The 240,000-nt window shown below is 37.2% G+C and overlaps 8 protein-coding genes across 17 annotated transcripts in view; 7 read left to right on the top strand and 1 right to left on the bottom strand.

Annotated features, from left to right (window-relative positions):
- LOC121329889 (thyroid receptor-interacting protein 11-like) overlaps nt 1-10,462 on the top strand; it is an 18,995-nt gene extending 8,533 nt beyond the window's left edge. Inside the window, exons 11-21 of the mRNA XM_041275877.1 lie at nt 1-1,485; nt 2,271-2,411; nt 2,685-2,878; nt 3,250-3,413; nt 3,552-3,655; nt 4,407-4,506; nt 4,782-4,863; nt 5,162-5,276; nt 6,140-6,256; nt 6,425-6,560; nt 6,867-10,462. The exon at nt 1-1,485 is cut by the window's left edge and continues 1,554 nt beyond it. Of these exons, the coding sequence (XP_041131811.1) occupies nt 1-1,485; nt 2,271-2,411; nt 2,685-2,878; nt 3,250-3,413; nt 3,552-3,655; nt 4,407-4,506; nt 4,782-4,863; nt 5,162-5,276; nt 6,140-6,256; nt 6,425-6,560; nt 6,867-7,081 (2,853 nt within the window). The 3' untranslated portion in view covers nt 7,082-10,462. The remainder of the gene's footprint in view (nt 1,486-2,270; nt 2,412-2,684; nt 2,879-3,249; nt 3,414-3,551; nt 3,656-4,406; nt 4,507-4,781; nt 4,864-5,161; nt 5,277-6,139; nt 6,257-6,424; nt 6,561-6,866) is intronic.
- Nucleotides 10,463-12,601: 2,139 nt separating this feature from the next.
- LOC121330065 (fibulin-5-like) lies at nt 12,602-30,211 on the top strand. 2 transcript variants are annotated; one of them, XM_041276328.1, is made up of 11 exons: nt 12,602-12,865; nt 15,188-15,242; nt 16,200-16,248; nt 16,977-17,264; nt 22,355-22,477; nt 23,814-23,930; nt 24,232-24,351; nt 24,844-24,966; nt 25,670-25,796; nt 26,692-26,890; nt 28,660-30,211. In XM_041276328.1, exons 2-11 carry the CDS (start codon nt 15,189-15,191, stop codon nt 28,819-28,821), a joined length of 1,362 nt encoding a protein of 453 aa, XP_041132262.1. In that variant the 5' UTR covers nt 12,602-12,865; nt 15,188; the 3' UTR covers nt 28,822-30,211. The 2 variants fall into 2 exon arrangements, with proteins under 2 accessions (XP_041132262.1, XP_041132261.1); XM_041276327.1 differs by lacking the exon at nt 12,602-12,865 and having other exon boundaries at nt 14,928-15,242.
- Nucleotides 30,212-31,795: 1,584 nt separating this feature from the next.
- Nucleotides 31,796-49,689, top strand: LOC121330370 (tandem C2 domains nuclear protein). 2 transcript variants are annotated; one of them, XM_041276843.1, is made up of 13 exons: nt 31,796-31,987; nt 32,869-32,957; nt 33,427-33,498; nt 33,735-33,971; nt 36,437-36,607; nt 38,325-38,413; nt 39,440-39,515; nt 40,679-40,779; nt 41,942-42,049; nt 42,696-42,887; nt 44,596-44,710; nt 44,850-45,049; nt 46,521-49,689. In XM_041276843.1, the coding sequence occupies exons 2-13, from the start codon at nt 32,918-32,920 to the stop codon at nt 46,629-46,631; spliced, it is 1,512 nt and encodes a 503-aa protein (XP_041132777.1). In that variant the 5' UTR covers nt 31,796-31,987; nt 32,869-32,917; the 3' UTR covers nt 46,632-49,689. The 2 variants fall into 2 exon arrangements, with proteins under 2 accessions (XP_041132777.1, XP_041132778.1); XM_041276844.1 differs by lacking the exon at nt 31,796-31,987 and having other exon boundaries at nt 33,356-33,498.
- Nucleotides 49,690-56,674: 6,985 nt separating this feature from the next.
- On the top strand, nt 56,675-70,995 carry LOC121329808 (serine/threonine-protein phosphatase 4 regulatory subunit 3A). 4 transcript variants are annotated; one of them, XM_041275654.1, is made up of 16 exons: nt 56,675-57,579; nt 59,203-59,258; nt 59,470-59,568; nt 59,911-60,528; nt 60,723-60,800; nt 60,900-61,016; nt 61,372-61,488; nt 61,665-61,796; nt 62,403-62,505; nt 63,288-63,446; nt 63,789-63,958; nt 64,991-65,133; nt 65,454-65,644; nt 66,079-66,305; nt 66,839-66,976; nt 70,115-70,995. In XM_041275654.1, exons 1-16 carry the CDS (start codon nt 57,438-57,440, stop codon nt 70,247-70,249), a joined length of 2,625 nt encoding a protein of 874 aa, XP_041131588.1. In that variant the 5' UTR covers nt 56,675-57,437; the 3' UTR covers nt 70,250-70,995. The 4 variants fall into 4 exon arrangements, with proteins under 4 accessions (XP_041131588.1, XP_041131587.1, XP_041131590.1 ...); XM_041275653.1 differs by having other exon boundaries at nt 62,403-62,526; XM_041275656.1 differs by lacking the exon at nt 66,839-66,976.
- A 7,632-nt stretch (nt 70,996-78,627) lies between these two features.
- On the top strand, nt 78,628-135,520 carry LOC121329850 (protein Daple-like). Of its 2 annotated transcripts, XM_041275762.1 has the most exons (30): nt 78,628-79,271; nt 82,949-83,049; nt 93,374-93,482; nt 107,393-107,462; nt 109,274-109,332; nt 109,984-110,067; nt 110,304-110,444; nt 111,155-111,339; nt 112,310-112,391; nt 112,725-112,883; nt 113,121-113,267; nt 113,564-113,708; nt 114,731-114,912; nt 115,073-115,210; nt 115,537-116,607; nt 116,720-116,847; nt 118,402-118,543; nt 119,689-119,874; nt 120,516-120,677; nt 121,315-121,592; nt 123,747-123,890; nt 124,504-124,690; nt 124,948-125,093; nt 125,439-125,528; nt 125,637-125,878; nt 128,466-128,663; nt 128,918-128,992; nt 129,471-129,539; nt 130,733-131,034; nt 133,364-135,520. In XM_041275762.1, exons 1-30 carry the CDS (start codon nt 79,212-79,214, stop codon nt 134,414-134,416), a joined length of 6,135 nt encoding a protein of 2,044 aa, XP_041131696.1. In that variant the 5' UTR covers nt 78,628-79,211; the 3' UTR covers nt 134,417-135,520. The 2 variants fall into 2 exon arrangements, with proteins under 2 accessions (XP_041131696.1, XP_041131697.1); XM_041275763.1 differs by lacking the exon at nt 129,471-129,539.
- A 3,648-nt stretch (nt 135,521-139,168) lies between these two features.
- LOC121329851 (ovarian cancer G-protein coupled receptor 1-like) lies at nt 139,169-148,971 on the top strand. The gene is made up of 2 exons (XM_041275764.1): nt 139,169-139,339; nt 147,746-148,971. Exon 2 carries the CDS (start codon nt 147,845-147,847, stop codon nt 148,895-148,897), a length of 1,053 nt encoding a protein of 350 aa, XP_041131698.1. The 5' UTR covers nt 139,169-139,339; nt 147,746-147,844; the 3' UTR covers nt 148,898-148,971.
- A 9,288-nt stretch (nt 148,972-158,259) lies between these two features.
- Nucleotides 158,260-166,872, bottom strand: dglucy (D-glutamate cyclase). Of its 4 annotated transcripts, none has more exons than XM_041275028.1 (13): nt 166,325-166,872; nt 163,972-164,119; nt 163,505-163,658; nt 163,226-163,424; nt 162,427-162,577; nt 162,193-162,315; nt 161,580-161,786; nt 161,039-161,185; nt 160,670-160,769; nt 160,157-160,305; nt 159,551-159,670; nt 158,947-159,098; nt 158,260-158,729 (listed from the first exon to the last, which is right to left on the bottom strand). In XM_041275028.1, exons 2-13 carry the CDS (start codon nt 164,069-164,071, stop codon nt 158,571-158,573), a joined length of 1,761 nt encoding a protein of 586 aa, XP_041130962.1. In that variant the 5' UTR covers nt 164,072-164,119; nt 166,325-166,872; the 3' UTR covers nt 158,260-158,570. The 4 variants fall into 4 exon arrangements, with proteins under 4 accessions (XP_041130962.1, XP_041130961.1, XP_041130963.1 ...); XM_041275027.1 differs by having other exon boundaries at nt 160,925-161,185; nt 166,325-166,871; XM_041275029.1 differs by lacking the exon at nt 162,193-162,315 and having other exon boundaries at nt 160,925-161,185; nt 166,325-166,871.
- Nucleotides 166,873-168,244: 1,372 nt separating this feature from the next.
- LOC121330294 (ribosomal protein S6 kinase alpha-5-like) lies at nt 168,245-212,789 on the top strand. The gene is given in 18 exon segments (XM_041276701.1): nt 168,245-168,532; nt 187,206-187,277; nt 191,874-192,092; nt 192,265-192,380; nt 193,488-193,595; nt 194,146-194,229; nt 194,760-194,863; nt 197,592-197,742; nt 198,826-198,987; nt 201,630-201,755; nt 202,230-202,363; nt 204,131-204,224; nt 206,303-206,473; nt 207,747-207,938; nt 209,038-209,197; nt 210,578-210,741; nt 212,106-212,300; nt 212,302-212,789. Coding segments are annotated over 18 exon segments (2,358 nt in total). The 5' UTR covers nt 168,245-168,474; the 3' UTR covers nt 212,350-212,789.
- The last annotated feature ends 27,211 nt before the right edge of the window (nt 212,790-240,000 follow it).

Raw genomic sequence — 240,000 nt, 5'->3', positions numbered from 1 at the left:
GAAATAGAGATGAATCTTCTTAATGAGAAGAACTTGTTCTTGACCAAGCAATTGGATCAGCTGGTTGCCTCAAAAGATGAAGTTGGTAAACTTGCTCAGATCGTCCAGCAGAAGGACTTGGAGATACAAGCTCTTCGTGCAAGGGTCACCTCTGGAACCTTCACTCAAGATGGTATCTATCTGCAACAACAGATACAAGCTTATGCAGTGGAAAGAGAACAAGTATTGGCAGTATTGAATGAGAAGACTAGAGAGAACAGTCAGCTGAAGTCTGAATATCATAGACTCATGGACATTGTAGCTGCCAAAGAAACTGCCCTTCTGAAGCTCCAAGAAGAAAATCAAAAGATGTCTACCATGAATGATATTGGAAGCCAAGATATGGTGCGAGAGACGATCCAAAATCTTTCAAGAATCATCAGGGAAAAAGACATTGAGATAGATGCCTTGACACAGAAATGCCAAACCTTGTTGACAGTCCTTCAGACTTCCACTAGCGGTCAGGGCAGCGAATCAAGCGGTGTGAGCAGTAATCAGTTTGAAGAGCTTCTCCAGGAACGGAACAACTTAAAGCAGCAGGTGAAGAAGATGGAGGAATGGAAGCAGCAGGTTATTACCACTGTCAGGAACATGCAGCATGAGTCGGCTCAGCTCCAGGAAGAGCTTATCAAACTACAAAGCCAGGTCTCATCTGAAAACGACTGCAACTCTAAACTGTCTGTCCATTATAACAGCTTGATCCAGGGTTATGAGCAGAAAGAGAAGAAGCTAGGTAGTCTAAGTCAGGAGCTTGCTCAGGTTCAGCAAAGTATCAGTCAGCTTAGTAGCACCAAGGACTTCCTACTTGAAAAACTAGGCCTAGATCTAGAGGTGCACATTCCAGAAGTAATAACTCCTTTAATGACAGCTACTTTATCCAAAGGTACAATTCTGGAAGAGAATGAAGGACAGGTAAAAAGGCTGCATCTTGAGCTGGAACATTTGAGGAAAGTTATAGAGGAGAAAGATACAGCTATAAGGACTCTTCAAGAAAATAATCATCGGTTGTCTAACTCTTTGGCTTCTACATCTGAAAGTGAAAAAAAAGGACAAGAAGCAGCAGCATCTGAGATCAAGCAGACAAAGGATAGACTCGATGTTCTTCAGAAATCTTTAAGAGAAAAAGACCTTCTTATCAAATCCAAAGGTGACCAGCTGAATCCTTTGACTGAAAGTCTGAGAAACAAGGAAAATGACAATGAAGTGCTGAAACAAGCAGTGACCAATCTCAAAGAACGAACGTTGATTTTGGAAATGGACATTCACAAGCTAAAAGAGGAGAATGACCAAATAATGGTGAAGTCCAGAGAGAAAGAGACTGAGTTCAGAGCCTTGCAGGAGACAAACATGCAGTTTTCCATGCTTTTGAGGGAGAAAGAGTTTGAGTCAAATTCCATGAGGGAAAAGGCATCCGCCTTGGAGAAAATGCTGAAAGAAAGGGAGCAGGTTAGTAGCTTTGAACTGTAGATTTTGGGAACATTTCACTTTCATTCACTACACCACCCACTCGATATATCGCGAGTGTTGGGGTCCAATATAAATCTGCTATATATCGAGGGCCGTGATATAACGAGAGACCCATAGAAAAACAAATAGGCTAATAACAAATACTGTACAACCACGCCCTTTGTTTTATCAGGTGCGTCAGGGTCCAATATAAGTTCTCTATGCAACCCGCTTTTTCTCATTTTCCGTTTAAAAAGCAGCACACCATTGCAATTCGTACTGCTGAGAGTGATTTCATAGTCTTCCTCTCTTTTCTCAAATACCCAAACCCACTGCCTTGAAAGAATCCACTCTCAATAGGCTCGTTACTAGGGAGCTGACATCACTGCTCTGTGACTTTTGCTGGTGTATTGCTGCCACATGTGAACACCTCGTTGGCTAAAGTGAAAAACACCTCGGCATGTAGATATTTAATTTCATTTGCTTTGTGTTATTGTTCAATGTGTGTGTATGTTACAACAGTACAATATTAATGCTTTGTTTTTAATTGTTTTGTATATTGTTGTTTGTGATGTGCAGTACGAAATAAAACACACAGTAATTCTAAGTGCCTATGTATATTGCAGCTAAGGCATACACAGTTAGACAGTAAAAATGGGGAGCCAACTCCAGGACCGCGATATATCCAAATCCGCAGTATAGCGAGGGGCGATATAACGAGGGGTGGGTGTACTTGAATAACCTGTTTCATTCAATTTAATAAACCCGTTGCAATCTCTTAACAGGGTAAATCGGGTGAATTAAACCAGTTGTTGAATGAGGTAAAGTCAATGCATGAAAAGGCAGTCAAATTCCAAAAAGAGAGAGACCAAATGATGCTAGCTCTAAAGCAGAAGCAGATGGAAACAACTGCTATTCAGAATGAGGTAAACATTTTTCATAATTATTGTAAACCAACCCAGATACCTTGTGACCGGAATATAGATCAGCATACCTAACTGTGATGATTATGCTCTGTGGAACCTTTTCAGTGCCCAAGACTTAACACCCTTGTTATGTTATAGTATTTACCAACGTTACCAATGACTAAAGTCAGCATTGTTGCTGAAACTGAGTATGTGACACACACATGCATACAGATTTGAATAGAAGTGAAGGTTTAACAAGCTGAGTATCAAAGGCATGAACTGTGATCTCAGTTGCAGCACTTGCGTGACAAGGAGCAGCGGCTAGCACAGGAGCTGGATCGTCTGCGTAATCATCTGATAGAGATGGAGGATTCATACACCCGGGAGGCTGTTGCTGCAGAGGACCGAGAGACAGAATTGAGGAGAAAGGTCACAGTCCTACAAGAAAAGCTAGACTCCTCCTCCAGTGCTGTAGAAAGTGCAAGGTATACATGCAGAAGAAGCAAACAAGTCTGTTTGGTACTGTATCGTTTTCTTGCGCAATTCTGAAGAGATACATACAGGTTGGTAGTGACCAAATTCAATAAAACAATTAATGGTAATGTATGGATTTGTCAAACTTGGTCTCTTGTCAAGGTTTTGAAAAGCTACCATCATGTTGGTAAAAGGTACACAAAGAGCTTTATATAATGAAAAACATATAGAATATGGAAGAAAATAAACTTTGTTGGAAAGGAAAACGAAGACTCCATTAGGTGTATACAGTTGAATTAGGTTTTTTTTTGTGTATGTGTGCAAATATTAGTGTCTTATGCTGTGTTTTCTTTATTTTTTATGTTTTTTTATTTTATTTTAGCAACCAAGCAAGTATGCAAGTGGAATCATTACAGGAGCAATTAAACATTGTTGTACGTCAGAGAGATGAAACCTTACTACAGCTGAACATGTCACAAGAGCAAGTGAAACAGTATGCACTGTCACTCTCCAACCTGCAGATGGTGCTAGAACAATTCCAACAAGGTGAGTCAAGACAAGAGAGGGTAGATGTGCTTCCCAATGTTGAGAAAACAAACTTTATAAACTTCTGATATCATTTTAAAACTAGAACTGGTACATTTTAGCATGTAGTTTTAAATGCAAATTGTTTTCTTATTCTAGAGGAGAAAGCCATGTATTCAGCAGAACTGGAGAAGCACAAGAAGGAAAAGGCAGAGTGGAAGAGGAAAGCAGAAAAACTGGGGGACAGTGTGTCAATCCTGCAGGTATGTTACCTTCATCTGCCTGAGGAAAATTCCTAAGGAAATATCAGGCACATAGCAATGTGCAAAGCTAACTGAAGTAAACAAAAGGCCTCTGCATTGAAATTATTTTCCATTTCCCAATACAATGTTATAGGAAATAAAAGGGTGGTCAAATCTTGAACCAGACATAGTAAAAAGAACCACACTTCTGTTGAACATTTTTAATAATATATGTGTTTAATATACTTGTTCTGACATGTTAGATAAATAAATATGTAACACACTTCCACAGCTGGGTTTTGTTGGAGCATTTTACACTACTTATTTTTTTCTGTGTAATCCTGTGATAACCAAGGATAAGTGGTTGATTCAATCCAAGATGATTCTCCAGTGCTGTAAAATGCTCTAACAAAATCGATCTGTGGCTTACCCTGGTGGGGTATAGGTTGATCAAACCAACCCCTTAGTCTGCCATAATTGTGTTTTTTATCCTAATATCTTCCAGCCAAAGCATAAATAATCTTGATGTGTTTTTGAGTCATCATACTGAAATATTCCTAACATGTGGCTGTTTGGAATCAGTTCAGTTTGGCAAAGTGCTCTACTTTTTCTCTTCTTTAGTTTAGACAACTTTCATGGAATCGTAACTATAAAATATTTATTATTATTATTATTATTATTATTATTATTATTATTATTTATTATGTTTTACCTTTCTTGTCAACAATGAAGACATACTGTATTTTTAAATATCCCCTTCCCTAACTCTTAGGCGAATCTGGATGAAGCCAAGACAGCCCTGGAATCTGCATCAAGACTGACTGATCAGCTGGACCTGAAAGAAGAGCAAATTGAGGAATTAAATAGACAAGGTGAGGTGCTGCATCTCTGAAACAGGGTTGTCCAGTCTCTTTGACAATGCTCAGTTTACCTGTTTTAATTTCCTTCGAATGCAAAGCAGTTATTGGTATCAAAAGCCAGGCTCATAGACTAGAAACTTGCTGTCTTTGGCAGCCTTTTTTGAAAATTTGTCAACCCATTAATGCATATTTATATTAATATTAATGAGAAACATTTGAATGGAATGTTAATGGATGCTAACAATGTTTAACTAATGCATGGGAAACTTACTGTGTTTGTTATATAGTGAGCCTTAGACAGGAGATGCTGGAAGATGCTCAGAATAAGCTTATGAATCTTGTGAACAGTACTGAAGGGAAAGTAGACAAGTAAGTACAGAATTTACTCCTAAAATGAAAGCATTAATTTCACCAAAAGACAAATTAACCAGAGCCTGCATGCTACCAGGAAGCATTTTTTGTTAAATTAGTTGTCAAATATAAATATGCTGTCGTGAGCAAGCTGTCGGTCATTTTCACTACGTGGTGGTAACGCAATCTAAACATTAGTTACCTTTTTTACCCTCTATACTAGTTCTTTAATGGTTGCACTTAATGTTCTTTACATTCTTACAGAACTTTAAAACTGCCTGTGATTGCTTAATCATACTTAGTGCACTTTCTCTAGAGTCCTAATGAGGAACTTGTTTGTTGGTCACTTTCACACTCCAAAGAACAAGCAACAGGAGGTTCTCAGGTTAATGGGAAGTGTGTTGGGACTCAAGAAAGAAGAGATGGATGAGGTAGGATTCACAATTAAATACATACAAAAATCTGGTTAACGGTCTCTATCTTTCTTACAGCAGTACAGTACAGTATGAGTGTGAAAGGCTACATAACAGCCATTGCTCCAGAGCATTCTGTAGTTCTATATTTGTAATTGTTCTGAATTTTTATAACTTGAATGTCATTGTTGACTGTGGTTATTCAATCTGATGAGACCATGATTGTTAACTCATGTAAAATGTGTAAGCAAGATCTGACTGTGTCATTTGTTTCAGATAGCTTGTTGCCTTGAATGAAAGCCTATTAGGGCCATGTCAAGCGCCAGTAATTAGCACTAATCATGGATGACCTTAACTAAGGTGGCGTTAGGTAGTCCTATATTTCTAATCGGGGTCTCTGAAACCAGAGGTCAATACAGTAAATACAATGCAAAGATGTCTGCATTAGTCGGATCATTTGTATAACAGTGTGTGTATTTAGGGTTGACGCTCTTAAGATCATTAACAGTCCCCAGTTTATTAAACCTGAATAGTACAGTACATCATTTAAAGTGATGTTTAATTATTAAATTATACATGTGCAGAAGTAGGCAATTATTGAAGTAGTTGCTTTTTCAAGATTCTGCTGTTGGCAGAAACAGTGGAAGTGTGTGCCACCTGTTTTACAGAATTTTCCTGCAGCTTTAAAGAAACCCAGATTTTGAAATGAGTGGTAAATTCAGTTACACCTTGGCTTAAGCTAGAATATTATATTTTACTGATGGATTTTCTTGAGCTATAGTTACCATTTTCCATTAATTTTTTTTTTGCATCAAGGCAACTTCCCTGTATGCTATAACACTGATAATATTTCTTTGATTTTGTGGTTCGTCTCTTCAAAGCTGATGGAAGAAGGTCGTGGAGTTACTGGATGGGTGTCTAGTTGGCTTGGTGGCCGAAGTGCTCAAAGTGTCCCGAACACACCTCTGAGACCAGGGCATGCATCCGTTTTAAACAATGTGAGTCTTAACTCAAGCTTTTGGGGTTTTTTTTGTGTGTTGTTTTTTTTTTTGTATTGATGCCAAAGGCAAGTGCTGCACATGAAATGTTACATTTGCTTGAGTTGTGAGAATGTAATTGCAGAGTCATGACATTTTCTGAAGAAAAATGCTTGTTTTCTGTTCCAGTCTTTCTCCGAGTTGTTTGTAAAGTTTTTGGAAGTAGAGTCGAGGCCACCACCGAAGCTGCCTGTGTATGACATGAAGCCTTTGAGTGCACCACCACCTGGCAAGCATTCCAGCAGCACAGCAGCCAGTGCCACAGGTAAACTGCTTAGTACAGCAACATATGCCACAGAAAGTGCAAACATTTAACTGTAGACAATGTCAATCTCTGACTGTAAACTGTACTGAAAACCAGGTAGTAAAAAGTAATGATTTTAGAGTGGATTATTGCTTGGCAAAGGTAGCAGTGAATGCGTTGGGCATGTTCAGGTATTTTCTGAAGTTTTTTATTTTTTAAATGCCAAAGATTAAATGTATATTTTGAAATAAACAGAATCATGATTTCATAGTCTTGATCTATAAGACTGTTGGTAGTGGAATGTTAAACTTGTGGTAATTTCTCCAGGTCTTCCTGGAGCAAACAAAAGGATAGACTTCAATCCCTTTTTGGCCCCACGTTCAGCAGCTGTGCCTCTCATGACAACAGCAGCCCCTGGAGCAGGTGGGACTGGCCATCTTCTGATGAAGCCCATCTCTGATGCCTTGCCTACATTCACACCTTTACCTGTGTCTGCTGATGGCAGTGCTGGGGCAGTGCTGAAGGACCTCCTCAAACAGTGAAGGACAGCCATGCTTCCTTAAACACTTTATAAGAACAATGGACACTACAATACTTAAAAAAAAAAAAAAAAAGTGGGGGCCTTCCTTAAGTTATCAGAATCTAGAGTACTGTATGTGAATGCATCCTGTTTCCAAAAAATCACCATGATGTGATAAGGACTTCACTTGCAAAGTAATGTCCAAGCCATTGTTTAAAGGTGATTAGAGCCCATAATTCCTAGGTTCAGATCCTAGTTCAGTTACTACTTTAAATTGTAATCCCAAAGGTCTTTGCTTTTGTGTGCATAAGTCTCTCTGAGCTTTAAAACTGGGCACAAACAGATTACTAGCTTGGAAATGATATGACCTTTAACTTGGGCTGTCTTGGCAATATTATATGTTCTTTGTCTGTTTTTACAACTGCCATGATTCAGTAAGATTATTTATTTATATCTGTGATAGTATTTTTATGTAAGTTAATATTCAGCAACATATATGTGGGATATTTATATTCTTTGGCACAAGGCACGTCAAAGATTTGTAGGTTACCACATCTGGTAAAGCTGTACAGATGCTTTTTATTTAAAATCCTTCTGGTGGTTTATAAGCAATTACAGCTACTTTAAAAAAAAAGCATGTGATATAAGCAGTATATAATGTTTGAAACTTAATTTGAATAGTATTACCAGATGCCCAGCAATGAATTGTTAAAAGAATCCTTTAAATATAAAGCACCTTTATGCCTCAACCATGATATAGATGGAAGAATTGAAGATATTTCCTGTTTTCAGTTGGCAATGTTTCACAGCCCTTTAAGAATCTGGAAAAAACACACAATCCATATGAGTATTTGTGAAGTATAAGCTGAAATCTGTGTGAAGCGTTAGCAGCAAATATTATAAATGAAAAATATGACCACCCCCACTAGAAAGATGTAGATACTGTAGGTATAAACATGACCAATGTAATTGTGTGTGTTCTGTAAATTTTGTAGTGATCAGTAAAGAAGGATTCTACTTTGTACTGCAGCTAATACTAGTTATTTAAAGCTGTAGAATGCAATCTTTTATTATTTCTAAATATACTGTCCACAGCAATGGCTTTGCTGTAGTTCACGCAGTATCATTTTTCATTTGGCTTTCTTGGGTTAATTTCAGAGGCGGTTCAAATGGCCAGGTTTGTAGATAATGTATTGAAACATCTCAGGCGATTGCCTGTTCCAGTGCGGATCTTTTTACTTGCTTTTCTTTATTATGTATTTGGTACACCAGAACATAATTGGTTATGTCCCAATCCATTTTTTTATCATTATTATTTAAAATTGTGCTAAATTGTACCCTCAATAGTTATTCTATTGTGGAGCTCATTTGCGGTTGTTGGGTGTTTGCTCACCAAGACACATGTGTTGCTTTGTTAAATTGTTGGTTATTTTAAAGTTAATTGATGGCACTACGCTTTATCACAATTCTGTATTTATGTTCCCAAAAATGGGGTTGTTCATTTTTACTCACACTTCTGTGATGTTAGTGGCTGAAGGTATTAGGCAATCTTGTCACTGGAATCCTGCTTTTTAGTATAGGCAGACGTCCAGTTGCTTTTAGAAAATACTTTTAAATTTTATATGTTAAATGGTTGAGGGGAAGGAAGACCACACAAAACAAGCATTTTTGTTGATCTTATAAAGTTAATTACAACAAACCAAAAATAAATGTATGACTGGTGATTCAGATTGCAGGCAGTCTCCCACAGGGTTTTATACATGTAAACTGTAAGTAGCTGGTCATTGAATTGTAAGTTGATTCTTGGTATTCTAGGATCCTGTGTGTAATTAAGCATCCAACTGCTTTATTTCATGTGTCCAAACCATTTGATCTGATATGGTGGATAATGCTACTGGGACTGTGTTGTGTTTTTTTTTTTTTTTTTTTTTTTTTTTTTGTGGTTATTTTTATAATACCATCATGTTTATTTTTCTTTCTTATAATTACTGGAAACTATGTACAGTGTTGTAAGGAACTTACCTAGGCATTAAAGACAAAAGTATTATTTACATCTAATGTTAGTATGTTATGTTAGAGTAAGATATTTTTTGCCTCTGAAATATATAGCAATTTTCAGAGTTCACTTTGCAGTTACTTATTTGTGAATTGCATTGACAAAGATCCACCCCTGGAATAACAATGAAAACAAACCAGAATGTCCACTGCAAACCAAGCTTGTTTTTCCAATTGTTTTTTGTCCAAATGAGCACTTTGCACAAAATGTATTTAAGCTGTGTTTTATGGAAAGAAAGTACTTGCTCTTGGCACATTCCTATTCTGTCAGCTGCATTTACTAAGTTGCAGGTTTCTACCAATAATATTAAATGGACGGTGACTTTGGAAAGCAGACATGATCTAAAAAGAAAAACAAACACAAGGTCCCCGTTTATAAAGGTCTGCATTAAATGTTTGCTATGTACGAGCAGCAAATATGTATAAAGAAAATATATTTGCATAGAAAGACAGTGTATGGGATGAGAATTAAACTTTGCCTTTAAATTGTGTAAGGTGATATAGGTTTTGGTAGCGTTTTACAAGCAGCACTGTAACTTACACTATTGTTTTATACCCAGTACCACAATAAATAACTCGCTTTTTAGAGGAACGTGTTTGTTTTGAGGTGTTCTGCTCTGAAGCTTCAATAACATAATTGTGCAACAAGTTTCAGAGACTTCGGGACTTGAAACATTCAGTTTACTCTGTTTTACTACAGCTGCAGTAAACTGTGCCCGAGTAAGTGACCGGAAGTATACTATGTTGAAGTTGATGTCAAGTGTGTTACAGCCCACCTTATCGGCTCAATTTTACAAATGGGGCCTGTAATAAGGGCTCATGTCTAACTTGTTGATGGCGAATCAGAAAGACCTGTAGTGATCTAGCCTTGTAAGTCTGTGTGATTAACTTTTAAATCCCAACAAAGTATTAACATCTACCTTGAATACACTCAACATTGCTTACTTCTGTTAACTCATTCAGGCACAGTTCAATGCAGCTGATACAAAGAGTAGATTATAAGTGGGCAGCCTCTGAAACTCAATAACTGGTTTCATGATGTTTCAAGGAAGAACTTGAGCTGACCCGAAGCAAATTATTTTCTTTAAAAAGTGACTGATTTATTATGGTATTTTGGGCATCCAAAAATATGCAATGAACAGTTCCATTTATTTAACTCCCTACTGTCAATAACTGTGTTTGTTAATGTATAGTATAATTGATATACAGAATTAATTGAACAGTTCATAATGCCATATGTAGTATGTATTAAGCTTCAGGTGTAATTATTGGGTGACAGTAATACTAGAAAGCTGAAGAATCCTATCTTGATATGTGTACATAAAATTAAATCTTTTTTTGCATAAGATTTCCGGCCTGCATTAATCTGTTTCATTTTCTCCAAGCATTTCTGTGGTGTTTAAGTTCATCTTTAACTAAACAATCAAAGGTCAGTGAGCCTCCAAGTGATGTGGATGTTTGAAACCAATGTAGTCAATTAAACAAATTAAACTAAACAAGATTTAAAAAAAAAAATGTAACAAATTGAAATAGCATCAGAAAGCAAGATGGCCCAAGAGGTCTGGGTACAATTAAAACAGAACCTCCACTAAATGTTCTCAGCCACTTGAAGACCATAGGGTTATCTATAACATGCCCTGTTGCATATCAAATTCAAAAAAATCAAACACTTTAGTTTTAAGGATCAATTTCTAAAACCTCTATAAACAGTGCTCCCCCTTTATAATGCTGTAGTTGGGAACCACTGTTAAAGAGACCTTATAACGAGAACACTGGTGTTAGTGTAATGGTGTTATGGGGCAAAAGGGAGCCATGACCGTACTGCCTTATAACCTGTTCCACAGTATAAAGGGCTGCCTTATAAAGGGAGAGCGCTGTATTACGATTTTAATAATTCATTAGTAGTGGAAAGCTTCATGTTGTGTTCTGAAGTAATTATAGCGTTTATTATAAAGCTGTAGTTACATGTAATTATAAACCTGTATTGACATATCCAAATGTATATATAACTCACTTTAAAACACATTGTAGATCTATTTAATACTTAATCTTGTTAAAAAGTCCCAGCACCTAAATTAAATGCACAAAAAAAACATTGATTTTAACAGGAAGGAGACATTTTAGTCTGGGAAAACCATGATGTCATTTCCTGCAGCATTTTCTTCTGTCTGCTCACCATCTGCATTTCATAAACGTGCATCCCAGTTAAAATAATAATTTATTTGATCCAAGCCATAACTTTTCTTCCTGGCAAAGGCTGGAGATTGAAGGCAACATAAGGAAAGGTTAAATCATATTTAAATAAAATAAAAAAATGAAGGCATTGGCTAAAGCTTGATTGAGCTACTAATAGTTTCACCATACGTTGTATTTAAAATTCTCCAGGTTGATTTATTTTTATTTTAGATTTGAGTAAGATCAATACTGGTGATACAAAAAAAAAAAAAAAAAAAGTAATCCTCAATCTAATTGCAGGTGCAGAACAAGAAAGATTCACAGTACAACCCTTTTAATATAATTTCAAAGGTACTGTGCATAAAGTGAAGACCATAACCAGAGTTGGCAAATGTACAAGTTCTGCAGTATGTTAAGCACAGAGACTTTCCAGTTCAGTCTGATTAGTGGCATAAAACTTGCCATTCATGTGTTCACATCCATCTACATTTTTTTTGTATTTATTTTTTCTACAGTGCTGTTCCAATTGGAGATAATTATGATAGATCATTTATTAATGAAACCTTGATTTATGACACAACTGAACGGGGACTTTGGAAACTTGTTCACTTTTGTGTCAGATTCAGTAAAGTTTGTTTTCATAAGGTGCAGTGGTACCCCAAAATGTTATTCATATTCTAGGAATGACCGGGCGGGACATTTTTTGCCTATTAACCACACTCGGACCCCTTGTTTTCTTAATGTCTTGTCTTAATACAGTGTAATTACAAATACAGTGCAATTACAAAAGTTGTCAATGTTTTTCACTTTGTAATTATAGGTAGGTTGCTTCATTGTAACTATATAACTATGTGTAATATCTGTATAATTACAGTGTAGTTGGAGACACTTGATGAACAATGTTCCTGATACCTGTTCTTCATTTTATCCCAAAACATATACTGTGTCTGTAGAAAATGAATAACATTCTGGGGTAGAACTGCTCTTGTGAGACAGAATAGGCTCCTAACAGCCATTATTGGATGCTATTTCCACGTTCATTCCACGGTATAGCAGTGTCCTTCACAAAGAATTTTCCATTCTGTGTTTTGGTGTGTGTGTCGCTTTCCAGTTCTTCAACTTGTCCTCAAGCATTCCTAAAAAAATGCAAGGGCAGCTTTCCAAGGGAATTGTTGTGGGATTGTCCAAGTGATTTAAACCAGCTGTTGCCAAATGCTATAGGGCCCCCATTTAGCGTTATTAAACAGCCTTTTGGAAAATGGAAGTGTTCATTTTAAGCATTCCTTGTCCCATTGGTCTATCGCTTGGATGACAGACAGGAGCTAAATAAAACCAGGTGCTTGTTTTGCTTTGCAGCCCAGCGTCTGAGGGAAGTTCAGAGTGGTGTAGTTAGCGAGTGCCTGCTCCCGGGTTATTAGTACTGTAGTACAGAGTAGACACACCACCACCTAAGGAATTTGCAGACTGGCTGAAAGTCTGTTTGTTTGTTTCAAGAGGAAAAATATTAGGGGGTCAGGAAATACTTTGGGACTTGCTGTGAAGACTGGAAGAAACTTACAAACTTCAAGACAATAAGGTAAATGAACAAATATTTACTGAATGCATTTTTCAATAGCTCTCCAAACGTGGGGTTTAAAAGAGATTTGTCATTATGAAACTACTGTTTTGTTACAGTATTATGATGCAAGTTGTCCTTCATGAAAAACAAATCCTGTTGTCTGATATAAACCAACAGCCATAGTATTGAATACTCAACAGTGCTGAATTTAGAAATACTAAAGGAAATCTAACAAATTCAATGACAAACATTGGAAGACATTGATAAAGACCTATAGAAATGTCTGTGATTTAATGTATTCAGTTTCTTTTAGTAGTTCTTTATACAAACTAAAGCAGTTTTTTAACTAATGCCTCTTTCATTACATAGAGTATGTGCTGAACATAGCTAGGTTGCAATTTGTGTCATCCTTCATGGAATTATACAGCAACAGTTTTGCTTACTAATAATTAATGATGTCAGACTAAATTATGTGTTAGTCTAAAATGCAGTGAACTCAATTTTTGTCAAAGATCCTGTCTGTGTAGCAGGTCATGTGACTCTGTGTCCCTAAAAAATGCTGCCCAGGAAGTTCATGTATTGAGTGTTGGCAGGATATATGGCTCACTCATCAGTTAAAATGAAATGTGGAAAACTACATAATTGCAAAGAGGCTTTTGAGCATGTTGAGAGATACTGTAAGAAAACTGGTTTAAAAGCATTAGTGATTATCCTTTTAAATCTAAAACAATGAGTATTGTGTGATGTGCTTGTATTTTGGACACATATTAAACAGATAGTTTGCTTTAAATCATTGCCTCCCTTGCCTACTAACTATTCCAAAAACAACTAGCTTCTGAAAAGATTCCTCAAGGTTGATTGGAAGGCAGTGAGGTGGGGTAGCATGTCAATGTTGCATAGGTTTCAGTGCACGATGCTTTTCCTAAAGGACTGAGTGCACAGCACCGTGTTAATATACTTCTCCACAATCAGATGTCAGGAACCTTTATTATTAGATGGTGGCTATAATTGTTCTTATTGCCATCCTCATAACTACTGAGTAACAAGCGTCATAACGTGGATTCCTATTTTTATATTTGCTTTCTAAACTAAATAAACCCATTTCTTACAACCAGATTTGAAAACAGTTTTAAGAATGATATGGGTGATAGCTGTTTGTTTTTTGTTACTCAATACCCCAGTGAAATTGTCTCACGATTCTGCTTCTATGCTGCAACTTCTTTGCTACCAAATATATTCTGTAGAAGAAAAACACTCTTGTGTGGTTCTTGTGATTTAGGAAGAGTGTTCTGCATAAGGATTCTAAATGATGTTAAGATTCCAAATATGTTGCTGCCTAATCTTCACTGTGACACTATAGGCCAAAGCATGTTATTTAGACTACTGGATATTAGAATATTAGTACTATTTATTCAAAGGAAATGTGTGCCTGAAGTTGGTCCCAGTTTGGAAGTTGTTTTTTTTTTTTTTTGACCAGCTGGTAAAAGTAATCTCCATGTACACTTTTCCTGCGTAGTGGTTAGCACAGCTGCCTCACAGCGGCAGGTTCCTGGGTTCGAATCTGGCCTAGGTGTCTGTCTGTGTGGAGTTTGCATGTTCTCCCCGTGTTCGCGTGGGTTTTTTCCAGGTACTCCAGTTTCCTCCCACAGTCCAAAGACATGCTGGTCAGGTTGATTGGTCACTCTAAATTGCCCTCGGTGTGTGTGTTGCCCTGCGATGGACTGGCGTCCCATCCAGGGTGTAGTTGTGCCTTACGCACTGAGTATGCTGGGTTAGGCTCCGGCTCACCGTGACCCTGTAAAAGATTAAGTGGTTATTGATAATGGATGGATATTTATTTATCCACAGAGAGAGGATCGCACAAGCAGTGGCGGTGTGAGCTTTAGCACATTCCCCTCTGTGACCATGCACCTCAAGCCTGCCCTGCTGTGGACACCCTCTTCTTAAATATCCATTTTCGAGTGTTCAGTTATCTTATGCCTGTTTTTTTCCCTCATTAACAATGTCCAATTACATTCCCTCACTGAAGCAACTCCCCACAATAGCTCAGCAGAACTGAAGGTTAGTAAGCGTCCTTCAATCTGACTGCCAAGCCACTTCACGCTGAGGAGCTTGCCAACAACAAATGGCAGGCCTGCCAGAAGGGGCCTCTGTAGTAAGGCGAAACAGTCACTGACTATTTTGCTGCCCTAGTCAACGTTAGGCAGCATGTGCGCCCATATGCCTAGGTTGCTGTGACAAGAAAAGCATACAAGATATGACAATAATGGAAATGGCTCTTCAGTCAGAACCACCCGACCTAAACATCCAGTCACACTGTTTCTTCTCTTCTCTTTGCAGAATGCTTTCAGTGCTGCTGTTCATTCTGCTGCACTTCCACTTAGGAAGCACTCAGGTAAAAGCTGATAAATTTAAGTTTGTTTACAGTGACGGTTGTGTGAAGTTGTTCAACTGATATATGTAAAACTGCAGTGGTGAACTGGTACAAAGTAACTGCCAAATCTGTTATAACTACTATTATAATGTAGTTAAAACACAGTCTATGTACAAGTCACTGCTTAAGCCATGCCAGCTGTTGCTATTTGAGGTAGTGTATACTGGAGCACAATTTTTTTAAATATTATTTTTGTTTCATTGTCTGACAACACAGGTTGAGATAGCGGAAAATAAATGGCACTTGTATATTTAAAAGAGGCATGTGATATTGAGTTTTGGGTTTGAAACAGTAATGATTTTGAGGGGCATGAAGAATGTTATAAAGGAACATTAAGCTCTATTATAAATACAGGTAGCTATTAGCTAACATCAGGTACAGATCTGGGATACATTTGACATCAAAGAACTGGTAATCAATTTGAATGAATTCTTTTTAAAAAAAAGAGAGTAGGAATTTCAAGTTTAAACGTATTCACAAAAGGGTTATATGTGACAATCAGCCCTTTTGTTGTGAAATATTTACTTTAGTACATTCTGTATTGCTTACTTACTGCACTGTTTCATCAATGTAGAGTTTAATTGCACAGTCCCATTTACCTTTTCACTGTGTGAGTTGATTTGTGTCAGAGTTTACAGATATTTGTAAATGTGGTGGCAGGACTAATTAAGAGTGATTGTTAGGTTTAAAAGAGCTTTATTTGGCATGTTGAACACACATTGTACAAGTAACATGTGATGGTTTGTATAGATATGTGTTTATCATTATTAATAATAATAATAATAATAATAATAATAATAATAATAATAATAATAATAATAATATAGCAATAATGAGTTAAACCCTTCAGATCAGCAACTAATATTCAGCTAACACAACTCAGGAAATCTCTTACAAGTTTCATTTGTGGATTTACAGCCGTGTTCCCAGGGGTTCCATGCTGAGCCACAGACAGGACAGTGCGTAGGTAAGGAGCACAGTTTATGTATTTAATATTAAAACATTACACTGTTATTTGTACAATATACTTGTTTCTTACCATTGCAGCCTCCTGCAGTCTGCAGTCGGTTTTTTTAAAAAATAGTTTTGATATTTTTGAAAGAATTCACTACTCTGGGAAATGCCTGTAGTGGTGTGGGTGTTTTGTTACTAAAGCAACATTTTTGCCATCCATTTTTTTTATGGCCCCATGTGAGTATTTCCTTTTTTCATTCATAATCCATTACATTTTAAATATAAATATAAAAATAATTAGAATTCCATTTCATATAGTGCCTTTCAGGCAAGCACCTTTAAGTTTAAGTTTAAGTGCTAAACCAATAAAATAAAGATAGGGTTCCTCAGTGGTTCACCTCCTAAAAACACTGCCGAGTACAAGGTGAGTCATGCAAGCCTGGCATGAGTCCTGTTCCCGACAACTTTCCGATTTTGGCTGAGGACCCACGGGGAGCTCTGCATTAGCCTTTGTATTCCCCAGGACCTCTTCTGATATGTTTGTCCGATGAGTCCAGACGGAGACTTTCAAGGTTGGGACTCACCTCCAGGGTTAAGTATGGTTCTGCTGGTAAAAAAAAAAACAACAAAAAAACAGGAAATTGAGCTCTGTGGGTTTTTTTTTTTAATTTCTCAGTGGTATTCAGTACTGCATGAAATAAGAAAGACTACTTGTGGAATGCTAACTGCCTTTCTTTTTAGATATTGATGAGTGTCGGTTGATCCCAAACACCTGCAGAGGGGATATGAGGTGTATCAATCAGAATGGAGGGTACCTGTGTGTTCCACGGACATTCGGGGGAGGTTCCACCTATGCGAGACCGAACTCCCCATCCTTTCCTGGCTTGACCTATCCAGATTCCTCAGTGTCCTTCTCCAATCCCTTCCCTCCCGCCCCTGTCCCTGTTCCAGCACCTAACTTCCCCACACCAGGAAGATCGATCCTTTGTCGGTTTGGGTACGTCTTGAGTGAAGACAGCCAGTGTGTCGGTAAGTTCCAAGTATTTTGCTTCATATCTGTAAAAAATCTGGTATGCCGGTAAATTGCACTGTGAAGCACCTGGAAACCATTTCTATTGCCACTCTGAAACTTAAAATTGTCTGTGTTGGTTGTAGCATTATGACTATGCTACATAATCAAATATAAGTGGTGACAAACTGAGACTGATGTGAGCTTTGTAAACATGCGTGGTGATAGCCTTAATTAAAGGGGCTAGGTGGTGGTGCAGTGGTCTCATTAATTTACCTTTTCTTTTTTCCTGGTCATAAGTGAAATGTGTTTTGGGGCTTCTGAGTGACTCTTCCGGTAAAGGCACTCCACACTCTGCCTATACCCTGGATGTTGCCGGTTCGAGTCCAGGCTATTTCATTGCCGACCGTGGATGGGAGTTGCCAGGGGATGGCATACAATTGGCCAAGCGCCACCAGGGGGGGGGCACTATAGGTCTGGTGGTCTCGCTGTGGATCCGCAGTGTGTAAAATGACGGATTTGCAGGAGAACATTTTGGAGGACGCGTGCTCCAGCCTCCATTCCCCGAGTCGGCGGGGGGGTTGCGAGCGATGAGCCGAGGATAGAGACAATAATTGGGCATACCAAATTGGGGAGAAAAACTGGGGTAAAAAATTGGCGACAACTAAATTAAAAAAAAAAAAAAAAAAAAAAGTGAAATGTGTTTTGATGCGCTCAACAAAACCGCCAGTGCAGAAAACTACTGTTCAGCACAATCTTCAACCTCTGAGTGGGAGAAGCCGAACGACTAAATGAAGTCTAGAAGTTGAAGCTTGAACAACAACACAGTTATAATGTAATGTCATATTTGTATAAAATGTGTGGAAACTACAAGTAAACTGTAAGATGACATATGAAGCATGTCACAGTTCACTTCCGTTGGAAGCGAGGCGTGGAGCTGACTGAGGAAAGATCCATGTTAACTATACAGTCTCACTATGCCTTTGTTCCAATAGCTGTTCCAGCCCTACTCGAAAGTCTATTAAATATAGCAGTTTGCTGAATGCCACTTGACTTCTGGCTTTTCTTGGCTACTGGGTTGTGTTTCTTTGGTTTCACTCTCCTTCACTTCCCCATGGTCCAATTTAATTTCAAAAGTCACATCAGCCAAAGAACACAATGTATTGGTTCTGTTTTAATCAGTCATGTTGTCTGGTTTTTTGTGTTGCTTGTGGGTCCAGGTGGTAGATATAGGTGGCAGTTGTTTTTCTTCTTTCTCATGGTTATGACGTGACAGGCATGGGAAAAAAAGAACTATCCATTACTACAAATACATTAAATCAATATTTTTAATAAGTAATATTCAGTGGCAAAAAGGCAGCATCAAGTACAATACAAATGTAAACAAAGTATTGCAATTCTTAAATAAATACAGAAATACTGCAGAACCAAACTATAAGAAACAACTTTGTTAAGGCCTTCATAAGTGTTACATTTTTCTACTTGACTGGGCAAGTTTAATGAAAAAAATGATCAAAGCAGTATATAAGAGTAAATAATTCCAGAACTAAATACTAAGCAACTTGGGAACGGGAACCATTATCAGTTGTGTCTAAAGAGCTTGAAGAACCTTTTTGAATCTTTAATTCTTTATCAGAGTTTGTCCGGGTGCCAGGTAGTCATTCATTTCTGAACTCATGATCATTTAATAATACGAAATAAATTGTCACTAGCACCCAGCAGCTGAGCAAAACCTTACCCCCTATTACTGTCTCAATATAAACCTATGGTTTATATATATAGGAAAAGAACAAAATGAGAACATAAACTAACTGGACAGTAAACAAAGTAATTAAATGGTTTGGAAAACACGTCTTGTTTGGAGGAGACCATACCTGGGGGGCATTATGACCCAGTAATGGTTATTGGAGTCAGGAGTTTCAGTGTGGGTGATGGCAGGAGTTTGGTTGGAGAGTTGGAGATCTGGTTGTTATTGTGAGTATTGTGAAACAGGAAAACAAACTATTGGAAAAACTATTTGGGATTAGGACTTGGATTGAGGTTTGGTTTTGGTGACAAGGTAAAAGGCTTAGCCTGCCTTGTTGTTAGTTAGGGAAACATTTCTTTAGCCAGGGCCCGAGATCGGGTTAGGTTCTGTTTTGTTTATTTTGTTTTTGTTTGTAATAAACACACGCTACGGTGTTTCCTGGCATCCTGTGTCTAAAGTGGTTATTTGGAGAAGAAAAACGTGTGACAGAGGGCAATCTGTCACTATATATATATATATATATATATATATATATATATATATATATATATATACAGTGTGTGTGTGTATATATATTAGATAAAGGTTACTGATATTAGCAAAGGTTAGTATTAACAAGAGCTTTACAAATAGAACAAATAGATATAACATTTAGTACATACAAGAACAAATGCAGAAATAACATTTAACAGACAGGCAAATGGTTTCCTCCTTTTGCATTTAACTTCAACTAATTATATGTTAGGCAGAGGAGGGGGAAAAAAAAACTCATATGCACATATATACAATCATTCAATGAATAATGGCAGTTATAATTAAAAGGCAATGACAAAGGCCCTGAATATTTATCACCAAAGTCTATACACTATAAATGCTATAACGTGTGTTTAACACTGCCACATGCAATGCATTGCTTAACATTTTCCAAAGCACAAACAAGCAACCGATTTAGTAAACAGATTACATTTAAGGATAAAAATGCAGTTAATGTATTTATCCTTGGTTCAGATCGGGGCGATTAAGTGCAGGAGAAGCATGCAGGTCGCAGGGGAGGTTCAGATACAGTTGTTTTTAAAGTTGGCTGTTGTAGTTGATGTAGTGAGCAGTTTAATAATTAATTTATGCCTGGCTCAATTGTCTTTCTAGTCTCTCGGGAACTCCCAGCAGCTGTGGCTTCCCTTGCATAATGCATTTTGGTGAGAGCTGTTTCCCCTACACTGCCACCCAACTTTGAAAACGTTTAACACCTGAATTTAAAAGGAAACTCATTACTGAGGCTAGTTTTTGCAGGGTTGCTCTTTTAAGTGGGGTGATTAATTTCAAGAGAGTCCACACCCTTCACTGGGAGGAGGAATTGGTTTTCTTGGGGGAATTTGGACAGATCCGAAGCCAGGAATAAAAGCTGTCAAGCTTACCCAACCCCTTACTAAATTTTAGACATTTGTGCACCTGTATGGCTTTGTGAACAGTTCACTATACCCATATAACGAATGCTTAAAGATGAATCTTCATGGAACTATAATAGTATTTTAAAAAATGTGCAACTTTTATTGGTTTTACTTGGGTATTTTACTATCTTGTTTGCATGACTTGGCTGCAAGCTTAATACATTGTAATATATCTTATATAGTGGATGAGCAGGATGATGTGCTTGAATTAAAAGAGTGACACATTGTTGCTACCTTTTTCTCTTTAAAGGCAAGGGGGGAAGCAAACACAATGTACAGATGGACAAATATCAAATACTGATGTCATCACTTCCTGAGTTTATTAATATGACAGTGATTTTACCAGGAAAAAAGGATTGATGACAGCAAATTCATTTTTTTTAGTTACCTTTGAAGAATTGTGTTTTCTTATTATCCCACAAAATTAATGGTTTACTCATGATAATTGATTGAATTATTATGATTATTATTTTTAGGGTTTAGGAAGTCGCTGTTGAGACATTATAGCTGCAAGCTGGCCATAAAATATGAAAAATAAATATTGTTTGGAACAGCCACACACCTACTGTAGTAAAAACTATTAAGGTGGTTGATGAAGCTTCCATGAAAATCTGGTAAATGCTTCTATTTTATTCACCATAAATAGCACTTGTAAATGCCTTTAAACTCTTAACTGTCATCATTGTCAATGACCAAGCTTGTAATGCTCCCTGCTTCGGTTGTTGATGCTTAAATTGTGCTCAGTTTGTGGTTTACAGCTTAGTAAAGCTACTAATGTCATATTGTTACCCTGGGAACTGAGGCATATAATAAAATAAAAACTTTGGGTGGCCCAAAACATTCCTGTTTAATCTAGTGGCATTAAAGAAATAAAAATGTTTTCACACAATCAACACTATCAGCTGTAATTACAGCATGGAACATTTCTTTACGATAAGCTAGTAAAGCACCTATATAAGGAAACAGTTGGAGCTCCCCACCCCAGTTTGTAGTACACATGGAGCAGATGTGGGAAAAGACACAAGCCAGATTCGGTGATGTCAAAAGCCTTAACTGCAAACAGGTGCTCTGTGTGTTGGAGTTGGACTGGCTCCAAGGTTGGCTGTCCCTGCTCTTGGAAACTGTTATAAAGCAGTCAAGCTAGCCATTAAGACTTTGGCTGGGGCCTGTCTTTATCAAGCATCATCGCTCATTAAGCTTCATGTTTATCTGAAGCAATTATGTTATTATTTTCAGTAGTATGCAAGAAGTGAGTTCATCTTCTAAAAATTCACATGCCTAATGGAATGCATTTGGTAATGTCCAAAAAAGGAAACCTTCAGACTGCATATTCAGTATATAAAACAGGTTTTCACTGTGTCTGTTCACCACAGACGATGGAGTGAATTTCAGGGATGTTGCAGAGCCATTGGGTCATACATACCATTGGGTTGTCCACAGAGGGAATTTGTACCTTCTACTACAAAACAAGAGAAGTGGAGAGCCATATTTAGAATCATGTACTACAATGATCCTTTTTTTTTTTAAATATTTCAAAATTAGATACAGCTTGATATATTACTTGTCCATGTTTATGCTAGTTTTCTGAAATTAAGACATATTTTCTCCTTTCAAAGAATAGAATTTAGTAAAGAACAGAGTGGAGGCTTTGAAAATATAATCCATGGTGGCTCATTTTATTTATTAAATAAACCACAAAGAAAATACATTTTTAGAACTAATATATATAGTACAATTCTGCTGGATTTCATTGTCCATATCAAGGGTCTGTCAATTTTGATCCATTATCATTCACCATAATACCATTGATTCACAGAATTACATTATTTATTTTGATTCCATTGAATCATGAATAACACTGAGCTGATCTTGCCTTAGTTGTGTGTTTAATATGTGTATCCTCACACTGCTGCAGATATAGATGAATGTGCCACCGATGCTCACCAGTGCAACCCCACTCAGATCTGCATCAATACGGATGGAGGATACACCTGTTCCTGCACAGATGGCTACTGGCTTGTTGAAGGACAGTGCCTGGGTAAGATCTTCACCAAGTGGGGAAGAAATGAAGAGGGTAGCCCTGAAGCACAATGCTTCTCTTTACTTTGGCTCAGCCTCCATCACTGATTAAACCAGAGCCCAGATATTCTCAATAAACATACAGAAGCTCAGTATTATACTGTAGTATTGCCAGAATATGATACTTTCTGGTTAAAAACATAATGTATTTGAACCTAAAAGCCAGGTAGACCTGAAACATTACATATGCTGTTTGTATAACTATTCTTAATGTCTAATTTATTTAAAGGATTTTTTTAAATAGAATAATTCATTCATGCTTTTAAAGAAAACATGTCTAAAAGAATGTAATGAATATCAAACTTTAATCCAAAGTTTTGTGAAAGTACTTTTGTGAATACCCATATAAAAATATATAAAAATATATATATATATATATATATATATATATATATATATATATATATATATATATATATATATATATATATATATATATATATAGCAATTGGGCCAATTAAGCTTCTAATGTGTACTTAATTGGTCCAAGTAAGTAATTTAGGGTACAGTTGGAACAAAAACCAAGAGGAAAGCTGGGCCTCCAGGAACAGGATTGGACAGCCCTGCTTTAAAGTAACTGAACCCATCCCAAGATTGAGTATCAGAAGAAAGGGTTTTGTCTTATGTCAGTTTGTGTAAGCAGGGAGTGCTTATGACGCTGTATCCTTCTGAACACGTATGTTTGCACAGTGCTACAGATTGATATTGTACCACCCTCTTTCGCAAATACCTTTGTGAAATGTTGAATAGCCTTTCACAATTGCCTTTAAAGCCCAACGGAGTACAGGCTTCAATTAGCTCATACTAAAAAAAGACAGGCGCTTCAGATAAGGGCAGGAAAAAAAAAATATTGTTGTAAGATGTAACTGTGATAATTGAAAACAATTCCACCCAAATTATATAATGCTAGCAATGGACAAGACTAATATTATGCCAGTAATGGACAGACTGCCACTTCTTGCACCCAACATTTCTTCAAAAACAGTTTTGTAACCTATCTATGCTTTAGTTCTCACAAACTCGGGGTGTCAAGCTGATCAATTCATGCGGTAGCGCACTCTCCAGACACCTGTATCCGTCCAGTATTTATGACAGTGTCCTGAAGACATTCTAGGAATTTACCAGGTCAAATATTAACCCAGTTTTTGAGTAAATGTTCTCAAATAAATTTAGCATGTTTTAATGTACTGTAGTACACTCCATTGCATATATTTTAACCAGTTGCTCTCTTACTTTACATTTCAGTTTTCAAATACAGTTTTTGATTGCCTGTCTTGCTCCTTGTTCTTTTTCAGATATAGATGAGTGCAGGTATGGCTACTGCCAGCAGTTGTGTGCCAATGTGCCGGGATCGTACTCTTGTACCTGCAATCCAGGGTTCATCCTCAATTCTGACAGCAGATCATGCCAAGGTAACTTTGAAGGACGTTAACTTTCACATTGAAACTGTATAAATTGTTTTCAGAGCAAAACTCAGAAATGCAAAACAATAACCTAAATTAAACCCAATTAGCAGATTAATGCGCTTTTGTTATGTGGAACATCGTTTGTTCAAATCATTTGGTTGATGAAAACATACAGAAATGATTTCACAGTTTTCTATGCATGCCAATATGTGAATGTAACAGTGTGGCGAAGTAGATTCATCCAAACACTGCTTGTGTATATTGCCTTCTTTTCAGTATTAAAAACACAGTATGTATTTCCACACAGATGTGGATGAATGTGATGGAGAAAACCCCTGTGGCCACAACTGTTTCAACACCTACGGCTCCTTCCTGTGCCGCTGCGATACTGGCTTTGAGCTGGGAGCCGATGGCGTTACCTGTGAGGGTGAGTATGCGATATTCAGTCCCACCTCACAGAAATGCTTAAAGAGTCCTCTGAACTTTGTGTGATGTTTGTAGTCATTCTGTGATGATTGGTTCTGCATGCCTAAACTGCACAAGATTACATCTTGATATAATATAGCCATCTCAGACTGATTTGTATCAGTTAGTTTGTATCGGATTAATGTTAGCTATGCTGTTTAATTATTCTGATTTAACTATATTAAAATATATACAAGGATGGAAATAAGACTCCCTTTTGCACTGCAATTTGATCCATTCCTGGTTTTACTATGAGTTTAATTAGATAACCTGAGTGTGTTAACTATAGTGGCTAATTAAGTATTAAAACCTGGAATGGATGAAACTGCTGTGCTTGTACCTTTTATTATTTCTACACTTAATAACACATATTGTAAGCAAGAGCTGCTTTTAAACACAACACCTTGTACACTTCTTGGTCACTAAATTCCTTTCCCCTGTGCCTTGCTTCCAGATATGGATGAATGTGGTTTCTCAGATTTCCTCTGTCAGTATAAGTGTGTGAACCAGCCAGGCTCATATTACTGTATCTGCCCTGAGGGGTATTCAATCTTTGAGGATGGCAGGGAGTGTCAAGGTAGGGGAAGTCTATATTGTAAATGTATGCCTGCTGATGTACGTTTGTTTTATTTATGTGTCTTTAAACAATGCTGCCCATGACCTGCCTGTAATATTAACACGACAATATGATGGACCTTTCAGATATGTACTTCAGTTATCTTTTTTAACTGCAGTGGTAGAACTGTCATTGTAAATGCATGAGTAATACAGCATGTCCATGGCTTTAAACTATTTATTTGAGTTGGACACTACTGTATGAAGCATTCCTAACACTTTTTTAAATGCTTCACTGTATAACAATGTAAAATGTTATAACAATGTATGCACATAATAACTCATAATCACTTTGAGTCCTAGTTTCCAAGTCAAATGAAATGTTACTGTTGTTTTTGTGTGTGTGTGTGTGTTTGGTTTTATATAGAAATGCCAGGACCTTTTCATAAAGCTTTGGTGCAATTCAATTGATCTTAACAACAGCACTGTAAACATTATTAAAATGGGGCCTTTTGTGCACAAATGTTATAACAAAAATGGATTTAAATAGTTCACGAGGTAAAGTTTTGTGAATAGCACTCCATATTTCAACTAATTTAACTAATAGAGCCATATTCAATAGACAAAATATAAAAAATATATCATGTTTAAATGTTGTATCTATTTACATTCAAATAATACATTATTAATCTGACCATACTTGTTGTGTGTTTTTGATTTTTAAGATATCAATGAATGTGAGACTGGTAACAACAACTGTACATCAGCACAAGTATGTTTCAATTTCCAGGCAGGATATAAATGCTTAGACCCTGTCAATTGTGAAGAGCCATACATCGAACTCGGTGAAAAGTAAGTGTTACCACAGGCTATGGCATTGCAGACTTCAGTGTCGCCTGCCAAGCCAAACTCCACAGTTACTGTATTGAAGTGTCTCTACAGTAGCATTGTATGCTTACCATTATTTTCTGTATCTCTTATTAGTGCTTTATAATGGACAAGAAATACAATCATTTTTCATTGAAGGCTGATTAATCTTGACCCACCCCAGCAACCATAGATACCTTATCTTGAGTGTTCATTTAACTCCAGTTGTTGAGATGAAGGGCTGGCCAGCGCTAGATATCGGGTTTGCTGCCCTGTTTCTTTCTGTGCTTCAGGTTGCCGACCCCCAATATATTAGTAAACCAAAAAGAGATAACCTCTTGCCACCCTGTGTACGTTATAGTGTACGTTGTTATTCATTTGGTATTACTGATTCCTAAAAATGAGGAGTTGATTTATTTCAGTTATCGGAAGTGGGGGGATGAAATTCAATGAACTTTCTTTTGGGTCACAAGAGCTTTAACAAAAACTGTTTATATTTAGGAAGTTAATGTGATGGGGTACAGTTTTAGGATTTGAATTTACCCCTGATATTTTCTCTTTTGCAATTCAGTGTTAGATTTTCTAATCATTTTTAGTAATATTCTGCCATATTTGAACCTGTCTTTTTTATGGTTGAATGTTTTACATAAGCATCATAATGTCCCTTGGCGTAAACTTGTTCACACAGCAGGGTATAATTCTGATGCTTGGCAGTTAGTTTAGTGCGAGCTTACACCACTCGCCAATACAGGTAACTTACAATTAAAGCTCACAGGGAAACCTTGCATGGTTCAAAGTGATGCACAACAGAAGTGCAAGCTGATGACTGCTGCCAGCTTTACCAAAACCATACTCTTGTTTTTTTTTTTTTTTTTCCCAGCCGCTGCATGTGCCCTGCAGACAACATTGGCTGCAGGGAAAAGCCTTTCACAATTTTGTACAAGTACATGGACATAGCCGGTGGGGCACGCAGTGTACCCACAGATGTGTTTCAAATGCAGGCGACCACTCGCTATCCTGGAGCATACTACATCTTCCAGATTAAATCAGGCAATGAGGGCAGAGAGTTCTACATGAGGGTAAGTACCTAATGGTGGCTTGGCCGTGCTAATGGGGGCAATTATTTGCTTTTCTCTGCATATATTGCTTATAGATATAATACTCGTACAAGATATATATATATATATGTATACATACACACACACACACACACACACACACACACACACACACACACACACACACACACACACACACACACACACACACATTGACAGTGCTCCCTCTTTGCAAGGCATCCCGTTATAATGCAGAACCAGTTATAAGGTGCCAGGGCTGTGTCTTACATTTGCCCCATATGCTGTTACACTATCACTTGTGATCTTGTTATAAGGCGGGACACAAACAGCCTGGTCTGGTGACTATGGCTCTTGACTACAGTGTTCTATAAGGGCAGCACTGTATTATAGTTTCTAGATTTTGTTTGTTTTTTAGGAAGGGGACACTTTATGGTTTATAAACGTTTAGATTGCCTTAAAGAGTAAGTAGCGGGTTCTGAAAAATATAGCGTTACACGTCCTCATATGTTGCTACAAATAACGTTCAAATAATGTACCTGTAATTTTTCTTTTCATTATTAACATCCTGACAACTTTTTACACTTAGAACTTGTAAACTTTGTTTCAAAGCTCTTTTCAAAATGTCCGCTCTAGTGCACTGATAGTGTAAGGATTATTGCCCACATTGTCAAACAGACAACACAGAAATAACGATCTGTGATTTAGAGTGGGGTTTCCCAATCCTGGTCCTGGGGACTCCCTGTGTTTGCTGGTTTTTATACCAACTGAGTTCTCAATTACTTAATGAATCCCTTAATTGAAATGATAATTTGTTTAATTAAACCTTTTTATTTTTTTTAACTTGTTTTTGGTTCTTAAACAGTTTCAGATTTCAAGTTAGCTATAACATTGTTTAACTTGAACTCTGCAACTGTTAAACCCATTTGTAATACTGATGTTACACCAACAGATGGTACTACACTATATAGTTACTTATTGTACATGGACATCTAATTTTTATTTATTTATTTTTTTAGTCTGGATAGTGACACATCCTACATTTTAGAAAACATGACTGTCTTTATATTATTATTATTATTATTATTATTATTAATTATTATTATTATTGTTAGTCTGGATATTTATATTTCCATTGTTTTAGACATTTAATTAGTGGGGGGAGGGGGGGGGGGTTGTTTTTTTTTCCATTTCAGAAAAAAAAAAAATTGTGCTTTGACAATTTGGAGGAAATCGCTTTCAGAATCTTGTCTGATCTCTTCTTCAGATTTTTATGCTAAAAAACAGTATCATATTTGTCCAGTAGGGAGTAATGCATTACACCTTGAACCTCTAAGACTTGGGTAGTCCAAACTTAACCTCTCTGCCTAGAAAATTTAATTTGCAACCAACACACAACCACTGTCGTGAGAAGCCATCAAAAGATTTTCTTTTAGTTTTAGTTGCCACCCATAGACATATTACATAGGCTATATCTGCCAGTGTCTTTACACAGTACTGTATGTCTGTAAGTTAGTGCCATCGGGTGATCAACTATGCATTGAGTTTCCTTTTGTATTGCTGGCAATATAGAGTTCTCTAGATGGCACTTATTTACAAAACAACACTTTGGCTGGTCTAGACTATGTTACAGATGTCTGTGGCTGGCAACTGGAATGCTTTGGTGCAGTACCTTGTGAGAGTGGTCCACCTGTGGATAATCAGGACTGCTTTGTACCTCAGTGGTGTTCTGTGGTAACTCATTTTGTTTCTTCTTTCTGTTCACACAACAGCAAACCGGCCCCATCAGCGCCACCCTGGTTCTTACAAGACCAATCAAAGGACCAAAGGAGGTTGTGCTGGACCTAGAGATGGTCACCGTCAATAGTGTGGTTAACTTCAGGGGCAGCTCTGTCATCAGGCTGATAATATTCGTCTCTGAACACTCCTTCTGATCCCCCGGCCCTGCACATACACAGAGGGCACTTTCCCTTTCTCACTGTGTAGCTTGTCTTGTTTTAATGGATCTGTTACTTCAGGCATCTGTAATCAAAATTACAAACTGAGAATCCAGTGCTTTCTAGAATGGAGCAGGGTTAAACCATTCCAGAATGGTGTCAAAATATGTTACAAAGGCATCTATTACACAATTGTTTCACTTATTTTATGGTATGGTAAATCTTCCAAACTCACCAATGCAATTTAAATAGTATCACAGGGTTATAGATTTACAGCATTATTTCAGTGAGTTAACCATACACATGTAAGGCATTTCAGCCTAATGTTTTGTATGTGTAGTTCATAAAGTAAAGGAGTTGGCCTTAATAAAATTGTTTATTAGACAGAACTGAAAATATTTATCATCCACGTGCATGCTATAAATAGTGACACAAAAAACAAAACCCTAATCTTAACACATTTTTTTCTGCCGTGGACATTTTCTAAAATAAACCTGATGGATATAATGCTATTACCAATCCGTACAGAATACGACTGCTGCCAAAAACAGAATACCTCTTAATCGCTAAAACATATGAGTACTATTGAATTTTGGCAGTACCTCACAAAGAGAGATAATATGCTATACTGTTTTTTTGTTTTGTTTTGTTTTTAAATTTCAGCTTTCATGTATATATTTCCTTTGTTTCAATGAGAAAACCTTGTTGGGGGACACACAGATACATTCCCCTTTTTAGGTGTTATTGCTAACCTTTTATTTTACTTTACTGCCACCTGTTGGACACAATTTGTAGTTAAGGTGGGGCAAGTGTCTCTGTGTGAAAAACAAACAAAAGAGTGTGTCAGACTTCTATGATGCTTCAGCTGTTAGTACTAACCCTGTATGGAATGCGCTTAGATGCAATACTGTGTAAATATCAGAGCACTTACAGTACATAGAGTAAGTGTAGTATCAGCAGCCCACACAAGCACATTTTTATTGTTAAATTCTGCTGATATCATCTTTAATGACTTTACTTATCAATATTACAAGTGGGGTAAGAATTACCAATGTTTTCTTGTCCATTCCTTCTGTAATATATTTGTGTGTACACAGCCACACAGTGGACCCTGGAGCCAGCCGGGACATTTCCATCCAGCATAGTGTGATTGTATTATGTTCAGAAGACTGTTGCAGAATAAACTAGCTATTCTACATATATATTGATATTTTTGAAATGTGAGAATACTCAGACATGGAGTATATTTAATTACATATTCTGAATGTCTGTAATGCTGTTGCAACCCCCAAAGTTGATTATATAGCTCTGGGGTCTCCAACCCTGGTCCTGGAGAGCGACTGTGGCTGCTGGTTTTCATTTCAACTAATCTCTCAGTTACTTAATTGCACCAATTATTGGCTTAATTAGTCAAGATTAACAGGTGTTCCAGATCTTTAGCCACTGATGATGCAAAGACACCTATAAAACCTGCTGGATAGGGGCCCTCCAGGACCAGGGTTGGAGACCCCTGATATAGCTGGTTTATACTCAGTTACAAAACAAGGGGCCTAAAACATTTTGTGGTTATGATAAATCACAATCCAGCTGCATTACAGACCCACAAATTAACATGAGAAATGTGCCTGCAAGATATAAAACTACACTGAGATTGTCGCCAAAGTTTATTTTAAGTACAAGTGAAAAAGGGAGTCTGCATTTTTTAATTTGTGTAAAAAAATAAATTAAATAAAAACCCTTTAATTTGTTGATGACTGGTTTGTTTGTTTGTTTTTCAATCTGTGGGTGGTCCACAGTACAAGTATTAACATTGGTGCACAAAACTATAATTGATTGTTTAAACCATATGCTTATTGTTGATTTGGAAAACCTATCATATGTACAGTACAATATCAAACTCCTTTTCTCATCCAAATAAAAACTTTTTTTTTTTTTTTTTTTTTACTAAAACAAAATTGTTTATCTTTTAAGACTTTAAAATGCGAAAATCTAAAACAAGTATGTAATTGTTATTATTATTATTTGAATATGTTTATTGCTCAATCAGCTTATTCTGCGATTTAAAAAAAAAAAGTAACAAAATTATAGGGTAAGATTTAATACGCATTTAATCTACTGTTAGAAAAATAAAAATAAAAGGGAGGGGGGCAACATTGTAGCGTTTATAACACATTCGTGTCGCCTACATAACCGCAAAACCCTCAATGGTGTGTTATTCTATTTACTAGCAAATTTAGTATGCCACTCATTATTGAATGTTAAGTTTGAAAGGCACATCCCCAGACAGGATCCCTGGCAGCCTAATAGGATGTGTCTTATTTATTGTTAAAGCAGCACACCAATTTCACTCGGCTAAAACGGAAACATCTGTACGTGACAAATACTTCCTCTTATATAAGTTTTTTTTTTTTTTTTTTTTTTTTTTTTTTTTTTTATTATTATTATTATTATTATTATTATCATTATTGCCGGTAAGAGATGAGACAGAATTATGGTTCTGTTTTCGACAGTTCATTTATTCCTTTCCTGACTGGAAAAAAACAGGACATATTCTTCTAAATTTGCATCAACACCATACACCCTTTGTAAATGGATTTGGTTTTGTTATAGATGTTTACTATTATAGACAGACAGTAAAAGCCTTTTTTTTTTCTTGCAATTTACGGCTAATCTAACCTGTTAACCTGTCCTAAAATAAATTAAATCTGGCGCAACACTAGAGGGAAAGTTCCCCGTTTATTATATTAAACAAAATGCAACTGTAACCTAATGCCATGGTATCTGATCTATTGATTGTAGTATAGCCTCGTAAATAAACATTGTGGAAACCTGCTCCGAAATTGATACCTGCACTGATTTTCGGATATGGGCGTTTCCTGATGGTTCAGCCAACTGGCTCTAAGACCTAGCGACATTATTCTCTAGTTAAATAAGCAGAAGACAGCTAGCTTTTCCAAGGATATCTGTTTCCCAGAGCTTCTCCTGTGAACGTGCAGAGCAGCTGTGGACTTGTACCTTGTGTGTGGCTTTTAATGCTCTCATTTTCAGAGACGTGATATAAAGCTTGCTTCAGGTACAAGTACTGGAACAGGAAATATCTTAAACGTGAAGGTATCTTGGGGTAACACTGTCCATCTAATCCAATGGGACTTTACTTTTGTTGGTAAGTTTGACTTTGTTTCATTGATGAAAGCGCGGTGTGTTTTTCTTCTCTGATGGAAGAAAGTAAGGAAGTTTTTTTATTCTCAAATTTGCGTTGGGATTTAGAGAACGTCAGCAATTTTTTTTTTGTTTTATGTTTTAGTCTATAGAATAAATTAATATACGACCATATTTCAATATACCTTACATATAGTTTGAGCAAATTCATTATGTATTTATTTTAATGCTTGTTTGATATACTCTGTTTATTTTTATGGTCGTCATGTCTGTAAAGCAATACATTATTGTTATTATCTATAGAAAACTGTTCATATTTATCGAATTCTACAGGTTCTTGGCAATTGTGCACAGTTAAAATGTATAGATTTTTGGATATGTTGTATATAATGTATATAGTGAGGAATGTTTCTTTTGAACACTATACATTTCTATTAATACATTAATAGGTCATCCCTGATAAGAATACTGATCTATTGTTAAGTTAAAATATAATAAATCTAATATATGGATAAACCATTAAGCTGAATTACAGAAGCATACTGCGCGTTAATGAACCTACTTCTTTACTATTTGTTTCTTTAAAAAAAGCAATAGTTTAATGGTTTCCTGAATATCAAACTGTATTATATTCTTTAAAACAGAATTTGAAAAATAACTCAAAAGGTAAAGCTTTGTGAAAAGGGTCCTATAAATTTTATGATAAACTGCTGTTTAATGTGGTAAAAACCACACTGTACCATTAGCTTAGTAAGAATTAAGATCATGTTATCAGTGAAATGATCTTGATGCTTGGATAGCTGCTAGGATAAACCCAGCTGCAAAATAAATCATTAAACTGTGAAAATGATTTAATTTTCAGTTTTTTGTCTTGTATTGGTTTAGGACCCTGTGTTTGGCAGCTGCTTCAGGTTGCTGAGATGACTTGCAGACTATGGCAGCGATATCCGTTAGCTCATTAACCACTTCGGGAGGTATTTGATTCACTCAATTATTTCCTGTTTTTGCTAATTGTTTTGATACATGTTTTGCCCTGCCATTTTACACAATAAGACAAATGTTATTTACAATAGAGAGCAAGATCAAGAAAAACAGAAACTCACCTTTAACACTTTATATCATAGGTGCTTTCCATATTTTAGGTAAAATGTAGTAATAGGGCTTAATAGAGCACTTTTAGACTTGTCATAAACCTGTAAATCAATGGTTCCCAACCTGCAGCAACAATGTCAACAAGTGCAACATACTTCTTGCACCATTCTAGATCCTATTAATCTCTGAGTTCAGAAATACACTTCATATATCTGTATTTCTAATAAACAGCCACAGGCTGCATTTAAAATAATATGTTTTTTATGGGTTTTCCTTTCAGTCCCACACTGGTTAATTTTGCTCTTCATTATTGGCTCCCTTCTTATCTTGTGTTGATCTTGGTGATGAAAGTGATGGCGGCTGAGTTCATCAAAAACTGTTGCAAGGGCCTGCTGTCGAAAGAGAAAGAAGCTGAACCTGAAGGTGAGCTGGCAAGAAGCCACCCTCAAGCCTCCCCAAATCAAACAAACAGCACCCCGTTACATTAGAATGGTAGTTCTGAACCGACATATTTAGAACCATCATTTTAAAAGCTTTACCATGGAGTTAGGATCTACAGTAACCTTTTGAAGTCAACAAACTGCTTGACAAGGTGGCTGTTACTATGTTCTGAAGATTACTCCCCATTATTTTAAGTCTTTGTTCTGTCTCAACTTTAGCCATAAAGAAACGTGATGCTCCGTCCACGTCTAGGAAGTCTCTGAGTGACACAGAGAGTAAACAGCCGCCGGTGGGATCCGTTTTTGGGAAGAAGCAAGTCGGATGCACCGAGCACTTCCTCCTCTCCAGATTGCCTTTGGATGGGAAGCAGGTCCCTTTTGTTGTGCCAACCCTTAAACCATCCTACATCCAACCCAACAGTCAGTTGAACTCCAGCTACCTGGAAGGACTGCAAGGTACTCAAGAAGTGTTTTTAGGCTTGAGTTCTCTTTTTCAATAGGTGAAGTAAACTATGTATCTGCTGTCAGCCAAAGCATTGTGCACATACACAAGGCTGTGGGAAACCTTACAGATTACTAAAACAATGTGTTCAAGAGGAGAACCCATGCTTTAATTCATATCAATTATAAACTTGGCTCCTATTGCTTTTGTATACATGTATAGAATGGATGTATGTCTGCCATAGTCCATGGCAGAATGCCTTGACAATGTTGTTTGTGTATGACAATGACAGCAGACTGGAATACAAGATACAAAAGACATTTAACTCTTGAATTGTGGTTGATGTAATGTCTAAGGATTATCTGGCAGTCACATATGATGATGATGAAAGAGAACGGAGTCTTGGTTAAACATTTCCATTTTACTGGCCTAAACTTTTAGGTATTTTTCTTAAAATCCAAAAAGGAACCTGGAATCCAGGCTTTTGTAGTAGTTCAGCTGAACTTCATTTCAATTCAACCATTCCCTCCCATCTCTGATCTTAGTACTAGATTTTAGCGCTGAGCACACTGCTTTAAAACTTGCTTGCTGTGGTGACAGGGTTGAATTTATGTAATATTATGTAAGACAAACTTTACCGAAATTCAAAAACAAACGTATGTCCAATCTGTCTGTTTAATCTTTTCTCCCTTTGTCTGATTAGAATGATAATGTTGTTGAACACTTAACATCTCTCCTGCTTGTTTCTCCCCTGGGAATGCTCACATGTACTGTAAATACGTCACATTTTAACTTACATCCAGAGAACCACTTATCCAATTGTAATGAAACATGATTAGGACATTCTTTGGCATAAGACTATCAAAATATGAGATTATAAAGAGATGCCTCTGTCTGTCTTAACATGTTAATACTGTATGTCACACCTTCAATTCAGTTTCCCGAGTGTATCAAGAATGGTCCACCACCCAAAGGACATCCAGCAAATGGCAGGCCAGTGGTCAAAAATGGATCATTGATGAAAGAGGCCAAAGGAGGCTGACACAAATTGTGCAGAGCAACAGACGGGCTACAGTTAGTCAACTGACAGTCCAGTACAACATTGGTGCCGAAAGACCCATAAAAGAATGCACAACTTGTCGTACCTTGACACGAATGGGGTATGGCAGCCGACGGTCTAACAGAGTTCCACTTCTTTCAGCAAAACACAAGAAATTGCGATTGCAGTGGGCTAAGGAATGAAAACATTGGACACTGGAGGATTGGAAAAACACATACATACATGCATCCATCATGCCGCGTGTCAACATTGCAGGCTGCTGGTGGTGGTGTGATGGTGTGGGATGTGTTTTCATGGCACACATTGGGCCCTTTGATAAAAGTGGAGCAACATTTGAATGCCACAGGATATCTGAACATCATTGCCAATCAGGTGCACCCCTTCACGGCAGTAATGTATCCATCTGCTAATGGATGTTTTCAGCAGGATAATGCCATATGCCACAAGGCTAGGATTGTCCAGGAATGGTTCCACGAACATGACAGTGAATTCATCTTACTGCAGTGACTTGCCCAGTCACCAGATCTCAATCCAACTGAGCATCTGAGGGATGAGATGGAACGAACTATTCGGAGTAGAGTTCCACTACCAGCCAAGCTGACACAACTGTGGAAAGCATTGAAGTCAACATCGGCCAGCATCCCTGTGGAACGCTTTTGACACCTTTTAGAGTCCATACCCCGACGAATTGAGGCTGTTCTGAGGGCAAAAGAGGGTGCAACTCAATATTAGAAAGGTGTCCCTAATGTTTTGTACACTCAGTATATATATATATATGGTTGCACAATTTTTCCACAGAGAATCTGAAGATATTTGGAGGATAATGTCTTTCTTGCATTCTTACATTTTACATGTACATAGGAGGGTATAGGCAACAGTGATCTAATTTTGTATGTGTAATGTCAAACAGTACTGCTGAGCTTCATGTTACAGATGGGCTGGTGATTTCTCTATTGTCACAATTGAAACATTTCTCTGTTAGTAATGCACATTAATGTAATGTTACAACACAGCAATGGGCCCCATTTTCCACTGTACTGTAATAATAGGGCATTACCTAAAATCAAGCCCAATATCACATATTAATATAACAAATGAAATGTGTGTGTATATGTATATATATATATATATATATATATATATATATATATATATATATATATATATATATATATATATATATATATATATATATATATATATATATATATATATATATTGTATATATATATATATATATATATATATATATATATATATATATATATATATATATATATATATATATATATATATATATATATATATATATATATATATATATATATATATATATATATATATATATATATATAAATATGTATATAATACAAACAAACACATACACACACACTCTGAAACATTGTTATCCTGTTGTAGGTTCAGCCAGGAGTATGTTCACTGACAGGAAGGGGGAGCTGTCTGGTATGAGTCAGCTTGGGGTAGATCCTGATGCGGTGTTCCACCCCAGCTATATGCTCCATCATGTGTCTCCGGGATCAGCAAGACGTCCATCTCAGCAAGTAAAGGGACTGAACAAACGTGGATCAGGTAGGGAAAATGGAACCTTTTGTTGTCCATTTAAAAAAAAAAAAAAAAAAAATGTCACATTGACTTTCACAAGTCCTATCTTTTCATTGCAACACAGTGAAAAATAAAGACCCAAGTGTTTTATAGTTACATGGTTATTTATTATTAAAACTAAAATAATTAATTCTAAAACAAACTAGAGCTGACATTTTGAAAAGAGCTTTTGCTCTTTAAGGAATGTCAGACTCAAAGGATTCTTTATTCCCTTAAACATTTATAAACAAGTTTCCCCAGTTGTTCTTAAAATACAAGTTTTTGCAAGTCTCTCTATAATTAATTGTGTGCTGGAGCCAAATTCCAACTGGATGAATGTTTTTGTTGAACAAGAAAAGCTTTGTAAAAGATTTTTGTTGTTTTTTTTTCTTTTCTAAATGTCAACCTTTTGAGATATTGAGAAATATCCCTTTATTATTAGAGAGTTTGGCTTCTTCCAATCAGTTAAGGTGACTTTGAATCATTTGATAAGCTAAGGAGAAAGAAACATTAAAAGCGACAATTTGGGTCAGGGGGTCAGTTCAAATTATTCATGTAACAGTTCAAATATACCTTCGTAAACCATTATTGAAATATACTATTTGAATTTTAGTATTGTATTTGATTGCTGAAATAGAAAAGTAAATGTAACACATGAGCATTGCTTCACTAAGTGTGCATTAGGTGCTGTGTAAATACTGTAATGTTTACACACCATCTACATATAAAGGGCTATGCTGTTCACCACTATCATGATACGAGTGTAAACCGCGGGACACTTATATCATGATAATGGCGGGAAAATACTTCTGAACAATTATTACTAGCTTTAATAATTAGTAACCCATACATTAACACTGTCAGTAGTGTGTAGGGCTACTATGGCCAGCCCAGACAGTATTAAATTAATGTGAATAATCTGCAACTTGATGATTTTAAATTATTCTGCATGGATACATGACCATTCCTCAATGGTTAACCTCAATGGTATATGGTCACTATAATTTCTTTTTACCGGATTTCAGTGACCCAACAAGATTAAAACAGCACCCCGGTTCCCGGATTGCTCACCCAGTAAAGGCACACTGCGCAGGTGTGCAGGGTGAGTCATACAGTCAGAGAAGCGAGGAATCACGTCCTGGCTGTGCAAAGTCAACGATCACTGCTAGGGGAGTTGCATTTTCACTGGTGATCGTGCAGGTTATTTAGGCAAAATCATCGCTGACTGATTCTCCCACACAATTAATGAAACAAACCAAAAAAAAAACGTTTCATCAAAGTATTAAGTGATCTTATACTGTGCCCTGATACTTTTGTCTTCATGTATTACACACTAAAGTAGAACCTTTATTTTTCTGACTAAATAAGGCATGTTGAGGTTCCTTGTTAGTGTCACAGGTGGAATTAAAAGGTAATTCAGGGCTGGGCTTCCCACTGTATATAATGTAATTCAGTCTGTTTTGTTGGGATTGTAATATAAATAGGTTGTGAGGTTCCTATGGGTAATGGTATGCTTGCTGTGAGTGGCCTAAAGTTTGTGAGAATACCTAAAGCTCCCTTCCAAATGTTATTTTCTGTTGATCTTATCTGATCTTGGTTCTTTCTTTTGCATTAAAGGATTGGTCTGATGGAGGCTTGCCCTGCCTCCTCTAACTCAAGCCAGTTGGGTAATTTGTCTCATTCCTTCTCTCTCTCTGTCTTTCAGTGTGGGACTTGAAAGGCAACAAGTCACCAGTCTCCCCAGGTTTAAGCAGCTCCATGTTTGATCTTGCTACACCACACAGTCACATTCAGGTGAGTAGGTGTGTACAGAAGGTAGCACCCTTTGGAAGAGACTGGCACAGTTGCAAAGTATCATTGTTGTGCAGAGATTATTACTTCTTCACTTGTTTTAAATTCAGGAAATGAAAATATTTAAGATACTATGCTATAGGTAAACAGCCGCAGCCTGGTTCCAGAATTGAACATTAGATGAGCAGTTGTCCATAAACTTGAAGGTGGCCAAGCCAGAAGCCACGTCACCTCAGTGTCGCCTCTCCTTGTGAGCGTGTCCCTCTAGTGTTTTCATAGGTTGATGTGTTCGCTGTGTGTGCTGCCTTACAGAACTCCTTTGCTAAGCAACACTCCTCCACTGCACCCCACCTCTGTGTGCACTGGGCTACCCCTGCTGACAAATTACTTTTAAATGGTTTCGTAAACAATAAAATTGATACACATTTCAAACAGGTTATTCATTGCCTGATGTTTTGTTTCACAAATGCATACTGCTGTCTCTTCACACTGTATGGTAAAGTTACTTTAAAGTAATTGCCAAAATTGTAAAAAAAATATGGCTAACCACAGTAAGTGTAAACTTTAAACATGGCAAAGGTATAGCACAGTTCTAGAATGGCAACACAGTACATATCAAACAAACACAATTCCTGACACCAACCGTATGCTATGCATTTACCATAGTTTAACATGGTTTGTCTTTAACATGCTTTACTATACCTCTGCTTTACCTTGATTTGACTGTTTTAGACTATGTTTTTACTATGGTAAACATTTATAAGGGGAGGTTATACGGTTCATGTCACCTGCTTGAAAAATAATGAATTGGGTACCTCTAGAAATCCCACTACAAAGTCACTTAAAAGAACAAAGGTTTTTTTTTATGAACAGTTATGGAATGGTATTGGTTATACGGACACACGTCACCTTGGCTTTCAGCCCCATTCAGTTCATCTCTATATTCCCTCATACACAGATATTCATTGTGTTATAACCCTACAATAATGCTGCCTTTTTTGTTCCCATTTCCCCCTCTGTTCTCCCCAGCGCTATGACTCAGTGTCCAGTGTCCAAAGCAGTGAGTCCTCTATGAGAGATTCCCTGGGGAGTAATCGCAGTCTAGGTAACAAGTTGAACAATCCCTCTGTTGTCTATCTTAGCTGTTCCTATTCCCGCATACAACTTGTTATATTGTTTAGCAGATGAGTGTGCAAGTCTTACTGCCAACAATTTCTTTTTCTTGATGTTAGCAATGACTTATTGCTAAGACAGCAGACAATGCCATCTTTATCGCAGTTCTTTTTTTATTGTGTTATTTGGTAAAGCTACTATAAGACTAGCAGCACCATAATTAAAACAAATTTTAATGTGTTGCCTTGACCTTTGATCTACTAAACAATACTAGACTCCATATTGTTTGAATTTGCTTTTGTAATCTTTTATTTAAGTTCTTGAGACAATAGGAACAAGGCTGTTTTCCACAGAACTTCCAATTTTGTTTTTTAGTCATTCTGTAATTCAAGAGTAAGAGGAGAAAGAGCCGGACTAATAGAGAAAGAATGCGGCTTTGTTAAACTCAAAAGGTCAAAAATACCACATTTGAGATACATTTTATGTTCATTATGAAGTACTAATTGAGCAGTAACAATGTTGACTCTCAAACATTCAGTGATGGAGAATCCAAGATTATCAGGTAATAAAAACTGTAAGGCTACGGTTTTTGAGAATGAGAGGCTGTCCTTTAGCACACAACTACAACATGTCAATAAAACTGTGCCAGTTTTCTGAGAAGCAAAGATTGCTGTGGAAAAGGAGAAATAGGAAGCGGGATATAAATCCATCTTTAATCCCTAGAAAAATGAACAACAGGTCCAACATTATCCCATAGTTTGTTTGCTTTCTCATAGTCAGAGACAATATATTGTAAGCCATTAACATCAATAAAAATCAACCAGTAAGACAGTTCTCTGTCACTTTTTATGTATCTTACTATCCCCTGTAGTGCCTAGACATAAGTCTCTTATGCATGTCATTTACACTTTTAGATATATCCTCCTTCTTTCTCAAAACCTCTCCTTTCTTTTGTAAAATGATTGAACTGCTGCTTTCTGCAAGTACAGTTTCTTGCTAATTGTATATAATTAGAATTGTTTTACAGCCAATTCAGTGCCTTTGTTTGGCTAGATAAGGCATCGCTTATATGTAAAGTGTAATGCCATCAATGTATATTGACTGAAACTATATATGTTCCTTACACTAACATTTTGTATGTGTGTGTTTTTGTAGAATCCATAACTCACTCCGGGGATGAAAGGGAGTTGGGGAAGCTGCATGTGAGACTGTGTTATCAAGCTTCTCATGAGCAGATTTGGATCACAGTAGTCAGGGTAAGATTACAAGGCTTGGCTACTCAGGCTAGAATGGGAATAAATCCATTTAAAAGCCTTATTGTGTACCGCAGGTCTGCTCAAAGGGGGCTTTTTATGCAGAGGTTACACTGTAAAGGTTACAGCTGACTGGTCCTGTTAGGTTTCACATCTAGAATAACATTCAGATGATCATTTGAATGTCTGTTCCTCTAAATGGCAGCCTCTTTTTTTTATACTTTCGTTGCATTGCCCAAAGCTTTATAAAACTTTGGATCTCAATTGTATTCATAGCGGATATATTGTAACGTAATTGTAGGCGGCCCTTTGATCTTGAACATTTTTTCCTACATTGTAGGACTCCTGTGAAAAAGATTAGTATCTCTAGCTGCAAGTTATTCGGATTGTACTTCCCAGTTTCCCAACTTCAATTTGGACCATGTTTAATTAGCTTTGGTAGTGTTTACTCATCACAGCATATACCACAGGTTGTTGTATAGGTTATCTGAGAGCTGCACACACTAAGGCTACACAATATAATTCAGTTTAGAATTTATTTTTATCGAATTTCTCTTGCCTTGTGTTCTGTGTGCTTTACTTTATCGAGCTGCAGATGCTGTTTCTCTGTTTATTTTTACACTGAAACAGTCTTTTCTCCTTACAATCCCAATGGTTGAAATGGAGAAAACAGACATGTTATTAAAATAGACTTTGATGTAGAGCATGTAGCAATATGCTACTCTATAGTCTGGAAGTGTTCAGTGGTGAGTCAGAGGCAATGAGGCAGTGACATTATTGTGGGATCAATCTCGAGTTAATAAAGCAGGACACAGGAGACAGCAAGTTAGTTAGTAGAAAGAACGTTAGAAAGGTCTGTGTTTATACACTCAACTGCAAAACTGAATCAGAAACTTTTAAACACTTACAGAAAATGAAAATACACTTCCAAAATGACTGAAGGAGTATTGAAAACCGTACTGAAGTATTGTTAAAAAATCTACAGCAGATCATTTAATGAAAAATTATAATCAGCGTTTCATATTTAGAGAAAACATAGCACCCCAGGTCATGAGTTTCTTTAAAATCTCAGACGCCTTTGTGATCAGTGTCTTTTGTGATGGAATGGCTTGGACCAGAAAAGGGAGCTTTGGTGACTTCTGTTTGTTTTCTGTTTTTGTTTCAGTGCAAAGACTTATATTTGAGCGGAGACCATCCTGATATCGGGATTAAAGGGACCATCACCTTACCAAAGCCAGTGCGGTTCAAGTCTTCAGTCAAAGAAGGCACTCATGTAAGCAGGGGTTTCTTTTTAACCTGCCACCTGACAGTAAACAGTCTCCTTCCCATAACTGCATCTTCACAAGTTCCCTATTGTTCTGCTGTAGACCATTTTCTCTTTACCTCATGTGAAGCCAATTATTCCTTTGTTACTGGCAATACTGTAAGTCTCTACCTTACACTTATATAGAGGCTAGGTAGAGTTATATTACCTGTAACACAGAAAATGAACAGGGAAACCAAGTATTTTCAACAAACTTCAAGTATTGTGGCAGGTTAATGTAAGCTAAAAGATTTTTAAAGCATGATTTAAAAGCTAGAAACATGTAGAAAAGCAATATTTTTTTGTAACCAGTCAGGATTACTCTACTCCTTTTGTGTTTGTAGCAGAAATGACAAGGTTGGTGGTCATTACTACCAATTGCTGTCAGTTGAGATATATATATATATATATATATATATATATATATTATATATATATATATATATATATATATATATATTCAGACAGTTATAAGTTGAGCTCTTGACCTGTACATCCAATCACATGTCTATTTATTCTACATTTAATGTAAGTGTTTGAAAGATAAATAATTGGGTGCAGTACAGGAATGTGTACATGTTGATTCAGACGATCTCTTGAATGTTGTGCCTCTCAGGACCTGGAGTTCATGGAGACCTTCGTGTTTGCTCTGAAGCTGCAGCAGCTCCAGACAGTGGGCCTGGTGTTTAAGGTGCTGACCCACCACCCTCGGAAGAGAACCATTGGGGAGTGTGCCATGTCCCTGCGCAAGCTCAGCTCAGTGGAGAGCGAACATTGGCTGGACATCACTCCCATTTCCAAAGCCCTGGTAGGTGCTCCTGGATTCAGAATCTTCTTTATTATTGCACTCCTTTATTAGACTAATCTAATGTTACAGACTAGATCTAGATACCCATGTGAAAAAGCATTTAAGGAAATAAAAATAATTTTATTAAACGGAGGGAATATGAAGTTCCTGTACTGGGGTGGAGGCATGGCCACCAATCCAACCATGTTGGAAATGTTCAGAAATACCCAAGCTATCATTTGGACAGTAAACATAATACATGAGGTGATGTATTATGAAGTAATAAATTAGCTTTGCCCTTCAACTGCAATACTAATTCAAGTAGAGTTTTGATCTACTATAAACATATACACAGCATTACCTGTCTGTGACATTATGGTATAACCTTGTGTTTCCAGGGATATCCTTATCCTAGTTATATCTTTACAATAAATTATAAAATGTCTTTGGAATTTCCTGCTTTCTGATTGGCTGCTGACATTCCAACCCATACGGTTAAGAGTATTACCAATGGTTTAGATCTCATTTATCAAGCAAATCAGTTTCATATCTGTAATGAGACATCTGTATACGTACAACCCATGCCTTTCTGTGTGTTTTAGCTTACTTATACGTTTGGGAACGGTATATCTAGCCTGGATAAGCTTCATGACAAAGTCTCTGAGGGTTTTTTGTTTACTTTTGATGCTCATGAAAATATCAGGCATGATACAGCAGACACCATGAGAGCTTCACCTCAACACTGCTTGCCGTTCAGCTCTGTGCCTCTTTCAATGTTTTGTAATATGGACTAATGCCCTCTAATGACTCAGCTGAGAAATGGGTTGAATTAGCCACGGTCAAAATGACATTGCGATCCTTAGTATTTCAGCAAACATTAATAATAAAAAAAAAATGTTTATGGAAGTAATATGATCTCAAAGAAAATTTAAATGTGTGTTTGCCAAATACATTTGTTACAGTAATAAAAGACAGATGGTTTCTTAAGCCTAAAATAATTAGTTAACACTTTTTGTGCAGGCTAAGGACATTGTAAGGTGAGACAAACCAATTTAGAAATGGCTTCACTTTGCCTTGTGTTTCACTACGCAGTGACTGTACAACCCTGTCGTGTGCATATGCTGGGAAAACAGTGGTTACTAAGGTTTTATCACGAGTTGTTTTTATAGGGACTATTATGATATTAAAGGGGATGCACAGCTTAGTTGTGGCCTTAACAAATCCTTACTTTATTGCTAATATCTTTTTTTTTAATGACTTCTATATTTTACATTCGTGCTTGGGCACGAATATATTAATTTCTATGGTAAATATTGAGTCCTGACTCCAGCACCTGATGATGCAGTAGTGTAATGCTATCTTAAGAAAATATAACTAAATTAATTAATTAGTCATGCTTAAAGTTTTTAAAAAGTACCAAAATATGTAAATATAGATTGCCACTTCATATTCACACGTTAATAAAGAAAACCAGAAGGATCACAATTTTAGTCTTTAAAAAGTTTTTATACCACTCGATTACTCTTTTGCCTGCCCCGTGCAGATAGCATTCTGTATTCTATCATGGTGACCCTCAAATTGTTTTGCAAAAGTCACAATTTTATTGTGACACTGCATTCATGAAAATATTAAGGTATGTTTTAAATAGGGGTTAATTAACCTCATATTTTATATTATACCATTTACAAGTTTTGCTAATTTCTATAATGTGTGTCCTGTCTTTCATTAGCCCTGCCATGCTGAGCTCAACATTGGAACCTGTTTTCAGCCAGTCAGCAGCAGGATTCAGCTGCAGATTCTGGCAGCACAGAACCTCCCCAGCTCTTCCACACCACTGGGCCCAAGTAGGTTCTGCTTGTTGATTTTATTCATGTTCCTAACCATATAACAAAACAGACCAGCGGAGTGATTTATCTGCCAATTTGAAAGGCACTTGAGTGGCCTGCCTCAGTTCTCATGTGGTTCCTTTGGTGGTTTCCACAGGTTTCTCTGTGAAGATGGAGATGCACGATGTGAATGGTCTGGTTGCTAAGAAGAAGACCAGAGCGCTGAAGTCCACCAATGGGCAGGTGAAGTGGGGCGAGACCTTCCTGTTCCCCATCGCACAAGAGGAGCAAGGCATCCGTTTCACTGTCCGACTGTACAGCCGCAGCTCTGTGCGGAGGAAACACTTCCTAGGCAAGGTAAGGATCAACACGAGCCTGCTTCTTACAGCTACACCCTGAACACAATCAATTGCCTTGAGTAGTCTTCAGATTACATTTTTTCCTGTAGCTGGTTTTGGGTAGAAAATTACTATGGCTCATTCCTAGTGAAACATGAGTCATTTGTGCAGTCTTGGTTATGGAATGTTAGGAAAAACCTAATAGTTTAAATGACAAACGTTTCAACTAGAAGTCTCCGTCTATGTCTTCAATGTTGAAATGATGCTCATAGAGATAATGTGGACTTCACCCCCAATGGATAGTGTGAATAATCTCAATATTTCCATGACCGACTGTAACTTGCGCCATCAACACCTCTGCAAGGCTAATGTCCAATACATGCAGAGTTAACTCTGCCATTCCTCTTATGGGACTTCCAAGAGAGAATCCTAATGTTACTTTTTTCATTTATTTCATATGTTTCAATGAATGACAGAAATATTGTTTTTCTTTTTTGAATGATAACTCTGATTACTGTTTTTTTTTTTTTTACTTACTGGCAATTGGTTTCACTGTAGAGATGGAAAGAATGTTTTCTTCAAATGAAAAATGTTAAAAATGCACCCTGTTTTTTGGTTTGGGTAATCAATCTTTTAAAACTCTTCAGTTTCACAAGAACTTGCCTTTAGTTGTCTGGGTTTGAGTTATGCTGAACCGCCGATTCCAAAAGCAACAGTGAACCTATTCATCACTTCTCCAAGCAGAGATTAATCCTGTCCAATATCAATTACCATGCAGCTAGCACAATGTTATTAAGAAATGCCAGCTGTATCAGTTACTTTAAATAAAGGAGTGTTATTTAGTTTATAAACAGTAGATATCTTCTAGTACTCTTATACAGAACCTAATACGATTAACATGAATGAAAAACTAATAACGCAACTAACACACATTCCCAATTTTACAAGATGGTGTGCAGTGTGGGAAGCACAAGATTATCACATAAATATTCTGTGGCTCAATACTCGACAAGTAGAGACTACAGTTTACAATCTATCATATTCATACTGCAGATCACAAGGTACGCTTCAATGAGTCCACAGCTGTGTACTTCCACAGTGTAGACCTTATACAGTATGAGCAGTTTTGAGAAGGAAACATGTTACAGCAAATATGTATTGTAACATGCAAGTCATATAAAATGCTCTGGCTTTGTCAGTGTTTTGAAGTTATGGATGATGCACATTAGTTTGGCTGGGTTTATCCCGGTATTTTTACATCGTTTTCCCATGCTTTTCTCATTGTTTTACTAAGCATTTACCATAGTTTACCATGCTTTTTTAAATATGCTTTACCACACCACTCTGGACTTTACAATGCTAACATTTTACTACAGTTAATTTTTATAAGGGATTGCATTTGGATGGTAGTCCTCATGATGAGGGGCAATAGAATTGATGAGTGTTACTGGCATATGTTAGACAGTGTTTTCATTTCTGTGTGTTCTCAGGTCCAGATGGGCTGGGAAAACAGCTCCAGTGAGGCAAAAGAACAGTGGATGGATACGACCACAAACCCTGAAAAGGTGGTAGTCATGTGGCAGAAGCTGAATCCAATCTGAGGGAGTCCTTTCTATAGGAACTGTGTACACTATAATGCTTGGACATTTTTTTTTTTAATGTTTTTGTTTTTTTAATTGTAGCTTACAACTGGACTACCTTCTAGTGCTTGTATAGTTACTGGACATTGTTAATTCTCATGGAAGCAAGCAAACTGCCTTTTTTGAAGAAACTTCATTCATGGAGTTATCAAGGACAACTCTTTTCCATAATTAATGTGGTCAACTGCCTCCTATACAGTTTAAAGTAACTGACTTACCGTGACTGGTCATATTATGGACAAAACAGACTTCATTGTGAAATGGCTTGTCTTACCTTTTGAAAACTGATCAGTGTAAGAGATGAGAATTCAAGACCAATCGTAAAAGAAAGTACTAAAATGATGTTTCAAATGGTCAACATACGTGCTCGCACTGAGCACATTAAGTACAAGTCTCTGATTACTGAATCTGTCTCTGCATTACCGGGATTTCATTGTTTTTTAATTCTGTTGTGTGAATAGGATGTCTTGGTGTCTGATTTTTCAGCAAAGTGCCTTTTTATTTATTTATTTAAGATACCAGTTAAGTCTTTCCAACTGTGTCCTATAGGCACAGGAGACTTGTAAGCAAGTATGCAAATTGAAAACCACAAACTCCACAGGAAAAAAAAAAAAAAAAAAAGCAATAATGTCTTTGTCAGTAATGTGTAGTTGTATTATACGGTATATTAAACTAAATTTAGCGTTTCATTAGAACTCAAATACACAACATAATTTGTGCATCTTTCAGTGAGAGCTATGAAGTGATGCCAATACATATTAGGTAAGATTTAGTAGAATTATTTAGCTAGTTCAGTGTACTTTAGGATTGTACTATTTTTGGTCAGATTAGTAATGGATAGTAATGTCTGAGAGAAGGTAGGCTAACAATGTGCAATATATACATGAAGAATAGACTTATATATATATATATATATATTCTTGTAGTTTACAATATGTTGGATATATTTAATCTTTTAAAAACTATTTAAACTTTTATTAAATATGTTTTTGTAGTGAGAAGAAAACAAATAATGTTTTCAGGAGTCTGCACACAGTACTTATAAATGAATAACGCTGCATAAGATCTGGTTATAAGTAATTCAATTCGCTTTTGTAGGTTAATTGTTACTGTTGGGGACTCATGATCAAAAGCCTTTGGCTGCTTATTTCCTGTTATACTGGATTCATTTTTTTTTCTTTATCATTAAAAGTTTCGTCATTAAATACAGGTGTGTAAATGTGCACATTAATAAATAAAAAGGAAACTCCATGCAAAGAGGAAAATCAAACGAGTAATTGCTATAGGACTGTAATCTGTTGCTTTGTAAATCCATGGCAAATAAAAAAAGAATCTTGAGAATGTTTGCTAATGGGTAGGTGAGGTCCATTTAATTCGTATGTTGTTGCTATAGAAACTATACTCCCACTCCTAACCAGTTAAGGTAATAATTAAACAGCAAATGTAAATGTCTATGAGCGTTGGTGGCAGGTAAATGTGATGCCCCAATAGAACCATACCTCCTACTTAAGATTGGCAATAACATTCAAAAGCTTAGTTTTGTTTGCCTTGTATAGAGTTGTGTTGCGGAATGTGCCAGGACAATGGCAAATGAGAGCCTCAGTTTTCTCTGGTTAAAATATTAAAATTTACTGTCTAGTCCCCAAATGACTTTACACCCTATACAAAGTACTGGGGCCTCAGTGTGAGGCAGCGGTCTTTGACATGTCCGGTTTCAATGCATTGTAATAAAGAAAGGATCAGGATTGTGTAGTTGTGACAATTTCAGTCTATTCTTCGTGCTGTGTATCCAGGATCTCGCTTGTTTAATTGGTTTCATGTGAATCTGAGCTGTTTAACCATGCTGGTGGGAGCCTTTTCATCCTGTTTACTTCTGTTCACTTTCACACTGAAATGTTCAAACGATTTGAATGTGTATGTAGGAGCTGTGATTGATTTTAGCAAGGCTTTCAGAAATGTTTGACTAGATAGGGTAAAAATAAATTTACATGGTTGCCTGAGGCAGCTGAGAAAAAATGCTGTAATCATTTTTAAGATTGTAAGACTATCTAAGAGCTTTTAACCCCTGTTTAGCTTGTTGTTCAAACAGAATTTTCCACTCATTGACAAGGTAACAAGATGGGGGTCTTTTTAATTAATCTAAGCAGTGGTGAATCTAAATACTAAATTAAATTAGGACCAAACTTGTCAAACACACATCCCCCTTATCCAAAATGGTTACAAAAGCCCACAAATGACGATAACGAATCACTGTATTGCAGGAGCCAATTTTTAGAGTAAGCTAAGGAAAAAAATATCCCACTCAGTAATTTTGCACAGTAAATGGATTATATCATATTACATAGTAACTTTTTTACTTAGATTTGACAGGCCTATGATTATCTATTCAGATATTTAGTAAGCAAGTAAATACCTAACCCAAGCACCACAAACAAGCAAGCAGTTTATACAGTGTATACACTTTTCTGCAGTTTTGAGTGTTATTTCCTAGACTAACAGTGTCGAGGATTTCTACATCTACAACTGACTTCTAGCTGTGAAATATACTATTTAATACACAGTTGCTCTAAAATGGCTATTTTTTAACACCAACTGGGCAGCAGCAGAAGCCATTTAGATGTGTGTCCAGTTTGCTATTTTTTAATGGTGATTCACGAGTAATCCCCTATTTGCATTGAATTTCTATGAGGAATGTTAAGAAATCAATTCTTGAATCTGGAAAATAAATACTTCGATCTTTGTACAATTTTTATAATGGAAAACTGCCAGAAAGATCTCACATATCCTTCATTATATTTGCAGAGCTTAATCCTAAAATACATATGTTTTTTAAATCATGCCAGGAGTATTAGTTTTCCTTTTGTGAGTTTGTATTTCACAAACACATTTTAAGTGCACTCTGTTCCAGTTCAAATATTGCATAACTATTTTACCGTGGCAATACGGTGGCTTTAACACGTTGTCTCAACAGTTGTTAAAATTGATAAAGAAGAACACTTAGCAGCAATTGACTTCTCGTCTTCTGTGTGTTTAGAGCAGTTTCAATGGGACTGCCCCAGTAAAACATGTATTATACTTGTACATTATATAAAAAAAAAAACTATTTTCCATAGTACAGTACATTCAGGTTTTAAAAAACATGTTTTTGCACAAGTTGCACAAGGTTTATGAGACTAAGTGGCAGCTGGGATGCTAACTATTACCTGGATTTTTTTGTTTAAATGTGTACGGTACATTTTATCGCTCCTTTTATTGTATGTCATTAAAACCAAAGGCTGAAATATAGTTCATGTTGTAGAGCAGAAGACAGGTTAAATAGACATGGAGTTCTCTACATGGCAAAAAGTGAGAAATATTGCCAATAACTTGTGCTAAAGATTATCTTCACCAAGTCTCTTAGCAAGTGATTCCTTAGATACAATGTTAAAATGTGATAGGCAGGTGTATGATGAAAACACCTAATGATTGGACAAGGACTCTATATCCCCTTGTCAATGCCCCCCCCCCCCCGGCAAGAAAAGATCTCTTAGCCTTTCAGCACCATCAAATGCTCATCTAATGCTTATTACATAGTGTGATATGTATGAGAAACACTTATGACACTTAATGACAATCCCTGCTTTGCATCATTGACCTTAGCAGAGACTGTCAAGAGACTAAAATTAAAAAAAAAAAAAAAAAAAAAATCCACAACATGCTCTAATGGTTTTTATACAAATATATCTATTCTAATATTTGCTATTATTTCTCATGCTGGAGTGTTACAATGGAACGCATGCTGCCCATTACAATTACAATGCAGCTGGAATGTCTGTGGCTCTAATATGGATGCTGGTAGCAGTCCTCAGTAAAATTCTTAAACATCCTCATAAAATTCTGTTAAGAGACCTACTGTTCCTATATATATATATATATATATATATATATATATATATATATATATATATATATATATATACGCTCCAGTCACGCAAAGATAACGTAAATGATTAACCCAGTCTAACAGTAAGACCAATTACGGATTCCAGAATGCCAGGCAATCACAGTTTATACTAATTTAAATTAATATTGCGTGACAGAGATAATGAAAGTTGACTTGTGTTGCATAATGCTGAATCTACATCCTGGTTTGCTGACGGAATCAGGCTGTTACACTAACTAACTAAACATCTGGGCTGTGGCACAGGAAAACAATTTATAAATAAAGATATTCCCCGGCAACCCACTGGAAACACTGGAGTGGAAAACAGCATGGGTGACCTCTTGATAGCACAATAATCTAGTTAATTAAGAAATAACATAGTTTAAAATACAAAAGCAATAGAACACTTTTGAAAGGACTAGTGATGCTAGTGTGTGATGAAGTTATCACAAGGAATTACCATTGACAGCGCTTTGGATGGAAACAAACACTTAAACCACTAATGTAAGCAACAGTGACTGGCTGAAGTGGCTAACTTTGTCAAATATTTTACAGCAATAGGCCTACTGCTTTCACAGCAACAAATAATCTGTAATGTATGTGGCTTGCTGCTATGTAGAGTCAAATACTGCCATATTATTGGATTTCATAAATAAACTATGTATTTTGTTTTAATTAAAATAAACCCGTTTATTTTTCACATTGACATGCTTACCAACGCCCTGTTGTTCTACTCTGGTGTCCTCTGCTGGTTTATTTAAAACAATACAGCCTCTATTGAATTATCAAATTCCTTACTTGTTAAGCTGTTATTTCCCCACTAATGTATATTGTTTTAATGAGGCAAATAAAAATGATCGTCTACTAACACGCTATTGTATTCCCAATTTACTTCAGCTAAATCAATACAGAAAATGGCATATTCTTCAGAAGTACTATAACAATGTGATATTGTGAATGGTTGCCGCTCAGTAGTCCCGACGGAAGAAAAAAACAACACTAAAAACTTCACTTCCCAGAGTGGACACACATTTGCTCGTTTTCCCATTGGAAATAGTGATATTTTGAAATATCACTGTCCTGGTCACAAAAACAAAGTTTGTGGGGAATAATAGCCATTTTCTATACTTTTGAGGCATAAGCAATTAGGAAATAACACTTACTACCCAGGAACAAAAGTTGCCTTACATAGTGTAATTAAACTGTTCAGAAGTGACTGGTGAATAATGTGAAAGTGTGACCTCTAGTGGAGAAATTGTGTTAATGAAGACTGACTTGAAAGTTGGGGTGGGGTGGGGTGGGGTGGGGTGGGGTACCCACCCCCCATCATAAGTCATCATCTTATACCAAATAGATTCAGATTTCATTACACAAAAAAAAAAAATATCAGTACTCCTTAGTAAATTTCAAGTAAAGGGGGCACGAGCGCTAAACACTCTGGCACTGAGATTACCCCCATAAACTCATCTTTAGAGGGTTGAGTGACTCAGATATGCTGGGAACGTTTGTTAGCTGTGAAAGCAATGCAGTTGTGAGCTTGTGATTGGGTAGAGGCTGATTTATTTTTGAGTGTGTGTGTAAGTGTTCACAAACAATGAATAGAATGTGTTGATGAAAGCAAGAATAAACCTTTCTGTTGTCCCTTTGGTGTCCTTATCCACAGGTGTGGTCTTCAGAAGATGGAGGCAACACTTAAACAGATCACCAGTTCGGCCAGTGAAAAGTTTGTGAAGTTAATTTCTTGAGTTCACAAACAGGCAGTGGTATTTTTAACAAATTACAGCAAAATCTACTTCGGCAAGACAGGTAAATGAGTCTCCATTACAGCAGGGCAGTAGACTGGTGGACATCAGTTGTGCATGACTAAGACAGATAGCTTTGCACAGATTAAGCTAAATATTTTTTCGTGATGGAAACATTGTTTATGTGTTGGCTAATTTCAAATCATACTCCAATTCTCTGAGCACGGGCTGTTCACTGATCTATTTTCTTCAGCTAAAATTTAAATACCTGTCTGCTATTGGATATGCAAAGTTACCTAAAACATACCTCCTGAAGCACAGCATGAAGAAATGCCACAATGTAAAAAACGGACGTACCATAACAGAGTATGTCAATTTAAATATAAATAACTATATAGCAATCCTCATCTGTCAAATGTGTTGCACCTAAAGCCCCTTGTGATTAGATTATCCAGGACTAAACAGCAAAGTGTAATTTGTCTGGCACCATTTTGTTTGTGAAAAAAAAAAAGAATAATAATAATTAGGAATTAAGAATTTTACACCTGGTATATCTCACCCAATATTTGAGTTTCCTGAATTGACAGTGAATGTTTTGGATCCTAGCGTATATTTAAGTGGTAAATTGGGACAGAAGGGGGGTGCATTTCCAAATTCGCTTGTACAGTATTTCCTACCCTGGCTTGTAATAAAAACACTTCATTTTAGCTGTTTAAAGTAAGCTCTTATCCCTGAAGAGCCCATTCACATACATCTTCATACAAAGCGTAGAGTTTTGTAACATGTTACAATATGTTTTCCACTAACATACATTGATTTTGTAGTAGAGTTAATCTTTGTTTTATGTAACGCCTTTAGGTACCAATGCTGTTCCAAGCCTGCTGAAAATGAGGGAGTATCTTGGACCAGTCTCAGCAGCAACCTGTATAACCTTGAAGGACTGCAGATCAGCTTTTATGTAAGTAACTTTCAGTGACTGAAGGGTTAATGAAAGAAGAAATGTTACTTTGAAAAGTCCTTGCAGGATACCGATGTAGGCGCTCTTTGTTCTGTCTTTACATCCATTTGTATCAAAAAGTGTGCATATCACACTTTAAGAGATATCTAGAGAATCAGTTATTCAATTGTAGTGAGACTTGTTATGGGCATTGACTGGGATTATTTAAACGTAGGTCATCATGACAATATCACATTTCCATCAACAAGAAATCATTCTGTAAAACAAATTCTCATCTGTTCCAATATCAGACAGCAGTATACAATGCAATCAGCAACCAGACGTTACACAACGGTCAAAGATCGTGATATATATCTATATATATAGTATATACTATAATAATATATATATTATATATATTATGGTAAGTATTACCATTCATAATACATTTGGCAACTTTCTTAATCCGTGTGAGTTGGAGAGATTGAATTCTACAAGCTTGCAAATCCTAACTGAGGCTGGCAGAGTCCCATTTCAAATCGGTTTGATCTTGATCTGCTACCAATGGACTGGTTTAATAAAACAAGGATACAGGATACTTTCTGATAGAGTCCATAGCACTGGTTCAATGTATGGTAATACATTAAAAGAGCCATCGTATATACAAGTACAGACTGCCTTCCTATATTGATCACTTTAAGTCATCCCATATTAAATTGCCTCTATAAAGACCACCTGTGCAGTTGTTATAAGTCCTCATGTACAACTAACATGTTTTTGTTTCAACCAAGAACCAAATTTGCATTGTTTTCCAGTGAAAATGAAAGGCGGCACTCACAAAGAAAAATAGCCACACTGGATATATTTTAACACTGATCTGACTTAAGAATCCCATTAATCATTGTCCCTAAATGCTAAATGGAATAGAAATATTGTGACAAAGGGTCAGCAACAAAGCATGCTTATGAGTTTTAGAGTGGTGGTGTTTGAATTTGCCTGCACAAATAAACAGTGTTATGTTTTAAATTTTGTCTCCAACACCTGTGTATCTGTGCAATCTGTATTTCTGTCTTGCAGATTTATATTGATGGTCCTCCTCTGGCATTTTCAGCGCAGTACCTGATCAATACCATAACTACAATTGTTTTGAGAGGATTCCTTCTGGTTGCTTTTCTCTTGAAACTGTATGGAGTTAAATTGCCTTCAAAGAGTAGCTTCACAAGCCTCTTCAGGAAAGGCAATTCAGTGACTCCACTCAGTTGATTGCTTGATGCTTGGGTGAACAGGCGTCTTTCACAATGCCTTCACTTTGTTTTAAATAGGTTTGTTTCCCATCCTTCAGGGTGCAGTTTTCTCATATATATCCAAATGCTTACAATGATCTGCAATTTTTTGGTGTACCATACTTTACTATGCCATTTTGAACTTTACCGTTGTTGTTCATTGCATGTTTTCACTGTGGTCAATTACCACAGTTTCTTGTTCTTTAAAACGTGTTCATGGGCTGGCTTGCCTTGTTATGTATTGTTTTAAGTTTGTGCATTTGCATTTAGAACGTTTGTACATGTTTGTTCCATAAAATAAACTAAAGACCTAAACAAAAAACGATATTCTTTATGATTGTTTTGTTTTATTTTTGTATTATGAAAATGAGACCTCTTAAACTACATACCAGGATTTCTGAGTCGCGAGAGTGTACAGTAACAAGTTTACAGATTGTACAATTTATGCCATACATGAGAACATTCCTTCAAACTGTAAACTTCAACTAACAATTCTTAACAACGAAACTTGCCATTCCATGAGGCTGAGCAACTAGCAAAGCGATATCACTAAGGGGTCTGTCTCATGCCTCGTCCATTTTACCCTCAGAGGCTTGCTGATTATCAGCCGTCCTCATTCATAGAATAACACCAGTTCTCCTTGAACATTCATACACATTTTTATATAACATCTAGCACAGTAAACATCAACCGAATGTTCAGAACGTTTACATTCTGTCCACCCTAAACTGTTTACATATCAAAATGTGCTGCCATGACAACAGGAATGTTCAATACAAAGGAATGTTCTGCTATGAAAAAGCTGGTTTCATAATCAAAAATGCTACAATTGTGTTTCTCTTTTTCAGATGGTTAATTTCAGGACTGCTGAAACAGCCAAACACTTTAGTATACACGTGATAATTTTGACTCCTCGATACATCATTGTATCCTTGATCATTTAAACTTTTTTTCAGTAAGACTTATGTTCTAAATTATTTGAAAGCCCTATCTGTTAAATTTTAATCCAGACTACTAGAAGATTGCAAATTCAATATTTTAATTCTGTATTTAACTTGGCAAGTAATCAAAATATTATAACTACGAGAAATGTCCGGTGTACTACAATTTAAAATGGATCACTTGCCCTGGAAAATATGAAAATGCTCAGTTTATTTTTATTGAATATAGTGCCAGGAACATTTTGAGGTTTGCATTTTATTTTTAAGAAAATCACCATGCTGTCCTATAGATAGATGGAGGTTTCATTGATAGCAATCTGCAGGCAATCTTTTTAAACCCAAAGATAACATTTTACAATCAACACATTCAGATTTAATATAAGTTCCAATAAATTCAGTATTGCTTTGGAAACCTAACGCTGTACTTTGTTTGATTTTAAAGTTATTGTAGGTAACAAATTAATATTAAAAAATAATCCATCTCAAATATGCGGCTTTTAAAGAAGTTACTGCTGTTGCTTATATGTATTTTCATTTTAAAACATGGTGTCTGTTATTACACTAGGCTAAAGAGAGTTCATCATTTCTGTGCTTTTCTTTCAGAAAATCTGTTACACTTGAACACCCTGCGTGACTGGCTGAAGACATGTCAGTCAATAGAAGAAGCAGCTGGTTGCTTAATAACAGGTAAGAAGGCCCTGAATGCCTGGGACAATTTTACTCTCCAGGTGAAATGATGATGAAAGTGCAAGACTATCTAAAAGAAAGAAACAGTTTCCTTTAAACAAATGTAGCACCGGAAATTATGTTTTAAAGTAAAAATATGTGTTAGGTAAAACAGTTTTTTTCAACACTACACATTTGAGCTCTGAATAGTGAATGGATATAGTGCATGGCATGAACAGTGCATGGACTTATTCTTAATGGCTCTGGCTATTGTAGCTGCTATTGGGCTAGCTGCTGTTGACTCTTAGCAGAGAACCACTGCGGTGTTGCCTAACTTTGTGGTGCCCGACGGAAATATTAGACTTTAAATAGATCTTGAGTAGGCCAAACAAAACAATTAAAAACAAACAAACAAAAAAAAAAACTAAAACAAGTAGCTTGCTATTGTATTGTACAAAAATACTGTACTGTATCTTTAACTAGCGGCGGTCTGCCCCTGCAGCAGATGCGTTGGAAACCCTGTGCTGGCACTCTGAGGGGGACCCAAGATGGCGGAGTTTTGACTGAGGGAACTGCAATTATAAAATAAAACATTAAGAACAAGCGAAAATTTGTAGATATTTAAGAGGTTTTACATAAAAAAGATTCGAACGGTTATTCCGGTCGGGTTTATTTGATTTTGAAATATGTGGAAATTGATAAGGAGAGGCTTGTCTCTCTGTGCGGCCCGGGTGTAGAACATGGCGGAACGCTCGGTAAAGATATAAGGAATGAAGATAAATACAAGTACAGTTAACGTTCTTTTTTTTTGTAGCCACGTCAGTTCCCTCAAATAATCCAAGAGTTGTATTTTGTTAAAGAATTATACAGGTATCTTTGTGAAAATGAGAAACGCACACAGATAAGGAAATTCGAAAACAAATAAAACAGCCGCGGTCTAAAGCTTGATTTTGCTTTAACAGTTTTATCATACGGGTGGTATCATTTGTTGTCTGGTTTTTTTTTTTAAATGTTATTATTTTTTTATTATTATTTTATTTTTTACTCTATAAAAGTGAATATATGTTCTAAGGGTTACGTAACTTCAGTTAAAATGGCGTTAGCTCCCTGAATTTGTAAATAAAACAGACCTCCTCCTGGTCGGGGTGAGAGTTTTTTTTTTTTAGCTAGCTGTCGGTTAGCCCCGAGCCCCGGGTTTAGTTCGCAGAGTGGGGTCGACTCTGTGTGTTGGCGCCATTGCCTCTGTTTGGGTGTAAACAGCAGGTGGACCGACAAGATGACAGACACTCGGCGGCGGGTGAAGGTGTACACCCTGAACGAGGATCGGCAATGGGACGATCGGGGTACCGGACACGTTTCCTCGGGTTATGTGGAAAGACTAAAAGGCATGTCCTTGCTGGTACGGGCCGAGAGTGATGGTAAGTAGATTTGCCTCTCTGTGCTGTTTGCAATTAAATTTTAAAACATTTTGAGAAATACAGTACTTTGGCTTTATACGCATATGATTCGCTTGGCTTTATACGCAGATGATTGACTTGGTAAATAGTGTGACCTGGGTGCATATACTTGTGTTTTTTGATTAGGACTTGTGTTACATTTCATTGAAAGATTTGCACGTTTGCCAAAGATCGACGATAAACAGTGATATTGAGTGTAAAACTCCTTTTTTAATGTGCAAAATGTCTCCAAAAGCCGTTTAGCTCAGACAGCACATGACACATTCAAATCTGTACACAGGAAAATGGAATAGTGAAAGTTATGTGTTTTAAGTAGTATGTTGTGAAAAGGTGCGTGTCAGCAGCCCTGTCCACTCACAGCAGGTTATAGGAGTATGTACAAAAAAAAAAAAATCCTAGGCCTATACTTTTAATTCCCCAAAACGATGTTTGTAACAATTCACCAGTTAGCATCATACTTAAGGTATCACATGTACAGTGTAGTAAATAAGTATTAGTCCTTTAAATCATTTTGAGTTCCCCCGACTTCCCCTGCTACTACATCAGTACTGCACTTTTCTAGATTGTCATTTAACTTTCACTGTTCCACTGTAGCATTATTAAGCTTAGAAGTTTTCTAATCAAGGGTTTTTTCTACCTGCTTTACTTACAGCAACATACCTTAAAATACATTTCCGACTAATCTGTAAAATTTATCAGCTCTAAGTTTGCCCTATTTAACCTTTAACTACTGCACAGTTTCTATTTATGGATATTGGTGTGTGTGTGTGTGTTTTTATACTGAGAATCAAATTTCAAGCTGGCAGTCAACAAACGTTACACTTGCAAGGGCCTAACTGAAACACATGCACAGAAATAACACGTTGAAACGTTAATCAATGCCCCATTTTTGTACTGTGATGATACATGTTGACGTCTGACTGACAACATTTTGAAAAGTATGTTGCAGGGGTGTGCTTTGCCTGTGCTGACATGCAATTGCTTTCACTGTGTACACAGAATGTGAGATGTGTGCACGTTGCTTTCAGAGAGATGACTAACACTTTGGGCACAATAAATGATTTATGTGCACGAGTAAAGTGTGTTGATGAATAAGTAGTTTTTTTTTTTCGTTGGTACAATTGTTAAAGGTGTCTAAATGCAGTTTAGTGTAGAAAAGCATGTCCAACCTTCGAAATGTATAAACAGGAAATTGGGGAGGCAGGGGCAGCTGCAAAGGTTACTTGCTGAACTAGGCTTTCCTAAACTTGAATTTATTTTGCAAAACAATTCTGTTGTAAGTACTGGTAAATTTAAGGATTTTTTTGCTTTTATGACGCATTCAGAATATATAAAGACAAGCACCTGAATTGCGCTTAGTAAATCAGATCCACCGGCTGCATGTCTAAAAGCATACGCTTGTGTGTTTTAGGTATTTTCTCTTTTATTACACTTGATTAAAACAGAATAAGAGAAAAAAAGAATACTTGTGCAGGGGGACAACAGAGGGTAACATTGATATGAGATGCTTTACTGTTGGGTAGATCAACAAATTAAGTTAATATATTGGCAATAAATTTGTAGTAACTAAACTTTGTTTTTTAGGCTCTCTTTTGCTGGAGTCGAAAATCAGTCCAAATACTGCATACCAGAAACAGCAGGTAATTTATAGCAGTTATTGAATAGACTGTAAAATGCTTTTATCCACGTTACGAGATCACCCTGACCCATTCTGCACACTTTTGCATAAATTAGACTTCTGTTACCAGAGAACACTGGCCCCCTCTGTCTCTCTTGCCACAACCACATAGTGTGCAACTGCCTAGTGCCTCTGTAAATTCAAATTAATAACTATTTATTATCTCCTTGCAGGATACATTAATAGTTTGGTCTGAAGCAGAAAACTATGACTTGGCACTTAGTTTTCAGGAGAAAGCAGGTTGTGATGAAATATGGGAAAAGATATGTCAGGTAAGTTTGAGTTGTAAAAAAGTTAAATAATCCGTGTTCAATTAGTAATGGTCTTTTTTCATGCTAGTATCCCAATTTCACTACACATACAGTAATTCATCAGAGAACCATTCCATCCCTTACCATTGTGTTGCGCAGTACAGTAAAGAAAGGATTTTGTTATGTCATACAAGGCTGTGAGTGTAGTTTTAAAGTAATAAAAAATAATTACTTTAATAGAATTGCACATTGTGAACTAAAAAAATGTTTTGAAGGTGGATGGTAGCAGCCAAAAACTGTTAATATGGAAATCTAGCTATTTTATGTTCTCTATTTTTAAAATGCTTTCTTTTTGATTAATAGGTTCAGGGCAAAGATCCATCGGTGGACATCACCCAGGATCTGGTGGATGAGTCAGAGGAGGAGCGTTTTGATGACATGTCCTCTCCTGGACTTGAGTTGCCGCCTTGTGAACTGAACCGGCTGGAAGAAGTGGCTGAACTGGTGGCTTCCTCCTTGCCTTCCCCGCTGAGACGTGAGAAGCTAGCACTGGCTCTGGAAAATGAGGGCTACATAAAGAAACTCTTTGAACTATTTCATGTATGTGAGGACTTGGAAAACTTGGAAGGACTACACCACTTGTATGAAATCATAAAGGGAATTTTTCTCTTGAACCGAACTGCACTTTTTGAGGTCATGTTTTCTGAGGATTGTATAATGGATGTAATAGGGTGTCTAGAATACGACCCTTCTTTACCTCAGCCGCGGAAACACAGGGAGTTCCTGACAAAGACGGCCAAGTTTAAAGAGGTGATCCCAATCTCTGACCCTGAACTGAAACAGAAAATTCACCAGACGTACAGAGTACAGTACATTCAGGATATGGTCCTTCCCACCCCCTCAGTCTTTGAAGAAAATATGCTGTCAACTCTTCACTCATTCATCTTTTTTAATAAAGTGGAAATTGTCGGAATGCTGCAGGTAAGTTTTGAACAGCAATGGGTTTAAACACTTGGAATTCTGTTTAAGAGGTATTTCTTACCATGGGTATACTGCTTAGTACCATGGGCAAAAATCAGGTATTGTAATCTGTAAAATGTGTTGGTGACTTGGGAGATGGCAAGAGAACCGTTGTACTGAAGAAGGTAAAACATTTTTAATATTTTATATTCAAGGATGACGAGAAGTTCCTGACGGACCTATTTGCACAACTAACTGATGAAGCAACAGATGATGATAAAAGGCACGAATTGGTAAGGAATTTAGCATCCAGTATCAAATGTTTTACAATTTCTATGCGTATTACTTGAGAGAGACTTTTCTCTAACTTAAGTAACACTTTTTGTTTTTAGGTAAATTTTCTTAAGGAATTTTGTGCATTCTCCCAAACGTTACAACCTCAAAACAGAGACACCTTCTTTAAAACATTGTCAAATATGGGCATACTACCAGCATTAGAAGTCATCCTGGTAAGTAAAAACAAACAAAAAAAAAAAAACCATACTTGTACTATTTCCTGGTGCAAGCCAGTCACTTGTTTTATGTAAACTACTGATATTGTAAGTTGCTAATACTTTAATGGTGAAACAGAATTTTTACAGAATAGTGAAAGTTACGATTTTTATTTTAGGGGTGTGTTTTATTCGTGTTTTTTGTGAATCACGGTCTATCAAATCAGGTGAATAGAAAGTTGTAACTATTCAAATACATTTATCTATGTGAACTGCTGCTTTATTTGTGGTTTTGATTGGTTTTAAAACAAACAAAAAAACACATACCCCTTCAGCTTTGTTTTGATTTATTGTTAATATTCACTTCTATTAGGGAATGGATGATGTTCACGTGCGTAGCGCTGCCACTGATATTTTCTCCTATTTGGTTGAATACAACCCATCCATGGTACGGGAATTTGTAATGCAGGAGGCTCAGCAGAATGATGATGTAAGTTGTGATTATATCTGTAGCCAGCTTTATTCATTGAATGCTGTTGTATTAAAAGCATAATTAATTACTAAACTAAATTTATTGAATATTCTCCTGATATGTATATTGAGCAGTGTTTTATAAATGTTAAATCATATTGTGTAAGTAATGTTTTCTGGTTTTATTTTCTGCAGGATATTCTCCTTATTAATCTGATCATTGAACACATGATCTGTGACACGGATCCGGAGCTTGGGGGTGCAGTGCAGCTCATGGGCCTGCTTCGTACTTTAGTTGATCCAGAAAACATGTTGGCCACAGCCAATGTAAGTGAGACAAATACAAATGAGTTGTACAGCTTAAATGTTTAATATCAGAAATTGTAAACTAGTGTAACCTTATGTTAATCTGGGATACCCTGTGTTTTTTGTTTTGCTTTAGGAAGCTCAGTAAATAGTTTGAGTATTTTTATTGAGAACGAATATAATAAGTGCATCCTATGATAATGTAAACCTGTGTTAAACAGCTTAACACTTGTATTTACTTAAACGGTTTAGAAAAATTATTCCTAATCTAAAACGGACCATAATCTTTTAAAGTTCAATATTTGGAAGCCACAAAGATGCAAAAATATGGTTGTTTTTTTAAACTGAAGAATTCCACCTCGAGTACTTCCTTTCTGTGGGCAAAAAGGCAGAAAATAAATACCAATCAGACATGGTTCTGTAGTTCAAAAACACAAAATGGTAACTTTAAAAAGAAAAAAAATCCCAAATTTAAAACTGCATTCAAATATTGTTTATTTTTAAATGCTGTTTAAGTAAAGGCATTTACTTGTATAATACCATTTTAATTTCCTCTGCCTATTTATATTGCTATATAAATATATATATATATATATATGACTTTATTTTTATTACATTTTTTTACAGAAAACAGAAAAGACAGAGTTTTTAAGTTTTTTTTATAAACACTGTATGCACGTTCTCACTGCCCCCTTGCTGGCAAACACAACAGAGGAGAAGCCCAGCAAAGGTGAGGCCACAACACATCATGGTCAGTACTTTCCTTTAATCTTAAAACAGACCTGTAGATGTTTAGTTGATGTAGACATTGACAGGAACACTGGCGGCAAGGGTTGTAGACTTTTAATTCATTATTGTGGTGGTGTTTTCGTTTGTTTTTTGTTATTGCTTTTCTCAAGGTTTTTTTTCAAAATTGGTAAAATTAGATAGTTGCATGCCTTCTGCTCATGGCAAAAAAAGGTTTTCTAATTTGTAGTCATTTTGGGAATTACTGTGTGTAAAACTATCGATCTTGTAAATGCCTGTTCCAGTTTAATACAAAAGACCATATTATATTACTTTTAGTTTATGTTTTATTAAATCCGCCTTTTCAACTGCTAATATCTTAAAATATTTGAGATGGGGACTCTGCTGTCTAAAGCCCTTGAGCAAAATGTTACTTTACCCTTTAGATTGACTTCGATCATGGTTATCGCACAGGAAAAATGATCCCATTTGTTTTTTAGAAAGCAGATGCCAGTAGTTTGAGGTAGTGACTTCATATTAAAAGGGTTATATAATGAAGTACACTAACGGTTGGTGGCCTTGGCATCGACTTTTCATGGCTGTTATTCTAGTTTATAGTTTAACTGTTTCAATGCCAAGTTTTAACCTGGCCAAATCAATTATGCAGGTCTTTTTCCCATATCCATTCCTAGTTTGATATATTGTTAGCATTGAGTAGATTTCTAGATTGACTATAGCTTATTTTTACCATACTTGCATTTTTATATTAGTTATTTTGTTTTCCAGATGACTTCCAGACATCCCAGCTCTTGGCCTTAATACTGGAATTGCTCACTTTCTGTGTGGAGCATCACACCTACCATATCAAGAACTACATTATTAACAAAGATATCCTCAGAAGGGTGCTTGTGCTTATGGCCTCAAAGCATGCTTTCTTGGCTCTGTGTAAGTTAGATACAGACAGTTTACAAATGTTTTACCTCTGCCTTAACTTTGTTTTCTATAGCACTGTGTGAGAGTTATTCCAAGACTATATTTGTAACATTTAACACATTGTGATGAAATGAAAAGGTTTAGTAACCTATATCTAACCATACCCAATTTTTAATTTAAGTATGTTTCAAAAGGCAATAAGTAGATACTACTAATTTTAAGTGGTTTTCAGTTCTGTTTTAGGATCTCTTTCTAATTGTGAATAAAATGTGATCAATGCAGCACTGCTGTCCTTTTAATTTAAATTTCTGAAAGTTAACTTTGCACTGTTCAATACATTCCATTTTTCTTCAGGTGCACTTCGATTCATGAGAAAAATTATTGGGTTAAAAGATGAATTCTACAATCGCTACATAATGAGGAACTTTTTGTTTGAACCTGTTGTGAAAGCTTTTCTAAACAATGGCTCTCGATACAACTTAATGAACTCTGCCATTATTGAAATGTTTGAATATGTAAGAGTGGTAAGTTCTGGTTGATAATTTCTACAGTGTTACTGATTTACAAACATTTTGTTTCCTTTTTTTTTTGTTCAGTCTGGAAAAGCTGAATTTCTTGGATTCGGAGTGCAAATAAGTTATGCGTGTGTAGCACAAACATTTATAAGTATTTTGAATGTGGTTGTTGTAAATAGTGTGTGTATTGTATACTTTGTGGTTTGGACACAAACAGATAAATGGTACATTTTAGATATGTTTGTATTCCTTTTAGAAAAGTAGGTTTTACTCATTTTAAAACCTGTGTCTTGGAGATACTGCGTATACCCTAAAATTTGGTAATGGTAGCCTCTTAAATGTTTCATGTTGCTGGTATTGCTGCACTGGTTCCAGATCCATTCCGATGATCAAATGTGGCTCATCCCTGTTCTGACTGATTTAAAAGCAAATTGTCAACTGCCTGTAAAAGAATACTGTAAGACTTGAACCAAGTTCACATATTGTATTTGTTTGGCCAGCTGCATAAAATCAAGATGTGAAGCAATAGGAAGGATGGGAATGGCAGAAATAAACAACTGTACATGCCCCTACAGCTGTTTCTGGTGACCCTACAGACCTATTTAAATGGTCTCTGGTGACAAATAAACTACATAAATCCTAGTCACTCCTCTGTTGCCATGTGATGCAATAAACCAAGGCTGAAAAGTCTGCTGGAAGTTTGCTGTGGTTTTGTGGAGGTAATTTGATTGAAGGATCAAATTATGAAACAAGCATTTGTATTTACAGTCAACAGTGATCTCCATTAATTTAACAGTAAACCACATTTGGGATGATTTTGCACTGCTAGACAGAATAGAGCATTGACTGATGTGGTGAGGCACAGGTAGACAGGAGTACAACATGGCCTAAATGTACTAAGTGGAAACATAACACAGCAGTACTTTTGATCCTGTTTCTTGGTCATTTACAAAATCATCTTGTTTGGAATCATTACAATATGTGTACTATCATCTGTTAAGTGTAAACAGGTTTGAATTCTTATTTCACATTTTGTTGCAGGAAGACGTGAAGTCCCTGACTGCTCATGTAATAGAAAATTACTGGAAAGCTCTTGAAGATGTAGATTATGTACAGACATTTAAAGGACTGAAACTGCGCTATGAGCAGCAAAGGGAAAGGCAAGATAACCCCAAGCTTGACAGGTAAGAGATTATTTTATGTATAAAATAAATTGTAATTTTGTTGTAGCTTATTGATTTCAGTATGGCTTCACAAACCACTAGTTTAGTATTTAGAGTGATAATTGGTAATCAAAAGTGCACATTTAGTTGGATATTTGTTTTAATGTGTCATGCAGCAGTACCAAATTGAATAACTGATTCACTCCTTTTTGGACCCTTTTCAAGAACCCGAACCTGTGCTCAACAGAGGCTTTGGCTGAATTATATTTGCACTCCCATAATGTGCAGTTTTTTAGCATGTCTTGCCTGCAGTACATTACTTATTTAATTATTTGTTTAAGCATGCGTTCGATACTGAGGAACCACAGATACCGCCGAGATGCCCGAACGTTGGAAGATGAGGAGGAGATGTGGTTCAACACCGATGAAGATGACCTTGAAGATGGGGAGGCGGTCGTCCCTCCGTCAGACAAAATGAAAAGTGACGAAGACCTCATGGATCCCATTAGCAAATTCATGGAAAGGAAAAAATGTAACAAAGAACTCCATGTACCTAAATTTGTTGGACCCAGAACTAAATCTCATGTATTAGGTTTTCTTCTGTTACCCAGAAATAGAACAAGAATTGCCAGAAAGTAGAAATGGAAATTGAAACATTTTAGGAGTGTTTGTTTGAAAGCTTCAGAAATGTTAAACTGCAAAATATATAAGCTGTGTATTCAAATTTCCTGCAGCTTCCTTGTACCTTAACACTGTGTTGTAGTTCAAACTCACTTCAATAGTCTTGATGCAATAAGACCATGTGACCTACAGCAGAAGTGTCAATGTTCAGCAATTTGTAAAGTGGCATTTGCAATATGTATCCTGTGTTAACCTAAAGACTTTACAAAATAACATTGGCTGCTGAAATATGTGATTTAAGTAAACTTGGACCACTTTCAATGAGTGCAAATGTCTTGTTTTCAGTGAAAGAAACAGATGAAAAGGAAGTTCTCCAGAAAGCTAATCTAACAGGTCGGCAAAGTCCGAACTTCAAACTTTCCTTCTCCAGTGGAACCAAGACGAATCTCACCAGCCAGTCGTCGGCCAGTAATCACCCAGGGTCTCCTGGGTCACCAGGATCTCCAGGATCACCAGGCTCTCCGGGGTCTGTAGCCAAAAGCACATCACAGTCGGCAGCTATCACAACCAAGGTACTGCAGTTACTTATTTGTACTTGTTTCAATCTTTCTGAAATTTGATTATCTCAAATTGATGATAGTTATTTTTAAAATACATTTAGAAACTGGGAGAATAATTTCTGCAGTAGACCAGTGACGTGAGTTATCGTTATATTTAATCAGAACTCCTCCCTTCATTCTCTAAGATGAAATAGCATCCCCTATGCTTTAAATAACTTGATTACAATAAATTGTTTCTGCCCTGAAGTTTTTGCTAATTCCATTTTAAATTACAATTGTGATTTACATTATATATTGGTGTAAATGTTGTGATATGCTTTTAGATGAGTGTTGGCATGGAAGCTGCTTGTTTTTAGTTGTTGGGTTGATAATGGAACAGAGTGAAAAATGTAAAATATTGCAGTTTTAAACTACACAGTAAGTGTAGCAGAGAAGGCATATGTGCGTGTATAATCTAGTTTGTAGATCCTACCTTTCTCTGTTAGTTACACAGTAATAGAAAATCAAACAGCTGTGCTGTATTTTTTTTTTATTGCCCATAAAAGGTGCTGTATCAGTGTGAAGAGCAGGTTGCAAAATCTACAGATAAAGAAAAAAATAGCATGAAAATGGAACATGATGTAAAAATTGATGTTTCGCTCGATAGGACTACTTCAGGCGTTATGTGTGAAGAAAGCAGGAAAGTAAGTTCAGCTTTTAACCAACTTTTCTTTTCCCTCCTCATGCATGTACTTTTTTTTTTTTTTTTTAAACTTGTTTTTCTTTGTTCAGAGAATTTGTTGAGTTTCCTGTAGGGAGGCGCACTCTTGTTTTGAGATCTGATAGTTTTACTCCTTCATGCCTAAAACAGCATCTTAAATGAATCCTATTACTGTGCTACTGCCAGAGATTAAGGCTGAATCTTTAAGCGGAGAAGGTAAATCTACCTTGAAACAATTTTCATTTTGTTTGCATGGAATTTTGATTCTTGTGTGCAACACCACATACCAACATGCTGAAGAAAAAAAAAATGGCTTGGATGGCTTGATTGGTAGCAAATTAAAAAGTTATACTTCCTTTTGTAAAATGTAGGTATTAGGTCTGCACAGGCTTATCAGGTTAGTACAAATGTGTTTTTACTTGTGCACAGCCAGGTATGGATTTGGGTGGTTCATAAAAACTGTGTACAAAGAAAGTTAAATAACATCTATATCGCAAATGTTTGTACACAGGGGAGGTGGGGGGGAGTAGATTTTTTTTAAGTCTATAATATGTACGTAATGCTTGACACGTCCCTCTTACACCAGAACCTGTATGGTGCTATCAAAAGTTACTTACTGAAGTACAGTAATATTTTCCTAAATAAAACAATTTACCTTTTGAAATATATTTTTGACTCTGTTCTGAGTGGCAATACCGTGGTGCAATTGTAGTTTAGTACAACAGAGAACCTCAACACTCTAGCACTAATTTTGTAAGCAAGCATTTTTTTTTTAGTTTAAATTTTGCCTATTTGAAAACTGGTATCTGGTCGTGAAAATTATTACAGATGGTTCTTTTATTTAGGTTGTCCTCTGGTAAAGCAAATCACTTTTTCAGTGTAGATACCTTAATCCATCCATAAATGGTGGCTTTTTTTTTTGGTGTGTTTTTTCCCCTCACGTAAAACAGATACAATAGTTAAGTGATTTTTTATTTTAAAAAAATAAAAAATCTACTACCATTTTGGCTTTTGCAACAATTTCTTCTCGTTTTGTTACATTCTACAGTCACAATAAAAAAATATATACCGTATTTGGCGCCGTGGCGTTTATTTTAAATTTATCAAAATGACTCCGGCGCTTAAGAAGGCGGTCTTTATACGAGGGCGACCTTTATTAATACGATTTTCAAATGCTGCATCACGGTTGGATCGCGGTTGCTTGTTTTCTGTAATACGGTAGCCTACCTGTATGTAGCAGCGTGTGTGGCTAACCTACTTTGACTACAGTACATTTACCGTTACTGAGAGCCTATTAGGTGGGAGTTGGAGGTTCAGGGGAGTACTGTGAATTGGCGGAACTAGAGAATCAGGAGTGTGTATTGGTTGTTAAGGTGCAGGGCAATGCTGGTGTGGCAGTCAAATCGAAGAGTGTAATGTTTTTCTCCACCAAAACTTAAATCAGAATATCAGTTTGATTTCTTTAAAAACTACAATCTATAAGAACATAAAGTTGACAAACGAGAGGAGACCATTTGGCCCATCTTGCTCGTTTGGTTGTTAGTAGCTTATTGATCCCAGAATCTCATCAAGCAGCTTCTTGAAGGATCCCAGGGCGTCAGCTTCAACAACATTACTGGGGAGCTGATTCCAGACCCTCACGATTCTCTGTGTAAAAAAGTGCCTATCCTAGTCGGTTATAGATAGTAAGCAGATTGTTTGTTTTGTTTTTCTTTGTACGGGATTGAGTACGGGAATTACAATTGAACTAAAAGCAAAAGAACAAAACCACCTGTAAGAATTTCAGAAGGACTGTTGTTCTGTACATAGTTTATCTTGCATTTTCTTTCAGAACTGTACTACCATAAAATATACTTACTTTGTGTGTGTGTACATTACTTTGTTTTCTACATGCTAGATTGAGGCTCCAATCTCTTCGGGGGTGTTACATGTACATAGTCAGTGTTGCGCGTTTATTTGTTTACTATGTGTGTTTCTTTTAGTAGGGGGGGGAGAAAAAAATACCTTAATGTTATTCAATGGCGGCCTCTATTATAAAGGTGATGTATGACTACGGCGTCTTTAATTCGAGGGTGGCGCCAAATTGAAGTAATACGATAATATATAAAAATCACTACACAACATTTCCAGCAAGTTGTGCAGTGTTTAGCGAGGCATTTCTGAATGACGTGCTTGCCTTTTTTCTGTCCGATGAGATTGAAATGCTCTGAAGCAGCAAATTGTGTTTTGAAACATAGTGTTCCATAGAGATCGCTATGCGTGCATGTGCATAATCTGGTTTGTTAACTTTTTGCTGTCGTAAAGTTAAGTGGCTCACGAGCTGCTGTGGTGGTTCCCTGTTTTTGTTTTTTTAATATATATATTATCACATCACACAGGTCGTTTGCCATTTTTGACTCGTTTTACTTGTGCTGAAGTGGTAAATAAGTGGAGGGTATTTTTGTCATTTCTAGTGAATACAAACCTTTGATTTTTATAACCAAATACTTGTCAAATATTTGTTTGGATATTTAACCCAGCACTAACTATTAAAAAGAGGAAACGCTACTTACAGTGCTATGTAGTATTAAATACAAGCAGAAATTCTCCAAACACTTGTAAAAATGTTTTATTAACACAATACAGTAGTTATTTGCTTTATTAAATTTATTTCTGGAAACTCCTTTTATTTGCAAGTGATGAATTTTACCAAATTCTGTTTTCCATTTATTTACTTAACTTTTTAATAACTTCTGTTTGCACAGTATTACACAAATGGTTCATTTTGTCATTCCTCACTAAAATATGTTCTAATTGAGATGTTTGACAAGCACTAAAGAGGCTGCAGTTATTTAAAGGGGTTTACAGTAGATTTTTAGAAGTTTTTTTCAAGCAGTTTGTGAATGTTGTGTTATATTTTCGTTAATAATCCATACTACCAAAATGTGCAGCCAACACATTGGAACCATGTGGATTAACATTCACAAGGTGATGATTGTGCAGTTATTTAGGTAGTGTGAACAGGTTGTAAGTTGGTTCATATTTAAATTGGATTGCTTTTGTAATTCTGCTACAGAGAATATATATGTTTACTGCAGTTAGTTGTAATTGTTTGTTTAACACCTAGCATTTGTTTACACAGGGAGGTCTTGTGGGGCTTGTGGATTACCCTGATGATGATGATGATGATGATGATGATGAAGATGAGGAGGAAGATGATGTGGATAACAAGGAGGAAAGTCCACCTCTGTCAAAAAAATCCAGACTGGCGTCCTAAGTGTGACCCGCCTACCCTCTGTCCTGGGCTTCTTTACCCACTTAACAGTAAAGTTTTCACTTGTAAGACACAAAAAATCCACACGTTTCTGTGGTGGTGTCTGGTGTAACACTGTACAATAAACCCATGTGGAATTCTGCTGATCAGTGCCATTTTGAGGAAACGGTAGGAGAGAATCAATTTTATATTAAACAGAAACAACTAATTACTAGACAAACTGTGGGGGGATAAAAGAGACTGACGCCCATGAGCTTACGGGTTCGGACCACACTTTGCCCCTTTCTCAGGGATGGACAAAACCAAGCCCATACAGCATGGATGTTCAGTTCTGCGACTCATCCTAGGCTAGCTGATTTCTTGAATCAGAAAATAATTGTTCTCTCGGACCAGATGCAGACCAGAAGAAACGGCTATTGCCCAGCAGTAATTCTTCCCAGTAATGCCAGCAGTTTCTTTGAAAAGAGAAGCCTGCCTTTAAACAATACATGTTCAGGGCGTTTTAAGTCGCACTTGAACAGGTTTTTAAAACCTGCGTAGGGGATAAAGTTGAATAAATTCCCCTCTTTTATCCTTTTTTTTGCCCTTTAAAACTGCAGATTTTGGAAATTTGTCATCCCTTGATTAAAGATTGAGTGGAATTCTAGATGTGATCATTTTGTCATATCTTTTTCATTTTCTTTTTTCTTTGAGTGTACACCTAGTTGAATATATTTGGGACCATTAAAAAAAAAAAAAAAAAAAAAAAATGTAGAATAATTTCACTGTTGTGGTGGTACCTGCATTGTTTGTTTTTGTTGTGTTTTCTTGCACTAAGAAGGTGATTCAGGTGTAATGGGTTAACTGAAAACTGCATCCAATAGCAATACTATTTTGTGACTAAATATTTTATATTGAGCTTTACAAACTGTCAAAGGCCATCCATTACAATAAAACAGCACTGTAAAATTCCAGTGTGATGCAATATTTTAACATCCTGTGGGGTCCACGGATTCAGTATTGTCAAAAGTAAAAGGAACAAAGAGGATGTCTGCATCACTTCAGTAGTTAAGTGCTAGCTCCATAAATATCACACAAAAAAGAGGAGTAAGCATAATAAATAGAAATTCAGTGAAGTTACTGCAAAGTACAGTACGTAGCAGAAAAAAGAACAAACCACAATAGTTGTATAGCATATCACACATACACCTGCCACAATCAGCGCATTTAAAGAACATTAAACACATAATACAAAAGCAGTAATTTACATTTTTTACAATTTTTTGGAAAATTGTATGCAAAGTTGGTACCAACCATCTCAATACATCATCTGGAGGAAAGCAAGTTATGTATGATGACCAATGGAAGTCCAGTAACCACAAGCCAAGAAAATATTTTTTAGTTGCGCAAGCTTTTAAATTAAATAGTTCCATATTCAAGCCAGTGGAAGAAAAACTGATATATGCTCTTCTGAGCATGTTTGTACAGAAACATCCCCAGGTAAGATTGAGTTTTTGGAAGAGCTACTGTAATATGGTAAAATCAGTCATACAATAAATATTGGATAGTTTCACTATTAAGTAGAACGCAGTTACATTTATTAAAAACAATGCCATTGGCTCCAGTGTAACACGCTACCATGTTATTGAGCGGGTTATCCAAATACTGCTATTGGACTAATACATTTGACATACCTTTAATGGTCCTCTTGAAAATAAAATGCTCTGCTTAAAAAAAAAAAAAAAAGACTGCACAACTAGCTACTGCTGATATAATGTAACTGCTAGAGTGCAGTGCCATGTTAAACATGTTTTTATAACTGCTGGTTGGAAAGGGGAGAGTTTGCTTTCTTGGTAAATACAGCCGTAATGTTTGGATTTAAAAGTGTGGCAGCCTTAAGATTAAAGGTAGATCTGGTCAGAAAACTGTTAAATATAATAACTACACATCTTTTTTTATGTTGTACCTTGGTTAAGTTAATGCCTATTATATTTCCTTACATTTGATATAATGAAACCCACTAAGTTGTTATACAGTAATAAGTATCCTGCCACTGGTGGAGGCAACTACTTCTCCAATTACAAGATTGGGAAAATGTTTGTTGCCTTGTCCATTTTTTTCACCTCCACTGGTACAGAGACTTGTGTTCTATCGCACTGCTCTAGTTTCCCCTCAGCCTATCAATATAAAACAGTGATTGGGCCCAGAATAGCAAGACTTGCCTAAAAACAGAAGGAGGTGTGCTAGTGCTATTTTTGACCCAGCTTCTGTCTCACAGGTCTTTTTGTTTGCAGTTTATATTTAACATTTACTCTGTTGCTACTTTGTCTTGTATGATGTTTACACCATTCTGCTCCAATAACTGCTAACAGAAAGACAAATGGAAGATCTTTATCTCAGTTCATCCACATAAAACTGCTGTAAACAGTTGCTCTTTATTTTTTTTATTTTTATTTTTTTTGCTAGTTCCTTTCATTGTGAACTGAACTAGCTCTCTAGTGAATGTCTGAATGGTGTGGTTTTCATGATGCATATGTTGGTTGCTAGGAGACTGTCTCAGGGCGGTGAACAAAGCTGTTGTTTAAAAGCACTGAACAGTAATGCTTTCAAACACCAAATAACTTGACTTTTTTTCCATCCCAACTGCACTTTTTTTTTTTTTAAATATAAATCGGAGTAGTTCTCAAATGTTTTGGCATGTCTCCTTTTCATTTTGAATAAAAAATAAACTGATACCTCATTTTGCAAATGCTGTGGCAAAAGTTGTAAAACTGAACAAAATGGGGATAAAAGCTGTGTAGTGCAAAATTTACAACTCATGTGAATGATACATTAGAATATAAATAAATAACTATGTAGGTTCACATAATGGATTCTTAAACCTTCAAACTTCATATCTGTAAATCATTAAATTAATATAGTATAGCAACATGAGGATACATTGTAATCAATAATTATGACTTAATGGAATCACCATTTTCACAAATATGCTTCTCTTGTGACAATCTCATTTTTTTCAATGTGCCTCAATTCCTTTGTATATCCACTTGTGCAATCTTTCCAGTGTTCTAATTGACTAAGTTCATCGACTGTCGATCTGCCACCATATACCAGGCTACTGTTTCTTGAACCCATTGCAGGTGTTGATTCCAGCGGCTATGGAATCTGAGGCATACTGCTGTTCACACACCCAATACAAACAAGGCTGCACTAACAGGAAATCATTAACAACTTTTCGACTTGTTTTCTTGACCTAAAGACACTGACAGACAGATGAGGCTGAACAGCCGAGAGACAAGGGCCAGCAGTTCAGAGGACAGAAAGGGAGGAACGCACAGGATTTCTGGGGCAGTCGAACAAGCAGATTGGTTAACTGTTGCCTTGCTCTTACATTAAACACATACTAAAAGATGTTAATGAAGAAATTTGGTAAAAGACAGGATAATTTTAACAGTAAAGGAAGAGTAGTATCATATCACCTAATATAGGCATGTATTATTATTGGTTAAGTAATATTACAGGTAAACTGTTAACTATTATTGGTACTGTGATTTATCATGCTTAGGCTACGCTCTACGTTTACCATGCTGTACCACAGTAAACTTTTTTCAGGCAAGTACAGCAGTTCTCCCTGCTATCTAGACATAAGGGTAGATTTGAAATAGGTTCTATAATGAATGTGTGCTCTGAAGAGGACATGCCATATTACAACTGAAATGGGGAAACCTGCATTGAGAATGCAATATTCATTACAGCTGTTCCAAGCCCTTTATATTGTCTTACTTTATTTTAACATCTTGTTCCCAAGCACACTTGGAAAGAACAATTAGCCTGCATATTTTTTGCATCTGGCTTGCACATGGGGCCTTTCTTTGTGTGAGGCAGTGATGGAAACTAAGAGCACAGGAGAGCTCAATCAGCTCTCCTGTCCTATCAATGGCAGCGTCTGTAATGTTAATGAACTCATTCCCATTATAGATTGACTGTACAGCAGGGTTTTTGGTAAACATTCTGTCTCACAATCAACTGCAGGCTGGCTTTTTGTTTCTTTTAATGGAATTTTAGCAACTTGTCGTACATGGATGAAAACAAAAGATCATAACTAGTGTCTTCTGAAAAACTATCTAAAGCTGTAGTTCCAAAGATCTGAATGTGCAATTCCCACCCTTTATTTCGATTCAGTAGGATTCTCACTGTGCATAATTTCAGAAGATCTTTTCAATTCACTTTCAAAAGTTGAAGTACAGCACTTGAGCAGCCCCCTCCACCCAAACAACTTAGAATTTTGCATATATCTAGAAAACCAATTGTCCATATTGTGATCAAACTTGCTAAGAGCTTTATTTAATACAAGCTACTGAGTTTATCATAGTAAGTGGTTACATGGAGGATGTCTGTCAATCAAAAAGTCTTATTTTATGTGACACTTTCATTTTTATTTCTATCTAAAGAACCACTTATCCACTTGATGCCAAAGATGGTCAAAATGTGGGTGTATACAGGTCTGTATGTCAAACTTACTGCAAGTTGTGATTTTTTTTATTATTTCTAGCAGTGGAGTGGGATGGATGTCATTGAAGGGCTTATTTTAACCTAGTCAATGCACATTTACGTTGATTCATTTTAAGAATATTGGAGAACGCTGTGTTACTCTTACAACAGCAACTCAACTAACTTACTTGCAATTTCTGCATTTGGTGCACTACCTATTTTTGTATTTCTTTTCCAACAAAATCCCAGTTGTTGAGATATTTTATTTCACATGCCCATGCTCATTAATCACCATTTCACTACCAGACAATCGGTCCAGGCTTTGATAAACTAGGTGACTTGTGGTCTAGTGTCACGTTACCTTGTGCTTTTGTCTAAAGCTCTGGTACTGTGGGAACAGCCAGTGGTTTATTTTACTTTTGGTCTGACTGTGTTGTATGTAAGCCTGACTTGTGTGTGGAAATTGCTTTCAGGAAACTCTTAAAAATAATGTTTTTAAGTCCATGTTCTTACCTCAACATTAGGTAAATATTATCCTGTCCACATTTTATTTTGCTGAGAATATTTTCATCACAATATGAAAATATTTCAAATACAGCAGATAGATGGATAAAAACTTGCACCCTAGTGCCTTTGCAGTATGACTGCCACTGGACCATTAGAGTCTGAACCACAACACATGAAGTGATTAAAAACTTTTCACCTATAGCACTGTCTGTGAAATATCCTCACTTTCCAAATCGAATCAAATACAAGAACCAAAAGATCTTCAACACAATATTTTAGTGCTAATAACAGCTGTGATGATTGAAAAAGAAGAATACATGAGTTAAGATCATTTTTCTTAATCATATAAAGTGATTCTTTAAAATCCCTTTTATTATTAACCACATTATCCCTGGTGTCCCTTTTCTTCTGTTGAATATCTTTTACTTATTTGCTTGTAAAGATGAAATGTTCCCTCAGATTCCTGGCACCTAATCACGTTATGTGTTGACTCCAGTGGTCTCACTGAAGGTGTGGGCAGTAATGATGCTATACAAGCTATTAAGAGGTGCAAAAATATTTTTTTAAATATTTAGCAATTCTCGAATTTCACCAACAGAGGTCAAGATTTTCTCTAACAGAAGTATTTTCAAACAGTGCAGCTGTACCCTATTAGGTTGATTCAACCCATGAATACAGTGCTGTTTATATATGATTTTCATTGAGGGCGTATCAAATGTTTTTAGAAGTGGAGATGCTTACTTATACTGGGGTGTGTTCAGTCCTTCCATGTTTAATTTAATAGCACCATATAACAAAAGAGGGGGGAAGTAAACAAAGACAGGGAAGGGAAGATTCACTAACCTACTTGTATGTTCATGAGGTCAACATAACTGAATACAGTACAGCAGCAAACAGTGACCAGCTGTCTGAATGTGTGCTGTGTGACCAAACATAATAATGTGTAATAATATATATTATATCTATATATATATATAGCGTATTTATTATATATATTATATCTATATATATATATATATATATATATATTATCGTGTAATTGTATACCCCACTACTAAATATGAACTGTTATGTAAGGACTATACTACCTTTATATAGTTTCAAAAACAATGTTAATATTAGTATACCCAATACGATTGAACTGTATTTAAGGCATTTTAACAAGGATCTTTAAGTTTTACAGTTACATCTGTCTTCTACTAAATATACTTGCTTCTGTTTCTAGTATACACATCTATAGCAATACATTTCGTGTACAGTCCATTTCACTTGTGAACTGACCTGTGCCAGCCCTATACTGTACTGTATAACACTAACACAGCATGGCTTTCCAACAAGGACTGAATTGTTTTCTTTTAGTAACTTGATGTGTAGTAAACAAAGAATGCAGGAAGCCTAATGTTAGACAAGAACTTATCTTGTTCGCCTGCCCAAATATTGTTATAACATGTTTACACTATGGTAGCTTAAACAGCAAGAAAAGTCAGCAAGCATGACTCAACAAGTTCAACTTAATGTGCTGTTATTATTATTAACCACAACTATCACACTACTGTATGTTAGAGGTTCACACTTCAGAGTTTATGTAATACAGCTATGAATAAATTATACAGGCTGTTTTTTTTTTTTTATTATTTTTTTTAACACATAACATTATCTTTTGTCCCTTTTTTCATCTGTCATTTTAAAATGTATTTCAAATATCTAATACACACTTACATATGCAAAACACTACAGTATTCTTTAGCATAGCAGTGTTATGGACAATATATATATATATATATATATATATAGATAGATAGATAGATAGATAGATAGATAGATAGATATATTCTTTCAACAGTATAATATTGCTGTGTAGTATCCTATGGTATAGTAGTAGTATGCCATAGGCCTTGAATATCCCTTGCAATTATTAAGCAGTGAAAGGTGTATGGTGCCACCAAGACCCCGCCTAGATCAAGCTGTCCCTCCAAACTGGATGACCAAGCAAGAAGGAGACTGATCAGAGAGGCTACCAAGAGGCCAATGGCAGCTTTGCAAGAGCTGCAGGCTTTTATGGCTAAGACTGGTCAAAGTGTGCATGCGACAACAATATCCCAAGCACTCCACAAATCTGGCCTGTATGGTTGAGTGGCAAGAAGGAAGCCATAACTCAAGAAAACCCACCTTGAATCCCGTTTGAAGTATGCAAAAAAAACACTCAGGAGATTCTGTAGCCATCTGGCAAAAAGTTTTATTGTCTGACGAAACTAAAATGGAACTTTTTAGCCTAAATGCAAAATGTTATGTTTGGTGTAAACCCAACACAGCGCATCACTCAAAGAACTCCATTCCTACTGTGAAGCATGGTGGTGGCAGCATCATGTTATGGAGATGTTTCTCATTGGCAGGGACTGGGGCACTTGTCAGGATAGAAAGGAAAATGAATGGAGCAAAGTACAGAGAAGTCATTGATGAAAACTTGCTGCCTTCTGCAAAAAAGCTGAAACTGGGACAGAAGTTCACCTTTCAGCATGACAACGACCCAAAGCACACAGTCACACTGGAGTGGCTAAGGAACAAAAAGATAAATGTCCTTGAGTGGCCCAGTCAGAGCCCCTAAATCCAATTGAAGATTTGTGGCATGACTTGAAGATTGTTGTCCATCAGCGCTCCCCAAGGAACTTGACAGAGCTTGGACAGTTCTGTAAAGAAGAATGGTCAAATATTGTCAAATCTAGGTGTGCATAGTTGGTAGAGACCTATCCCAACAGACTCACAGCTGTAATTGCTGCCAAAGGTGCTTCCACCAAGTATTAACTCAGGGGGGTGGAGACTTATCCAGTTATGATCTTTCAGTTTTGTATTTTTAATATATCATTTTTTTCTCAATAAAACCTAGCTCAACCTAGCTTTTTCTCAATTTTCCCTTAACAGTGTGGAGTGTGTGTGTGTGTGTGTGTGTATATATATATATATATATATAATATATATATATATATATATATATATATATATATATATATATATTATATAGAATCACACACACTGTAAATGTATATAATAGTATTGAATCTTAGTTTTTTGAATACACCTGCTATATTCCTTACAGCATAGTACTGTAGTGGGCGCTCTCATACGCCGGTGAATTGTTCTCCCCCTCCTCTGGTTACGTCATTAAGATACAAGTCCCGTATTTGAAGGCCACCCATTGGTTGATTTTTCAGTTCTACTCCTTTGGTTTCTGGTTGGCTTGTGTAGGTCGGACTGTTCATGCGGTTACAGGTTAATGCAACGAGCAGCGCGACGCAGTAGGAAGGTGAAGGGGGAGCAGTGTGCTGGTTTTTTTTTTTTTTTTTTTTTTTTTTTTTTTTTGGAATATGGAACTATTGTTTTTGTTCTGAAATCATTCATAGGATTATTTTAAATCTGCACAAGTTACACTCCCTTTGCTGTGCAGTGTGCACATCTATTTATTATTATTTTTAGGTTTGTTATTAAGAACTTATGCATTCAACTTTTATTTTTAATTTAAAACAGTTGTTAAAAAAAAGATGCAGAAGAGGAAATCAAATGGAATTACTTCTTAAACTTTGTCTATCAAACGAGTCGACTAATTGCAGTGGGAGTCTTTGTTAACTCAAAAAGTCAGTCGTTTACCTCGCACTGTTGTCTAGGTTCCCTGGGTATTGTGCATTACAACTACTTAAATAATTATTTTAAATTGCAGCAGAAAATAGTGTCTGTTTCGAAGCTTTTGGAATTGGCAATTATTTAAATTTCTCTGTGGATTACCTCCAGCATTTTCGAGGAAATCAACAGGATCCGCAGACTGCATGGGGAGGGTCTGAGTCGAGTGGTTCAGCTATTGTTTCTGACTTGCCTAGTATTTGTGCTCTAAAACTACAAGAGCATGTTTATACCAACATGGCTTCAAGTTTTATTCTAGTGATACAGTGATCGATCCTGGACTTTCGTCTTCAGTGGAAGAGTTATCTTTATTAAAATGGATGTCACGGTTTCGGAATTAATGGGAAGCTTCTTGGAGTGTCCATTGGTGACTTGGGTAAGATATTATTATTATTATTATTATTATTATTATTATTATTATTATTATTATTATTATTATTGCAGTTAAAACCCGATACATTAAATTATAACCGTACGTGATCAGACCATACATTGCACCAAAAACATAGAAAAATGAATACAAACTATAACCTGGGAGACCTATTTCAGCTGCAACTTTTTGATTTTTGACCTACATGCTTCATTTTGTTAGTCCAGTGTCTGTTGATCCGAACGTCTTACTGTCGCATTGTATCTAATGCACCAAGTAGCTTTGCAACACTGTAATCAATAGTAACAGCTCAGTGGTATTTATATAGAAAACCCCGCATATTTGTGATTTATGACTTACAGCTGTACACGCATTGAAATGTATTGCCTTAGTTTTCTCAGAGGAGATTATATAATTTTAAAATGTTTCTATGATGTGTGCGCTCTCTTTTTTTTTTTTTCAATTGCATATGTATAATTGTGATTGCTACTATAACCCACATGGCCATTCATCATTGTAATAATTTGGTTACTAAAATGCCCTTGCTGTTTGTATTTTCGTGCATTATTTAGTACACAGGTTTATTGGTTCCACTTTTTGTGTTACTTGCACCCAACCTGAATTATTTTATGTAATTGCACATTTGTTTCCAAGTTAATATTACGTCACGACGCCTCATTTTTAGTAGCATTCATTTTGTCTGGTAAGATATAGTGAGCTTTTTTTTTTTTTTTTTCAATTTACAGGAGTATCATAACAAAATAGGAATCTGGGCTGACGTGCTCAATAAGCCGTTGTTCCCCTTTGGCAGTGTTCATTTGCTGCTGGCTCCAGTATAGAAAGTATATTCTATTCACTGCCAAGCTGGCCTGGATAGAAGGTGTCACAATTGAGACAGAAGTTTAAAAAACAAGCCATTGCAGTAGCTCGGATCTCAAGTCCCCAAAAGAAAGATGACACTGCAATGCATTTTCTATATTTCAAATGTCATTGCGGAAATGTAATCCCCTGTCTCACAATTTTGAAAATAAAATAAAATTAAATCATTATTTTTCACCTTGGAGGACAAAAATAGCACCATGCCCTAAAGGGTTAACACGCCAGAGGCTGACTGGGACGTGAACAGTAGTAAACATTAAATATAGGGCACTCTTTGTTCAGAAAAGCAGTTGGACAATTAGAAGAATAGGGCTGACGCTGGGTTAAGTGAATCAGATATGCACTTGAGGCATGACATTGTTTGACAGGAGCATGTTTAAAACCACACCGCCAAACATGTATTTGCAGAGTAGATCGATAACTTCCTGCTACTGTGGCCCTGGGCAGCATACTATACAAAGTCCACCATGTCACGCTGCTATATTGTACATCAGCCCTGGCTGGTAGAGCTAAGTTTGGTCAACCATTGAGTGTTAAGATGAGGAACTGGGGGTTTCAGCAGTCTTAAATACCACCTGTCAGAGGTGACCACGTGTCATAAAAATCACCAGTTGCCTTCAGAACTGTCATGTTCATTTAAACCTGTTGTAGAGGACCACCTGTCATATTGGAGGACCCTTGTGTCCAGAACCATGGGCGAGTGCCGGTCTAGTTTTAGCTGTAGGGACACTGAGAATTGCAGTTAAAAGGCTGGCAGGATGCCCCTCTTGGCTGATTTCAATGTATGGAGGAACAAATGAGACAGCCCAATCTTTTTAATTGGTCTGTGATGTGTATTCCAACGTAATGTATGCATTTTTAAAACCAATCAGTGGATACTGTGAAAGGGCGCCACAGCACAAGCAGTCACAATGATGAAAGATTAAGTTAACTTAACAGCATTAAAAAATGTCATGCCTTCAATTGTATGTAATACTGACAGGATGCAGATGGCTAGTTTTTAACCAAATATTTGCATATGTATGTCGCCTAACCCTATTCAGCTAGCTAGTTATTTTTATAGATTAAAACTTACCTAGACTTTAATGTAACTATCCTGTAGGTATAACTTTAAGCAGGAAGTCATCATATTTTTTTTTGTGTCTGTATGTGAGGGTTTTTGGTTTAGGGGTTACTGTCATGAAGAACCTCTGAAAATGAAAAGATACATTTACTTGTATGAAATAAGAGCTTTTGTTCTGACCTGAAGCCCTAGAGATATATCAGTCTCGCATTACCCTTCACAATGAGGCACACTTGATAAAGAAACAATTTATAGTCCTTGATTAATGAGTGTCTGATGTATGATCAGTCATTCTCATTAAAAACATGCTGGTGTTGAAGCATGGGTAATACCTGGCATTCGCTTACTGTACATAATCCTAGTAAAAGCCCTGACATCTGATCTGATTGCTAATTATGTCATGTAGTAAATTGCATTGTGAATAGACACATTAAAAGTTATTATCACTCAGTACAGTTTGGTTTTGATTTATTTCAAAATTAGTCTTAATCATTCTCTTAAGGTTTAAAACCCCATACCCCATCTTTGAAAAGAGCCCAGTTAAATACATATTCTACAGGAGAAGGCATGTCGGTAAAAATACAAATTAGTGCCTTTGAAGTCCTCACCATGGTTTGAACAACTTTACTTTTAGAAAAGAAAAAAAGAAAAACTGTTAGGCCTACCTGTTGTTCCCAGCATGCAAATAGGCAGATAGATGAGGCTATACTTTCAGTATTGAATAAGGGCATTCCAGTGTATGACTGATAAAATTAAGATGTATGTACATGTCATGTATACAGCCCTCCAGATCATGATTCACTATTGACTATTTTAAAGAAGGTCCTTGGCATGTTTTATCCTACAAGCAGTTCTTGACATACATTATATCTACTTACTGGTGGCGAATGTAAAAAAGCAAACATAATGCTTGTTGAGTTTGTCAGTTATTATATTTAGGAAAGGTAATATATTTTTTTTTGTTAGCCAGGCTATTTTGAATAATCCAAAAGTGTTTGAATTTGGATTAATAAACAATTTTTGACTGAAAAGTGATTCTTTTATGGCAGTCCTGGATACCCCAATGTTGTATCTGGCATTATGTTTAATGTTTAAACGGTTGTATCCTAGATATAACAGCAACCTCATGTTCTGGTCAAGTGGAATTAGCCAAGAGCACCAACAAAGCATGATGTCAGAACTACAAGCAGTCGTATCTCGGATAACACAAGATACTGCTGCAGTTACTTCCATGAAGAAAAGGATCAAAATGTACCAGGCTAATAAGAAATCTAGATGTTCATATCACTGTTTCACAAGATTTGCTACTGATAGGATAAGATATCATTTTATTTTAATAGCAAGGTTATTGCTGAACTTAAAGTAGATAAAATGACAACCTAGATTTGTGAGATACTAAAGCTGCAATAGTCTGTCTGAATTATCAATGTCAATAGGGACAACATTTCTACACTTCTACATTTTGAAAAGGAAATGCACACAAGGGATGCTCTGGAAATAATACAAAAACATGATTTTCTAGGATCTAAAGGAGTAAGATGCCTCCGTAATTTCTTGGTAAGACATCTGTACTAGATCCATGATCTACTGACCCACTCATTTGATGAAATCTACTGACTAAGCAAGCTCCATCTCAGTGGTCGATATCCTTTCAGTGGTGTTCTTGAGATTTTGTATTTGCTCTGTGAGGTCTTCACAGAGAAAGATACCAGTCTTGTTTCTGTATGTCTCTCCATTACAGGTCAAAACATTTGGACCACTGGGAACAGGGGATGAGGACAAGCTATCCATGTACCTGGATCTGGTGGATGGAGTCTTCTTAAACACAATAATGCTGAAAATGTAAGTTCAGATAGGTATAGTTAAATTGATCTGTATATGCTGATTGTGTTAAAGTTTTCATAGACATGTCTAAACAGTATAAATGCCCATATTTCTACCAGTACCCATTAATCTTTGTAAGAGTATCCTGTGTAATTACGAGTTGTAGATGTGTGCTACACTAGCGTTCATTGCATCAGGGGTAATATAATAAATGAGCTTGAGGACCGCATGTATTCATCAACTTACTGTTACATGATATAATTTGTTTATGTTAAATGGACTGAAATCTGTTTTCAACTTAAAGCCGTCTCGCAAAGAAAAATGTTAGGATTCTGGTACCAAATTAAGTCACACGAATTGAGAAAAGGTTCTACGTACAAGTATATGCAGTATTAACAAGGGTTACGCTTTCATACAACCACATCTGCACTTACGGAGATTATCGTGTGAGCAAAACTGTACTTAACTGCAAGACCCTTTTTCGCAGATACGCCAGGCGATTTATGAAATTAAAGATTAAAGATGTTTGCTATAATGGTATATTTTAACGCTCTGAAACGATTATGAATTTCCTTCCACTTGGGTGGTTGAACCACATTGAGACCTGCTGTCTTTGTGTGACATTAAGGATCATGAAGTAAAAAACGCACTAGTCTTGCAATTCCTTACGTCCTTGGATGTGTATTTGGTTTTTAGACATCTTTAGCTCTAGAGGACCATGGATGCAGTTAACTCAATAGATAATATACTATAGGGTTGGAGGGAGATGGCATATCAGTGAGTTGACTGAGGCTGGATACGAGTGTCTATATAACCCATACAGAGATGCTCATTAGAATATAACTGTATTATATATGGCTTTACTTTTAAATCCATCTAGAAGTGTTTGTGATAGTAACAAGCCTTTATTTGCCCACTGTGTTCTGATATTTGTGTTCTGTTAAGTGGCTGTGTTGTGTGACTGATTGTGATGTCACTGATTTGAATTGACACTGTGGGTGAAGGCAACTCTGCAAGGGACCTTGAGTATGATTTCTTTCAAGCTGGCAATGTGAACCGTACAGATATTGATAATGAGGCATGGTACAGTATGTTTATTTAAGATGTGTCGTGGCATACAGCAGGCAAAACTGGCGTTCTGATTGGCTTAAATATCTTCAGCAGTCTATACTAGTCCAATTTGACAGGGTTTATTCGCCATGATGTACACCCTTTACAAGCATCCCAGCATGATGTGCATGTTTGGCACGTGTTAAGAGTTTGCCTTTTGTGTTTTATGATCCTTACTTTTTTGGGGCTGCCTCCATGAGGAAATGTGATGTCTGCCAGATTTGCAGAGGTTTGCCAATATCTCTTTCAATTACATGTAAGATATTGGTGTGAATGAATACTACTGTCACTCTTGACTTGTTGTTCACTGTGCTAACCAAAATCTAAGATGCTTGACTGTCTGGCCTTCAAAAAAACAAAAAGAATCCCTCTTGTTCCATGTTTGGAGGGGAGGGGAGTTTCGCTGCCCTTCCACCCCTGCTGTCAGTGTGTGGACCATCTTGTTCCTTTGTCAAATCAAACCACTTCACCATTTCTTGTTTGCCAAATCCCAGTAGTTTGCCTTTCCAGAAAATGGATTTAAGTCCCCCCACCACCACTTTGTATTGTGTACAGTGTTAACAGTTTTGTGATGTGTTGAACATTTTAAATAAATACAAACCCAGTTGTATAATCTGTATTGTACAAATTGACTAGACCAGACTTGTTGCCACTGCCTTTTGACTAATGTCAACACAAATCTAGTCGTCATCTGTCATGTGCTGTAAAATAGCAACTACCTTGGTGTGTTTCATGCAACATTTAATGTTTTCTATGACCACTCGCAAAATACAGCTCTTGTAATTATTTAAAACCCTTTGTGTCTTTAAAATTACTTTTTGTCTGTACTTTCAGTACCCCATAAACCTTTCAGAGAAATGGACGACATGTTTGTCCTTTTGTTGGCAAAGCACCAGTCTTATGTAAAATTCTCAACAGATGTACTGTAAAAGGAGTGGGAGGTTTTTTTTTTTTTTTTCCATCTTGTTGCACCTAAATGTTTCTTGCAGAAACCTTTTTATTATTAAACAGTTCAGGCTTCCTTATGGTGGGTGTTTGGTATTGTAAGTCAATTCAAAATTGTTTTGATTAAAGCCTTTGGAAATGTTATGCATTTATTGTCACCCACAATTGAACAGGATATTTTTGGAATGTCTTCTTGAGAAATCAGCATGCATGCCCAAACAGCTTCAAAAGATGTTAAGCAAGAAACTAGTCCTTGTACTGGGGTCCATCAGCTTCCCAGAGGAGTTGAAGTAGATCATATACTATAGGGTTAACAGGCTGTGTACCTTGTTCACCATGTTTACTGCTACTGTAATTAAAACCAGTAAGCTGTGCATTAAAGGATATGATAGTTTGGCTGTCTATAAAGGGAGAGGAAGTATAGGTATGCTACTATTGGTTCTCTGAATAATTTCTGGTTCCCTAGAGCTATGACTAATTCTGTACTGCAGGTGTTCACTTCGATGTTCCCTTGTTTTTTTGTGTTAATATGGAAAACACAAGTGAACTTTTAATAGCATTGAGGTACTCAAGTTTTATTTTGACATTGCCCTCTTTCTTTTTCAATGGAAAATATCTTCCACTGTATAACCCACACCCATTTTTTTTTTCTTTTCTGTATGCCTAGGTATTAACTTTGCCTTCCTTGGTCTATTAAGCCCAGGGTTTGGATAAAAACATAAATAAACCTGCCAAAATGCTGAGGTGTTGGGTAAGGCAGGACTACACTGACTTGACTTTGAGGGATATTTTACCATTCCTTAACGATAAGCACGTCTAACTCCTTTGTAGAAGCCGGAAGTAGAAATCTGCTTCACATTCACTTCTCCAGGACATTCCACTACTACTGTGATGTGATTGAAACTGACTTGCAACAGGCAGAGAAAGCTTTTATATATTCCAAATATGTCCATTCTGGTCTGCGTGACAGTCATTTGCCTAAGTGTGTTCAATGTCCTTCAGGTGTTATTTAGTTTTCCCTACCCCAAACATTGAGCCACTATGGAAAGCTGCATGTCAGTGGACTTATAAATTCAACATTATTCCCATTCCCAAGCTAACCAGGCCCCTTTTGAGACAGGCACGCATTCCTAAGTGTATGCTATGTAAACACCTTTAAGAACATAAGAACATAAGAAAGTTTACAAACGAGAGGAGGCCATTCGGCCCATCTTGCTCGTTTGGTTGTTAGTAGCTTATTGATCCCAAAATCTCATCAAGCAGCTTCTTGAAGGATCCCAGGGTGTCAGCTTCAACAACATTACTGGGGAGTTGATTCCAGACCCTCACAATTCTCTGTGTAAAAAAGTGTCTCCTATTTTCTGTTCTGAATGCCCCTTTTTCTAAACTCCATTTGTGACCCCTGGTCCTTGTTTCTTTTTTCAGGCTGAAAAAGTCCCTTGCGTCGACACTGTCAATACCTTTTAGAATTTTGAATGCTTGAATTAGGTCGCCACGTAGTCTTCTTTGTTCAAGACTGAACAGATTCAATTCTTTTAGCCTGTCTGCATATGACATGCCTTTTAAGCCCGGAATAATTCTGGTCGCTCTTCTTTGCACTCTTTCTAGAGCAGCAATATCTTTTTTATAGCGAGGTGACCAGAACTGCACACAATATTCAAGATGAGGTCTTACAAGTGCATTGTACAGTTTTAACATTACTTCCCTTGATTTAAATTCAACACTTTTCACAATGTATCCGAGTATCTTGTTAGCCTTTTTTATAGCTTCCCCACATTGCCTAGATGAAGACATTTCTGAGTCAACAAAAACTCCTAGGTCTTTTTCATAGATTCCTTCTCCAATTTCAATATCTCCCATATGATATTTATAATGTACATTTTTATTTCCTGCGTGCAGTACCTTACACTTTTCTCTATTAAATGTCATTTGCCATGTGTCTGCCCAGTTCTGAATCTTGTCTAGATCATTTTGAATGACCTTTGCTGCTGCAACAGTGTTTGCCACTCCTCCTACTTTTGTGTCGTCTGCAAATTTAACAAGTTTGCTTACTATACCAGAATCTAAATCATTAATGTAGATTAGGAATAGCAGAGGACCTAATACTGATCCCTGTGGTACACCGCTGGTTACCACACTCCATTCTGAGGTTTTTCCTCTAATCAGTACTTTCTGTTTTCTACATGTTAACCACTCCCTAATCCATGTACATGTGTTTCCTTGAATCCCAACTGCGTTCAGTTTGAGAATTAATCTTTTGTGCGGGACTTTGTCAAAAGCTTTCTGGAAATCTAAATAAACCATGTCATATGCTTTGCAATTATCCATTATCGATGTTGCATCCTCAAAAAAATCAAGCAAGTTAGTTAGGCACGATCTCCCTTTCCTAAAACCATGTTGACTGTCTCCCAGTACCCTGTTACCATATAGGTAATTTTCCATTTTGGATCTTATTATAGTTTCCATAAGTTTGCATATAATAGAAGTCAGGCTTACTGGTCTGTAGTTACCTGGTTCAGTTTTGTTTCCCTTTTTGTGGATCGGTATTACGTTTGCAATTTTCCAGTCTGTCGGTACCACCCCTGTGTCAAGAGACTGCTGCATGATCTTGGTTAGCGGTTTGTAAATTACTTCTTTCATTTTTTTGAGTACTACTGGGAGGATCTCATCCGGCCCAGGGGATTTGTTTATTTTAAGAGCTCCTAGTCCCTTTAACACTTCTGCCTCAGTTATGCTAAAGTTATTTAAAACTGGATAGGAACTGGATGACATGTGGGGCATGTTGTCAGTATCTTCCTTTGTAAAAACTTGTGAAAAGTAATCATTTAACATATTTGCTATTTTTTTTTCTTCCTCTATGATTTTGCCATTTGTATCTCTTAAACATTTAATCTCCTCTTTGAATGTTCTCTCGCTGTTGTAATATTGGAAAAACATTTTGGAATTGGTTTTAGCTTCTTTAGCAATGTTCATTTCTATTTCTCTCTTGGCCTTTCTAACTTCCTTTTTGACTTGCATTTGCAGTTCTGTGTACTCTTTCTGTGTACTTTCTTTTTGGTCCTGTTACTGTTGGTATAACTTTCAGCTAGATTCTAAACAAACTGTTTCAGCATGAATGTGTAAGGCGTGTGTGTTCGTGTGTGTGTGTGTGTGTGTTTGTGCATGTGTGTGTTCTGTATGTTTTATTTGAGTTCATTCTTTGTGCTTTGCTCAGAATTCTTCTAGTATGATTGGAATGTTGGGAGAAATGGTCCTTTGTTTTCAATACCAATATGGTCCTATTTAGAGAATACAGTTCTACCACTCACACCATCTTTTCAGATTTAGAAAGCTAACCAAGGTTGGGCCAGGTCAGTTTAAAAAAAAAAAAAAAAAAGTAGGTGTTGCAGAAAAGTGATTTTAGGAGATAGGTATGGTACACTTAGGGTAACTTGTCCTTCTAGGGCAGAACTTAAAGGGAAGAGTTAGCCAAACAATACCCTGTTAGAGGGGCTCTTGAGTGGCACATGGATTGCAGGATGTGCCCTATAGCCTGGAGATTGCCGGTTCAGGTCCAGGCCATTCCACTGGCGACCATGGACGGGAGTTCCTAAGTGGCAGCGCACAGTTGTCTGGGAGGGCTCAGGTCGGCCTGGGTGTCGTCAGCACCATGCCCCAGCAACCCCTGTAGACTGGCCAGGCACCTGTGGGCCTGCCTGTAAGTTGCCCAGAGCTGCATGGTCCTCCAACCCTATAGCTCTGTGGTGGCTGCATGGCAGGACTGCAGAGTGAAAAGAAGTGGACGGCTGATGGCACACGTTTTGAGGGACGCATGTGTCCATCTCCGTCTCTCCCGAGTCAGAGCGGGGGTGGCTGCGGTGAGCCGGGTTGAAAGAAAATTATTGGGCTTTCCAAACTGGGGAGAAAATGAGAAAAAAATAATTGCTGATTCCAAGTGTATTGTAAAAAAAAAAAAAAAGTCCTGTTATATTGCCCCTCAGTGCCCTGACATGAGCTCTACATTGGCTATGTAGACTACATCTTGTGTGGATATACTGTACCTCAGGCGACTTATTTTTCAAAGGTATTCATACTGCATACAAAAAAGTATTGCATAAAAGTTAATGTTTTAAGAAATTTAAATTTCTCAATCTCAAAACACACCATTTTAATCCATATTCAAGTGCGCCGATTTTAAATATGTCACATGAGTGAAAATAAATGACCCCAAATGAAACAGTGAGGTAATCGAATGGATTTAAACTCTCTGCAGGCCTGAGGAATGAGTCCATTGCATGGCTCTTTTCATATTCCCTGAATTTATCTAGTTCATATAAAAATTTAAAAATACCTTTTTTAGTAGTTCTCTTAAATCCTTAGCGATGCTGCTGGCTCTTCTGTGCGTGGGAAGTTTTTAGTTTTGACAGCACATCACTTTCTGAATTAGTTGAGGTGACTCACACTAAAATACTTAGCCTAGAAGTTGGCAATATTAAGGTTTTAGTGCAAGTATTCCTTTGTGGAAAATAATTAAATTGCCATGTACCTCTTCAGCAGAAGAAGCCTTCAGTACCCTGTAAGCTGGTGTATATAAAACAGTGCTTCTTTAATCAAGGATAAAGAACACTTCTCTCCTTTTATTATTGTGGAAGAGAAGCATATTCAGATGCTGGTCTCATTTTCACAAATAATTTAACCTTCACAAAAAACATGCATACAAGTACATGTTAATCCCACCACTGTTAAGTTACAATGACCCTTGAGTCTATGTCTATTGTGAAGGAAGCCATTCTAAAGGAACCCATACACACTCAAGATCACATATCTGCTTTTTAAATCTGTTTTTACATGCATGACAGTATACAGATTATAGCATACTGTGAACCATGAATTCATTAAATTCCAATAAGAGCTTGGATGTTCATGGCCGCAACTGTCATTTACATTTACCTATGATAAGCAGGTGAAATGTAACTGTTTTCTGTAAGTAAGAAAAATGATAGGATCCAGCTCCAGTTTTTTTTTTTTTTTTTTTGTAAGCAGACTTATTAAGACTTGTAAGCACACAGTATTATTTCATTAATGTGGCAATAGACAAGTTCATTTCTGCAAGTATAGCCCATGGTAGTTCCGTTAACGATGAAACAACTTCCATATAAAAATGCTTCATTTTTTGTCTGAATTCCAATTTTATAGACCCTTGCCCCACCCCCCCATCCAGTGTTTTTTCTCCAGAGACATTTCTTGCTCTAAGGTATTGAGGTCTGGTCTGAGCAATGCCTAATTCTCAAAAGAGTAGACTGTTGAAAAGCAAGACAGCAAACTTGGCAGGAAAAGGCATTTTCTTCACAGATATTTTTTTTAAATAAGGTCCTTTCAGTATCACTGGGGCTCTGTAGCCAAATGTTGAGAATTTGCATGCAGTTGCTACAAAACAAATGTAAATTAGGTGACCAAGTTCCAATTATCTTGTCAGCTATCAGAAACTGAATACAGAATGATGATCTGTCAACTGTGCAAATCATCAAAACATATCTTGGCCATATAATGGAAATTTTTTTTTTTGTGTGCTTATTGAAATTCTGTAAATGGTCACGTGTTTGGGAATTAACAATTTTGTTAAAGTCTGATTTATACTGTAGCATACCGTAGGGAGCTATTCTGTGCTAGTTCTCCTCTTCCGTATTGAGTAATTCAAGCGCTTTGTAATGGTGGTCCACTGAAAGGCGTTATATAAAATAAAGACTGATTGATTAATACAACTATAGTAATTAACCTTAATTGATGATATACACACACACACGTAAATACAGTATAATCGTAAATCTTGAAAAACTACTCGCTTCTAAATCTTTTGTAGTCATTTTTGTATTACTTTAGTATAAATACATGTTAATTTGGATTCATATGTTGTTTTTTTCTGACTTTATGTGAACGAAAAGACACACATTTGCCTGTTTTCCCATTGGAAATAGTGATATTTTGAAATATCACTGTCCTGGTCACAAAAGCAAAGTTTGTGGGGAATAATAGCCATTTTCTATACTTTGGAGGCATAAGCAATTAGGAAATAACACTTACTACCCAGGAACAAAAAATAAATTGTTACACGTGTAATCATCAATTAAGGTTAATTACTATAGTTGTATTAATCAATCAGTCTTTATTTTATATAACGCCTTTCAGTGGACCACCATTACAAAGCGCTTGAATTACTCAATACGGAAGAGGACAAATAGCACAGAATAGCTTGTCTTTAGTGCAAAGTCTAAAGTGAGTATCCATGAGTCCATGCAGAAAACATGAGTTTGGATTCCTACCAAGTCAATCTTCTAGTCAGGTTGCTGGATGCCAGGGTTTGAATACCCTCCTTGTGTTCCCATTGAACTACATGCACCCGTTCACCAGAAGTGGCAAATTATTTAAGTCTTTTTACCTGAGAAGAGATACGATCAAATATATATTATGAGGATGTTGCTGCTCTCAACGAACTTTGATTTGAACCGCTAGGTTAATTGCAGCATCCGGTTGGTTCAATAAGGATTAACCATACCCATATTTGTGTAGGATGACTGCGCTTTTTGGGGATGTAGTGATTCCATAAACTGGGGTTGAAAAGCTGATCACTGACTAAAGCGCATGATAATTAGTTACCAAGGGGGTTTTAGGCAGGTAACAGTGGACACGAATGCAGTAGTTGCACAATTCCTACTGTTCATTTGAAGGGGTTCGTACGGGAAGCTGATTTTGTCAGGGTTCATGTCTGAAGTACTGCAACATTTTCATTGCGTGTGCTGTCCCAGTTTTCTGCTACAGAAGCTGACATTGAGTTTTATTATAGAATGTAGGAAGATGGATTTCATACAAGTAAAGCTGTATCTGTATAAGTAAGGCAAGATTGCACAATTAATCATAGGTTTGTTGGCTGCTAAAACTGAAAATTCTATTAATTTCAGGATTTAACCCAAATAAATCTATAGAGTAGCAGGTCAAATATGCATCAGCTGCTTCTACAGTGATAAACCACTATGTTCATATGTTGCCTCTTAAATTGCATGTATGTGTTCTAATGGCCACCTGGCTTATAACAACTTTCAGAAGGTGCTATGAGTGGTTCGTATGTCTTTTATTGTTTGAGTCAAACAACTGAAATTAAAACTGCAGATTAGTTAGGGTATAACCGGCATATTCGTTTTTGCTCGCACACATTAAACGTTCACCAGACCTTTATCCTGTATTGTGCTCTGATATTTCTTGCAATTCTTCAGGTGTTGGCAATCAGAAGAACACGTTGCATTAAGAGAAAGAACTGTCATTTTCCATTGACGGTAACATAACAAAAATCTTGCATTTAATTACATTTTTTATATTTTTGTGTGATTATGTGTAAATGGGGGGAAAAAAAACTGATATCATCGCAAAACAATGACAGAGGCATTTAATCCAAATGAATCTAGGGAACGTCTCTACATTATTATTGGTATTTAATGGACTCGGGCAGGTAATTTGCACACAAGAGTAGTTCTGGGGTCACTTTGTAGTTTGTACAGTGTATTGTTCCTTGAGCTATGTCTAATATAACTGAAGGAAATACAACACTCATCCAGCAGTGTGCTTTCATCAGTATTCAGATAATTGTGACTGTGAGGTATCCAGCGTTACTTGGTAATGTTTGTCCTGGGTACATTGCCTCTAAAACTCACGCCTGTATAACAAGCCTTACACAGGTGTTACTCATGATGTATTGCTTTGTTTGCACATTGGCCATTAGTAATGTAACTCTATCCAGTAAACTGTTATATTGCCATACCTGTGGGATTACCTAATAGAACACTGTACAAAGTGTTGTCTTGATAAATGCTTGTAGTGTAAGCTGAGCATGTGCTAACGTGTCCTTGCTTTAGCCTGAGCATGTTTTTAAAGTCAGCTGTTAACAGTGAACCTTGAGATCTCGTGTCCACTGTATACCAGTGTCAATGACACTGCACTCTCTGTGTAGGATTCTGTACAGTACATTTTATACATTGCCCTTTTTATCTTCCAAATGGCTTGAAGCAGCAGTTGAGGTGGGGAAGCATATTACATGGTGCTGTGAACAGACGCGCATGAGTGAGTGTTCATAAAATCATAAGCATTGTGCGCTGAAGCCTGTGCAATACTGATATGTTTTGTTGTGATTGTTAGTAATAGAGATTTAAGCATCTGTTATATTACCGGGTGGTGGTATGTGTACAATCTATTGGAGGTCAATTGTCTATCATTTATTGCTTATTCTCTAAGGTATGTCTTTCTTATCTTGCTCCTCCAGAGACCCCAGTCCTACGAACCAACGAGTTAACAAAAACGTTAACAATGATGTCAACCTTCGGATACAGAACCTTGCTATTCTCGTCCGGCACATCAAGAACTACTATCAGGTGGGCACATCATTTCTAACCCTCACCGTAGTTTCCTGTTGTCTGAAAATCTTAGTTCTGAGTAGCAGTTGTTTTTTTGTTTTTTTTTTCTCCTCTGACAGGAAATAATTTCGTGCTGATAACTAGCAGCTTGTTTAAAGTGAAACCCCACATGTACTGTAGGCCTCCAATGCAGCCTGATTTCAAGTCTTACTTCACCAAAATCTGTTTCTCCTTGCTGACGATATTTTCTAACACAATTACAGATAAAAAAAAAAAAAAAAAAAAAAAAAAAAAAAAAATATATATATATATATATCAGATCATGTAGAAGCCTTTAACGAATCTGTTTTTATTAAGACCAAAGAGTCGACTTCACTGCAGAGGTGGCATTCCGTGTGTACAGATGGGGATGTTGACAGTGTGTGTTGATATGATCTTTTTTTAATATCTTTTTCTTTGGTGTTCAGGGGCAAGGTTCGGTATAATGAAGGCCTTATAGCGAGGGTACCTGTGTGTGTGTGTGTGTGTGTGTGTGTGTGTGTGTGTGTGTGTGTGTGTGTTATATATATTTAATTCTCAGAACTTCTAGACTACCAGACTACATATTAAAGCAGACTTCTTTAGTGACACCCACACTACATTTTTTGCACTTTATCAATGGATGATTATTGACTTGGCCTTGGTCTGTTGGGCTACTTTGTCATGGAAGGCTTCTCCTGCACTATAATTGCTTTACCCATGATTAACATAGTCCATGTGTTCATCCGCACTATATGAATTTCTTTTATCTGTGAGCCATAAACCTGAAATGAAAGTTCAATTATTATATTTGACCTCTAAGCTCTTGTATTTGTAATCCATAATTGTAAATGTCTTCAGGTTGTTGTCCTTTTTACCCCCCCCCCCCCCCCCCCCCCCATGCCCCAATTGAATTTCCAAATACCCCCCAGGTGTCTGGTTACTGTGTTGTAAAGGTAGATATGACCCACAGTGAGCTGCATTGTTTCTGGTATAAGATGTCTGGGTTTAGCAAGTCTGGGCTCTGCATGTCTGACTTTTGCTTTGCTGGAGGTACCGTATAAATGCAGTGTTTATAATCCTATGTTGTATTCTTAATCATAACATTTTACTGATGCTAATTTCCTCTTAAACACTATTGGTAGAATCATGTTAATGATTTAACTGTCAGGCTCCAAAGTACTGCTAAATGTTGCTGGTGTTTTAAAACTGACTTTGTTGCATGCTTACATTACAGGGCTTGGGGTGCTGATTTTATGAGTCATTTCTGTTTGAAGCCACAACCTGTCTTAACTGTCGTTGAAGAATAAGCACTTTCATTTTCATAGTTTCATTTGGGTCAAAATTGCATTGCTCTGTTTGTAATATACATTGCACATTTAAATAACAGGTTTTATCTGAAACACAACTAAAGCAGGAGCAGCAGCAGCAACGTTTCATATTGTGTTGTCTTTGATGTATCTGAATATTCCAAATTGTAAAACACAAGCAAGGAACGGATCAGAAGTGAAGGGGGACTAATAAGAGGTCATAGAAAAAAATGTTACAATCCTTGGGTGACACTCTTTTAAGAATTAGTTCTTGGTTTAAAATGTCTCCTAAACTGTTTTAAGTCAACCTTGTGTTTTGTAGTTTCACAGCGCTAACTGAAACACACAACAACAGATCTATCTGATAACTCAGTTGTGGTTCTGAACCAGTGCCTTTGCTGCAGGTCATTCTTCAGTCTTTGTTTGTCCGACTTAACATGAACTTACAAAAAAGAAAAAGGCCAGTCTGTCCAAATCGGCAGAGAAAAGGTCAGACAGTGCTGACTGGTAGCAAGAATCTGTTTAGCTGTCGGCTGAGCTCCTTCAAGCACGTTTTTTCTTTGATGCTACTGGTTGCTTAGTAATTCCTTAACTAAGAGATGTCATGGGAGGTAAACAATGGGATTTCTTGGTGAATACTTCCAGGTTACAGCTGTTGTTTTAAAAGAGAAAGCTTTTCTCTTGATTGATTTTGACCGGGGAAACAAGGTCAGGCAGTAACCAACAATTTACCTTTTTGAGTACAAAGTGGAAGACAGTTGTAACAGACTTCTAAAGTTTACATGTATTTTACAAAGCATGAAATATTGCTAACTGAATTAGTGAAGGGTCCCTGTACACAGACCGTAAAGTATAGTGCTTGTGAAATGTACTGTCGATGGGCAAAATGTCAATTATCGAATCATAAAAATACTGAGGCAGGACTGTATGGAAGTGACTGACAGACAGAGGTTATTCCCAAGCATTAACAGCTCTGCAAAAAGATCCAGTTCCTGCGTATGAGACTCTTTTTTTTCTCATCTGCATTGTAGAGGCAGCCTTTTACATTATTCTCTATGTATCTGTCTGTAGAGTGGCTTTTTGGCTCTGTAGGTGTTAGTGCAGTATACAAGGATTGTAGCACTGGATTATTATTACAACCAGTTATGAATAAATTCTTGAAGATATGATTATGCATTCGTTTGCCAGTGTCTCAAAATGGAAAGCTCCCCCATATTTAATTAAGAGGCTAAAAAGCTGCATGCAAGTTGATAGCCACCCAAGTTCATTACAGAGCTGACTGGGATTCAAACCGATACTGACTTGGTCCTGCAAATTTTTCCACTGCAGAACCATCCGTGCTATTGATGTTACATGCAACGAAAGACAGTTGTTATTAATTAACTCAGTTTGCCAAATGGTGTTCAAAAATAAATAGACCTACGGTACAGCTGTATATTGTTTCGCTATATTTTGTAAATATATTTAGGAATGTCTTTTTATAATCCACAAATTTTACTGATTTTTATGTCGACTTACTAAAGCAACATGATGACGAAAATCCTTAACCCCGTCCCTGGTTCGGCTCGGCCCGCAGCCTGATTCAGACGTCTTGTGAGGCTGGGGTTTCCCGGTTTGGTTCTTGCTTGGCTCGACAAATAGCCAGTGGAGAACCACCTGTACCCATACCATACCGAGCCCTCACGGGTCAGATGTGCCAGAAGGGATAAGACTCTCCCACTGTATTTACATGCCAGGATACCGGAGAATGTGGCATACAGCTAATCAGAATATATATTCCACATTCAGTTCCACATTTACGTGAAAGCCATCCTATTCAAATTATTCTGGAATTAGGGCATGACTGTAAATAGATGAAATATGTGCTGTGTTGTGTGCTTGGTACTATTCTGCAATAAGGATACTGTATTTGTGTGATTTGAGAAATCTGATCTTTCACATAGAATCTGAGCATTTTGCATATGTTACAGAGTACTGCGGTCCAGAATGCTGTAGAATGTATTACAAATGCTGGGTTAACATCACCAGAATATTCAGTTTTTAAATTATTTCTACAGCACTGTTTTTTGGGTTTTTTTTTTGTTTTGTTTTGTTTTGAAATCTTTTACCTAATTAATTTTACAATTCTACTAAAAACTGCATTTATAATGAAAACCACAGTAAACCAATACATAGCAGCCCACTTCACTTTATTGCAACTTTTAGTGTTAGTCTAATAATAATAATAATAATATATAAAATCTATCTATCTATCTCTATCTATCTATCTGTCTAATCTCTATCTATCCTTTATGAAGACAGAATATTCCTTTCATGTAGTGACAGTGTGATCGCTGGTCTTCTTGACACACATTCTCCCATGCTATTTCATTTCAAGTGGGCTAACTTCAAGATCTAGCTTTAGGTGGACTGATCAGTGGAAGGAAGGGTTCAGTAATGGCTTGTAACTCTTCTGGTTTAGTAACTGCACTTCCACATGACTGCAGCTCCTTGTAGACGTACAAGAAGAATTATACACAGTGGATTTCCAGCTGTTGGGCCACTGTTGTGGTCGTTCTCTTTCAACCTTTAATAGGTCTTTAGTAAGATGACCCAGACTCCACATTAAGACAAGCTAACATTACATTTTCTCTTCCTGTTGTTGATACCTGAGACGTCCTGCATCTGGGGGTCTTCTTGGGCGAAAGCTTGGCTTATTACAAACAGCTGTGCTATGGTTGCACACCTAATTGTAGTTTTCTCCCAGAGGCTCCCATCATGGCAAGTTGGCTAAATCAGAGGCTTTAATCTGATAAGTGACCTTGCACCAAATGTGCCTACGGTCTGTGTACCGAAGGGTATCCATGAAATGGGCAAAGACTATAGTTGTTGACAAAGTGATATTAATGCTTTTAGTGCAAGTTTAGTATAAGACTCTTTAGAGCCGCCACTGTTTTGACCATTAATGCCTCTAGTCTTGTTTCTGTGTGAAAGACATGCATTTATTTATGCACGCTACGAATCAGAAATTGCTTGTCAGCAAACAAGTCTGTCTGTTAGGGAGAGCGCTATCTAAATTATGAATTCCTGTTGCACCTGTGTCTTTCATGAAAGTGAATATTTATTATTTTTACTTTATTATTTTTTTTTTTAGGACTGAAAATTTAAAGTGAGTTAAAACAGTATAGTTTCTTTTCTAAATCAGGATTGCTTTTTAAATTTGTATTAATCTGTCCAAGAATTCTAAAATACTTAATGTAATGCCTTGAACTAATTTCATTACTCACTATTTGTTCTGCCTTGGATAAACTTCACATTTCTTCACACATGGTCCCTTGTATTTGGCTTTCATTTTCTGGGTGCTGAGATTCTTGTAACTATGTACCTAGATTGTGGTGTATATTACATATGTAAACCCATGTTGCCATTACTAATACAAACTACTGTATGTACCTAAAAAGGTTTTAGATATGTCAAAACAAATTGCTGTAATAAAGAAAACACTTTGAACAGATTTGCCAGACTGGTTCTGTGCTTTGAGGTTCATTAGTGTAACCACAGCACTTTGTACATCAAACACTCGACCAATTGGCACCTGAGAGGTTGATATATGGTAAGAGCAAATTACAAGAAAACACAATTTAATAATCTAATCTCCAATGGCCTGTCAACTCTTAAAGAGTGTAATATTTTATGGTTTATCTGAGATTAGATTCAGCGGAAACCACTATTATTTTTTCGCAAAGGGTGTGTTCGTAATTCTTTGGACATGAGCTGATACTGAATATCTAAAGTATAGCCACCTACCCTGAATAAATAACAAAAAAAAAAAGAAGTGCTCTCTGAGAATGCAAGACTCATTTCTTGTATCGCAGCAACAAGAGCAGGCCTCCCCAGGCCTCCCCTGGCCTCCCACAGAGACATTCAATACTGCAGGTGGTTAAAATAAGGTGTGGTTGACCAAATGTTTATATTTAACTGCTGCAGTTGCCTAGCTGGGTGATAATTTTACAAACATGCACTCCTTGAAGTGTAATTGTGATTTATAAAATAATCCTTTACTGAAGAAATGAGTAGAGATGGAACTACAAATACTAAGTGGCCCACCCAGTATATGAGATGAGACTAGCGATCCAACCACTACGCTACTGTTCAGCAACAGCACTGTGTGGAATCTTGTCCAGTGAATCAGAGCGCTCTGTTCACCCAAGCAATAATACAACTTACACTGTGTGGGGCGCTTGTTTGGGTAAACTGACAATCCTGTCACAGAATCACGTTTCGTAACATAATGCCTGGTGCCGAGGAGCATTTGTATTGAGGTCTTATGGGTTTATTAGAACAGAACATGTAAAATATACTACAAGGGGCTAATCTGGAATATTAGGTTCACATTGTTCTTGGAAGATTATCAGGTTTCTATTTGACTTGTGTCACTGTAACAATAGTAATTCATTTGGTACGACAGCCTTTACTTTTTAAGTAAATTATGTTTTTAAAATACAATGGATAAAGTTGACGGATTTATGTCTGGTTTTTGGAATGATAAACATTTTTTACTCTTCAGGATCTGTTACGTTCATATGAGTTTTGAGCCCAAACCCTCACATCACGAACACAACACAATTGCCTTGCTGAACAAGCAAACCAACCACCCTCTTTTGATAAGAAATTGGCATGAGAATAAATAAAATCTTCTTTGTAGTCAAGCCCCAATTATTATTTTTTATGTTTTTAAGTGCTGCTCATTTAGAAAGCTGAACTTTTGTCCTTTGTTGTGTGCCCCATTTTTTGAAAACGAAATCCTATTGTTAATGAGCTTCAGAAGCATGCAAGAGAAGTATAGACAATCCAAGCAGTACAATGTGTACTGTACTTGGAGTGGACAGTGTTTCATAAACCAGCCTCTGGGCACTGAGCCTCCCATTCAGTTACCAATGTCTGAGAGTGGCGTAATGCTTTGTTCTCTCGAGTCTTAGGAAGGTCAAGAAAGCCGAGCTGCAGTAAACTGATCCGATCCAATGCTTATTAATGAGATATTTGAACTTCTTTGATCCATCCATTGCCCATGGAACACAATCATCTTTCTTTTATTTATTTATTTATTTTTCAATCAACCAGCAATAATTTAAAATGCATTAATGTAATTACAATATAAGTTTGGGAAAAGGAGAACGAGGCGGGGCAAAATTACTGGGGTGTGATGTTGACACGTTTTGAAGAATGCAGTCTTTCCCGTGTTGTGTAAATTGCAGTTTGAACAGAGGAGCACCAGAGATTTTCTTTGTTTAGCGTGCTTGTTAAATTGTAAGAGTAGCTTCCCAAAACTTGCATCCTTTTATTTCCCTGAAGTTTTGCATCTAGATGATTTGCGGCATTTAACAAAAAACAGTGGTACATTTGTTGTCAAACCTAACATGCAGTTTAAAGTTTTTCAGTACGTAATATTATCAGTATGGTTTTTCAGGTTTTATTTTACAGTTGTCGGGTTACTGTATTGCATTTTAATTTGGATTTAACTCCCAGCATTCACAGAGAGAATGCTGAACCTGATAATTGGTTAAGAAAATATCTTAGATTTTTTGATGAGTAGACCTGTCAAGTTCAAACCCCTAAATATACAGATCTATACTGTACACTGGTTCAGAGCAGGGCTTGTGTACACATTGTATCCAAGATAGAGATTGTCATGGTAGATGCATTCTTTAAACCTTGTAACACATGGGAGGAATGTAGGGTAGAAAATAGACTGGATGCAGGCCTTTCCCAGAGCAGGTAAATCATCTGTTTGACAGGGAATTCAGTGACTTTACACCCATGATAATGGCTCACTGCTTCAAAATGACCTCTATTTAAACTCTGCCTAGGGTGATTTTGTTTTGGCATTTCTATATACATAACTATCCAATTTTTTGTCTGAATGTCCTGTTACAGCTTTCTTTTGCATAAAAAAGTCCACCCCATTAATCTCCTTAGATATTGTTGAAACTGCAACATGATTGGGAGAGATTTTAATTTATAAAGAAGTATGCTGCAATATGGTTTTATAAACAACTCAATGGAGGGGTTCTCAGTAAAACTACTTTGCTAACTATCCCCAATCTGGTGGGTGATTCCTTATTTGGTTTTTGATAATATCAAGGTAACTGCTGTTTACAGTCCACAGGAGTCTGCAAAGTTGTTGATAGTGTTGTGAAAAGGGTGTTGGGTATCACTTTAAGGGACTTATTGTTTATAAATGAAGCCAGCAGTGAAGTGTTTTATACTGTACTGCAAATCCCATATTGCTAAAACAGAATGGGTTGGGATTTTCATAGTTTCATCCTCTGAGTAGGGACTTCAGTGCTCTCACAGAAACGATTACTCTGTGAAGGCTGATAACTTTATGAAGTATGTTGTAACTTGAAGTGCCTACTGCTCTCGTTTGTGGCAAATAGATAGGATATGTTTTGTCTTTTCTAAGGAAAAAGAGAAGGCATAATCTAAGATCTAAGATCTTCATCTGTTAAAACCTGCTTCCCAGCATTTTACTCAATCCCTTTGGTGATCTTAATATGATTATGTTCTAGATAGGTCTGTTCTGTCTGTACTGCCATATGCTGTACATGGTTTCTGTATAATATGTGGTAGCATATTACATATGGAGTGTGTGGATGTACAACCGAGAATAATATCTAGAACATTTCATTAAAAGGCTATTCCCATTATGCAAATGAGCTAGAGTTACATGTACAGTAACATAACTACAGGTTAGCCTAATATTAAAGTGTTAGCCTGCAAGTGGTGTTTTTTCACACACATCTGTGTTTTTACGCATAGTCACACCCATTGCATTGGGCTATCAAGAGAGTCTAAAACACTTAAGTGTCCATGACTAGAGCATAGCTTGTAATCCTGGACTTTGTTTGGGAGAAAGTAGCAACCTTGTGGGATGTCCTTTGAAATTGCTGTCATGTAGTCGTGCACACAAAGTTCAAGCCCTTGGATCCAGCTGCCGAATCCAGGCAATAAACGTGCCCTGTGGAGCAACTGCCCTTGTTTTTGAGAACAGTTGCAACACTTCCTGCCATCTGTCCCAGCTTAAGGAGCAGCACTGCGCCCTAAATATCATAGCAATTGCACAAGGATATATCTACATGTGTTCTGTCTGTTCATCTTGCAACCAAATGAGCGAATGGATCCGCACACAGTAAAGGTGTTATACCAATGGCTACTATACTGATTACTTGGAGGAGGGCTTTTTTGGCTACAGAATAGTTTAATTTCATAAAGTGTATTGACACTATTTAGTTTTACCCTTTTGCATGACATGGCCATTCTATTGACAAGGCACTTCCCGTAGGTCCTCTCTCCAGTCTCTGTGAGTATTTTATTGATGGGTTCTAATTGGCAGGTATTAATCTGCTGTTTTTGATTTGGCCTCTGTTTAAGATCTGTTCCCTTGGGTCTTGATTTTCTGTTTATTTTTTGGATCCCTAAAGAGAGATCCAGCAGCTTATCCCTTCCGAACTCTAATGATCAGACTCCATGGCACCAGTCCATCTGTTCCCCTACAATTTAATAATACCTGCCTTGCTTTTCTTGAACACTCATTTGACATGGGGTTAATGATAAGCAAAGCAGTTCCAATCATTTTAGGCTTTACTTTAACTTTGCATTGAACAGAGCTATGCAATGGGAGACTTCAGTGCAATAGGAATATTTAACATTTCTGTGATATTTCTGCCACTGCTATGGTTTCAACCAATTTCACTCTTGGCCAAACTGCTGCTGTTCAAGGAATGGGAGGACTGTTTAATTATGGAGCCACTTTATATATTCTCCTGAGACATCTCCCTGTTTCCTGCTGTGTTTGGCTGGCACCATGGAGCAATATTAATTAGAGCTCCATCACTAGTCATCGCTCGTCTGCTTAATCAGAAAACAGCTGGAAGTGAGCGGATTCACTGGGCTCCTCCTCTCAGTAGTGACAGAGGGATCGGTGGATGTCTGGAACATTGGGAGCTGTCTGAGTAAGGGCGATGGAGTGACACTTCAAATGATGGAAAAGGAATGGTTTTGTTAAACGCATTTCTAATCTGATGCCATTAGATCAAGCCCTGTGGGAATCCTAGTGCCTCTTTCTTTGGTAGTGTGCTTCAGTCCTGACAGGGGACTTAAATGGCTGTTTGTACACAACTGTTTGTGCAGATGTCACTTTAAGATACGAATTGTGCTTGTTTGCAAGTCATTTGTGTGAATGGAATAGATTGGAATCCATTCTGGGAAAATGTTTGTGAAGTTCCCTTTAACCACAGTCTGTGAAATGTTATATATTTGTATTCTAAACTGCATCTAACATATTCTCTGAGTGTTGTCTTAGAAATCTAACACTTCACTGCTGCTCAAGTCCTTTCTCTGGTTGGGTTCAACTTCAAAGTAAATGTTGGCCAACTCAGCCAGGATGTAAGAGTTTTCACTGCCTGTTTTTCAAAGGCTTTGTGAACAGTAAACTCTTGTCACAGCAAGAGTTATTTTTCCATGTTTTAATATGATGGGACATTTTTGTTAAGCTTTTAATGGGGCTTCTCCTTTGTACTGGGACTAAAACAAGATAACATCCCAGATTAACACACATTATCTGGTTATATATAATATCTTTTGGGATCAGATCAATAGCTTTCTCACAGTCTCTGTTGCAGGCTTTTAATGCTTCCCCTGCCCATTTTTTTTTTTCCTTTGCCCCATAGGCATGCCAACTTCAGACACTGGAATATTGTACCTTATTCGTAAGCAGGTGTGTCTTCTGTACCATTTAATGATACTGATCAATCAGTACAGTTTTAATTTAAATTAAAACTGTAATATGTGCATGATATTGTTTATTTATTTATTTATGCATGCATGCATACATCTATCTGCAGGTTGTGAAAAACACTTATTAACCAGCAGGCTGTCTGACTGGTTTCCTGGCAGCCACTTTTGCTTGCTCAGGGTTAGTTTTTGAAAATTAACAAATAAATGTGCCTCTTTGTGTTTTATTACCAGACAGATTGGAGATTAAAAAGGACCTTGACGCACCACAGTGTTTTAGCTCACGGCACACATGCGCACAAGCTCAACTTAAATTTTTTTTAAAAAATACATAAATAATTTGTAAAAATAAATAAAATGTTGTATTGATTACCCAGGGACACAGGCAATACAATCCTTGGAGTTTAACATCTCCCGTTATTCCAGGACTTGTACTAGATGTTCAGGTAAATAGGGCTGCAACAGCCTTGCACCCTTGGGTAGGGCCTTGTGTCCAAAGCCTTCTCCAGATTTCTGTGTTTACTACGCTTGTAAGCTTATAAAAGATATATAGTCATTGATCTGAGGGTCATTGTTTGATAAAATATTGAATTTGTTGCTGAAACCTAAAGGACTTCTTCATTTCAAAACAGTTTGAGCTGCAACAAATAGCTTATTTATTTTTATTTTGTGTAGTGATTTTATTTTAATGCATTTGTTGTATCTCTTTCCTAAGTCTGCCATTAAAAACACATACACATCTAAATTACAAAGCAAACACAAGTCAGCCTTCATTCTAATAGTATTGTATGTTTTGGGGAATTATGTGAAAACGTAAAGTACTGTAGTACACGCGGTTGTTTTCGGTAAATGAGGAAAAGAAAGTCATGCAAGGCTTCTAATGAGACTTTCTATCTACCTTTTAATAGATTAAACGTTAAAACCTTTTGTGTAAATGGTTGTTTAATGTTTTAACTAACGTACACCTACATCTGATTTTAGTACCTGTAGTCCCCTTTTATGTTTTATTTAAAATATTATATTGATTTTTAACAATCTGCTCGATAACAGTGATTTAAGTAAAACAAAGAGCATTAGTCCATTTTTGGTTAAATGTTTAGTAGATCGCTATTCCTTTTAGGATTTTTGTTCTTGTCTGCCATCTAAACATGTAACCCTTTACAGTCTCCAATATCATCAAGGCAAGTCCACACAAGGCAAAGGATAATCCCTGATCATATCTATTTGTCACTGAAACATAAGCTACTGTTGTATTGCCTTTCATTTGCAAGCTCATTTTCTTATGTCTGTTATGCAAAGATTGCAACTGGCAAATCAAAAGCACAAATTTGGAAATAAGTAATTTGCTTTTGCTTAAGAAGTCCTAACCTAAATCAATTTGCATATCTCTTATTATCAATATAAAATATTATCACTAGTGACCCTTCACTTAATTTTTTTTTTTTAAGTGTATTTATTTTTTGTTTGTATGTTACACTTCAATTTGGCATTTACAGAAACTGCTTTAGATGGAAAGTTGCTGCAGCTTCCTGGTACCTAATAAATTGAAATATTTGTATACATTAACGTTTATAACTGGTAGTACGTTTTAATATAAATAACGGGTAGTGGGTTTTAAAACATTTGTTGGCACTTCTTGTAACTCATTTGCACACTACATCAGAATAGATTAGAAGATAAAATTCCCATTCAGAAGTTAAGTAGGTCACCAGGGTATTGAGAGATGTTCACAGGCGTGACATTGATGCATGCATGTGTGGCAATCCCAGTCGTCTCTATTTGTATTGACAGCAGCCAGTTCTATTTGTGAAGAGTACTGGGGAGCGCCCCAGTGAAACTCATATTTCGTTATTGATCTCCCTTGGTGTGACAGTCCCAGATCAGTGGGGCTTACTGTGGGTGTGATTGATTTAGTGTGGGTCCTGATGATTTGATTTAAAGGAAAGGGCACAACAATGGGCTTCTGAATGCTTTCGAGTATGCCTTCTGTCTGTTTGGAATAACGCACACAAGAAGCCCCCCCCACCCCCCCAGTGATCCAGATTGCAGGTTTGGAAATGGTAAAGAGGAAAGATCTGACATCTTGACAAAGACAACAAATCATGCATTCCTGCCTGATAACAGAACTCTGTCCTTCTCCCCACGCCCTCTTTGTTATCCAATAGGATTTCACTTGTTCGGGGGTGGGCTGCTGAAATACATGAACAAAATTAGCTTCTTGCTGCAAACGGTACGGTGTGGCCCAGCATGGTTTAAGACAGGATATCCTGGTTTTGAACAAGTGATATGAAACCCAGCTTGTAAAACCAAGTGTTTAAGAAATTAACCTCCGTCTTACGCAGCACATTGTAAATCCAAATTGGTGTTTTTTTTTTATTATTATATATTTTTTTTTATATAATTGTGATGCACAAAACAGAAACTATTTTTACTAAAACATGCAATGTATTCAACAGTAATCATAAAGCAACAATGACTTTACAAAGGGAGGCAGGTTTTACTACCTGGTGATTCAGACAGCTTTAAATACCGGGACCCCTTTGAAATAAAGATGCTACATGTCAAATGGATTGTGGTTCTTTGTTACTTTGGTAGTCAAACATGGATTAAGCAGTTATTAATGGTACTAAACTTTCATAAGACCTAATACAAATCTACATGATCCTGAATTCGCGGTTTCAGACACTCCTGTTTATTTTATAGGGTGGTGTGTTTTATGAATGGAGTTTGTTAGTTATACCCTGTGGCACTGTAGACTATTTTATGTTTGAACAGAGTCACAAGTAAAAAAAAGAAATGCAAATAACACTTAAGTAATTGATAAAACAGCCTGGAATCAGTCATACATCAGCTTGTTCAGGTCAGGGTTTTTCAGATTTCATTTTAGAATTGCTTTGAAGGGCTATAAAAATACCTCTTTCCCTATAAGTATTTTACAGGCTGTCAAAGATTGAATGTGTTACTGGCACATTCCTGGGACTGCTACATACTTCGTCTAACACACCTAATCAAAACATTTACCTAACAGCATGTTTACCTTATAAAAATAAAGGGACTTAGATGAGAGTTTGCTGTATCCATTTACATTTCTGACTTTAATCTTTTTAAATAGGTTTAAATCTATTTATCTAGTAGTTGTGAGTTGTCATGGAGATGAGGATTAATGATGGTACTAGCCATTGCCACTTAATGTTATTTTTTCATGTCACAGTAAATAAGCATGTTGTATTGGGGAAACCTGGTTGTAGATGCAATAAAACAAGAAAAAAAAACACACAAAATACATCTTGTAATGAAGTCCTCTCCTTCATGTCCCATTACCCTGCCTAAATGTTAATTGGAATTGATCTTTGTTTGTGTATAGTCAGGCAGGCATGTGCTGCTTTGGTTGACATTAACTCAGTACAGCAGTATTGTGTGCTGTAAGCTGCCTGGTATAGCAGCTTTAGTGAACATGGGCAAGGGAACCCTGCAGACTGTGTTCATTCCCTGAGTAAACAATGCACAGCCCAACTCAACTAGCTGTCAGGGAAGAGTGCTGAAATTTTAACCACAAGCAGTGGGTGCCACAGAAAACAAGTGGGAGCTTGTCAGGGATTGCCTCTGCTTGCTTGTATATTGGATATGTTCATTACTTTCCTTTCCTATTTTTATCATGGTTTTGCATTAACCTGCATGACACTTTTTACTAACAATTGTTGAGGGAGTATCCGAGATCCAAGTCCTAGACTGCCGTGTGAATGATTCTGAACCAAGATATTTGTTTCCCTTTTTAGATTAATTAATATGTAGGCATTTATTTATGATTGTTCTTTTCTTTTGTTACAGGAGAACCTACAGCAGTTGATAGTAATGAACTTGCCCAACGTCCTGACGATTGGGAAAGATCCCCTGACAAGTAAGCACACTAAGATCATGGTAACAAGGCAAGCAAAAATAAAAACACTTTCATGGAGGAAATTGATGTTGAACAAAACAAAACCAAAAGTTTCAGTCCAGCTTAACAGCCAGGGTGGGACTTGGGCATTAGAAGGTCAAGTGTCCTACAACAGGGCCATACAATGACTCCATGCTTGAGCTGAAATGCAAACCTACTTTTAGTTCATAGTGTTCATTTTGACCACATATTATCATAAAGCAGTAAAAGTCCTGGGTATGAAAACATAATTATGCCATTATTCACTATGTAGTTATCCTCCTTCCTACTCTGTATAAATGTACATTAATACTAAACACGGTTGATACACTCATTGTACACAAATGTACTTCCCTAGGCTCCCACTAGATGGCTGCATGAAGCATTTTGACTCCCTCTAGTGGAAAGTATAAGCTAGGGAGGGTGTGATTATATCCTGTCAAACTTATTTTCACAATCCATAAGAATCATATCCTAAATTTAAAATATATATTCTGAAAATCATTCTCTTTAGCCTTTTAATAGATGGTCATGCAGCATGTAAAAAAAATCATTTGATGTATTTATTTTCCTTTACCCTTAAGAACCAATGTAACCCTTGAGTGGTCATTCTGTACACTTGGCAAAAGAACCCACTGGTAACACCACCATCCTGTCATCTCCTCGTTCACTTTGTGACGTGATACTTCATTATCGTGAGTGAATGCTGATGTGGTGTTCAAACCACTAGCAAGGACACATCCTTGAGGAATCAACTGGGAAGGATGAACATGCTGTGTGATGTGTATTCAGGAAATAAGATACAGAAAAATGTTCAGCATTCAGCAGATTTGCTGATTGACTTCCTTTTAAATGTGTATCTATTGCGCTGTGTCAAGTTCAAAGGTGTAAGTGTGTGCTAATCTGTCAATACAGTATAGTTTTATTTACCTGGGAATTTCATTTCAGTTATTACTTTATCAATTAAGCTCATATATTTCCAGTCTTTCTGCTCATTATTGGGAATGACAGGCTTCTCTATGTCTGTCAGTATATATTTTTCTGATGCCCAGTGGTCTGTTACTGTGTATCTACAATATGTACTTATAATAATCCTTTTTAATCTTTATATCTCCATATTTTTGTCATGATTATTTGCGCAGGTAACTGCTGATAACCAGTTTAGCCGTGTGCATGCTCCTTTGTGTCCTGTCATGCACCTGTGTTTGTTTGTTATTCATCCCATTTGAAAAACTCAGGCTAATTTTAGAATCCATGCAAAATTGTAGCAGACAACAATCGAAAAATAAAAAGCTGACCAAGTTCTGATCCATTGTGGTGAAAAGAACAAGCATTCACTGTGATCTTGGTTTTGTTTCTGAGTGAAAATGCCCCCCCACCCCCACTGTTAGTAGAACTCAACCTGAACTCCCGAAGTTTCCTCTGTGCAGTTGAAGTGTATAAAACACCAGTTGGCGGGGGGGGGGGGGGGGGGTCTGGTCTGCTTCCTATACTGCGTTAAGTGAACTATAGTTCTATGACAGGAAAGACATGATTCATCAGGTTTGTGTTGTAAAGATCAGCCTTGCAGGAAAAACGTTTTGTGATAAGTAGAGTTCACAGCAGTATGTATATACAAATAATCACAAGTCGCTTGTGTTAATGATAAGAAACTCACAAACATGTTTGTATACTGACAGCAGTAATAACTCTGGTAATAACCTTGGTAATCCTCTTCATAGGAGAGATAGTTTTATGTCTCAATTCTCACAAGTGCATGTGCATGACCCAACATTTATTTTTGTTTTCTGCAGGTAAGAGCATGGAAGAAATTAAGAGGCTGTTGCTGCTCATTCTGGGATGTGCTGTACAGGTAATTTGTTAATTTTGAAATGTCATAATTCCTGCTATCCTGATCTGTAATATTGGAATTACCTGTTTTTGGGAATGGATTGTTCCTAAATCAAATATCATCAGGTTAGAAATATCTGTTGCATTTCTTTGCTCTGTACCATAGAGGTATTCGTATGGACTACTTTTAAAATCCTGATTTCCAGTGAGTCTTGAGCTTTTTTTGAGTGGTCTGCACGCTACATGTTTTTACATTGGGAGCCATTCATTGAAGTTGCAAAACTATTGGGTTACTAATGCAACAAACCAGGCTCTTTGGTTTGTTAATCCAGGAAGTAATAGACATGTTAGTGCAGGAAGTCATTGGATTCATGGGAAAACCTGGCTCTTCAGAAAGAACATACTGGTACTGTGATATTCAGAACTGAAGACTGAATTAAAAACCTTATATGTGATATAATCCAATACTGGCTGAGAAACATTTTAAGTGTGTAGTACTTGAATACAGTAAAATGAGAAAAAGAGTTGTAATAAAAACAAGGAGATACATTTATATCCATGAACCAAACATTACAAACTTTCATTCTTGGAATTGAAATATTGACATTTATATTTCACTAGTATTGCCACTTTTGTTTAAAGATGGGTTTTAAGGAGTTCATTATCATTGCAGTGTGACAGAAAAGAGGAGTTCATAGAGAAGATCAAACAGCTGGATATAGAGACTCAGGCTGCCATAGTCACGCATATCCAGGAGGTAAGTGGAAATCCTTTTGCTCTGCTGCCAACACCTAATACTACCTGCTTTCAGATTTAGTGATTTTTTTTTGTTTTTTTGTTTTTTTAAATCTAGGCATTTCTTTATCTGGCCTTTCATTGTCTGTCCTGCTTATTGTAAAGTAGCTGTGTTATATTTCTGTTGTAGCATTCCATTTCCTTTGAGCCAGACTTCACGTCTCCTCTGAGGCCTAAAAGAGTGTTGTTGTTTTCCAGGTGACCCACAATCAGGAGAACGTGTTTGACCTGCAGTGGCTGGAGATGCCTTTCCTGCCTCCAGAGGACCTCGACTCCCTCTCCAGGAACATGGTCTTCCACCTGCGCAAGCTTATTGACGAGAGAGACGACTCTTCTGAGGTTGGTTCATCCAGAACTAGTAATGTTTCCTCTCATGGTTATTTTCCCTGCATTTCTATGATGTAAACAATCTGAGCGGTATTGAGTTTAGATGCTCCCATATATCATTTTAGTCACCTTTTATATTTGTACAAAGTTAAATGTATCATTTTTCTCTGTATCAGAATCCACCTGGCATTATCTGTGCCTGTAGAATCCTAGTTGCTGACTTCCTAATTCAAAAGATAAGCGGTGACTAAGATTGTCAGGCACAGACACAGCCAGGCGGATTCTGATACAGAGAAAAATGATACATTTAATTTTGTACGAACTCAGAACAACTCAGTGAAATGTCACAAGTGAAAAACACAATGTGAAATGTCAAAATAGTATTGCATGTGAAATTTCTTAATGATTATACGAAGTCCAGCACACACGCATTTCAAAAGGTATCGCCTGACGAAACCTCGCCATTTTTTTGTGGATTTATTTATAATTGCACACCATTTTTGTACTTAACTTTTGTTAATTGCTGTTGATCTACATTGTGATTGTGCATGCTGCAGTAATAAAGTTACAGTAACAAAGGAATATTATATATATATAATAATTTAAAGAGCAATGAATATTTAAAGCAGATGCAAAGCATAAACTTAATTTGGTTATCCTTAGGTCAATCAGTCAAGAAAAAGTTCCTTGTTCAAGTCTGAACCCAGCATCTGTTTCCTCAGGTGATTGTGGAGCTGACGCAGGAGCGGGATTACCTGCAGTCTCAGCAGCCCCTCGGCCAGGTGAAGACCTCCATCCCAGAGACAACTCCTGGCCCCATCACCCTTCTTTCCAAGGAGGACCGCCAACACCTGGCCGTCGAACTGGCGGACTTCAAGGCCAAGCTCCGCAGGACAAGGCAGGAGCTGTGAGTAGTGCTTCAGGTTTACTGCGGGTCCTTATCTTCCCTGTGGGTGTGCTGCTACCAAAGAAACACTTCTCTTCCATAGTTTAATTCTGTGGTGGACCGGTGCTGAGCCTTCATCTTATCTAACAGAAGCATCATTTGGAAATGGACATGTTCGTTTGGATTCTCTGTTGAATATGCCAGCATAAGACTCCATATAGGAGTCTGAGCTATTTCAGCATTTAGGACTGCTTTACACTTGTATAATGTTTGCCCTGCATAGAGTATGCTGGTAAATTGCTTAACAGAATATACCAGAAGTTGTGAACTGGCTACCTTTTTAATCAAACAATCTTAATAAAAAATGCTTGGGCTTTATGTATGTAAACAGGTGAACAGAAAGCAGAGAGCCTATGTTGAGTGCAGCTGTGATGAAATACTTTAAGCCTGCTTTGTTATGCTTTGGAAACCCATGGCCAAGCAAGAAATCTAGTAGGAGAATAAGAGTAAATATTACCACCCAGTATCATACAATAGTGGGGTGGAACAGGCTGACTGGTGCAAATATTTTTTTGATCTGCCAGTTTTTATATTGGTCTTTCATTGATTCAAGCCTATAGAGATGGTGGTGTAGCTTTACAACTGTAAGACTGACTACTAAAGAATATAGTCTTTTAATTAGTCATTTCAGATATAGTATTCTGACTGCAACCCGTAGAAGCGTTTTGTTTCTGCAGTGGAAGATTTTTTAAATGTCAGTTTAAATTCAGTAAATCTTAAAGGCGTTCTTTGCAGTCTCACATTTTCATGCATTTTAATGCATTTTAAAAGTACATCAGATAAGCCAAAACAGCAGTAAGTTTTAAAGACAGTTGTATGTGATAATGTATTAATGTATTTCTTGTCTTTAGCTTTTGATATTTCATTAGTGTAATGGCTGCAAGGTAAATAAGATTGATCATGACCAGAAATGCTGATTTTGTTGCTGCAGGGAGGAAAAGACTGAACAGCTGATAGATACCAAAAATGAAGTTGATCGACTAAACTTGGATCTGCAGAAGTTAAAGCAAGAGGCAAGTCTGAATGTTGAAATCCTTTTAACTAATGTATTTATTTCTATTTGAACAAACCGTGAAATGACAAAACAGTGACCACAATACCCGTTTGGAAAGCTGTTGAGAAAGTGCCAGTCCTTTAAGAACCAGAGACTAGCATAAAACATTGCATTTCAGTATGACACAATGGATAACTTTCTCTTATCTAAGATTAACTTAAATGTTTTAAGTTGCTTCTTGCAAGACCCTAAAACCTAAGAAATTTTTCAGGGGTAATGATAAATAGATACAATATCTGTACAAGGTTATTGTTCACACTCCAATCCTTGTTTTGTCGCTTGTTGCCCCTAGAATATTCAGCTGACAGCAGACGCCCGCTCTTTGAGAGCCTATCGAGACGAGCTGGACTCCTTCCGAGAGAAGGCCTCCAGAGTGGACAAGCTGGAGACTGAGCTTGCCCGCTGTAAGGAGAGGCTACATGACGTTCATTTCTACAAGGCTCGCATGGAGGTGGGCATTGCATAGCCATCATAAATAATTAGGGGGACTCAGTTTGTTATTAACTTGGAGTGGTTGTCATTTACTTTACTTATTGTAGCTTATGTTAAAGCTTTGTAGGCCTTCTTTTGAAGGTAATGCAAAAGGATATTTTTGTGAGGAGCAAAACCATTGTAACACATTGTGACTTTACAGTTTTATAGAAGTCCTAGCCCGATGCTTAGACTTGCTCTTGTTTTTTTGTGGCAGGAGCTGCGTGAAGACAACATCACCCTGATAGAGACCAAAACAATGCTGGAGGAACAGTTGACGTTGGCAAGAAGTCGCTGTGATAAACTGCATGAGCTAGAGAAGGAAAACCTGCAGCTCAGATCTAAACTCCATGACATAGAATTAGTAAGAAAAAACAATTGGTCTGTCTGTCTGTCTGACTTCTGCTATGCTGCTTAGCATCCTAGGAGCAAAGCATTTTGCTGATCCTTTTTTTATATGTTATCATTTCCAACACCAAGACTCCTGCTTGAGTGTTTTGACACCATGTCTTAAGGCACTGCAACTTACAAAATATTAAAGCAGTCTTAGGGCAAGAGAGATTTCACTAGTATCAGGTCATTTTAATGAGCAACCCCAAATTCACAGCAAGCAATTGTTTTTTCAATTAAAATTCTTCATCGTCCTTCGGTAATTTTCAGGATCGTGACACCGATAAGAAGCGAATCGAAGAGCTTTCAGAGGAGAACATGGTGCTGGAGATTGCGCAGAAACAGAGCATGAACGAGTCGGCACATTTGGGATGGGAACTTGAGCAGATGTCTAGAAGCACTGATGGAAATGATGGTAAGGAACTTTCAGAATAGAACCACGAGGATAAAACCACCCATTTAAATCTACTCTAAACAAAAGCATGATGGTCAGCTTTAAACGTGTATTTTGATTCATTTTTGTTTATAGCAGTGAACAGTTCAGATTTTTTTTAGGCCAAATTTCACTTCATATATCGGGTCAGTTGTTCCCTCTAAACATTATTGTCTACAGAAACGATGCAGTGACAGTAAAACAGATTGTCTGCACATTGCTCGAGCACAACATTTTAGCTTCCCCTGTCTGCTGTAAGTGCAGCAAGCTAGAGAAAAGTAACTGTGTCAGTAGCAGCTTTCGAGTTACCGATCATTTTAGAAGTGCAGAGTACACTTAAACTCTGCATAAAAAGCATTGAACTCCATCAACAAAAGTCAATGTGATTTAATATATGAAGCAGCTGCACCAGGAACAGATGGTTAAAGAAACCTGTTCAGTTGAGAAATGCTGAGCACAAGGTGGTTGTGTGTGTGGAATGTTTTAGTAGTGTTTTGAGGCTATTAATAATGTGGCTTCAGCTAGAAAGTAGTTGAAATGTAGTAAAATGACAGTAACATAGATTAACATGCGATGTAAAGTACTATAAAATACAGAATGAAAAAAAAAAAGAAAAAATTGAAATTTAGCACTGGATTATGTTGAGGTGTGTGTGGTACCAGACACAAGAGAAATAACAAATTGTTTAACTGTCAACTAAATTGAGCGCTTGTCTGTTCAAACTCTTGGAACCTATCACTGTCTTCCTTGTGGGGCTTCATTCATTGTCAGGCTACTTCTTCTCTGGGCTTTTGGAAATTTTTCCCCCAGGATAACCCACTTGAAGAGACCCTGTCTAATATATAATTTACCTTCTGACAAGAAAAAACAAACAAACAAAAAAAAAAACAGTAAGCAGCTATGGATTCAGTTTCTAGCCCTGTTTCCTGACTTGACGCAGACTAGAGAGAAAAAGATAGGACCGTTTGAATAATTTAAAGTAATACAAGTTCTTCTTTCAATAGCACGTAAGTCATTTGTATTCGAGTTGAACGAGTCTGCATCAAGTCGCATCCTAAAGCTGGAGAAAGAGAACCAGGGTCTGCTGAACACAATCCAGGAGCTCCGGGACACCTCACTCACCCTGGAGGAGGGCAACCTGCGCAGTCTCGAGCTTGTAAAGGAGAACCAGCAGCTTGGCAAAAAGGTGGGGAGCAATCCTTGTCTGGGGGTCCCATGCCGAGTTATGTGAAGCCTCTTTCTTTTGTAATTTGATGTAGGAGGCTTAAATTAAGCTTGTGAAATAAAAAAAATAATGCCATTAATTGCCACTGTTACTAATAGCTGTGTTATGCCGTGTGGTACAGATAGAGAAGCTTCAGTCCCAGCTAGACCAGGAGAAGCAGACAAACCAGGACATGGAGACTCTGGTAGAGGAGCTGCTGAAGGAGAAGCAGAAGCTCATGAAAAATATGGAGACCATGCGGGGTGAAAAAGACAGACAGGTAACTAGCAGAACTAGTTATGTTGGGTATCAACCACATTAAGTAGACCAGTGTCTTCATCACCTCATCAGCCTAGCCTCATGAAAAGCAAAGTGATCTATCCAGGGGTTTAGAAAAACCAGTGAAGCTATGTGTGTTGTACCACCTCTGTAGACAAAAAAGGAGAGGCTTCTTCACTAAAGTTAAATGTAGCACATTTTACAAGCTAACATTCAAAGGGAAAGAAAATGGTATTGTCATTAAGATATTTGTATTTTATTGGATAACCAGATAATTCTTACAAATGTAAAATCTGTGCGGAACATAACCTATTTTCTTTTGTAAAGATTTCAGAACTTGAACATGAGAATGACCACCTGAACCAGACCGTGACCTCGTTACGGCAGAGAGCTGAGATCGGCTCTGAGGCGAGAGTGAAGGATGTGGAGAAGGAGAACCGAATCCTCCATGAGACTATAACAGACACAGGCAGCAAGCTGACACAGCTGGAGTTCGAGAAGAAGCAGGTCTGCAAAGAGCTGGTTCAGCTCAAGGAGAAGGTACAGATCTCTGAGGAGTTGGAAAAAGAGGTGCACAAGCTAGAACGCACCAACGAGCAGCTGCAGAAGAAGCTGGCGTCCCTGACAATCACCTGCGACAAAATTGAAGCTCTCGAGCAGGAGAACTGCACCCTAGAGATGGAAAATAGGAAGCTGAAGAAATTAGCGGACAATGCACACAATGCAGCACTCAGGATTGAAACCATGGAGAAAGACAACCACCAGCTGGAAGAGGAGAACCTAGAGATGAGGAGGACAGTGGAAACTCTAAAGTTCACAAGCAGTAAGTTGGCCCAGATGGAACTGGAAAATAAGGAGCTGGAGAAGGAGAAAGAGGAGCTAGCCAGAAACATGGACATGATTAAAGCCCTTTCCAAGAAATCTGAACGGTTGGAGGTCAGCTACCAGGCCCTGGACTCGGAGAACCAGAGGCTCCAGCAGACTCTGGAGAATAGCAACAAGAAAATCCAGCACCTGGAAAAGGAGGTGCATGACACAGAGAAGGAGAACCAGCAACTCCAGAAGAGCCTAGAAGAGCTTAGGATCTCCACCAAGCATCTGGAGAAACTGGAGCGGGATAACCGTGGGCTGGAGCAGGAGGTGACTCAGCTGGAGAAAGACAAGAAGCAGCTGGAGAAGGAAGCAAAGCGGCTGTGGCAGCAGGTGGAAGTGAAGGAGGCAGCATTGGAGGAGAGTGGGCTTGCAGTCGCCACCCTAGAGAAGGAGAGTAAGACACTAGAGAAGGAGATGAGCAAGTTAAAAGAAGCTTCCAACAAGGCCAGGGAGGTGGAGAGGGAGAACAAGGACTTGCAGAAGCAAGCCACCATTGACAAGCGGACACTAGCCACACTGAGAGAGGTAGGGTAGAGTATACTAATTTTGTAAAATGCTGCATGATTTGGGAGACAACTTTTAAACATCCCTTAGTGTTCCCAATAGTGTGTTCTCTAAGAGTCTGGTGTATTTACAGGACCTGGTTCATGAAAAGCTGAAGTGCCAGCAGCAGTCCAATGAGCTGGAGAAGCTGAACCAGGAGCTGGAGAAGATCGGCCTCAACAAGGAGAAGCTCCTACAAGAGGAGCACAGCAGTGATGACAAGTAAGGGAATGTCGTTTACCAGCCTGGGAATCGATACGCAATTACAGATACTGCTGACTCCACAAAGATCCCTGCATGGGCAGGATACAAGGTCCCTTTCCTACTGCTCTATGGCAGTGTCCCCAGCATGGTGACATTTGTTGTCGCTCAAGCAGAATAATAATAATAAAAATGTAAAAAGACAACTATATATCCATTGAAGGAGTAGGCTGCAAAGACTAAAAAGTCTATGTTGACAAACTAACATAGGATCAGTTGAATGAAAACGTATTTTAAGACTGAGAATGTACTATATTGAAATGCCAGGTGGTACTGTATATCAACTATACCAAAAGTATTGTTTTTCAAATGGTATTTATTTATTTATTTATTTGAATGTATTTGTAGGTGCTCTACAGGGGTTTTTGTTTCTCACAGCTACTGCAAGTGAGTCGTGTTAGTCTTGTGGCTGCTCTCTCATAAGCTCCTCTTGAGACTACAATCTGAATCGCTCATCTAGAAAATCTGTCAGGAAATAAGTTTGCCCTTTTAAGGGGTGGTGTGTTTTTTTTTGTTGTTGTTTCATAGAGTACATTTGCATTGGTTCTGTTGAATTTGAGTCTGTATCAGCTGGTTTGAAAATGAAAACATGTTGTCATTAAACTTTAAAAACATCCACAAGGTAATTTACAAAGTAGAGGGGCATTTGTGAAATGACTGCTTTCTGGTAGCCATATTAATAGCAGCGATGACAATGTCCTTTTAATCTGTTGCCCATTGTTGGATGCTTCCATCTCACATGTTTCATTGCTCTTATGATGAATATTTTTTACAGTAATGTAATTGGACAAACTGACTTTAAATCAACTTGTTCATATATACGGAATGCACACTATACATTTCAATAGGCTGCAGGTTTCCTTAAATCCCCCTTTGCTGACTGATTGATTGATGTATTTATTTTTCTCTTTTTTTTCTTGAATCAATGTATCGACCCACTGGTCCAGCTAACAAATAGAACACTAGCATGATGTCATTGGCAGACTTTTACCCTCTGAATGGGGATTGTTGGCCTGAGGGATCTTGTGAGCTACTTGTGTAATTAACAGTGCTATACCACCGCATAAACAACACACAAGTTCTAACTTGTACTGTACTCGGCGTTATCATACACAATGACGTGGTTATTACTTTATGTGGAAAATATTTTTCTGACAACGGTAGTTCCCTTTTTTTCTTCCATCTGACAAGATAATTACCAGGCTAGGACAATACCACTTTATTGTTTTTTTTTTTTTATTGTCTGTGTTATCAAGTCTGGTTAAGCAATGCATTACATAAGAATCTGAGTTGTAATGGTGATACTGTCATTCCTCCTGTGATAGACAGGTATTTTGGCAGATATATTCTCAACAAACATTCAAGCAGCCCCTGTGGCTTCAACTCAAGTTTATCTGGGTCGGTGTGTCAACAATGTTTTTTTGGGGAAAATAATAAGGCTCACTTGATTCTTTGGAATACAACAATCAGTCTTAACCAGCAACCCATTCTGTCACCCCCACCCTTTCCTTGCAGTAAATATAAGATCCTGGAGACGAAGATCGATTCAACATTACAGAAAACACTAGAGATTAAAGAGGAGAAGATCCAATCCTTGGAGTCACGGCTTGAAGAGTCATCCAGCCTGAACCAACAGCTCCGACGTGAACTGACCTCGGTAAGACTTCCACAGTGGGTTTGGTGTCCCTCTTTTTTTTATCATCAGATTTAATAGCAAAACATTTTCTCTCCTTGACTTTTCACAAGTCCCTTATTTTGTAGATTTTCTTTTTTATTTATTGTATTTTTTATTTTTTTTTTAACACTTTGACTTCAGCTTATTTATCCTGCCATCAAGGGTAGCAGTGTGTCCAAAAATCTTCAGGGCAAGACTCCAAACCTTCCGGAAAATCAAAACCATCCGAAGTCAAATAATTATACGTGTATAATTAACAATAGACAAAAATTATAGGCCAGGCTTTCACTTCGAATCTGGTAAGAGATTTGATAAGCTGTTCAAAGAAAATAGCTAAGAAGTGTGTTTCTGGCGGCAGCTGATGCTGAATGTTCCTGTCAGCTCTCAAAGCAATTATTACTAGAAGAACTCTTTGAGTCCTGACCGAAATCCTTCGGTGCACACGGTGATGCGTGTATGCAGCTATTCTATTCCCCTGCTGCCACTACACGATCGGTTTATAGTCTGTGCAGTAGGTTGTGTTATGTAGTTGCAATTAGCTGAGGTCCTAATTAATGCAGCACAAGTGAGTCTGCAGTGCTGTGGCAGAATGAGTGGACCAAACAATTTACAGAAAAAAAGGACCTTAAAGTTGATATACTAATGCAGGGAAATAAATATTTTTTCAAGCCTTTGCAATTGTCGCCTTTTAAAGACACATGTGCTAGGCTTTTAAAATCCTTAATTCATTCTTTTTTTTTTCAAGGCCAGTTCTTTTGACTATTGCCAAAGCTGTTGAAGGTGTTGTCAGCTTTACTGTTGTGAAGTTTCTCTCTCGTGATTTCGATCAAGTTCCATCTCCAAAATATGTAAAAAGTGAGAAATAAAATAAAATGATATGTTCACATCCTTACTGATTTTGACTGCCTGAGGCCCACTAAGGGTTACAGTGGAGGCAACTGTATATTTTTCCCTTGATCTTTTGGGTTGTTGTTTTAAAACTTGTGCTAATGCAGAAAGTTGCTTAGTGTGCCAGTGCAGTTGAGAAGTATGGGTCGTGACCTGACCTGACCTGACCTGACCTGACATGCACCAAAGGCTTGGCGTATCATTCATCTAACAGAGGTGACTTGTTTTGAAACATGCAGGTGAAAAAGAACTTGGAAGCAATGAAGCAAAGACAGGAGGAAGAAGCATACCACTTGAATTCGGCTAAACGCTCTCCGGAGAAACAGCCCCCGAACAGCCAGAACAAGAAGTGGGAGACGGAGCACCGTGAGACCACCATGGAGCTGCTGAAGGTGAAGGACAGAGTCATCGACACCGAGAAATGCGTGAGTGTCGTCACATATCCACTACCTGTCAGTTAAATTTCTATTGTTATTTTCCTTCCCTTGGGCTGCAATGCTCTCAATGACGGTCAGCCAGGCAAAGCATTTCAGTTAACACAAATTATGATTTTGTGCCATAATTCACAAATTAAGTCCTGGAGGTCATTGTCACACAAGTACAAAAACAGTTTAGTACAAATGTGATGCTAAAGGAGTAGGCCATGTGGCCATCTTTCACCAAGTAAAAGTTTAGATTCTAACAGGATGATGATGATAATGTCTGAATTAATGGTTTCAGATATGTTATGTGATAAAAAGTAAGGTAGACCTATGTACTTTGGTAACATAATAATCTATAAGCATTGGTAAATACTGTACGTAGATTAATCTTATAATAACTCCCAACATGGACATTATTAGATGTTTCATGTTTGTGCAAACAGTGTCTGCATTGCATGTCATTTGGCAGTGAGCAGAGTTTACAAAATAATAACAGTAGTAATGTTTTTAATGTTCATGTTATTTCTGAACCTTTTTCCATTTATAAAATGGAAAGTTGTGTTGAGTGGGTGGGGGTGTGCAAAGATAAGCCACACCCGGATGCATTTAATATTTGTTTTTTAAATAATAATTTTCTGTTTCAGAACGCTGCCCTCCAGGCTGAGAAACATCTGCTGAAGGAGCAGCTCAAACAGCTGGATAGCCAGAACAACTTGCTGAACAGTCAGATTGTAGCACTTCAGAGACAGGCTGCTTCCTTACAGGAGCACAACACTGCCTTGCAGACACAGACGGCCAAGCTCCAGGTCAGTGCCAGGACTGAACATAAATTGCTTGAGACCAATCTACAAAAGCAAAAGGACTGACTGTACACTCACTGCTTGCAATATATGTCTTGGTGCAGTACAATATGTTTGATCTGGTCATTTTCTTCTAGAATGCTGGGGCTGTCCCTTGGCTTTAGGATCACTGTCACGCACCAAAGTGTTGAACTCTGTAGAGGGTGATAGTTTTCATTTTTCCTAGAGCACTGCTAGCTTATGACAAAGGTTATTTTTGTGTATTCACTAGTCTGCATCATTCACAGCTTCGATTTATTTAATTTTGTTCTGGTGATCAGGCTTTGTGGATAGGGTGTGCTACAGGGTCTTCATATATATCAGTCTCCTGAGTGTTACCTCTCACTCCTAGATAGCTCTCTATTGTCTAGTACCAGAAGTTTGAATGCAAGCATCATGTTTACTTGCACACCCAATTTGACAGCCTAACAATACTAAAAGCCATTCGTAAAGGTTTCGCGGAAGGGCTGTAAATGAGATTTAGTACTCTTGCTGAGATACTATTGAATTGTTTATTTACTAGCTTTATTAAAGTAGAATTACACTGGCATTTCTGGGAAGCCTGGTTCATTTTGAATTTAATTGTATTTTATTTATTTGACAGGTGGAAAACTCAACACTGAATTCTCAGAGTGCCTCTTTGATGGCCCAGAATGCCATGCTCCAGAGCCAGCAGTCGTCGATGGAGACAGAAGCTGAAAACGTGGTGAAGCAGAAAGAGGAGCTGAAGGCTGCCCACGAGTCCCTGCTCCAGGACCACGAGCGGTTCATGACCCTACACGAGCGGCAGTCTGTAGAGTATGAAACACTAATCAGCCAGCATGGCAGCTTGAAAATGACACACAAAGCCTTGGAGCATGAATACAGGGATTTGAATGTCAGGTAGGCTGAATAACAGTATGCAGTTTTCATAGTTGTACAATGGTGATGACACTTGCTAAAGAGTCTGCCTCTGTGTACAGTATATATGCCACATTTACATTTTCACATACCTCTAAATAACTGTGTTTTTTAATTGTGATAAAACTATAAGGGTGGAGAGCACTAGTCACTTCCCTCCACTTTCAACTCTGTGGTTTAGTCTATTTAATACCTGGTGGGTCCCAACAACACAAAACTAGTTGGAACAGATAAGCATTTTTACAGACTGGTACCCTTACTGTTTAGATTAGGGTAGGGGGATCTAGATTTGAGATTTTGTGGAGGAAAAAGGGCGGGTTACCAAACCGGTCTTTTAAGAACCAGCTAAAAGAAAAGTTTTAAATTTAGATGAAAGAAGATGCTGTACTTCCGAATAAAAAAAAAAAATTAAAAAAAGTAACTTCTGGGACTGGTTTCTGATATTTCTGGAGTGTTATCACAGACTGTGTAGTTACTTGCAGCTTCGAGATAACAATACCAAATAGCACCACTGAATCTGTATCAATTCATTTACAACACTATTAAAAAGCTAAGTTCTATTTCAAATTATAATCTTAATAGAGAGGGAAAGACTGGAGGTAGTAAAACTCAGAGCCTGCAACATGCTGACCCGTCACTGTGTAGATGAAGCTAGATGAAAAGTGTTTTGAAAAAGAATTATCGTAATTTTGTTTGTGGCATGACAGCTGCAACACACTGGTAGGTGGCGGTGAGCCTGCAGGACAGCAGCTGTTACTCTAATGAGCTGAGAATAATGGCTAACACACTATCCCACTTATACAGGCAGCACTTGGCAGTCTGATTAATTGAAACATCAGAGTCAAATGGTCTGGTATTGTTTCAAGCGCTTTTGTTGTGCAATGTTGCCATTATTAACTGTCGAGCTAGAGCTTGTAATAAGGAATGGCTCTTTCCTTCAAAATGCAAAGTGCCCATTTGGTGCTTAAACCTGCCTTATCTATGCAAAGGGGAACTGAACTACAGTTTTCATAAATGTCCATTAAAATATGTTTAATTTTTGCAGCAATAGCTTTTTAGACATGCTTTTGAAATGTCCCCAAAAACTGTTTCAATAGGATAAGGATATTACTAGAGTTTTACAATTATTTTTCATTACTCATTTATAAATAATGCAATGTTGTGTTCAAAACTTACATTTCCAGTGCCATTCCAAACATGCTTGGATTTCTTGACTTGATAAAAACACCAAGCTAACTGGGTGTGGTAACCTCAGCTGCTACCCACTAAATAGTTTAATGGCTCTTTTTTTTTCCACCAGAATTAGCAAAGGGCTAAATTAAATCAGTCAGTCCCTTGAGTAAGCCTTTAAACACAGAGAAGGGAACTGTCTTTTCAGCTTCTCTCTGTGGCCTCAGGTGGCTAACAGCATTAGGAAAGCTGCACATTTATTTTTTAATGTCTCTTATTGGCTTGAATGCAGGGAAGCTGCCGGTCTTTTGGGAGACCTGCTGAGTGATTCCCCTCTTCAGAGACTGGTGCACTTACTGTTTGCTCCCTAGGGCTCAATATAAATGAAACCCCTGTTAGAAATAACCTGGATGTCCTACAGCTGGACACTACTCTTAGTAAAGCCTTTATCGGTTCAGTAAAGACAAGGGGTTTACAGCAGAGTTGATTTACAGTAATACTGGTTGGTGTGGCTTTTATAGTCAGTGGTGTGATTTTTGATTTTACTGTAAAGAATCGTATACTTGCAATGCGTTTGTGAAGTGCCTTGTTTAACTTATTGATATTCGTTATTTGTAGAATAAAACAGTCGATCATTATTGGTAAGTAAAACTTTCACTAGCCAAAACTAGTTCTAAGTGTGTAATATTTTGAATGCATTTACTGTAGTCAATGTGCTGCATGAGTACCTGACAAATAGTGTCTGACTGATTTTTTATTTTGATTTATTTTTTATTTTTTAGAATTTGATTTTGTTAAGCAGCATTAAATGTTCTTATTCACGTCATAATTTCAGACTGAACCCACAGATTGGATAGGTTAGAGAAGTATGTTCTCAACAAACAAATACTAAGTCAGATTACCTAAGGGCCTTGTCTGAACAGCCAAACTCCTTCATTACAATATTCTCTTGTCTTTTCCCCTTAGATATAGCGTTCTGTTGAGGCAGAAGGCAGCTATGGAAGAACTGGAAATGGCCTTAAAAAGTGAGAGAGAGAACCTGGCAATGGAGAAGCAGAAAAACACACTCCTGTTGGGAGAGAACAACAACCTGAAGGAAGAAATCGACAGGTTAGCCTTCCTGAATACATTCCAATTGAACCCACTTCCATTTTGTTGTTTGCATTTTAAAATTGTCAAGATTTTCTCCTTAAAAACATATATGCAGTCACAGGTTCATTAAACTACACTCTAGTTACAAATAACTTTGTTAAATACATGTTGTTAATGTACATCCCATCCTTATATTCAGCAAACTGTGTGCTAAATACACATAAGAATAACTTAATGGTAACTACAATATACAGCAACAAATAGTTAATGTATCTGTAATGTAACAAAGTATATCGAAAAATCCCTTTTTGCAGGAAGCACTTTGCATTCTTTAATGGTGTATATTTCGATGTCCAGACACCATCTAGTGGTGGTTTTGCAATTTAATTTAATTGATTTACAGTTTTTAGATTTAATTTAACAGATTTGTATGCCCGCTTAGATTCTTTGACCAGTTCTAGCTGAATGTAGCTTATCAATGTGTTAGTAAAGAATTCTAAGTGCAAGCATGAAAACAAGAATAGATGACACAGTTTTGGGCTGGAGGTCAAACATCTCAAACCTATGGCCAACCAGCATTCCACAGAACTGCACCTGTGTGATGTGAGTTACGGCGTCTTTGTTTTTGCAGGTTTACATTCATGCACAGACAGCTGCAAGAGGAGTGGGCTGGGCTGCAGCTGCACACCAAGGAGCTGAAGACCATGCTGAACAACGGCCAGCTGGACCTGAACCGCTGGCAGGCTCGCTACGACGAGCTAAAAGAGCAGAACCAGAACCTGGACATCTCCCTCACAAAGCTGGACAACCACTGTGAGGTATGAAGCCAAGGCTCCCAAGGCAGAGGCAACTCTCACTTAGTTCAGTGGAAACTTCAGCCCATGACAGCACAGGTGGTGCGAACTGCAAGTTTTTCACCTTGATGCACTTTTAAAATGCAATATATACACACTCCCCAAAACAAGTGCATTTGTCTCTTGTACTATAACTGGGCTGGCATTGGTTCTATAAAAAAGTTAGATATGAAAGTTTAATGTCATGCTCCAATGTGCTGGTGTTTAATATCCCCCTGTAGCTGCTGAATTGTCTGAAAGGGAACCTAGAGGAGGAGAACCACCACCTGCTGAGTCAGATCCAGATGCTAAGCCAGCAGAACCAGACGCTGATGGAGAGGACCATGGAGAGCAAGGAGCTCTACCACGAGGAGCAGAAACAGTACATGTAAGTGGAGGCCCGGGATTCTCATGCCTTAGGAACAGCAAATGTACTTCTGTCCACAGAGAGACTAGAGAGGTCAGACATTGGTCTTTAGGGGGCACCTGTGTCGTCTTGTTTAGGATGATTTGATGTAAACAGCATGTAGCATAGCTAAAATATTCGAACAAAATATTAAAAACCTAAGTGGCACTAGTTTACATATTTGGTTGTTATTGTATGCCATTAATCTGGCCATATTTTTCTTGGTAAGCATTGATGGATTGCTTTTGATATAATAGTATTAAATTAGAATAGAAATGTTTACTTTATATTAATTCATTTTTAAACTTTTTTTTTTTTTTTTTTAAGTGACAAATTAAATACCCTTCGACGACAAAAAGAGAAACTGGAAGAGAAGATAATGGACCAGTACAAATTCTATGATCCGGCTCCTAAAAAGTAAGCATTAAGTTCTCCATTCTCTATTCTGTATAAAACCTTTGCTAAACTCTGTGAGAAGCCTAGAAAAGTTTCTTCAGTTTTTTTTAAAATATGCTTTTCTCTTAGGAAAAATAACTGGGTTGGTGCGAAAGCTCTAGTGAAACTGATAAAGCCAAAGAAAGACGGTTCACGAGAACGGCCCATGTCTACCCCAGAGAGCCTGGCACAGCCATTGGACTACCCGGAGGGACTGCCACCCCTTCCCCCACCCCCGCTGCCCCCTAGGCTCTCTCAACTCAGCGTGGACAACAACTTGCTGGGCTCTCACTCCCTGGAGGAGAACCACAACCACAGCCCCACCACCAGAGGTAGGGATAGGCAGGTCGGGCCTAGCTTACCTGTACAGTGAAACTGCACAGAGGCAAACGTGTAAATTAATTCAGTAAAGCAGACAAACAGATAACAATCCAAACAGCAAGTGTTAAAACAGATAATACTCTGTATTATCTGATCTGTATAATACTGATATATTGTACAGTGTGTGCATGTTTATAGTGTATGGTTCGTTTTCGTGATACAACACAACCATCAGGTGAAAGTTTCAAAGGGTACTCCTTTTATCATACATATTACATGCAAACCACTCCCCTCACTGATATAAACTGCCTCGTGAACTGCAAAGGGAAAAGAAATGTTCTCATTCTTTATTCAGACTTTCTGTATTTCTTGGTGGTGAGACTACTTTTCTTATTTTCCATGTGGTGCTGAATAAGGTAGTTGAAGAGTTTGAGTTTTTAATATCCTGCATAATCCAGATTTTAGTTGTGTGCGTCTTTGCCCATATCTCTAAAAAAAATACATTTAAAAATCTTTTCTCAACCGATATAAACTTATAAAATATTACTGTATTACCAAAGGTCCTGCATTAATAAAATATTACACCAGGGGGCAATGTATTCAAAGAAGCAGTCATATAACTACTTGGAATGCTGGCCCTAGTGTTGATAGAAATAAATACAGATCTCATATACAGGAGTTAATTTATTTAACTTTAGGATGTTTTAAATTTTGTTCATCCTATTGATCTCATCTCATTTTCTCCCACTCAAACTCTTCTCTCTCTTTTTGTGCAATAACTCTCTAGCGTCTTCATCGAAAAGGTTCCCTTTTCTGAGGAGCAAAAGCCAAGAGAAGATAAAGTCCCCAAAGACTCCACCTGGCCGACCCTCTCTCTCTAAACGCCTCCGGTTCTGGTCATCTTCTGACATCCCATCCTCTTCGAACGAACCCAGCTCTCTCTCGGAGATTGGGGATTTCTAACTCCTCATCCCTTCTCTCTCTCTCTCCTATCAGTCACCTTCATTTCCCTGCTCAGTCACACCAGAGACACACCACCCTTCGCCACTGTGTGTAGGTCATAGTATAAAGATACAGGTTTTCAAAGAGGATTAAGCTATGAGAGAATTCCTTACTTTACCCCAAAAAACAGAAACACTATGTAGATGCGCATCCAGGCCTACAGTTGCAATCTACCTGAAAAATATATATTTTTTGTAAGTAGTCCCTTTTTACAATATAAAAAAATGTTTTGATGTGTTTTTTTTTTTTTTTTTAATATATACATTCATACATTCTAGTGTGAAAATGCACAATTATGCATCTGATAGTTTAGTTGTTGGGATAGTAGTTGTTGGATAATTTGGGAAAAAAAATATAGGCAATATTTCGCATTTAAAATTAATTGATTACCTTTTAAATAGATTGGCATTCATTTATCTAATCAGAATGTTAATTTTAACAATGCACAGTACACTTGAAAGAAAATACAGTAAAAGGTCTGTAGAACAGGATGAGTAAACCAATGTTAGTAATTATTTGCAGCAGGCTTTGCCTGAATGCCTCTCGTATCACAAAGCATGCAGGAGTCCTGTTCAGCACCAAAGCACCCAGCTCCAGTGGCATCTCTACCATCCCCATCTGTTCCATTGCCTTTCTTCGTCTTGCTCTTGCTTTCCAGCCTATTCTTTTCCCTTGTCTTTGCATCTCTAATTTGGTAGTTTTTTTTCTTAGCTCTGCGCTATTGGATTGTGTGTCTGCAACCTCATGCTTTATAGATGTCCATATTGATTATTGCCCAAAAGAGGTTCCATACACCTGCTTTATAAGTGAACAGAAACCGTTTACCAGCTGTGATGTGAACCTTTTATTATTGAAACTGACATGTTGGTTTCTGTTGTACAGCACATCATGATTTTGTGTCCCAGCCGCAGTTGGGGCGTGTTTTGTTTGGCAGTAGCCTTGTAAAGTCCTGAACCCCCTTCCTTCCCCCATATGTGGTGCATGGGGGTTTTGTTCTAGAACACATAGCATCCACCCACACACTGTTTCAACAGTATGAGCAGCACGCTGTTTCACAGCTTTGCTGTTCAGTGTTTATCAAAAAAGAAAGGAACCACTTATTTACATTTTTGTTTTGATGCTTGCCTTTGGAGTTTCATAATTCATACTTAATGTCTGATGTACAGTTTTAAAATGTTACAATTCTGAAAATCAGTGTGGCACTAAAATTGAATTGTGGTACTGTTGTGCCATAATCTTAAGGATCCAGGCAAGAGTTCTGGAATCTGGGTTAATTGGCCTCTCTGAGAAATGGGGACTAACATAACAGTTTGAAATTCCCAGCTAATCCAGTGTGATTTTAAGTTCATGACATTTTGACCTCAGCCTGTTCATTCTCCCACACCACAACTGCTATGAGATGGGACCTGTTAAAGGTATTGCGGACAAATGCCTTAATGTTTTTTTTAGAGTACACTCACTGCAGATTTGTTTCTGTGTCACAAACCTCCTTATATTCAAACTAGCCTTGCTGTGCCTTGCTAAAATACCTAGCTAAAGTTTACTGTACTTAGTGTCAGTGTTTTGGTGAATACTAACTTCACCCTTTGCTTGTAGCCTTAAATGACAGTGGTCTCAGACTAAGAGACACATACAGGAGTGCAGGAAGTAATGAGAACATGGAGAGCCCAGAAGCTGTTGCTAGGCGACGACGCATGGAGCTGGGATCCATGGCCTACTCTACCTCAGCCATCCACATGAGTGCTTCAAGTTCTACTCCTATCCCTGGCTCCAGGCAAACTCTGAGGCCTAAAGGTAAGCAGTGGATCTTCATAGCTTGCAGCAGATAAAATAAATGTATTCCCCATTCTATGCTGCTTTCTGAAACTGTAAAGCTTCTATTAACAATTTAGGCCAAAGATATTTTGTTGAATTATTTTAATATACCACCCGCAGTGTACATGCCTTATGCAATATTACAGTTGTTGTGCAGTTCTTATGATTGAGTGTTTCATGATAAATACCAAATGGTATAATAGTATAAGGTGGAATTTGCTGTGTTTTTTCAGGTTTTATCTCGGATGACGATCTTCGCTTGCAGTCGCTTGATGCAGTGTTTGCCAACAGTAATAATGGAAACCAAGGTACACATTTACCTTCAGATTAAAAAAAAAAAAAAAAACATACTGTATTAAAAATTATATTTACATGATTACTGGAGATGATTTACGGTGTTCATTACTTGATGTCATTTTACCTGTAAGAATATATACTGTAAGTCTAAAAATGTAGTGTAATTTTGTTTTCAAGTTAAATAGTCTTGGATGTTCTCACAGATAAATACAATTGCCCTATCCAGTGTTACAGAATAACACTATCAGTCTCTCTGCTTTTCTCCTCAAATGTGTGCAGTTATTTAAAAATGTTTCAAGCCTCCCTTTACCAGTTCTTTCTAATAGTGGTAGACTTGAGAGAGTAAAATTAAAATGTCTAGTAGGCTTATACAAAAGGTTATTGTGTACTGCATGTTCTGCAATAATAAGTTTTGAAGGACATTCCTTTTAAAGTCTGAAGCCATTAAATGTTCCACTACTAACATACTGTAACATGTTCTTCATACAGCATATAGACCAAATGCTTTAGACCACAGTCGAAATACCTCCAACAGCAGCTCTCCTGTCAACTCCAAAGGTAATGTTATAGAAATGATCAAGGTCAAGTGGCAATCAGATGTCGAATCTCAGTTCGCAGTTGAGTGTAGAGGAGTTGGTGGTGTAGTGGCTACAACCCAGGCACCAATTTTTTTGCCTACTAGTTGGTTATTTTCTACCGCTTTTGTTATCCAGAAAAAATAGATTGATCGATAGATAGATAATTTTTAAAATAACTATTAACAAATATTATTCACTATTACAAAAAAATGCACATCAAAACAAAAATCAATTTACAAATTCTAGACAACCTTCAGTATTTTCAATGGAACTTTTTTTTTTTTTTTTTTTTTTTTAAACATTTACCTTCTCACGTTTGGATTTTTTACAGGTTCATACATAATTGCCCCTCCTCAATTGAGCACAGCACACCCTCTGTTCCCCAAACCATCTGAAACAAATAGAGTTGGTGCACCCGTCTTGAATAGCTGAACTCTAGTCTGATTCAAGACAACATTTTTTGTCTTTTCCAACTTTTCCAAAAGAATCTAAAGCATTTTAAATAGTGGGAATCCTGCAGCAACTTGTTATTAAAATGCCAGTAAGAAGAACAAACCTTCACGTGTGGAATAACCCTTTCTAAAAGAACCATACTGTTGTCTGAGAATCCGTTTGGAATAATCTCTGATTTAACAAATACATTTAAACAGTGATTAAAAACAGAATTTATCCAGCCTGGCTAAAGAAACACTCCCAGCACTCCCTTTAACCCATGTGCATTGTGCAATTAAAATCACCTGCTAAGAAAACAACATCTTCTGGATGACACTGCGACAAGACACTACTCGGAGTCTTAAAAAAATCCACTCTCTCTCGTCCATCGTTGAGAACATACACATTAATAAATATAAACGTTTTGTTTTTTACACAAGCTAACAGATAGGTAGGTAGGTAGATTATATATATATAATATATAATATATAATCTCTGCTTCATGTTCATACACACACACACATACAAAAAAAAAGGGTGCTGTTTGATATATCCAAAGTTGATGCCTGTTGCTCCACTGAGGTGCGCAATTGTGGTTGGTTAGTGATTTCGTTGAACAGAACTGTTTTAGGCAAAATTGCTATATTAATGGAAGTTCTGTGCACCATTGGATCTGAGAACTTAGAATGTAATTGCTTGCCTTCCCCCATTAATACCAAACAACGTGGCGTCTCCATTCAGGTTCTTGTGATCGGATCCAGGGGAGGTCGGTAAGCCTGTCCAGCGATGAAGTGATTCCAGGGCACGAGATGGCCATCCTCCCCAGAGAAGGCTGTCTCCACCGCTCTGGATCAGCTTATGTCTCAAGCAGCAAGCAGGAGCCTGGACTGTGTGTGAACGGACTGGCTTCCAATGACACACCCCAGAAGGGTGCTCCCAGTCATCCCCAGGGCAGAGCTCGACCAAGGCTAGGATCCCCCAGCGGCGAGCTGGTCACGTTGGAAGAGTTCTTGCAGGAGAGCAACAACTTATCACCGCCCACTGTAAGAAAAACCAATCCTCAAATGCAGTGATTTAAAGTACAGGTTGTATTTCCAAAGCATTCACTCCAGTCTTTATTTAACTGTTCGATTCTAGTTTTGTAAAGTCAAAAGGGTTTCTGCTTTAAAAAAATAAACCCGTAATTAAAGACCGGTGTACCTGGTTAACCCCCACTCTATATTATGCAACTTTAACTTTTCCCTGTTTGGTTGCTGCTTGTTTTCTTCCAGCGTAGACACAGTTTAAATGAGACAGAGCTCATTTCATTACACGACTTCTTAGCTGAAGCTGACTCCATGCTCCCCAGTGACGCCGCTCTCTCCAGAACGACTGCCACCAGATGTCTAAGCAGTGGTGACACATAGAGCAAAAAGGCAGGCAGGCCCAATAGGAGACCTGTTTCCTATATTCCCAGGGTACCCTTCAGATTTAAAGCACTAACGATGCACCATGGTGGAGCCTAGTCTGGGTGTTGATTGGAAACCACAATTTCATTTAATCAGAGCTCAGCTTTAAAACTTGCACCAGTATCCATTTGAAGACTTTTAATCTTTGTAGTCTTAGAAAAAAACTAAACTTGATAAATACATTTTTTAAAGAAATACATTTTTTGGATGCTTGTTTTGTTTTGTATAGTATTATATTATATTTATGGTACTTCATTAAAAGGCCACACTCACTTGGGTTTGGCTTAAGTCATGTGGATTTAAAACTCTGACAGTATCTTGACATTGCAGTGGGTAATGCAACCCTGCTCTAATGAAGTATAGCAGTATTAGTGTTATTTTTTAAAAATCCCGGTTGAACTCATGTAGTATTAATAAGCTTCCCAAAATTCCCCAACCTGTCGCAAATTGACCAGAACAATTTTTTAATATTAATTTCAAATTATTGTATATTTAGGTATTGCAGTTTTCAGTTTTTATTTTTGATAACATGACGTCTCTTTAAACTTATTTTGAGCTGATTCTGTTTCCCAGTTAAACTCAGAAAAAAAGCTGTTAATTACAAAGCAATGCTACTTGTTTTTACCTTGACAGCCTGATTTTCTGTTTGGCTTAATTTTTATTTCAAACAGATGTGACAAACTCTGTTAATTGCTCATCCTTGATCCTAATTGCATTTCATTCTTGCAGTCGCCTGGTTTATTGCTGTGCTTTATTTTTTTCACTCATTTATCTGAGTTTTTTTTTTTCTTTTGAGCATAGGATACCCAGTAAGGAGTGGACACTGAGCGCAAGCCCATCATTTTAAATCTCCTTGCTTTGTAGGAACAAAACCAAAAATTGTAAACCCAGTCTTTAATTGGTAGTTTTATTAGGATGCAGAGACAGCTTGAAAACTACAAATTAACATTTAAAGGGAGATAGAGATTTGGGAAATAATAAACGAAAAGCTCAAGCCCTACATATATTTAAAGCTGAGTATCTGTTTAAACTAGAAATGTTTTCTGGGAAGAATTGGCTAGTACTTTTTTGCAATGAGTCATCAGACACGTCGCAATAGTGCATTCACAATGAAACTACATTTGGTCTCTCTTGATAAGGGCACTTTATCACAGCACTGACATCACCAAGGGGTATTTTCTTAGAAAGCGACCAACATGTCACTGCCAGTTAGTCTTCAGTTAACTTTCTTGAACATTCAAGCATGTCCTCTTTGAACTCCTTACCATTACCAATCTACAGTAAAATGTATTTTTTAAAACTGTCTACTGTGGAACCATGAATACAGAGCTACATGTGTAATATTTTAATACAGCAAATATATCATAAGTCTTTTTCCCTACTATGCCACTTGCATCACAATTAGGGGAGTAAAGCAAATGCACCACATAGTTGAATTTAATCTTAAACAAGAAATAATGAAGTTAAACCACAGTGACCAATTTGAACAAATAAGAACATATCAGTCCCGGAATATAGATGCTTCAATGTTCAATCTGAAGCATCTGATACCAATAGGCTAACTTCTGTACTGTAATCAGTTAAAATAATCTAAATCGAGCACATTCTGTCTTTTTTTGTGTACGCTAAAGGTCATGGGAAAGTCTGGATTTGTCTAAATTAAGCGTAAAACATTATCCGATGGAACTTAACCCGTATAGATATGCAAAGCTGATTTGTGTTATATTCAAAATCAAAAACATTCAAAACCTATACAGCTGTTTATGATCTTTTTTTTTTTGGCTAAAAGTGTGATTTCAGTTCACCTCTAATTTCATTTAAACAGCGAGTGGCTAATAAAATCCAAGGTTTGTGTTTAGTTTTTTTTTTTTTTTTAAAAAGCTGATTTGAGTACCTGTTTTAATATGTTTTCCTTCATTTTCAGGTTCAGACAAACAGCCGAGAGGATCTGATGAGCGACTACTTCAAGAAAATCAACGAGTCCCCTATCATCGTGAAGCAGAGCGCCCTGAAGGATGTTGCCAAGATGCCCACAAATTATGTCATGCCAACTATCAAAGCGGCTCCTGCCGATTCATTGGATGGGCGATCAAAACCCGGGCAGACCGTCAAACCCAGCATCCGCCCCCCAGAGCCTCAGCCTCAAATCCCAAGCAACGCTGCTTCCGTACGGCAAACGCAAACTCTGCCAACCAGGTCACGGCAGGCAGAACGGTTGGCACAGACGCAGCAGCAACCTGGCACGAGAGGTGTCACCGGTAACCTGAGCCGTACGTTCAGCTTGGCATCTGCCGACCTCCTCAGATCCAATGGGCCAGACAATTGCAGGCAGGAGAGATCGCCCAAACCTGCCGCAGAACATAACCCCAGTCCCGGGATCATTGTCAGGAGGCAGGCAACAGTTGCCCAGGAGCGGCCCCAATCCACCAGGCTGTCAGGGTCCTCTTCTCAGGGTAGCGAGCTTCATTACCGCACTGTGGATCCCAGGCGGCTTTCTCTAGCTCCTCCCAAGGATGACCCAAGGCCACTATCTCCCCAACAACATCCCCAGCACCGGTCCTCCACACTCTCTTTTTCTGGTTCTGTAAACAACCCCAATGTAGCTCGCGCACAAGCAGAGCGGTACGGCGCTACCGGTTCACCGCACTACTGCCCGGCACAGCAAGGGCCATCTAGATCTGTGCCACAGCAGCCACCAGTACAGTCTGTTTCCCAGCATCGTGGAGAGGTGGCAATGGTGACACCAGTCAGGGCTGTACCCCCCCCAAAAGAGGAAGAAGTGATCGTGGAGCAAAAGCAGATGGATACGTCTATTTCAAAAAGCCTGGCCAAGTCACCCGAGAGAGGTAGCAGCACTGAGGGTCCCAGCACAGAAGACCTGAATCCGAGCAACTCCAGCACCCATAAGAGTACTCCAGCCTCCCCTGACCCCAGCAATGACCCACAGAGTGTTTGGTATGAATACGGCTGCGTGTAAATGAAAGCTGCTGAAACAAAATGGGATTTTCTGTTTAACCGATGTAAAATGGTGGTCCAGGGTGAGAAGGGTCAGGCTATTTAGCATGTTTATTGCCACCTCTCCTTGACTTTTCTCCTCAGCAGGATTTATTGGGACTGGGAGGCAAACATTGGTCCCTGTGGCGATTTAGGTTTCTAATATAGTACAGTTTACCTAAGTCCCCAAACCTGCCTCTGACTACACACTATTGCCTCATATCCAGATGAGAATCGAACTCCACCTTCCTAATATAAAGACATACATAAAGGGTACTGCAAAATAAATCAACTTGCGCTTATGCAGTACAGCACTTTCAAATTTTCCACAGAGGAAACATCATAAACCTTTCATCATTATGGCTGACTTGTATTTCCCCAGTTCAAGTAAATTCCACCTGTTTTTCAGTAGTATATGTGTTTTGTTTTTTTTTCAGTGCAGAACCTACATCAATTCACTATCCTTTCAGCTGTCTGTGGTGTGACTGAAGACTCACCCCAATGCTCCCTCCTCCTCTTCCTCTTCCTCATCTGTTGTTAAATTGAAAATATTAACTCACAGGGGGCTATATTCTTAAAATATATTAACCTCACATGTGATCCTGTTCATTGCCAACCAATTATAAGGTAATTCAGAATCTGTATAGCTCTTTCTCACAATTGTATTGCGCAAGAACATCATTATAAAGTAATGCATTTATTAGAAGCGCTGACATTTAAGGAATCTACATTTTAAAAGTAACCAAATACAAATTTTACTGTGCAGCCATGCATTCTAGATGTTTCCCTATTGTTGGTCTGGTATAATAACAACTAACTAAATGATATCCAGAGTCCACTTTATTTCTTACTACTTTTGAAATCTTTTTACCACAATTTTCTATGATGATTTCACCATCCTGTCATTTAAAGTTTCTACTTTTCTGCTGTAAATATAAAACAAAATCACTCCTGTTACATCTGTAAATATTCCTTTTACTATGTTGAATATTTTGACAGAGAAAACACCATCTTATTTATTATTCTTTACAAAATAATTTACCAGTCTGGTATAAGGGTTTTTTTGGTTTGTTTTACAGTGGCTTGCGAAAGTATTGACCCCCCTTGCATTTTTCCTATTTTGTTGCCTTACAACCTGGAATTAAAATGGATTTTTTGGGGGTTTGTATCATTTGATTTACACAACATGCCTACCACTTTGAAGATGCAAAATGTTTTTTATTGTGAAACAAACAAGAAATAAGACAAAAAAACAGAAAACTTGAGCGTGCATAAGTGTTCACCCCCCCAAAGTCAATACTTTGTAGAGCCACCTTTTGCAGTTATTACAGCTGCAAGTCTCTTGGGGTATGTATCTATAAGCTTGGCACATCTAGCCACTGGGATTTTTGCCCATTCTTCAAGGCAAAACTGCTCCAGCTCCTTCAAGTTGGATGGGTTCCGCTGGTGTACAGCAATCTTTAAGTCATACCACAGATTCTCAATTGGATTGAGGTCTGGGCTTTGCCTAGGCCATTCCAAGACAGTTAAATGTTTCCCCTTAAACCACTCGAGTGTTGCTCTAGCAGTATGCTTAGGGTCATTGTCCTGCTGGAAGGTGAACCTCCATCCCAGTCTCAAATCTCTGGAAGACTGAAACAGGTTTCCCTCAAGAATTTCCCTATATTTAGCGCCATCCATCATTCCTTCAATCCTGACCAGTTTCCCAGTCCCTGCCGATGAAAAACATCCCCACAGCATGATGCTGCCACCACCATGCTTCACTGTGGGAATGGTGTTCTCGGGGTGATGAGAGGTGCTGGGTTTGTGCCAGACATAGCGTTTTCCTTGATGGCCAAAAAGCTCAATTTTAGTCTCATCTGACCAGAGTACCTTCTTCCATATGTTTGGGGAGTCTCCCACATGCCTTTTGGCGAACACCAAACATGTTTGCTTATTTTTTTCTTTAAGCAATGGCTTTTTTCTGGCCACTCTTCTGTAAAGCCCAGCTCTGTGGAGTGTACAGCTTAAAGTGGTCCTATGGACAGATACTCCAATCTCCGCTGTGGAGTTTTGCAGCTCCTTCAGGGTTATCTTTGGTCTCTTTGTTGCTTCTCTGATTAATGCCCTCCTTGCCTGGTCCGTGAGTTTTGGTGGGCGGCCCTCTCTTGCCAGGTTTGTTGTGGTGCCATATTCTTTCCATTTTTTAATAATGGCTTTAATGGTGCTCCGTGGGATGTTCAAAGTTTCGGATTTTTTTTATAACCCAACCCTGATCTGTACTTCTCCACAACTTTGTCCCTGACCTGTTTGGAGAGCTCCTAGGTCTTCATGGTGCCGCTTGCTTAGTGGTGCCCCTTGCTTAGTGGTGTTGCAGACTCTGGGGGCCTTTCAGAACAGGTGTATATATACTGAGATCACGTGACACTTAGATTACACACAGGTGGACTTTATTTAACTAATTATGTGACTTCTGAAGGTAATTGGTTGCACCAGATCTTATTTAGAGGCTTAGTAGCAAAGGGGGTGAATACATATGCACGCACCACTTTTCTGTTATTTATTTTTTATAATTTTTTGAAACAAGTTATTTTTTTCATTTCACTTCACCAATTTGGACTATTTTGTGTATGTCCATTACATGAAATCCAAATAAAAATCCATTTTAATTCCAGGTTGTAAGGCAACAAAATAGGAAAAATGCCAAGGGGGTCAATACTTTTGCAAGCCACTGTGCGTAAATTGGTTACAGGGTAATTAGAAAGTAAGTTTACCACATCAACACATGGTGCTAGTCATCCTGTACTTTAAGGGCTGGTTTCACAGATCCAGATTAGTGCTAATCTTAGACTACCCAATGTTAATTTAGGTAAAGTAGTCCAAGACTAGTGCTAATCGGGTCTGTGAAACCAGCTGTGAATATATTTGAGTGTTAAATGCACTGAAATAAAAAGAGCTCCCCCTTTTATAATAGTGTAGACAGGAGCAGTAATTTAGAAACTGCTATTTGTGTTTTGCCTTATAATGGGAAAGCAAGTGCTGGTCAAATATCGTTATCCGGCGAATGTGAACCATGACCACACCACCTTCTAGCTGGTTCCACAGTATAAAGGACCTCCCTGTAATAAGTAACTGCTGTATTGACTCTTTGAATTCATACAGGTTATTGAGACAATACTGCTGGTAAGAAATTGGACAGAAAGAACTTACTGTTAATTATTTCTGTTTTACACAAAAGGCAACCATGAATATGTCATTCTAACCCTTCATTTTATGACCTACATTAATTGAGGCTGAAAACTGTTAATTATGTGTTTACACTGGATCCTGTTTTTTTTTTTTTTTTTTTTTTTCTTTCTGTGTAAATACAATGTAAATGAATATTGATATGTGAATGTAATTTCCAGTTTGATATTTGGCAGGAAAGTAATACACAGAGTTTCACGTGCTGAATGCCAGTTCTGTCATAATGGTCTTTACACTGGATACATTTAAACTCTTAACTCGGCTAAAATGATTGTTCAAATTGTAAACCTTTTAAAATTAACATTACTTGGCCAAAGAATGGTTTTCTTACACTGAAAAGAAGCCCCTGCTGAGCTAAAGTAAAATAACTGAGGGAGAGATCATTTCTGATGACATAAGACAAGAACCAAACCAAGTTTCCTCTGTTTTTTTGCTTGTTTTTTTACACTACAAAGGACTGGATTTTTGTTTTTATAAAAATCATGATTTACAATGTAAATATGTGTGTTTTATTCTCACTGGAAATTCAAATAGGACAATTCAAAAGTGAACATGTCTTTTTGTTGTTATTGTCATATTGCTGTTGTCTGTATTGATTTACTAATAGTAAATAGTTTTTTTTTTTTTTTTTTTTTTTTTTTTTTAATAGTATGGAAGCCTTTGCAATAAAGATTTCAAATTGAGCAAGCATTGCATTGTATCTGATTTATGTTTCCTAGAGTTACCTGTAAATCAGAAAATACATGTACAGACCCTGGTTGTCAGTGGGATTTGAAGTTGATGGTAACGCTGCAAAATTAGTTCTGATGGCCAAGTTCCTACTGTGTTGATTTTTATATCATAACACGTGCATGTCTCTTGGGGTAGAGGAACAGAAAGTAATTGGAAACAGATTATTTCTGACTCGCCGTACCGTTCCAGAAATTTGTGCATTAAAACATTTAACAACTAGGTAAAAATAAAGCGCTGGTTAATAACATTTTAATTGTACACAAAATGTAGTCTTGATGTTTCTATGTTTTTTTTTTTTTTTTTTTTTTTTTTCTGTGATTTTCAGCATCGAATATTGAAAACATTTATTTCAAATAATCATTTATTTAACGACTGTTGAAGACTTTAAAACCGACGATACGTATTTACAGAATAAGTAACACCAACCAAAACAGTAAATTCTCGCAACCGACTTAAAGCAAAAACAGTTGATAAACGAGGCTCTGTCACTTGTCAGCTAAGACAATTGATGTATGCACATATTACGCAAAATAGCAATTTAGGGTTAAAGCGATTAACTTGTTGAAAAAAAAATAAAGCTGATTTGCTGTTGAATGCAACAAAAACTACAAGCCTGTTACAACATTATTACTATTGTTATTCTCAAATGGGATTTGTTTAAATGACGTAAAATATTCAATGATTACAGTATACACGCAAAAGACGACTCCATAGGGTTATACGGCTTCTGTTGAAGCTGTAGGTGTCAGGATAGTCACGCTGCAATAACAATGCCAGTAAAATCAAAAGAAAGCAGCTCAGGCACACGCCTCTGCACACGCCTCGTTTACCTCGATGCAAAGCAGCACCGTGAAGTTAAAAATCAAACTGGCTCAAAGTAATTTATATTTACCAGACAAGTTAAGAAAAGTCATCAAACTGCTGTCAAAAGAAGAGCCTGATCGTGAAGGTGAGTTCAGTTAATCGGTTTTTAGTGAGGAATACAAATCTCTTACTGGTTTGTAACGCCATTTCAAATAGATTATTAGAATTATTGCATTTTATTGAATTTATTATTTATTTGTTGATTTAAATTTCTTTAAATCATCAGAAATTTATTTCAGGCAATACGTTTCTATTTGAGTTGTTGTTGAATACTGAAAGCCAGTATGGAAATGAAAAATGAGTATACTTTTAAAACATTTTTTTTAACGTATCTGCAAAAATGATTATTTTTCATTTAGCCTCTAGGATTATCAGATTATAGAATTCCTGTAGATTCCACGTGATCCCAAATGCTGAAGATGGTTTTTGAACTATCATATGCATTATCGCGGCGCTTTGGTGTTAAACTACTCTTACCTGGCCCACCCGAACATCAAATCAGGTTAATTTAAATAATAATGCAAATATAAAACGAACGCTGGCTGTTCCCTGTGGTATTTTAAAAGGGTCTCGTCAGTATTGGATCTGTCCGCTATGGGATGAAAGGTGGGTGTATAAAACAAACAGGACGTTTTGTGTGTTTTTATTTAAGATGCTAATGCATTTTCTCTAATAACATTGTCGGGTTTACACAGTTTTTGTTTTTGTTTAATGGTCTCCTAAAACACATCTCAAGGTTATTGCTGAAAAAAGATAACAGTATTTGGGATTTGAGAAAGTCCGTTTTGCTACATGGAGTTGCTTCTTTGTGTTATGTATAATATAACTGGTATATCCCATAAGTTATTTAGTTCTAAAATTTGTTGAATCTCTAAACTGAGGAAATCGTTTTATATACATGAACTGTAATATGTATGAATAATGGCCAATGCAAAACACTCATTAGTAACATTTGTCCTTGCAGCACGTGTTACTCATACCCATAGCACATTATATATAAAGAATCACGATAATATTTTATGATACTGGGCAGCAAACTGTTAATAAGGGAGCAATCCCATCGATGGTAATTGCTTTTGTTTCCACAGTATTTGTAAGAAAAAGCATTGAATTTCTGAAACTTGTATGACCACCCAAATGAAAGCCAAGTGCATCCCATAAATTAAAATGGCTCCCTCAAAACAAAGAGAACTCCACCCATTTTTGAAAGGGTAAGCCTTCTGCACAATTAGAATGTGTTGGGATATTTAAATTGCCTGCAAGTTGAGTATCCATCTTGAATACTTCACTTGTCTGTTTAAGAATTTATAATATAAGTGAATAAGGGCATTATAAAATGACAACACACAATATTTCTGTTACTATTACCCTGGTAATAATGCTCCATACAGCTGCTCTACACATTACAACACCCGAATTGCTTTCTTAGAAGGTAATCCTCTGAGTCAAGTATTGCATGATGCAAGATAGTAGAAATTGTATTGAGAAATAGTAAATGTTAAAGTGTGATTGATTTATTTTTGGTGGTGAACAATCCACACCTTAAAAATGTGCAAGATTCCTCTGCTAGTGTAAGAAACACTGACTTATTTGAATTCCTCTGAGTAGGAGGAATGTCTGGTTGTAAAACACCACTCTGAGTTTAACCAGACAAAAGCTGGGATGTGTATCATGTTTGGGGAGCAAGAAACAAACCAAAATGCAACTGAAACCAACTGCAGCTATCATTGCCTTAGAAATACAGTGTTTGTGGGGGCTCCCGAGTGGTACGTTCGACAAAGGCACCCCGCGCGGAGTGTGGGATGCGCCCCATAGCCTAGATGTCGCCAATTCGAGTCCAGGCTATTCCACTGCCGACCGCGGACGGGAGCTCCCAGGGTGTCCTTGGCTCACTGCGCACCAGTGACCCCTGTGGTCTGGCCAGGCACCTGCAGGCTGGGCTGGTGTTGATATTGTGTCCATATATCACAGATACACCTTGAAAGATAACTTTATCTGCTTTGCTTTACAGACAGCAGCGCAAAAGACATGGAGGCTTGTATTTCACCATGACTTCTTTATGTTTTTGGAGTGGAGGTGTTGCTAAAAGATGGTGCTAAATGTTTTCGTGTTGTTAGCATCATTTTCATTTAAAATTGGTTGAGGCTTGTCTTTAAAAAGCTGTGGAAAAAACAATTCTGCAATATTTTTTTCTTTCAGCGACATTGCATGAACACGTCAGAGTAATTGTTGTTTGTAATGTTTCTATCAGTGATTGCTAAGGACCGAGGCTATAGTGAAAAATAAAATGGTGTTTGAACGAATGACAAAACATATTTTAAAAAACAAGGTTTATTAACCTCCAAGCCAGGTATGTTCCTAGTAGATAATTTAAATAACACCACCATCATGTGTAGTGAAAAAGATTAAGCTGACAAATGTTTTTTTATTAAAAAACACTTTATATGCAAGAAAGGTATACCTCCAATACAATCATATAAGCACGAGATTTAAACTGGCTTCGGACAAGGCCTCAGTGCAGCTCAGTGCATATGTTTGTATTAGAAAGCACGGATATCCATGGAGTCAGTTTGAAAGAGATGAAAACTTTACTATTTTGGGTATTTATACCTTTGTAAACAGCTGTTGACTCCACTCCCATTTGTCTTACTTCTGTCCAATGATAGGGGTTTCCACTCTATCATTGCATATTCCCTCTGGCGTTTAGCTCAGACACCCATCTGTGACTTTGAGTCATGCTAGGCTATACAAAACTGCACGTAGCTGGTTTTGCCAATGGGAAATGAAAGAACTCTAAACTTACACAATACTGTATAGAACCTTAATATAAAAGCATATTAAAGCAACTGAATTAGTAAGCACATTAAAATGACTATAAAAACACATTCACACAATTTAAACAAAGATTAAAAAGAACTTAACTATAAAAGACACACATATACAATGTAAAACTTTCAATTAATAACATCATTAATACCTCATGCAGAAATCCATCACTACACATGGGGTTGGGGATAGAGTAAGGCCATTTTAATGATCCACTATGGACACCAAGCATGTTTCTACTTGGGATCCTAACATATAGAGTGGTACAGTAGTAAAAAGTATTGGCACCCTCCCTTAAGATTATATGCAGTGTGTATGGTGTCTCTTATTGTTAAGATGTATTACTATAACTATAAAATCACACAAATGAAGATCATATTCTCTACTGCTATTAAACATATTTTTTTAATTTATTTTTTACTTTAGATCTGTGAATGGGACAAACTGATTTATAACACCTTTTCAATGCAAAATGCTCTAGTTCACATTTATATGATTGCAGGTTATGAGACGTAAATCTATCTATTACAGACATACATTTCTTCTTCAAAACGATTGTGTTTATAGTTAACTATAGCTGATAGGACCTATCAGGTTTGGCTTTGAATCGAGTTCAAGTCACAAATGAATCTAAGTTAAGAATCACTAGGTCCGTGTCACAAAATGTAATAATGTGTTTTACGCAGCAGGTGAACCAGCTTTACTCCTGGTGTGATGAGTCAGTGAAATGCTGTGCTGTTACTCCTTTTGGGGGGGGGGGTCTCGCTGGATCCATTGTTTAGTTTTAGGCTAACATACACATAGGAAACTCAGCATATGTGGTTGGTTTTAGACTAGAGGTACTTCTGCAGTTTAAACAAGCACAAGAAGGTACAGTACTACCACATAAACAATAAGGTGTTAAAAGCTTTTATAGTCATCCACTGACTTGGCAGTCTTTTTTCTCCCCGGTGTTAGGCAGTTTTTTTTTCTTTATCATTTTATTGTTAGGTTTACAGGTGTCCACAAACAAAGCATCATCGGCATTACAGTCTTTTAGTTTACAGGATTTATAATACATCTAACCCATATACAGGCACCTCCAAAATTATTGGCACCCTTGATAAAGATGAGCAAAAAAAAGCTGTATAAAATAAACAACACAGGTAATGAGCTATATTGTAATTTTCCAACATGTGGAATATATTGTACTTTATTAACGATTCAAGGGAATCAACCAAAATTACACATTTCTCAAATTATAATTTATTTCCAAAAACATCAAGAGTCACAATTATTGGCATCCTTATTTGTGGCTCCCAGGTGGCCCAGGAGAATCTGGTTTTCATCCCTGTGTCAGCTATTGAATGGCCCATCCTGGGAAATCCCGGTTCGCCTGGATCATCTTAGACAGACGAGAGTCACACTTTGGCACCCGGAGCCGGTCAGGCCCCAGCTGTGGGTCTGGCCCCTGAAAGGGGCCGCTGGTCAGCTTTAGGGCTCTCAGACGCGGTCGTGGGTACTGTGCAGTACCCACGACTAGATCACACTATGCCTATAAGTGGAAATGTTTTCAAAATTGGTGCCATACTAACGGTCAAGATCCAATCTCCTGTCTCATGTTTACCATCTTGCACTTTCTGCAAGATCTGCTTGAGGCTGGTAGTTCACCTTCCACACTGAAGGTTTACCTAGCGGCTATTTCTGAGTGCCATGCCCCTATTGACTGCATTTTTTGGCTACCCGGTTTCTCCGAGGCGCTCGGTGATTGCGCCCTCCTAGGAGGGCTACTCTCCCCGAATGGAGCTTTGCGGTTGTACTGGAGGCTATCACGCAGGCCCCGTTTGAGCCTATATTCTCCATCGAGTTGAAGCATCTGTCCATGAAGACAGCCTTCCTCTTGGCTATCACCTCCGCAAAGCGGGTTAGTGAGCCGCAGGCGGTGTCTGTGCATGGCTCCTGTATGCATATTTGGGATGATAGTAGCAGAGTGTCACTGCATGCAAACCCTGCTTTTCTCCCCAAGGTGGTTACAGCCTTCCATGTGAATCAGTCCATGGAACCTCCACTGTTTGCAACGGAAGAGGAAAATAAGTTGAACCTTCTCTGCCCAGTTCGGGCATTTAGATATTATGTAGATAGGACGAGAGCGCTGCGTCAGTCTGACCAGCTCTTCGTCTGCCATGGAACATGGTCCCTGGGACAGCCCCTCTCCAAGCATCGGCTGTCACATTGGATTGCGGAAACAGTGTCGACTGCGTATGATGGTGCTGGCTTACCCGAGCCTGGGCGGATAGCTGCACACTCCACGATAGGTGTGGCTACGTCATGGGCCCTCTTCCGAGGTGCCTCCATGACTGAAATTTGTGATGAGGCTAGCTGGGCTACCCAGCATACTTTGCCAGGTTCTACCGCCTGAATGTGGTAGATCCCTCATTGCCCTCTGTCACGCTCACGCTGCTGACCTTGGTCAGGCAGGACTTAGCATCCATCATATGCTGCCGTTCTTTCCTCCCTCGTGATGGCTCTGGTACACATTTCCCGTAACAATGTTTGGTGGCCATCTTCGAATTGAAAGGGAACGTTACTTCGGTTGACATCACGGTTTCTTTGCGAAAGAGAACGATCCTCCCCTGCGTGACGGTAAAGTACCCTCGGGAGGCGGGTTCGAGGGGGTCACTGATGGGAGGGGACCTATCGGCAGCTTTGATAGCAAGAGCTCAGTGACACCTACCAATAGGCAGGAGTGTTTTCTATGCTTTTTTTATAGGACTATATATATTTGTCATGGAAGTGGCCTTTCAGCATTATTACTTGACACATTGAGATTTTTTTTTAAAATTTTTGTTACAGAATGTTTAAAATATATTTTAATATTCATATATTGATACCCTTTACCTCTAAGGGATATGGATTGTAATTGTACCAGCAGTTCAATCAACCTAATATATTCCAGACAGATTCTGAAGTGCTCCACATTTTAATATTTGGCCTATCAGGCTAACGCTGGCAGCCCATACAGTATGTGCTTGAAATTGAAAAACGTTAGACCTGTTAGAAACTGCTGTTAGAACCTCTGTGCGATGGAACATACTGAAGTACCCACACAGTGCTCTTCTTTAAAAAAAGAAAAAAAAAATGTTTACATTTGTTTTGCCTGTTTTATTTTAGATTTATTTTTACTGTTTCAAATGTAAACACAGAGTTAACAAAATATACATATTGAAACATAAATTTAGCTTCTGTGTTTTGTTTTCCCTTTTAAATTTAAATTTGACCAAGTTCCTGTGGCTTTTTGTAAAGATCTGTATGACTGTAGTCCAAAAACTGGTTCTTTTTTGTCCAAACGTATGAACTTCCTGTGTATATAGCTCTGTCTACACCTCATATGCATAATTATTGGCATGAAACAAAAAATCCCTTACCTCAAAGGTGGAGGATGTGAGTACAAAAAATGAGGTTCTGTTTTAGGTATAAAGGAAGTGGTTTAACTGTTACACAGGGCACTTTATCAGTTGAAAGACCAGAATTTTCCATTCTAGTCTTTTGTTTGATGTTATTGTACTGTTATAACACTGTAATATAAATGTGTTTGTTTTTTTATATATATATTTGTATGTAAATTCTGCTTTAATGTTCAATCCAAGCAAACAATTAATATTCATATATTTGTTTTAATGGTTGGCTGAACTATTCATCAGTTATAATATATAGTTATAAATCTGAATATAGAAAGCTGAAGACTAATGGTTTCAGGGTCTAGTTTAAAAAATTGGTTATGTGTTGTTGCAAAAAACAAGCATATTAACATCTTTTGTTGCCACATCAAAGTTTTGGAAACAGCCAAATATTTCTGCCAATTTATATATTTCTTATACAGTCAAAATATTTTTGGATGTCTCCACAGTAGTTCAATGCTTGAAACTAGGCTGAGCATCACAAGTTTGATATTACTTAAGGGGAGTAAGTGTTGACCTGAAATTTAAGATGTCTTCAGTAGAATACTACAATAATATTTTGTGAGGTACAACTCAAATGCATTTTCATTTTTCTAAACTTTGTCCATATTCCTTTCTCTTAATGGCAATCTGTACCAACAGGAACTTTCACCGACTCCAACTATGTGTACATTGTTTTTACTATTGTTTATACATTGATGTCACCACTTCAATTCTCATAAATGCCTGTCTCTTACTCTGTGTTAGTTAAGATAATAGTTAGCTGTTGTTATATACAAGTTACACATTTCTTAAGCCTAATTAGGCCATTCACTTTAAAATAATCTTGTTTTTTCTTGCATGTTTATTGTCACGGTTCAGGTTTTTACATACTCTTTTATTTATATATTTGCTCTGCACACACTCTTAAACTTGGAGGAGATGTTTAGGAAGACAGAGATGTTTTAAACTCCTAGTGGTTTCTGTTTGAGCACTAGATGAGCTGCGTGTCCGTACAACCTTTAATTAATCAAGAAAATTACACAGACTCGTTTATTGTGAAGTTTTACGAATCAGAGCAGTGTTAGTACTCTTCTCGGTTTATTAAATGCTTTAAAAATGGAATTGGTTGGTAGCGCAGACCACCGTAAATATAGCAGCAGTTCTAAGACTTTGTTTGTTGATTCAGTTATTCTGTTTTCATCACTTTAGAATACTTGCTTTTAAATCAGAGACCGTCTTTAAATCAGACTCACTCCTTTCTTTAAATAAGAGACTTGGCTGTAAGTCTACTCTTTTAACTGGTTACCCTGTACACAAATAAAAGTATTTTTTGTTTGTCCATTACAAGGTTTTTATTATTTTTCTACTTTAAACATATACACTAACAGAACATGTATATATTTATTTCAAAGTATATTTTTTCCATTTTTACTCAGCTCAGCAGCTTTCTCCAGAAAGGTAGCTACCAAGGTCTGCCACCTAAATCAAAGAGTGGCCTACTTCTGGTAAGGGTCTGCCAAGAGCTGGTCAGCCCGAACTTTCTCTGCATGCTTTTCACAGCCTGTACATAACAGCTGCTTAATATTTTCTACCAAATATACAGGTATATTTGAAACCGAGTACATACATTTTTACTATGATTATTGACTAAGAGTGTATCACATTATTCCAATCAATACATGTTCGTTTAGATCATCCAGTTCATGTCTAACAAATCAGCACGTTCCCAGCAGGATTCGAACTCTGCGCCAGGCTCAGCTCGGACTGGTTTTGCAAATACCACAACAGGTCTTACACAGATCTGCTAATAATACTACTAGTTGTATATTCTTTAAAACACATCACAGTCATTACAATATTTGTTGCAGTTTCACAAATGTTCAATTTGTTTCCCAAAGATCAGCCTGATTCCAGTAGCTGTGACAATCTTGGGTCAGTTTCTGCTCTCAGTGAGTCAGTTTCTGCTCACAGGTGTGGGTGATTAAAAGCCTGAAACCTACAAAAACTTAAATCTTGTTAGCTGGGCTCCCATCTCTACATTCTCATTCCCATTGTCAGTAGGCAAACACATTTTAACTGAATCTGGGTCCATCAAAGAACCGCACACCCTTGCAACCAAGGCCTTCCATGCAAAAGGATTTAATGACTTATAGCACAAAAGGGACGTGCCAGAACCATCTGTGACATTATGCTTCCCAAAGACTTGCTTTCAAATGAAATAAACTTTCTCTCTTTCTCTTCAACAGACCCTTCTCTGGATAGTTTGTAAAGGAAGAGTTTTGAAACATATTTGCAAGCTTGAGCTGTAGCTCCACGCCCACTCTTCAATACTAGGCCCCCGACAGATGCAGTCTCCTAATATGTCAAATGAAAGCAACATTAACTGTGATATTGATCACAACATTCACCAGTATTTGTTTCCTGGGGTATATATTATTGTTCTGGCAATAGGGCTGCCCGCAAACATCTTTTCCTTGCATCACGGCTGGCAGCAATGGAAAAACAAGAACGAGCTTGGAATCTACTTGATCAACTTGACAGTGTCCGATTTGCTATACCTGGCTTCGTTGCCTTTGTGGCTGCAGTACATCTTTCTGGGTGATGACTGGAAGCACCAGGAGTGGCTATGCAAAGTTTGTGGATTTCTCCTCTACGAGAACATCTATATCAGCATTGGTTTCATGTGCTGCATCTCTGTTGACAGGTACATAGCTGTGGTATACCCCTTCCAGTTCCACTGGTTGAGAAGCACGAGAGCAGCTGTGCTGGTAAGCGTTTTCATCTGGCTCAAAGAGATCGGGGTCAGCATTAGTTTCTTTATAAACAAGGAACTAGGCCAAGACCAAAACAACCACTCCATTTGCTTTGAGCATTACCCCATGAGAGACTGGGAGCGCAAGGTGAATTACTACCGCTTTTTCATTGGATACCTGTTCCCCTTATGCATCCTCACAATTTCTTACTTCAGAGTCCTGAGGGCAGTTGCTAAGAGCACTGGCACTCTGACCTCGCAGAAAGTCCACATCAGAAGTTTAGTTTCCGGCACAATTTTGATTTTCTTGCTTTGCTTCTCTCCGTATCACTTTTTTTTGTTGGTCCGGACCATTTTGGAGCAAGAGTGCTCATTTGTTAAAAAGATCTTTAACTTCTACCACGCCTCCCTTCTGTTGACCAGCTTCAACTGTAGCGCTGACCCAATGCTGTATTGCTTTGCCAGCGAGAACAACCAGAAAAGGGTACTGAGGATGAAAAACTATTGCATGCAGCTTCTCTGTTATAAAAAGGCAGAGAATATGGACTCGACAGAAAATAACATACCAGATCAGAATGGATCTGTTTTGGTATTCCTACCAGTTAAAGAAGATGCTTACGGAGGTTCAGCAGATCTTAAGTTTTAAATTTGCTGAACAAAACAGGGACAAGCTACTTGTGAGAAAGAGCATCTTTATACCCAGGAACAGGAAAGCACTCCCTGAACGTGAGGGACGTTGCCCATGCTAACGGGTTTCTGAAAAAAAAAACTCTTGCTTTAAATTTTAATTTTAAGCTTCGACACTTATATCTAATATATATATATATATTATATATATATATATATAATATATATATATATATATATATATATATTTATATATATATAATTTATATTAAATATCAGTCATGAGTACACTGCCCATGTAATATGACATGCTGACTGAGGTCACTGCACGAGACTTATGTTCAGGAGTCACAGTGATCTTCAAGACTTAAAAAGTCTATACAACCTCATTTGCCTTGATGTCACATATCCTTGAGAAAATCTGAGAGACCAAAAGACATGCTGATCACTACCTGTGCTTTTCTATTTTTTTTTTTAATAATGTTAATAAAACACAATTAATATATTGTTTTTATAAAAGAACAAGAGTCTAAAGGCACTGTATGTTGTTGAGTATACTGTTTAGGGGTGTCAAACTTAATTTAGCAAGGGATATGTTTATTTCATAGAGTATTTTATTTTGTTACTTTTGTTTTTATTCATATTTGGGGGTTTGGGAGGAACCTCGCAGCATGCCGTATATCTCGCAGGTATTACATAAAACTGTGTTGCTTCTCACTGCAGTCCCTTTCCCAGCTGTTGATGCAATGCAAGCTACATCCCATGAAAAGAAAAACAAATCTAATGAAATTCAGATACTTCAAATCCTGCCATCCATGGTTTATTGTATTCTGCTTGATTGTTTTCCAGATAATGGTTGAATGCATAAAAATGCAACTTAATTGCATACAGCTGTTTGACCAGAAGAAAACAGTGTATTGGTGCAAAAAACATGTAGAAACATTAGTTTGATATCTTCCAACAAAATCTTGATAGTGGTTATTTCCTACTTGCACAAAAATAACTGCTTCTAGCTTAAAAGTACAAATGTGTGAGAAGAACAGTTATATACTGTTGCTATCATTGTATTTGTACTGCAGAAACAGAAACGTGCACAGCTTCATGAATCACATTTTCAAACAAATTAGGTCACCTGGGATAAGCTGCCAGCTTCTTTGACCAAATTCAGGAATGAAGATGTTTCATGAAGCTTTATGATGATGAGAACAAGTAATCTTAAGTTAGGCATTTCAAGGCTGTTGTGGAGAATATTCACTACAGGTGATTGCATATGTACTGTAGATTTGCTGGAAAAAGGGAAACAAAAAACCCTACCCGTCATCACAGCTTGCAATTCATTATCTCTAAACTGTCATACTTTGCTATATTGCGCATCACAATGCCTCCAAATGCCCCAGGCCCTCTGCTCACAAACAAGCTCTTGCTTAACAGCTGTGAACATGGCTTCACAATACCATAGTTTTCTACAACTTGCGTGCACTTGTAAACCAATAAATTTGAGTTTATGATTTGTAATAAGTTCATAAATGCTAGTTACATTTACCTTTATACCTCTAATGTATTATATGTTCTCAAATATGTGTTATCTGGGTACTGTGCTGGCTTCAGTAACAAAGAATGTAATTCTTCATCTTTCATTTGTGTGCTTTCCATTTAGTAAAATATCTTAAATTACTTTTTTTTTTTTTTTTTTTTTTTTTATAAAACAAAGTAAGTTCCATTAAAATAATGTACTAAAAGTTAAATGACTTGTGATTATTTCCCATTGTCTGCAGTCTCTGATAGATGCCCCAATATTGTGATGGTAATGCACAGAGATTCAAAGAGGAACATCTACCCCTAAGAGAAGGAAATCAACAACTTGACATTTCTTTATTCTGAAACAGACACAGAGCATTGGGTGTTGACATGGGACACAGGTTTTATTAATACACACAGGCTGTCACTAGGGTACCAGCAATGATAGCCCTAATGGCAGATTTAATAAAGAAAACAAAACAAAGCTAAAAATAAGGTTTGCCACACAAGACGAGTGCTAGCCTCATTAAGAGATGTCCCGCTCCAGGAACCTACTATACTATGAAACCCCTCTGTACTGGGATCCACAGCCCTAAACTAACCTACTGCTGTTGCTCCCGAAGTCTCGGCCTCTGAGCGACTCCGGGTCATTTTGATGGTCCTGGCTGAGCACAGCCTGCATAGGCACAGTCTTGCCGTTGAGGGGTTCTGGAGTAGTTGTTCTGCAGAGCGGACGCTCTCCTCCTCGATGTAAACAAAGCGTCCCTCTGTGTAGCATGACTGTGCAGTCGCCTACAGCTGTGGCACAGACACTGCGTACAGCCTCCCCAGGCATGCCCCCCAGCCAATCTGAACCGGCCAATCAGCTCAGCGCTGGACGAAGCTACCTGCTCAATTGGTTGCCTAGCAACGCATCTCTCATTACGCATCCAAGCTGCATACATCTGCACAAGAAGCAGCGACAGGGTTGGCCCTGTCACAGTACTAAATACTTTTTTTTTTTTCTAGTACACTTCCTTGGGATGTTTAACAATATAAAAAATGTAACTGTTTTGTTAATTTAACAATTAAGACAGTAGGTAGCGATTACCAAAGCCTTACATTTGCATTTTCTCTTTTTTTTTTTTTTTTTTTTTTTAAATATATAGTCCCTTTTACCATATTTTGACAATCTAATGTACAGTTGTACTTTGATGCTACGATGACCAGTAATTACCAATGTTACAATATGTCCACAGCAACTTGCCAAGTCCAATAAAGGAAGGTTGGACAAAAAATACTGACTGAATAGTTTACCAAAATAACTGATAAGTTCAACAGAACACTACATTTAATAAACTATAACTAATGTATGTTTATATACAAGGTAATTATAGGTGTAGTTACTGTTTATTACAATATGTCATTATAAATCTGACATTTCTACAGGAGTATTAGTTTTATTTGCTGTAAAAATTTGTTTTGAGCAGTCTCCCACAACAATTCATTAATGATTGTAATTAAGAACTCTGCCAGGTATTTCATTGTTTAAAGGCATTAGTGAAATATGATCAACTGCCATGGATTTCGGGTATCAATTAATGTATTTATGTTTTCTTTGATAACGACAAGAACCCAAAATTACAGGTGCATTTTAAAAACCGGTAATGGATCACCGCTTTACACATTTACTCTACCCAAACCTGACTATGAACGCATAGGAAAGGCTTCAGTGTCTGAAAACAAGCACCTTTCATTGAAACAAAAATGAACAGACATTTCCACTTCCTAGGCTGTGGCTAGCAGTTAGAGCAATAATTATGTTTTTAATTCACAAGAAATTTTATGCCATCAGGGAGTGTTTGGGCTTGTCATGATGTTCCTGCCAGCTACAGTGTGATCTTGGCAAGCTGCTGGATCATAGTGGAGTGTCATAGAAAGGCAGACCGTCCACCTCCATTCCCAGATTCCCAGTTTTGCCACTCCGAATCCTATACTTCACCAGGAGTGCCAGCTGCTTTTCTTCCTAAATACAACCCGAGCACATAGAACCACCATTGAAAGTGATACAGACTCAGAGGCGTGCCCCAAACCACCTCCTAAAATGGCACAGTGGTTCACCCAAAAACTCTAGTCGTGACAAATTTTTTTTTTGCCGAGCTGTCCTAGCACCTACAACCGTAAAAACGGTGACTCCTTGTGCAGTCCTTGTCCGCAAGAAAAAAATCAAGTTCCTAACTTCCACAGAACCCAAAATTCCCCATCAAATGTTCATTCAGGGCGTCCACCCTACAGACAAAAGGGTCACGCAAACCTGACAGTGGGGGGGAGGCAGTTCAAAAAAACAGACTGCTTGGATATCTGTAGTCAAAGGTGTAGGTCACAGATCAAGGGAGGTTCTGATGAGGTTATATAATTCAATAGTGAGAACGTACTTGGAATACGTTACAAAAAGGACAATAAGGAGCAAGGTCACCCTGGATAGCTCAGATTCAATTCAGTCTTCTGTGTTTAAATTCTTCTGCTGGGATATGCGACCATTCCTTAACGATCAACGCCTCTAGTTCCTTCCAGAATTGTGTCTGGAAAGCTGCAGATTGACACCGATTGAGAAAGACATCCTACAGTGCCTGCATCTCAGGATGTCAAATTTTTACCTGGACAAACTCTGAAAACCATTAAAGGATTCCCTGGCCCCTGCTAAATCAGGGGCTTATTAAAACAGGATTTCATTAACTAAAACAAGTTTCCAAATGTCCACATTTTTGCACCAGAACCATCACTGGAATAGAAAGGGTTCTCGCAAGTGTAATATGTATGTTCCTTTATTTCATAAGCTACAAATCCTTCAAGGGAATTAGAAATGAGCTATTGGATTTAAGCTGGGCATTACCAGATAATTTCTTATCTAGCATACAGCAATTGATCCTTTTATATTAAAAAAAAATAAAAAATTCCTCTGTTAACCTGGGAATGACATGGGCAATGTTGCGCTCTACCAACTTAGATCTCCACAATGCAAAATTCCTCAGCTGGGTGGGCTTCTATGAGTGTGTGAGGTGGGGAGAAACCAATGACTCTCTGTGCTGTAGCCCACGAGTCACTCAGCACTCTGAACTCTGAGGAACAATGATTCATTTGAAAAGTCTCCTAGACTGTGACTAACATGAACATTAGACCATTAAAGACTATAGACAGTTGGCCCTTGAAATATTATGATTGATAAGATGGAAACAGGATGTGGTCACATATACATACACACACACATATATATATATAGATCACAGTAAAATGAGGTCAAAATAGACTCTAGTATTTCAATATAAGTGAGGGTGTATCATATTTCCGCACTAACACCTCATCATATTGGATTTTTTTTGTTTGTTGTTTTTTGGTTAAGCAAACACGAGTTTAAATAGAAACCCTAAATATCTGGTATTTATTGGGTCCTGTTATTATTATAATAGATTAGAAATAAATAGCACTTTTCAGTTGTTTCCAAACCAGCTCTACCACTTTCATATTATTATTATTATTCTAAAACAGAAATACTACCATTCATCTCTGACTATCTTCCATGAAAAGCATTTTCACCTGCAGCTTTAACAAACTGCCAGACACTACGACTACAGCTGAGATATCTGAAACAGTGTCTTTTGAAGCAGACAATAAAAAGGTAGCATACAAAAAAAAAAAAAAAAAAAAAAAAAGTAGTAACATTCAATATTTCAACAATTTGTTACTATAATATGTAACAAACACTGTTTGGGGAAGAGAAAGCAAAATCCTTTCAAACTCTGGTGGCATGGTAACAGTGGTGATATCTACACATATGCAGGGATCATTTTTTTTCTGTATTTCACTCCCACATTCAATCAGCTGCTTTGAGTGTTTCATATTAAAAGAAATACAGTATGTGGGGTTTGAACAGTTCTGTATCCCCACCCCCACCACTGTAATGTACCTGTTGTCATGATGCCTGGGATTGTGCTTGCTGTTGTGAACAAAGTATCTATGGGATCGACCAGGTGTTTGACATTCACTTTCCTTATGTTGTAGTAGTTTCCATCTGCAGCCCTGGCAGCACGCTCTATTGCCACCAAGTGGTCATACCCGAGAACAGCACTATTATTCAGTGACATACTTGACATAACTTGAGTTAATCCTGTTTACTCGCCTTTCACTTGAAAATTGAAATCTGCAACCAATTCAAATTAATTTTATACAGATGTGAAAACTTAAAGTATAAGCCCATAAGCCTATTTGAATGATTATATAATTCTGGGCACCATAAACTACCCAGTACTATAGTGGTGGATATCAAGCCATAGGAACAGAACAATGAAGACCCACCTTCTGCCGAAGCGCTCCTGGTCCCAAGTTCCCGGGTTTTAATCAGTTGTCGGATCGAAGCAGGGTTCAAGCTCCTGAAACTTTCAGAGGAAACCTTTTCTGAACTCTTAAACGAGTTACTGTTTAATATACAAGACCCATTGTAGAGTAGCCGGGACGTGTATTTCATTTTCTAGTTGTAGCTATTGAGGACCCAGACCATCAACAACCGCTACCTTTTCAAAAGGAGATGAAACTTTGGTAAAGACATATTAGAGACAGTACAGTAAAACCTCTGGTATCCTAACCAGTTGGGATTGACTACCTTAAAACAGACTTTCTTGGCTAAATGAGCTGTACTGATTACCAGGGAGTTCTTAAAATGTCACCCAAAAAACAAAGAATATCACAAAAAAAAAAAAAAAAAAAATAGTTTAGTTAACTTTTTTTATTATTATTATTATTTTTTTTTTAAGTCATATAAAATATTGCAACCACATTCACACACACCCTAAGCAGTTTTCTGCATTTTGATCGTACTTTTACCCAAGGCTACAGATTATCATGGCAGTCATTTTACATCTGTTAAATTAAAATCAAATAAATATACGATACTTTAAAAAGCCACGTTGTGGCCCACGAGTCATCCATTGGACAGCCCTTCCTTAAAATATGTCACAATTACATTGTCATGACATGGATAGAAAATTACTATGAAAGCTTATTAAAATCAGAGCCTGTTAAAACTTGGTATTGAGAGTATGAATCTGGGATAATAGAGATACAGGTTGCATGTAACATTGTTTTATAATTTCCAGATGTTTAAAAAGCATTCCCAAATATGCAGCACTAAATGTGTTTGTATGCATATTTGACACCGTTGCCGTGTCGCTTAATTTCCTGTTTCTCATACCACAAATATCTAAAATGAGGAAAATGTAAGACTTTACCTCGAGAGGCGGCTCCAGATCACCTCTTGAAATGGACATCTCTGAAATCCTGTTGATAGCGTGTTTAGCTGTTTAAAATGAAGGACTTTGAAAATGTTCCTGAAGCTAAAGGCCAACCATGTTCTGTTCTTTTAAATATTAACAGACCTAACCCATAAATCAAAATGCACCCATTCTCCCAGTACCGTGTTACCAGTTAGCTTTATCTAAAAAAACAAACAAATAAAATCATGGAAATAAATATCAAGTATATAGTATTAAAACCGCAAAATAAAGTTTATAGATATAGACGTTACATGAAGTAATTTTTTACATAGCATACAATACATATGACACACTTAATACTTCCACAAGCACATTTATATACTCACATTAAACAATGGAGCAATCAGGTTTTCAGAGAATTTTGGACGGCACAGAACTACACACAGTAGTAAGAGAGCAACAATGTATCACTAGCTGCTGAGAGCCCCGAAATGCTACAATAACTAAAAAAAGTCTTAATGGCTGTACGTTTTATCCTTAGTAGAGCTACTACCGGTAAGTTGTAGTATCAAAAACTTTACAAAAGTTAACAGATTATTCATCATAAAACACAAATCCGTTAATGCTTTATTGGTTCAATGTCAGATCTTGAACAAAAAAAAAAAAATACTGCAGATCAAAACCTATACGACTCGGAAGAGCAACTCTTTCAACCAACTCCTAGTCATTCCAAAAGAACAGAACCGCAGGTTAATATTTCTGGAGAGCAGCATGCTCTCTCCAGGAATCTAATGTTGGTTGAGAGTGAGGCATACAGATGCATACAGGCATAAATGTATTTGAGACAATACCGTTCAGTGTGGCTGTCTTGCTTGAGAAAAAGACTGACTCTTTGAAACAGGAGTGGCACCATTGTGTGGTGAGGCACAATGGCAAGGAGAGATGTCTGGCAATCAAAAGGTGGGTACGTACCATTGAAGATGTGTTACTTTAGGACAAGTAATGACTACTTCAAGACAATGACTGTGCGATCACCCTTGCACCTCCCAGCAACCACATTAAGCCGGTTCACACAACTCCCCAAAACACAGCCTGGCTACATGAATGCAAAGAATAGTCTATAATAATTCAAACTAATTTATATATATATATATATATATATATATATATATATATATATATATATATATATATACACACACACACACACACACCCCTAAATAAGCTCTGGTGCAACCAATTGTTTTTAGAAGTCACATAATTAGTTGAATGGAGACCATCTGTGTGCAATTAAGGTGTTTCACATGATTTCAGGTTAAAGACACCTGTCTCTGGGAGGTCCCACAGTTGGTTAGTACATTTCCTAACAAACTACATCAGGAACATTCAAAGCAAATCCGGAATAAGGTTCTTCAAAAGCACCAAATCAGGGGTAGGATATAAGAACATTTCTAAGGCACTGAATATCCCCCGGAGCACAACAAAGTTCATTATAAAGAAATGGAGAGAATATGGCACAACTGTGAATCTGTTTAGAACAGGCCTTCCTCAAAAACTGAGTATCCGGGCAAGAAGGGCATTAGTCAGGGAGGCCACCAAGAGGCCTATGGCAACTCTAAAGGAGTTATAGTCTTCCACGGTTGAGCTGGGAGACACTGTGCATATGGCAACAATAGCCTGGGTGCTTCACAAAACTGGCCTTTATGGGAGAGTGGCAAAAAGAAAGACACTGTAAAAAAACTAAAATCCAATCTCAGCTAGTTTGCCAGAAGCATGTGGGAGACTGAGACCAAGTGGAAGAAGATTCTATGGTCTGATGAGACCAAAATAGAGCTTTTTGGCCTCAACGCTGCTATATTTGGCGCAAGCCTAACACCATACATCATCCTGAGAACACCATCCCTACCGTGAAGCATGGTGGTGGCAGCTTCATGCTATTGGGATGCTTCTCTGCATCAGGGCCTGGAAAGCTCCTGAAGATAGAGGGCAAAATGGATGCAGCAAAGTACCGAGAAATCCTGGAGGAAAACCTGCTGAAGTCTGCAACAGACCTGGGAGAAGATTCATCTTTCAGCAGGAAAATGACCCCCAAAAATACAGCCAAAGCCACACTGGAGTAGCTTGAAAACAAAAAGGTCAATGTCCTGGACTGGCCCAGTCAAAGCCCAGACCTCAATCCAATTAAGAATATGTGGAGAGTTGAAAATTGCTGTTCACCAAAGATCCCCATCCAACTTGACAGAGCTTGAGCAATTTTGCAAAGAAGAATGGGCAAAAATTGCAGTGTCCAGATGTGCAAAGCTGGTAGAGACTTATCTAAAGACCCATGGCTGTAATTGCTGCCAAAGGTGCCTCTACCAAATATTGACTCAAGGGGGTGAATACTTATGCAATCAATTATTTTCTGTTTTGTATTTTTAATTCATTTAGAAAAAAATATAGATTTTATTTTTCACTTTGACATTATGGACTTTTTTTGTGTCGATCAGTGGCAAAAACTCTTAATTAAATCCATTTTGATTCCATGTTGTAACACAATAAAATGTGGAAAAGTCCAAGGGGGGTGAATACTTTTGAGAGCCACTGTAGATAGCACCTTTCATAGTGGACCACCATCACAAAGTGTGCATTATATGCAGAGTCACATACAATAGGACATTGACTGAACATCTCATCCGCAGGACGGAGCACAACATCCACAAACATTATTGCTAAATGAAATCACCAATGAAGTATTCAGGGTCTGTGTTATTGGCTACGATCATGTCCCTCAAAGGGAACTTCCTTTATACAATTCAATTCTTCAGTAAAAAGGCCATTTGAGATTTTTATTGGTATTCCTATTTGGTGCTCTAGCTTAAATATTAAAGGCCAGGAAGTCTTTGGAAGCAATATTGAAAAATGTTTTACAAAGTGTTGCTGTGCGTGTCAAGCCAATGCCACTGGTTGCAGTGTGATCTTGCCAAGCTGCTGGATCATAGCAGAGTGAGTGTCATAGAAAGGCAGGCCGTCCACCTCCATTCCCAGATTCCCGGTTTTGCCACTCCGAATCCCATAGTTCACCAGGATTTCCAGCAACTTCTCTTCCTAAATACACAGACATACTCCGTTTAGAACCAAAGATCAGTCAGTTAATCATTTCATCAATAAGAAGATGGGGCAGATATATACTAGACATTTTGCTGTAAACAATAATGGTGCAGAGAACTTTTGGTTTGGAATAGGCTTAATAAGGCCTTAACAAAGTAGCAGGATTGCTATAAACGCTTTAAAAAAAGAACACCCATTTACCAGTACAGGTTACCTTAGTGACTGTTGGGAGTGCAGAGGTCCAGGAATCCTGCTCCGAGTGTCTGGGGAACCCAACTGCCTTCCGGAGGTATCTGTCGTGAATTGGACAGCAGTTGAGGATGTAGAGAGCACAAGCCACTGCATAGCCTCCCCAGTTTGAAACACCTAGGCACACAAGGAAAGAGATGCTTCAGAAAAACAACACCATAACCTCAGTCCTTGTATTAATTTCAATGAAAGTTAGTATTTTCCCCATATAAAAATCAAATTTTTTTTTTGTTTGTTTTTTTTTTCTTAGCGATGTTATAATTTAAACTCAACCCTAATACTTCCATTACCTTTCCCTTCAGAGCAACAGCAAGCTAAATTGCATTAGTTTTGACAAGGAAAAAATGCACTGCTTTTAGGGTTGCACATTATGTCAAAGCCACTGCATATGTTGTAGGTCCCAACACCAGAGATAGAGGCACAGCCATGCCATGCTGCTGAAGCTCAACTTCAATTTGGTGTGGCAGATAAGACTATACAACCGAAAAAATGGTACTAATGCAAATGAAAACAAGTGCTATAATAGAAACGGATTCTTTAGAAGCTGCAGAAATGTTGACACGCCTTACCAGCAGTAATAGCAAAGTCCGCTCCAACGTTACATGCTACCAGATCCCCGTGCGGCATGTACTTCATCACAACTTCCTTCACCTTTCCCATGCCCAGCTCATTACCTCCGTCTCCAATACCTGGCAGGCAACACTTTATTTAGAGATCCTTCTGTGCATACAGTATGTGAATACCTGAAGTTATAGAACCTATTTCATGGTGATCTACTACCATTCATCTCCGACTATCTTCCATGAAAAGCATTTTCACCTGCAGCTTTAACAAACTGCCAGACACTACGACTACAGCTGAGATATCTGAAACAGTGTATTTTGAAGCAGACAATAAAAAGGTAGCATACAAAAAAAAAAAGTAGTAACATTCAATATTTCAACAATTTGTTACTATAATATGTAACAAACACTGTTTGGGGAAGAGAAAGCAAAATCCTTTTAAACTCTGGTGGCATGGTAACAGTGGTGATATCTACACATATGCAGGGATCATTTTTTTTCTGTATTTCACTCCCACATTCAATCGGCTGCTTTGAGTGTTTCATATTAAAAGAAATACAGTATGTGGGGTTTGAACAGTTCTGTATCCCCACCCCCACCACTGTAATGTACCTGTTGTCATGACGCCTGGGATTGTGCTTGCTGTTGTGAACAAAGTATCTATGGGGTCGACCAGGTGTTCGATATTGACTTTCCTCATGTTGTAGTAGTTTCCATCCGCAGCCCTACCAGCACGCTCTATTGCCACCAAGTGGTCATACCTGAGAACAACAGCATTTACCAAAAAATATTCAGTGGCGTGTCCTGTTGCCCTCACAGCCTTATACCGTTCCCAGGTCCAGGTTTTTGATCCAATCAAGTCTTCCTTTTCTTTTTGACTTAGAGCAATCACTGTAGTTACGCTGTTGGCAAGTGTTGTCTTATATACCATACACTGGAAAACAATACTTAAAACAAATATTTAGCTCCTAAATGAAACCAAAATTACTATACAGTCCCCAACCTGGTCATGCAACTTCAAAACAGCTGTCAATTCCAATAAAGATTGTTTGATGCAAAAGTTTAAGAGAAAAGTATCAAGATAGAGGAAGACTAGCATTTGCCCATATTCAGTACTGAAGTTACCTGGGTGTCTGGGGGTTGCCATCTTGACACAGGAACCTTAGAGTTGAATCCTGACTATCGTCTTGGAAGCTCAGCAGTGGTACTTCAGTTCTTAAGATGCCTGCCAAACAAATAAAAATGGTAAAATGATGCTATTCATCCATGAGTTGCAGGTAAAAGTTCACATTCTCTCTCTTCTGAGCATTTTGTAAAATCAGATGAAAGATTGTGCAGTTATTGCTCAAGAGATGTCTGAAGATTTTATTACTTCACTACTTTGTTCAACAGCATCCTCAATAATCTTCTTGTTCATTTCTAAGGCCCGGTGGTCAGTTACTATAGCAACCTGTTTCTTCAGGGCCTGGAGCATGGCTGCCATGGCGATGGCACCTGGAGGTCCATCAGTTTCCTCTGGAGGGTCCTGGTTGAAGTGGGTCGGAAACCCGGTAGTGATGAGAACTGAGGCTGCATGTGACATGCACATGGAGGCCTTTAGCAGCTCATCTTGGATGAACAGGGCTTTTATACCTCGGTCACCTGAAAACAAACATGGAATTTAAATTGATAACATTTTGGAAACAATGGACAGCACAGCATGTATGTCTGATATCACACACTTGAGAAAGTATACAGCACTGGGAAATGTCTGTACTGGTGCCTATTTTGATTTTTGTCTTCCTAAAAGTTTTAGAACATTGATACTAGTGGGTTAAAATGTCCGTCATTGTGGTGTCTGTTTATTATTTACCCACATTATTCCTTTTTAGATGTTTGGCGAGTTTCTAAATATAAAAACTACCGACCACCTAAATTAATCCCAATGATTGGATATAAAATGTCAGTTGAAGGTACCTTAGATATCTCAATCAGTGATTATTTCCCACATGGTCAAATAGTGGGAGAACAAGCAGGCAGTGCGGTGACTGCTTACCTGGGTCAGCACCAATGTGACACTCCAGGGTCCTGATCTTCTGAACTGCAGCAGCAGAGGCAACACTGTAGTGCAGAGGGTTCTGGGAGATGCAGAAGGTTTGTACGGTCTCTGCCGGGTCAGTGTTGGGAACAGGTCCAAACTCGTCCCTTTTATAATCAGTGATGAAGATCCCGCCAGGAGTGTGGGTGAATGCCAGAGGAGGTTCTAAAAAAAAAAAAAAAACACACAACTCAAAAACATCTTTCCTGTCCTAAATTGAGCCCTTTCTTTTTTGGGGGAAAATTTGATTTAAAAGGAATTTTAAAAAGCACAGACTAGGGACTAGTCACACAATAATAAAAAAAAAAAACACACAACAAAATGTGTAAACACTTAATTGTTAAAACAGTGTCCCTATTTAAAAAGAGATATAGAATGTATTCAAATGTTTAAGTAATAGCAGCAAATACATGATATACGGAACTGAATGAATTGACTGGCTGATATACCAGAGTTTAGTTAATGCTACATTAAAGTGAAACATTTACACTTGCCACCCTTACATTCAATAATATATTACTCAAGTGTCTTATTATGGCATGTTGACTGTTGCAGGCTGCTCCATACTCACTGCAGCCCTGTACAGCTTCCACCCCTGTCACTCCACAGGCCCAGAACACAGGGATGTCCCCTTGATGAGGCTCAACTGGATCCCCATAATCTGGTCTAGACAGGTCATTTATACCAATTAATCCTAAAATACAGATCAGAAATCCAAATGTGACCATAGACAAAACCCAATACAGGTTTTTGTTCTTCATTAGCACACTGAATATGAGGTGTGAACAGACTGGGCAGAACTCACCAGGGTGGCCCATGTGAACTGGAGCCCCATGAACATCTCTTGCTGGGTGGGTGGCTTGTGCGACAGCATCGAGTTTTCCCTCTGGGACAGGCCTCATGGAGACCACCATGTTACAGTGGAACCTGCCCACCTCACGACACGGCACCGACGTCTACAGGAAACAAACAGTTTATCTACAAGTTAACCTAAAAACTGTAAATGCTTTGTGAATATGGCCCAATATATGCCACACTAAAAAAAGATCCAAATTGCATTTTCAGTTGAAACTGAGACATTAACATAGTTTGGTTTTCAAGAAGCACCACTCGCCTTGTCAAGCCAGTATATCAACCCAGTAGAGTCTGTGTTTGTTCTCCCAATGCTGTTGGAGGCTGGTGTAAATCTCCATGAACATTTCACAATTTATCCACAAAAAAAAGTGCTTTCTTACATGTGTCGTATTTTGATACATGACCAAATGCACTATATAGCCAGCTACCTGTGTGTAGTCCAGGTGATATAGTTGATATGAAGAAATGTTCCTCAGAAGTCAAAGTTTAAAATGTGTCCAACAATAATTTTCATTTTATCTTATTACACATAACAAGTAGCCCCTCTCATTGGCTTAGTTTATCATTATACCCCTAACACATACCGTGCTCGCAATCAAGTAGCAAGTGTCTAGGTAAGTGGCGCCACTAGGGAGTTTGGGAAACAGAAGAGTGAGCAAGGAACCAACCTGATTGTCAAAGTAATTGATTGATAACACCAGTCAAATGAGAGACATTGGAAAGTCTTGAACAATGGCTTATTACCTCACCTTATACATGCTTATGGTGCGGTTTTGTTCAACATGCCTGAGTGGAACTCCTGCCTTTAGAAGCATCTGTTCAACAGAAAAGCTGCCACCCAAGTAGAAAGTCACCATCTCCTCCAACTCATTTGAGTACTCCAGTAGATCAGCTACATTGCCAGTGAAGTGTCCCAATTCATGTCTACAATACTGAGGGCAGTCCGTTCTGTAACAATGAGAGATGCCACAAATTAAACTTGCATGACAAATTAAAGTAAAAGCCTATTTTAAAACACAGAAACGTACCCAATATCTGAGTTGTCTGTAATTTTAACATATTTCCATTCTCCTGGTTGACTCCTGTATAGCAATGGCAATGGACCGCTGTTTGCATGGCAGAATTTTTCAAATTCATCAGCCAGGAACTTGTGCAATATCACAATTTGAGCTGGCTTGTGTCCTTTAAAAACAAAGATTAAACACCACAACATGAACTGTACAGTGTATTATTTATTTATTAATTTTTTAAAGTGTAGGGTTTATAGCAGTGCTTTCTCTAGCCCTTAAGATCCACTCCATTTCAGATATGTCTTCCAGCCATGTCCTAAATGATTTAACTGGACTCGAATCGAACAGTGCTGGACTGGAAACAGCCTCAATGGCCAGAGCTGGGAACCACTGATTTATAGTAACCTGTAAAAAGCAAATCTCACAAAAAAATTAATTCACCAACAGGAATTAAAAAGGCACGTCATCTTTAAATAGCACCTTACCTCCAACCTTTCCTGAAGAGCTTCTGGCTCTTTTTCCATCATGAATCAGCATTCGGACTGCAGAAGGGAGAAAGCTCCTAAAGGATCTGGTAGAGACCATTCTCCGAGGAAATGCAAACAGTCAGTCTATCACCTTTGCTTTTCAGTCCTTTGGAAAAATATACATAATGCTTTTCATTTGCATGTCATTGTATAAAGTTGCTTCATGCATTATGTAGCAAATAAACTAATCAAGTTTACAATAGGGCAATAACATTTAAAAAGTCTGGATTTCAATACAAGTTATTCCAACTCTCAAATAGCAGGTCTCTGGGACAATTAGATCTATAGACATGACCTTGTAAACATGTGCGTAAACTGTAAATCTTAATCTACATTTAGAGTACTATATTGATAACTACTGTTCAGAGAGCTACAACAATGTAAAACCTCCTTCATGCCCACAATCCACACATATACATCCCAATTCATCTTTACAACTATTTTAGTAGGCAAGACTGAAACCTTAGTATAATGGTATCTTCAAATCCCTAACCATTGCTCCCGTCATCCCGACTAAGTATGCAAAACTAAAAAATATACAGGAATATATAACAAATAAGGACAAGAGTCACCTACTTTAGACCAACCTATTTAAAATTAAACACTGAAAATGATTTGTATATTAAATAAACTGTGAACTATTACAAGCTGAGGTTCCAAGATTTATGCCTAATTACATAATTACTTCACACGCTGCTCATGCCTGGTGATGGAAAAATGCCCAGTCAAAGACATCTGTCCCTGTCTTCAGTTTCTACATTTAGCTTTTCAGATTGTACAACTGTGGCACATTCTAATCCCATAAAGGTACAGTCAGTGACAAATACATCATGCATGCTACTCTGCAGAGGTTATGTTTTAAGGTCATTCAGTACAGCATGTCCCTCTCTGTATAAAAGCACCAACCACACAACGGCTTGCAAACTGCAGGTTCAAAGTTTTAAAAGAAAACAATTAGTTTTAGCTGCATGTGCAATTTCACACAATTTAACACATTACGTGAGTAGCTGATGCTATATCCATGCTTCTCAGACCAACAAAACTAAATCACTTAATCTAGAACTATCTTGCAGCATTTTACAATTTAAACATGTCAAATATTACAAGTGTACAGTGCATACCAATTAGTTATATTATACAGTATTTCCTTATAGAACTAACTGCTGTACACACGCAGTCTTGTACAGAGATGCATGTTGAACATTTATAAAAAGTGATGGAAGGCTTCTTATGATTACATTTACTCAAAAACATGGACTATGTTTTGAAAATCAAGTCCTAAGTGTGCATGCATGCAGTTTTCCAAAAAGTGATTTTGATTTCAAAAGTGCAGTTTTCAGAAAACTACAGTTTTTTTCCCCTTTTCAGAGGACTTGAACTCAAGTACACTCACAGAATACCACGTTTTATAGAGGTCTTACCATAAAAGCCACTTCCTAAAATATAATGTGAACTGTGCATGTAATACAGACCTGAAATTGGTATAGAATATAGTACAGCTTTAAACTATGGTAGGGTTGTTTTTAACTGTTAGCTAACAGTAAAAAAAATAAAATAAAATAAGCTCCTGCATATCAGAGGTGTTTTTTGGGCTCCTTTATTTGGGGATTTTTAATTTTTTTTTTTTTTTTTTTTTTTTTTTTTTATAGGGACCACCCTATTGAAAACTGCGGATAAAGGCAAATAAAGCAGCAGCAAAACTCAGTAAAAGTAAATGCTTAATGTATCTTGAATCAGATCTGTATCTCACCAAAAAAGGGTATTATCCGTTGTGTAATTTGTCAAAGGACCCTGTATTTACATTATTCGATACTTCTGTGACCAGTCACAAAACAAACACATACCAGTACTACACAGTTCCATTTAAAAAACCAAGAATAAGCTGAATGCCAGTTGAATGTAAAAGTATACTACTAAGGTAACTTACAACAATGTGCTGGATTTTGATATATTGTAGACGCCGCATTTAACATAAAAAGCATTTCGAGATTTAGGTAGTATTTGAACATATAATAAATGTACTCAAGCAATAAAAACTTTCCCCCAAATAGAGGACATTATCAGAAATTATGATAGGTACAGTATATCAAAGATTGTGACCATTTAATTTAACCTAGCATACCATGACAGTTAACACAACTTTCTGCTATGAGGGCTTTCCTCATTTCCAAATTCTAACTGAATTTTTAGAACGCTGCAAGTATGTCGTCATGGTAAATGTAAATGTTTTTAATGAGTCCTGACTTACAGCAAAGCTTTTATGCAGGCAGACACATACATTACACACACTACAGTAAAATCCAGTACTTACCAATTAAATTGCATTCACGCTTTATGGGTAAAAGTCACCAACAAACCAGAGTACTTTGCTCGTTTTTCCCCTGAGAAACACAAATTCTGGCAATTTGAAATTATAAAAAGGTAAGAAAACCAAGGTCAGATAACTTTTTGGTGAAGATCTGTAATTGAAAATTATATTTAAATGATTATTGAAGGGGATAGGTAACAGCCCAGTCATAAAAAACAAGGAAACAGCATTATTCTAACCAGTTTCTTTTTGTTGACGCACTTTTTAAGATGTCCACGCTCAACAGAGCAATAATTATGTACACAAAGACCAGACCAATGCTTTACAAATGAACAGCAGCAGCAATCAAACAGATTCCGTGCACTAAAACGCCAAACGTTTGCTCTTTTAAATTATTTACAGTACAGGAACTGCACTCTAACCCTGGAGGGAAAAAATGAACAGACTACACTAATCAAACGCCTATCGATGCGATAGCAGAACGAGGAGTTATTTAAAATGCAAAAGCATTCTTAATTCAACGTTTGACAATTTTCTTAAAACCATGCAATCGCAGATGGCAACACCTTTTGCGCTACTGTCTGATTTCAAGTACGCGGTTTTGAAATCCATGCGGAAGTTCATTGCATCATAGGAATCTTTGCAATGTTATGCATTGTATCACCAGTCGCGATAAACAAAATTAGTAATGACTGCTGGAAAATAGTTCCTTTAAAAACGGGACTTGAATAGTGTTCAAGAAAACAATGCCACAAAAGGAGCTTTTCGTTTCCGATGAAACGTGGACCTCTTCCCAACCGGACTTTCATAGCTGAAAAAGACATCAAGGCATTGTAAATACTGAACCACCCTATCCTCTGTGGTGGTCCACAACCAGAATCCCCTGTTTGCTAAGGGCCTTACCGTTAGAACCCCAGAGGCTGTGCCATCCTGCTTAGAACTTTGGGAGCACTGTCATTTCTCCAGACCAATATGAAAGAATAAGTTGTTGTTCATAAAACTTGTACTGAAATAAGTCTATAATGATGTCACAACAATGCCCCTCTACTGAATTTACTGAACTGACCAGCCCAGACTTGTTCCAACCAAGGTCTGGATTAAATCAAACTTAAGGCGGCGCCATAAACCTGTACTTATTTCAGGCTGAGGTCTTTAAATTTGAACCCAGGTGTTCAATCAAGTAATTAAGAACCTTGATGCAACCGTTTATTGCTTAGAAAGGACTAAATGTGGCAAAGGAGTACTACACCTCAGTCAGAGGAATGCATTTATTTAAAAGTTGGTCAATTGATTTAGAAGTTTTGCAAAATATATTTATAAATAAAATAATTAACCGCTACAATTTAAGTCTCATATTTTCAAACCTAGCACGACTTAATGACCGTTCCTTAAAAAGTTTCTGCTATCTACTATGTCCTCTTAAGTTTTAGCAGTAAGTGCAGTGGGTTGCAAGTCGAACACACCCATTCTTTTTTTTCACAACCCCTCGCTGCCTACAAAGTGACCTAGCCGCCGCACTTTCTGCACACTCCTTGGTAAAGTTGTGGGAATTCAATACTCTGTAACCGCCCATATAATTAGCCTACTGTAACAAATAGTATATTGGGTGCGTTCACAGACATCATTCTTAAAAGATCATTTGCTATTGGTCATATTGCGCACAGAATCTGCGCATAATGATCCCCGACAACGCACCATATGTCTCAGATTCTTACAACCAGCCCACACCTTGATAAGAAAGGAGGTGGCTGGGAACAGCCGCAGGCAGTTGATTGTCAATGCCCTCTTCCAATCTATTGAGGAGATCCCCAAGAAAACACCAATTAACTCAGAGCAAAGACGCGGGGCACTTTATTTCTGGGGAGGGGCTTTATAATGTGCAGTAGTTTGGCAGCAGAATAGACCTGCCATTGGTGAGAAACTTGCCTAGCAACCCCAATCGCAGTTCTACTGGGCGGGTCATAGCGTAGTTCAACGGGTTTGCGGTGCTGTTGTAGTGGTAGACATACGGTAACTAGTTGTAAGGAATTAGGGTAATAATTTTTTTATACTTTTGCATATTTTATTAAGCCCAAAAGGAGCCGATTTAATTGTAATTGCATTTTACGATTGATTAATTTATTGCCACCGTGTTGCTTAACGTGTTCCGAGCGATGGAGGGTTCCTCCGGTGAAGGCGACCTGTTTACAGTGAAACATGAGCTGAAGAATGGTAAGTTAAGAATTTATATTGTGTTTTGTCAGTGATTTATTAACTTCGCAGTGGTCCCTTACGTGCTCTGTTGTTGTTTTAAATCTGTCAAATCGCTGTAAAAATACAGCGACCAAAAATGGCAGTATTACTACCACTTAGTAGTACAAAAAGGGGCGTGATGTTAAGGAACATATTTTTAGTTTGCGTAGAAGATGGGTCTTGCACAACTTAAAAAAAAAAAATAAATCGTAATCGCGACAACCAGGAAAACGTAGTAATACAGGCACAGACAGTGCGGGGAAAAAAAAAAAAAAAAAAAAAAAAAAAAATTACAGTAGAGTTATTACTTCATATGCATCAGGCCTTTGTGGTTGTGAATAGAGTATTATTACTATGAAACAATGTTTTCATTTGCACTATGTTTTCGACTGCTACGACATGTCTGATTTTTGATGTCGAGGTTTGGAACTTTGTACTGTATTTATTGTGTAACTATTAGTAATGCAAATGGCACGGTCTGGCACTTGGAGCATTTCAGATAGCAATGCAGCCCCCCCCCCCCCCCCCCCCCATAAAAAAAACCAATGTGCTTGGAATGTCTGCATTTCCACATTCCAGCGGCATGTCTGTTTTACCTGGCGTAATGCTTTTTAAATTCAGGTCGGGTGTCATGAACCATAGTGCAGCTCGCGGGTGTTTTGTAATCTCATTTTGATGCAAATACTTTAGTATAAACTGATGCCTGTATTACTCGCAGATTGGACTGCGTTTTATTTAACAGCTGGTTTCACAGACCATGAGTAGCATTAATCTGGGTTTTAGGCAGCCCAAGACTAGTGATAAGCAGAGTCTCTGAAGCCAGCTATAATGTGTATGTTTAGTTCAGCGTGTCATCAGAACCCTTGTCTTTATAAAATGTATAGTATAGCTCATTACCGTATTGACATTTGCAGTTTGTTCTTAATTTTCCCAAAAGTCTGCAAATATTGGACTACTTTGTATGATTTTTTTCGTGTAATATTTGTTTTTTGGTATGATAAGTAGATTAAACTTGTTTCCCTACAATATTTATTTGCGTTTGTTTTTATATACCAAACAATACGTTGTGCTATTTTTGGGGCAATTTTCTGCTCCAGGAAGTGAAAGTTGTGGTTTTGAAGAGATGAACATTTTCATAAATACATTTCCAACCCTATATGTGCCTTAAGTTCGCAATAAAGGCTTTTAAATTATCTGGTAAGATCTTTTTTCCACACAGTAATATTTTTGTACGAATAATAAGCAGTCAGCTTTGTCAATATCAGACAAGTTTACCTGTTTGTCCGTTCAATTATTCCTTGCTTTATTTTTTCAGTGCAACACAACTTGGAACCTAGTTTTCACTTAAACGCTGCAGGAGAGTCAGTGATTGCTTTTAAGGGTGAAATCATTAAATCTGGAGGCATTTCGTGTTGGAAATTACAGTGGAACCCTCTGTATTAAGCTTACTTTGTAAACTAAGGAATATGTTTGGTTTTGATTAAATTAATACATAATCAAATATGAAATTTTTTCAAAAATAAGAAACATCACTTTTGCATATGGTACTTCCAAAAAAAAACTTGCTACTCTAATCACACAGACTTCCTGTCTAATGTATTAAAAAAAACGGAATAGATACCCACTGGATCAGAAAAAAGTAGGATTTGGCCTTTGTTTTGCTGCTGATAAATACATGATCTCAGTAGATGTACTGGCTTACCCTGTGTGGTCTTTTTTTTTTAAATACAGAAATACACATGCTCAGCTTAGGGTTTTATTTATATGCCATTTTTTATATAGTATTTTTGGCATCTGGTACAGTACATTAATTTTAGAATGAGGCAGGCTTTGTTTATCTGTGAAATTTTAGACTTGATGTAAACAAACCTTACAAAATGGTCTGAAACCTGAAATCCAAGATACTTAAATAAATAAATCTCTTAAATTTACCAAAAGTCACAAAGCAAGCAAAGCATTGCTTTCCATAACCTAAAATAAAATACAAACATGTTTCTTTCAACTAGAGAGAATTATAGAAGGACATTCATACCTGTCCAGCTCCATGGAAGATCACCCTGGCTTGGCTTTTTGGTAGTGAGGCCTGTCGGAAAGGTTAGAGAGTTTATCCAAAAAAATTCTCTCTGCACCTACTGGTGTGCAAGGGAGGATATTATTTATTTATTTATTTATTTTTATAGCTCTGATCTCCATGGACACTGTAGAATTGCTAGAACTAAAGGATTTCTTTCAACCTTTGCAAATGGAGGTTACTTGTACCTTTGGCAAACCTGTTATTACAGCAGGTAGCTTGATTTGAAGAATTGTTCACACATTTCATGGTTATGTTCAGATTTTATTTTATATCTATATTAATGTTTTATTTATATTTGTTTTGTTTTATTTATATTTATTATATTTATATTAATGTTCTTATTTTTCAATCTATATTTAATGTGCATTTATTATTTTTAATTACAAAAAACAAACAAAACCCAGTTATGTATTGACATTTGAGTTTAATTGTAGAGTGATACCGGAAATAAAATCTCTTCTTTCTGAAATGTGTTGAGTTTAAGGTTTTGGCAGTTGTGATCTTCTATAATAATAATAATAATAATAATAATAAATAATAATAATAATAATAATAAATTAAACGCTGGAAGTAGGCTAATGGTTGGGGGCTGCTAATGCGGATAGAACACAGCCATTCACCTTCCTACTAAACTGTTTTTGTCCTTGTTTGAGCTTTCTACCTGCACAAAACTGCAAAATAAGGGCTATTGTGTTTTTGACAAAGAACCCAAGTTTACTAAACTTACTGTATGTTGGACCAGGGAAAACACTACTGAAAAAACACTTAACTGCAATTCTAAAACAATAAGAAATACAAGCCTATAAATTCCCCTAAATAAGTCTTAGTTGTCTATTTCTGGTTTAAAAACTTTATTGGGTGTGTTTCCCCTTTCTGAAAATAAACAAAATGACCGATTTTTGAAGAATTTGAGAATGTAGCCCAATGGTTTTAACTTTTTCTGCTGTACCTCTCAAACCACATGTATATCTTTCCACAATTTTTCTAAAGACCCCCCAACACACACTGTAGACTACGCCCCCGTCTCCCAGCTAACATCTTGTTAAACACTTTACGTTGTTTTCAGTGTGCTTTCAGAAATGGTAGGCAGAAATACCATTTTAACTGGAAGATCTAATCACCCTTTAGCCCAAAGAGGCCATGACCCTACTGAGCTTCCAGCATTCTCCGTGTATTCAATTTAAGCATGTTCCCTCAGCTGCAGTAACAAGTTCATTTATTCTATATTTTTCAGAGCTCTGTGGAGGATCATGTCAATCTTAGAAAGTTTTAATGTTTTTACACAATTCCATTTGCTAGAACTCCTTAGTGTTAATGTGTATTGTAAAAACATTTCAATCAAGCATACTGTATATTCTCATGTATTGTGGTCAGTGGGGGAAAAAGGATTATTGTAAGTATTTGGAATGCTCTACATTCTGTATGGGATTCATACACATTATTTCTTGCAACTGTTCAAAATGATCCCAAATTACTGAATTACTTTGTCATACATTACTATGACTTTCAACACTGGAAATGTTACTGTACATTTGTTCATTCAAGTTTATGTCAATTAATGATCTTGTGTTGGAAAGCCTTTGAATTATAAAGCCTGTCTATCTCATCCTTTGCGTGGGGAGGAATAAAAAAGATAACAAATGTACATTTTTGCAAGACCTGTTCTCAACATGTAGTGTGGGTTGTTAGAGCTCTTTTACACAGCCTTTTCTCCAGCACATGTAGCTAATGTATCATCAACCATAAATTGAGGGGACCTCGCCCCAGAATTTGGTCCACTTGAGCTTCAATGACTCATTTTTAAACTGTGTACAGTCAGAAAACTATATTATTAATTCACTCCCAAATCTGGGGTGTACCTGCTTGTATTAAAGTGTATGGCTTCCCCGCTGTTTTTTGTTTGGGACTACTGCTTGCTGCACAATGCTATCTGCCCAAAGCAGCCCATTATTTGGATGTTCTGTGCTGAATCAAGTGACTCAGGTTCCCAAAATATCTGTTAGCCTGTTAACATTATTGACTGAGGGCTTATAAAATCTGTAAGCAGTATGAATGAAGTTGGATCTCAGTTTGTTCTGTAAAGCTTTTCCCCATTCATCATTCTCAAGTACTTTCCTTAACCCAAGGGCGAAGCAGGCTGATCCAGGGTGTTGCATAACCTTAATCTTTTACATACTCTGCGTTCAAATTGTGATTCTAAATATTGACCAGTAGTAATCAAGTTAAACTTGCTTCTGTACGGGATTGGCTCACCAAACAGGGTTTTTAAGCACAGACAACATCCAGTGGACTGTCTATCCCTTAGTCTTTGTTAATGCAATGATTCCCTGCATGTTGGTTGTTGACACGCCACAGAGACGCACAGTTTTAATAAATAACAACGTGCCCGATGCTAGGGTGCCAACAACTGTAATCCTTGCGCCAGATTTAATAAAGAAAAGAAAACAAAGCTAATAAAATAAGTAGAATAATAAATAAGTTTGCCACTAGTGCTAGCCCCACAAAAAGACGCCCCACTCCAGGAACCCCCTACACTACGAAACCCTCTCTACTGGTTGGGATCCACATCCCGTAAACTAATCTACTGTTGTTGCTCCCGGCGACTCTAGGTCTTTCTGACAGCTGTGGCTGGGCAGCGCCTTCTGGTTTTGTAGTAGTTCCCATGCAGAGTGGACGCTGTCCTCTTCGATGTAACTTTCCTGCGCCCGTCTGTGTAGCCGTGGCCATGCAGTATCCTCAAGTTTTTGAGCTGTGTGTAGGCTCCCCGGGCACGCTCCCTAGCCAGTCTGGATCTCCTGATCAGCTCAGGGCCATGCGAGCCCACATGCTCAATTAGTTGCTTAGCAACGGGTCTCCTGTTACGCAGCCCAGCAGCACACATCTGCGCAAGAATCAGCGACAGGGTCCTCCCTGTCACAAATGGCTATATTTGGCCAATCTAGTGTCGCTTCAACATGTCCACCTACAAAGACTGCATAGATAGAAGAGCCACTATTTTGTACATTCTTATTTCTAAAAGAACTACAGTATTATAGCAGGGCATGAAAACCTTGAACAGCACCTTTTAATGGTGGGGAGTGGGATACCTTAACCTTTCCTGGTTTTAGGCAGAAATCAATGTGACATTTAAAAAAAAAAAAAAAAAATCATATTAAGAGGAGAGAGTATTCCTGGATCCCTAAAATGATAATTCAGTGGCACAGCATACGTCTTTTTCACGTGACCAAGTAAAACATAATGTGGGCGCATGTGTACAGTACCTGCTGTAAGGGCTATGTGTACGACTCACATTAAAGATTATATGTGTTAAGAATCCTTTTGGAACGGACAGCTGACTCTGGTTCAGTTGCTTACATGCTGTAATATGATAGTCTCTTGAGGGGCAGAATGGATACATGCTATTCTCCAAGCTGTTGCTAGTTTTCCCATTTGAAGTTAGTGCCAAAAAAAACAACTGCAGGAGTATTTGGTTATCATGAGTAATTGCCCTTCATCTAAAATTGGAGGACAGTGGGGTATACTAAAATGAATGATAGATAACAGAATGCATATTAATAACCATGGAGTAAACGAAAGAAAGCTTTTTTTTTATTGTTTATTTTAGTAATCAGTGTTGCTTTATTGGGATGCCTCGGGAGAAGTAAAAATATCCCGAATTAGCGGCTGTCCCAATTAAACGAGAGGCATTTGAGATGACTTTAGTCAAATGAAAAGAAAAACTTTCTACATGAAATAAAAAAGGTCGCGCCTTATTAAGGTGAGGCACCTGCCAACTTTCTTTACAACAGCAGCCTGAGACTCCAGCTCCTTCAAGAGTTCAACGTGGTTTATGCAATTTATGCAAGTCACTGCGTAATCAGATACTCGCTGCACTGTGTGAACCGGTCTTCCTCTGAAAAGCGATCTGCGTTCATCATTTGAAAATACTCCAATTGAAAAATATTCCAATTAAGCGAAGTGACGTCCCAATTAAACGACATAAATAGCATTGAGAAGAACCATCTCCCAGAGTTCTATCCCATTTAAGCAGAAATCCCATTTATCAATATCACAATTAGGCACAACTGACTCTAGCTTGTTTTTCAAGGAATTAATTTAGGGGTATTATAAATGCATTAGGACAAGCTCTAACAACCTTATGCCTATTAGTAAAATTGACACTGTACTTCTGTGCCTAGAGTGTGTTTTGGGGGCATACAAAAATTTTGTCTGCATAATCTAAGAGCGTTAATAACAATTGATTTCTTGCATGACTTCTGAAGCACACCCCAATTTTGCATTTATTTGGTGATTACAACAATATGTTTACATAATTGGTAATCAATCCAGATGCCGAGATATTTATATACATCCACAACAAAAGCTAGTTTACAGATGTTTTGTTTGTTTTAAATGTTCAGATTTTGTTTTTGTTTAAATGCCCACAGATGTTGATAAGAGATTCATGATTAATTGTTTTTTTCTTTACATTAATTTAGCATCAATGAGTCAAACACATTTGAATATTTTATTAAAAACAAATGAATTATGAGTTGTGCTATTTATTTGAAATGCACAATTTGAAATGTGTGTGTAATTAGGACACTCAAGTACTGAGTCACATTACAGAATATTCATTACTCTCTATTAGTGTTCTACTAGGAAATATGGCCCTGTCCTCCCCCATGGCTTTTGATTGACTGATCTTGTTTGATGTAGCTCATCGCCATAATTGTATAAATGCCTTTTTTCTGAAGAGCCTCTGAATGCATGTTCAGTATTATAGCTTAAAATACTGTATTCAGGCACGGCAATTACATTGATGAAAGCAAAAAGTAAGTGTTGATCTCTTGTATAAACCTAAAGTGCATCTGCAGTTTAAAACAGCTCCCCCTGAGCTGTTATGCAATGTGAGGTAATGTGTCCAAATTACTTAATTGTAAAAAACGGACCAATTTAGCCAACCTCGCCTCCTTTAAGATCAACCGCTGGTTTTACAGATCCCAGGTAGCACTAGTCTTGGACTTCCTTACCTAAAATAACATGGGTAGCCCAAGATTGCTGTTAACCAGGGTCTATTAAACCAGCTGAAAGTGTCTAGACTACATAATACTCTGCTGGAATTTACCTGCAATTATGGCGTACATATTTTATACAGGAATGTATGTCGCAAAACAAGAATATTTAACATATTTTAATGTGGCCTTTGCAATAAAGGCTTGATATGCAGTAGTAATGTCCTTGAATGTAAATTAAAAAAAATAGTACAAAGATTTATGTATTTATTTATTTATTTGTTTTATTTTTTTACCAAAATTTCCAAGTTTCATTTGAATTTTGTAAATGTGGTTTCGTGGCCGTGTCGGCTATGCTCTGTATTATATGTGTGACAGATAAAGTGCTCCCTATTGTTATTGTGGGTTGGATTGAGAAGTGGGAATTAGCCAGATACCAATTTTCAGGTAGTGTGTTATTGCCTGACAGTAATCAACAATCCTCGTATGAGAACAGAGATACTTTATAAAGTAGTAGCTTTTTTTATTTGTAATGTGGAAAGCCTACAAAATTGCTTGTTTGCATGATACCCGGACAGGCTCTCTCTCTCTCTCTCTCTCTCTCTCTCTCTCTCTCTCATATATATAATTACACATACACCTGCTAAATGACTAATTAGTAGTAATAAGTATAATAATAATATATATTCCCAAGTTCTGTTTGTTTATCCAGGATAAGAAGACAATTGAGATCAGAACTCTTATTGACTAGACCACAACAGACACAAGGACAGCTTGCAGTTGATTGCTCCAGGCACAGAAGGTGGTTTCATACATACAATGTACTCCACTGTATCCCCATCACCAAGAATATGCACCCCTCCTTAGCGCCCTCACCTTCTCTGCTCGGGACTCGTAACGTCTTCAGTCTCGGTCAATTAACATGGTAGAGCCTTCGTTGACGGGCACTATCGCTTAGATAATAAACACAATAATGCCTCAGCAAACGTCACAATGTCTTTCTTCTGTTTTAAATTGAGCTTTTTATGCTAGTTTTTAAACTTCACATGAAAAAATCACATGACCCATTGCCGGATTGCAGTCGGGTTTTAGACAGAAGATCTAAAATCAGAAGACAAAAAATCACGTCGGATTCCAGAATAGAATATACATGACAATTTTAGAAAAGCAAACTATGAAGGTATGAAACAGAGACTAACAGAAGTAGACTGGAGTAAAATAGAGAAAACACCCACAAGAAGGATGGTTGTTCTTCAAAAATGTAGTACTAGAGGCGCAAAACAATTACATCCCTAAAGTAGACAAATCTAAATGTAAAACTAAATTGCCAAAATGGTTTAATAGATCAATTAAAAAAAAATATTCAGCAAAAAAAGGCACTTTACAGAGCATTAAAAAAGGACCAAAAAGAAAGTACGCAGAAAGAGTACACAGAACTGCAAACGCAAGTCAAAAAGGAAGTTAGAAAGGCCAAGAGAGAAATAGAAATGAACATTGCTAAGGGAGCTAAAACCAATTCAAAATGTTTTTCCAATATTACAACAGCAAGCGAACATTCAAAGAGGAGATTAAATGTTTAAGAGATACAAATGGCAAAATCGTAGATGAAGAAAAAAAAATAGCAAATATATTAAATGATTACTTTTCACAAGTTTTTACAAAGGAAGATACTGACAACATGCCCCACATGTCATCCAGTTCCTATCCAGTTTTAAATAACTTTAGCATAACTGAGGCAGAAGTGTTAAAGGGACTAGGAGCTCTTAAAATAAACAAATCCCCTGGGCCGGATGAGATCCTCCCAGTAGTACTCAAAGAAATGAAAGAAGTAATTTACAAACCGCTAACCAAGATCATGCAGCAGTCTCTTGACACAGGGGTGGTACCGACAGACTGGAAAATTGCAAACGTAATACTGATCCACAAAAAGGGAAACAAAACTGAACCAGGTAACTACAGACCAGTAAGCCTGACTTCTATTATATGCAAACTTATGGAAACTATAATAAGATCCAAAATGGAAAATTACCTATATGGTAACAGGGTCCTGGGAGACAGTCAACATGGTTTTAGGAAAGGGAGATCGTGTCTAACTAACTTGCTTGATTTTTTTGAGGATGCAACATCGATAATGGATAATTGCAAAGCATATGACATGGTTTATTTAGATTTCCAGAAAGCTTTTGACAAAGTCCCGCACAAAAGATTAATTCTCAAACTGAATGCAGTTGGGATTCAAGGAAACACATGTACATGGATTAGGGAGTGGTTAACATGTAGAAAACAGAAAGTACTGATTAGAGGAAAAACCTCAGAATGGAGTGTGGTAACCAGTGGTGTACCACAGGGATCAGTATTAGGTCCTCTGCTATTCCTAATCTACATTAATGATTTAGATTCTGGAATAGTAAGCAAACTTGTTAAATTTGCAGACGACACAAAAGTAGGAGGAGTGGCAAACACTGTTGCAGCAGCAAAGGTCATTCAAAATGATCTAGACAAGATTCAGAACTGGGCAGACACATGGCAAATGACATTTAATAGAGAAAAGTGTAAGGTACTGCATGCAGGAAATAAAAATGTACATTATAACTATCATATGGGAGATACTGAAATTGGAGAAGGAATCTATGAAAAAGACCTAGGAGTTTTTGTTGACTCAGAAATGCCTTCATCTAGACAATGTGGGGAAGCTATAAAAAAGGCTAACAAGATGCTCTGATACATTGTGAAAAGTGTTGAATTTAAATCAAGGGAAGTAATGTTAAAACTGTACAATGCACTAGTAAGACCTCATCTTGAATATTGTGTGCAGTTCTGGTCACCTCGCTATAAAAAAGATATTGCTGCTCTAGAAAGAGTGCAAAGAAGATCGACCAGAATTATTCCGGGCTTAAAAGGCATGTCATATGCAGACAGGCTAAAAGAATTGAATCTGTTCAGTCTTGAACAAAGAAGACTACATGGCGACCTAATTCAAGCATTCAGAATTCTAAAAGGTATTGACAGTGTCCACCCAAGGGACTTTTTCAGCCTGAAAAAAGAAACAAGGACCAGGGGTCACAAATGGAGATTAGACAAAGGGGCATTCAGAACAGAAAATAGGAGGCACTTTTTTACACAGAGAATTGTGAGGGTCTGGAATCAACTCCCCAGTAATGTTGTTGAAGCTGACACCCTGGGATCCTTCAAGAAGCTGCTTGATGAAATTTTGGGATCAATAAGCTACTAACAACCAAACGAGCAAGATGGGCCGAATGGCCTCCTCTCGTTTGTAAACTTTCTTGTGTTCTTATGTTCTTATGACAGAACTATACAGAATGCTGGATTAGACAGGTTTTTACTGTAATACTAATGAAAGGAAGATGTGAACACATGTTTGCAAGTTACTATGGTATGCTACAGGCAGAAGCTACTTGCTGTAATTTCTTTTCTGTTCTTCACTTTAATGAATATGTGTCTAATTTGTGGCTTTGATTGTTCTTGCTGACACAGCAAGTTCTTAGCTTTATTGTTCATTTAGTTCAGTTTTATAGGAATGTTAATGGAGGTTTTAAAATCTTTCCTATTAAACACTGCCCTGATTTTCTTTGTTTTTTAATTACATTTTTGGCTTGAAGTACAAAATGAAGTTCCTGCCCCTTTCATTTAGCTCGTTTCATGTGATGTTATTACTTTAAACTCGCTCAAACGGTCTAGCTGAAAACATACCATGTGACCCACCTTTTGAAGTAATTAATGAATGGCCCCCCACCCCTTACTCCCCCTCTCCCTTCCCCCCCCCTTACTCCCCCCCCTCTCCTTCTCACTTTCCAACCGTTACACCGTATAAGACCACTACCCCTATGACACCGTAGCGTCATGTAATGCAGGTACAGACACAGACGTTGGGTTGGAAGGACATCGTGGCCACTACGGGGAAAGCGGGTCCAGTTGACGTTCGACAAGGGACCACAGCAACGACACGATCACAGTTATCCCTACATCAAACTAGAGTTACAGAGAATAGAGTCCTTAGTCTCCTCTATTTGTAGAAAAAAAAACACACGTGTAAACCCTATATTATATAATATATATGAAAGAAATGATAGATATTAATCATACACTGTTCCACATCACGATTTGAATATATACATCTCTTATACTAAACTCTCTACCCACTGCATTCTTTCGTAGCTACCCTTCAACCCAGGGGCTCAAAGTCCACCGCACATCTAACAGGTTCACTGCACGATTGTACCTGCCTCTCTTTATTCGCCTGGATTTTTCAAGGGACTAAACGTTTGAGTTATCTGCATTTGTGCTGCCTTAAGCGCGATGGACAGACAGACTGACAGACGTGGCGCAGCGCGCTGGGCATTTTCACAGTGCGATACCGCTAGTCTGCACCTGGACACAGACTGACTTTTCTTGCAGTAGGCCAATAGAAAGATTGAATGGTACCATTGAGTTGTCAGTACCACACCGTAATATTCTACTTCAATATTGCATTTACATTATGGCTAAACGTTTTGCATCGCCACCTAGAATATGAGGATACAAAGATTAATTAAAAACAAATTAAAAAACAACAACATTTTAACATAAATTTGATATTTTATTTAATATCGTATAATCTAAGAAACTACAAAATGGCATCTCCAAAAGTCTACCGGAAACTGCAGTATTAGTATAGTATTTTATGGTAGATTTTTAAGTGTCACTTTTTTCAATTTTTGGATAACTACAAAGTGATATGTATAATTTCAATATGTTAGCGTAACATTCATTCTGCAGAGTGTGATGCAAAACTTTGGTTTGTTTTTCAAAGTTGTTTTTCTGTGATCTGTATGAAATGAGCGATCAGCTTAGCAAAGAAACATAAAATATGTTTCTGACAGCAAGTAGCCTACTACTAAGTGTTAAAAAAAAATATATATATCCTTCTACAAACAGTTATTTAGTAAAATAGTAGTGAACTACAGAAATGATAATAAAAAAGGCAAAATGTGGTAGCAGTATCAAATTGGCTACAGGAAGGATGCTTATCAGGGGCAATGTATAAAATACTGACTTGCCTGTTAGTATGGGAGAGATCAAACACTTCAGGGTGCTTGGACACCTGTAGACAACAGTTTCATTCGTGATTTTTCCTGGCAAGCACGTGTTGTCAGCACTTGGATGTGATTGTTTAATTCACCGACGGCACCACGCGGAAGCCAGAAAAACTTGCTCTGGATTTGATTTGAGTGGTACCATTCGGCATCAACGTGAGGTACTAGAGGTCTTGTCCTGTGCTGATCTGTCCAGCACCATATGAAAGCAGTGGCAGCAATACAGACGACAAAATACCTTGTGTGCCGCGCTGCGTCTCTCTGTCCCTGACTTTATTTAGAGACCATTTGGTCTCTATTTGTTTCTAAATTTGCAAATGTAATTAATACTTGTTAAATTACATACATCAAAATTGTGATTATTATTATTTTTTTTTTTATTTGTTTTTACTGGATGTGCCACTCGGGAGCCCAAAATTGTGTTTGTTTTTTTTTTTTTTTTTTTTTTAATTTAGTCGTTGCCAATTATTTTATTTTCTCCCAATTTGAAATGGCCAATTATTATTTGGGCTCAGCTTACCGCTACCACCCCTGCGCTGACTCGGGAGCAGCGAAGATGAACGCACGCTGTCCTCCGAAGCTTGTGCCGTCAGGAGCTATGGCGTAGGAGGACAACGCAGCTAGCCCGCAGGCGCCCGGCCAGACTACAGGGGTTGCTGGTGCGCGGTGAGCTGAGGAAACCCTGGCTGACCTAGGCCAACTTAACACCACCCCCGCAATCCAAACGCTTATACTGTACATGAATGGTATTCTTTTGTAAATGGCTTGATTTGCATATTGCATTAAATCAGTCTTTTAAATGTGTTTTGCAGTAGGCTACTTTTTTCTGTTTTTTGTTTTGCACTAAGTGCCTATGTTCTGGAAATTTGTGGGCACCGTGGCAAAACTACTTTGAAGTCAAGATGCATGCTGTAAACAAAGCTTCAGAAGAATACAATTTGTCAGTGGTTTGGCAAGTTCATCACAGAAAGCATATTTGGCATCATATTTAATTTATTAAAATGGATGTTTGTTGTTGAGCTTCTTATATAATTATCGCATTCGTGTTACTGAACCATCAACAGTAAACAGCCCTGGTCAGGTTCTCAATTAAGGGATATTTATTTGCTATATGCCCTCATTTTACACTTTTTAATTTTAGTTTTTTTCAGAAACATAAGAAAACATAATAGGGTATTTAACAGGAAATGTAGATGATAAATGCCTTTAGGGTTTTAAACAATTAAAATTATCATATTTCTTCTCTTATTATCAACATCAATCAAAGACACGATAATTACTCATTACGGTGAGTAATGTAAATTGAGCTCTGTTAATTTGCCTTTGCGTGGCTTTGATATTGGTAGAAAATCTTGAAGAATCCCAACTGCTGGGATTGAAGATTCCTCATTCACATAAGTGTGACCTTTCAACCCTGCTGGAGCTGGAAAGGTCACATGACTGATCAGACCCATCACTTTGGATTCTTCAGACCAACTCAAAGCCAAGGCAGATTTAGAGAAAACAATATACAATAACTAGGGTCCTGCTTAATTTCCTGAAATTGTGAAATTTGTGAATCCTGGAATATTAGGCTTATAATGCAATGTCTAGCAGTGCACCAATGCTGCGTTGCAAAACACAGAATTTCTGCATGTTACAAAAATCTCAGGACTTGATTTTTATTTCATGGCATGCACAATCAGCTACTGGAATTTGCAGTGTAGCAAAACGGTAGTGAAGTGTTGTATCCATGTTTTAATCGCAGCGCTGAGAGTCGTGAAGCTCAGTGTGGTATATCTTTGAGGCATTCACAAGTGCAAATATACTGCTGGAGAAACTGGATGGCCCAATGTTAAGGGAGTATATACAGAAGAAATTTTTAAACGCACATGCTCTTCCTTGTGTTGACTTTGCTAAGATTACTTACCCAAAGTGTTTGAAGTGCATAGGAACGAGCTGAAAGAACATATGAAAAAAGCTGATTCTGTTTGCATTTTTTTTGATGAGTCAACAGATGACAAAGCTAACTGTGTTGTATTTCGTTGCTGTACCCCAAATGGCTGGTTCGGAAAAGCTTGCCCCATTTCTTTTGGACACTGCTGTACTTGAGCTGGTCCTGATCAAGTGCCTGTGTGTCCAGAACCAGTGGTGATGCAATGAAATTCGTGGTTTCAATCAGTTATATACCATGCTGAGCATTAATGTGTACAGTGAGTTCACTGAAAGTAAAATGAAGATTTCACCGCATACATAAGTACTGGACACTTTGATCTCGCTTTTTAGCGGCATGTACTTGGCACTTGACATTGGGTTCATTGCTTGGAATGCCAAACCACTACAAGGAGCTTTCAAGAAAACAGAAAACAAACTTATGGAATACTATTGCGATGGTGCAGAGAATGTTAGGGGACCAGCTTGACCGGGACCAAGGTTCACTTATCCCGGTTTGGCATTTATGAAGGCAGTTTAGGTACTAGATGTGAAACATGTGAATAATGTCAGAAAAGGTGCTAACCTCTGGATGCGATCTAAAAATTAAGTCTAAAGTGAAAGAACTGTTAGAAATAAAGGACTTAAAACTAGACCAGTTCATTTTGATTATGAACTATTGGTATCTTTCAAACTGCTTGCATGTTATCAACTTGGTATTGTCAATTTTTTTTGGAGAGAGGTTGCCTGAAACACACACAGAAATATCTTCTTGACTCATGCAGCATCTAACCAGTAAACTGTACAACATAATCCTATCCAAGAATAGTCTAAACTGGAACACTTTTTTTTTTTTTTTTTTTTTTTAAAGCCGCTTGCCAGAGGTTCTGAGAAATTGGACTGACCTTAAAACATTGGAAAAGTAGATGCCTAAGGCATTGAGGAAATAAACTACTATATTGTGTTTTGCTATAAGCCTTTAGCAATAGTGTGGGATTACATTGGATCATAATTTGGATCCTAAAATTTGAAGGTTTGTTTGGACACTGAGGGGTGTTCTTCAGACTAAGAGTTCTAAGTCAGGTCCTCAGTCCTGTACAGTTTTGAAAGAACTACATACTTTAGCAAACATGAATTTTCATATTGGAACATAATATGTGGTACTACGATAGGTTAAAGAAAGGTACCTGTCTCCATTCCTTAATTTAAGCAATAACCTTAGCAGTGTCTTCTGGGTCAAAGATGTTACTGGCTGAAACAGAAACAGTGAAAATGGGAAGCAGCTGGTTGGTTAATATCAGGAAAGAAGCTGTTGAAGGGATGGGGGCAATTTGACCCTCCAGGTGTCCAAAGAAGTGCAACACCCTTCACCCAGTGTAGTACCAGATATCAGAAATACATGTTTACAAAAATGTGTTTCTTTCAGAACTACACCTTTCTGACCTTTTAACAAATAGATTTGCAATGAAATGATTTTGTTTTCTCCAACCTCTTTAACACTGGTATCCTTTGCCATTTGTAACAACAGTCAGGCTTAACCATGCAAATAAATTGCACTCAGTACAGCAGTCATTTTGTGGTAATTAAAACCAAATGTCATAGCTGTCAGTTTTTGTGCTGGTGATGCCTGGCCTATTAACCCAGTTGGTTGAAAGCCTTGTCTGGTAAGAACACACTACTGGACTAGGTCATAACTCTCTTAACCTGCGCAATTCTTTGAGGACTGTACACTTAAAACCATCTTTTCCAGTGTGGGTTGAAAGCCAGAGTGTTAAATAATTAAAGAAAGGTCTTATTAGAAATCAAGCTGAGCAGCAATTTAAGGTAACCTAATCTCTTTGATAAAGTACTAATGAGCATCCGTAGCTTAAGGGAGGAAGAGGGAACCCACTTCCTATGCTTCAGTGGTTTAATTTGCAGTTATAGAAGCAGTATTGTTGTGTGAGCTCATATTTAATTTAGGGGCACCTTGATTTGTCTGTCTCCATTTGTGATCCAACACCTTGTCTGTCCACCTGCCTTTGGAAATCAATGGCACAGTTTTCAAAATGCTTGCTTATTTTCTACAGTGACTTGCATACATCTACTGACTAGCAGGACTAGGACATGTGGATATGACCAGAACCTTACAAGTAAATGTAACACTGGTATGTTTTTTAAATACACTACATCTGACTTTACTTCTGTGATGCTAGAATTTCAGGTTATATGTTAAAATATACTAGATCGGACTGTTTATCAGAGGGTTTTGAAATTACCGGAGACATACGCCAGGAAAGATACGCCAGTGTGTAATTGGTACGTTTGGAATTGTAATGGAAATAATAAATTATTGTATGCATAATAAAAAAATTCACACATAAAAAGTTGCATGTCTTATAGCTATAAGTAATTCTATTACTATAGCTGCTGTGTTCTTCCATTCAGTATGTATGTTTCTCATATGCAGTGTTACAACAAAAATGTAATTTAAAAAAAAAAAGTATCTTCTGTCATACTAGGCTAAAAAAAACCTCATTTTGCATGCCCTACTTGAATGTAGTCAGTTATATTGGCACTTGATGTTGACAGGAAAGACCGCATTGAAGGGGTGAATTGAAGTCTCCAGGTGAAATCAAAGTTTATTTATATACTGGCCGCCTTGCAAGTGTATCTCAAAGCGCTTTACCAGACAAAAATAGTGAAATGACGTGCAAGTATAACAGACTACCTGGAAGTAAGGCATGGAAACTTTAGTGTGTGTGTATTTAAAATAATGGTAGTACAGTATTTCATGTTAGATTTCTAAATGTCAAATTTTTCACTTTGTCAGTTCTTCGTTAAGTACATTCAGTATATTAATGTAACATTATTCAGCAGGCTTCATTCAGCTTTATGAAGCAACATTTGTTAGTTCTGTAGGATGATGCAAACACTTTTGGCCATAGCTGTACTGTCTGCAGTCTGCTGCCAAAGTCTGCCCCCCACCCCCCCCATTCCTCACAAATGCAAACAGGCAAATCTGAGTTTCAGTGGCATGGCTTCATTCTCTGGCTGTTCTGGCTCAGTCAGTACTGCTCACCTCAAGCACAATTCAGGCACCACTTATTCTGGTTTGGCTGCCGTTTTAAAAGTACAATTAATCTCTGACAAAAACGTTTATTTTGTAATTGTATTTCTTTAATGATTGTTGTTTTAGACAGCGATTTTTGAATATTTGAATTTTTTAACTAGATTTTGAATAGGGATCCCAACTGAAAACTGAGGACTAAGCAGGGCTTTGAGCGTTAACGTTTAAAACTTCACGCATCACGCGGCTCGTCACAACAGTGATGGACCACTTTGTGTTATTCTGTACATACTACATGAGAGATTTCTGCAGGCCCCCGTGCAACCTCTGCATACCCCAGGGGTCCACAGATCCCATATTACGGACTAGCTGTGTTTTTTATGCTTTACTTTTTGGTAGTTTTGCACTTCCTTAGTCCTTTCTCCTTTTATCTCAAAAATCCTGTCGTGAGGTGAAACAGCTTTAAACAATAACAGACCACCTGAAAACGAGGCCTGAAACTCAAAAGCTTTCTTAACCAAAACGATAACCAGATCTAAATCCGTTAAGGTGAAAATACACATTTGTTATAAAATGTGCTTCCTTCAAAACTGCACATACTGTGTGAGATCTAAAGTCCACAGCTAATGGAAGTTATCATGAGTTAGTTAGTAAGTAGCGAGCGTGAGTGAGGTTCTCCACTGTCAAGATGCACTTGTATTGAGATCAGCAGGTAAATCTTGACACCTGCATCATCTCTCCATGTTGTTGGTGCATCCCAGCTCTCGCAGCTACTTTTAAAAGCTGGAAGATCTGCACAGCCAGCTAGCATATCATGCATCTGGCTGTTTCTAATGGTGGGCTGCACAGAACTGCACAGTTCTGCAAGAATCTGGGTGACTAAAACGCTAGCAGAGTTAAAAAGGTCCCTTTGTCACATGACTGGAATGGAACAAGGAGGTCTGTTTTAATGTAGTCATTGTAGCCTTGTAAATCTCTTCAGTGCATTAAACCATCAATATATATCGTCTGGTCAAAGAACTCTCCGTCTTTCGGTCTTAACAATGCCTCGCTCATTTCACTGTAACGCGCAATCCCCAGTAAGAGTTTTCCCTTCAATAGGCATTGCCTTCTGCAAAGACTTGCTGGTGCTGCTGCCAGGGCAGGTAAGATTGTTGGGTTACTTCTCATCTGCACAATTGTAGATGTAACCCATTGAGAGAAAGGCATTATTGTAAAAGCCTCACGTAAGCAGCTTACCAGTGTGTTTTTATCCCTCCTAATGTTAGTGTAGATTGTCAGTGCTTACTGGGTCAGAGAATTGCTGCAGCCGATCATGAAAAATGAGTTGCGGCTTTATTTACAAAATGGTAACTGCAGTTATTTTCTATAGCCAGTGATTTTATGCATTGGCGTTTGAACAGTATGAGGTGCAGGCGTTCATTTGTTCTTGTAAATTGTAGCTCTGAACAGTGCAAGTGTGATTTAGGGGAGCCGTTGACTCTTTTTAATCAGTTTATTTTTTTTTTAACAGTCTTATTTTACTTTGCAGCTAACTTGACCGGGCATGCTGAAAAAGTAGGAATTGAGAATTTTGAATTGCTCAAGGTTCTTGGGACAGGAGGTGAGTACTCCTACATTTTAACAGTGTGATTTTTTTTATTTTTTTTTGTTTATATTGAAAGTGTAATTTAGGTGCCGGGGTAGGACACAAATATATATGTTGCTTGGATATCAGCATTTCATATTATTGTTTGATTTTTGATATGCACAAATGCTTAAAACACCTTGCAGACATTTCATGTAGAATCAGTGCTAGCTTCCCACTGTGCCCTATGGAGGGACGTGTTTGCCAGCACAGTAATCCTGCCAGTGCTTTGTTGTGTGCAATCTTTTAAAGATACTGCAGCTGAAATCGTTAGGGAAACTTTTATTTAAATAAGCAATCAACGTCACGTGTGGCAAGTACAGTAGTAGCATTGAGAGGTGCATATGCCAGATCATATAAACTATGAACTCATGTGGTTGCTTCTCTTTGAAATTTGTCCCAAAGGCATTTTCATCTTTTAAAGAGGCTCAGCTATTTTGTTGTTAACTGTTAATTCATCTTTCAGATACTCATTTTCATAAAATGTATCTTTGGAATTGTATGGCATGTTCCCACAAGAGAATACACTCTATTCTGTTTCACAGATTTGCTTCAAAAGCAATACTGCCAGCTGGAACCATACAAACGTGTATCCGTACTGGTTCCAATTTTTTTTTTTCTTTGTTGAAAACACATTGTTCTTGTATTCTGTGACCTGGAGGTCAAATGTTTCCCACAATCCATGTGTATGACCTAGTTTCCTGTGTGCCAGTAACCTCTATAATATTTGTTTATAAAACACAGTCTGGTGGATTAACAGAAAGTATTCTTTTAGTCCTCTGTGTCACGTGGCTGCAGAAGATGATAAAGTGTGTATTGATACGATGGGTACAATTTGTAATACATGTAAATGTATTTCAGTGTCATGTATTTGTTTCAACCATGTCTTTAATTGTTCTTACATACAGAAAGTCATACATTTTCAGCCCACTAAAGTAGACCCGTCATGGTCCACAAATCCAACACTACACGGTGTTCCCTAATAAACTGAAGCAAGCATATTGAGAGTCTTTACTGTACAACATACTGGCTCTACAATTATCTGGCATGGTTTCGAAATTCAACCAATTTTAGTGTGTTCCTATAAATAGCTCCCTTCATTGAGCATTGTGTTCTGGAAGAATAAAAACCTGCATTTCTTTTGAGGTATGCATGGAGGCTGGTCAAAACAAGTACACCTTTCTTTTGCAAATTCCTGATGTGAAAACTAAAGACCAAAATTGCACTATCCTGAGAATTGTAAAACTGGACAGTATTTTTTGGAACCAGATTGAAACAAGTTTTATTGTGTGTCTTCTTGAATATTTGCTGCTGTTCCAAGAAGTGAGGAAAATCTACCAGATATTTAGTTATTCCTGAATATCCAAGACATGAAAAAATATATACTTGCCTTTGGTATACAGAATGTCCAGTGTTATCTAAGAGGTGAATAAGTATTTTTCATTTCAGTTTAAAGAATGTCATTCAGTACATTCACATGACAACAGAAGACTGATTTTTCTTAAAACGTCACCTTTTCTGTGTTTACATGATTAACAATAGAAAATCTAATTAGAATTAAACTGTATACATGGATTGAAGTTTTTGGGGCAGGATATTTTTGCATGCAAAGTACTCTAGTAGCCTAAGTAAAATTTGAAGACCGGATATTTTTGCGATAGAACAAGATCAATCCAATATAGTGCGTATCAAAGTGTCAGGTCTTAAATTCAAATATTACTGTCCGACACCTCTATTCAGATTCCCCACAATGTGCATTCAGCCTTTCCAGCAGCTCATCTTGTTATATATTACCAGTTTCTTTTGCAGACTTTATTTTAAATTATCATATCATTTAAAGCTGGAAAACATTTGCTGCTTCAGTGTGGGTGTGACATGCTGGTGTTATGGTGATGTCAGGCCAGAAGGAGGAACAAAAACAGTGACACCAGTGCTGCAGGGCAAAAAGACGCATGGTGCACCATTTATTTAAATAATACAAAAATAAAAGGTTTAAACAAAAACACTGCTCAGAGCGAAATAAAAGGTTTACACAAAAACAAAAGTCACAAACCCAAATAGTACCGGTCAGGCTGGGCAATCGCCTTCACTGATCCTATATATTTTTAAATTTCTCTCTCCTCTCGCTCTCCCGTTGTCCACTTCTGAACATCCGCCCCGAGGAGGGAAAACTGCAGGGTTTTTATACAGGTGACTGATTAGCAGCAAATTAATCACTTAATTAATTTGGGAGATGGCCACCTTCTGCACAGGTTTTTAAGAATAAAGAAACAATGTACAGGACTCCTCGCCCTGTCACAATGGGCTATTTAGTATTAACAAATGCATACAGACTTTAACAGATGTATTACTGTACATACATGAATTACAGACAAGAAGTGCATTACTTTACTAGACTGACTACAAATTATTATTTTCTCTGTTTTCTAAAACCATGTGCAGGAATGCAGGTCAGAGTTTTCACACGCGCAGTACTCTATCGGAATAAGTTTTTTCGAAAAGTGTGTTTACATGATATACATTTTGTTAGTTTTCGGAAATTTCTAGGTGTTTTTTTCCGAAAACTGTCTTTTGGAATATTCCAATACATTTTATGAAAACTGTGTTTACATGACACTTGGTATCCGAATTAGTTTTCCGAAAAATGTCAGAATTGTTATGCTCATGTAAACGCACTGATTGAGTTAATGTAGTATATCCTCAGTTACGCGTACCCCTTTTGTGTTTTAATCTAATTATGTGTTTTGAAATTAAACCTGCCTGTTGTGGTATGTCATGATCGATTATAGCATTGTGTGCCATCGGCTATTTTTATAAGCACATTTACTTTTACAGTTTGTTAATTCATATGTTAAAGACAAAGGTAACTCAAGAATGGCAAATTTTGAAAATACCTTGTAGGTGTTTTTAAAATGTGGTATACATAGTATGCTTATGTCATGCACACTAGAAAAACAATTCAGAACAACTCAATTTGACTGTTTTTGTATCGTTGCTACAGTAGTTTCTTGCCAGTTTAATTGTGGTGATGTTGTCTTTTATACAGAAAAAAAACAGACCCAAATTCACCAAGCAAAAGTATCTTTTGATACAATTTTGTTTTAATGAAAACAAACCCCACAGTGGACAGATTTACTGCAATCTGTTTTGACTGCAAACCACTGTAATTGGTAATTCCCCTAGGAATGTTTACAGATTGTGTTAAAAAAGCCTTAATACCTCACAGAACATCATGTTTTGTTCGAGTGTAAACAGGTGTGCCTTGTCCACTTTTGAAGGTGTCTGTGATTTGCGCCCCTCCAGCACACCTGTTCGACACAGTGAATTGCACACGTGCAGGCTTGAAACAGAAATATTCCAGAGGTGGTTTTCTGCAAGCAGTTTCAGGAAGACCTGGCATGCTGTCATGATGGACATGTTGATCAAAGCAGCCGCTGCGTTGAGGGAAGAGCCAGTTGTTATAATGCCCCTTTTGAAGTTCCAGTGCTTGTTTTCCCATATTTGCTGCTGAGTAGTTCAGAGATGCAAATTTGGCAGTATGGCGCTAGATACTTCATATAAGTTCTGGCGCCAGTAGACATGTTACATTTTTTTGGAATGTGAAAGAGGCACTTCTATAATGAAATACATTTGACTTTAGGTCTTGCTTGAATTTCCTTTTTTACAAAATATAAAGCAGGTTGGCATGATTACAAATATGGGTGTGAGTAGATATGGAGTACATTTTGTTAAATATTTAATGTAACAAAACAATAAAAACTAGTTGAAGAGCAGGGGGAGGGTGGCTTGATTTAGATGGGGTTTGATCATTTAGCACCAGTAGGGGCTCTGATGCAAAACATTCAAAACATTTTAGCAGCAATTTTCAAAATGATTTGCTCCCCTGATAGTTGCATTTTCACCTTTACTGCTCTTGTGCCCACATTGCACATCCGGAATTATCTCCTTTTACATTCTCATCGTGTGACCAAAGCTAACTTGCCAGGGGCCATTCTTGATATGAATGTGGAGTGTATCCCGACAGCTGCGTTGTCTCTTTTAAAAATGTAAAAACAGAACTGTGCTTACACAATCTTCACTGAAGTATTTCTGATTATCCGGTGTATTTATAGCAGCTGATTCTTTTCCCAGTCATTTGACAATTAGGGAAAAATAATTTTCATCTCAATCCTTCATCTGTGTTCATTAATTCAATGTATGTAGTTGAAGTAAACAGACATTTTGGAATCTCACTTTAGATATGGAATGGTAGTGGGTAACATTTTATAAATACTGTGTGTGCTCTTAATTCTGTATTAAACGCTAGAAGTAAATTGTAAATATATAGGCCATTTGTTTTGTACCCAGACTACATATAAGCAAATATGTACACTGGGTCTACACAAATGTGTTTACAACTGCAAAAATGTAGTTATGTTACAATATTTAGTAAGTGATCATCAACCGCAATAAATGTACTGTTTTTATTTAAACCTTTTAAGTTGCCGATTTTCACATTGGTTTGTATCTGTGTATTGTTAATATCCCACTAATCCTGCACATTTTATTATTATTATTATTTTTTTTTGTCAGCGTATGGCAAGGTGTTTTTAGTAAGAAAAATCAGTGGCCACGATGTGGGGAAACTGTATGCTATGAAGGTTTTGAAAAAAGCGACCATCATCCAGAAAGCGAAGACAGCAGAGCACACGAGAACAGAGCGTCAAGTGCTTGAGCACATCCGACAGTCCCCCTTCCTGGTCACGCTGCATTACGCCTTCCAAACAGACACCAAACTGCACCTCATCTTGGGTAAGGCCGTTTAGAAACACTTACTGCAAACGCCTGTTTAAATGGTTAACAGCTTTAAGAAACCAAAATACACAGTATAAAGTTTGTTAGTATCATTGCATGTACGTGTTGGTGGTTAGAGCATGCTCTGTGAGGTTTTAAAGCGCAGTCGGTTTTTCTCGTTTCCTCACAGATTATGTGAATGGAGGAGAGCTGTTCACACACCTGTCTCAGAGAGAACGTTTCAGTGAGAGTGAAGTGGGATTGTACAGTGGTGAAATAGTACTGGCACTCGAACACCTCCACAAGGTAAGACATTATTAGCATGCAGCGGCAATGCATCCTAGAGAGTTTCAGTATTAAAAATTGCTGCATTTAATATTTAATTTAATTAAAAGCATTGTTTTCTACTGTTCCTCTGAACAAGTTTTATAACTTCCAATTTCATAGTTTTGCTAGTTCTCCCTGGTAGGACTGCCACAGCTGATTATTTCATAACCACTGTAACCTTGAGTGTTAGCAAACTTCTGTAGTTACCTAATTGACTGCTTCCATCAAATATAGTCAGATATACTCAATAAACTGGTAATAAGAAAGAATGTTGCATAACTACATGTATAGGTATACATAAAATGAAGGTATTTTCCAGTAATTATTCTACAGTTTTAGATTCTTGGAAACCATGACTTTTATATTGTGTTTTGGGGGGGGGGGGGGGGGGGGGGGGGGGGGGGGGGGAGTGCCGTTTTGGGATGTATTATTTATTTTCTTTTTGCTACATTTTGTGACAGAGCAGTTACACCTCTTTATTTTGAAAATGTTTTTTGTTTTATTTTGAGTGCTGTGGTATGGGGATGTTGGATTCCGTTTACTTTAACATGGGAATTTTTGTAACCAATCAAAAAAAGACATTGTGAGATGACGTGTGTACAATATGTATGTGTCTATGGAAAAGACACACAGATACTGAATAACTAACTGTACACATCCTACAGCTGACAGATATATTTGACATGCATTGCGAATTTACACACAGCAACATGCACAGACTAGTGTAGTCTTACTCAGCAGAGCATGTTGTATTTATTTAGTCCTGTTACATATATAGGCAAGTTGCATAGTCTAACTCAGCCTTGTCCTTTACTCTTGAGAGGTTAGATATAATGTTTAGTTGAGCTGGGTGTAGAATTCATAAGTGCAGTCAGTGGGCAAGGAAAGGCTGTGAAACAGGTTGAAACATGGTTTTTATGTTTTAAGCAGAAAATGAAATCTCAATCATTTCATAAATTTAAATAAAATACTGCATATGGTTTTGTTCTCAGCGGCACTAAAGCTTAGATATGTTAATTAGCACAGATTATTATTATTATTTTTTTAAATCATTATCTTTTTTTAATTTTTTTTGCTTGTTTTCAGCTGGGCATTATATATCGTGATATCAAGCTTGAGAATATTCTTCTTGACTCCAGTGGTCACATTGTGTTGACAGACTTTGGGCTCAGCAAAGAATTCCTGGTTGATGAGGTGAGTAAATGAGATCCAGAACATAATTTCTTTATTAATAATAAACAAGGCTTCCGGTTTGCAGCATTTATTATTTTATTTAACGCATTTCAGAATTCATCAGCATGTATCTTAAGCACTCCAAAACAAGTCTTGAGAATTTTAAGGGAAGAGCAACTTGGCATGGGTAGGAAACCTTAATTAATGGTGACTTCTTAAACTACCATATTTTCCCCAAGTACAATAAAACGCTTCCAATAAATGTGTTCTTTCCTGCATCCACTTGGGGCAGTGTTGCTGGAGATGGGTACAGAGCAGATTTAAACTGCTACAAGGTTGTGATGACTGGTTAAGATAACTCCTATTTCGTACTCATTACAAAGTTGTTTTATGTATAGCAGTCAACAATAAAAACGCCTTTTTTAAAAAAAAAAAAAAACAGGTAGATTGGTTCATTTTTATGAACACTTTAAAAGCTAGAATCACATTTTTCTTGGCTGTTTATGTGGGCACCTGTTGCTGCTAATTCATAGTTAAATGTGTTTTTTCTTCTTTTATGTCTTCATTCTAGAATGAGAGAGCTTACTCATTCTGTGGCACAATAGAGTACATGGCCCCAGAGATCGTCAGAGGAGGAGACTCTGGTCATGATAAGGTATTGCCTGATTCTTTTGCCTTATTAAAATATACAGAGTATTTATAGTATGGTAACTGTTAATGTAACCTCTCATAATGATGGCAAACATCATAAAAAAGTAAGGGGCAAAACAAAATGTACTCTTTCATGATTGGAATAGGACTGGGTTGATTGTGTTGCCTTATTTGGGAAATATTCAGTAAAAACCTTGGATCATTGCCCCTGGACTAACCATATCTGTTAGTATTAAAATAATATTGTTAAAATTGAATAGACAGGTTAGTTAATGAGATGCGATGTTTCAGACCATTCGACCTTTAGATTTGGTTAAATTTGTCACTAAACCCAGAAAGTACATTTCACCCAGAAAGTACAGTACACAAGTACATTTTGGAAGACCACGGTAAATAACACTTAGCAACAGGTGTAAAATAATTTCCTAGTATCTTATGTTGCCTTTATTTAAAATCACTGAAACACTGGAATTAGTTGTATTTAATTGTTTTAGGAGTAGTATTTTGTGTTTTTATAGTGTCTCTGTTTTACAGGCGGTTGACTGGTGGAGTCTCGGGGTCCTCATGTATGAACTGCTGACAGGAGCCTCCCCTTTCACTGTTGACGGAGAGAGGAACTCACAAACTGAGATTTCAAAGTAAGGGGATTAAATAAGTAATTGACCAGGTTTTTACAGCCATTAGTATTTACATATACTATGATTAGGGGTCTACTTAAATCGCGTTAAATTTATGTATTTTTCACGGGTAGGTTGCGGAATAAAATTAGGATTTTGCGGACCCGTTTAAACATTAAATAAACCTAAGTAGACAATATTTTAGAACACTATAAAGCCTAAAAATAGTGGTGCTTGCTTACTTACTAAAACAGAGGGCTGTCATTGGATAAAGGCAAGCATACAGCATCCCCTTGCAGTTGACTTGCCCATACATTGAGACTGCACATTCCATCCACTGAACTGGATGGAAGTTGAGGCAAAGCTTTGCCAAGTTACACAGATGTGGAAATCGATAAACTGCCCCAAAACTCATTTACCCAAGGGCATCTGGCATACTTTAATAAAGGCAATGTATGCCGCACGTTCGTTGTCATGTTATTTGTCCTATCCAATAATTTATTTTATTAGCACCGAGTCAAAACAAAGAAAACGTGGCTATTGAGTCTAAAATTTCAACTGCGTAAAAGTAAGCAGCAGGTTGATGCGGGGTGGCTGTGCTAGTTCGTGTAGTACTGACTTTCCAGTTTGGTTTCTGAAAGCTGTTTATTTTATGTTCTGTTCAGCAGCCTCTGTAGTAGCCTTGTTTTAATGTGTGATTCTGAAGCTAAATAGCAATCGATCATATTTTCTCCAAAGACACATTAAGATATGCAAAACAATTACCTCAGTCTGCCTGTACGGTTTCTTTGGGAAATATATTGAAATGATCATCAGCCAAAACTTACTTTGCTTTTTTGTCATCCATTTCTATTATTTTACCTCCAATGCTGAAAACTAGATTTTTAGCACCCTAAATCAAAACAATGCAACATCAACTTTTTTGTCCCAACCCCTACTGCACAGTACAGGTCACAGAAAAGCAGTAAAGTCACACTGATTGGCTGATTAAAACTTTGTTGTCATTTGAATAGTAAACAACAACGTTAACTGCTTTTGGAGAAATATTTTTTTTTTGTAAATATTTGTGGACTTTTTGTTTGTTTGTTTTTTGCTTAAGTGCAATGCACACAGGACGGTGAAGGAATAAAAAAAGGGGCTATCTACAGAAGGATGTAGATAGAAGGATGCGTCGCTTGTATTGTGCAGTAGTTCATTTAAACAAGAGTCCTTTTTTTCCCTCTCCATACTTGTTTGTATGCATTGGCCCCTAAAAGAGGTGAATTTCGCGGTGACCCCTCAATTTCACGATTTCTACGAAATCGCGATTTAGGTAGGCTCCTAATATGATGACCATGAGCTACACAATAAAACAACATCTAGATATACATTGATATATGTTTTATGTCAATTTGACAGGTCCTAGGGATATAACCCCCCACTTCAAGAAAATATACATTTACATGTCATTTTTGTTGTTAAAAAAAATTAGACAGTATCATCATGATACTGGTATATTTTTTAAATTTGTGGTATATAATAAAGGTGTATATATAATAATAATCAACAGATCCGATTTAACATTGCTGGAGTATTGAAGGTTATTGAAACATCTACCCCACTTGATGAAGTAGTTCCTGTTGAAAGGAAAGAGTAAAGCTGACTTAAATGATAATGAGGTAGCTGGGAGCATTCCCTGTAATACATCTACACACCAATTCATACTTTGCTTATTGCAACAGCTGTAGTTCTCATTGCTGATTTACATTTTATACAATGCTGCTCATAGCCAAGGATTCAAGCAGCGTGAACCTGTGCTGAATAATAAAAAGACAGTACAGTACGTGCAGTCCAGAGTGTATATTCTTGGCTTCTCTATATTTATAAATAATACATTAGACTGAAAAATCCTACTAGCATTTAGTTGTTGTTTTTATTTTTTTTATTTTTTGACAACTCATTTAGCAGGCAGTTTTAGATATTCAGAAATATTCAGTTTTAAAAATAGGACTGCTAAGAAATTGGAGACATTCTGACAATCAATGCGGAAGTAAGTTCAGTCACCTTGTTTCGAACATGTAATCTACAGGGGCAGTAAATTCAAATTTGCATATAGGCTGTCGGTATAATGAAAGAGTTGATGATCGTGACATATATAATCAGCAGTATCTACAGTACACTGTAGCATAGGGAATGGCAATGAAATGTTTAATCACAACTTGATAAGCAGTTTGCCAGATGAATGTGCAAAATCGGATTAGGGTGTGGCATCATTAACAACAAGACAGTACTAGGCTGTAAGGTGGATTCACAATACATTCATAACAGAACTAATGTATTACTCCTTTTTCATTTAATTGAAAATGAACACCCTGATCCTGGGGTTCGTTCATTAAAGCTTGAATATAGAGGCTATTGAGGCTAGACTTCACACTACCAGGGTGCAGTAGCTTGTCAACTTTCCTTTTCTTCAGCTGGGCATTAAATATGCAATTATTCTTGAGTCCTCCTTGGTATGGGTTGTAGCAGTATTATAGATTTGGGATTGAAAAACAGGTAAAATGATTGATCCAAAAAAAAGAGGCAGTAGTATGTGCTTGCTAGATGCCTATTGTAAAGCAACGAGGAGAGATGTGTGCATTTGCTATTCAAGAAGAGAATTTCAGGAGTTGTCGTATGTACAAACAATATTAGTCCATCTTTCTGCTTCTGCTTGCATTATTATAGTGACTGAGTATAACATCTACATATTGTCCTGTGTTAATTGCAGGAGGATATTAAAAAGTGAGCCTCCATTTTCTCCAGAAATGGGCCCATTAGCTAAAGATGTGATTCAACGTCTCCTGATGAAGGACCCCAAGAAGAGACTGGGCTCTGGCCCTAGTGGGTCTGATGAAGTGAAGAACCATCCCTTTTACCAGGTGAGAATAATGGGCCAGTTGATTTCGATTCCACATGCAGGAACTACTACCAAGGCTAAACGCAAGGCTTCACACGGCAAGGCTTCACACACCAAAATAACTAAGGATTGACTAATATTTTGTATGGCCAGATTTCACTTGACAAAACAAAGCAATTCCCATTGATAATGTGCAGAATTAATACATTAGAACATGTGTGGTTAGCTACTATTTCATTTCTTGTAATGGGAAATTATTTAACACATATAATTGGCTATAAAACATGTAAGAATTTTAAATATACTTTGAAACACTACTCTAACTAAACAGCCTCATTTTTTTAAGAGCTTAGTGTCCTCCTGAGACAGCTAACATGCAGTGTATAGGAAATAATGGAACAATAAAAATTAAAAAATCTGTTTTTTTTACATGAGGTTCATAAGAACTGAATTCCAGAACATGCGATTTACTGTACCCTTCCGTGCTATCATAGTACTGTGGTTATTTCACGCATGAGGATAGCTGTAAAACATCACACACGTTCATCACACTCTGTAAACGTCCTCATTCGTCGAATAACTGCACTTTGAATGTTCGTGGCACATCCTCTGTATATGGCAAATGCACAATAGAAAAATTTTGTTTTGTACATTTAAGGGTAAATTTAACTACAGATATGACCATTTAAACCACCCCACCTCCTGTTTTAGTTTTTTTTTTTTTTTCAGAATTGGGAAAAAAATAGGTGCACATTAAACCATGTTATAAGCATACAAAACAATATAGACATTCATTTCTTCATTTATACAAACACATGAAAGCTTTCCTTCCACATGTCCACTGTGTATAATTTTGACTATACGCAAGTACAATGTAGCACACTGCAGCAAAAAGCTCAGTCATGTGGTCTTTATTTTAAAAATGACTCCTCACTTATGCCTGTCTTTTTGAGAGAGCAACTCAGCCCTTCTGCCGCCCTCTTTCTTTTGAAATGGCTGCAGAGAACTCTGAGTTAACATCATTGTAGGTCCAGAGCGCTGTACAAGTCTCTCTCTGTTTTAGTTTTTACATTTTTTTTAGTTGAATTCTTTTTTTTTTCTTTAGAAAATTAACTGGGATGAATTGGCTTCCAAAAAGGTGTCCGCTCCGTTTAAGCCTGTTATCCGAGATGAGTTGGATGTCAGTAATTTCGCAGAAGAATTTACAGAGATGGACCCAACCTACTCTCCTGCAGCTCTGCCTCAGAACTCGGACCGAATATTTCAGGTGAACATGTTTACCTCTTAAGTACTTTCATGTGCTCGAGATCAAGACAAAGGGCCCTAATATTTAGTAGAACAGAACAGAACAGATTCGTGGAATACATAGAGCTTTATATTGATACAGTATATGACCTTTTACCTGCTGGTATTGGTGAGGTAGTGAGGCAGTACAGCGATCAGAGACCACCACCTACATGTATATAAGCTTAGGGGCTGCTTTAAACCATATAAAGTAAATCGATTATAATTTTAAACAAGGTCTTGGCAGAGAAAAGTACTGAAGGTGCTGCACAAACATGTCAGATTTTTTATTTTTTAAATTTTAGAAATAATTCTCCCGGCACTATACAAGCTGTTCTGTTTTGCTAGTTACACATTTATTAGTTTACATTTTCAATCTACTGCGTTTGTACAACTGATTTCTGACAGTTTCCACCTTTTGGCGTGGAAATAACCTTAATGTTGTAAACAGGACTAAGAAGGAACAATTATGAGTGCAGGCAGCTATTGGATTGTAAAAAAAACATACCTAATGGACAGTCATCTATCCAAATTGAGTCATCTTTTTTGGGCAAATAACTTGTTGTTCATTGTCTAGTTAATTCTTCATTGGTAATTAATGCTTAATTAATAATAATAAACCCTAAAAATATTTCTGATGCAGTGTTTACTAATTGAATTATTGGTGATTTTAATCAATTTATTTAATGTTTGCATTTGAATCTCCACCCTTCTGTGTAGTCTGACCAACACATAAATCAAAAGCTATCTAAAAAGAGGGCGTGAAATTGAAATAAAGTTATCACTTCACAAAGCATGCCTTCCATAATTACTGTATCTTTGTAACATTTGCTTTCCAACATCAAATGAGCTTTTAAGTCTGTTTGCAGCTTAATTTCTTCTGTTGAAAAATTGTTGATTTATATTGGTCTGGCCAGGCTATCGAAGTTGCTGCTGTGTCTTTTGACAACAGAATTGAACAGCTATCCTGCAGACTTAAAAGGCAAATGAAAGCATGCAATCATTTTTTAAATGCAGCAATTGACTTTGTCACATTTATCATTGCTTTCTAGATTTCTTTCCCTGCTGCTGCTGTAAAAGTAGTTCAACACTGGTACATTTAAAAGAATACTGTGATTCTACCAAAACAAATATTTAAATGCATTGGGAGAACCATGTCTTTACAGTGTCTTATTGAGGGATGATTAAATTTAAATTGAGATCTTGATCCTTGTGATTTCAACAGAATACATTTTTCCCCCTGTCCTTAATGAGTCAGTGACACACATCCCCCAGGTAAATAAAAAATTAGCTAGCAGTATAATGAAAAAGTAGAACACTATGGTCTGCATATGCACATGTACAAATACATACTTGACATACATACTGAAAGATGCCTCAATACACATACACACGCTGATACAGTTTCAATCGGCACAACAAATGGAGTAAACATGAGAATGCAAAAGATGGCCACAAATCTCTACTGACTTGTTTAAATATGTCTTTGTAGTTCAGATGGTACATGCAAATTTGGTTATTACAAAATATCAGTAAAGGATGGCTCGTGGGTGATGTCAGACCATGAAATACGCAGGCACAGGCGGGTTGACTCGCAATGCGCTTTTATTTATTAAATAATAGAAACAAAATAAACAAACACAAAATTTCAACAAGTATCGTGCTCATCTCCTTTCACCAAAAACCAATCAGCCAACCGACCCCAGTCAGCAGAAGCTGCTGGTTTATATTGTGGCTGAGGGATTAACTGGTTATCAGTTACCTTGTTTATCCCTTGACCACATTCCGCACAAGTTTTCGAATACGTGTGGTCGACAGCCAATTTGTCAATAAGTTATTAGCTGCCGACCACACGTTCTCACGGGAGGGATTTGGGCAGAGATGAGAAGCAAACATCATCTCTGCCAACTACATTTAACTAAAATAACAACACAAATACTTTAAACAATAATAATGGTAATACAAACAAATAAACACAGGGGCGGGGTGTACCCTCTCACAATCTCTCTTGTCACTAAATGAATTGCAGCGTACCTCTGATAGCTGCGGATAGTACTTTTGTGTTCCAAATGCGTCAGTGCCGTAAGTTGCTGTTGCTATGCAACATACAGTAGCAAGCCAACATCATTGCAGCAGATTGCAATTCATTGTACCTTACAGCTAATGATTGTGTGTTTTTTGAAGTTATGGATAAAAAGGTATGCATAAGTAATGTACTGTTTTCTCATAGTCTGGTAATTGCATACGTTTTAAACATACAAAACAACAGAACGTTTAAAATGGATAGTGTATGTTGAAAGGAACACAAACATACAGAAAGCATGTTTAAAATATAATTGTCTACTTTATATGGCAATGTAGTCACAAATTGAGTGCTTTAGTAGCTTGTTTTAGAAGTGGCTTTTTTTTCTTCTCAAATGACTTCCAATTTGTAGTAAAACTTTTTTTTTCTACTTGAATCAAGAATCTTGTTTTCACTCATGAAGGGATTTGTCCAATGTTTTTCTATGCCAGGGAAATGCCTAAAAATCATTGATATTGTCAAAAGCAAGGCTAATTAACATACCTTTTCACCTGTAGTTTTTGTGAAACCAGCTTCCACCTATAACCCCTTTGCTGTTACAGGGCTACTCATTCATTGCTCCTTCCATTCTGTTCAAACGCAACGCTGTCATGACGGACCCATTCCAGATGCATTTAGGGATGGATCGTCCCGGATCAACGTCTGTGGCCCGAAGTGCCATGATGAAGGTACCTGTTAGTGTGGTGCAGTCCAGTGGTTTTAACAGATCTGTCTTCTGTGTTGTACCAGAAGTCCTACTAGCAGCTGATGTGTTAGTAATACACACTTAACGTCTTGACTAGAGCTTGCTCTTTAGTTGAATGGCAAGATGTTAGTCTATGAACTGTGAGGTTAGCGATTTGTCCAGCCCTAACCTCTCCATTCAATTCAATGGGCTGAATGCCAAGCTATTAAAGTGTGGCATCACTGTTTGAACTCTTTTGTTATTTTAGCACTAACCATGTTGATCATGTGATGTGATGAATTACTAAACCGTATTGTTACATACAGTAGCTAATTCTCCATTTTAAATATTGTATTTGTTTTAAATGCATACTTTTTTACTGTACAAGCACGTCACAGAGTTGGAGATTTAATGTGTATTATTGTACATTGAAATTAATGACCCAGCAAACTCTTTACTTCTTTACTTCTCTCAACAGGATTCTCCATTTTACCTAAATTATGAATTAGACTTGAAAGAGAACCCACTTGGAGAAGGGAGTTTTTCCATATGTAGGAAATGCATCCACAAGAAAACTGGTCAGGAATTTGCAGTAAAAATTATCAGCAAAAGGTAAATGTCCACACTAAAAAATGAAAAGCACTAGTCTTAACAGGTTCATAAGGACCTTCGTATTTTATTGTGTTACATGTTCCCATGTGTTGCTACAACTGTTTACGTAAGGTGTGTTTTAATAATTTTTTTTTTACATTTTGATCACATTTTTTAAACGTCTAAATTGCATTCCCTGCCTCTTAGATGGCGTCCCATGTATCCGGATAGACCTCTCAGAACTACATTTCCCACCACCCTCCTGCTCACATATGTAACTGAGATGAATTTTCCAGTGACATATTCACTAAAGCGATTCTGATGACGGTGCAGTGGGGTCCCAAATGGACAACTGAGCACTGTGTTACGACCCACTGAAACCAGGTTTATTTAGTGGTTCAATCAGAAACTTTAACAGTTGAACACACTATAAAAAGCAAAGTAGTCCTAAGTAACAACTGCGTATGTTTGGACTGACACAGAAATAGGAACTTGTAGAAAGAAAAGCAAAAGAAAAGTGACTTGGATGAGTGAGGGAGATTTTTCTGTGGCATACTCCATCGCGAAATTCTTATAGTTCACATATTATAGTTCACATTTAGAGGATGCCACAATGATAAATAATTTGCTTTATTTATGTATTCATTTAAGATTGAGTAATTTAGTTCTGTATGTAAACTGTTCACAAACTATCATTTCCAACATCCTTAAGTTAACAGTTTGGAGATACTGTAGCGCTACAACTACAGTAGTACAAAAACAATTTCCATAATTTAAAAGAAAAAATCATTTGAAATCAAATCCAATTTTTTAAATTTCTTTTATCGGCAACCCTGGTAAAAACAGTAACTTTGATTTATTGATACAAATCTGCTGTGATTACATGTATGATGGTATGTAATGCTGCCAAATAAGTTTTTGCTGTTGCCATCAATTTCCTCAAGATCAACTTTGAATACTATCTTTGTAAACACGTATATGAATGTTAATTAGTTATGTGAGCTAGCATCCGTAATGGCTGTGAATTGAGGTTTGAAAATTAGAAAGGAGATATGGGTTGGACTGCTTTTTAGTTCATTGTTTCATACTTGTAGGAAATGTAATGTATAGAACATGAAAGTGGGACAAAACAGAGCCTTTTATAATTCCCCCCTGGTAATGCAGTGGCACAAAATTAAAGTGATGTTTCAAACTCCCCTCAAATGCCCTATTTAGTTGCTTGTTGTATTGCTTTTTGACATTTTCTTAATTTACTAACCTAGCCTTAAGGTCATTCCAAATGAATTTAGCTGCAGAAAGACTATAAGTGGACGTTAACTACCGTGCCAATAAGTAACACACCTGTCCTAGAATATTTTTTCTGGTCTTAAACTACATTTTCGTATTGAGACTTTCAAAAGAAGGAAATATGCCTTTTACAATTGAATCTCCACTTTGTTCCTGTGCTGTGCTTTTGAATGAACACGTGTTTGGGCTTAGACAACAAATGAGAAACACACGAGATAAGTAACAGTGTACAGAGTACAGATTGAAGTTTAAATGTAATTCATAATATGGTTGTCTTGTAACTAATTTATAAAGATTGTTCGCAGTTATAGGTGTTGCTTGTTGTCTGTTCTAGCTGGCACATTTCATTTGAATCCAAAGTGTTTTTCTACACTGGTAATGGCACCATCTCCATCCGTTTCATGCACTTCAAGGTCATATGTGTCCTAAAGCCAAACACAGCTATCTACTGTATGTGAAACAAAGAAAGTTACTTTAATGAATATTCTTCTCTCGTTCCAGAATGGAGTCGCAAACTCAGAAGGAAATAGCTGCATTGAAGCTGTGTGAAGTACACCCAAATGTTGTGAAGCTCCATGAAATTTATCATGATCAGGTATGGGATTTATTTCCACAAATGTTTTAAGATGTACTGTATATAATATATTCTAGTCATCTCTTCATTGGCTCCTGCAACGACCAGGGACCAGGCCCAAGCCTATATTACAAAACTACTTTTATATTATAAACGAAGTCGGACTCTTATGACTGGCTTATTTTGTTTGCTGACAGCTGTTATTTGGTAGTTACTGACAAGTCAGAACACTTGGCGGGGGCGTGGGATGAAAATGAACAAAATAAATGGAGGGTAATTATATATTGATGCTTTAAATAAGGATCAAGTAGTTAAGCAGAAAAGCTTGGTTAGGATTCCAAATGTTATTTGTCTGTTGTGCTCAAATGCTAGTCTCACTATTAAAAGTTGAGGGCAGCAAAGGCAATAGCCACATTTAAAAAAAAAAAAAAAAAAAAAAAAAAGGCAGATCTACAGCCTGCTCACATGAAGCTCACATTTCTCCCTAGGCTAATTCAGTGCAGTTATCAGTTTGAATTGCCTCATCATTTATTCAATAGACTTGGTTCTCTTTTAAAAACTACTTTTGCTGTTCTCGCAAAACAATACATACAAGTGGTTGAGGAGCCTTGTATGATACAGTAGGTCATGTTCATATCAACTGCAGTCATGCCTTTAGGCCATCACTGGAGGGAAGTGATGATTTTAGGCTGTCTAGCTTGCATAGTGTACTTGTGTACATTGCAGTAAAAAAGGCCACAAAAGGAATGTAAAGCCGATCTGTTGGTTTGCTTTGTAACCCACTGCAGATGTATAGTTGGATATATATAAATATCAGTATAGGGTTGTTTAAGTACAGAGTTGCTTGTAATCGGATTATGTTTTTGGAGTAATTTAGACTAACATATATTACTTTATTGACAAGTAATCAGATTGCATTTCAGGGCAACAGTAATTGATTACGTTTTGGCCTGTGGGATATTTTTGTTTCTTTGTACCCCCCTCTGCTTAAAGCACCATTTTTAAATATTTAGTAAAAGTTGCTGGTATGAACATATGTTGTTCTTTCCATTTCTGGCTTATGTTTTAAACTTGAAAAGTTGAAAATAATTTTAGCCACAGTGGAATAAATGTATGTCAACCTCCAGCATCTCAATTGCTCTATCAGTATAAAAATAAACAGGCAGATAGAATGTGCTTTCCCTTTTGTTAGAGAGCAGAGAAACACTTCAGAGCTGATGAGTTTGGCAGGATTATTACAATTTCAATAGAGCAGAAGCAGCTTCATCAAAAGGATGCTTGACAACTCTGAAACACCCTCATCTTGTTCCAGCTAATTCAAGATTTAATTATTCTTTTTAAAAGAAAAAAATGCTGATATTGGGATTCATTTAGATTAAAAAAAAGGAGTACCATTGTTCATTTTTGTTGTATAATTGTGGTCATTTTTGCAATTGTAATAGAACTTTTATTAATTTGAAGATGTTCCAAATATTTCTTAAGAAGGATGCATGCACAATGTGTTTGTTTTCTCAAAGAAAATAGTCAATCTTAAATTCTGAAGTCAGTCAATAACCATGTTCACCCACAATGCATTAACTAGATATTTGTAATAGTGTATAATAATGATGTGCAATGCAATGCAGATACGGCACTAGCCTTCACATTCAAGTTAATTTGTTTATGGATTAATTTAATGTTGGATTTAGGTGAACTCTCTTCCAGATTCCCAAAAACAAATGGTACCAAACAAACAGTACCAAGTCTCCAAATAAACCCTAGTTTAAATCAGTGTTCATCTGTGTTATAAAAGTAAATACAAAATAATCTTGTTTCTTCTGCATGTTTGGTTAATTGTGTGAGGCAGGGTGGGTTCTAACTCAAAATATACCCTTCATGACTTGAAGTATAAATCAGTGGAGCTGTATGTTTGAAGAAAAAGTGTATTAATGTCCCTGCAAACTCCAGATCTTTCCCTCAGTCTCCCACTCATGAAATGACATGTCCTGTTCAGTCAGTCGGGAGAAAACATGCAGTGCCATATTTCAATTATTTATTTATTTATTTTTTTTAATAAAAGTAGCTTTCCTATTGAAGCTTGTATCTTTTTGTCCTGTTAGTTACATACATTCATGGTGCTGGAGTTGCTGAAAGGCGGAGAGCTCCTGGAACGCATTCGTAAGAAGAAACATTTCAGTGAGACAGAGGCGAGCCGGATCATGCGCAGACTCGTCTCTGCTGTGAGCCACATGCACGACGTTGGAGTGGTCCACAGGGATCTCAAACCAGAGGTACAGTCTGCCCATAGACTCAAACCTCCAGTGGCTGACCTTTTATAGATGTAGTTTTTCCATCTTTAAACAAGTACATGGCTGGTCAGCCCTGATCCTGGAGAGCCACAATCCTGCAGGTTGTATGGGTATCTTTCAAATCATCAATGGCTAAAGACCTGGAATAAATGTCAGTGTTGACCAATTAACAAAATAATTGGTTGACTTAATAATTGAGAACTCGGGTGGAAAGAAAACCAGAAGACCTTGCAGCTCTCCAGGACTAGGGTTGGCCAACCCTGGACTAGTATCTACTTTTTGTAGTGAAAGATGAAGATCATCTGTCTGTAATAGTAGACCGATGTCTAGTTTTATGTTCAGGGTTGTATACTTTGCTTTTGTTCTTAAAACACACACATTTCTATTTTATCAATTCAGTGTTGCACAGAATATATAGTTCCCCCCCACCCTGCAATAAGTAACCATAATAAACAAAGTAGTTTGTTTTGATCAGGCCCTGCATATTCATTTTAAATTTCACAGCTCATAAGGTGCTTGTTATAGCCTTTGAACCTGTGGTAGTTTTATTCTTCTTAAATCAGATAAAATACTTGTTGGTAAGTCTCACAAGTACCAAGTTATATTTTTATGAGGTAAAACTTTAAATAGGAAATTTGTAAAACAGATGAAGGCATTAGCTAATATGTTTGTCTTCAGTTATACTAAGGGACTAAGGAAATGTGCATGCAGAATAGTCACCTATTCCAAACTTAATTTTACCACGCATGCAACTTGCTGTGCAAAACTTCATGGACAACTGTGCTGCCTAATTACGGGGTTCATTTCCCAGAAAAGCTAGAGATGCTCAAGTAATTATAGCCTGTAAAATAAATAGTTCAATTTCCTGAACAGCTATATAAATAACATCCAGAGCTTGACTAAATTCAAATTCCAACCACTTCCTGTCTCAAAAAAAATTTAATTAGAATTAAAAACAATTAAATTATGATAGCAGGATTCATTAAACACTGGCATCTATATTACATTGATCTAAATTCTGCTATCCTTTTTAAATCCCCAAATCCCAAAATAGGTTTGAATTATGTTACTTTAATTTTCATCAGCTGATATTGAGAATAAAGTAGATTCTTAAGGTGGTACAGTTGTCATGAATGGAGTGCTGCTTGTCTGAAAACTCCTTAGCAGTCTGTAATTCAGGATGGATGTGGTTTGGTTGAACTCTGGATTTAGTAAAGTCTTTTTTTATAACTCCTACCCCCTTTTTTATTTTTAGAATCTGTTGTTTACAGATGAAAGCGACAGTTCAGAGATAAAGATAATTGACTTTGGATTTGCTCGATTAAAACCGCCAGATAACCAGCCATTAAAAACCCCTTGTTTCACCTTGCACTACGCTGCTCCCGAGTTATTCAATCACGATGGCTATGATGAATCCTGTGATCTCTGGAGTCTGGGAGTCATCTTGGTGAGTACAGTCTGTCTGGATCCCAGTCTGGTCTAAGTGGTTGTTTTATATCTGCAATTCCTTTTGAAACAACAAATTCAGGCAAATGTATCTTAGGTGTGTTCCAAACATTTTAAAGGAGTGCCAAGCACTTTCCTCCCTTATATTGGCACCAGTAGCATTATCAGTGGTCCCCTTTTCCTCTGTTAAATCTCTTGTTTTTTGTTTTACTTTATTTAAGGATGTAACGATTTTTTTTTATTTTTATTTTTTTTGTATGTATTCACTTCCTCTGCTGTAGGTCACCAGACTAAAATTGCAGCTAGACCACTGGCATGAAACCGAGATACTGTACAGTACAGGATGTAATTTAATACTAGGAAGCAGCTGTATATTTTGCTTCTATTGCATTGTCTTTTGAAATGTCCACATACTGTGCATGATTATTGCAGTTTTAAGTATAAGTAAGTTATACAAAACAATTAACCGAAAGAACTTCAACATATTAAAAGGTGAACCTGTGATTATATAAAAAAAACAAAAAAAACAAAATTAAAAATTGATTAACTCTACTTTAAGATCAAACATAATGAAACCACTAGCTCAGATAGGGTTTTTGTCAATTATCCATAGTTCTTTAGAGCCCAGTCTGCCTGTTAAGCCTAGTAACACTGTGTTCAACGGGATCCTTGTACTATAGCTCGAACAGACCAAGTGGCTTGCTCAACCTCTTGCATCCAATGGCTTGCATTCATTTATTTTTAGTTTTTATGCCGCATTTCACAAGGTCAACCCTGTGAACAAATTCAGCTTTTTCCAGAATTGTGAACAAAAATAACTGTACTCAAACAACAATTCTAAAGCTTGAATTTACTGATTTTTCCCAGGACCTTAATAACAGCAAAATAAGGTATTTGGACTCATCTGAAGCTGAATCTGACCCCCATGTCCATTGTCTGCAGGGCAGAAGGATACCTCAGAACTGCAGGTTTCGTTAGGACATGCAAAGTGGTGTTTGCTAAGCCGTATTCAACACTGCAGGATATTATGGGAACCCAACATTTATAAGATGTGTGTGTTTTCTTTTTTTGTTTTCTTTTCTTCCTTCCTTCACTATCAGTACACAATGTTATCAGGACAAGTTCCCTTTCAATGTAAGGAAAAAATGTTGACCCACACCAGCGCAGAAGAAATCATGAAAAAAATCAAGGAAGGGGATTTCTCCTTTGAAGGAGAAGCCTGGAAAAATGTCTCCCAACAAGCCAAGAACTTGATACAAGGTGCAGTACATATGTATTAGAGCTGCTTGTATATAAACAAGTGATAGAAAGGTCATAATTGTGACGGTCAGCATGCAATTTAAATTCTTATTTGAAATATGAATGTATTAGTTGCTAAGTGCTGTTAACTTTAGCTATAACTTTGATTAAAGGAATTGTAACTAGTGCTTTAAAACCCATTGTCTTAGCATATTAACAGCATTACTGGTCTCCCTTATATTCAGGATATGCACATATTTCAAAAATAACTTTATAAAAGGCTACATCCAGCATTGCGGTGATTTGAACTATAACACACAAAGTGATTAGGTACCAGTGATTACTTTTCATCTAAAGCATTGCCTTAGCATCCTCTAAATGCAAATGAAAGTACAAGCACAGAATCCAAAGATCTTTTAACAGAAGAGGGGGTAGGACAGTTGATTTTTAAAAGCTTGGTTATCACTCCTTTAAACGGTCTGAATCCGCAGGTCCACACTTATGACTTCGAGGCAGCACTTCAGTTCCTGTGCCTGTCAAATCCAAGGTCTCTTTTTGACATTGCCTGCAAAGGTGACCAGTGCCAGTTTTACTAAATTGTGTAGGGCACTAGACATTAACTTTAAAAGCAGAGTGGCTAGTTCTCCCCAGACCACAACACACCTTTTCAGCCCAGATTTATAAACCTGATGGGGGGAGAAAAAAAAAAAAAAAGATCTGTACTGTAGATCCATACTCTGTCCCATCCTAACCTGTAAACTGGTATTCAAATTCTAAATGTGATTTTGTCTTTAGTCATCACTTTTACAAACTGTCTATAATACAGCATATATTGGCTTTGAGGAAAAATTAAGCATAAACCCTGAGCATTCATTATAAATGCAGCTTTCAGGACAGTGCAGTTCATTTCAATGCTATAGTACATACAGTGGAGAGTGGGTCTTATATAACCATGCCTTTTAGGCAAAGCAAAATAAATGCCAATATGATTTTGAAGAATTACAATTTGTGTACTGGCGGTGGGAGAATGAAACCTTTCACACCTGGGCTCAAAGTTTCATTAATAAGAATCCTTCAATCGAAAAGGCTGTATGGAAATGTTTCCCTCTGGTTGTATTGAACAGAATACACAGCATACAATCGACAGTTCTAAGATGCTCAAGAAAATTCAGTAATTGAGAGGAGACATGACAGTCATTATTATAATGTTACAAATGGCACGTCATCCCCCAGCTGTATCAGATCTCATCTGCAACCTTACAAAGTGTATGCAAAAATGTCTTTTCTTTCTGTCAGACGGAATTAGGTCATGATGGGGTCATTCCAGCTCAAGTGAACCTCCAGTATCTTTCCAGACCTACTGAAATTACCAGTAATTTGTCTTATTTTCCCCTAAAACAGAACTTCTTACAGTCGATCCAAATAAGAGGATTAAAATGTCAAGTCTGCGATACAACGAGTGGCTGCAGGACGACAGCCAGCTCTCCTCCAATCCACTGATGACTCCAGGCATCTTGGGAACTTCCGGTGCTTCTGTGCATACCTGTGTCAAGGCCACATTCCACGTAAGGTCCTACTGCAGTAACCTTCAACCTTCCTTTGGAGCAGGGTGTTAATATAAAATACATTAAGGGATGTGAAGAGGATGCACTTTTACAGCTGGTTTCACAGCCCTTCATTAGCACTAGTCTTGGACTACCCAGTGTTAACTTTGGTAAGGTGGTAAAGTCAGTGTCTGTGAAACCAGCCATTAAAGGTCTTCTTTGGTATGCCCATGCACAGCTACCATCATTGTGCAACTACGCAATGCACCATCCACAACTTTAAACATTCAATCATAAGACATACTGTAGTATCCATTTTAGAAGAGTTAACGCAAAACAAAGACACTTTTTGTTTACATTTGTTACCAGCTTGCTTTTTATTACTAGACAACTGTTTATTCAATGATCTGAAATAACCGATTGCAGTTTTAGTTGTCAGAGGAGCATGGATATTTCCAACTTTTTGTAGGAAGTGAAACGGCGGCACTTTTCGCCATTTTTTACATACCGCTTTGAAGTGATGATGTGCACTGGTGGAAATCACAATGCAAAATGAGGCAATGATATGACAGTGGTTCTGGAAAGATTTAATAAACCAATCGGTGTGCCACAAGACACTCGTGATGACAAGTCACATTTGAAAATATTGAATAAACTATGTGAATTTAAGTTTGATGATGAGTTATCAGCTATTATTTGATTTTTATTTTTTTGCCAAATAGACGATTTAATATCAATGTTTTTCTAAGAGTTATTTTAATTCATTTTCCAATGTTCTCCCAATATGGAATGTCCAATTTATTATTCAACAGCTGCAACCCCCGAACTAACTCAGGATGAAGACGAGCATTCATATTCTCTGAAATGAGTGCCATCAGCTGTCTGCTTTTTTTAAAAATTGCGTACAGGCCGGCACAAAGGCGCCCGGTCAGCCAGAGGGGTCGCTGGTGTGCGGTGAGCCAAGGACTCCCTAGCTGACTTAACCCCTATCCCGCCCGGGCAGTGCTTGACCAATTATGCGCCACCCCTGGAAACTCCTGTCCATGGTCAGCAGTGGCATAGCTTGGGTTTGAACTGACGATCTCCAAGCTATAGGGCGTATCCTGCACTCGGGCGGAGTTCCTTTATAATGCGCCACTCGGGAGCCCCGTCAACATCTATTTTTGAAAGAATTGACTTTTTTTCGATTTAAGCAGAGAATGGGTGAAATCAACCTTTAAGCTTAAACACCCAGCATTGAGAAAAACTCTCAAATAAACTTGCACTCTGTTAGATGTTGGAGTTTCATAAGCTTGGTACACAATTTTGAATTACCTTGGTGGCAGCATTTAGATGCTGCCATTTAGTTCAATAGACCTCACTGTATTCATCCCCTTTTGTCTTAGGCTTTTAACAAGTGCAAGAGGGAGGGCTTCTGCCTCCAGAACGTGGACAAGGCCCCCCTAGCGAAGAGGAGGAAGATGAAGAAGACGAGCACGAGCACAGAGACACGCAGCAGCTCTAGTGAGAGCTCCCACTCCACCTCCTCTCAGACCCCTGGAAAAACCTCCCCCACCAAGATGCTGCAGCCAGACAATCCCTCCGACCAGCAATAACAACCCAGAGCCCATCTTCCAGTTCTCAGAGTAGGCAAAAAAAAAAAAAAAAAACAGAGGAGGCCAATTTCCATTATTAAAGTAGCAATAGACAGATGGTTTGCCACACTGATGGATAACTAATTGAAGCATTGTTAAGGGTTTGGCCTTTTGCAACTTCCGCTGCTAAACCAGGTCCGGTTTACTGTGCTCACTTAGTAATCGTGGTCCATAGTGGCCATTGGAACAAAGTCTGCAAAAACCGTTAACAGAAGGGTAACCATGTATTTACGGATGATACATTTTTACTGTTTTAAAATGTATTTTGGTCATCAGCTCTTAGAAGCTACATTTGGATGAGATCTACTGCAAATTATTGGGAAAATATATTGAATTTATTTAAAGACAAGAACGTTTTGTATATGGATTACCGCTTTTTGACTGGGTTATATTCTTAACATACTCCCCCTGCCCCAATTTAAAGTTTGTGTTTTCACTTTCTTGTCGAAATGAATGGTTGACAATTTCGTTTCTTTGTCCTATATATTTATATGCATATATATATATATATATATATATATATATATATATATATATATATATATATATATATAATGCGCGTGCGCATTGGGGATATATAGCACCAGTAGGTGAACCAACCTATAATGTATTCTCTGAATTCTGTTTTTTAAAGTCAAAGTATTGTGTATTGAATTTGCTATTACTATTTATTGAATTCTGGACAGTCAAACCTGTTCCAGTAGGCTGCCCAAGGGAATGTCAAAGTAATTCAGATTTGGCTGTACTAGATGCAGTAAGTGTACTACATGTGTGTTTTTGTACTAAGTAATTATTTTCTTTACAAGCCTCCTGCAACTTTATCCAAAAGGAAAACCTTTTTCGGTGCTTTTAATAGATTCTGTTTGCAGAAGAAAAGCATAAACAGGTGTTAAAACCCTAAAGTAGTGCAATTTTATTTCAACCCAAGGACCAGTCCAAGGTATCTGCAAAATTACAGAACAAGCATTGCATGAGCCGTGGATAAATTAGCATAAATAATACACATCGTGACAATGGTTAGATTCGGGGAAGTACCACAAAAACTATTACTACAAATAACATGAGGAACAAGTAAGCAGCAAATACATTAAAAGACTTGAAGTGGACCAAGTGCCCACATTCCTGACAATGCAGGCAATGCACCACTGGCTACCACATTTAAATTACTAGACAGGGTGATAACAGATATGGCAAAATTATATCAACCAAGCAAAGATAGTGATTTAAAAAAATAAATACAAATTTACAAATGCAGTGTTAATATCAATACTGAAATATTAGGAAAGTTCTGCCAAATGCAATGAAAAGCTGAAGCAAAACATCTGTCTCATAAATTTTCAGTCTCATAAAGCCGTGCTTTGGTGGGTAATTTTAATATTGTTGTATATTAAGAATTGTACAATATAACTTGCATGAAGTAACCCTTGTGAACTTTTAATTGAAATTGAACCAGTGCATGCACGTACAGCGGGTCCTCATAATTGTGTAACTGTGATCGCACAGTACCTGAAAGGTTACCAAAATTGTTAATGGCCAAAAACTGTAAAGTTTAGAAGCTGGAGTGCACAATAAGTTTGGTTTGGTGTAAAATCAAAGTGGTTTTCATGGTCAGTGTGGTAGGAGGACAGACACAATCAACACAAGCGTGCCCATTTTTTTTTTTTTTTAATGTTAACCCTAAAAACTACTTGTACTACATGAATATACTTGCAGAACTCAAATTATTGTGTTGCAGTTGAACCATTGTTGGTTGATATCGCATGTTGAAAAGAAGTCGGGCTAAATCAGTCATTTGACTTTTTGTAAGCTAATGTTAATTTAAAACCATGCATGAAGGTAAATAGGGAATATATACATGGATATAAACCATGCTGAACAAATAGAGCCAGAGCAGTTTATAACTTAGTTGTGGCAACAATGTGATGAAGCTTGTCATCATTCCCTATTGGAGATTACTGGATATCTGGAATCCTTTAGATTTGAATTTGTACCCTCATCTAGTTGCAGTATTTTAATCATGTCATAATTCTTAAATCCCCCCCAATCTTTTTTGAGAGTCCAGTAGTACTAATGAATACGATTGAAACTTAAATGTATACTTTTACAGTTTAGTGTGAAACAGGTGACCATGTAAGGAATCAAAGGATTCCTGCTAGTGTGGTATCTGTGGTTGTTGTGCATACTTGTAGCTTATCAATAACAGTGATCCTTGATCGGTTATACAGTATGTTCGCTGCATTTTTTCATCTTTTAGGCAGCTATATAGTAGTTATACAAAACTATGCACAATTGATGCAAAATTCAGCTTAGATATAATCCATTTACAGCTATAGCTCCAGGTACAGACTGAGCATACTTTTGCTAAAACAGTAACCCAATATTTATATCATATTTGTATGAGCCATTGTAGTGGCAATAGTTTTGTGTTGTAGTAGCTTTTAGGAGTGATCAGTTTCTACAAATGCTTTTTAAATATGACCTTTTTCTTAAAATTATAGCATTAAAACGAAATACTAATGTACAAAGTAAACCCTTCTTGTTAGGTGTGAGCATTAATTAGAGTAGCACACATGTTTTCTTTTTTGTTTTTTCTAAACAGCTTTTAAAATTTGAAATAAGAAATAAGATTTAAGACACTAGAAAACTTTGGTCTCCTCCATTTGAGCTTCCTGTTTTCTGTGTATCGGCCATATTCCTGTTGACAGAAATTGAAACTGATCTTGGCATGGTTTTGTATCTGATCACATGCAGTATCACAGTGATACCTGTTGACAAAAATATACTGTACAACTGTAGGACACCAGTAAAACTTGGTGTCTAGACAAAACCCTCAAATGTGTAGCGTTATAACAGCTGTTTAATGTCAAGCAGTTCTTGGGATTAAACGACAGAATGACAAAAAAGCAAGTACAATACATCACTTTTATAACTGAAAACACACAGCAGTGGAATAATTAACCCAGCTTTCTTGCTGTAAAATCATTACCACAAAATCGCCCTGCTTTTCAGGTAGACATGAACTGGTGCATCCAAGTTACAATAAATGAACACCTTGAAAACATGCACCTGACTAATCATTTAATAACGTGATGTAAACCAAATAATGAATTGCTAATGAAACTTAGAACAAAAACATCTACACATAACAGCGACCAATGACAACCAGTAAAGTGCTGTTCAGTAGTTCCACACAATATTTTAATATTACATGCCATATAACAAAGAATTTGTAAGGGACCATTCTCAAAGTGAGAAGAGATTGGAAGTGAACACATACATGTACTGTACATTATTAAATGATTTACATCAAGCAATTTTGAGCTCTTGCGCAACCCCTTTCCTGTCTGAAGTGAAAACCCCACTATATATCTTAACAGTAATTTAGATTACTTATTATATTGTGTATGTGTGTAGGTACAGTACTCTACAGATGTTTAAATATACAGTAGTAAACATGAACAAATTGTTAATATTTATAAAAAAAAAAAAAAATTGAGACCTTTTTAAGCCTGTGAAAAACAGCATTTCAAAACAACTCTTTTCAGATTGTTACTAGATTTTTGTGATTTTTAAATATATTTAGGAAGTCTAACAATTTACCCTTTGGGTTGTAGCTTCCTTTGTGCCTCTAACTTTACACAGTGTTTGAACAACTTTTACAGCATTGTCTTTATTAAAAATAAGAACAAGCACTGTATTTTCTTGAAAAAAGATATAACATTTTCAAAAAAATATATAATGGACTGCATGCATCTTTCCTGTTAGAAAAGATTACCTATACAATGACCCTAATGTCCTGTGTTTTAATATTTTCAGTTGTGTGGGTAATTGTGGTTTTATACAATATTACACATTGAAAAGAGCTCAAGTCCATATTCTGTACTGTAGGCTGTTCCCTATGGCCAAGCAACTTATTGCATGTACTGTATCTAACATCTTCCAGTTGGAAAACTGGAGTATTCAAGCATTCTAGTTTAGTTATCTTTACCCTTTAATGCCTGGAGGCTGAACACTAGGCACTAGGAGACATATCAAAAGTATTTAATTTGCATCATGTTCATTATCTTTTATTGAATGAACCTTTTCTGTAGTGATGGACATTGGACAACATTTTCTGCTCCAATTATTCTATCCCATAGGATAGTGCGTCATACACTTGTCTTTGGTCCATGAATGTTGAGTTCTTTTTTTTTTTTGTAGTTCTTCAGTAGTATTGTACAATAAATGTAGGTTTTAAAACTTATTTTTCTTGCATCATATTAGCACTAGCAATAGTATCATTGGTCCCCCTTTCGTGCTGTTGAATATTTTATTTTTTATTATTTCATACTTCAGGTTGTAATATGCAGCTATAGATTAAGTTGCTGCTACCTGTTACTGGTGTTGTACCTCAGTGTAGTGTAGCTGCAATCAGACCTACAGCAACAGCTGTCTTGTAGCATTGTTATGAAAATCTGCTTTGTAAAGCTGCAGGTCTCCAAGCAGCTTGAGCGTAAGTATATTTTTAAGTTGATTTTTAACTTTAATATAAAATGTATTTATTGTTATACCAAAAGTTTTCAATCAAAATGCAAGCCAACATTTTTGCTTCAAAATTGCTTTGTATAGGGGACTCCCGAGTGGCGCATCCAGTAAAAGGCACACTGCGTGGAGTGCAGGATCGCCCTATAACCTGGAGATTTTTCTTGTTGATTTCAATTTATGTATGTTGCGCCTACCAATAGTCATGAGCACAGTGTTTTCTTGTTTTAACCAAAATGACAAAAGGCAGAATTATAGACGAATCGACTGCTTTTTAAATAGAATGCACTCACAAAGTCGTTTCAAGTACAACCCTTTACAATAAGAAAATGTACTAAATGTAAACTGTGTCAGTATTTGTACACACAAAAAAAAAATCATATTTACCTCTTTTAACCCTTGCTTTGGTTAGTTTTCAGCTTGAAAGGAGCTACTTTAAGTCCTTTAGTATAACTGAAGCACCATTAACTTGTTTTTTTATAGGCACTCCAGTGACAGTTTAAGACAATGTGTTTGAGGGTTCTCTTTTATATTAAGAAAAAAAAGGGAATAAGGTGGCAACTTTATGCCTCCCTTCATCCAGCACCAATACAGCTGAAATAGTGTTACATCAACATATCTTGGTTATTGCATTGATAGTTTACAATACTAGTCTCTTGGCAATTGTAGTTTACTTGACTGTTTTTAAACTGAACTCTTAAATGTGACTATACATTTTAGGATGGGTCAAGGCTTTAACAAAGCAGTTATGCTTGAACACGATCTTGAGTCTAGGCTGCACAAAAACAGAAATGCTATCAACAGGGCCCAATAGATTTTGTATGGGTTAGGTTAGTAAGATATGTTACAACGATTTCAATTATATTAAAAGTGCAAAGGCAGATTATTTGAAATTAATAAAGCCATGTTAAAACAGTATGGAATTAGCAAGAACAACAATAGAACTTCTCCTTCTATACTAGCTTCAAAACAGGGCCTTTTTGAGGGGGCAGATTTTACGATCTGAATAGTGACATATCTAATTAACGACACCCTTCAACTGCATTAAATGGCTCAGTCACAGACCTCTGGGGTGGTCAGTGATTCACCTTTTGGGAAAAATATGCTGGATACATTTGAAGTTAAAAGGGAGGTGGAATATAGATCTGCAGTAAAATAATTAAATAAACCCCATACTGTAACCCTTTAAGAATTTGTTATTTAATAATTTAATTGTAAGGGCAATGGAACTTGTATGATTACGACAGTGTTGCCCAGCACTAACCAAGGATAAACGCCTTTTCTGTATGTTCTTTTAGTCTAACATCGAGACCAATAATTGAAATTCTAGAGACTGCTGGAGGCAGCTTGTGCGTTTTGCCAGTTGTCCACTGCTTCCGTTAAAGTACAGGAATACTAAGGGTGTGCAGATACTCATTCTCAGAGTAATTCCCTTTTTAAGCAGCTTTTTTGTCGGCTGGTATTGAAAGAAACCCACAGCAAACTGCCTTTCCCTGAACTCTGTAGCAATCAATAGCAAATGTCTTCAGCGTTGAGTGATTTAAGAGCTCACACTGGGATATATATGTTTGTAGTCAAGTTTAATCAGATATTACATCTTGCCCAGGACTGCAATCCTACAGTTCACTACTGCAGATATAATACAAGTGATTTTAGTTAGTTTGATCACAACAGGTATAAAAATCACTGTCAGATTGTTGTTGATTGGTACTCCATAATTGCGTACAAGGCAACGCTGTGTTTTGGATTGAGTAATTAACATATTTCGTGCCATTTTTAATTAGTACCTAAAACTTTAAACTTCTTAAAGGGAACTACTGCACATCCCTAGGGAATATATTTTATAATTTCATCTATAAGTGTTACCGTAATACCAGTTAACTTGGATATTAGAAAAGCATTTCCTTGGTATTTTATTTAAAGAGAGTATAAGGTTATAGCCACTGTTAAAAGTTGCAGTTGAAAGTAGTATAGACAAATATTTTGTATACACTGTGTAACTTTTAAATTGCATATTTGTAGATAGATAGCACATGCATACATTATGAATACATCCATTCCCTCTATTTTTTTTCTAGCTGGGCTAGAACATTACTAATGTTAACTTATTAAATAGACTTTGGTGATTTTAGGAGGGGTGTGGTGAATTATACAGTTACAGTATAAAAAGCCAAAGTGTTTTGTTTGTTGCTGTAAATAAATGCTAAGCCATACGGAATATTCAAATTGCTCTATAGTGGTGATGGTTAGTAAAGACATGTATAAGATTATATGGTTAAGAATTTTATATTACAAATTATTTATTTAATGTAATGAGGAATCTGTGGACATTTTTCAAGAACGTAATTTTGTGAAAACAGTCCAGTTTGTATGTATTTGTTTGTTTTGTTTGTTTTGATTTTTTTTTTTTTTTTTCTTCTTCCCCCTACATCATTGAAAGAACATGTCCCTTTAGTTTAGGGGGTTATTGATTTTGAGTTGCATCAACTTGACACGATTTGTGGGAATAACAAGAAATATGCATTTTGTCAACAAAATATGTTTTTAAAAAAAAAAAAAAAAAAAAAAAAGTTTGTGTTTGCACATTGCTTGCTTTTTTGGTTCAATATGAACATTGTGTATTGGGTTTCATAATAATAAAAAAGATGACTGATGGCTTTAAAGTTTTAAAAAATCTGTGTTTATAAAAATGTTTTACTGTTCCTCGTCTGAAGTTAAATAAAACTGTTGAAATGCTTAAAGATCTGCTTGTTATTATAAAACTGATATGAGCACGATGTAAACTATATTACAGAGTACTGAGGATCTTTCATCCTGTCCCATTTTTGCCTGCTGTATGCCACAGCACACCACAAAGAAACCCCATTCATGACATCATCCATACCATATTGAGTTTCTACTGGGTTTTATTCTCAATATAACACTATATAGACATGGGCCACATATCTCAGCCACTACAGTATTCTCTTCATCCAACTTTTTCCTCATCAGTACAAAGAAATCGCACTGGTCTAAATAAATACTTTAATTCATGCTTTTTTAAAAAATGTTATGGCACATCTTGTTAATACCACGATGCTTACATCAATAAAGCAAACTGTGTGCAGTACATATTTTATGTAGTTTTAAACACATGCTGTTGCAATAGTTTGTGAAGAACAATATTAAAACAAACGTTGTAATGCGGCTTATGATGTCACTGCACTGAAGATAGTGTCGAAGGTCATTAACATACATTTCTGCATACTTCAGATATATTGTGGGTTTCGCAGCTCTTCTTTTTCATGTACAAGACACCCATCCTGGAACCATATTCACATGTGGTTCAGTCATTACACTATGTAACAGAATTTTTGTTCCTGGGTAGTAAGTGTTATTTTCTAATTGCTTATGCCTCAAAAGTATAGAAAATGGCTATTATTCCCCACAAACTTTGCTTTTGTGACCAGGACAGGTAAATTTCAAAATATCACTATTTCCAATGAGAAAACGGGCGAATTTGTGTCTTTTCGTTCACATAAAGTCAGAAAAAAACAACATATGAATCCAAATGAACATGTATTTATACTAAAGTAATACAAAAATGACTACAAAAGATTTAGAAGTGAGTAGTTTTTTGAGACTGCTGAAATGTCATTTCTGTTATCTCTAGAGTATAATTTGGCTTGCCTTACAATCTATGGACCAGTTTCAAGTCAATACAACTGCTAAATGCTAACCATATAAAAAGATGACTCGTGTTGCACTATAGACATGAGCTTGGATCATTTTAATGACACTATGAAGAGATTGTTTTATAAGTCAAGAGTTGACCCAGTCTTTTTTTGGCATAAGACTGAGCATTTCTGTCACTGCAGGTGTATATCATAGGACAGTGTAAACTGTATATATTAACTTTCTATAACTTGTCATTGGTTAAAAAAAAAAAAAAAAATAAAAATAAATAATAATAATTTGGAATAAAACTATACATGGTTTACCATTTGAAAACTAGAGTAAGAGGAGGTTGTGAGGTCCAGTGGTTAAAGAAACAGGCTTATAACCAGATCCACTGTTCAAATCCCAGCTCAGCCACTGACTCACTGTGTGACCCTAAGTCACTTAACCTCCTTGTGCTCCATCTTTCGAGCGAGACGTTGTAAGTGATTCTGCAGCTGATGCATAGTTCACACACCCTAGTCTTGTATCTTGTGAAGCACTTTGTGATGGTGGTCCACTATGAAAGGCGCTATATAAAGATTATTATGTGTCTCTAAGCACTGGCACAGTTCCATCTTCATTTAAATGTGCATCAATTACACCATTGCTAAACAAAAACGACCTTTGCCCCAGAAATATTATGTAATTATAGGCCTATATCTAGTCTGCCGTTTTTGGCAAAAATTCTGGAACGTACAGTGGTCCACCAATTATCAAATTACCTATTGCAACATAATCTGTATCTTCAATGTGGATTTAGATCACTGCACAGTACAGAAACAGCTCTTGTAAAGGTGGTAAATGATCTGTTTATTGCTGCAGATTCTGGGGCCTTATCTATCTTGGTGCTCCTTGACCTTAGTGCTGCATTTGACACAGTCAACCATGGTATTGTTATCAGGCGCCTAGAGACCTCTGTTGGTATTTCTGGTACTGCACTGTGCTGGTTTATGTCTTATCTGTCAGACAGGAAACAAAATCTCGATGGGGGCACACTCGTCCTTTTTCAGTCCGGTTTCCACAGGTCTCCCGCAGGGCTCTATTCTAGGGCCTCTGTTATTTAATATCTATATGCTGCCATTTGGCCAGATAAACCGGCGCCATGGAGGTAGTTTTCATTCTGACACTCAGATTTATCTTCAAACTAAACCTAATACCTCAATAGCTGTTCCTGTACTCTCACACTTTTTGATGGATATCAAATTATGGATGCAAGAAAATTTGCTGCAGTTAAATTGCAATAAGACAGAGGCTATGCTGCTGGGTTCTTCGCGTTGGTTGAGTAATGTGAGGAACTTCAGCTTGTCTATTGATGAGCTTAAAATTAGGGCGAGTTCTAAAATGAGAAATCTCAGTGTTATTTTTGATCCTCGCCTAACTTTCGAAGCTCATGCTCGAAATGTTACAAAGGTGTATTTTTTCCATCTGCGTAACATAGCCCGCTTAAGACCTGTTCACTCTCTACCTGATGCAGAGAGACTTGTGCATGCTTTTGTCTCCTCCCGACTCGACTATTGTAATGCATTATTTGATGGAGCCTCTAAACGTGTTATTAATAGGCTACAATATGTTCAGAACTCGGCTGCTCGAGTCCTAACAAGGTCTAAATCTTTTGAACATATTACACCTGTCCTGGCATCTCTGCTTTAGTTCCTGTTAATTTTAGGATTGAGTTTAAATTACTACTGTTAACATATAAGGCCCTGAATGGTCTGGCTCCTAGCTATATCTCTGAACTGTATATTCTCAGGTGCGAAACCTGAGATCTGCATATGCTGGGCTCTTAATGGTGCCAAAATCTAGGCTTCGGTCTATGGGAGAGAGGGCCTTCTGTTGCTATGCACTAAAGCTCTGGAATGCTCTCCCACAGAAAATAAGAGATTCAAATACTGTTGATATTTCTAAAAAGCAACTAAAACCACATTTTTTTTAAAAAGGCATTTGAGTTTGTGTAGGGCTGGCTGTTTATGTGTTGTACAGTACTGATGCTGTGTGTCCTCTGTTTCTGGGCTAAACTTGTTGTGTGTCCTTGTTTTAATGTGTAACCTGCTTTGTGTCCATTTTTAATATCACTGTGTATTGTTTTAAACAGTAAAGCGCTTTGAGATGTGCTGTATGAATTGCGCTATAAAAAATAGATTATTATTATAATATTATTATTATTATTATTATTATTATTATTATTATTATTATTATAAAATAAATTAATTACTTTCACAATGCATAAAATGCCTTTACCAAGAGAGAGCAGCATTTTCTTGCGTTACATTCAACAACAGGAGATTTGTGTATGCTAGTTTTGGTGCTGACTTAAATTAAACTAAGGTATTCTTTGACAAAATATTGTACATTGTTCAACCAAATGTACATTTTAGTGATATTAAACGAAGGAATAATAGTTGTGGACCTATCTAAAGCAGACAGTCCTCATGTCCATTTTATCTCTCAAATGACAGTATGTGAAATTGGCCTCTGTTTCACCCTTGCCTGTCCTACACTGGGGGATTCTTAAAGTGTAAGTAGAGGGGTTCCGAAAAGTACTGTTATACGTCCCTGCATGTTGCTACAACTGTTTAGATAAAGTACCTGTAATTTTTCTTTTCATTGTTAACATCTTCACAACTTTTTACACATAACTTAAAAGTCTGTTTTAAAGCTATTTTCAAAATGTCTGCTCTAGTGCACTAGGGTTTGAGATCTGCCCACAATCATTGCAGGAAGAGCGATTAAAACAAAACCAAAGAAATAAATAAATAAACAAAAGTGCTCTGGCTTTTCTGTTCTGTTCCACATCATAGATCGTTATTGCTGTGCTACCTGTTTGCCAATGAGGGCAATAATCCTTACACTATCGGTGCACTAGAGCGGACATTTTGAAAAGAGCTTTGAAACAGATTATACAGTTATAAGTGTAAAAAGAAGTCGTGCTCTTAACAATGAAAACAAATGATGGGTATGTTATTTAAACAACACATGGGGATGTGTAATGCTATATTTTTCAGAACCCTGCTAATTACTCTTTAAGCTCTGTTGCTCCTTCCCTGTCAAATTCATAATTTTCAATGTATATGGATAAATGTAAAATGGAATATATCTATCTCTATCTATCTCTCTCTACAGGTTTTTTTTTTTTTTAAATTAAATTCTTACAACCAGAAGAGGGCACTATAAGCTTGAATTTGAAGAGGTGTTGGACAATTTACAATTTTCTGGTAGATGATTTCAAGGATCTGCTTGTTTGGGTGCAGGCAATTTAAATAAGACTGGGTTTATAACATTTGAAACATGCATCACCTGCCATGCAAAATTAGAGAGATCAGTATTATGACGAAGTAGATCACCATGCCCTACATCCACCCTATACACACACTGTAGACACCTCTTTATACCCTTAATAATGTGTTAGAAAGAATATCCTCAGCTAGCTTCATCACAATTGTATATAAGTGATTATCGAAATATATGCAAAACAGTGATATATCGATAGATAGGCTTCATATATCCCCCAGCTTTTAATACTGTCAATAGCTAAAAAATGTACTGCAAGTAAAGGGCCTCCACTATATCCCTTTTGGAGGATAAATATTACTACTCGTGTATTTAGAAGAAGCGTTCACTGGCCTTACAGGGGTCACACATACCACAGAGGGAGGCCGTATGAAAGTGATACTGTACTTCCCTTGGCACTGCTCTCCAAACTTGCACACATATGAACATGTTTTAAGCATTCAGCGCTAGATAATTAGGTCTGTATAGAAGCAATTGCAATCGTCATGGCAACTTCCTAGAAAAAATAGGCACAGTAAGTCTTCTCCGATTTGTATGTGCAGTAGTACTCATTGTATTCCCACTTATAAAAACAAACAGCAAACAATCTGTCACATAGCACGAAGCAAGCAGAGTTGGATTTAAATGAATGATCATTAATCAGGGTCACCCCAGCTGGATATTACTCCACCTGCTGCAGTACAATGCCATTAATATATACAAAAAGACAAAGACCACAAGGCTGCTACCAGCCCGCGACTCGCCTGAATTTCTCTTTGGTAGTAAAGGTGATGGCGATCTGATAGCTTTAAATCCCCATGAGTAATAGTACTGTGTAGATGCCAGACAAGGTTTGATCAGCAGTCAGCCCCCAGGTGTCTTCATTCTCAAAGGCAAGAAAATATAATATTCCATAACACAAGTCAAAGTTTAGAAACTTGACAGTTTAAAATTATTACACACACGCACACACAAAGAAATTCCTTCAATTGTGAGTGAACTATTAGGAGCTAACCAGAAATGTTTGATAGAAATCATGAGCAAGTGAGTTCATTACCTATCCTGTAGTTACAGTAGCAAGACTCTTAATGTGGTGAGCACTGCTTGCTCAGGTTCGTTCGGTACTAAATGCCCTGGGAACACATTCATATTTCATTAGCTGCACTGGAGAACTGAAAAGCAAGTTTGCAATCTCCTATTGACTTTATTATACCATAACATACCAATTTCTTTTTTATAGTGTTCTTTGTTTATACGTTTTAAGCTTTGATCAAAAATGATTTACAGCTTTTCATAAAGAACATGGAAGAGACTTCCAAAGTGCAGGAGAAAATGACCTCCAGCCAGAGCTTTTTAAACAAATTCATGGAATTACTAAAAGAACAATACTGGCAGATCTCAGAGCACGGGAGTTTGCAAGGAATAAGTAACACATGTAAACATGCAGGACTGAAACGATGGACAGCTTTTTAAGTGAAGAGCAATGCTTTAAAATTAATACAATGCATCACAGTGGAGGATAAGGTACCCATAGTTACAAACTGGTACCACTGATGGAAACAGAACTCAAAACATGAAGGTTTATGTTAAAGTTTTGGGTAAAATTGTGATTTAAGGTTAGGTTTATGTATTAGGTTTATATGTAGATACTCCTGGAAGCATGGATGTTTCTAGAGAATTTGACTGGTATGCTTGCTTTGACCTGTCTCCACTTGACAGAAACGTTGGTCTTTCCTGCAGAAAACAGTGGGGAATCTTATATTGCGTGGCTTCTCAGAATAAACCCAAAATTGCAATCAAGAGTGTCAGAAGGCCTAGAGTATTGTTTTCTCTAATTGGTTGTAAACTGAAGCCAGGGAGTGAGACAAAGCACCTAACAGAGAAAGGGTTTGTGGTCATTAAACTGAGAGCAGCATAATAATCAGCACTAAAAAGCAGTCTCTTAGGCCAGAACATGAAACAAAAAAATAACAGAGCAAGTCAAAAAGAACATCATAATTCATTATATATTTTAGTTGTTCATTTAGCAGACACCTTTATGCAAGGCAACTTAGAGACTAGGGTGTGTGAGCAATACATCAGCTGCAGAATCACTTACAACAACATCTCACCTGAAAGACAAAGCACAAGGAGGTTAAGTGACTTGCTCAGGGTTGCACAGTGAGTCAATGAGTGAGCTGGGATTTGAACCTGGGACCTCTTGGTTATGAACCCTTTGCTTTAACCACCAGACCACACAGCCTCCTATAACTTTTGTAACTGTCTCTCAATATGGTTGAATCCAAAAGATCGCAGTACATCAACCATTTTGCAAAAATAATCAGTGTAGACACATAAAAAGGGTCCTCATAATCATGTATTAATCAGAAACTGAAAGGGTAATAATATTTGTATAAAATTGAGAGTTCATGAGATTAAAGCCAAATGCAATCTCAATGTCTGTAAGAATGAATAAAGTGCCTCTAAGAGTTTGGTTTCAATTATTGTCTATCATTGTCGGCACAATTCCCATTATATAGACCCTTGTCTTTTTTTTAGATCAAGGTGTAGCTGCAATGTTGGAGATAGACAAGTTTTGAATGAATGTGAAAAGCTGGCAATTGGGCTATAATTAAAACCTCTGTGTAATTGGAAGAGTGGGTTTGGTAAGCGATATATATTTATAATACTATTAAACTAATGAACTGTTGTAATTAGTTATTAAAACTACATATATTAACTTTTTTCATTACTTGTTAAAAGAACAATCCAGACATCAATTTGTTCAAATGACAAGATTATTGTGTGCCGTTATCAGCTACACCAAACACATTTGCAATGTGCTTTTACCTCTAATTACATATTATTATCAGTATGTCTGTGTTAATGAACATTGACAGAAAGGTTGAATAAATGTTCAAATGTATCTGGGCACATTATATTTTTAATGTAACCTTTTCCTCAGATATAATAATTGGGCTGAAATATTTATGCATCCTAATAACGGTATTGACCCTAATTACTGTCCTAGAGGTGTCCATTACTAGCAATGTATTAGCACATGTCTTCACATTGTGCCACTTTCTGTGGGTGGGAGGTCTTTGAATTAAGCATGGTGCCCCATGAAATGAAATATACCGAGAGTTTTGTTTTTATTTATTTATTTATTTTCAAATGGGATGAAACATAGATTGAACAAAAAGTTTTCATTTTTTGATAACTGGTTCTTTTCATCTCTCAGCTTGGGCAACATTGCTATCCATTTTTTAAGTATTTTATGATTCATTTTAAAACTATTTTAGTTTGATATTCATAAACTATGAAAAGAAGGACAGTAGTCTAGAATAGTTTATAAATATCAAGCTTTTTTTTTTAATTTATCAAGACACTTAAAAATGAATGCTTTGTGAAAGAAATCTACAAAGCACTGGTGCACTTGTTGTTCTTAATTAATTTGTTTAATAGTGTTATGTAGATTTAGAAAGTTTAAAGTATTGCTTAGTTCCTGTGCTGTAGGTCAGTCTCACTTACAATGTTCAGATGATTTTACTATGGTAACCACATAGTAAACCATAGTAAATAGAACAGTAGCACTGTTGAAATGTAAGGTTGTCACAAAGCATAAGTGGTTGTACTAACTGGCTGTGCCTGAGGGAGGTGTATTTTGATTTTATATTCTATGCTGCTGTTGGTTTGAAATAGAAACTCGTCTTTGTTTGTGAATAAAAAAGACAAAAAGGTTTAGTACTACAGTAGTGATGTAAGAGTTCAAGTACTAGAAGCAAAATATATGGTATAATGAAATGAATGTATCATCCAGTGTCTTTATTCCCCTGAATAGGAAGTATGTCCATTTTGTTTTCTATTTCCCCCCACTCCAGGTTTCTCTTGTCATTGTACTCTAGTCCTGAACCTCTGCCATCTTTTGTTACAAAATGTCAATTTTTCTTTCCAGCAACATTATAATAAAGCAGCTCAATCTAATGTGAAGGCAAGCTAATAGAGAACACAGTCAAACCAGGGAGCTGTAATTACTTCTGAAGAGATCAAAGTACTCTCCTCTGCTCCATTCAATTTGTTCCGAGGTGTGCAACCCCCCCCCCCCCACTTGTGTCTATACTGTATCTGTTTTGTCTACTGATATATTTTGTGGCTTCAATTAATTTCCCCTCTTCATTTGTTTACAGATGGCAAGCAGGATCATCATTATGTTTATACTGCATTTTGTGCAGAAAATAAACAGCCTTCCAGTCTGGGATTCAAATGCTTTGGTCACCAAGCAAAAGCTCTACTACTAGTGGTCATAAAAATAGAGATAGAGGCTATCAAACAGAGATTGCTCACTGTGTGTGTGCTTATGAGTAATAAATAAAAAATAAATTAAAAAAAAAAAAAGTTTTGGTCAGCTTTGTAAAGCAGAAGAAAAAACAAATATGGAGCAATGTATAATCCTTGACTATAAATGCAAAATCAGATCCTGATCTATATATTCCCCTGGAGTTTAATACTCTTAATAATGTATGCTAAAGAATGTCCTTTTAAAGATTCATCATGATAAAATGTCTCTTTCTCTCAGCCAGTTCTAACAAGTATGATGATGTTGTTGCTTACAGCATCACTGCAGCCCAAGGCAGATCACATTAACTGTTTAAAAATGCATGATTTATCTGACAAAGATGTGCAACATTTAGCATGGTGTGAATGTTGCTTTTATAAAGGCCGACTAGCTGGCAACGTCAAAAGTCGCAGGCAAGGGTAGAAATCCTTTTCTTAATCCTGGCGGCTGATCAGACCCCATACAGAGCTCTGCTGTCCTGGTGCAGAGTAGCAGAAGAATGGAGAGTAAACATATCTTTATGTGAGCCCCCCAGCAATCAAGACGTAGCTTAGTGCAGCAGCTGTTAAAAACATGATCAGGGCGTTTAGTTCTTGCTCCTGCTCTTGGTACCATTGATTGATTCTGCTTAACATCCCCACGGGGGGTCCTTTGTTGCAGAAGCCGTCGTTTCGACTGGGCAGTGGTGTACAGCGATGCTGGCTATTCATCCACTCCTTTTTAAGGAGCTTGTGTCTGAATGGGCCACCAGAGAAGCTTTTCACCGAGGACACGGCAGTCTCCTGGGTGGCATCCTTGTTGGGTGGGTCGGGGGAGGAGACAATCTCTCATTAATTGACTGAGAGGTCCTGGGGACAGTGGAGGTATGTGAGTGAGGCTACTGAGGAAGAGCTAGGGGAATTGGACATCCATTCAGCAGAGATGCCACTGGGTCACAACATAATGGCTGAAATTGCCTTAGTGATTTTGATGTGCAGCTGAGGGCTAGTATTCCAAGGATACCTACTGCATACCATAAATTGTAACCAAACTGAAACTGCATTGTAAATATGCATAGATTTTATACTTGCACCAAAGCTTTGATTTAAACCACCAAAATTATAAACAGAATAATAAATAAATAAATAAATACACACTGATCCTTTATTTATCTTTTGAAAATGTTTTATGCTAGGAATCATTAGCCATTATTATACACAAATACTGTGTAAGTGACGCAGTGTCCATATACTCTTAAGAATTTAGAATGAGGTAATCGCTAGGCAACATATGTAACTTGAAAAGGGAGAACTTTGTATTATGATTTCAAAGGAGCCAGCCAAACTTGATTTTAAATACTGACCGTGGAATATATAGAATACTAGACAAATATCCACCAGATTTACCCCACTATCAATACCACTATGTTGCCACAAAAAGCTACAGTAAATATTGAATAAGACACCAATACAGGGATTTCACAGTACCGATTTCTTTCGGAAGTATATCAATCTTTGCTTGCTTGTGAGTGGTTAGTCTCCAACTAACCACTGACTTTTAAATGCAGTTGCTTTGTTTAAGATGGGCCATGAGAAACAAGCCAGGGGCCCATGTGGTCCCATCACATTCAGGTTTCCACAACCTAATCCCATTATTAGAATTAGTACTAATAGGGTGCCATTGTCAGCAGGAGATGTTCAGCACAGCTTCCCAGAGGGTGGTCCTTTCACCCTTATAAAAGTTCACAATGGGTTTTCACAGTCAAAGCATGCTGAAGGCTAGTAAAGGTGTGGTAATGCATAGCTTAGTGTAGTAAAAAGTAATAGGGCAAAGGGATGAAGGTTCCTTAACAAATTACAATAAGAGGTAGGAGGAAAATTGAGAATCATTCAATGGTAGTTAATAAGATTAGGAGAGATGTTTCAGCCACGCTCTTTAATTATACCACTGTCTATTTCTGTTTCAGATGTTTTATTAATTCTACACATTATACAATTCTTAAATTAAATCACTCACTAGGTTGAAAGGCTTGCTCTTTAATGTAATTATACATATTAAACCTGTACTGGAATATACCTCTATGTGTGGTTGTGCAAAACATGTCACTATAGGGATGGAATTGAATTGAGGTTACCGGCTGAGGTAAAGCAGAATCCAAAAAATGACATTCTTCATTACCTCAGTTACCTGAGAAATGCAATAGCAGTTATACAGCCTAGGAAATAACTCAACAGCTTCACATGTAACAATGTAAAGGGCGCAGCTATGGGCATGTCGTGGTTAAAATGTGACACAAAAACCTTTGACATCAACCAAGTAGCCACTGAATATATGTGCATATAAAAGCATGATCAAATATACAAAGTTACAACAGCAAGACCATAGTAAAAACTATTAAATTCCAGTCTGCTTCACAAATGTTCAGATAGTCATTTTAACTAGTCAATTGTTTTTTACACTGACAAGTTTTTTATACTGATGTGTTTAACTAGTGGATTGAGCAGGTTTAGTCCACTTAACTGGACTAGAGTTAGTACAACCTGCTAATCCCGATTGCAGCGTATCAGAAGTTAATCATCACTGGTAGATCATCTGCTAAATCAGACTAAACATGATCCTGATTGCAGCATTGTACCAAATGAGATTCGTGATGATCCTGTTCAAGTGGGTTAGCTTAGTACTTTGAAGGATGACTAACTTAGTACGTCCTAAGCATTTACTGCTTCATTTTGTTTGCAGAGACAGCTACATTTTCCCTCTGAAATGACTACTACATCTGAAAACTGTATTCCATAGATTTCTTATGTCATTTGGACAGTCAGATCTTTGAGAATAAAGTCTTGCTCAAAATATATATATATATATATATATATATATATATATATATATATATATATATATATATATATATAGGCCCTACATTTAAAATAAACTTTTTAATAATGTTTTCAGTTTAACACAATGCAACTTCACTGAATATGCTTTAACTATAAACAACTAATGGTCCATTTACAATTAAACTCATCTGTGCCTACGCAGCTGTGTCTGCAGGTTAAATGCAAGTATGATCTGACAAAGCGCCCAATAAAAAGTAAAAGTATACATGGTGTTCTGTAGATGGCAAAGTTGATTCTGAGGTAGTATTAAGACAGGTTGATTCTATGGCAGTATAACACACACACACCAAATGTACAAAATGTGTAAGACTTTTGCACAGCAGTGTATGTATCTCACACTGAATTTCACATATCAGATTAGTAAAGAAGGGTTTATAGCTATGGCCAAATGTTTTGCATCATCCTAGCATCCAGTTATTTTATTTACATAATTTAATAAAAGAAATTACAAAATTATATCGTAAAAGTCTACCTCAAGCCATAATAGTAGTACATTATTTCATGGTAGATGTCAATGTCAAAATTTTACATTTGGTGTTGGTAATCTCAGGTGGGAAAATAAGCAGTTGTCCCACATCTGCCAGCATTTTCTAGTCTCTAGCAGCTTCCAGTTGTCCTAGATGAGTTTTGGTTTTAATACCTTTTCTTGGTGGTTGTTTCCCTGGACTGAGGAATGTTGTTCTTCGTGTGTCATATAGTGTTGGAATTGGTGGCAACCTGTTGGTCATGCTGTGCTTCTCTTCCAATGCTAAGGCAAAACATCGCAGCAACTGGTCATGACACCAAGCAAACCGTCCTTGGCTTAGACCCACCTTTCATCCTGTCGAAATGTGTCGATGTAACTGGCGATGAACACAAAGGACGTCACGGATCCTATCCTAACCATAGATTAAGGTTCTGTGATGATCTTATGTTGACCTGATGATGAAACTGATCCTGCTCTGTTCCATTGTCCATAGATCTCGCCAGCCAATATTGCATTGTTCCACACTCTCCCATCTTGTCCATTCTCCCTGCTTGGCCTGAGAAACTGCCTTTAAGCACCTCATCTTCTCCTCCTGCTTTGTACATCGTTGACTACCAGCTTCCACCGTTGAGCTGGGGCTGCTTTTGTGCCATCTAGGAGGAGCTGAATTGATACCAAGGCCTCCTTTTCCATGCTGTACTTTCCCCATGATATCACTGATACGAAGGGCAGCCTTTGTATCTTCCACAACTTCATTTGCCTTCCACTTTATTCCCGTTTTCAACACAGGTGCTGCCCCCCCCCCCCCCCCACACACACACACACACATTTGTCATGTGACTCTACCAATGTCATTATAAACGTAACATTATTTAGCAGGTTTAATTCGAGTTAATGTGGTAATTCAATAGGTGGCAATTCTATAGGGTGATGCAAAATGTTTGGCCATAGCTGTCCCTATTATCGATAAAACTTGTTCCACTTGTTCCGATCAGTTGAAGTGGACTAAACACTGGTACAATGCATTTGACCCACAAATTTCTAATTCTTGATATCCAATAACAATAATAGGAGCTAATAGGAGGGGCACTGATTATGCCTTTTGAAACCCTGCTCTACTCCCTGTCAGACCAGCACCATTCACAAGCATGAAATCCATCACAAAGCTGAAAAAAACATTAATAAAAGATACAAGACACAAAAGTGTTGGCGACAGCTCCTGAGGGAATGATACATATGGCTCAGCTGACAGCCAGGCCAGGCCGTGTGACCCCTGCATTTCCTGGCCATTGTGTTCCACACAATGTAAACACTGGTCGGCAGACCAGGAAAGTTGTCGGTCGGGGAATTTCTTTGAATGTGTCTGGCCTTCAAAAACACTTCAATCTCTCCAAGAAGAAGGGTTGTTCCTTCAAGCATGGAATTTAAAAGCTACAGCGCTTGAAAATGTTGCTTGAAAGAGAGTCTATCTTATAAGTACAAATAGTCTTCAAGTGTAAACCTGTATCAACCTTTTAAGGGAATTTAAACATACAGTGCAGTTCACTGGTCATTGGCCTGTCAACAATACTCCAGATACTTTGTAAGATATACAGTACTTTTATATCGTAGGATGTAGTGGTATATTATTTTGTATCTAGGCCCATTTTTATTTTATCTAAATTGTTTTCAGTCATTATTTATTTATTTATTTTTCTTTTGGAAATACATACATGATTAAAGCATATAGCATGTTTATGTAAGGTACACCACTTTGTTTGGCATAAAAGCAGTGTTGTTATTTATTTCACTCCAGTAACTAATATATCATAAGCAGTCACAGTGATCAGGGAATCCAATTCTTTGCCTGTAAAAACACCTCAAATAACATATTTCCCCAAAATAGTATTTATTTATACATGTTTAAATAAAAAAAAAAAATTAAGATCAAGATTGTTTAAATGCAGACAAAAGGTTTGTTCAAAATTTTAAGCAATGTACATTTATAATCAAGAATATGTCGATGAAATCTGTTTTATTTAAGTTTCAACGTGCAAGATCTCAAACAAAAAACAGCTGGCATTCGTTTCTGAGTGACCCACAGCTTATACCTCTATGCAGGTATTTAAACAAATATATATGTATGCATTAGATTAATAATTACTTATAATTTTACAGTCCCAAATCTGATTACTTCCATTAAATTTCACTTTTGGTTCAATGTTGACCTCTTTGTTTTATTATTTGAATTTCAATCCATGCACATTCACATGCAGGTGTGTTCCCATTCGCACCTGAACACTCAATCAAGCCTCTATTGAAACCCATAATGGAACATAAAAATGCAATTACACAGCCAGAGACACATTTAAGGATTATCAACCTGTTTAAAACAGACCATTTTAATGGATATTTGCTAAGATTATCACTGTAGTGTAACTTCAAACGTGCAACAAACAAACAAACAGATTCGTTTTTAATTAACACAAATATCATTAATAAGTCCTCAGTATGTTTGCAGTACGAACTCCACTCTGTCCTTTTCATTTAGTGAATTTGTGGGGCAAGTCATTATGCAGTTCCATATATCTTCAGAAAGGGACAGAGCAATGATGTATCTGATAACCAGTGGATTAACAAGTAGGAGTTTACTCTTGCTAACATATATAAAGGGTTAAAGAGTACACGCAGTAGCTTTAAATGTCATTTCAATGTCTTTTTATATTACACTTATTATTTTTATAGTTCAATAATTTGAGTTGCTCCAGTAGTTGGTTATTAGCATGCTTCTCTAAATCTGCCTTTACTTGGCTTTGCGTTTGTCTGGAGAATCCTGACTGAACAGGCTTCCATTCAAATCTAACCTTTAAACTATATCAGTCCCATCTACTTTTTCTGTATGCTATATATATATATATATAGTGTAGGCTGGAAAGATTCACATAATTTGATGGAATGAGGAAGGCTGGCTGTTTAATCTCTGGTCTTGGGATTCTCCAGCCAAAGTCAAAGACAGGTAAAGGAGAAAAAAATGGTAACAAATCAATACTGGAGCAACAGAACCTAGAAGCACTCATGCTGGCCAACAATATAAATTATAAAAAACATTTAACATTAGTATCTCAGCAGAATGACCATTTAGATCGATGTTTATCATACTTACAAAGTACATTAATTCAGTCAAGAATAATATGTTAATTTAACAAAACAAAAATGTTTTTCTTGTACTTAAGACATAAATATCCATTTGTTTCCGGTATATTGCATCAAGTCTAGCATGTTTTATTCATTCTCTTATGGAGCTTTTAAGTGCAGCTTGGTTACTATGGCAATGGCCTTGTGCAAAACAATCATGGACAATGAGATTTTGTTTTCCGACGGAGGATAAGTAATTATCAGTTTAGGCTTATGAAAAGTTTGCAAAGTCAAGTTACAACAGAGGTAAATACATGATATATGGTACAGTCATAAAACAAACTGGGTTCTATACTAATGCATGTTGGGAGTATGATAAAGCTAGCAACCAACCAAAGCAGTTTGCAGAGATACAGCCAGATAAAAACACTGCAATGAGCTGTAGACTGTGACACATTTGGTCTTCAGCACCCAATCCAAACTGGGTTAGAGTTGTAGTAAATCCTTGCAATTCTAGCGTTGTTTAATTTTGTGTGTGCATCTTTTACATAGAAAAATGTAAGATATACAAAGTGATTAGGTAAGAGTTATTGCAATATATAGATAATATAAAAACAGTTTTCACAATATTATTCCAATTGACTATTGAATTTGTCTCTAGGTCAAACCACACCATACACCTTGGAAATGTGCTTTTCTTCAAATAAACTAAATAGCTTACAAAAAGACCAGAAATAGAAAATGAATAGTCATGTAATCTTCAAAGGCACAATAAAAAAGACACATTTTCATTTTCTTCCACTTTGGTAAAAGCAGGCATCAAGACTTCCTGAGGATGTATAGTACAACAGGAGAACATGTGGAAACTGAAAGGGTTTGTCAGTGGGACTGACCATTGAGGTCCTCCAAAAAGTTCAAGATAATCAGCTTTGCTACTCTGTCTACAACCTCAGTTTAGCTAAATGTTATAACTGCTTTTAATTGCCCAGGAGTTATTTATTTAATAATAGATATATATATATATATTATATATATATATATATATATATATATATATATATATATATATATATATATATATATATATATATATATATATATATTGGGGGGGGGTCAAAGAAAAGGTCTTGGTTAACAAAATGTTTTCTATCCCTTGGCCTACTGTAATTGTATGGGTCACATAATAACAACAACATAATCCCTCTCTGTTTGCCAATGTTATCCCCCTCTCCCCTCCCACTCTCTATCCGGCCTGCCTCCATTTGGGACCAGAGCTAATTGAGTCATGCTCAGCAGCAAGGTCTTTTCACAATGCCTTCATTTGCAATGCTAATAGCTGGGAGACAGCTGTCAGCGCAAATTAAACCTGATCGCTCAAAAGCTCAGAATAAATGAGTTCGCCTATTATCTCTTGGCCTTGCCACAGCTCCACGCTTTAAGTTATGAATAAATGATACAGTCTCTGTGATAAAAACAAAACATTAAAAAAGAAATGATGAATTGTCTCTTTGCCTTGAGACACCATCATGACAATAAAATAAATGTTTTGTAAAATGTTTTTTTATTATCAACCATTCAACATACAGACATCTACCTTTTCAGTACAAAGATAAAATTAATGGTATTATATGAATTAAAACACGGCCTCCTGTTTATATATTGTAATAGCTCTGTAATAAAATACAGTAGCATAACTACTGTCGGCAGTTACAGTACTACTATGTTCAAAATATTAGCAATGCAGTACTTTTTTGAAAGATATAGTATAGAGGAAAGTGATGCTCATGTAATGGAAATATAGACACATTAAGCATCTTTTACACATCGATGGAGTATCTTTATTCAAGAATTTTCTTAGAAGAAAAATATGATTATTTTATGGCCATGAATTAATAACTTGCATCTAACACCTGTATAGACATACTGTAGTATTTGCCCATGCTAAAATATAATAACTCAAGATCTGTCACAGGCTCAAATATTACACCATAACATAACATCATCTACAAGACAAATGGGCAATGCTAGTAATATTGCCATTCAGTAGACAGTGACAACAGGGTTTGTAATACCTCTGGTTTTAACCCTTTTACTGACAATGAACTGAAGGTAATTACGGGTAATTCAATTAAATAAGGTGGGTGGTTCTGGGTAACTGTATGTTGGTCTAATATCGAGTTATTATAATTTTTGTCCACGTACTTTTATATAGCCAGAGAGTAGGCGGGGCTGGCAGAGTTGAAAGGTCATACAGTCACATGTTTATAATTGAATGAGGAAGGCTTCTTAGGATCTTCAGCTCAAGTTCAAAGTAAATGCACATTTTGAGAATTGTAGTAATTAGAGCAACAAAACCAAGAACCACTCAGAAGGATTGTGAACACCATAAAATAGTAAACGAAATATTTTAAAAAATCCATTATAATGTAATTTGAAGTATAGACAAGTGCGTATTCTTTTACAACAGCATAGACAATTGGTTTTGAGTTTGGATTACATTCTGGATATTTTTGGATGAACTTTATATTTTGATATTTTGAGATGCATCGGATACATTGAACTATTTGCTGTAGCAGTATGTTAAGATTCAACTTTCAGCAGCTCAGTCAAGTTCTGTTGAGTGCCAGCACTTCTCAGCCATTGTCTCTCCGGATATAACAGAGCTAAACTTCAGAGGCCCAAAATGATTCTGCCCATATCCAAGCTAAAAGCCTACTCAGCGGTCTCCAGATGTTGCAAGTGTTCCAATGCTTCCGTATCAGATTCATTGACACACCCTGGAGGGTTCTAGAAAGATGTGTGCTCGATAATCGCTGTGCAGCATCCAAATAAACACAGCAGTTGTGAGAAACAAAAAGTAGAAGTGTTGACAGGCATCTCATCCTTTTTAATCCGCTAATTGGGTCATGAATGTTAAACAGGCTTTTCAGTCTACTTCAACTTTTGAAAAAAAAAATACTGGGTTTATATTAATGATGCTAATACTGGATTAAGTTTTCATTTCAGGAAGTATTTGTTGTTTTCCAACCACTGTGTCAGGAAAGTTAAAATAATTCCCAGCTTTTTTGAGGTGCTGACATCTCTTCATCTATAAATTTAAACACTATCATAAATCACAAAGCTAATAAAACTCAGATCAAATATTTTTTTAGGCAGAGGTGTGGAAAACCTAGTCTAGAGTTTAATGTTTTGTTGAAAGACAGGCCTCAATTAAATATTAAAAATTCAAAACTGAAAGATCATAACTGGATAAGTCTCCACCCCCCTGAGTTAATACTTGGTGGAAGCACCTTTGGCAGCAATTACATCTGTTGGGATAGGTCTCTACCAACTTTGCACACCTAGATTTGACAATATTTGAAGAAAAATATGTTGCGTTTCGTTTTAAAGGGCACTTTACTGGCATTTTATCTGACAATATATTTCTATGCCAAACTGTTGCTCACAGATATATAAAAATATAGCCCAGGGGGCTCCAATTGATACAAATGATGTTTCCTTCTCTTCAGCAAAGCATTTTATACTGTGCCCTATAAGAAATACAGACTGCCAGTAATGCAAATGGGTTGTATTCCTATGTGTCTTTATAAGACTGCGTGGGTTCAAATCCAGTTTATTTATTTTCAAAGAAATTTCCTATATAGATATGATAAAGGAGTATGTGGTGGACAGTGGACAGTGGACACATTCACAAACATGCTATGTTGTTCATTCTTGGAGGACTCTCTTTAAATCCAGGAAGTGTTCCTACCTTGTTTCAATGACTTGGTTAATTCACCTTATAATCAATGAAAAAGCAGAGTTTTTCACGAAAGTGATATGACACGGTGGGCTAATTCACTAGTGTACTGTGCTGTTTTTCTTGGAGGACTGGGTTCAAATCCAGGTGAATATTTTGTTTATTTTCAAAAATTGGATCATCACGTATATAGATCACTATGTAACACAATTTTTGTTCCTGGGTAGTAAGTGTTATTTCCTAATTGCTTATGCCTCAAAAGTATACAAAATGGCTATTATTCCCCACAAACTTTGCTTTTGTGACCAGGACAGTGATATTTTGAAATTTACCTATTTCCAGTGAGAAAACCGGCAAATTTGTCTTTTCGTTGACATAAAGTCAGAAAAAAACAACATATGAATCCAAATTAACAAGTATTTATACTAAAGTAATACAAAAATGACTACAAAAGATTTAGAAGTGAGTAGTTTTTCAAGATTTACGATTATACTGTAAATCACTTTCACGAATCAGCCCCCAAATGTAGTCTCCCATCATGTTCTCATTATACTGTCCTTGGTAGTGGCGTTCAAAGTCCAGTATATCCTAGTGGAAGCACTCGACTTGCTCCTCCGAGTACGCTCCCATGTTCTCCTTGAATTTATCAAGATGAGCATCAAGGATATGGACTTTGAGGGACATCCTACAGCCCATTGTGCCGTAGTTCTTCACCAGAGTCTCAACAAGCTCCACATAGTTATCAGCCTATTGATTGCCCAGGAAGCCCCGAACCACTGCGACAAAGCTGTTCCAAGCCTCTTTCTCCTTACTAGTGAGCTTCTTGGGGAATTCATTGCACTGAAGGATCTTCTTTATCTGTGGTCCGACAAAGACACCGGCTTTGACCTTTGCCTCAGACAGCTTAAGGAGTCTTGAAGGTACTTGAAGGCTGCCGACTTCTTATCTAGAGCTCTGACAAATTGTTTCATAAGGCCCAATTTGATGTGCAGTGGTGGCATCAGCACCTTCCGGGGGTCCACCAGTGGCTCCCACTTGACGTTGTTCCTCCCCACAGAGAACTTGGTCCGCTGTGGCCAGTCCTGCCTGTGGTAGTGCGCCTTGGTGTCCCTGCTGTCCCAAAGGCAAAGATAGCAGGGAAACTTGGTAAAACCGCCTTGGAGACCCACCAGGAATGCCACCATTGCAGCCTCTTGATGCCATCTCATAAAAATGCAGATATGTATCCACTTAGGCAGCTGGAACTAAACTGAACTGGTAGGCTTAAGGCCCCTGTATTTATACTACTATTTATATTACTGGAAAGTTCTAGAAAGCTCTAGAAGTTACTCCAAGTTTACTCAGCACTGAATCTATCTGGAATGTTCTGGAAAATAGGTAAATTTCAAAATGTCACTGTCCTGGTCACAAAAGCAAAGTTTGTGGGGAATAATAGCCATTTGTTATACTTTTGAGACATATGCAATTAGAAAATAACACTTACTACCCAGGAACCAAAAAAAATGTAAAAATTGTTACATGGTGTAATGATAAGGAGCCTTTTCCATGAAAGTGAGATGGTATAGTAGACTAATTCAATAACTTGCAGTGTTATATTACTTGGAAGCCTTGATTCAAATTAGAATGAGTTCCTTCCTTTACTTTCAAAG

Source organism: Polyodon spathula, chromosome 17 (genome assembly GCF_017654505.1).
Source record: "Polyodon spathula isolate WHYD16114869_AA chromosome 17, ASM1765450v1, whole genome shotgun sequence".
NCBI lineage: Eukaryota > Metazoa > Chordata > Actinopteri > Acipenseriformes > Polyodontidae > Polyodon > Polyodon spathula.
Note: the sequence above shows the minus strand (reverse complement) of the source record. Positions and strands in the feature narration are given on the sequence as shown.

Bases quoted from the DNA above. Each gene is read 5' to 3' on its own strand.
- LOC121330065 (XM_041276327.1), top strand. From the start codon at position 15,105: ATGACAATAATGGAAATGGCTCTTCAGTCAGAACCACCCGACCTAAAC. The intron at 25,797-26,691 runs GTAAGTGTTACC...TTTTTTTCCCAG, and splicing joins TACATCGAACTCGGTGAAAA to CCGCTGCATGTGCCCTGCAG. The intron at 26,891-28,659 runs GTAAGTACCTAA...TTCACACAACAG, and splicing joins GCAGAGAGTTCTACATGAGG to CAAACCGGCCCCATCAGCGC.
- LOC121330370 (XM_041276843.1), top strand. From the start codon at position 32,918: ATGGCAGCGATATCCGTTAGCTCATTAACCACTTCGGGAG. The intron at 38,414-39,439 runs GTGAGTAGGTGT...TGTTCTCCCCAG, and splicing joins CACCACACAGTCACATTCAG to CGCTATGACTCAGTGTCCAG. The intron at 40,780-41,941 runs GTAAGATTACAA...TTTTTGTTTCAG, and splicing joins TTTGGATCACAGTAGTCAGG to TGCAAAGACTTATATTTGAG.
- LOC121329808 (XM_041275653.1), top strand. From the start codon at position 57,438: ATGACAGACACTCGGCGGCGGGTGAAGGTGTACACCCTGAACGAGGAT. The intron at 61,017-61,371 runs GTAAGTAAAAAC...CACTTCTATTAG, and splicing joins CAGCATTAGAAGTCATCCTG to GGAATGGATGATGTTCACGT. The intron at 65,645-66,078 runs GTAACAAAGAAC...TCTTGTTTTCAG, and splicing joins ATTCATGGAAAGGAAAAAAT to TGAAAGAAACAGATGAAAAG.
- LOC121329850 (XM_041275762.1), top strand. From the start codon at position 79,212: ATGGATGTCACGGTTTCGGAATTAATGGGAAGCTTCTTGGAGTGTCCA. The intron at 120,678-121,314 runs GTCAGTGCCAGG...TTTATTTGACAG, and splicing joins CACAGACGGCCAAGCTCCAG to GTGGAAAACTCAACACTGAA. The intron at 131,035-133,363 runs GTAAGAAAAACC...CTTCATTTTCAG, and splicing joins ACAACTTATCACCGCCCACT to GTTCAGACAAACAGCCGAGA.
- LOC121329851 (XM_041275764.1), top strand. From the start codon at position 147,845: ATGCAGTCTCCTAATATGTCAAATGAAAGCAACATTAACTGTGATATT.
- dglucy (XM_041275027.1), bottom strand. From the start codon at position 164,071: ATGGTCTCTACCAGATCCTTTAGGAGCTTTCTCCCTTCTGCAGTCCGA. The intron at 162,316-162,426 runs GTGAGTTCTGCC...TCTGTATTTTAG, and splicing joins AGTTCACATGGGCCACCCTG to GATTAATTGGTATAAATGAC. The intron at 159,099-159,550 runs GTAAGGCGTGTC...TTGTGTGCCTAG, and splicing joins GGACTTTGCTATTACTGCTG to GTGTTTCAAACTGGGGAGGC.